The 288,358-nt window shown below is 36.5% G+C and overlaps 7 protein-coding genes across 9 annotated transcripts; 1 reads left to right on the top strand and 6 right to left on the bottom strand.

Moving 5' to 3' along the window:
* Window positions 1-49,914: 49,914 nt before the first annotated feature.
* LOC121415394 (QRFP-like peptide receptor) lies at window positions 49,915-51,048 on the bottom strand. Its single transcript, XM_041608593.1, has one exon. The coding sequence runs from the start codon at window positions 51,046-51,048 to the stop codon at window positions 49,915-49,917; it is 1,134 nt and encodes a 377-aa protein (XP_041464527.1).
* Window positions 51,049-56,172: 5,124 nt separating this feature from the next.
* On the bottom strand, window positions 56,173-78,039 carry LOC121415864 (survival motor neuron protein-like). Its single transcript, XM_041609239.1, has 8 exons — window positions 77,934-78,039; window positions 70,929-71,003; window positions 65,438-65,542; window positions 63,831-64,034; window positions 62,991-63,275; window positions 62,150-62,203; window positions 60,025-60,159; window positions 56,173-59,205 (listed from the first exon to the last, which is right to left on the bottom strand). The coding sequence occupies exons 1-8, from the start codon at window positions 77,973-77,975 to the stop codon at window positions 59,032-59,034; spliced, it is 1,074 nt and encodes a 357-aa protein (XP_041465173.1). The 5' UTR covers window positions 77,976-78,039; the 3' UTR covers window positions 56,173-59,031.
* Window positions 78,040-85,732: 7,693 nt separating this feature from the next.
* On the bottom strand, window positions 85,733-121,916 carry LOC121415393 (lamin-B1-like). The gene is made up of 10 exons (XM_041608592.1): window positions 121,507-121,916; window positions 108,928-109,117; window positions 106,914-107,006; window positions 103,989-104,159; window positions 101,639-101,764; window positions 99,718-99,938; window positions 92,393-92,576; window positions 91,174-91,401; window positions 90,095-90,148; window positions 85,733-89,125 (listed from the first exon to the last, which is right to left on the bottom strand). The coding sequence occupies exons 1-10, from the start codon at window positions 121,914-121,916 to the stop codon at window positions 89,096-89,098; spliced, it is 1,707 nt and encodes a 568-aa protein (XP_041464526.1). The 3' UTR covers window positions 85,733-89,095.
* A 791-nt stretch (window positions 121,917-122,707) lies between these two features.
* LOC121415862 (vacuolar protein sorting-associated protein 33B-like) lies at window positions 122,708-156,277 on the bottom strand. 2 transcript variants are annotated; one of them, XM_041609237.1, is made up of 21 exons: window positions 156,130-156,277; window positions 151,013-151,093; window positions 147,393-147,454; window positions 145,702-145,751; window positions 144,241-144,308; window positions 143,424-143,469; window positions 142,631-142,725; window positions 142,219-142,323; window positions 140,470-140,647; window positions 139,138-139,208; window positions 138,224-138,310; window positions 137,079-137,172; window positions 136,534-136,611; window positions 136,052-136,116; window positions 134,562-134,576; window positions 132,635-132,689; window positions 130,306-130,541; window positions 128,787-128,885; window positions 127,056-127,149; window positions 125,782-125,901; window positions 122,708-124,828 (listed from the first exon to the last, which is right to left on the bottom strand). In XM_041609237.1, the coding sequence occupies exons 1-21, from the start codon at window positions 156,238-156,240 to the stop codon at window positions 124,752-124,754; spliced, it is 1,887 nt and encodes a 628-aa protein (XP_041465171.1). In that variant the 5' UTR covers window positions 156,241-156,277; the 3' UTR covers window positions 122,708-124,751. The 2 variants fall into 2 exon arrangements, with proteins under 2 accessions (XP_041465171.1, XP_041465172.1); XM_041609238.1 differs by lacking the exon at window positions 134,562-134,576.
* An 11,648-nt stretch (window positions 156,278-167,925) lies between these two features.
* Window positions 167,926-231,036, bottom strand: LOC121415392 (stAR-related lipid transfer protein 5-like). Its single transcript, XM_041608591.1, has 7 exons — window positions 230,734-231,036; window positions 196,968-197,039; window positions 196,275-196,301; window positions 194,367-194,416; window positions 183,750-183,897; window positions 179,478-179,692; window positions 167,926-168,981 (listed from the first exon to the last, which is right to left on the bottom strand). Exons 1-7 carry the CDS (start codon window positions 231,034-231,036, stop codon window positions 168,822-168,824), a joined length of 975 nt encoding a protein of 324 aa, XP_041464525.1. The 3' UTR covers window positions 167,926-168,821.
* LOC121415861 lies at window positions 172,964-178,049 on the bottom strand. 2 transcript variants are annotated; one of them, XM_041609236.1, is made up of 2 exons: window positions 174,589-178,049; window positions 172,964-173,725 (listed from the first exon to the last, which is right to left on the bottom strand). In XM_041609236.1, exon 1 carries the CDS (start codon window positions 177,868-177,870, stop codon window positions 176,020-176,022), a length of 1,851 nt encoding a protein of 616 aa, XP_041465170.1. In that variant the 5' UTR covers window positions 177,871-178,049; the 3' UTR covers window positions 172,964-173,725; window positions 174,589-176,019. The 2 variants fall into 2 exon arrangements, with proteins under 2 accessions (XP_041465170.1, XP_041465169.1); XM_041609235.1 differs by having other exon boundaries at window positions 172,964-173,708.
* Window positions 231,037-246,691: 15,655 nt separating the features above from the next.
* Window positions 246,692-254,952, top strand: LOC121415391 (monocarboxylate transporter 12-like). The gene is made up of 5 exons (XM_041608589.1): window positions 246,692-247,091; window positions 250,133-250,270; window positions 253,058-253,720; window positions 253,825-254,013; window positions 254,757-254,952. Exons 1-5 carry the CDS (start codon window positions 246,890-246,892, stop codon window positions 254,885-254,887), a joined length of 1,323 nt encoding a protein of 440 aa, XP_041464523.1. The 5' UTR covers window positions 246,692-246,889; the 3' UTR covers window positions 254,888-254,952.
* Window positions 254,953-288,358: the final 33,406 nt, after the last annotated feature.

Raw genomic sequence — 288,358 nt, 5'->3', positions numbered from 1 at the left:
ATACACTAATTTCTAAATAAAAACTGCGGGAGATAGGCATGATAGGGGAGTATGACGTGCCCTTCATGCCATAAACATTCATTCATTCACTCTCTCGACCGAATGAGTGATGGTATAATACGTACCAATCATTCACTCACTCGAGTGAGTGAATGAATGAATGTTTGTGGCGTGGAGGGCACGTCATTGGGGAGAGCGGGGCAGTTTTGCTACACTTTCCCCTCTATTCTACAGCCGTCATTTCTAAGCCGTCATTTCTTTGGTAGGAATGTCGTGCTTTATCATAAATAAAGGCCCATGTATTTTCTCAGAGGACATGCACAGTGCACGGTTTGACAAAGACGGGCCCTAAAGAAAATTTCAGCCATAGGGCAAACTTGCCTTACCCCGAGGCAAGCTCGCCCACAGGGGAAAACCATAGATGATGGGTTCAAAGGCACAAAATATTTTTTTTATGTTGGTACCACGACTACTAAAATTCTTGATAATCTGTGAAAAGTTATATGATTTAGCACCAATAAACCGACGAATTAAGTATGTCATGTCATGTATACAAAAATTGTTTTGTATATGCCTAAATGCCTATTATGTACATAAAGTAAGGGCGGACCTGCCCTGTCACAAGAGGGACGAACCTGCCCCACGGGCAGCCATTTTTTCTCTTGTTCTTCGCAAAATGTACAACCTATGTTGAATTATCAACGGCATACTTCACTACGGAAAATATCACACCTTGCTAACAACAAAACTTATTATAACTGCATTCATTCTATAGAAAAAAAAATTCTGGCATTCTCTCGCTAAGGTATGTTGATATATACCTTCGTCTTCGAACAGGTTGTCATTACATCATCAACAAAACTTATATCCGATCACAGCAAAGTGGACAATCACGTAGTGGACGGACTAGCCCCTAGGGCGGACTATATTTTTTTTCATCGAGCCTTATTATAGCTCACTCCAAGAATTATTGAAAAAATATTTTCACTTCATTTCCAAGCTAAACTCATTTTAAATTAAACTCCGTTTAGAATAAACCTTTGTACTCATTTTCGGGTGCACATTTCCCTTCTTTCAGTCATATATTCCATATCATCGCATGCTGAACGAAGTGCAATCTGACACCTGTTTACAACGGAGCCAGGCAAGTTGAAGAGCAAGGGTTTCTTTTCTCAAGAGCAATTATAGCGAAGGTGAAGTACGAATCAAAGTCGCTGAAAAACAAGGTCACAAAGAAAGGTTATGTTAATAACCCTTATAATTATAGGTATCTTCTCGGCTTTGTTATCGTAACCCAAAGACAATAAAGGGAAAATCCATGTATTCACATATTAACATTTTGTCTAACCCCTTTTGGTTTGAATTTTCATAAAAAGATGTATAATTATGATCATTTACATAACTGATTATACCAAGGTTGCAGACATTCAGGGTATGACAATATAAGCAGATGCTTGAGCTGTTGTCACACCTTTGGATATATGAAATACATACATAAATATTAAAAAATACTCAAAACTAACGATTACACAAAGAAAAAACAAACAAACAAATTATTATGTGCCACAACTATTTACAAATATTTACATGGAGTGTGTAAGGCGTAATAAAAATTGGAATTATATAAATCTTTAAGTTTGAAATATACAGTACAACAAAAATGTGTCTTGCTAGAGAATTACATGTTAGAGACAAGTTTGCGTTTTACCGCACTTTTGAAGGAATGAACTGATAATATATTCCTATAGCTAGTACTAGTAAGTATATTCCAAACATCTGGTCCATAATGTCTGATAGGTAGATTTATTCATTAGAAAATATCTATTCAGGATAAAAAGATCAGCTGAATTGCTGTTTTACATCAATGTCATGATTTAACAAGGATAAAAACATATAAAATTACAATAATATCATGATCCAAAAATAAATAGAAATATTTAAACTTAGCTACTAAAATATGATAACAAAAATACTGTAAATAATTATGCTAAGACATTTAAAAAATAAAATTACTTAGCTACTGAAATATGATAATGAAATACTGTAAATAATTATGTTATGACATTAAAAAAAAGTGAAATTCAGTTCGAACTAGTTAAGTGATAACGGCAAGATAATCTGTTATCACCACCCCAACTTTCGCAAGCAAACTCGGACCTGTCCCCGTCCAACGCCGATTAAGTCCGGCGCACACTATGCGATTCGTTGTGATCCGAATTTCAAAGATATTGTAATATTTGGGATGAACATTCTAGCAAATAAAAGTCTTAGCAATCAGAGTTCAGAATAGTGGTAGGACTATAATTATACTGAAATCGAAATTCAGTCTAGTTCGAGCCTCCCTGTAGAATTAAAAGCAAATTCAAATCTAAAGTTGTAATGACGTCATCATCGGCTGCGACTTGAAGCCGATTTGAACTTTATTTCCAGCACAGGGCTTGCAGCAAAGCAAAATTATGGTTTTGTTGTTCCCAACATTATGCCGAACTTAAAATGAAATAACTTTGCTTCTTGTAACTTTCACATTTGCTGCAAAGAATAATTTATTAAAAATCGCGTCGCATCAGATAGCATAGTGGTGCGGTGGGCTTTATTAAAAAAATAAATAAATCGGGAACACATCCATATTACTCACAACAGAGGAATTATTCTTTGTATCCATTTTTGCGACGAAGGTGTTTTGATTATTATTTATACAATTCAAGTATTCATTTTCTTATCCTCGTCTACTTCCTCCATGATGTCTACCCCTCCCTCTCCTTCCAATTTCTCTTCTTCTCCTTCTTTACATTCTTCTTTTTCTTCTTCTTCCTCTACTTCTTACCCTTCTTTATCTTCCTCTCCTCACGTTTTTTTTTACTTCGTCTTACACTTCCACCTTTTATTCTCCCCTTTCCTTATTCTTCTCCTTTTCTTCCTGCTTCCTATCCCATTCCCAGGTTCTCCTTCGAGTACAGAAAAAAAAAACAGTCTGGGGCATTAATGTGATCCGTCATATGAGGGCGTTGTTGACTTCCTAAAATCTCGTCCATAAAGCGTCATTTCATTTTATCTAGACAAATGGGAGAAAATATAGCGCGATGCATGTGCTCGCTATTTTTTAATTTTTATTTACAAGGTTTCAGTTAAAGTACGTATAAATATACGAAATATCAAAGGTGAATTCTAAGAAAAAAAAGGTAGAAATATGATTTTGAAGGAATTACTTATTACCATTACGACAACATAAGAAGAAAGAAGTGAGGAGTGGTTTGGATTCACCCCCTTCCCTGACCAGTTCCTATCTTTGTGCATTTATATCTTTATGTATAAAATATCTCGAGCGTCCCCCTCCCGTTATATTTACGCTACTAATACTGAATCTAGTGAAAATTGAAAATTCATACGTGTTTCTAACTTTACAAAAGATCTTCCATATCTACAGGGGCCGCGGAACGGTTTTCACGGGGGGGGGGGGGGATGACCATGCAAAAAATCATAATCGTATGGTCATTTTTACGTTTTTGTACATGGTTTTTGATAAAAAGTGGGGGGGGGGCTGAAGCCCCGCAGCCCACCCCCCTCCGCAACACCTGATCTATCATGATGTAAGATTAAAATAAGTTTCATGATAAAAAGTGGGTAAGATATTTAAAATGGCATGGTTACCGACATAGCACAAGCATGTGGTCACGTGATTGAACATACCATGTATACTGAGTCGCGTATAGCCATTTTAGCGAAGTGGTATTGCGCATAAAATTCACTTGAACTGGTACAGCCTGTAACATGATCTCGTTCTCGGTAATATGTTACACAACTTATCAGCAAGTATACATTCGTTATTCATTGGAGCTTTCTAAACTTTTTAACTCTATATTTTCTTTCAGAACCAATCCAGGATGGTCTCCGACAGAAAGGTTTTCACCAACATACCTTTTCATAAAAATTCCTCTTGGAAGAGGGGGTATTCTAACTTTTAATGCATTTCTAAGATTGTTTATTAATATGTAACAGTTTGTTTTCTCAATCATGGACATTTCCAGAGCGGGGTTCATTAAACGCGAGAGGACATTTTGGGTATATAAAATCGGTACAAATATACACATTTCTATTTATTTCCCTTGTTTTAATGTACATGTGTAATGAAGAAAAGTACTGTTGATGAAATTGACTTGCACGAGGCCGAGGATCGAACCCCGAACTTTCATTTTTCTAGTCAGCTCGGAGGCCTTAGAGTCCACTCGGCCACGACATCTTCACTTAAAATGCTTAAGAAAGGGAAGGACGACCCACCCCGTCTGATAAAGAAGGGGGGGGGGGGATGGCGAGAGATTTGCGTTCTGTATTCTTATTTTTGCCCCAAGCACTGAGTTAGAGTTCAATGTCGTAGTGTAAACATACCCTTACATAAACATACTCCCAAAGCATTCAAGAGCACACACTGGAATTGATACCTCTAAATTGCACAACGAAAGCGTCATCACATCTAAAATGGATCGAGTAACGGGTTTGATCATTTCACGTTGATTTAAAGTCTTCTCTCCCGTGACTTTTTTCCCCTCTTGTGTCCGTTGTGCTTTCAATCAAGAATGCAGTGTTCACCCCCTCTAAAAATAAATGGATTTTTTAAAGAGGTCCTCGTCTATTTGGGGAATGTTGCTAGCCTCTTTCTTATTTTTTTTCGAGAGAAGGGGGGGGGGGTGTAGACATGGATTCCAACCGAAGAAGAAAACAAGATTCATCTAAATTATTCAATTAATAATGCATTAATACTTGCCAGTGTGACCACATTTCATTATATAGAGATCAAGGAAGTTTTCTTTCAGAAAAGGTGATTCATTAAAAACAAAAGGAATTCGATGTGTTTTTTTGCCAGTGTAGAAAGGTGGCGAACCCATCAAAAACTGTGCCTCCGCACAGCGCCCCCCCCCCCTCTTCCTCCTCTCTTTGTCTGTTTCACTGACTCTCATGTATCTTCCTCCTCGCTATCCTGTTCTGTCTTTCTCCCTCATACCATTTTACCATCCCCCGATCTTCTCTTTATTAACATTTTTCTATTCTCTTTGTTCTGTTTCATTCTCTTTTTTTTACAGGATCTTTTAACCTTTTTGGTCCACATACACTTGAGTATTTTGAGTAAATATCGTCTTAATCTATGACTGACGTCGGCAGTAATGTAGTCGATTGATTGATCGTCCATCCTTCTCGTTACCCATGTTCCCTAATACCTCAGTCACATTTGCCATACGGCGGCCGCACGGCGAGTCGAAATAGCCTTTCACTATTTTTGTACCAGCTGCATATGTGGATTGAACAACTAGTGGAACGCTCAATTGCAGTCTCGCCTGCATTACGTGATGAGAAATAGCAGCAGTGCTGACTTTGAAAACAGCTATGGAATAAGAAAACATTCATATGATAATAATTATTTAAAAAATGTCCATTGACCCAAAATGGCCTTTGACCATGATTATGTGACCTAAGACGTGTGCAAAACAATCATTCATACTTGATTACCCTTAACTGTCAATGTTTCATGAACTAGATCCATAAACTTTCTAAGTTATGATGCCAATGCAACAAATACCACTAACACGACCAAAGCTTATTGACCTTAAATGACCTTTGACCTTGGTCATGTGTCCTGAAACGTGCACAGGATATTCAGGGATAAATGGTTGCTCTTATGTCCAAGTTTCATACTCTAGATCTATAAATTCTTAAAGTTCCGATGACAATTCCATAATTGCCCTCAACATTAACAGATTTCGTTGACCCTAAATGACCTTTGACATTAGTCATGTGACCTGAAAATCAAGCAAGATGTCCAGTACTACTTGATTACCATTAAGCTCAAGTTTCATTTACTAGGTCCATAGTTATGACATTTCAAAAACTTAACTTTGGTTAAGATTTCTATAATGTTGACGACGCCGCCGCCGCTGTCTGAAAAGCGGCACCTAGTCCCGCTCTGCTATGCAGGCGATACATGAAAAGGAATAAAACGGCTGTTTTCGACTACCCATATATATAGGGGAAATGTAATTGTAGCATAATGTACAGTTACACCGACGAAATCTACTCTAAAGTGATCGATGTAATGTAATTGGTAATAACTTCATACTGTTGTCATGTTTGTTTATCTTTGAGCTAGCATGACAAATGGTGTAATTTCTCCATGTGCATATGGAACTGACTTTGTTGTAACATGTAATGATTTTGATTAACATGATCAAGAGTCTATTTATTTTCAAATATGCTTGTAATGAGTTGAAAGATTGTGTAAATACAATAACAAAACAAGAGAATTCCTGAGTGAGTGACATCATCACTGTGTTGGACATAAATGTATAACTGCTTCATGAACAAATGAGCGAAAATTTAAAAGCTTTTTTATTTTATATCCAATTTAGAAGTAATTTTCAGTGATGTGCTTTTTATGCTCTCTTTTTATTCAAATACACATTTTCTGTAGGGTGAAATTCTCCCTTTTATCTGAAGATAATTATTATTGAGTATGCAATTAATGCCACCTCGTTCAATGTCATGGTAATTTCATTTGAGCAAGCGAAAAATATTCCCCGATAAATAAAAGACCCCTGTTACATAAAATTGGAATTGTATGAGAATAATAAGAACTCATTTGCCCCCCTCCAAGAAAAAGGCATGACTTTATCAAAATAGCGTACATTGACAAAATGAGGTTCGACGTATAAATAGTAATACATTATAGCTGAATAGCAGCATTCCTCATGCCCATCTCCCCCCCCCCCCTTTTACTAAAAAATAAAAGATGACAATTTTCCCGAAAGAGAAATTTGTTAACCTAGTTCAGAATGTGGCTTGTGGCATTATACTGCCAAGATGCTATATTATCAATCAAAAGATATTTCCATTTATTCTAAAATTTCGAGTTAGTTTAATATTATCCCAAAATGTGTAAGCACATAACTAAGCTCCTTGCTATAGACCTATATAGCTGCGTGAACCCATCGAGTCAACACATCTTGACCACGCCCCTCCTCCCTCTTACAAGCACACACCAAAATATACGAAAACACGAAAAAAAAAATTGCCACTGTTTTCTAACAAAAACAAAGACTTAAAGATCTCTCCTGTTTTTGCAGAATTCACGTTGCTCAAAAATCGATATCTCTCCTTGAAGGGAAAATACAAATTTACTGAATTGATTTTCTGTCAGAATGTTACTCCTTTTTCTTGACAAACTCAAATAAGATGCAATTGGGTCGCGTGGGGGAAATTTGTGGCATTCTCTAAAAATGAGAGTGAGACCCTTTACAAAATCTGAAGGTTTTTTTGAGGAAAATCCTATGGCAGATATACCAAAGAAATAACCGAATTAAACGAAATGTACTTTTTCATTCAAAGAGATCTATTTAACCGAATTAAACAATTTTCCACTTTAAAGCAAGAAATAATTGATAGTTAGCTTTGCTGTTTGAACAATATTTGTTGTTTAAATTAAATAATACGTGATCAGTGCATTTACATCATATAATTCTAACACCTTTAATTCATTTCAGCGCTAGTATTAACTATTCAAGCAAATATATTGATAATCACTCGTATTCTTTCTCTTTAATATCAAGTGTCTTGAATTCAGTAAAAAAATACTACATAAAAGTTTGCCTACGTTACCCACAGTGCAACACGTCACGTAATAACATTGCATCTTTAATTAGTGATTGGTGATTTAAAAAAAAACCTCTATTATTTTTGGCTGTCCGTACACAAATACTTTCTATAGCAAAATATATAGGGTCTATGTATGTATCTGATGAATCATTAGAACATCCATTGTTCGTTTCAAATGATTCTTTAGATTTGCACAATTCTGAATAAAATGTCAGGAAATTTTAAAAGTAGGATCTAAATTGCAATTAAATCTAGAATCGACATATTTCATAATTGCTGTGCCATAGAAATTATATATGAATTGCATTATCATTTATAATTTCAGGGTCCTTATACAAGTCTGTTTTCCACCCCAGTTCATTTCAAATTTAATTTTCTTTGCAAACGTTTTAAAACAATTAACATACAAATCTAAATAAAATGAGGTCTAAATTTACGCCAAGATTTACATATTTATCAAATTGCCCATCGTCATTATCTTATTTGCCAAGCCGTTGAAAAGTAATTTTCTTTTCTCAACAAACTTGAAAAAGGGTTACTTCTTGATTGTTTGTATAATTCAAGTTCGTGATCACGTTTACTGTTTCCTATCTTATCTACATAAATTTCTGTTTTGTTTTCTCAATTTATATTGCCATTACATTGAACTACCGAAATTCGCTTTTGAAAAACGCCAGGTAAATACAATTTTCATGTTCTTTTCTTAGGAAAAAATCTAAAAATTAAAGTGCTAATTTATGTAATTGAAGAGCTCGTACAGACACTGCATTTTTGCATGTTTGGGTGCTAACAGCAGCACTTGACATGCTACAATGAGCATGATGAGAGCCTGAAGTGCTGATTTTGCTCCAAAAAGTGCTGAAAATCAATGCTCTCACTTTGTCATCTCCTCATTGTGCTGAATTTTGCACTTGATTGTTAACATTATAATTGTCATGATTATAGAAGCACCTTCCTCCTCGAAAATACCAAGGGGAAAACACATAAATTCATGATTTTTATATGGCATAACATATTGTTAAAGAATATAATTATTACTCTTTGTTACAAGTATTCTGCATTTTAATACATGGCAGAAAATAATGACAATGATAAGAAAGTACTTTCAGATGTAAGTCGCAGTGTAAAAAAACAACACGAAAAATGCCAAGACAACAGTTCAGGGCAGTGAAAAGATTCTTGGAAAACGAGTAGTAATGATAAAGCGACTACAAAAACGAGATTCCTGTTTAAAGAAAAAAATCACTTTCCTGTAGGTGTGGCATAGGAAAGGACGGGGAAGAACGACTGGCTGTTTGAGGAAAGGCGATTCATGTCTGCCCTTGGGAATTGCAATAACCTGCTCCGATGGCTGCAATTTTATAGCAGGCGACATACACGTGTTGTCTCTCAAGTGCATATTCTCTCCAGGGTTTCCCGCCTTTTTCGTGATGAAGTAGGCAAGGAAGGGGCTCTCTCTATTTGAGTTGGTCATTATGGCGCAATAAATTCGTTTCCACGACTCATAATTTACAACAATCAAGCCCGCACCTCTCTTGCCTGCTCGCTTAGCTTAATTCAATAAACCACACCTTTCTTTAATTCCCCAAGCACTTTATTTAGTCCGCGTTCCCGATTCGTCCAGTCACCGAGTTTATAATTTCATTCGTTTGCGGCAATTATACGACCATGGAGGGGAAAATAATTTACAAGACTTTTGAATACTGCCATACAAGGTTCACGACAAAATGAGGGAAGTCGGTTAAGGATAAACATTCCTATCAGCGCGTGAATTATTTCCCTTCAACTTGTCCTCTCGATTATTAAGAAAATTTATGCATGTCATCATCCTTCCCTTATCTAAATGCAATATTGAAGGATTAAAGAAAAAAAAACGCAATGATGCCAGAATTATAGAAGAGTGTACGCGATTCAATGTAATTTATTTAGTCTAAAAGTTTTACCACTTGGAACCTTAAAAACGGTAAACATTTATTATCGCGAGAGGGGGGTAGATCTTAGCATAAAATATAAATTAATAAGAGATAAGATGTATAGGCAGCGGAACGGAACGAGAGACAGGTATATATATATATATATAGGCCTATATGTATATATGTAATCACAGAGGAGTGGGAAGGGGGGTTGGTACGTTACGTTTGTTTGTATGAGTGGTATAAGGGGGAAGTCTTAGTGTATGAGAAGGGATTTTCCCTTCCATTCTTACAAGGTACTGAGACATTCATATCTTCCAAAGACAGGACTTATTGTCTGTTCGGGGGACTGTTTCATAAAAAGTTGATCCTACAGATACGCGTGACTTTAAGATCAAATGGAACGTGTTCTAACGTCATGCATGTGATGAATCTATTCTAAACCATCTGCTTGAGAAAAAAAATCGAAATGTATATCCCGTAGTTTTCGACATGCATTTTTATGCATTTTTTTAAATATTTATTTCAAGAATATGGTGGAGACGGCAGGTACAACTGTCTAGTTAATAATCAATGCCGTTTTGGCAGAAGTTTGTAACAGAGAACAATTAACTACACTAAATACGGTATTTTGAGAAATCCATGTGAATTTGAAAATTGATAGATTTATAAATTTGATAAAATAAATATCTAAATGAATAGAAAGATAAATGCACTAATAGATAAATAGCTATGCTAGATGAATAAATGAATTCTCTAATTCTAATAAAAATCAAATTATAGGTTTGTTTATCGATATGTTAACAATGACGGGATGAGACAAATATCAACGATCATTACTCAAATTTATGTCTTAGAGGATTATAGCTTTACGACAAGCCCCTCATTTTAATTTTGTCAAGTAATTTGAAATCTGTAATATGCTTATTTGTATACCGATTCTCAACATTTCTAGTTGAAGTCCATTATCATCTTGATTGATTGAAAATAAAAAATACATGATTTTAAATAACGAAAATAATGAATGAGAATTACTATTCACGAATAAAATAAATGAAAACAATGAAGATAATTGTGTGAATATTATAACAGGCAATTGGAAAGGGTAAACTCTGACCATCTCAAAATAAAATGTATATTCCTTCCCACACCCCTCTCCTCCCCCTCCTCCATTTCCCTCTTTCTTCTGCCGTGTAAGGGTTTCTTTCATCACAATTATGTATGCTTATCCATTCTTAATATGAGATTATTATGGCAACGCTCATAGGCGTCAAAGCAGAGTTGTGTCAGATGAAAAAGATATACAAACGGACGACAGTGATAATTCTTTCCCCGCGCAAACAAAGAATGTCTCCTAAAAGTGATAGTGCCAACACAGACCTCCCCAGACGTCTGAAATGCATATTCTTGCACACTTTCCAAATAAAACACGTTATTTCCATATCAAATTGAATAGAATTTGGTATATTACGCAAGCAGATCCAGCGTCATTTTCAAGTTTCTCCCGTCGGTTCTTTTTTCATGATAATTTCTGTCCCCGGGAAGTTTATATTCTTGGAATTGGAACAACTTATCATCGACCAACTCATACGAACAAGCAAATTTGAATTAAGGGTATTCTAATTAGCATGATTAGTGCGTGCTTTTGCCTTTTACCTAGTTTACAATCATGTCACTTAAAGTTGGTTTCCCTTTATAATATCAAGATCATAAATATGAGCGTCAGCAGCGGTATAGATGTTTCAAACGGTATTTAATCATTGATGGTGTTGAGAGGCATGGAGGTTATTATGATAATCCAAATGACCTCAAAAGGCTTTCTAAAGATAAATACTTAATGGAATTCAAACATTATTAGATCCCGCAAGAAATTTGGTTTCAATTAGACTCGATCAATAGAAGTGCGAATGAAGGTTAACAACTCTTGGTGATCTGAATTGTCATCAAATGATGGGGGGGGGGGGGGGTAAGGTAGATAGAATTGATTTCAATTAGTACTGAATTTACATGAGTTTATTTATACAGTTAAATTGACGAGGTAATTTATTGAGTTCTCGCTGTTTGGGAAAGCCTGTCTTTATAGCGTTGGTAAATTTCCCAAGTTATGTATATTACTATTCCAATTCATGAATGTGATTTGTGATTACATTTCATAAACTTAACCTTGGTTAAGATTTCGATGTTGACGACGCGGTGGTGGATAGGAAATGAAAAAAAAAAATATGTTACTGGATAATTTAGCGATTTTAAATTGAAATATATTCTGACAAATAAGTGTCCTTCAAAATGAAATTTCTGCGAGATTTTCCATTTTTTCTATTTGAAGTAATATTTGAAGTAAAACCCGTTTCATAGCATGGAATGGCCTGAAAAAAAGGACATCATTTTTATTGCATGGTCAGCCCCACCCCCTCACTTTCAAAACCGTTCCGCAGCCCCTGAAACATATAGATTTACGATAAAATGCGTCATTTAGCTCCACTTGCTTAAAATTATATCATGTATAATGAAGGCTTATTCCTTAAAAAAAAATGTGTTACACTACTAAGATGACCAAGACAAGGGCCTATATTGTATAATTAATAGTTATCAATACCCATAAACCGCGATACAAATATGAGGATTAAAAGAAATAAATGCACTACAAAGCAAGAACAATCGCTTTTACATCAATGCAACAAATCTTCGACAATGGATAGGGACGGGTTAAAGTTGTGGAACGCTCTCAAAATGAGTGTTAGTTTGTAAAAACGAATAGAATAATTATGTGCCAAATGATTCAGGAACAAAATTTTAATTCCTGACAATTGAGAAGAAAATAAGCATGGCGTTCCAACCAAAATAATGCCGGGTCTTTTTCTAAGAAATAAAAATACACTGTCCCTCATGTCAGTAGAGTTTATCCGTGTCAGCGATCATCAGTGTCTTTTTGAGCTTAGATTAATATGATTTTACGGTAAACTGCCGATTCGTCTATTGCCAACTCGTCCACTCATCACAAGGTCTACCTTCATTTAGTCTAATGCCATTCCGTCCATCAACATTTCATCGAACAGCCGTTTTATCCAATAAGCATTTGTCCAATAGTCACTCCGTCCATTCACCAGTTCGTCTTTGACCATTTCGTCTTATAACCACTTGGTCTAATATCCATTTTCCTTTCATTGATTACGCCCAATTAACACTTTTAATTAGACTAGATGGTGTATTGACTATTAATGGCTATTGGACCATGTGGATAGTGGACGAACTGATTGTAGACCACAGATGATAGTAGACGAGTTGGGAATTGGACGAATTGGCATTAGACCAATCGGAAATAAACAGATTTGACAGAGTTAGGTGTATTTACATGAACCAGATCAAGACTTAAAATGGTATGATGACAATTTACCTTGAATTTAAATACTTCTCAAGAATCCCAATAGCTGCAATCGAATCCCTTAACCTTTGACATGAGATTTGTACTGACATTTGCACTTGGAAAAAATATATATTTCTTAGCCTGAAGGATAGGCATGGCCAGTGCAGGTCAGATGAGAAGTTAGCTCTATTCTGACCGAACCCGGTAACGGAAATAATTTCGAGGCTAGAAAAAGGAAGAACGTTTTAAATTGGAAATTGAATTAGTTATTGAACGAGTCGGTGCCCAATTCAATCCCTCTCCCCCATCCTTCCTAGCCCCCTCTTTCTCTTTCGTTCTTTCTTTTTTTTCTTTTCTTTCTCTCTCTCTCTCTCTTTCTCTTTCTTTGCTCTCTTTATTTATACCCATGTCTCTCATTTCTTCCATATTCACGACCGATATAATGATTACAGTTTAAGCTAGAAAAGTCTAATATCGAAAGACCGAAACAATTATTCATTACCTTCATATACAAGTATAAGGGTTCTCTACAAAAAAAATCATTGGTATTTTTCATTTCGTTAAAAAGTCTAAATAAGGATTGATTTCTGATTTATACAAAGTACATTACTACGCACATGATATTTCATTTTCCCCGTCTGTCAAAGGCATCGGATGCAATCGCAGAAGCGCTGCTAAAAATCATTTTGGTTTGTTAAATAGCAACATATTTTTCTTTTGATTAAAAATAATGTCCATTATGACTTGTTTTAAAAGCAAACTTTGTTTTGATATTACCAGAAATTTGCATCAATAGCAACATATTTTTCTTTTGATTAAAAATAATGTCCATTATGACTTGTTTTAAAAGCAAACTTTGTTTTGATATTACCAGAAATTTGCAATTAGTAAATTAAGTGATACACTAAAAAAATGAAGTGTTAATTCAGAACTTAATGTCCTTGTATAGAGACTGCATTTTGAGTGCTGATTTAGTCATTCAAATTTGAACTCGAAAATAAGCACTCAAAGTGCAGTCACTATACAAGGATGCTAAGTGCTAAATTAGTACATTTTTAGAGTATATATAGTGCTTCTATAATGTATTGTGTCGTCACATCATTCAAATTCAAGAACGATACTGAGAATTAAAGGGTACTGGGGTCCACAGGGGCCAAGCAAGGGAACTTGGTGATAGTCCCGGGATTGAATTTGCACTTAATATTTCAGATCAAATATGCGATATGGGTTCATAAGCGCATTACACAGAAACAGACGTGACATATAAACCTGGTAACCATATTGGGTCACGCGTGATCTTTAGCTCTGATATCTAGCAATTATTCCTAGGAGAAATTCCGTCGACAAAACCAAATGTAGATCTAAATATAGGAAATTAAATAACTTGTGAATTGGGAACACATAAATACTTAAAAATACAATATCATGGTTTAGGAACAGTGGGAACAATCGAGAAACTTAACATCAAATGGATATGTTTGAAATGATGCTTTGAGTTCAATTCTATAAATGAAAAATGCAAAAGAAAATGCACAGTTCCCCTGAATTCATTGACGGAACCAGGTGCATGTAATAAAACACCGAAGTGAAATTGACCGTGTCTCAATAAGGGTTTTGTTTTAAATCTCTAACACCCCCAAACAAAACAAACAGGAAAAACCAAAATGCTTTGATGGAGCAGCAGCTAGACGCTAATTAAAGAAGAGGTGAAAGGAGAAAAAAAATAAATCTGAAAGAGAAAACAAGCATACAATTATATTACACACAAACTATGAGAATCCATTTTTTTCATCTGTATTGTAAATAATACCAATAATAATAATAATAATAATAATAATAATAATGATAATAATAAAAACAATAATAATGATAATAATGATAATGATAATGATAATAATAATAATAACTATAATAAATGCACTTGTACGCCCCAAATCCAATCTGCAGAATGTTCATGGCGCTTTTAAAGAAATTTTCCAGGGAATTGTAAAGAATCAAACAGAAATGTTTCTATTTTTTGTCAAAATTTCAAAAGTTACACATGTTTTAATGTCTGCAGGAAGGCTATTCCAAAACTTAGAAAACGAGGAGTGGAAGAATGACCCCCTTAGGTTTTTGGAAGATTGGGTGTAACAACAGGACTGGTGGAATGTAACGATCTTGAAAGGGTGTATACCTTTCAATCAATGAAATGAGGTAATGCGTAGAAGAATAATTTCCCTCCTTATAATTATTGAAAAGATAATTTGCTATCTTGATAAGCTTCGCGTGACCTTGATACTGCTCCTCTAGGCAAATTACGATTAACTGAAATGATAATCATACCAGCATAAATAGAAGGAAATAAATCAGTATTGAAATCAAGCACCTCAAACATGTCAGATGAATATCCCCCGAACGATTTGACGTTAAGTCAGGTAGAAAACTGTGTAAATCAAATTCGAGGAGTGACAGTAAGATCGCCTATTTGCTCTCGAGTTTTGAAGGTTCATCTATTAACGAATAATTTTTGTCATCATGCTACAAATGAATCCTCGATTGTGAAACAGGCATGATAAAAGTTGCTTTGTGTAAAAAAAATTGGGCCAAGTCCATACAATCAGCCAATTAAATAAATAAGAAATCAAATTGGATAAGAAGGAAGAACCCAGTAGGACCACAAAACTGAATGCTGATGAAAGCTGGAAGTGGAATAACTTTTTTTTGGATGTTTTGATTTTATATTTGGTGGCAGAAGTGTAATTTCCTTACCCAAATACACAATACCTCTATGTGAGATGAGATATCTGGATCCATTTGCTTTGATATAGAGTACCGCAGTGTGACGTCATCAATGTTAACTTTTTGCATATCAAAGTTTTTGATATATTTTGGTAGAGCATGAGGAAAACCACCCTCAACCCAAATTTGGTGGGAATCAGTCAATGGGGCTCCAAGATATGACCTCGTCAATACATAATTAGCCCCATTGGAGACAATATATTATTGGCCTGGATCTAAATTTTAGGAATTAAATACACAGTCTTCAATGGGCTAATTATGTATTCATGATGTCATATTTAAGGCCCCCACGGACAGATTACCACCAAATTTTGGTAGTACTGGTATTTCATCAAAATATGGTATAACAAACGCTGAAATGCTAAAAGAGGGTTTGTTTTGTGTGCATGACGTCATACTTTGGTACTCTACACTGAATCCACTGGCGTACAGATAAGGGAGGGGGGGGGGCTTGGGGCCATAGATCCCCCCCCCCCCAAAAAAAAGGGGGAAAATCACGACCAAGAAAAAAAAATGAAGTGAAAAGAAGGCGAGGAAAAGTGTAAACTATGATATCATCATTTTCTTAATATTTTGAGACAAACTATAATATCAAATGTAAACTTCATGTACTAAAAAGGTTTTAACAAAAATTACTCGCTCGCTTTATAGGAATGTTGCCTCTAATATTATGCCACGTCCGGCCACTGATTTTATTTTATTTTTACACTACTGACTAAATCTTACTGAATATGATTATACAGGGGAGCGTAGTAAGCGAGGAATGAATCGTACCCACGAGGCGGACGCTAATATACTCAGTCACACAGTCATGACAATAGTTTCGCCAGATTATATGACAGCAAAGGACAGAGGGGGAGATCGGGGAAGGGGGGGGTAAATGATTATTATAATATCAAATTTACAAACTCCCGACACCCTTCCTACGATGCCCACAGCTATAGTAAGCCTATTTTCACTATTTTACCTTCCTTACAAGTTATATGGCGCCTGTCAGGCAGCATCATGTTGATTTGAGCTCTCAATAAACAGAAGGATATTTATTGATTTTGAGGACAGATTTTGCTCTTATCTGTATCAGTCATGCTCTCTTCATATTAAATTATTTCGTTTGATGGTTTTTAACCAGTTGTACTGCCATATATACTTGTAAATTGTATACAATTCAGCCTTTTGGCTGCGAATGTGCAATAATAATAAAACCTATTTAATTTCATTCTAAATAAAAATCCTATTGGGACGAATTCGTTTTAATGAAGATTTATGACGATTGTCATATACCAGCATAAATACGAGAAAGACACTAGGTTAATTTTGTAACTTTTACATATATGAATGATACGTTGGTCGGAAAACCAAATTTACTTATTTATATTGGAACTATCACGTCGAAAAGAAAAGATTTGAGGATGGACGTGGATGAAAACGTCTCTGAATATGAGAGAAATTCATCTTCATACGAGTGGTACGAGCCAGGGACATGTATCTCATACATTGGAGACTACGATCCTCCTCGTATTGTCTACGGATACGCATCGAAGGTTATTTATACCATCACCGGGATCATTTCAGTCATTGGTATCATCATCACGGCCATCACATTACTAACTATCGCCTGCAATCGCCGATTTCGAAAGAAACACTTTATTTTCGCCTTAAACATCGTCCTCGCTGATTTGTTGCTGGATGTCATGATCCTCTTTGAATGTATAAATCCTTATACTCATATCATGGTAGGTATCATGCGACATAAATTAAATAAATTGAATAAATTGAATTGAAATTCAAAGCACAGTCAGTCTGTATTTAAAGGGGAATCCAACCTTGGTCATATAATATGTCGTGTGTGAAAGGATAGAAATAAGGTAAAACAGAATGGTGACATTTTACAGGAAATCGGACGATAAGAATAAGCAATAAGAGAAGTTATGCCTGATTTTAAATTGAGTACCCTAAAACTATGAAAAATTTCAAAAAGGCAAGTGTGTAAGTAAACTATGACAAGCAAGGGCGGAAATCTCTCTCCCCAAAGGTAGGGGGACCAGGGGCTGGAAAATTTGACAAGCAAAAAAAAAGTGAAAAAAGGTTATCACCTCTAACGTAAGGTCATTTCGACCAAAAGAAATTTGACAAGCAAAGAAAAAAAAGGGTTATCACTCCAAATGTTAAGCCCTTTCCATCAAAAGAAATTTGACAAGCAAAAAAAAAAAAAGAAAAAGGTCATCTCGTTTAGAAAAAACACGTTTTATTTCCATTTTGATGGAATGATGTATTTCTTTTCATCATAAAAGTCCCCCCCCCCGAAAAAAAAATCATAACAGCTCGATTTATAAAGCGATTTTTGGCCTGAGGATACAAAACACTGCTATTATTAGCCCGGTTTTAATTCGAGTTATACCATCACCGGTGCTCAGTGCATGCAAGGATTTCCTGCTGCCGGGTACCCATTCACGTCGCCTGGGTCGAGTGCAGCCCAGTGTGGATAAATTTCTTGCTGAAGGAAAGCAAGCCCTGGCTAGGAATCGAACCCATGACCCTCTGTTAAAGCAAGGAAGCTCCTTGGTTAAAGGCGAGAGTTAATAAATAAACCACGTCGCACCCACAAGGGGGACATTTGATATTGTGTCCCCCTACTTACTATATTTTGGGTAGACGCGTCCCCTGGGATTTCCGCCAATGATGACAAGGGTAAGGGAAACTTTACTTATAGGATTTGTGGTTTCCTACCAAGTGCCTATTCTCCTAGGGCAGTAATAAAAATATAGCCCAGGTATATTGTTTTATGTCCTCATGAAAGAAAAATATAACTTCAAGTAATTTTTCTGAAAAATGAAATTTTAGCCATTAATTGTGACTGAAGCACATGGAAGAATATACCCTAGTCATTGCCTTACATCACTATATATATATATATATATATATATATAGTAAATAGTGGTAGTAAAATACGAGCTGTGATTGGCTGGATTGGTACCACGTGACCTCCCTTCAAAAAGTTATATTGTACATATGTACAATATAACTTTCGATTTTTGGATGGCAAAACCCGTGTTAAATGAATAGGGAGAATATCGATTAATTTGTTTTCAATCGATATATTTGTATATCGATTTCCCAAAGTAGCATTTTTATAATTTCCGATCGCAGATAGAAATACAAATTTACGTGGTTTAACCCCTTACAGCAGACGACAAATTTTGAGTATCGATAGCTATCATGCCTATCGTAGGTGAAAATTATCGGACACTTTTTCTGTCATTTCTTCACCGGCGAACAATTTCGCGAAGAACTGCAAAATGGATAATAATTTCCGATTTCCTTCCCTTACGGAAGAGGATCTTGCTTCCATTGTGGATGACAAGGATTCCACGCGGACAAAAGGAGTAATAAGCTACTCTTTGAACATCGTGAGGTCGTATTGTAGGCAGAAAGAAGTGGATTTTGCAGTACTAACTGAGCGATGCAGTGCCCCAGAACTGAACGATTTTCTACGGTCTTTCTACGCCGAGCTCCGCCAAGGTAACGGGGAGTCTTATGCGAAGAGGTCGATGATCACTCTTCGGTACGGTTTGCAGCGTCACTTTTTGAAGCACCGTCAATTTGATATCTGTAAAGATGCTGCATTCGATGGATGTAATGAAATGTTCAAAGCCATACTCCACAAATTGAAGGCTGAGGGAAAAGGTGCAATTCGACATAAGGACCCGGTTACACCTGAGGACATGAATAAAATCAGGGAGTCTTTTGACCTGACCGTACCAAAGGATTTGCAGAATAAGGTGTTCTTAGACCTCATGTTGCATCTCTGCAACCGGGGCAGGGAGAATCTTCGACAAATGAAGAAAGATGATTTCGCTGTACAGACAGATTCAGCTAATCAACGATATGTCCATGTTGTTCGAGATATGATTACCAAGAACCATCGCGGCGAACTTAATCACGATGAAGAAAGCCAGGGTGGACGGATGTATGCAACTGGTAAGTCTGACTGCCCTGTAAACTCGTTTCTTGAATATCTCTCTCACCTGAATGAAAACTGTGATGCACTATGGCAGCGACCAAAGGCAAGAAGGCCTGCTCAGTCAGCTAGCCCTTGGTATGACAATGTACCTGTGGGTTTACATACACTTGGAAACAAGATGTCAGTGATATCGAAACAAGCACAATGCTCGAAAGTGTACACCAATCACTGCCTCCGTGCCACGGCCATCAACAAACTTGATAATGCTGGCTTTGAAGCTCGCCACATAATGGCAATTTCTGGCCATCGCTCCGAGAACAGCATCAAACATTACTCAAGAGTTGGAGAGAGTCAAAAGAGGAGAATGAGTTTAACCATCGCCAGTAACAATGAAGAGATAGCAACATGTTCTTCAACCTCTGACTCTGCCAGAGAGGTACTTAGATCTTCTAAGTTTGTCAGGTTCTCTAGCACTGCCACTACTAGCAACGTTCCTCGATCGCCTTCACCACCACAGGAACATGCACAGTCATCACAACTTGTGGTAAACAGTCAGCCGACTTCCTCCCCTATCAATATCAACTCTTCAGTTTCTTCTAGAATGCACCTCCACTTCAACAATTGTAAGGTCAAAATTGTATGTAATCAAAAATAACTACCTTTCAACATACTTACTAGACTAGGTCTAGGCCTAAACTGTCTAAGTTAGACCAAGACTTGTGTAAATATTTCTGTCAAAGTGTCATTCTAAACTTTTGGATTGGAATCTATGGATCTAGACTGTCTATTTGGAGTTCATTATTTTGGAGTTCATTGTTTGGAGTTAGCCTAATTGTTTGGAGTTCATTCAACTGGCCTAGGAGTTCATCGACTGTTTGGAGTTCATTTGTTGCTACATGTAATTAGGAGTTCATCGTGTTCAATTGGAATTTCACAAATATAAGGTAAGAAGAACGTATGCCATCTAGATCTAGACTATGGTAAAATCCATGATGGGGGGCTTAGATTGAGGGATCTATTTACTATAATAAATAGTGAACGTTCTATCATACAATATTACTGGACTATATGAACTCCTAATATAAAATTATCCCTCGTGCAAGCCTATTTCACCTCGGCCTTCGGCCTCGGTGAAATAAACCTGCACTCGGGATAATTTTATATTTGTCGTACATATAATCCAGTATATTGTACAATAGATTGTACACTATTTATATAATATATCCCTGTGGAGGGGAAACAAATTGAAAAAAAATATACATATATATATATATATAATGCGGTCAATTTTAAGTCTCCATTATTGTAGTTATTAACAATTTTTACAACTTAATAAAACTTCTAACGTTCTTATTGTTTGTCGGATAATGTTGAAACTTATCACACCCATCACATTGGCTGATTTTTCTTTTTCCTCTATTTTTTAAAAATTTGGGTTGGATACTCTTATAAGCATGATGAGAGCAATATAAACAGTGATATCATCACCCCCATATACATCCAGGAATAGAAGCGCCAATGTCCTGTGTTATTACGATCATCAGGAAGATGATGATGGTGGTTGTGATGACGATGCTGGTGGTGACGATGATGATGATGATGGCGATAATGAGGATTGTGATGATCGCAGAATCGGTAGAGGAATATCTCCCAAGAGCGGTAGTAATTTTATTTGACACAAGTTCTGAATTAGAAGCCATTAAAAATTTCCAGGAAAGAAGTATGATAATTGAAATGTATAAACAATTAATGATCATCAAAAGGTATGGAATAGAAGTAAATTTGGAATGGGTACCAGCATACTGCGGCCTAGCAGGCAATGAGGAACAGACTCTTTACCCAAACAAGCCGCTTAAAAAAAAATAACACAATTCAAAAGCAATTTTGTGACATACGTTTGCGGAGTCAGGTGTCATAAGAGAGTCTTGCATGTAAACTTTAACATTGATCTGAAAATGACCTTTGACCTTACCATATGACCTCAGACTGCAGCAAAACATGCACGTCCCCCAAGTCCATCTACCATCCAAGTTTGGTTGAAAAGCGACTATACGGTTGCGGGGTTAAGAGTCTTGCATGTAAACTTTAACGTTGACCTGAAAATGACCTTTGACCTTACCATGTGACCTCCGACTGCAGCATAGCATGCAAGTCCCCCAAGTCTATCTACCATCCAAGTTTGGTTGAAAAGTGACTTACAGTTGTGGAGTTAGGTGTCATAAGAGAGTCTTGCAGGTAAACTTTAACGTTGACCTGAAATTACCTTTGAACTTACCATGTGACTTCAGTCTGCAGCATAACATGCAGGTCCCCCAAGTCCATCCACCATCCAAGTTTGGTTGAAAAGCGACTTATGGTTGTGAAGTTACAGGTTTGTGGCAGACGGACGACGGACGGACATTTGGATACCTAAGTCTCGCCTTCACCCCTGGTGGGCGAGACAATAAATGTTTTCATCAAGAAAAATAAACGAGAATACTTGAGTGAAAGGTCAGACTTTTATAAAAATGAATGGCAGAGATAGTGGAAAACACGGAGAAAGGCAGACACCTTTTAAACAAACAACCAGAGGTGAAATATAAAAGTTTTATGAAAGGTTTATGCAGGAAAGATGAAAGAATTTTGCATCAATTCCGTTTTGGTAAATGAAGTTTAAATTATCATAATCATTTGATTAAAAACCATGATTCAGGACTTTGTAATAATTATCAGACTTATGAAATCTATTTTATGTTATTATGTCCTTTATCTTGGCCCTCTCTTTTTTATTGTACATTAATGACCTGCAACACGTAAGTGACATTTTAGAGACTACCTTATTTGCTGACGATACAAGTTTATTCTTATCAGATAAGGATCCCGTTCAATTAAAAAAATATCCTAAATTATGAAATGGAAAATACTAACTTGTGGTTCCAAGCGAACAGACTTCAAATAAATACAAAAAGACATCTCTTTTTTTAAGCCCCAAAAGTAAGAAAATTGAAGAAAACACAATAAAATTATATTAATGATATATCTAACATTGGTAGTGCAATACACAAAATTCCCTGAAGTTCTAATTCATGACAATATAAGTTGGAAACAACATGTAAATAAAATTTCCATGAAGATCTCTCAAATCATTGGTGTACTTTATAGACTTTAAGGTGATCTTCCATTGCATGTTCTTGTACAATTCTATAATACAATGATACTACCACATTTAAGCTATTGCAATATCGTATGGGGGATTGTGCGATTTTTTTAAATGTTACAACTATTTAGCTTACAGAAGGGGCAATTTGAATAATAACAAATTCTTCATACTTAGCTCATTGCCATCAAATATTATGTAAGTTAAAGATCTTGAAAATACATGATATACACCCTCTCAAAATTTCGTGTTTTATGTTTTCATATTACATGAATAAGTTGCCTGAAAATTTCGCGGTTATTTTACAACAAATCGAAGTATAAAAACATAGTACAAGAATATCTGTTTTTAATAAATTATATATTCCTTTTTACCGTCACAATTTCTCGAGAACAGTCATAAGTTATAGTGGACCACTCGGATGGAACAATTTGCCCCTTGAAATGAAACAATGTCCTTCTTTTATCTCGTTCAAAAGAAAATGTAAATCGCTACCTGTTAAATAATTGTACTGCTCATGAATAGGCTTGCCTGTTTTATTCTATGTTTTTTCTTCTTTTTTCTGCTTTTAATTGCTGTTCTTTTGTTCTACCAGTCTACTGGTTTGTTTTGATTTTGCGATCTTTGTTTTCAATCTCAAAAGCTGAGGTGAGCTTATATAGGCAGGGCCCTTGGAGTTCATGTGCACAGTCATTGTCATTACAGGTACCCTTGGCGATCAATATATACGTTCAATTATGAAGTATTTATAGATAAATGAACCTTCTCCCATCTAAAATATTACATTCATGCATACATATGAACACAAATTCGTACAAAAGACTTTTTAAATCACATGCCAATCTATTACCTTTTAACCAGGTTACCTTCAACTTACAACCAATGATGTGATACTAATTTGGAAAGTGTCTCGGTCTATAATTGTTAATATTGTAATTTCTAGACTCTAAACTGTCTTAGACGGATATTTACGCGCGAGCGATTTGAGAAATGATAATTATTTTGTTAATGACAGACGATGATGCTATAAAATACGGCATTGACAAAGATTATACATAATGTTGATTACGATGATTGGGATTGTAATTATCATTTTATTTTTAATAGTAATATCAATAATGATAATTATAATTATCATCATTGTCAAATTATCCTTACATTATCATCATCATCATCATCATTATTATGCGCCTTGAGCACTATACAGAGTGGTTTTCGCGCTTTATAAGTTACATTATTATCATTATTATTATCATCGTCATCGTTATTATAACCATTGTCATCAATATCATCACCATCTTCATCCTGATCATCATGATCATCATGGTCATCATCACTACTAGTATTGGAAGAGCAGCTGCTGTGAGACACACTGACTGTCAAGATTTTTCATTTTATCTCCCCAGCTGCAGATGAATGTCCTGCTTTATATGATGCATTTCGTAATCTACAGAGCGGCAAAACAAGTATCCAGCTCCAGTGTATTATGTGTGGCCCTTGATCAGTTCATCGCATTCAAACTGGACCCTTACGGCACAAGGAACATTCTCACCAACTTTCGTCGAATCGTCGTCTGTGTCTTAACCTGGCTGATTATGCTATCTGTATACAGTTATTCGTGGACTTCCAGAAAAGGGTATTATACGAGTTTTCACATTTTTACAGTTCTTCTTGGTACCCTCACAGGAATCGTCTATGTCTTCGTATATAAGACTGTAACTAGGACACCCCCTGGACATGCTGGATCAACTGATATTCAGCAACAAATGTGGAGAAGAAATACAAAACGAGTGTTCCGGAATTACGCACTTATTTTGATAACAAACTTACTCCTCTTGACATTACCACATCTCATATATTTCGTTGTGATCTTTGTTTTACATTTCTTGAATATTTTTGGATGTGTACATAGTGTTTTATCAATTGCAACTGTTCTGAATACGATAGCAAATGCTTTTATCTACTGGTGGCGAGTGGGAGAATTTCGAGCCATTCTGAGTTGTTAAAGGTCATACAATAGCTTGATTTTTTTAAAGAAAAGGTCAAGCAAAGCGGAATGAAAAGAAGAACGTACTGACAATTGTATCTTTCAAAGAGAGGACTGTCAAAACTGACAAATATGTTTCACTTGTGAAGTAAAATTACGGGTGATGCTGACGATCGCTGACACTAATTGAGGGAGAATACCAGACAGAGTGAGAGAGACAGGTGTTTTGGTTCAGTTGGGAGAGCGTCCGCCTCACAACCGTGAGGTCGGAAGTTCCAACCCCAAACCGCATCAGACCAAAAATATGGGAGTTGCTGCTCCCTGTTTGGCGCCAATCGGTTCAAGGGATAGAGGTATATCGATCCGGCACTGCACAGTGGCTGCCGGGGCCCACGATCAATAGGAGAAAACGAATTTTCGGAGTATTTCTGTTTCAGATTACTATTTTGGGATTATGAATTTTCATTTCATTTTCCTTGCAGAAGATATTTGTAAGAATAGCATCCTCATCTAAATATCTTGCACTTATGTTTTTGAGGATTAAGTTATTCTGAACATTTGTAAATTGAATGCAATATTTCTTTTTTTAACATAGGTTAGGACTATTACCTTACAATATTATGTAACATGTTGCAATTAAATTGTTCGGTGCATAGTTATAATACCAGAAATAAGAATAGGACCATTTATAACAATTTCATACAATATGAAGTGGATTCTTCTAGAAACAAAGCTCCATCACTTTGGAACTCTCTGCCAGCAGATATATAAAAAGTAGGAATTACTTTAAACAAAAAGTTTGAAATATCAATGAATAAAAGTGGTGTGAGCAGTGTGAAAGTAGGCCTATAGCTACTTGTGTTATATTCCACAGTGGTGTCTAAGATTGTTCGGGGTAACAAAAAATGTTTTTGGTGTTTTTCTTATGTTTTGTCATATTTTGGGGCTGTTTTGTTGTATTTTTTTCTTATTATGCAATCAAACTATTGTGATGTTTAGCTCCTTATTTTTTGTTATTTCTTTTCCTATTAACAATAATAATAATATGTCCATTTATATAGCGCAGTTACAATGTGCATATACTCAATTGCGATTTGATACTTGGTATCGTATTATTACCCTGGTTGTAGCTGATCCGCCATATTAATAGGGGCTAAAGCGTTCAAGGAATTCTATTATGTTTAATGTTGTGGTGGCTCATATGTCATGACAAACCCTCTGGAGTTTTATACTTATCATTTTTAACCATGTTATTTTATCTATATCATTGTAATATTATATTTTGATTACAATATTCATACATATTGATGTAAATATTTAATATAGAATGGAATAAAGTCAAATTGAAATGAAATTAAATTATCTTCAACTCGCTATCAGCTCATCTCATCAGTAAAACATCATGTCTGGAAGACATTTGAGAGTGTTCCACTCTCAAAGCTTACATAATTATCATGCATATTAATGATTTAACTTCCCAAATGCTCCAAACTCATTTAAAAACATATAGTTTTTATGACAATTACAGCCAATCATGCCAATTAGAAGGGCACAAAGTTATGCCACCCTGAGAGGAATCGTGCAATAAATCAGAGCTATTCAAAATACTATAAAGACTATAAAGAGTTTTGCTACATTGACCTTCGAATTGGACGGGGCAACTTAAAAATATGGAAATATATTAATGCCCATTAAACCATCCAAAGACTAGTTTTAATAGATTTGGGGGGGGGGGGTCATATAAATATCATCTTTCAATGCTTTCTATTTTTGGCACCCTTTCCAAGTGCAACCCGGAGAACTTTAAGCCTGCTCCCAAGATACACCAATGCTAATTCAGTAACATTCCCCGGTAATGGAGTTGGTCATTGTCGATATCTGTATAGCACTACTTTGCTCAATCAATTTATCCGTTTAATAGACGATTTCTCCATGTAAAATGATAAAAATAAAACGATCCCCCTGCCAATTTCAGAATCAAAATCGACGCCTTGATACTTACGGATGGAAGGATGTGATACCAACTGTTCCCATCCTTTTTCAACAAATGACCTTGGAATACATGTGCAGGTTTCGAAATGGCTCCCTATGGATCCGGTATTATTATTTAGCTGTCAAAATACACTTTATGCCGATCTATCTTAATATTCTTACGTTCACACCGCGCCATAAACCCCATCTCTCTTTTAACCTCACTCAAACTCTAACCCTCACGCACATTACATTGTTTGCTACCAAGTCTCTTTCTTCACTTCTCCTCACTCCCATCTTTTTTTTTCTCTCTCTCTCTTTCTACATTTCTCACACCTCCCCCTAATTGCTCTTCTCTCTCTCCATCTCTTTCTCTCATTCTCACCCAAGGAATACGTCCTTGTAATATTACATCTTCTGAAGATATGAACTTAATATGAGGTCCATTACCGACATTCTTTTTCTCTCGCACACACACACAAACCCAAAATCGACACTAATTGCGTCTATTCTCATCCTCGTATTTCTCAACCAGTCTATCTGTCTCTCCCATACCCACACCCCCACACACATGCACATACACACACACACATTCACACCTCTTCCAATCGGATACATCCTTGTTGTATCCTCTGAAGATATTAACGTATTGGAAGAGGTCCAATAGCCGCTTCGAGGGCCATTACTAAAGACAAGCAGCCATCCATAGCGCAAACAGAAATTATACATTGTAATGGAATGTGGATATTGTGAATGCGAGAAAAAAAAAAGAATCGTGTATGTATGTATTATTATTTGTAGTAGTAGTAGTAGTACTACTACTATTTATACCAAATTTATTTTTATTACTAGTTGGGAGAAGCAGACCAGCAATCTAGTGTGGATTTGCAATTAATTGCCAGACTCGGGACTGATTTTGTGACCAAAATTTGACTTGCAATTGATTGGAATGTTCTTGCTACGCCTCATAAAGGAAATAAACAGTTCAGTGAAACATACCCTGTCCAATTGGCTCAATTCCATGGATTGGCAAGGGAGGGAAGTAGTGTGAACATTTTGACAACGCACCAGCTGCGGACGTAAATCAAACTAAAAAAAAAAAAAAATCAATTCCCAGTTCTCTATGAGGCTTATTGAGAAGAGAATGGTTTACCCAGGCATGCACGGTTTATTTAAGATTGCAGTGATTGCAATGATCACTGTCGATAGATGATAAACTCCCCCGTCCATCCCCGCCAATCACCTTCTCTAATAATCAGAAACCAAATCTTTTAACATGTTTGAACATGACTATCATTAAAACAATATTGACGACATAGTAATTCTGCTTTCTTTTTAATTTCATTTCCTTTATTTTCATCTACGAGTTTGGTTCCTGAGTTGTTTTGATTGTGCTTATTCCAGGTTCTCCATTATCTCGGCGGCATCTTTGCATTTAGCCTAGATTAGTTTCCGCTCGCTCAAGTCCAATATTTTACGATAGAGAATCTAAATGCGGTGAATCCCCTAATACTTATCATCTTTCCCACTACATGTAGTTCGTCAGGCTGCTCACAGTGAGCACGGTGCACGGATCCTTCTAATTCAAGAGAAAGGAACGTAGCCACCCGTAGAAACGTCGTTACCCATTCTGGCATTCATGTAATCTTTTACTACGTTTTCAGAGAGGACAAATTTAGAGATGTTGGTGTGTCCGCTTAAATAATTATATCGAATGAGATATTCTCACTAGGTCCTCTTTAGTCATGGTGGTTCTCGGTCTAAAGGCATGTGCATTTCGTTCATTCTCCTATGAAGATCTTTCGTTCTAGATCTTATATCGCCGCAAGTTAGTTGATGATTGAATGATATGACCCATTACGATCCTTTCAGTGCTCCGCTAATGGGTTTTTCTTTAACATCCTACTAAATAGGTCGTCGAAATAGCACTAGCTCAGTTTCAGATAATCTTTCGATCCAGACCTAGGAGTACGCTGATACCAATATCTGGCATTTCTGCTATCTTTCATTCAATTGTTCACATATGATAGTAAATTCGTCGTAATGTCGACTGGGTTAGCCTTGCCACCTTGTCAGGGTAAGAGCCAAAGCCTGCTATATCTCTGTGTTTCGTCTATCCATCTTGAAGGCTTTTTCCTACCTACGCTATTGGTCTTGCCTTCTTTAGTTATTGCTCCTTTCTCGCCTGTATGTTCAAGGTTTCCTCTCACTCGTCCTCCTCCTCGGCAATCGTTGGAGGAATCTTGCTCCCCAGCAAGACCTTTACCTTGTGGGATTGGAAGCGTCCTTCAGCGCGATTATCAAGGTAAAGATCAGCCAATTCTTGCTTCTGCTTTGGCAGCTGAGCTGGCATGGGACTTGCTGCAGGAGAAGGGGATTTCATGTTGGCTTTGATGGAATCCACAAGACGCTCTTGTCTCTCTTCGATGTCATCCAGTTGTTCGGTGACGCAGTAGAAGTTGAAGAACACCTTGTTCATCTCGCCGAGATATCGAGCCGTCTCCGATCTAAGTCCAAGAGTCTTGTCATCGACGACTTCTGCCTTGGTCTTGTACTTTCCTGGCTCTCGTGGAAAAGGACCCTGGGAGATCCTAGACCATTTCTTGAGAGCCCTCTCCAGTTGGCGTGTGGCACACTTGGACAAATCTACTGCAGATCGAAGATTCCTGATGACCTCAGACTTTGGGCATCGGTCAAGAAGGTCTTCGAGGTTGTTGTCATCATCCCCTTCTTCACTGGTTTTATCAAAGTATCGAATCTCATCATCAAGACTGTCCTCATCTGCATATGGTATCTTCACGTCCCTGCAGGTTGCAACACGGTCAATTTCACCATGATCCTCTAGTATGTCCTGTGATTTGACATTCTCACATGGTGATGCAACTATGTCCATATCTGGCTTTCCTGTGGTGTCCTTTAAATCATTGTCCATAGAGCACTCAGGTTTACAGATAACGGCATCTTCGGTTGGCATTTCATCATCAGAGCTAGAAGGGCTTAATGTAAATTTCTCCACCAAGGTCAGTTCTGGCGATTCCCCTTGAACATCCTGCACACATGCGCCTTGTTTGACTTTTTCATCGCTGTGATTGATGACCAGGATATTCACTTCATGAGCAGGGGCAGCCTGTCCTGTAAATGTCTTTTCATCACCATGGACATGGCTAGGCGCTGTCTCATTTGAATTGATTGATCCAGGGTTGGCCTTGTTAGTGTCCATTTCACTGTGGCAAGATACCCTTGAAGTTCCATCATCAATAGGGCAAGAGATCGACTCAACTTCGTCAATCACGGCACCAGGAAGGCTGAAGACGCACTTGATGGGTCCTTGCTCAGAACCTTGCTGGCTTCTCCTGCTTGGTGTTGACCTTGTCTTGCCCTTCTGTGCACCAAATTCTATCCTGGCAAAGTGGTCGGTCACTGCACCAACTGACTTTGACCCCCTCAGTTCCTTGACGCAGGTTACTCCGTGATCTTGTGTGCCGTAGAATGGGATCACTGGAGTTGAATGACGCTTTCTGAAGAGGCTGAAAAGGGAACGGCTGGTACTCGCCGGGCGTGATTGTGATGTCACCGAAGTGGAAGCGCGTAGCCTCATCTGAAATGACCTCACGGCGGCTGGGATGTTGGGTCTGGGCATGCGCCATGGGCAGCATGAAACAGGCTTATCGTCATGACAATATTCAGACGGCAAGCTGGACGACACTGAACAAGATTTCTTGTTTTTTGGTGACGTCACCTTTTGAAGAGATGAAGAACAGAAAAGATTTTTTTTCTTCATTCGAATTATGCTCATCAGAACTCTTAAGTACTACTTCTCTCTTTACTCACAATCTGTTTCTTATTAACACACAGACCCAATCTACTATTTCCCACATAGTTTTGTGAATGTTATTGCATAAAATACAATCATCAGAGAAAAGAAAATCTTGATATCCTTATTGGCTAATAATATATATATATATTAGATTCAGTGTGCCTTAATCAAATAATAAATTTCACTATCCCTGGATTACTTTATAATCTGATTTTCTTTTATAAATAAACAATATTTATTCCTATCATCTTTATTTTGTTTAATTCTGTCTTAACTTCCCAGTAATTTTAATCAGATGAGTTATTTGTTTGTAATATTGTATTATTAAGTTTGTTTGCATATAGGGGAATTAAAAAATAATCCCATATAACATATCGTTACTCACCAAACGCAACATTGTGCAAAGGTTTGAAAATACTTCTCAGTAATAAGATAGAAGGAACTCGGAAACACGTCCTAAGCTCGGAAAGTCAGAATGACAGAGTGATTAAAATAAACAAAAGCCTACAAACAAGGTATATTTGCATTGTGATGTCATATCAACTGCGCGTTTCCCAACATTGCGCAGAATGGACATACGAGAAATCAACTGCGACCTATTTACGTCACAATGCAAAATGCACCCCGCCTCTCTCTCTCACCCCCCCCCCGAAACTGTCTTTCTCTCAATGTTTCTTCATCTGGTTTTGAAAATGATTTGCCTTCCTATACTTTCTCACTTAGTATTTTCATCAATTAAAAAGTCTAAACCATATGCACGCGACCTGGGAGAATGGTACGATATCGTGTACGACATTCTTTAATTTACATAAATTTGGTATTTGGGAAGTGCCAAAAGTGCCGTCTTCAGCAGAAAACAAAATTTTCTCTATTTGGTAACATTGTCATTGTGTATTTGTTTCACTGTTCTATGTTACGCCATATATGAGTTTAGCTCTTTCCTCTGATGTAAAGTATACCAATTCACATGAAGCATTTGAACACCATCCTTCGATTCAACTATTTTTTTTGTCCTCACATACGTTCTCCATGTTCTGTACGTGCTCCGACCATCTTTCACATATTTACCGAATTTGGCACAAAATTGAGTTACTTAATAAATCTTATTTGCCTTAATATGCGATCAAAGCTTGTCACGTATGTTAAAGCAAACATTGTATTCCTCTATTCAATTTTATGTGATATTTTATTATTTTGTACACATAACTGAAATGCATAAATGTATTATTGATTAAAAGATATTGATGATTATTCAGAATACTTTTAACGGACTGTAATAATGGGATATTAACCATCCTGAAAACATAGTGCTATAAAAATCACCATCACGTACAATTCAGCTTTTCAAAATAGTTTCGTAAAAGAATAACTGAAGATTATTCATAAATATGCTACACATTTTGGCATAAATTGAAATTAAAACCTAGTATATGCCTATACTTAACCAAAGATAGATATATAGATCAATAATTATTATCATAATAATAACAATGATAATAATGATAATGATAATAATAATGGTCGCTATTATACAGCGCACAGGTCCACCTATTGGTGCTCATGGCGCTCCAAGAAAATCAAATATACATTTACTAAATAAATAAAGAAATAGAAGCTAGATAGAAAGATAGATGGATATTATAATTATGAAAATTAATTCAACAAAATAAATCAAGATGATAAATATTTCCAACTTGTAGTCAAGTCAAGAGCCATTTTCGTTAAATTCCCTTTGACGTGTATAGAGTAACGATTTGATACGTCACAATCGTGTCTCTCTCTCTCTCTTTTATGGGGGGGGGGGGATTCTGCCATTCCCTCACCGCGAAACCCAGTCATTGCCAGTGCGTTCACAGCGTATCAACAGTGTGGAACAAAAATGGAACAAACTGTTTAGTCACATCTTCACAATGTCCACACTGTGAAATTCCCACACTGTCGAGGTGTCCGCAGTGTGAATCACATTTTACGTAGTCCAATATGAAACACTGCACTATGACTTTGTTCTTTCTCTACCGTATCATTGGTTTAAACACTCGATTCCCCTTCCCATCATCTAATGTTACCTGTCATACAACGATTTGTTTATATTTTTAAACGATGCAAACAAAATAAACCCTTTATAATCAATCAAACAGATGGAAGTTTGATTCACTCAAAGATTATATTCTTAATCGCACGGGGATCAGACTAAATCCCCTTTGAAATGGTAAATTGTAATTTGGCAATGATACAAGATAGCAATTCAGTGATTGATGGAAATTGCCTTCTAAAAACATCAATCCTCGATAAATCTGTTAAATGTCTCTTTGCAGAAGTCGACATTTGGAAAATCCATACAATAATGATTTTGAATTTGATTAACACTTCGACAGATCGAAAATTGTAATGGTCATCTATTTATTGTGCATTATTTCCATGGGGGGGGGGGTGGTAGCCCGCAAGTCACCCACTGCGACTGGAGTACAAATGGGGGGGGGGACTTGGGGGCCATGGGCCCTCAAAAAAACTTCCTAAGAAAAAAAGAGGGAAAAGAAACGGAAAGGAATGTCTGAAATATTTACCTATTTTCTGAATATTAAGTAAAAATGTATTTAAAAAATAACTTGTTGGAATATCGAGGTAATTTTTGCCCAACAAGGTCACAAAGGTAATAGTGATTTTGATCTAGTATTAAAAGCAGCCTTCTTAAATCATAACGCTTATGTCTAAATAATAAACCTCCTTTAAAATAGGGCAAAGAGTGTGCCACATTATTTTTTGAGTGGACAGTTGTGCTATGCCATTATTTCAGACATCCTTTTTGCCGTCATGCATTTTAAAACGTTTGATTTTTTAATGATTTTTTTTAGTATAAAAAGGAAATTGTAACATTTATGATATATTGCCAATTTGTTAATGGCATAGCACAACTGTTCACTCATAAATGTGGCACACTCGAGAAATGTACACAGTCTATTCTTTTAAAAGCCCTATATCATTTAAAAGGAGGATTATTATTTAGACATACGATTCCCTGTCCTGCACAAAAATACTTCAAATGGGCCAAGCACAAAAGGGCTATAATATCGAGATTAAAGATAAATTCCAGTATTGGTAACGATCTCAAAATGACTTTTTATAAAATATAATATAATGACCACCCAAGTGTCTGTTTGTATGAATAACAATTATGTGCCAAAGGATTCTGGAAGATATTGTGTAATTGCTGAGAAATAAGCAAAATAAGCGCGGATTCGGTTACTTCCGTCCCCTCCGTCGGGTCTTTATTCCAGCAATAATGATACACTGTCCCACGTGTCCCTATATGTGTTGGTGATCATCAGTGTGAAAATTTTTCAGCGTAGATTTCAAGATTTCACAAATTTCAGTTTACGTAACTGTATCAGATCTAGATCCTCGATGATATACTGACAATTAAGCCTGGTTTTACAGACTTTCTCATGAAATCAGTGTTCACTGCAACTACTGGCATTTCTCTTTTAAAAAAGGAAATCTAGGGAGAATGAGAAACAACAGCTATAGGGTAAAGTGTTACTTAGACACGGATAACAATGGGAAGTGGAAACTATTTTTGAAACGTTTAGTTGGCAAGTTTAAAGGTAAATGCTAGTTTTGGTAACGATATCAAAATGAGTTCGTACAGAATCCAATGAAATGACCACCAAAGTGTCTGTTTGTATAAATAAAACGCATGTGCCAAAGAATACTGGAAGAAATTGTGTAATTGCTGAGAAATCAGCAAATAAGCACAGGAATCGGGTAGGGCGTCGGGCCAGACGCCCTAAGGCCCCCATCTCACTAGGATGGCGATCATGGCGACCATGGCGATCTGTCTAAATCCCGCAAAGCGTAGCAGAATCGTCCTCGAATTCTATTTTTAGCCCGCGAGGCGATTGCACTGCAACTTCACTGCGACGAACCTGCGCTGAAGGCGATGGTAATACGCTGATAGTACGACGCTGCCACTCTCTTGCTACGATTTGAGGCAGATATGATGCGCTGCTACTGCGATCAAAGCGACCTTACAACGAGGCTCATACGCTAATTAGGACCTCGGTACGGTGGTGCTACGAATGGAGCGATTGTGTTACGTTCATGATGGGCTCTTGAAACGATTTCGAGCAATCGGCATATTAATCGCGGCACATGATACATTTTTCAGTCGATTGCCAACCTCCGGCCAAGATATGGATGTCCAGAATTTGGTTGGACTTATACATCTTAGCATTATACAACAACATCAGTTAGAAGTGGAATACAAGGACCTGATACGAGGACAGGAGGAGGAGGCCAAAAAGATACTGGGTCCGATCCTGGCTCTCACTTAAGTCATAATATACAATATCTAGTAAATTTCATGTCGAAAGGATGTCGATGAGCCTAAAGCAATAATTATACATTGTCCCACGTGCGCTTATCTGTGTTGGGGATCTTCGGTGTGAACATTTTTCAGCGTAGATTTCAAGATTTCACAAATTTCAGTTTACGTAACTGTATCAGATCTAGATCCTCGATGATATACTGACAATTAAGCCTTGTTTTACAGACTTTCTCATGAAATCAGTGTTCACTTCAACTACTGGAATTTCTCTTTAACGATGTTCAAGTTTTTCATTCAATGTAATATGAAGTCTGTTGACTTACATATCAACTTTGACAATGTAATTTGGAAAGACGTTCTTGATGCATGGATTTTTTTAATACTTCAACCCTATAAAAAAAATATATATCTCACACTCTTTGGCTTAACTCACATATCAAAGTTGATAAAAAATAATTTTATACAGAAACTGGTTCCAAGCTGGTATGGGATATGCGAAAGATGTTTTAAATGTAGACGGTTATTCGTTTAACGTCTTATAAAGAAATATGTGATAAATTTGGAAATGAACCGTCTGTATACTATTTTTCTCTTTTACATGCTATACCATTAGAATGGAATGGGCAATAAAAAATGTTCATGACGTCAATTACGATGATCAAATTGGAGATGAAAGATGAAGTCGTTTTACGAAAAGTAAAAAGGTCACGATATTGCGTTATAATACTTTTTTTTATAGAAAGAAACATGTCCCTTTCGATGACGAACCAATAATTCAAATGGTAAAACGATCTGAGTGATAATTAATTTTGTCAGACCATATTTGGGATTCTCGCTTACCTCTTTTATATAAGTCATCAATTGATAATAAACTTCATAATCAAATTTATTTACAGAATAATTTCAACACAATATTTTCATTTAAAATTGTAGTAAGAGCTTCTCCTTCATGTAATTTCTGTGCAAACCACGTTCAAACAATTGCTCATCTATTTCTTAGATGTGGATATGTAATTTCATTTTGGAACGAAGTTCAGAAGTGGTTGAAGGCCAAGCATAGTAGAAGTACACCTTACCAATATTATTGTTGTTTTCAAAATATTTTATTCATTCATATAAATACAAGAATATTAAACCCACTTTTGCTTATCTTATGTTTGGTTTGGAAAAAAAGAAACTCGATAAAAAAAAACCCCGAGAGAATTATTGCTTTTAAACGTAATCAGAAAAATTGAATATTAATTTTGAATACAAAATGAACCATTTATTTGAATTAGTTTGAACTGTATGCTGTTTTCTCCATTACAATGTATCTGGGCATGTGATACCAATGTATGCAATGAGTTGAGAAATAAAAAAATCTTGAAAGAGAAAAAAAGACTGAGAGAAAGGGAAGGGAGAGGACTAGAAAATAGATAGAGACGGGCGTTTGGTTACCTTTTACATTGTTACGTAAGTCGGCCTGGTTCAGGAAATGAATACTCGCATACGCATTTATCACAAAAAATATAACTGCGCACCAGGATATGCGCATCTGGAATGACATCATAATGGAAAGTGCTTCATTTTTATGTAGGATTTTGTTTACTTTTTTCACTCTGTCATTTTGACTTTCTGAGCTTAGGACGTGTTTCCGAGATCCTTCTTTAGCTTTATTTACTGAGAAGTATTTTCAAGCCTTTACAAAATGATGCATTTGGTAAGTGATGCAAGCTTTGTAAGCTCAAAATGTATGAAGTGTCAAACTACGTCTTCATAAAAATAGAATTTGGAATGTTTAATGGTTGAAAAGGTGATTAGAAGTCAATATACCTTATTCGAAACGTAGAACACACAGGCACCTCAAGTATGTGAAAGTTTTACATTTACAATGACTATAAATTGCCTCAAAATCTCAAATAATAATTTTGTTTTGTTTTGTTTCCATAATAAAAACAAACTATGGACATGACAAAAGGGCCATAATATTTATTACTGAGATGAGTAGAGATGGAGTGTGAAAAAAAATGAAATGATGAAAATCATTTAATAATGGGAAGCTTTTTATATTCTCGATATCTGTCATAGGTGACGTCACCAAAAGGAAACAAACATTTCCCAGTTTCCATGTCACCTGACTCTAGTCACGACGACAAGCCAATTTCATGCTGTCCATGGCGCATGCCCAGACCCAACATTCCAGCCGCCGTGAGGTCATTTCAGATGAGGCTACGCGCTTCCACTTCTGTGACGTCACAATCACGCCCGGTGGGAGCAAGCCGTTCCCTCTTCAGCCTCTTTAAAAAACGTCATTCAACTCCAGTGGTCCCATTCATTGGCACACAAGATCATGGGATGACCTGCATCCAGGAACTGAAGGGGTCAAAGTCAGTTGGTGCAGTGACCGACCACTTTGCAAGGATAGAATTTGGTGCGCAGAAGGGCAAGACAAGGTCAACACCAAGCAGGAGAAGCCAGCAAGGTTCAGAGCAAGGACCCATCAAGTGTGTCTTCAGCCTTCCTGGTGCAGTGATTGACGATGAAGTTGAATCGAACTCTTGCCCCATTGATGATGGAATTCCAAGGGTATCTTGCCACAGTGAAATGGACACTAATAAGGCCAACCCTGGATCAATCCATTCAAATGAGACAGTGCCTAGTCATGTCTATTGTGATGAAAAGACATTTACTGGACAGGCTGCCCCTGTTCATGAAGTGAATATCCTGGTCATCAATCACAGCGATGAAGAAATCAAAGAAGACGCCTGTGTGCAGGATGTTCAAGGGGAATCTCCAGAACTGACCTTGGTGGAGAAATTTACATTAAGCCCTTCTAGCTCTGATGATGAAATGCCAGCAAATGCAACCGAAAAGGCCGTTATCTGTGAACCTGAGTGCTCTATGGACAATGATTTAAAGGACACCACAGGAAAGCCAGATATGGACATAGTTGCATCACCATGTGAGAATGTCAAATCACAGGACATACTAGAGGATCATGGTGATACTGACCGTGTTGCAACCTGCGGGGACGTGAAGGTGCCATATGCAGATGAGGACAATCTTGAAGAAGAGATTAGATTCTTCGATGAAATCAGTGAAGAAGGTGATGACTACGTCAACCTCGATGACCTTCTTGATCGATGCCCCAAGTCTGAGGTCATCAGTAATCTTCAGTCCGCAGTAAATTTATCCAAGTGTGCCACACGCCAGCTGGAGAGGGCTCTCAAAAAATGGTCTAGGATCTCCCAGGGTCCTTTCCCACGAGAGCCAGGAAAGTACACGAACAAGGCACAAGTAGTCGATGACAAGACTGTTGGACTTAGGACTGAGACTGCCAGATATCTAGACGAGATGAACAAGGTGTTTTTCAACTTCTACTGCGTCACCGAACAACTGGATGACATCGAAGAGAGGCAAGAACGGCTTGTGGATTCCATCAAAGCCAACATGAAATCACCTTCTCCTGTTGCAAGTCCCAAACCAGCTGAACTGCCAAGGAGGAAACAAGACTTGGCTAATCTCTACCTTGATAATCGCGCTGAAGGACGCTTAGATATCCATAAGGTAAAGGTCTTACTGGGGAGCAAGATCCCAGCAACAATCACCGAGGATGAGGAAGACTGAGGGGGAGACTGAGGGGGAGACTGAGGAGACAGGCATAGCCAGGAGGCAATAACTATGACATTCTTGAAATAGAGAGGATAAAAAGTATAGATAAGAAGGCCGATGAGGAGAACCAACCGTCCACCGGGACTGGCTATAGATATGCCACAAATGGATGCCAGGATGTCGACTTGTTGGGGTTGCCTGCAAGTTGTGTTCAAATTTTGTGGTTCGTTTAGTGAAACAGATACAACTGCGACAAACTGTCGAGGTGGAGGTAAAGAGATAGTCATCTTTGGAGAATTTCAAAGGAACATGCTAATGGTCCGTAACCAGTCATCAGACGATCCCCTGACCTACGGACAGTTCAGTCTGGTAAAGCACTCCACAAGAACTTGAGGCTATGAGTTGTCGGAAGAGAGCACACAAAATTTGACATTCTAAACTTTAAAATCCTTCAGAGGAAACACAATATGCATGTTCAGAAATAAAGGAAATGAATAATGAAAAGCATGAAGATTTAAAATAAGTTGTTTTCTTCTTAAAGTTGTTCTTGGGAGAATGTCATGAAGCACATACCCAGTGATTTTTCACTATAACTGAAATCATTGTATCTAGTACTAGGATCATAGCAAAATTGTCAGTGGTAATTATCTATGAGATGTTCCCCCTTAAAGTTGTGCATTAGTCGGACGAGGTTCCTTACTAACCAACACCTCTAAATAAGCATATCTGGCCACTCTCCCCTTCCTAAAAAGAAAATACATTTATTTGTTTTTTTATGTATCCTATGGTGAATGAGACAGATTTAGGGTAAGAGAGGGAGAGAGAGGGAGATAGGGAGTGAGTGGGGGATGGGGCCAATGTTTAACTGAATTAACGATCTTTAAATTCCTCTGAGACACCAAGCAAATGCTGATTTTGGAAATAAGATTTTTACGTCGAAAACAATCATTATTAATAATTCACCATTAATGAAATGGTGAAACGATTTTTTTTCCTCAAAAGGGACTAACATATCATGACGATGAGGGTGATGAGAATACTATTGATGACGATGGTGTTCACTAGGGTACCTAAGGTGGCAGAAAATGTTTGTCCCCCTAAATAGGTGTCGTAGGTAAGCCTCTGGTAGAAATGATGGTGTCTGGGTTGATGGCATATTTTATTATGCATACGTCTTGGTGGTGGTGGTGGCTATGATGATGATGACGATGGTGATGATGACGATGGTGATGATGACGGCGTGAATATTCGTTTCGGTGGCGTAATGAGCAAAAAAAAAATGACTGGGAGCGATTATGCGTATCGGGCAGATAGATGCTAGCGAGCAAAGCGAGAAAACCAAATTGTTGACATTTTTTATTACAAAAACCCTCCTTCGTCATAGATTTTGGCATAATATTAAGAAAATAATACCATATTCACCCTTCTGTCTTTTAATTTCTTTCGTTTCCTCTCTTTTTTTTATTCAACAACGACTCATGTCAGTCTATTTGTTTTTCTAATAGCCAGCTATTTTCTTTCAATCCACTTTCATTACAAATAAGGAGAAGGGGGGGGGGTCGGATGACGCCGAGATCATACTTATTTGCTTTCCATCTCATTATGCGATCCTATAGTCTGCATTAATTTATGAACAAATTTTCGGCATTACTCCTATGTGTTTAAGATCGCATGCTCGATCTGTAATGAAAATCATAAGTCAGAAAAAAATGGAACCAGTGGGATTCGAACCTGTCATCTACTGCTGTTCAGGTTCATGGCTTAGTCATGATGAACTGGAATACAAATACTCTCGATCCTCTTCTTTCTGACTCATTAATATGATTTTCATTACAGATCGAGCATGCGATCTTAAACACATAAGGAGTAATGCCGCAAATTTGTTCACAAATTATTATTACCTCCTATTAAAGCCTCTTTATTTACTATACAGTGCGTATCAAAAAAAAGTTTACACTCCTGTAAAATTACATATTTATAATATTCTGAAGATTCTTCCACATTTTAACATTGGTACAGATCCATTTGAGCAAATGACGATATAACTGTTGAAAATTATTTCCGCTTGAGTGACCACCACTTACTTTTAAAAAGTTAGTGAAAAATCATTTTCGCAGGACTTTGAAATAGTTATGCGAATAAAAGTAGACCCTAATCATGACGAACGCGTAGAATTTAGCTAGTAAAATCGATTTGATGATATCCTGTGCTTGTTTTAAGTTGTTTCCTTGTCCAAAACATTTCGAAGAGTGCTTTGCGCTCCATCCCACTCCCCCACACACCGAGGCCATCGTGACGATATTTGCTTTACACTGAGCAGTTATTTACATTAAATGGCTTAGGCTCATTTTCATTTTGTTAATCATTGTCAAGCTTGGGAAAAGTGTGGAGAAACAAGTATTAAATGAAAAATGAAATGAAGCCCACTTCAGAAGATACAAACTTAGTGAAAAAAAATACTGGAGATGTCTGATGTAAATTTTTTTACCAGAATCAGTTATGTCCTCAGGTCCAGCTGGCACAAAAAAGGTAACGGTTGTGCTTACTTAGTGTTGAAATTTCAATTTGGGGGGCAAAATTGTTACAAAATGCATGAACAATTGAATGTATCCGTTTTATTTTAATTGACTAAAAGTGCAAGGGAAATGGATGAGAAAGTTCGCAGGGTAAGTTTGATTTCGCCCTTTCCCCTTTACACAGCGTGAAAACGAGCATGCATTTCTGAGATTTCTGCGAGCTTTAGAGAAATGGACAGTGCTCACTCAAGTGTAACAATCTGTCAAAACTTTTACCTTCATTAGTAAGATGAGACCCAAACCAAAGATTATATGTAAAAAAAATTACCCACATGTTGTATATTTTTTTTTATTCCCAGGGCTCTTTCAAAGTGTAAACTTTTTTTTTTGATACACACTAAAGTTTGCAATACTTTTTAAGTTTGTTGTTGGAAATTTGAAATGAAATCAATCAGTCAATCAATCAATCAATCCATCATCATTTCATCCATCCATCCATCCATCAATCAATCAATCATTTTAATGTCATTCACACTTTCAATTTCTGAATAATTTCTACATGATGCGTAATTCAGCTTAATCTTATTGATTCTTTCTGATGACAAACTAGGTCAATTTTAATGACATATTGCATTTTTGTCGACATTGTAGAATCTACATACAATCCCAGGCAATTCCCCATAAGTCGAACCAAATTAATTACGTAAAATAATCAATTCAAACAAGAATTGATAGTCGTGTTGGAAAATATAAAAGGTTAACTAGCTAGGGGATCTCAAGATCAACCCTAATCATGTTCATGATTATGTCGACTAAACCGACCTGAAAACGTTCTCCACTAATTAATTTTGCTGGCAGGAAGGGGGAGGGGGTCAGAGATCCTATAATATAGAGGGGGGTTATCTCTTACGCAAAGCGAACAAGCAATAGAATGTGATTTAACTAATATTTGAAAGGGAAATCCCCAAATTTGAACATTGAAATCACTGGCGTAGAGAAGATTAGGATAAACAGTGAGGCAGTTATAAATGGAACTCTTTTCTTGAAAATCATGTCCAAACCTTTCAAAAAATTAAAAAGTAAAACGTCCGCCCTTAAGCCATGTTCTGGATGCACCCCCCCCCCCCCAAACTGACTGAAACTGCCCCGAAAGCATTTGCTTCTGGGAGCGAAGAAAAGGCACAAATGATAGAGGAAAGAAAAAAAATTATTGTTCTTCGTGCCTGAGTAGAGGTGCATTATGGACATTACATTCGTTCATGTCAAATAAAATGTGTATAAAATCTTCCATATGCCAGTATTGAACGACAATTTGTATAAATAAAGAAATTAATAATGTGAATTATATTACAATCCAGGCTCCATGATTACATAAATGAGGGGGCACATAAATCCATTGGGACAATTATTCACCCATTTGTTTTATAAGCCCCCCCCCCCCATTATGGCTTATTTAGGGGTGAGAAGGGAGAGGTTTACAACCGTGCCCCAGCAGGGCCCCATATATCCCTGGATTCGCAAATAATGATACGTACTTGTTAGTACTCTATACAAACCTTGACAATGTCACACGCCTTGTTTACAAGCACAACAAAATAGATTTCTTTCAGCGTGAAAGGAAACACCCCTAAAGTATCCTAACTCTTTAAGCACACATTGGTTTTCACCACTTGTGGAGATTTTACGTTGGAATCTGACATGCACCATTGAAAGTTGCATTACATGCATATTGTTAGGTTTACGTCTGCAAATTACTATATGCATGCGTGCATTAAAAACAGTTGGGGATATATTGCCTTTGGAATTTAATAAGATGCATTGGACAGATATAGATAGATGGATTATTATTAACATTATTATTTCATTTTGCATTTCAAAAGAGAGTATACAGAGTTACAAAACAAATCAAAGAGAAGATCGATTGCAATTTTGCATGATAAAGAAAATAAGACCTGGATGAAAGTTGGAGAGGCTGTCTGGGCAAGGAAATTACGATAACACACAGGCATGACGGGTCTTCTCCCCAAACCTCCTCATCTCCATCCAGGTAAGAATAAAGCAATAAAATGAAGATTTTTAGAGCAAAAGTGATACTGGGAACCCGTAAAAAACAATGGTCAAACATGTATCTTGGTCGCTTCAAGCCAACCCCCACAATACCCTCCCCTATCACATCATAAATTATCTACAAGCATTGAAATAATAATCAAACATTAAGCATTCATAAATTATAAAATATATGGGATCAATTATACAATAGGAAGGATGTTCAATGAAGAGCCCCTTTCTTTCCCTCTCCATTTCCCCCTCCTTCTCTCTGCCCCCCCCCCTCTCTCTACTCCCCTCTGTTTTCTGTCTCTTTCATTTTCCAGAACAAAAAAAGCGTCACAATTAAATTCAACCCTTTCCCTGATGGACGATGCCCATACTGTGTACAAACGGCCTTGATCGACTTCGGACATTGGTCCATTCCATCATGGAGGTATAGAATTTCATAAAACAATCGAAAACGTAGCTAGTATAGCTATAGAGCCGTACTCGCAACGAAATCTCCAGATGGAATCCATGTAGAGCCGTAAAGATGAAGAGGTGAGTAAAACAAAAATGAACGGGGTATCTGCAACAATGGGGATATACTTATGGAGAGGCATGAGGTGAAAGACGGTCGATAGTTTCATGCTATAAGACGTAGGAAATGGACAATGTTTGCATTTACTTTGGAAGAGGAAGTCATCTGTAATGAAGGGTAAAAAAAATCTGCTAGCTACAACAATACTATCAATCAATGGATATAAAGATAAATAGATATAGATTGATAGATAGATAATGATGAATATACTCTGAATATAAGATACATGAATGAACGGAAAACAAAAATAATAGATGCATAGAGGCCAAGATGATAGTCAAAACATAGTGAGAATTAAAGAAATAAGAAACAAAGTGAAAGAGAAATCTAGATTAAGAGATCGAGCTGTGCTTCCGTGCAGACGCTGTGTGCATCTCTTAATCCTACTTTCCAGTGCCCATGATTGCTACGTGATGACGACCCTTAAAAACATCTCGACCAAATATTCTTTACCTCCTCTTGATATAACCGATTGAAAATTATTTTTAGTTGAATGATCATCTCCATCCCAAATACTTAAAGGCGTGAAGCATCAAATGACGATTCCAAGGGAAGGTGGATGAAGAGGGGAGGGGAAGGGGAAGGAAAGACCTATCTACATCTATGTATGTATGTATGTATGTATGTATGTATGTATGTATGTATGTATGAGGGTGTGTGTGTGTGTATGTATCTACCTACCTATCTTTTTATCTATTATATATATGTTTATCTATGTATCTATCTTTTAATTTAGTAATTCATTAAATTATATATCTATTGAGTTTATTATTAATATTGCTTCATCACTCGTAGCATAGGAATATTAAATAATGATGATGATTTGATTGCATTTGGGGCCCAACAACTTACGTTTTCTTCAAATTCACCGAATTACTTTAACGACTTGCCGCCAATAATGAACTAGTCATATTTGCACAAAAGACCAAATCAATTTTTCAAGTGGAATATTGCGTGCGCGAAACACATCGGTAAAGACAGATTCAGGGTTTTTGCAACATAATGTATTCACTCGAACTAACTGGAAAACCGAATGAACACTCTCAATTAATTTCAGGGTAACATAATCAGAAATTCTGTTTTCCAAGATAAGAAATATTGGTCCAATCATAACATTCCTTGGCATGGAATAGTTCAGAAAAAAATCTCTGATAATTGGGCTGTATAGCTGTAAAAAAAAGGGGTAAAAGATGAAAACGTCGATTCCGAAAATCAAGACAAAGTTCATCGGTATTTTGATGAAAATAGTTTACTTCGTAAAAAGTTAAACCATGCAACAAGGCCCTAATATAAGCTATTACGAATGATTTTAGAGACAACTTAACTCAGGAAGTCATTTCTAGATCCAATAACGATGAAATGTATGAATATCGATACATATCCTTACAATAAATATCTTCTTTTTGGGTTAAAACATTCAAAATTTGTATGATGATATCACTTTAGATATTAAGAAAAATCACAAAAAAAGATAAAAAAGAAAATCACAAAATATATTTTAAAAAGCTGGGATTCATATAATATCACAATCAACCGCATGAATAATAATAACAAAAATAAATTATATTTTATTATTTGAAAGACTTAAAGAACATAGACAAATCACTTTGAATTTTAAGCAACAGGTAAGAGACTAACCCTCCCCCCAAAAAAAAATATAATAAGAATAAAGATTTCTTGATATGAATTGTAATTCTGACACACTTTTTTTCTATTTTGATAAATCGTCAACTCAATAACAGGCAACAGGTTTTTATCTTTAGCAGGGAGTTAGGAGGTTCCAACTCCCTGGTTGTATCATAACAACACATTTACACAGCGACAGAAGTGTTTTCACGTATGCAAGTGGGATGAAAACGGTCATTTATTTTTGAAAGAGACCGTTGCAAATTAATTATGTCTCTAAATTTAGTTAACGACATAATTGTGGTCTTCACAACTGGGAACCTCTGCATATGTGCCTCTCATAAACCTCACCCTCTCTCTCTCTCTTGCAAAATAATTCAACTAGCGATGCCTTGTGGGGCAAAGACCATATGAAAACTCAAGCACGTAGGAGCGGTGCCCTATTTCTATACGGCTCACGGCAATTCCGCTTTAAAAAAAACATCTTCCTTTCCGACATTCGAAAAAAAATATTCCTCAATACCTCATACCTGTCGCGCGGTTCAAACGAGACGAAGAAAAATTAGAATTCAACACAAAGTCACGTGATAGATGGATCATAAAGTTTAATGAATAGTGCATTGATATTGCATTGGTCGCTAATTTCGCCACAGTAAACACAGACTGCCTGACTATGATAGGGGACCTGAATTCTTTCGATTCTATAGCAATTTGAGACAATTAAGTCATGCAATTAAGTGGACAATACTTACATCTGGTATTTCCAGAAAAAAAAATCTTTTACAACCTAGGGGCGTTTCATCCTAACTTTTGGTTGTCAGATCTGACAACCTTCCTTGAATTTCATTGGTTGAGAAGATAAAGCATCCGACAGGTCCTTTCATTAAAAGCTCCCCAGTGATCTGTTTGAAATGGTATATAGGTAAATAGGAATATTTATCGCTTATAAAAGTTTGACTGACTGCTTACCTTTCAAAACGCATGTTAAACTCTATTCAACCTCTTATAGAACGGTACCGTAAATTCATATCTCGGTTGTATAAAATTTACACACATATTTTTTTTCACGCATGGTTGATAATCGTGATAAGGTTATCACCCCGATGTCTTATACAACAAATGCGGTCACGGGCGGTGCAAGATTTCATGAAAGAGAGCACAGAATTTATAATTTTCGAACAAGCAATAGCAATATTTTTACCTCACAAAAGGACAAAAATATATCCAAAGCAGAAAAGGGGAAAACTCTCGAATTGGTAACCTGCCATGATGAATTTCGAGAACAGCAGGCATGCTCCCCCCCCCCCCGATCCGCACCTGAGTGGAGGTCTACATTTCACAGGGGGGGGGGGAGTAATGTATGCAAGCCTTGATCTACAAAGGTAAGCTCTTTGAAACCTTCGAATTTTATCCATCACTTCGGGACGAAAGGATTTCTTTCTTGTGTTCCCCTTCTAGAATATAAGTGGAGCGTTTTGCTTTACTCATTTGATCCTCTAGTCAGTAGGGCATCTGTGACTCTGTGACTGAACGAGTAGACATGCAGTCCTGTGCTTAGTCAAGTGTTATGCTTCACTTTTGAAAAATTATGTTACTTTCGTACGGAAACGTTATAGTGTTATTTAATTGACGAGAAAGCCAGATATTTTATTTTACCTTCTCGACCAAACAGCCTTATCATGTCGACGTGGCAAAATAAGTTATCTTGCCAAGTCTAGTACTTATGAAAAATTGCCATGCCAACTTATTACGTCATTTTTATCTACTACGAATCTTGCCAAGACATCATATATTTGTTATATTTTGACGTGTCAAGATAAGCATAATATAGTCATAAGATAAATAATCTCGTCATGTCGAAGAAATGACGCTATCAAATCAACATGGAAAAATAAAATATCTTCCTATCTCGTCAAGAAAATGGCATTTTAAAGTTTCCGTTCTAGTTATCTGGCTCAGAATTGATTTAACCAAGCAGAGGCAAAGGACGAACGTAAAGATCAATATTTTCGACAAAATCGATACAAAATACATCTGCCCATGGGTATTTCCCCTTTACACTGATATCAATGCAAGATATTGTGTGATGCCCAACATATCTCGTAAAAGGAAGCAGGTAAATACTAAAGAGAATGAACTTGTTTCATATCTACTGTAGATAGTACCACGTGATATTTTATGAATTTAAAATGTATCATAATTTTGTTCAAGCATAGTGTGCATTCTCTTAAAAAATGCATGGTAGTTAGAATCAATGCCATGGGGTATTGGCTTATATATTGACGAATGACAGAAAATACACTGAGACATCTTTGTTACAAAATGTGAACTCGTGTACCTAATAGGCCTACAGACTATATACCCAGTTAGGTTGTGTAGTCACAAAAACTATTTGAGTTACATACATGTATCTCTGATATCACATTGCATTACATTTCTTCTTCTTTCATGTATTTTCGCAATAATTATTATGTAGCATGTGATTTATCTTTCCGAAGCGTAGGCCTATGTACCAACAGAGAGACAGGCGTATTTTACCATCAACTTTGCAGACGCTTTTTGGAACGTTGAGAATCTATTGAAAGTGTTCGTTAAATCACAATGGATAGATGAGAGGTCATTGTCGAAAGTTGGTGGACCGGGACAGCACTTTGTCGTAAGATTTCGGACCGGACGAAAAATGGCAATAGATAGCTTTTCCAGAGTCACGGACGCGGTGTTTTGATTCATCGATTTTCGACAAAGGCTGCTTTACATTTCTCTTTTGAATGTCCGGATTTTTTCATCATGTTATTTTGAATTGCTAAATCCATCAAGTTTTTTTAATGAAAAAACTTATATTTTGTATAAGAATATACTGTTAATCACTGGATATAAACTCGATTTATTTAACAAAACTAATCACCAAACTTATCACGATACTCCTTTTTACAAATGCTATACCGGTGACATCCAAGGGGATTTTATGAAAGGGCCTGTCTGGTGCTTTAATCGACATTAAAGGGGAATGAAACCTTTGGAACAAGTAGGCTTGTGTGGAAAGAGAAAAATCAAAGAATAAGAACAAGGAAAGCTTGAGAAAAATCGGACATATAGTGAGAAAGTTATGAGCATTTGAATATTGCAATCACTAATGCTATGGAGATCCTCAGATTGGCAATGCGACAAGGTTTTATGATGTCACATGTGAACAACTTTCCCTTTGATGGACTATGAAATACTCTCAAAATGTCTCTGTTTGCTTTTTTCTAATGGTGATATAAACTCTTTATCCATGATGTATTCTTAAAAAAATCTGTATTATATGCCCTCCTATAGAAAGTATACATGATCTACTGATAGATGTGAAAAAAGAGACAATTTAAGTGAAATATATACTAAAATAATGGGAAGAGTTGTTCACAAGTGACATCACACATCTTTGTCGCATTGCCAAATTGAGGATCTCCATAGCATGAGTGATCACAATATTCAAATGCTCATAACTTTCTCATTATTTGCCCGATTTTTATCAAACTTTCATTTATCTGTTTATCTAATTTTTCTGTTTTCACACATGTCAAGCTGTCTTGTTCCAAATGTTTTATTCTCATTTAACCACAGCAACAGTCAGACACGTGGGATTGTAAGCCAATAAAATTTGTTAGATATGAAAACTTGTCTGATTAAAAAAAATGATAAAACGCCCTACTGGGAAGCATCTCATCAATATTTGTCATCAGCAAGTTGTGGTCCTGTGGTCAGAGCATTGGACTCACAATCGCTAGGTTGTGAGTTCGAATCCCCACTCTGCCATTGTCTCCACTTTGACAAAAAGGCCCCTGTCGTCTATAAGGTCAGCCACTATGACTGATTAATCTTGACGTAAAATGTTTCCTAGGTCATTGGTTATATACCAGCTTGGCGTTTACCAGTAAAATGCTGTTCTGCTAAGTTCCTACGGGAGTTACCATAAACAGAAACAGAAGATCTGACAACTATCGTTGGTTGAAATTGGTTGGGAGGCCAAATTGTACGACTGTTACTGTGGTAAGCGCTATAATATAAAACAAAGCTTGTCAAGCATCCAAGTCCTATCAATAAAAAACAAATGTTTGTATTTTTGCGAAAACATGTAACGACTAGGCCTGCTCTATATTATTCACAATACTAACTTGTGTTTATGCATTTTTTTGGTAATCTGTACCTGTCCACCGTAACTTTCTATAATTCAATCCAATAAATTCAAATCAAGTGCAAAAATAAATAAGATAAACATCGATATACTAGCAAAATAGAAGTTTTATATAAATCTTTCAAATGAGATATTGAAAAAAAAGATCTAGCACGAATACATCATAGATTATTGTGCATACTCATCATTTCTTACTGTGTAAATATACCAGAAAAGTGTATCCATCATTCCCCATTTATCTATAGTTGCATTTACCGCAACTTAAAATGAAGGAGTTTCAAAGCGTGATTTTACTTGGTTAGTAATTAATTCAAATTTGATTGGAATTCTTTATGCACCCAGTTCAAGTTGAATGTTACGGTAACATCGTGATTACAACAAGATTTTAGGTATGAGAAAACTAAAGATAAAACCGAATCATTGCATTGAAAGAAATTTAAACAGCAATAAGTTCGACCATAGTTCGACATATTTGAACGATTTTCTCTAGGCTTCTGTCTCTGTCACTGTTGTTGACTCAGAATGTATACGAGTCTGACTTCGAGTTGGCAAAACATCGTTATTCGACGTCGCAGTGCTAACGACCGACGAGTTCGAAGAAGTTTGATACACGGATGCGCGTCGAACACTCTCACTCGAGTTCCGGTAACTGGATCGCAGTGATTGCGCGTTTCCACTCTTTGGCCCACAGCATCCGATCTTCGCGAACACCATTTTCTTAAATTCGTCACTGTAACAAGCAAACAATGTTGGATTCACAAGCGCGTTGAACGCGCCCATCAGGTTCGCGATAACGAACAGCGAGAAACCGTTGTTTCTCAAGAATCCAAAATAAATATAGTACAGGTTGATGTAGAAGTAGATAGAGTAGCAGAAGCAGTAAGACAGCACAGAACAACCCATTATCCGCAAAATATTTCGCGAAGCTGCACGGTGAAACTTTTGGCGGCTTACGCGCACCGAGTCTCTTCGCATGTATATGGAGTATATTCGATCGTCTGCGGCTGCTGGAGATGGTTTTCTTTGTCTCAGAGAGAACACTATTTTAATGTACAGACCAATTGTTGTGACCAGTGTTGACAGATAGAAGATTGTAAAGACGGTTGCGGTGTAAACGTGCGGCGTGTAAGGATTATCACTAGGTTTGCGGCTTATACAAAAGTTGACCTGGTATGCACTTCTTCCACCATGCATTTCGTACGATTCACTGGCTACCCCTTTTAAGAGGAAGATGTTTCCAAAGTGTGGAATCATCGATATCGACCAAACCAGCACCAGAATAAATCCAGCTCGAGTGTTCGTGGGCGTCGCAAATGCCCTTGTGGTGAGCGGATGAATGATCATGCAGTAACGGTCGATATTGAGTGCCAACTGTGTCATGATTGAGGCAGTACCGAAAAAGGAGTTGAAGTAAAAAGACATGATGCAAACCCAGGATGTCTTTGGGTTGAAGATTATTTTCGAGACATCGCCAGGCAACAGGAATTGTGCATAGACCATTGGGCACTCGATGAGCACAACCATGAGATCGGAAAAGGCAAGACTGGCGGCATACACGTTGTGAGACGACTTCCGACCTCGGGGCGATCTCGCCATGACAAAGAGCACCAGCGAATTCATGACGACGGCGGCAATGATGATGAACCCAAAAGCAAACATAAAGAACGTGGCAACATGCGGGTAGAACAGAGGATCGCGACATACCTGTCTTACAAGAGGTGTCCCAGGACGGCATGAACTAATGAACGTTGAAGGAATCGTTGTTTTAAAAAGCGTAACTCCGCTTGTACTTGACGGGTGGACCAAAGTTTTGAGGTCAGAATAATTTGAGGTCGGAAACACGTCAGTCTCACTCGATGTGATGTATATTCCGTCCGTAAAATTAATCCAAGTTTCGGTGATGACTTCCGTAAACACTGAAAAATTAACTACATTTTTTCTGTTTGGAACAGGGGGCTCCATTTTCGCGTTCACAGTGTAACATGTTCAAACCACTTCACCATTTTGAGACACAGACGCATCCTCATGCGAGAACAAAAATGAATTGCAATCGGATACGAGTGCACTTTTCATCTACTCGTGAAAGATGACTCCTCTCAATCAACTCGCAACTGCAACTCGCGACCCGCCAATCGAATAAGTCCAAATGAGACATATCAGTGTCGTCTGACAGAAAAGTTCGTGACAAGCCAGTCCCGCGGTGCGGCCACTGATCAGTGCAGTCCGATGCACTCCGCCGAAAACGCCAGCCGACACGCGCAAACCAGTTTAATCGCAGTAGAATCGAAGCGAAAATGAACTTTGAATTTTAATGAAAGATTACTCTCTTGCGAAGACATTCCGTATTCTCCCCAAACACGAGCCTATTTTGCCTTCTTTGTTGTCATACACGTATCGAATCATTCAAAAAGAGAGACGCGAGGAAGACGCGGGTTTGAATGAAATAATCTGGTTGGGTGTTGGGAGGGGTTTGGGTGCTCGAATGTAGTGCATAATATTCCAAGCCTTTTCAGTAACACGAGTTGCAACTTTTAAAATTCATATCGTTACAAATCAGATAATACGGCATGGCAAACATAGTGATGATGAACGTACCCTAACGATTTCAAAAGATTTCTTTATTCCTGATGAGATAAATGCATAAAATTGGGTTTGATAACGTTTGGCCCGATAAAAATCTCTTTACAAGTTTCGTAGACAACCTCACATCCGCAGTATATTACGAAAATCATTTCTAGACAAGAATCAAATTCCAAGTTTCTTTCGCAAATCATTCATTTCTTCATAAATTTGAAACGTCAATGACGACGTCACGGAAATGAATAAATAAATATGAATCCTTGTCCGATCCGGGGTAGGGGTACTAATATTGGGGTAGGACGTGGTGTGCAGTTGAAAGTGTTAAGGGTAATTTGGCAGAAAAGGACAGGTGCGATCCAAGGGGCACATGCTCCCCCCCTCCCTTTTGAGAAGAAAAATTAAAATGTGTAATGTAAAAATGCCATTGCCAATCTCCCCCCCCCCTCCTTTTTGAAATTGAAGACCTTTTTTTTTTGCTTGTCCAATTTTTTCGGGTAGGAAATATCCTTAATTTGTGGTTGAAAACCTTTTAGGGGGGCTTGTCAAAATTTTCCTCTGAAAAATTTGCCCCCCCCCCTTGGAAAATCCTGGATACGCCTCTGGAAAAGGGGAACCACTATTGGGCGATTCCATGCTAGAAAAATCAGCCATATTCGCAACATTTTACAAACTGCCCAAACAAATGAGGGACTCCATTTTTTGTGGTAATAATAAAGTACTACTGGGTAGTCATATAAAAAAAAAGATTGAAACCAACACAAAATATGTTGCCCATGAGTGAACTGGAAGTGAAATTTTGCTTGTAGTACGGGAAATACAGCCCATACATTTTTACCTTTTATTCACCCAAAATCAAACATTTTTTTTTGGATATCAGTTTTCACATGACTACCTAGTATAACTTTATAGAAAATAAATGAATTTTTATTGCTCAAGCAAACAAATAAACTGGCGTTGTGGCCCAGTGGATTAGTCTTCGGACTTTGAAACAGAGGGTTGTGGGTTCGAATCCTAGCCATGGCGTAATTTCATTCAGCAAGAAACTGATCCACAATGTGCTGCACTCAACCCAGGTGAGGTAAATGGGTACCGGTACGAAGTAATTCCTCAAGATGCTGTGTGTGCTGTGAACGACTAGCTTAGCCGGGTAATATAGGCATGATAGGAGCGCCTTGAGCACCTAACAAGGTGCGCAATATAAATACCCGATATAATTAATAGACTGGAAATTGTTGTTGAAATGACTCGTATGGATTATGGAATCGCTCGCCATATGGATTTTCTCCCAAAGAGACTCATGTCAAACCTCCAGTCTTCTCCTTCCCTCTGCATCCCTCATCTTGTTTTTTCTTACTTTAGACTTCTCCTGTTTCAACTTCGATCTTCTGAACATCCTTGTTCTTCTCCCTCGTATTCATATTCTTAATTAAATTCGTATTCATCTTCTCCTTTTCTTCTTTCCTCTTTTGCCTGCCTTTTCCCTTCTTGTTCTTCCTCTTTTGCCTCTTTCACCTTCGATCTTCTGAACATGCTTGTTCTTACGATCTTCCGTCTTCCCTCCACCTCCTTGCTCCCATTCTCTTCTTCCTCTAAATCATTCCCCCCCCCCCCCTCTTCCACTACTTCTCTTCAACAATAATCCTCATCCTCCTCGTTGCCCCCATCCTCCCCCTCTTTTACTTCTTCTTCAACTTCTTATTATTCCTCCTCTCTATCTTCTCTTGAACGATTAACTGGTACGTTAAATTAACCGCGTTTAAGAGCACATGTCAACCTGTCACATTTTCTTCTCAATGGCCCATTAATTTATTCTCACATCATAAACCTTCTTTTCAGACAATATTGATCTGGTAATAATGTTGCAGAAGCTACACATCAGAATACATTCACTCACGTTTTGCAAACAAATTTGATGTGTGCTTTGAGCAGTGACTATTCTTTGCGCCATTTTTCAACAATATTCTACAGTTAGCATGGTAATGTATCCAGTATTGAGAGACGTTGTGTAAACCTAAACTCATTTAAAGATCAGGTCCAGCATAGAATGTATTCTATCTATGATATAAAATCAGACAAAATAATTGAACAAACAAAAGTGGGCGGGGGGGGGGGGTGTTGGGGCACTATGAAAAGGGGGCCAGTACACATAACATGGGTAACAAAAAAGCAAGTATATGAGATGTCAAATATATTGCATCAGGAGACATACACCTGGAATAGTCAACCGCCTCCAAATACCACCCATCCCTCGAGATATATACCCTCGAGGATAATTACCTCTTACGACATTAACCCTCTCAGAACCAAGTAGGATAATTACTAAAACAAGGTGGTTCACAAACTCTGAGTCTCATCTAATTTTGAGACCAATAAAATATGCAGTATGATCCTCTTTCCCATAAACGCCCTCTGACCTTATAAACCTCATGAATATGCATGTGTTGTTTATACCCAAGGATTATTTGCATCATGTGTAAATGCAATTGATACAGAAAGAAATGAGAGCAAGTCGAACAAAATGAACAAGACCCCATACCATTTGACCTTTTGACTCCTAGATGACCTTTGACCGATCATTTTCATAGACACAAAAGTGGTATTACCCCCGGATCACATGTTCCAAGTGTGAACATAACTGATGAGGAAATAAATAAATGAGAGCAAGTTTTAAAAAAAAGAAGATATTTTGACCCCTAGATGACCTTTAACTCCATCATCCTCATAAACGCAAATAATGGTTTTACCCAAGGGTCATTTGAACCAAGTGTGATCAAAATTGATGCAGGAATTAAGAAATGAGAGCAAGTTGAAAATTTCAAAGGATGAACACGACCTCAAAACATTTGACCTTTTGACCCCTGATGACCTTTAACCCCATCATCCTCATGGACACACATATGGTATTACTCAAACTCAAAGATCATATTATGTACCAAGTGTGAACATAATTGATGCAGAAATAAGTAAATGAGAGCAAGGTTGAACAAAAACTTTCACATTTGTGTAACAGACGAACAAACAAACTACCAAACAGACAGACCAACGGACCAACAGACAGACAGGAAAAGTGGTCGCAAGGTCTCTGCCGGGCTACACAAAAAATAATTGCATGTTATATGATCTTTAGGTATTGTATCCACTCAGCCTGCAAGAATTATAACACAACTCAAAATAAGAACCAAACTAATCATAATCCAAGAGGAACAATTGCTTTTCTAATAATTTCTTACTCAATCACACTCTCTCACTCCTGCTCTAACAGTTTTGATGATATTTATACTTCTTTCATACAGTTTCCTTCATTCATTCTATACTGATCAAATAAACCCCTCAAAAAAGTTCTGCAACTCAAGTTTGAGTGCTAATAAATTTCTTAGTGTGCCATCATCATATGTAAAAGTGGTATCATTGGAAAGTATGATTATTCCTCTTTACGATCATGTGTCTTTTGTAATGCTAGTGTTATCATGAAATACACAGACATGATAAATAAGCAGCAATGTAAAAAATGAAATGTTGCAAAATTCGTTGCCATGTCATGTTTGAGTTCTGCAACTCAAACTGCAAGTTTGAGTGCTAATAAATTTCTTAATGTGCCATCATCATGTGTAAAAGTGATATTTTTAGAAAGCATGATTATTCTTCTTTACAATCATGTGTCATTTGTAATGCTAGTGTTATCATGAAATACACAGACATAATAATACGCAGCAATGTTAGAAATGAAATGCTGCAAAATGCGTCGTTTCAAATAGCGAATTTCCAATTGTTTTGAGGATGGATCGAGTGCATTCACTGTCACCTGCGTGGTGGAAATTCTATAGAAATGGAGACTCTTGTTAGAAATCAATGCATTTTGCAACATTTCACTTCTGACTTTTCTCAATGTTCAGGGTGACTGCATATTCCATGATTACATAATCATGACAAATGGCATGTCATTGTAAAGAGGAATAATTCAGCTTTCCAATGATACCAGTTTCATCTTTTATACTTCATTAACCAAAAAGAAATCATCCCCCAAAACTGAGTTGCAAAACTTTTTTTGAGGGGTTTATATAATTCTCATTAACAATATACATGTAGCCTCCCATTGACATTGAATTTATAAATATTTCTTGGCAAATATTTTTTGGGGGTATTTTTTGCAAAATTACACTAATTGCTTACTTAATATTCTAATAACTATGAATTTTCTTGACACTTTATATGTTGAATATAGATTTTTAATGCATGGAAGAGCGTTGTATAATTGAAAATGTTTTGTTTTTAAATCAGGCCTATACTGTTCAATATTTCAAGGGGTCTGCCAGAGCATTAGGACATGTAATACTAAAATATTTCTTACAGGTCAGTATTCTCTAAATTGTGGGTGTCCAGCAAGAGAAGTGGCAGAATCTCTACTATTCTCATCTTGTGCTTCTAATGAATGTAGCTTTATTGTTATGAATGGTACTTGACAACTTCCATACTGAAAATATTTTTTTCTAATTCACTCCTATGAGGCAGAAAATGAATATCTCTTCATGCACTTTTAAAAGTGTCCAACATTCTTTTGTGACGGGCAACATTTCTCCTTTTCTTCCATTTTATTGTATGGACACCATTAGCAGTTACATCCTCAAGAGACTATTTCATCTGATGCTCAACAGCAATGAACATTGCTCTGGACATTAGATAAAACAATTGAGACACTCAAGAGTGGTGACATTTTTAAAAGAGACCTGTTAGGCCATTATTATTTTTTTTCTTCTTGTTCTCTCTTATCACCTTCTCTCCAAAAATCTATCATATCTTATTTTTCTACTCTCATCTGCGTATCTTTCATCATCTCCATATTCATTTAAGATAAAAATCAGACAAAACTCATGATAAAAACAGCCAAGGCTAAGGAATTTTGTTTTTAAATGGTTCAGGCGGAAACCAGCTTAAAGAAAAACTCATATTGTTTTATAGCAGTACATATTTATTCTTCTTATAATTCACTTGCTTATAAGTCATTTATTGTAAAAATCAATTCATGAATTTAAAGAGTTAGGATTATCAAAATGAATGATCAACATGCCCGGGAAAAATATTTTCATTATTTGATTTAAATATAGTCCATCAATAAGTTGTTGTAATTGTTTGGTCAGGCAAAACACATAAAAGCCATAATTAAATTGAGACAGTGTTCATAACCGTGTTTTTTCTGATAGTTGAAAAGACCAACTATAAAATAGAGAGTGATAGATAGAGAGTGGGGGGGGGGGGAATTGGAAAGAGATGTAGAAAAAGAGTGGAGAAGGGGAGGGAGAGAGATGGGGGCGAAGGGAGACAGGACTTGGATGGGGAGAGGGGGAGAGAAAGAATGGGGTGATTGAGAGAAGGGACTCAGGGAGATCCTCCTTTAGAATTCTACAAGGCACACAATAATAAGTATTAATATAGCACATTAATATGGTTGTTCTTGGGTCACTGGGATTAGAAACCAAGATGTCAAGCCTCGTTGATTGTAATTTGGTTCCTTGGATAATGAACATTATTTAAAGTATATCCCTTGCTTGGGTATTATCTCAATACAGTGTATATGAAAACCTTATTGATTTTTCATCATTGAATCACTGGATATTCCTTTGAATGACCATTTAAACATAAAGATAAGTTCTCATTCAATAGTGAAATCAAATACCATTTCTTAATCATTATCAAATGCATTGCCACCTTTTATTTTTTATTGCTGTTCCATCTCTGAAAAAAGTAGGGGTTGAATGAAATAACAAATATACATGTCATCATTCAGGAAATGTGCCAGAAAACTAATGTACAGTAACATTCTGAAAACCTCTTGTAATGCTGGTGCTATTAAAGTCAACTGGCACAAAAATACTGTTATATGGAATACCTAGAAATTCCTAATCATCTTCTGATCAGGAACTATGTTGTCAGAGAGCGGTCGGGTCAACATTCTTCCCTTTTTATTCACATCAAAACAAATTGAGTCAATTTGTTTAATTTTTATGGCTTGTTTGACCACTTTTATGTTTGAAGTATCAAATCTCAGAAAATAATATTCATTAATTTATTTCAATCCGACTTTGGTCTCACATATGAGAAATGCGGCAGATTGGAGTCACATCCTCGGCTCGGCTTCTGATCAGGAACTATGTTGTCAGAGAGCGGTCGGGTCAACATTCTTCCCTTTTTATTCACATCAAAACAAATTGAGTCAATTTGTTTGATTTTTATGGCTTGTTTGACCACTTTTATGTTTGAAGTATCAAATCTCAGAAAATAATATTCATTAATTTATTTCAATCCGACTTTGGTCTCACATATGAGAAATGCGGCAGATTGGAGTCACATCCTCGGCTCATATCCGTCGCTTGAAAATATGGGCTATGATCAAATAAAAGTCATTTATTAAGCTCACTTTTTAACCAGCCACTAAACAAATTTGTGGCGGATTATTCAGACTATTCGAAGGCAGTTCTATGACATCATCCTTTCATCAACCTTACAACTCCAACATCATGCAAGATAATGCTCCTCTGCAAGTCAATACTCTACTTAACATGGAACAAACATGGTTTCACAGTGATTTCTGTTCACAATCATATCTTCATTTCTCAAATCCTTTTCAGATAACCTATGCCACTAGTCAAAGGACTGAGTAGAGTTTTTAAGTAGGAATTCCACCACAAAGGCGTCTATGCATAGTGGGTTTCCTGCATTCTCAATTAATTTGTCTCTGATAAAATGTGAGCACTGGTCATGAAAAGCCAAACGCGGCTTCCCTGTGTGAAAGACTTGCCTTAACTTTCCTCATCAAATCAATACATGCACTTCACTTTAATAACATGGAACAAAAACCAATGTCTGAGGGATTTCTATTCCCTACTCCATCTTCTTCTCACATATAAACCAATTCAAACAATTCTTGTCACTTTTCACAATAATAAGCAGAGAAATGCTACCCCTACCTACTACCTTGACTTGAGGAAACCAACTTCATCCTCTTCATACCCCCATTTCATTTCATTGTCATGATTCCTGGCTGATGTCTTGAGACTTCTCGTCAGGTTGAGATGGAGTTGCTTCCTTGACCTCGTCTTTTGCCCTAGACTGTCTTCCTTGCCCCGCTCTTCTTGGGGTTGTATCATCTTCCTTAATCTTTGAGGTAGTACTGTCACTGGTTTTCTTTGATTTCTTCAGACCCTAAGGTATCATGATAATAGGAAATTAGTTTAAAAGCTGTGGTGAAAAACACAAACTAGATGGGTTCTCGACTGATACTCTAACTTATGCCTCTGCAATTGCCAGATATATGAAGAATATATTACACACGTAACTTTTAAGCTTTCAAATAATGACCTCTGTGGCTTGCAACCCCAAAATTGCCCTAAATGGGTTCTCGACTGATACTCTAACTTATGCCTCTGCAATTGCCAGATATATGAAGAATATATTACACACGTAACTTTTAAGCTTTCAAATAATGACCTCTGTGGCTTGCAACCCCAAAATTGAAGCAGATCATCATCATTCACATATATACATAAATACATAAACCAAGTTTTAAGTTTATCTCTTGAAAGGTTCTTAGGTTTTCATGATAACAATTTATATTAATAACCTTTGCTTTCATGACCCCAAACTAATCAGAATACTGTCACTCCTATAAGAATACTTTGCCAAAGTCTGAGGTTGATCTGTTAAACTATTATCCCCCAAATGACCTGTAAACATAATACCTGTGGCAATCACTTACACGTACATGTACATGTAAAATGGGCTGCGGCATAAAAAAGAACTGTAACAGAATCCAACACAAAGACCACCAAGTTGGTGTTTGCATACTATATATATAAATGATAATCTTGTGCCAAATGATCTGGGTGAATATGAATAACATATGACTCAGTAGTCAATAAAAATCAAGATTTACATGGTAGCTTTCAAAGTGGCAAACTTATAAATCCTATATGTCTTTCCGAAATGTGCCCCTCAATGGTTAAAGAAAGGACACGAACCTACCTCATAATAACCAGTATGATAGCCACTCATATACCAAGACATCAACATAGAATGCAGAGCCTCTTTGTCCATATCTTCAACATCATCCGGCAGAGGGGGATGAGGAGGTGGTGTGGGCGGCATTGAAGGAATCCGCTGGTGTCGGTACAACAAAGCATATTGATTCAATTAAGCAATTGTGCCTTAGTTCGTGTAAAAATTGTGCAATTGTCTAAAACTGAGGGTAAAAGTTCTAAGTTCTGTAAAAGTTGAGCAATGGTGAAAAGATTTGCATTTTCAGAAGCCGTTTTTTTTTTAACATCACATCTTTAAAACTCTCCTCTGCCGAAAAATGGTTTGCTGTAGCAGCTGCCATAACTTGGAATGCTATCCCTCTTTCAATAAGAAATGTTTCCAGTGTTCTTGGCTTCAAATCATCCCTTAAGACATACCTTTTTCCTCAATAATTAATATTTCCCTTTTTATCTTGAATATTGTAGTAATCATTGCAAATATTAAATTGTTTCCTACTTTTGTACATGCTATGGTACTTTTTGTTTTTAGCGCCTCTAAATACCCATTATTATTATTATTTAAAAAGAGAAAGCTGTAAAACCATTAAAACCATTGTTTTGACAGAATCCAAATCCTTTATTAAACATTTATCATAATAATATATAGCATTTAGAGTGCGCCTTCTATCTAGTTTCCTATTTAGAGGTGCAGAGGGAATTATTACACAGAGAGGGGGGTGTTATTTGAAATATGATGAGAATAGATATGTATTAAGGTTGGCTTTGAAGGACTCTATATATTTGGCATTACTGATAAAATCAAGAAAAAATATAATACCTGAACCCAAGTTCATGATAAAGTTGTGAAATACAACTGTAGTACTTTTCCTTGATTTAAAGGGACACTTATAAAGCAATAAATAAAAGTTGCAGGCTAGCCAACATAGGTATGTGATTGATCATGCTGACTTCTTTGCAAGCTATCTGCATTGGTCAATGGGATTTGTAGATCTAAAGTGATTTTGGAAGACTGATTGCTGCGAAGCGACTGCCACTCACAGGTCCGTCACTGCAAGGATTTCAGCAAACATCTGTTAAGGTTTTACTGCCTTATGAGGAATGTTACCCCCTTTTCTACCCCCATTTTATCCTCCTTTTAAAAGGACATTCTTTATTAAACGGGATTGTAGAAGAACTTTTGGATAAGAGAAAAAGGAAAAATTAGAAAATACCTCTTTACCATTGATTTTTAAAGTAAGTTTCTTGCAATGCATTATTTTAACCCTATATAGCCAGGGGGGGGGGGGGGCCCTAAAAGGCCCCCTTGACATTTTTCGCGATAATTTCTAAATGCAAAAAAATAATACGCTGAAATTTCATGAGTTTTTTCTTTCACATCTCCCGCACATTTTGAGACCCTGTTTGCGAAAATCTGGATTACACTTGCGGAGATATAGCACATATTCATGACGAATGTCACCGAAAATGGCAATTTCCATTGACTTTTGTGTGTACAATGTGTGGGTTTTACAAGAAGATGAATGTTTTTTTCTGTTTTTCCTCACATAACTTTCTTTTGGGCTATCACCAACTATTCTAGATTTAAGCAAACAATAAAAAATAGAGATTTCGAAACAAAGAAATAAATAATGAATTAAAAACAAAGAAATACATAAGAATTTGGAAACACAGAAGGAAAAAAGAATATTATCGAGAAAAATTAGCATATGCGCATAATCAATTACTATTATAACCTAATAATTATACAATTTCAATACCCTTGAGTGAGCTGTCTTTTAGATTACATGACTGGCTACTAACATGCTTGATTCCATTGCATTTTCTCAAAAAATGGATGGGAAAAAAAATGAAAATTCCTTGAAAATATTTGAATAATTAATTAGATAAATATAAAATGATAATAAATATCACAAATTTGACAACGCATTCTTGTAAAATACATAATGAGACACCCACACACCAAATTTGGTCGCAAATCGGTCGAAAAATGGCCGAGATCTGCAGGGGGGAATAGCCCCCCCCCCCCCCGGATATGCAATTTCAAAATAGCCCGGGCTATATAGGGTTAAATAAATAAATAAATATATAGGTTTTAAAATGAATGTACTTACTGGGGGTGTTTGAGAAGCAGGATGTGGTGAAGTTCCTCCCCAACCAGGCATCATCTAAAAAATAAAGAGACATTGGTCAATTCTAACCTCGGTGTTGGTGTTTTTCTTAGAAGCAAAATTCAGATTGCTGTCCCCAGCTTAAACACCTCATGTGATTTTCCAAATGACCCAAAGCATGTAATTAATAGTTCAACTTCTAGCATGATTAGTCCCTGGACAGGGCTGTATTTTAAGTGCGGTGATGTACAGATGTCAAATCTAGGAGATGTAAGGTGATTTTGAGTTTGGTGTTAGAATTGGTGTTTATGTAGAACCACAATGTAGCTGGTCATCTTTCGCTTGAACGCATCATGTGAGTTTACATAAATAATCCAACTCACATCACTGATTTTAAATTTGGTGATGTGTTTTATGTACAAATTTATCCTACCACCAACACTGAAGTGGGAATGTAAAATTTCTAATAGTTAAATTTGACTTTTTTATAAGATTGAAATGCTTCTTATTGACAAAATCTGATAGCAAGTTTATCATCTGTCAAATTTGATTAACATTTCAGGAAATTGATCCCTACTTTGTTGAGATATCAGGGAAAAGATCCTATATTAAGCAATACCATTTATATGTAATCAAAAACCATCCTAAACTTATCAGTAATTCCAATGTGGAAAATTTACTCTAGATTCTTAGTCAACATGAAATGAGAATGAAAAAATTGGCATTTATCATCTGCTCCACTTACTACTTAATTTATATTGTAGTATAAAAATATATTTAAAAAGTATTAGTAATTTCTTCAATGCGGAACTTTGACCCTTGGTCTCAGGATTCATGGTCTCACCTGTGTAGTTGCAGGGGATCCCCATGGAGCAAAGGGCAACGGTGACATCATCGGAGGTGGTGGTGGCATCGGAGGTGGGGGTCCTGGATGGGGTGGATACCATGTCCCCCCATAGGGATTTGGGTAGCCAAGGGGTTGAGGCATGCTTGCTGGATGTGGTGGTGGAACATGTGGCGGGTGTGGTGGGTAAGGATGGTGGGAACGTTTCCTGGGGCCAGCACCACTTCCACTGGGGTGCAGGGGGCTCTGACTGTGGTCTGTCCACTCCATGGAATCATACCCATTCTGTACAGGAACAAAATGACAGGAAAACAGTAAAGATATCAGTTTGCTATGCTTGAAAAGGATCTGAATTTGCAGACTACAGGCTCTGACCTGGATTTCCAATCAGAGTCTTAGCCTGCAGTAAGTAGATATGGGGGTAATTCATGAATTCATTGCATTCTGTAAATCACTCTGTAGTCTCATCACCTGTATATTGAAAACATATTCACCACTTCTTTGTTCAAAAACAAATTTATCTCATGATGCCAATCACAGCAATTATACATTAAAATACTAAAATGTAATCAGAAACAAAAAGAACAAGTACTGTGCACATTGGTCAACATGGTATTGGGGAAAATTTCTACATGCTAGATTGGAAATATAGCTTATCTTACAGAAAAAATAACCTGAACACTCAACTAAAATCTTTAAAAAGGAAAAACATCACCATGGGCACAAGTCAGATATGAATGTCATTTCTAGATTAAATAAATGGATAACGTCCAACCATTGGAATAAAACAACAGGAACCATTGTCTACCCCAATGAAATTGAATTACCGCAGAAACATACCTCAAGCTCTGCTTTTGAGTTTACAGAGGCCTCCGCCTCGGATTCCGTGAAAAGATCAGAGAGCCTCTTCTCTTCCTCGTTCCCATAGCCAGAGTATCTAACGATGCAAGACGATTTCTTATTGTTGATGCTCGTTACCATGGCACTGTACACCATGTCATCCTCTGTGAATACAGATTTACAGCGATCCCCAACTTTCCATCTCTGAAAGGTAGACAGGTCAAGTTTGAATGGAAACTACAATTACAAAGAAACTTCTCCAGCAAGAAAAAGGCCTACATTTAACACTAAAAACATATATCAAATTTGTGTTGTATTTTTTTTAATCAACAATGGAAGATAGGCAGGTTGATTTCGGCCCTTTATTGAATATGATATTGAATAGTTCTTGCAAACAGAGTTTTCAAAGAAATTTGATCTTCTACGTCAAGTCAGATATAATAAACATTCATATTTTAAATGTCTTTGAATAATGTCTTTTTTATTCCAGAGTGTCATCCAAACAAAGAACTAGGCAGAGTCATCGTAATCAGAATGGTGGAAGACAGTAAGGGAGGGCCATAGTTATGATATAACGAAAACTACAAAAAAAATCCAGAGGCAGGGCTGGGGGCAAGGATGACCAAGATTATGCTCAAGGTATGTCTGCTTCTGCCATTTGCAATAAAAAATTAAAGATATTGAATGAGATGCATTACATGTACATTAACTCTAGGCGGGGGGGGGGGGCCTCGGAGGCCCCCCCTCAACGAATTGCGCGATATTTTCGCCGTGCGAAATTTTTTGACCGCGCCGCTCACTGAGTTTTTACTTTTAAGTCTTGCGCAACTTTTGAGACCAATTTTGCGTCACCCGGATACGTGGTTCCGAAATTACGCAACATTATGTAAGTGCATGTCAGACCGAAAATTGATTTCGTATACAAAATCAATGCAAATTGTGTTTTCAACCAAACTTCATAAATGTATGATTATTTTTAGTTTTGCTAGTCTAAATTTATTCATGTTATGATTTTTATGATCACAGAAGAGTCCCCAACAAATTTCATTGAAAAAACAATGAAAAACGAAACGTCAAAAAACAAAGAAATAGATAAGAAATTGCAAAAAACAATATAATACATAAGAAAATGATTTGATATCACAATTTTGTCATGTATTCTTGCTAAGGACACCACAAAGAGTTTCTATACCAAAAATTAGTACATTTGGAGCTTTATTTAGGGAGTAAGAGGAAAAAGTATGATTTCGCATACTAATTACGCATAAATTAGCATAATCACTTACCGGTAATAGCGATTCGCATGAAATAAATTATTATAGAATCTTGTAGATTATGTCCCAGACAACCCGCGTGCCAATTTTTGGCGCGATCACGCGGTCGACGGCCGAGATCTTAGGGGGGCCTGGGAGGCTCCCCCCGGCCATAGGAACTCCCAAAATACCCCGGCCTAGATAGGGTTAATTACATTGGCATCGATTCTTAACCATGACTAAGTCACAACTGTCTGCGGAAAGACTGATGCTTGTAGATCATGTATTAGGAATCAAGAAAATGGTGAAATCTAGAGTACCAACTAAATGTACAAATATCATGCAAAGATTTACCGTTTGTGCTGGTATAAAGTTCTTCTTCTTCTTGTTCTTCTTCCCTCCTCTCTTTTTCTTAGGTTTGTTTTTTCCGTCCTTCTCACTTCCATCATCAGTCATACCCTATATTAATAGAAACAATGATATATAAACAAGTGGAATGCCTCTGGCCCTCTCACCTGCATCACGTAGTTCGGTTACACTTCGTATTTCCGAAGCTTCGTAATTCCGAAGGTTCTTTATTCCGAAGGTTCGTATTTCCGAAACACGTAAATTGCCTATACCTCGATGTTCGTTAATCCGAAAACGAAAAAGGGTTCGTTAATCCAAACATTTGTGGCGTTATTCCGACGGTTCGTTATTCCGACGGTTCGTTATTCCGAAGGTTCGATAATCCGAAAACGAAATAAGGTTCGTTGTTCTGAAGGTTCGATAATCCAAAAACGAAATAAGGTTCGTTGTTCCGAAGGTTCGTTAATCCGAAAACGAAATAAGGTTCGTTGTTCCGAAGGTTCGTTAATCCGAAAACGAAATAAGGTTCGTTGTTCCGAAGGTTCGTTAATCCGAAAACAAAATAAGGTTCGTTTTTCCGAAGGTTCATTAATCCGAAAAAGAAATAAGGTTCGTTAATCCGAAAACGAAATAAGATTCGTTAATCCGAAAACGAAATAAGGTTCGTTAATCCGAAAACGAAATAAGGTTCGTTAATCCGAAAACGAAATAAGGTTCGTTCATCCGAAAACAAAATAAGGTTCGTTAATCCGAAAACGAAATAAGGTTCGTTCATCCGAAAACAAAATAAGGTTCGTTAATCCGAAAAATGAAAACCGGGAAAGCAGAGGCAAGGGGGAGGGGGCGGGGGACACTGTTGCCGTTCAATTGTTATGAGGATGGGAAGGCAAGGGCGGCCGAACGAATTTTCGTTTGGGGGTAAAGCCAAAAAATGAAACTCATACGTCAAAATGGACACTTTGGTGATATTTTCCCCTTAAGATTATCATCTGCTTGAAGTCATTGTGTTTGATAGTGATTAAGTAGAGAAAAACCTTTTTTGAAGTGATTTCTTATTATGGCAAAACGTATATTTAGGCTTTATTTTTCGAGAGAGAGTGTAATGAGCGAGCGGCTTGGTAAAATAAATTCAAAGGTGAAGTTGTAAAACGTTTTGGGGGGTCAATTATTCTTAAAATGGCATAATTGCGAGGTGTTGCGAGCGTGAATCACAAGCTAAAACTTTAGGGTAATTCAATAAAAAATGAAAATAAGTTTTTAAAAATCCGAGCAGATTTCTGCTGTCATTAAAAAGATGTGCATCTAACTGAAAAAATAACACGAGCGCAAAACGCAGCTTAAACATACTGACCAGAAAGGAACCTGTTAAAGAAAGCATTTAGTGACCTCTTTAGGATGCATATTTCACCAATCGAATGAGAGTGCGAAGCGCAAGCTGAAAATTTGCAATATTCCAGCCTGAAAACTTAACTTGTATACTTTAAAAAGAGTATTTTATTTCGAAAAAACACGAAAAACCGCATATTTATTTTTGAAAAAGGAACTTTCCCATTTTGGAAAATATTCATTTCCCTGTTTTTTATTTCATTTTGGGGGTGCAAGTGCCCCCTGCCTCCCTCCCGGCGGATCCAACTTTCGTCAAATAGGGGGGGGGGGCAATATTTTTTTCAGCCACATTTTCCTCGATCGGCAGCTTAAAGTTGATTTTTGTTTGTTTCTTTGAAAGGGTAGTCCTAACAGTCAATAATTAGCTTTATACTTATAAAAAAGTAAATATGTAATAACATGATAAACCCTTTTTAAATAATGCGAGCACGAGCTATATATTTTTTTTTAATATGATGGGCAATATGTTTGTGATCTTCAAAATGAAATGCCTACGTAACTAACTTTAGATAATAACTGCGAGTAAGGTCGCAAAGAGAAATTTTAAATATATAAGCTCTGACCTGATCTAAAGGGGACATTTAAAGATTTTTTTGCAGTTAGCCATGAAGACGATGCGTGTTTCAACCAGTGGCGGCGGAATATATTTTCCTGGGGGGGGGGCAAAGCCAAAAAAAGGGGACCAATAGGGGCAATTTGGTGCAAACGTATATTTTCACCATGAGATTATCATCTTTGTAAAGAGGTTGTGTGTTTTGTAGTAATTGAATTGAGCAAAAAAAATTAAGTGATCACTGATTGATAAATTATATATTTACGTTTCATTTCTGCGAGCGTAGCGAGCAAACGGTTGGGGGGGGAAGAAATCAAATCTGAAGATGTAAAATTCGCCTTTTTGGTCAATTACTGTTAAAGGGTATCCTTGTGAGATGTTGCGAGCGAATCACGTGCTCAAACTTTTGGAAATTTCATGTACAGGTAGGCCTAGAATGATAATAATGATATAGATAGGGAAGCCACTTCAGTTCTGAAAACTGTTCTCCCAGCTATTATTTTTTTAACAAGAATACTTAGAATGTCCAGTTTTCAGGTTGGAAATCGGAAAATTTTGGCTCACGTTTCTCGCTCGCATCAAGTATTGTTTTCCTTCAGCAAGAAATTTATCCGCAATGTGCTGCACTCGACCCAGGTGAGGTGAATGGGTACCCGGCAGGATTAATTCCTTGCATGCACTGAGCGCCGGTGATGGCAGCTCGAGCTAAAGCCGGGGTAATAATAGCAGCGCTTTGTATCCTCACGCAAAAGGCGCTTTATAAATACTGCTATTATTATTATTATTTTTTATTGAGGAACTCATTCTATTCCTGGTTACAAAAAAATATAAAATGTCCAGTTTTCAGGTGGAATATCACAAATTTTAAGCTTGCGGTTTGCGCTCTCATTTAGTTCGTGAGATATATATTCTATTCATTAATCACTAAATGCAGTCCTTAAAAGATTACTTAGGTCACTATATAAACAAATTACAGCTCGCTCTCGAGTTAATTCTTTAGAAAGATACACATCTTTCTCACGATTAAAAAACCTGCTCAGAATGTTTAAGTTCACGTCTTGTTACATGAAATGTCTATTAGTTTGAGCTTGCGACCCGGGCTTCCGATTCGCGCTTTCAACATCTCACAAGGATCATTATTATAGTATTATTTTTTATTACCAGCAGAAGCTGTTATTAAAAATGACATCCCTTCCAATACAAATCCTATTATCTAGAGGTTACTCGCACGCGACCAACACACTTGATACCCTGCATCTTTAAACCATTTGCTTAGGCAGCAATTGCTCAGATAAATCGAAATTAGCCTATTATATGCTTGATCAGGGCGCCTATTCTTAATGAAATACAGCGACCACAACACATGCATGTATCATCGATCGTCATTGCATAATATCGTGTAATCTTGTAATGACATCACCGTTTTTGTTACCAAAATGAATAATTTTTCATTTTCGGAAATACGAACCGTATTTAATTTTCGGATTAACGAACCTTATTGAATTTTCGGATTAACGAACCTTATTTCGTTTTCGGATTAATGAACCTTATTTCGTTTTCGGATTAACGAACCTTATTTCGTTTTCGGAATGACGAACCTTCGGAATTACGAACCTTATTTCGTTTTCGGATTAACGAACCTTCGGAATTACGAACCTTATTTCGTTTTCGGATTAACGAACCTTCGGAATTACGAACCTTATTTCGTTTTCGGATTAACGAACCTTCGGAATTACGAACCTTATTTCGTTTTCGGATTGACGAACCTTCGGAATTACGAACCTTCGGAAATACGAACCTTCGGAATAACCGAACCTTCGGAATTACGAAGCTTCGGAATTACGAATGTATGCGCGTAGTTCAATATAGCAGCAGTGCTGACTTTGAAAACTACTCTAACTCGCACAAGATGTTCAGTGATACATGGTTACTCTTATGTCCACTTTTTATGAACTAGACCAATAAACTTACAGAGATATGGTTATTCAACAAAAAAAAACCCAACATGGTCAAAGTTCATTGACCTTACATGACCTTTGACCTTGATCATGTGACCTGAAACTCACACAGGATGTTCAGTGATACTTGATTACTCTTATGTCCAAGTTTCATGAATCAGATCCATAAACTTTCAAAGTTATGATGGTAATTCAACAGATACACCCAATTCGGCCAAAGTTCATTGACCTTTGACCTTGGTCATGTGACCTGAAATGCACACAGGATGTTCAGTGATACTTGATTACTCTAATGTCCAAGTTTAACGTACTAGACCAATAAACTTTCAAAGTTATGATGGTAATTCAACAGATTCCCCCAATTTGGCCAAAGTTCATTGATTGACCTTAATCATGAGACCTGAAACTTGCACAAAATGTTCAGTGATGCTTGATTACTATTATGCCCAAGTTTCATGAATCAGATCCATAAACTTTCAAAGTTATGATGGGAATTCAACAGATATCCCCAATTCGGCCAAAGTTCATTGACCCTAAATGACCTTTGACCTTGGTCATGTGACATAAAACTCATGCAGGATGTTCAGTGATACTTGATTAACCTTATGTCCAAGTTTCATGAACTAGGTCTATATATTTTCTAAGATATGATGACATTTCAAAAACTTAACCTCAGGTTAAGATTTTGATGTTGATTCCTCCAACATGGTCTAAGTTCATTGCTAAATGACCTTTGACCTTGGTCATGTGACATGAAACTCTAATAGGATGTTCAGTAATACTTGATTAACCTTATGACCAAGTTTCATGAACTAGGTCCATATACTTTCTAAGTTATGATGTCATTTCAAAAACTTAACCTCAGGTTAAGATTTGATGTTGACGCCGCCGCCGTTGGAAAAGCGGCGCCTATAGTCTCACTCTGCTATGCAGGTGAGACAAAAATGGAAATTATCAAAACTGAAATATCACAAACTTATAGATGATTAAAACAATAATTGGGGATTCTATTGATTACATGCTTTGCCTTTCAGGCAATTAAATACTTTGCCTTTCAATCATTATATATTATATGTTATCAAGCAATTCACACATTAGAGTCAATCATTCTTGAGCTATTTGGGGGAAGAGATTGTAATTTACAGACACTACCCTGGAAATACCATTTGGGATATGGGCTCTACCAATTAAACCATCCTATTGAATTGAATCACTTTACCTAACCATAATAACCCAGTTACTTATTAGGGGCTGTAAGAGACATACATGTACATTGTGCGTGCATATCTTTGCGGTTTAATTATCAACAAATGCAATTCCTCCAATTTCTAAGAAATAATAGTCCAGTCAGTCGATTTGTGAAATCATTGGCAATGGCGAGAAGAATAAATATACAACAAGATCTATACAATAATAATTTCTGTTATTTCATTCACTACCAAACAGGGTTACCAAACTCATCAATCCCAAATGAAATATCCGCCTTTTTTTCATTAAAGAGACTGTAGAATTATAATTTTTTTTCTTATGAAGCAGAACACTCAACCTCATATAACGTTATTTGTTTGAATATGGAGCACAATGAAAGTTTAGCACCTACCTTAACACAACTAATGGCTTTATCATAGGCTTTAATCAGAGCAGAATCATCCCACAGGTCTGAGTCATTGTCACTCTGCAACAAACAAAAATGGACAAAATAAAGTACAGAACTTTATCATACATGTACACCATCTGAATTCTGAACCATCATATGCGATTCCAATTTCAGAGAAAATAAACTTCAAAGTTTACTATAATATGGACTTTTGTCCTAAACCTTACAAAATATTTATTGCTAGAAGATTATATGGAAGGAAATACCAAGCAAGACAAGTGCTTCACATTGATGTCTGTATTTTCACACAGAACCGTGAAATAGAAAACAGGGGCAGCGGAATGGTTTTCAAAATGGGGGGCAATGCTAAAAATCACAATCATATGTTAATTTTCACATTTTTGTACACAGTTTTGAAAAAGCTGCACATAATATCACAATCCTATGGTCATATTTTTACGTTTATGTTTGGAAAAAGGTAGGGGATGAAGTACCCCCCTCCCATCCCCCCACTTCCGCAGCCATACCCTAAAATGTTTTATCCTTGTCACATTGCATCGGGAAACTGTCCCCATCCCCATGTTGAACGAGCACGATTTTATTTTGTGAGGGGACGGTATCAAGAGTATGATATGCTGTTGGAGCTATCCCCACTGCGTGCCAAACGAACTGTGTATCCCATAGCATAGGGATTGTGTCACGAGTATACTATACTGTTGAAACTGTCCCCACTGCGTACAAAGTGAACTGTGTATCCCATAGCGTGGGGACTGCATCACGAGTATACTATACTGTTGAAACTGTCCCCACCGCCGTGAAAATCAAACTTGATTTCCCATTGAGTGGGGACTGTATCACGAGTATATAATAGGGAGAGAACCCTAGTGTATATACAGTGTGTTTCATTTGTGTGTGTGTTATCATTTTGCTACAGAGCTGTGCGAGAGTTGGGGACTGTGTTCTGGAGAAAGGACGTGATTTTCATGCGTTCTGGTAGGTGTGATTCTAATAATCCCCACTTTTGGATTTGGGGACTATATCATGATCATGCCTAAATTTCACTAGCTAGTAAACTGTCTTTATCTACTCGTGAAAATGGGAAACAGCATAGCTGGAGGTAGACAGCTGGTAGCCATCTGTTTCGAGGAGTTTTTGAACGTTTTTTTTTTTTAATTTCTCCTCGTACACAGACGGCTCGCTATCGTGCAGCCACCATTAGGGGACTTGCAATGCAAAATCCCCCCATCGGGGCTCTTCAATTTTTGTCTTTAATGAATAAAAATTTTGAAAATTAATGCGACCAAAATGCAAATTAATATTCCCTCTTGGCATTAATTAACAAAAAACGGAGAAAAATCAAGTTAAAAGGAACAAAAACAGTGACTTACCTCGGCTGTCGCGCAAATTCACTTCCCCGTTTTATCCGATCTTAAGTACATAAACACATGGCCATTGAGTCCACTCCTAGTACCAATGAGGTCCAAACATTAACATGTATGGACCTCATAGGCGACATTACCAAAAAATATGGGTTAGACAATGCTGTTCTGATTTCCAACCCAAGACTTTGGTAAATGTACGCCTTAATACAAATTGGAGTTAAGTGATATGACTTTCATTTGGTGGGGAGACATTAAAAGTATTAATTAAGTAGTTCAAATTAAAATAGATTATCATTAAACTTACATTTCAGGCCCTTTTTGTTGATTTTCGGTGAGCGTTCCACACAGCTGCGACGAGTGATCAACTCCGAAGTGATACGCGAACTGGTCAGCTGATCGGTCAGGTGATCGGTAGATTATCTTTTTCTCAGACGTTCATAATTTATGTAAAGCGTATCAATCTTCAGTATCTTGATTCCAAAGTATCAGTATTGCAGATAAATGTCATTATTGATTGGAATCAGTGGCGGATCGGGGGGGGGGGGGGGGGTGGGGGTGGGGGTGAGCATTTCTGGCGGATCGGGGGGTGGGGGTGAGCATTTCTGCCCGATCCCCCTATTGAGATTTGTAGTAAATATTTTGGAATTAAATACGTTGTTCATACTAGTTATGCGACCCCTCCCTTATGATGATCACAGCATTATTTGTAATGGGGATATTTCGTTCATAATTATTCTTGTCTCTTCTTTCTCCTTTTTAGCCTATTTTTGCTTGTTAAAACCTTTTTTCCTTTTTTTTTGGGGGGGGGGCTCGCCAAATTTTACGTGGGTCAAAATTACCTTCATTTTTTTAGTGACAATCTTTTTTTCATTTGTCCAGTTCTACGCGAGACAAAATTACCTTCGATCATTATTATAGTTAAAAACTTTTTTTTATTTTTTATTTATTTTTTTTTGGGGGGGGAGGTTGCCAAATATCACGCGAACGTTTTTCAGCTTTTACTGTTTTATTCGACTTATAATCAAATATTAAATGGGGCTTACCACAGTTTTTTTTAAAGTCAATTCATAAGAATATTCCTCCTCGGGATTTGAGCTTTCTTTCATGAAATATCAATTTTTTTCATGATTACCAAAAATACTTTTTTATCGGTGTATGCCTATAAAGCTTTAGCTCATGCGTTGCGCCTGCCATATTTTAATGCTGATCAACTTTATGCTTTTAATGAATTCCTAAAAACAATAAATTCTCAGATCATCAATTTTGTCGCAATCGAATAATTCGATTGCGTCTCTCTATCAGTTTTGAATATTCATAAAAAATATCAGCTCGTGCTTTTTGCTCATATTTTGATTAGTAAATTCTTCTCTTATATAATCGAGTCGGATAGATAGATAGATAACTAGAGAGAGAGAGTTGGGGGGGGGGTCCCTCAGCTACTTGTCCTCGCTTATTTGTTATTATTTGTTATTATGCTCATGTTGTGAGAGCTTTGTGTTTTCACATTTTTTTCTTTTTCAACCTTTTTATTGTCTCGGAGCTTCCCTCTATTTCTTTACACTATATAATGTAGTCCTTTTTACCTCATTGTTTCAATCATTGGCGGCGGAAGCCCCAAATTTTAGGAGGGGACAACCTAAAAAATTTTGACAAGCAAAAAAAAAAGGCTCTCAACCCAAACATTTTAGGGGGGACGTAGGAAAATAAATTGACAAGCAAAAAAAAAAAAAAAGGTCAACAACAAATTTAGGGGGGAACGTCCCCGCTTCCGCCGCCTATGGTTTCAATTCTTTTTTTGTTCTCATTTCAATGAAAACATCATTATTAAACTGACGTAGAAGACTTTATTACGAAATTTTGACATTGTTTTGTTTCATTTGTTTGGCTTTCTTTTTTTCTTCTCCTCATCTTCTTTTTCTTCTTACTTTTTCCCTTTCCTTATTTTCTCTTCAGTATTTCATTCAGGTATCCGCCAATTTATACAACACCAAGCATATAGAGGCGGATAATCAGTGAGGGAGCATGACGGTGTGCCGCTCTAAAAAAAAAGGAGGAATATTGGAAGAAAAAAAACAAAGAAGGGATGGGGAAAAAATAAAGAAAAAAAAGATGATGATGGCAATGACGATGATGAAAATTATCTTGGTGATGATGATGGTTGTGGTGACGGTTGTGGTGATGATGATGGTGATGCTAATGATAGTGGTGATGATGATGATGACGAGATGTAATTTTGTTATTTTGTCTTTGAAAAAATTAAGTAGTGCAAAGTTGAATTCATTTAAAGTTTATTATGAAAATAGCAGAAAAAAATTGGTATGCGTTCGAGGAAAATCCATCCCCACCAATCTTTTTCAAAGGTAAGATTTTTTTTTGCCCGGGGGGGGGGGGGGCCACTTCCATTCACGAGTGGATACCATGCGCGACCATGGGGTCTCGAAAAGCACCCTAAACACGTAATTTCCATATTCTGAAAATGCACCCCTTAACAAGTATTGGCGTGTGAAACCCTACCCTTAACAAGTATTGGAAACAAAACGATACTCTTGGCAAATATTCCCTGAAATGAACCCCTAAACAAGTACAGGAATGTTTTATTGTTACGGGTCCTTCGGTCGTCGGCTTTACCTTATTTGGTTTAGTACGACCCCACCTTCTACACCTCGCGCAAATCGGACTCTAAACACGAAGTGTTGGAGCAAAAAGGACATCCTTTATAAAACATTTTGATTTTGTTTTACCATCCCCGCAAATTAGACCCTAAACACGACGGTTTTCCTAGCGAATTAATAGATACCCTTTTTTCGTTATTTTTGTGTTTTTGACACCCTTATCACGTTACGTAGGTAACGTGCCCTATCGTGAAAAGGACATCCTTTTTACGTTTTTTTTTTGGTCCCGCATGGTATCCACTCGTCAATGTAAGTGGCCCCCCCCCCCGGGTTTTTTTGTGACGGCGTAGGCCTTTGCAAGCAGCTATTATTATGGTAAAAAAGTACATGAAATGTCAAGAAATACATGATGATTTTTATGGTACATTTTAGTAGGCCTATATCAATTCATACTTGTTATCAAAAAGAAAAAAGTGGGTCGTTACGGACCATTAAAAATGGGAAATTTGGGCATTTTATATTTAGGATAGAGCAACTGCTCGTTATAGACGTCACAATAAATCAAGCATTCTAAATTCTATCAACTCCATTTTTTGTCAAATAACACCTTCATCGATATTTTGAAATGATTTTTCTCATATTTTCATCATCTTTTTATCAGGGTGAAATTCCCCTTTAATTTACAAAACAGATTCGCAAACAATATCAAGAGTAGTGGGAGGCAAGGGTGGAAATCTAAGGTAGGGGACCAGGGGCTGGAAAACAGGCAAAAAAAAAAAAAAAAAACTAACAAAAAAAAAAAAAAGGAAGGTTTATCACCCCCAAAAGAAGGTCGTCTCGTCCAAAATACGTTTTACTTCGATTTAAATGATGTAGGCCTATTTCTTTCCATCATATATAAAAGAACAAAAATAGTAGGGGGACATTTGATAATGTGCCCCTACTATTTTGGGTTAGGGGGAAGTGTCCCCCTGGGATTTGCGCCCATGTGGGTGGGGGGTGTTGTACCTCCTTTCGGAATCATTATGGAACAGTGTGAATAGTCGCTGTGATTTCGATCTCATACCTATAAAAAAAAATAGAACAGAAGAACGCCTTGACCACAGGCCAAAATGCCTAACAATTTTTCCGCGGCATTAGCGACTCTCGTAAGGCATGCTCCATTTATAAATAAAGTTGCATGTGTAGCTGTCTATGGCAACAGAATCTATCGCACAATTGAAGCCAGAAGCGTGGGAATTTTCAAGAAAATTCAAGAAAAGAACCGGTGAGTACCGATTTAACAGTATTAATCTAATTAGTTACATGTATTGAATTATAAGAATATTCAATTTTTCGTGAAACAAAGCTTAGTTCTAAGCTAGGGCGGCCCAAATGCGCGTGAGTGGAGTCCCAATTTCTTAACACGGGTAAGTATTGCGTTGTCGCCTAGAGTGATTGAGTCCCCTGTACAGATCACGCTAGAACTTCGGTCTCTGTATTTGGTGAGTGAAGCCAACGGAGTTCAGCTGAACAACCAACATAACGGAGACCGAAGCTTTTGGTCTAAGCTGGAGGTACAAATTCCATTTGGTGACCAGTTCCCAATCCCAAAAGCACGGAATGGCCAACCGGGGTAAGAAAAACTGAAAAACGTATGATGGTGGGCCCCAAGTCTGCGCACTTAACAATTTGAGTTAAGATTTAACCAAATTCCTTCTTATTTCACAAAATCTTTCAATCAATAATGTTCCTTATATTATTGTAAGTGTACAAAATTTCTCATGAAAAAATGAAAAAAAAGAAAGAAAATATAGGATTTTCTTGAAAAAACCTCGGGCTGTCATTTTCAGATTGAAAAAAAAATGGTATGGTTGGAACTACCCCTTATCGACCACCTAATATTCTAAGCATTGTATCTGCGAAAGTATTCATCAATTTTACCTAGTTTTCATCTCATTTGTGCAGAAAATTAAGCAGATCAGATTCCATGTTTCTCACGGCGACTCCGATTCAATCAGCGTATATATCGACGAACAACGAATGCGACGATTTTTCATTTGCTCATTTGCACCCATCTTTTGAAACCGACCACCCGCGATACACTAAGTTTACAGCCTATTCTTGTCGCTGTGGCGAAGTATTTTGACTCTTCCAAATCAGTTCTGTGATGTCGACAACATGCTAAATGATCGTCTCACTACTTCCATTGCGAGCTCCGGCACATGATTCGACGATTGACGACGGATACTTGTTCTAAAGCCGTTTCCTATCGGATTTCTTGGTTTTTCAGCGGGGTTTGGGTCTGGTCAATACAATTTTGATTAAGTTTACTAAATATTTACTTTTTGTTGTTTCTTTTTTTCTCGTAAAATCGATTCTTACCGTTTCTATGGACACTGCGCCTACTCTCCCGCGCGTATCGTTTGTAATACGCAATAATTTTAACGCGCACAAGGTGGTCGGTTTCAAAAGAGGTGGTCGATATGTAGTAGTCTCACCATATCCCATGTCTGCGCACTCATTCACTTTGCACACGATTCAGGAATTTTGTTGAGAAAGGCCGCATTTTGAGGCCATCACACAAAATGCCCTAAAATCTAAATTCATTATTTTCCCATCATTTTGAGTCAGATTTTTTAGTGAATACCTGTCTATGTATTGCATGTGTAAAGTTCGTACTAGTTGCGTATCTTTTCTTACTAGAAATAGAATCGCGCAGATACACGGGTGCGCAAACTTGGGAGACCGCGCAGACATGGGGGAACTGACCATAATTCAGATTGTCTTTTGGAACACCACCCATATTTCAATATGTGGGGCTGGAGTAAGTTTGATTTCAATATGTGGGGCTGGAGTAAGTTTGATTTCAATATGTGGGGCTGGAGTAAGTTTGATTTCAATTGACTGCGTCTACTACCACTAGTTAACCAGTCCATACACCACGGCAAACCAAATTGCACTTCTAAATAAGTTCATGTGCATTCTTAAAGCCAAATGTGTTAACTTCGAAACATCCAAGCAGAATTTCCTACCTGATCAACCCTGAAAACCACGTCGCCAGAACGTTCAGCCATGTCGCTCGGCCTCGGAGCTCGGATATCGTTTCACATGCAGAGCATATGCAGCGCTAGGCGCGCGCGCCTGCATAGCGCATGCCTCGATTCAGTTCCTTGCTAGCTAGCTAGCTAGCTAGAGCTCTAGCTAAATGCTAGTTTCAAGGCATTCAAGGACACCATAGTAGCGTTTATCTGCTCTGGGCCCCGTTGCGCAAGAGTTGCAATCAAACGCAACTCTAAAAATCATGCGTAACTTGATTTTCAACCAATCAACAGTGCGCATTTTTGACTTGCGATTGCATTTTGACTTGCGTTTAAACGCAACTCTTTCTGCAACACGTACGTGCAAAGCGCCAACTTAATGTGTTCCGCCATCTTGCTTGTTGGTTGCCGATAAAATGCGCATTTTCAGATTTTTTTACGCTCAGTCTTTATCCATGACTGAAACATTGACCAATCAAAAACTAAGATTCTATAAGAAATATGAATATTCATATACGAAAGTATAAACATAGATAATTTAATTTTATGTGAAATTTAAACACAATTCTTCAAAATTGGGTTAGTTTTATGTCTGTAAAATGACCCTTAAAACCAAAGTTTTTTTTCGAAAAAATAAGGGTTTTCCCAAGTTGTCATGGTAACATGGCCTGAATTAAAAAAGCTTAGCAAACACTTTATTTCAGTGATCGAGGATGTATTTGTTTACGGTATACGTCTACAAAAGTTATAACATTTTTTTCCAGACCATGGATGAACTTTCAAAAAGAGATATTTTAGGCAAGTTTTTATGATTTCCGGCAATTTTCTGACATAGGCATTTTGAAGACATATTTTTTACAGAAATAGAAGAAGACATCATGGATTTTCCTAATTATCACGACGGATATGCAACTTACTTGTAAATAAATCAAACAAAGTCTATGATTTATTTTCGATAATGCAAAAAGAGACATTCAAGTCTCTGATTGAGAGCCGCAGATTTAACATTCGCACGGCGCAATGGTAACGTTTTCGCCGAATTCGTTGGGGCGAAAACACCAAGCGAGCCGTCCCACTCACCAGTCCCGAACGCTGCGCTGTATGTTTGATGATATATCTGGTGCCATTTCTTGCTTATAAATTTGTTTTTTCTACAATGCCACTATCTCATTAAAATTATTTGTCATGATAACATTGAAAATATTATCGTTTAATGGCCCAGAGGATCGACTGTAATAAAATACACTTTGAAATATTGTCAGAGAGTGATTAGTTAGGTGATGTTTATGGTCAGAATTTAGTCATGGCTTCGGGTGAACTTACGCGAACGCGGTCACTTGCTCACGGGGCGAGTCGGCCTGGCAATTTGGTGGAGGGCCGTTACGTGCAGTGCAGCAAGAGCAGAGTTGGGGAGTTAAGTAAAAATACTTTGAAATAAGTAATCTGCAACTATTTTTTGTCTTACTCTTATCCCTTTAGATTAATTAGATAAGAGATTAAAATTCTAAAAGATTAAATCCAATTTTAGACAGTGGCAGAACAGAGTGGTGCTTTATAATTTAATGGGGGGGGGGGGGTCGTGCATATGCCCCCAATTCAGAAAAAAAGAGGAAAAAGAAAGAGAATCTTGCGAACTTGTTCAATTGGATTTTTGTAACCAAAACATCAAAATTATGCTCATGTCGGTTGCAACTTACTAAATTCTTTTTAAATTTTGCCTGATACGCCATATCGTGTATAACCCCAATTTTTTTTCGCTCGTTCATGTCGTTACGCCACTGATATAACAGCTAGTTTATGCCAACATTATTTGGTTGCGGGATCAATTCAGCTATAGCTAAACATTTATACTTTATGCCTGTTCAACTTCATACAGGTTTAGGCCTGTATTTATGAGATATTTTTAAGATCTATGGGTGCCTTCATTATTTTCATTTTCAATTAAAACAATTATTAATTATGTATTAATTTAGTATTAACCTCCATGATACATTTTATTGTGTTAAATCGTGCCATTTCTGTTATATTAAGCCCTTGTAAAAACATGCTCAGTAGCAGACCCCCTCCCATATATAAACACAATATAAATGTATATAAAATGAATTGACCCCCCCGGCTTCCCTATCGAGGACAAAATGAAAAAAAATCAAAATAATTGACCGCCCCCCTTTGACGAGGCAGCTGTCGGTGGCATGAGTGGCATGATGTCTTCTTTGACTTTTTGCGTGTAAAAATAATACTGAAGAAATATAGGGGCACTCTAAGTGTCCCCCATGAAAATCAATCTGGATCTGCAAGTGCATGGGGCTGCGCCCTCTCCAACGTCATAACTTCACCATGGCTCCGTAACACAAAGATTAGCGATCAATCGCTAAATGAATTGGCTAATCAAGATCAATGTTACACGTGCATTTGTCGCAAAATACTGACTAAGAACCAATCAGAAGCGTTCTTTCATTTGTGCTATTCATCGTAAACCTTTGTGTTACGGAGTCCATATGTTTACGTTCTAGCTCTCATATTTTTCATCTCCCTGATTTTTGGAAGAAAAAAAAAACAAGGCGAAAGAAAAGAGTGAAATAAATCCAATACGATTAATCACAATTTGAGTTGTTTGAAAGAATTATACTTTATTAAATTCTACAACCATGATGAAGAATAAACAGCAATCTTGATAAATTCTGGGTTTTTTTTTCAAAAAATAAGAACCAATTAACCTTTTTCTGTCACTTTCCACATTTTGAAGAAAAAAAATTAAGTTGTTCATCGACGCCCTGCACTGATGATGAAACTGTATCCCCACTGGGTCCTCTTAACTCCCCCCCCCCCTCTCTCTCTCAGTCGGCCTCCCCCCCCCCCCCCCATAAAGCGCCTTGCTCATTTCTCTTATCTCACCTTGACCTTAATTAGTTAATCTTAACGATTTGGCGGTACTGTCAAACGTGACTGGTCGCCATCATAGCTTCATCCCCAACAAACACGGAACAAACAATCACAACAATATTCTGGTGTTCGACCCAACATCATTCCGTTCAATACGCGTAAGGCCATACGTGGGCATGCACAAACAACGTGGGTTCTCAAAAACTGACCCGCGTTTGGACTGAAATTGTGATTAAAATAAAAATGTTATAAATATCACAAAAATATGGGTATGATAACGGATATTTGATTAACGGAAAAACATCAATCGCTTATTCATAATAATTCCGGAAAAGATTTGAACGAGGTTTTTATCAATGGTAATCAAGAGGAATTAGTGTATAGATGAATGGCGCTCAACGTTAGCCGGGTGAGGGCGCGCGCCAAATCTGGCCAGAATCTGGCAATATGGCGTCGCCCTTTAAGCTGACGTTGGGTCTATGGCTCGTGCACGTACGTGGCAACGGGCCCCAGTACTGTGCGACTATAGGGCTTTGCAGAAGTGGAATGCCATTTGAAAGCTAACAACTTCCTACAAAATTTAACTAAACGCATGCCCGGCCCTCGTCCCACTCCTCTCCCTGACCATTCATTATTTGATCCAGGCTGAAAATATTTTTATCTCAATACACAGAGTACAATTCAAGAGCAAAACGCCGAAAATTTCATCAAAGTCGGATAACAAATAATAAAGTTATTGAAGTGTAAAGTTCAGCAATATTTTGTGAAAACAGTCATGTATATTTACTAGGCGAGCTGATGCAACCGCGTAGCCAGGATTTCATTTTGGAGGGGGCGGTAAATGCACGCGAAGCGTGCCAACACTTACAGAGCGCGCGAAGCGCGCTCCCTAGGGGGTGGGTGCAGGGAGGGGGAGTTTCCCCCTCCCGCGCGAAGCGCGAAGCTTTTAGTGTTTCATAAATTAAAATGAAAAGGAGCCGTTTCTCTTGTCTCTAGTACCTCCAATTCGGTTGACTATATTGCGATTTTGAACCTTGTTTTCAAATGATTGTGAATGCACAAAAGAGGTATACAATGGAGGAAATTAAAATGATAATAAATCCGCGCGAAGCGCGGAAGCTAAAGCGTTTTATCAATTTTTCTTGCCATAAAAAGGGTCCCGAGAAAAGGGTTTTCTCAAAGATATATTGAATACTTTCTTTGGAAAGATCAGATCATTGATTACAAACAATTTAGCAACAGTGCATATTTTTAACTCGCAAAACAGAGGAGAAGATTGGTAGAGGAAGATATTCCTCCCCGCGCAGAGCAATGAAACTCTGAAATTTCAAAGGGCGGACGTTTCATCAAATGTAGATGAATACCCAATCGGCTCTAATTCAATTGATTTTCTAAGATTATTGAACTTTACAAGGAATATAGTGCGCAAAAAGTAGAAACTTCTGCGATTTATTGAAACTATCTAACTATAAAAAAAAGGATGCCTAATTTTTTTTTTACTTATCATGAAGCGCTTCATTTTGAATATAAAGAAACTTAAGTGTCATTCAAAATTTCAAACTGAGGGCGCAAAACAGGACAGGAGATGAATGTATACAGGGAAATGACATGAAGTTTAATACAATTTGATAAAAAATATTGTACTTTATTTAATACGACACGAACGAAATTAGGAACCTGTTTGCCCCAAAATTGTGGTTGTTTAGTAATGAGCTGAAAAGCGGGAGAAGTTGACTTTATGTAGGTGACGGCAGAAACTGATATAAAGATTTTACCCGCCCGGAGCCGACCAGACCAGAAGTTGCGCGATCAATTGAAAAAAAAGATAACTTCATATATTTACTTCGGTCTAACCTTACTCAAATTCATACCCTAATGTATACAATTTTAACTTTAACTGGCAAGAAGCACATAGCTGAGGTGGAAAAACAGGGTTAGAGAAAAGGTGGGGAAACAATGGAGAACTTCAATATTGTCATCTAACCGCGCGCAGCGCGGAAGCAAAATTCATATATAAATTTAGAGCAAGAAGAGTGAAGGAGTTTCTCTTTTGAGAAAAAAATAAAGAAAAAAAAACACAAAGCTACCTTCCTTTCTTCCCTTTCCTCCCTTCCCTTTTCCTTTTCTCCTCTCTTTTTTTCCTTCTTTTTTTTTCTTTTTGGGGACGTTTTGGGGGGGGGGCGACCGCCCCCACCGCCCCCCCTGGCTACGCGCCTGAGCTGATGATGTCACATCTCCACTTTCCGTTTTCTTAGGTTATTACATAAAATCATATTTTTTTTTCATTATTTCATACTGTGGAAATAAAATGTCTCCCTTATAACACTCATTCAATGAACAAGGTTATGATATAACCTTGTTCTCACTTACATCTCCATGTGTGGCAAAATAAGGGTGGCAATGTTTGGCTTATTTTCTCTTTTTCTATGGGACAAATGCTTGATTTTCTTACACTGTCAGTTTTCATTACATCTATTCATCACATAACTTGGCTCTTATGTAAATTTAATTTTGTAAATTATTTTTTTCTTAATTAAAAATAGAGATTGAAAAATGAAAATTTTCTTGCCATATTACTTTCCACCAATAGAGGGCGTACACAAACATATGCCCAAAATTTCAAGTTTTTCAGTGCTCTGGTGAATACAAAAATTATTCATAAGTTACTAATGAAAAATAAATTGCAACTGTATGGAAATTAGTAATTTTGGTCACAAAAGTGATACTTTAATGATTTTTTAAAGTGTGTGCTCAATACAGCATTGGCATACCATAGTCCTACCTGTAGATTCTCCACAGGCAGGATGGTAGCAGTGAACAAGTGCCTTATAATGAAATAAGTTGCAGCAATAAATATCTAATGCACTAAATCAGTTGTCAATCCAATTTTTCTAGATCTTGAAGGAAAAAAAATTGAATAAATCTAATTTCATACAATGAAGTACAAAAGAACAAGTGATGATGTGACATCATCAGCCCACCTAATTAATATTCATGACGACTGTTTTGACAAAATATTACTAAACTTTTAAAATTCAATAACTTTGCTATTTGTAGTCCGATTTTGACGAAATTTTCGGCATTTTGCTCTGTGGATTTTAAGCTATAAATACTTTCAGCCTGGGTCTCCCATTTAATTAAAATATATTTTTGCTATTTATGTATTTATTTATTGTATGTGAGAGTTGGGTATTCAACTACAACGAAACTGCATGAATTTTTCTCCAGTGAAGCTCAGAGCCAGGCCATTTTTTATGAAGCAAATAGGCAGATAATATATATATTTGCCGCCAAGAGTCTGGTTTGAAACTATGGTTGTCGAGTTTTCTTGCCAAAATACTGATCAGGTTGGCATCTGTGAGACATTGTTTTGTATCAAATATTCCTCATATAATTTCAAATTTTACCCTTTCATTTCTTAGTACCGTACTAGTGATTTTTTTTATTCTCCATCATGGAATTTTTTTTTTTTTTTTTTTTTTTTGGGGGGGGGGTGAGGAGGAACCAATGCCCCTCCCCATCAGTAAATAGTCTGCAAGAATAACTATATAATTTTTTAAAAACCAGATTTGTTCATATTGTAATACATCTATTATACACCAAAATAACACATCATTTGCTGATGCCTTTTACATGCTTTTAAATAAGGGATAAAATGGCATGCACAAAAATGAAAGGTTCAAAATGAATTCAGCAATCTGAATTGAGAACCACTATCATATGCAAACACAGGGGGCCACTTCCATTGACGAGTGGATACCATGCGCGACCATGGCGTCTCAAAAAGCACCCTAAACAAGTTTTCCATATTCTCAAAATGAACCCCTTAACAAGTATTGGCGTGTAAGACCCTACCCTTAACAAGTATTGGAAACAAAACAATACTCTTGGCAAGTATTTCCTGAATTAAGTACAGCAATATTTAAAGGACAAGTCCACCCCAACAAAAAATTGATTTGAATAAAAAGGGAAAAATCCAACAAACATAACACTGAAAATTTCTTAAAAATCGGATGTAAAATAAAATAGTTATGACATTTTAAATTTTCGCTTAATTTCACAAAACAATTATATGCACATCCTGGTTGGTATGCAAATGAGGAGACTGATGACATCATCCTCTCATTATTTCTTTTGTATTTTATTACATGAAATATTCTAATTTTCTCTTCATTGTCAAGTGAAACAACAATAATTCCTCCTTGAACATATGGAATTACCGTTGTTTAATACTATATGGTTCAGTTAACTTGGTCCTTATTGTCAAATCTGTAAAAAATGAAACATTGTATAATTAAAACAATAAACAACAAAAGAAAAAGTGAGTGATGGACATCATCGACTGACTCATTTGCATGACATTGAATTGTGCATATCACTGTTTTGTAAAAAGTGAAATTTAAAATGCAATAACTTTCTTATTTTACATCCGATTTTGATGAAATTTTCAGCATTATGCTAGTTTGATTTTTCTCTATTTACTCAAATCAACATTTTCCTGTAATGGACTTGACCTTTAAATTGCTACGTCATGGACGCCAGACATTGGTTTTTACCTTTACCTACATCATTGGCTTAAGTATGGCCCCACCTCCCGCAAATCATACTCTAAACATGTAACGTTAACCTAGTGTTGACTGTCGGGGCAAAAAGTACATCCTTTATAAAACATTTTGTTTTAAACCCTCACAAATTTGACCCTAAACACATAGCTTTCCTCGCGAAGTAGATAACCTTTTTTCATAATTTCAGTGTTTTTGACACCCTTATTACCCTACGTAACGTGTCCTTTCTTAAAAAAAAAATTCTTTTTTATGTGTTTTTTGTTATCTACTTGTCAATGTAAGTGGGACAGTAAGGGAGTAAATTCATACAATCAAAATACAAAATAATTCTTTGAAATTGATTACTACAGTTCTGGTTCTTTATTGAAAATTTGACAAACCCTGATAATCGACAGCAATGAATTCAGTTTGAGGTGCAGGACAAGAAGCATTTCAGTACACAAAGTTCCAGGTAAATATTATTCAAACAGAAATTCGACATTTTCACTTTAAACCTGACACAGTCAAGTTATTGTGGCATGTTCTCAAGTAAAGTTTATGAAGAAGCAAATGTTTATGACAATTGACATTAAATGTACAAATCCTGGAATTACAAATTTGTATTTTTATTCAGAAGATGATCATGATGATCATTTTAACTGAAGAATATGGTAATGTTTGCATCACACATGTGCAATTAACAAATAAGACAAATTTAGGATTCAAGCCATCTGAAATATTAAAGACAAACCAATCCGATACACATGGCTTCATCTACAAAGTGAGATTTTTTTAAAAGCACAAATGTTGATTTCCTACTTAAGAGTCAAACAGAATAGAAGCTCGCTTCATATCATTTCAGATGCCTTTTAAAATGATTGCTGTCATAACTTATTTCTTATTGTATGCTTATGTACTTGGGTTGCATGCATTTTTTTTCTTTCTCCACATAGATGCATTTGTAAAAATCTATAAAAGCACCTAGCTGACATTAACTAGAAGCAAATATATCAACCATAAGTGGTATTAAAGTGACTAAAAAACCCTTACTTATGTCTCTCACATTCACTAATATTTACACAAAAAGTACTAAAAACAAGGATATAACATAATCAGGCTACATATGGTTACTTCTAATTTAAAACTGCTACTATTTACATAAGAAAACATATAAAAACTGAAAATGACAACCTATATATAGACTACTTTCATAGCATTTTTATTATGCACTTAGCTGTTTTACAGCAGATAACCTACTGTCTAAACCCTATATATCCAGTCATACTGTCGAAAAGGCAAGTGAAATACATAATCTTAATTAGAACATACATTTCAGGAAAATAGAAAAGTGTAAAATTTGCTGATCATTTTTTAATTCTTTAATTTTCAAGTGCTCACCACTAATGCCAACAAAGAAATGTTAAGGAGTATACTGCAATAACATATTCACTGAATACACATAGTTCTTTAACAAATCTTGCACAAGTATTTTAGTCACAAAACCAGACATCTAACTGATTATCAAAATATATTCTCCATAATAAGACGACCAAGAATTATTTCAAACAGCAACATACATGAATATATTACTACATAACAGAAGATGTTAATTAAAAATATACGGATGACGAACAAAGTTTTATCATGTTTAATTCAAGTTGGAATTTAGTTGTTTCTGATAGTGTTCATACTGCTATCCTAAGTAGCATCAAATAAGTTCCGTAGATTACATTCAACAATTTCAAACTTAACAAATAAATCTAGACAAACACTGACAATCTGATTTCAAAAGTATGAGTAATATCAATTAGTTAAGAAATGTGTATAAATAAGATGCTGATTATCAAAACAACTAAAAAGAGAATTAATCACTACAACTATATACAATTTACAATAAAATTGTTGAGCTTCAAAGGGGAGAGGGTGTCGAACCTTAAAATAGGAAGGATAAGATCATTTTCATTTTGTATTGGAGTTGTCCAAGTCACTGTTAATACACGAGCCTGTTTCTTAAATCTGCAACAAAATTTTTGGATCAATGCACCAGAACAACAAGATAGAAATATCCTTTTTTTAAGGAGCAGTGCTCTGGGCAAACTTGCAGTTTCCAAAATGTCACTGTTTGATATTCAATTTCTTTCAATACACATTCAAATGATTTTGATATTCATTATGAAAGCATAATCAGAAGAAAAAAAAACACACTAGCAACTCACAAGGGAAATGGAGAAACTCCTCTGTTGCCGCGGTGTACATTTATTTGATGTTTTAAGTAGATCTCTTACAGAATTATTACAGATTTTCAATTAAATCGGCAGGCAATTTCAGTATGGTTATGCAGTAAAAATGACACTGTGATATTCAATTGCAACACAAAGTGGTAAGTATGGCATCAGAAATAGCAAATGGTTAATTCATTCAAAGTCTTAGCATTCATGATTCTCATGTCTGCAAATATGGCGTTACCAAATTTTTTTTCTCTCATTAACTTCAAAGAACTAGTACCGTAAAATTGTCAGTATACTATGTCAAACACACAAACATGTAGAAACCTGCCTATTTCAGCCTTTGATAAAGAGAAAGATTTTGGGTCGATATTACGTTTGTAATATTTGGAAAATGACCAAAAATTTCATGAACATAATGCCAGTGTTCCATAACAAAAAGCAGGGTGTTTGATCATAAATTTTTTTTTACACTGATTGCATTGATTACAATGTACCATTAATAACAAAGATCCATCATACATACAATCAGCCACTAGGCTTTACGTTATGGAACCATGATGTCTATGATGCAATGACACTGGAGATATATATGGAGATCGTCTCTCTTATTCAATAATCATTGAAGATTTATGCATTTTCCTAACTTAACTTGAAAGCATTTGCCTGTTCATGATTATATCATATTTTAAAAGGGGATCCAGGTCAAGCAATACGGATTTTTTTTTCCCGAATCCAAAGTCTAACTACTAAATAACCTGAGACAAGACTTAATCAAGCATGACCAGAAAAAAAAAAGCATTTACCTCTTCATGATTTTTATGGTATGGGTAAGAAGGTAAAATGACATTGCCATTGTTCTCAAGAATATTTTACTGCAATTAGCTTTCATACGTTGATCGGAACCACAAAGACATTTGATTTCTACAACACATGCCAAAAACCTTGATACAAACATGATAGCGATCCATTAGTTTTTATATGACGTAAGCTTTGGAATGCATGAGCATCATAATCACTGCCATGCTAAAACCAGAGTAATAATTGCGGAGCATCCAATATTATGGATGTGTGCCCTTGATATAAGATTATGGATTTTCATCAGGATACAAACTTTGACAAACATGGCATTTCAACATTTCCAGTTCATGAAATTTGAGCAGTAAGGTCTATACAGAATTCCCCCAAAATAACCCATCTGTGATTGTTCCTACAATGTTAACATTGGATAAATAACATTTGAATCATCCAAGGCATGATCACTCTGCTACGAGTAGAAGTATAAAAAGCAGCTGGTTAAAAGTTTCCATTTACTAGTTGATTAAACATGATTGATTGTTGACCAAGTGCAAAACTAGGACATCCTCTGCAACTTTTTAATACCTACAAAAAATTTGTACAAAACTACTCTTAAAACCTCGCAAGTGACGATTATAATGATACGAGTGGTAATGTTGAATTCTACAGTGATTAAAAAGTGCTGTCGTAGTTTCATCAGTACACGTTACATTAGGGTGCATCTGTCTTCTCGACCCTGTATTGGAAAAAAGACAGAACAAAGAAAAACATATATTACATTTTTGTGGTAAGTGTTTTATTTTTGTCATTTACTTTATTTTACAATGTGACAAAAATACATCATAGAGATCATATCCTTGAATTAGAAATCTAAACCATGTAACTATCATGATGGGGACACAATTGGTACATGTTGGTCTTGGGCTCTTTCTATGAATTTTAACATGATAAAAGAAAGGACATAAATACCATCATGTGGGTCTACCTTACTTAATTCCAGAAGAAGCAGGCATCCCAAAATGCATTATTAGTATTACACAAGATTCTCTGCATCTTTTCAAGTATAACTTGATATCAAGGGATTAACTTGTGCCAGTCTAAAGAACAACTCACACCCTCCCTTCCAAGCAAAAGTGACAAAAGGGGGATTATAAATAACACAATCGCATTGAAAGAGTCCTCAAATTACCCCCAAGTTGGTATACTACTTAGGCACATCCTGTTCACTGGTATTGACAAGTATCAATGCATGAATGCAATTCATGAGAGACCAATGTGAGAGGAATGTTTTGAGGGGTTCTTCCAGAGAGGAAAACTATACCACATAATTTCAAAACGATGGGAAATCGGTCTCATACATGTCCAAAAAGGCACATTTGGATGACTAGCGTGCCCAAATGTTTGCAGTACACAGAAAAAAGTATACTCGGTCATAGAATACAACGTGTAATCAAACCATCTTAACCCTTATAGAGCCAGGTTACTTAGACCCAGCGTGGCTGTATTGTGCAACATGTTGGAAGGAGAGGGATGCAGAATTCCCCCCCCCCCCCTGGCCCTTGTAAAGTTTTTTTTAAAAGAAACACAATTAATGAGCTCTACTTGAAATCATGCAGTGGTACTTTTTTTTTTGCTGCATCATGAATAGAGATTGCCTCAATCTATCATTAAGCCAGAAATTTAAGGATAAGAAAAGCACACATACCTCTCTGTATTCGTGTGTTGTGACTTCCTTTATCACTGTGCGAGTTGCCATCACCTGCAATAAAACAAAAAGATATGATTAGGGAGTGACACCACAACAGCTTGTGATTGAAATCATCTGTTGTTTATGATAATCACTTCTGTGTCGCATCTTTCAATGAGTTGTGAAAGAATCAAATCAATCTCAAAGTTACAATTGATCTATGTTTGTGTGGTTAAGAGATTTTCAAATCAAATGATACTCGAATTTGATTTTCATCTCTTTCAACTCTTTGGAGGACAGTGTACTGGTGAATGTTTCATAAGATTGAAATTATAAATGACGTTACGCACAACTGGAACATGTCCTCAGGTGCTAAGTCAGCTACATCTGGATCATTTGGTCTAATTTTCTGAAGATGTCACACAGATTAGCATATGTGGGACTACATCTAAATTGTCGGCCTGACAGTTTCAGATCTAATTTGTTATACATGTACATTGAATGTAGGAGTGTTTGAAGAGTAATAATTTGCAGTGGATATTTTTTTTTCATGATATTCTACCTAAATATGCACAGAATTAGACAGCTCACAATGTCAATCTTTCCCACAACTTTGTCTTTAAATGCCAATTATTTTGTTTTCATGAAGAATTTGATACCTTTCAGATATAAATAATCCAGAGTAGAACAACATTTATGACCAGCAGACATTATTTAAAGCCACTGGATATTGCCTTATGGTTAAGTTATTTATCTCACTTTTCCCTGGCCTAACACTTTCCAGAGGCTGAGCAAGCTTTGCCAAAGAATTTGTTTCTAATTATTATTTCACTTATTGACATTACAAGAATTTTATAATCAATTTTATAATGAATCAAAGTACATTTTTGATGCCGAAATCATTCAAAATTCTCATAATTACAAATTTGTTTTTTCTTGCATTAACAACAGGTATAAACCAATTTGCTTTTATGCATAAGTGGTTTATCACTTGTAAATTTGCAATTTACTGCAAATGTATATAACATGAGGTCTGAGAAAAAGTGCAGAGTATGTCTTCATGCCATTTCAGAACTTCCGAAATTGGCAACACCTACCTCCCCAGAAGCATCAACCAGAGTGGTTTCCACATTGTCCCCGGTGCCCCAAGACTCTGTGTTCTTGAAGACCAGGTCTGTGGGTGCGCTTTGGGACTTGCCACTGCCAGAGGCCCAGACAGTCACCTCCTGGCCAGCCTTCAGGACGTATTTGCTTGTGAACTTGTAGGACTGTTCGCTGCCACCGTCAGCACTGCGCTTCAGGTGCCAGCCGCCCAATGCTTGGTCCTGGAGAGGCAATGAAATAAAAGGGGATGAATGAATAGTTGATTAAGATGAAAACGATAAGAGTCAGGGTTCCCAGCTTTTCGAGAAAACAGAATTCCCTGATTTTTCTCTGATGAAGTTTAAATATTCTGTGATAATTAATTAAATCGATTCCCAGTTTCGCATGTTTTCTACTCTGTTGCAGTGAATTACGTGTATCTTCTGTATAAAAAAAACTAATTAGTACCACTAAAAAAACTAATTAGTACCACCATAACCCATCATTCAATGGATATTGTTTTGATATGCAACAAAATATAACAGAGTCTTACTGACTACCATGCTTTCGACTTTTGGGCTGATTAAAATTCCCTGACTTTTCCCTCATTTGAGGCATTTTCCCCTGATATGAAGTACTTTAAAAAATCAATTTCCCTGATTTTTCCCTGGCTGGAAAAAAAAGTAAAATAATATTCCCTGATTTCCTGATGGGCTGGGAACCCTGATAGTAGATGTTTGAAGGTTTGGAAGGTGCGGTATGAACAAACGTGGAAGTGGTTTATGGGAAACCATGTGTAAAGCAATGGCAAGGACTAAGAGAAAGTGGATAGAGAAAGAAGTAAAGTGGAGGTTGGAAAGAAGAATATCTTCGGAAATTAGTGGAGTCCTTAAATAGTTTGTAAACCAGAAAGCTTGAGTAGACGGCAAGACGAGAGGCTTGACTACAAGGCTGACTTGATTTAAAGAGATGAAAAAGGGCTGGATTGAGTCGGTGAGCGAAGTTGTAGAACAGAAGCAGATGGGAAGACTTGACATTTTGGGCAGATTGACTGTCCATTTTCTCTCCTAAAATCAGACAGTCAACCTGCCCAAAATTTGAGAAACTTGTAAGTGTACATATCCTACAGAAGATTCCACTGGTTTATGATTACAGGTTCACACTGGGATGAAAGGAACAATGAGTACGCGAATGAATCCAGTGATTCGAAACTGCATATCCCTGAGGACTTACCGTTTCAGAGTTATTGTGCAGCTTCACAAATTTTCCTTCAGGGTCGCTCTCTACGATGGCCACGACACCACTGTTGGTGGCGCTCTGGGTGATGCTGGATTCGTCTTCCACACGACGTCTCTTGCTTGGCCTGGGGTCCCTGGATGCAGCCTTTGTCTTGCGAGGGGGTGTGGAGATTCTCAGCCTGAAAGGGAAGGGGGGGGGGGGGGTAGGCAAGGCAAGAAAAGAAAAGACATCAAACATAAATACAATCATGCACTCATCCCACACGGTCCAATCCTAGTTCATCTATAATTATGTGGTCTAATTGCTAATAAGACCATTTACCATTTGCCTGATTTCCAATTAGACTTAACCCATTTCATCAACCCATTACACTACAGGGAAAAAGAAACTTGGCATTCGGGATCGTGAAACACGCTAGCAAATGTGCGGGATGGTCTAACGGGATTTGAACGGATTTGTAGCGGGAAACTCAAAAGTGAGACGCAAATTCTAGCGTGCTCGGTCGTGATTTTATCGTGCGCGGTCGTGATTTTCATCCCCGCTTCTAACGTGATTTCCATGCTTCCACCGATATCCCGTTGGTTTGACGCGCGTTTTTGCGCGATAGATGTATGCGCAAGCTAGTTTCAGGACATGCGCGCGCACCTTTTAAAAGGCGAGACAACAACAGGAAATGATTTTAAAGGGAATGATCACCCTTGCGCGAAACTGAACAAAAAGGATTGAAGTGGAAATGTAACTGTACTGACGACTTTCATTGCTAATTCATTTTTACTCTGACATGAATATTGCATGTTTCGTTCACAGATCATTCATTGAATATCCGAATGTGTTTTTTTTTTGTAAAGAGGAAACCCTTCTTATTCATGATTATAAGGCGGGACATGTTTTAAGATTGTCTTGAGGCTCTCACAATTTCAGATAATGTCCATTTACATTTTGAACAGAATTTATGTTCTCCGATAAGAAATATTAAAGACGCATTTTCGGAATAATAGAGACATCCCGGCGTGACACAAACGGGTATAAAATGATAATCTATAAAATGGTTGAAGTTCCTTAACATATTTGTAAAGAGTTATGAAATGGAAATCATCTGATTGAGATATTTCAAGTCCGGTGTCGGCCCTGATGGTGTTGAAATTTTGATTGCTTCCCCTAACTCTAAAACTTATTCAAGTTTGCATAACTGATTCAGATCACATTATTGTCATCTCAACAACTAGTGATTGACTTTTCGGGACCATCTTCATTTTATGTTTGGCGTCATAATCGTGTACAAATTGACCATACACCAACACCAAAAAGGTCAACACCGAACTCGAAATCACCCATTTACGACTTGAAATTAATGATGATCTAAAAATAATTCAAGTTCTTAACAAATTCGTAAAGAGTTTTGAGGTTAAAATATAATCATATCGATATGATTCATGACGTAAAATCACTCAAATTTACTTCCGAAATATATGAGTTTCGCTTCGATCTTGGAGCACAGACCCTGATAAAAAGGTACAAAATATAATCTAGGAATTGTTGATGGTTCTTTATTCGTAAGAGTTATGACGTAATCATGTCAGCTATGATTTATGACATGAAATTATCATACTCAGCATTTGAAAGATACGAGTTGCGGTTGGATATTGGAACTCCTTGGTCTGATTAAAGCGTATGAAAATGATTGATAATCTATTAATTTTGTTGAAGGTTCTTGACATAATTATTCGTAAAAAGTTTTAAGGAAGAAAGTAATCATATCCATGTAATCTATGACGTAAAATAATTTTTCTTAGCTTTCGAAAGCTACAAGTTTCGCTTGGATATTGGAGCACCTTAGCCAGATCAAATTATATGAAAATGATAATGTAAAATTGTTGAAGGTTCTTAACATATTCGTAAAGAATTTCGAGTTAAAAAATCATTATTAGCTTTTGAAAGATACGAGTTTCGCTTGGATATTGGAGCGCCCTGGCTTGATAAAAAGTATGAATAATCTAGAAATATTGTTGGTTTTCAACATATGGATTCGTAAAATGTATTGAAGTATAAATCATATCATATCGATATGATTTATAACGTAAAATCGGATACTTCGCTTTCGAAATAATATGAGATTCGATTGGATCTTGGAGCACACGGCATGGTAAAGAGGTATAAGAAATAAAAATCTAAGAATTGTTGAAGGTTCGTATTCGTAATGAGTTGTGAGGTAAAAATATCACAAAAATATGTTATACGACGTGAAATCATCCCTAACATTTGAAAGATACGAGTTCTACTTGCCTTTTCTAAAATATTTTTTTTTTCAAATGAGTTTCGTTACGACTTGAGATCTTGAAGAAGGCACCAAAACAAAATTGTTCGGAAACAAACGCATTTACCATGTTTACGGCAATAAAAGAGACGTTCATTTTGATTGCACAGAGCGAAATATTTTCTTCCTCTTCTCTTCCTCCTCTTTTGTAGTTTATTCCTTTTTTTATTTTCCTTATAATTATTTTCTTCGACTTCTTAGCCATGTCCTGAACCTGGTCCTTTCTTATTTCCCTTCCTTTTGGAAAATTCCAAAAAATTATCAACCTTTTTGTACGTCCGATTCCCTTTTTTTCTCAAGTTTTACTTCATTTTCATAAACTGACCACACTGCAAAAACTGTGGTGTTTATTGAACAACAGTCTGGAATATATGACCACACGAAAGAAGTGTTGAAACAACACCGGCTTTAATTTAAATCGATGATTTATTTATAATAATTGGTGTTGTATAAACGCATATTTGGAATTAGTCCAAAACCAAACCGATGTTTTTTTAACACCTCTCTAGTGTGGTCATACAGATTCCAGACTGGTGTTGAATTAACACCGCAGTTTTTGCAGTGCACAGACTGTCAAAAGTAAAAGAAATCAGGGACAGAAAATTTCATGAATGTCCCGGTCGGACGGATACGGAATATGGAGTTGTCCTTTTTGTCATCTTCTCCGTGTCCTGCACACGATTCTGCATTTTATTTCCCATTATCCCAATATTCTTCTCTCTCAGCATTCGATCCGCAGTTGTTAGAAAAATATAAAAAACTTTATAACAAGTTGTACACATTATATTCCACTCACTATACATTAGTTGGGTGGATGAAAGATTTATTCGCACAAAATATGATAATGGTTTGAAGGGCGGTTGGGGTCTATGCCGCAATGCCAATGGATATGACTTAACACTCATCATATCAAATACATAAATATTTTTAAAATCAATCAGACTTCCACCCCCGAAAAAATACACCAAAATACAGATAGGCCTATTACAATTTTTTTTACGATATGACAGGGGATATATGACACCAGCTTTGGAATATCGCACCCCTCTTTCCATAAAAATGTTTGGTCTCTTGAAAATAAAATCTACTGATAGTGTGCTTCATTATGTTGTGAAAATTTGGAAATATAGGAAAATTACTTATCACGTTATTTTAAACAATTTATTATTTTCAGAAAATGAAGGCTTTGACAATTTGTTTTGAACATTTCCATTTACTATTCAAATCCTCTTAAGAATTAAGGTACAATGTCTGTCTTGATGAATAGAAAAATGATGGAAAATAAAACTACTCGTTCTTTGAATGAACCATGGATACAAGTGATTAAAAAAACAGAATTGATGAACAGAAATGATGTCAGGCAAATCTACGTGTTCTTTGAATGAAAGGCGTAGCTGAAAAAAACAAACATAGAATTGATGAACAGAAAATGCGAATCCATCCCTCCTTCGGATAAACAAAGTAACTGATTAAATATAAAAAAAGAGTTGCTGATGAACAGAAAAATGATGGAAAGCGAATCTATTCGTTCTTTGACGTAACTGATGAAAAAACAATTGATGAAGAGAAAAATGATGGAAAGGGGATCTATTGGTTCTTGGAATGAACGATGTAACTGATAAAATAAAAATACAGAATTGTTGAACAGAAAAATGATGGAAAGCGTTTCTATGAATAAGACGTAATTGATGAAACAATTAAAAAACATAATTTTGGGGACTAAAAAAAATGATGGAAAGGGAATAAATTTGTTCTTGCAATGAATGATGTAACTGATAAAATAAAAATACAGAATTGAACAGAAAAATGATTGAGAGTGAATCTTCTTTGATTAAAAGTCGTTAGTGATGAAAATAAACACATGCAGAATTGATAAACAAAAAATGATGGTTAGCCAATATAGTCATCTCTGTTCAATTCTTAATAGATTTCGTATCTCAAAGGTTGTGTTTTTTATTTAAGTTATTCTATAACTATATGATTAATTCCGTTACAATAACTTGATTCTAAATCTCTAATTCATAACTCCATAGATAAAAACTCAAAACTGAATAATACTCGTCCTTTGAATGAACGTCGTAACCGATTAAATGAAAAAAAAAGCATGAACAGAAAAATGATGGCAAGCAAATCTACTCGCTCTTTAAATGAACGACGTAACTGATAAAATAAGAAATACAGAATTTATGAACAGAAAATGGCGGAAAGCGGATCTTTCAACAAAAGACGTAAGTGATGAAATAAAAAAAAACAGAATTGATGAACAGAAAATGATTGTGAGCAAATCTTCTCGTCCTGTAAATGAACGACGTATTACGGATTAAAAAAACAATGATGGAAAGCAAATCTTCCTCGAATAAAAGACGTAAAAGTGATGAAATAAAAAACCCACATAATTGACGAACAGAAAATTATGGGAGACGAATCTCACTTGTCCTTTAGATGAACGACGTATTACAGACGTAACTGATAAAATAAAAAAATACAGAATTAATGAACAGAAAATAATGGAATTATGGAAAGTGAATCTTCTTTGATTAAAAGTCGTAAGTGAACACAGAATTGATTAACAAAAACATGATGGTTAGCAAAGATAGTCATCTCTGTTCCATTCTTAATATGGATTTCGTATCTCAAAGGTTGTTTTTTATTTAATTATAACTATATGTTTAATTCCGTTACAATAACTTGATTCTAAATCTCTTTTTCATAACTCCATAAATAAAACTCAAAACTGAATAATACTTGTCCTTTAAATGAACGTTGTAACCGATTAAATGAAAAAAAAAGAGAATGAACAGAAAAATGACGGCAAGCAAATCTACTCGCTCTTTAAATGAACGACGTAACTGATAAAATAAGAAATACAGAATTTATGAACAGAAAATGGCGGAAAGCGAATCTTTTAACAAAAGACGTAAGTGATGAAATAAAAAAAACAGAATTGATGAACAGAAAATGATGGTTAGCAAATCTTCTCGTCCTTTAAATGAACGACGTATTACGGATAAAAAAAACATTGAACAGAAAATGATGGAAAGCAAATCTTCCTCGAATAAAAGACGTAAGTGATGAAATTAAAAAAAATACACATAACTGACGAACAGAAAATTATGGGAGACGAATCTCACTTGTCCTTTAGATGAACGACGTATGCAGACGTAACTGATAAAATAATAAAAAAAATTAATGAACAGAAAATAATGGAATTATGGAAAGTAAATCTTCTTTGATTAAAAGTCATAAGTGATGAAAATAACAACAAAGAATTGATGAACAAAAAAATGATGGTTAGCAAATATAGTCATCTCCGTTCCATTCTTAATATGGATTTCGTATCTCAAGGTTGTGTTTTTATTCAAATTTCTATAACTACGATTAATTCTGTTACAATCTCTATTTCATAACTCCATAATAAAACTCAAAACTGAATTATACTCGTCCTTGAATGAAAGTCGTGACCGATTAAATGGGAAAAAAAGAATGAACAGAAAAACGATGGTAAGCAAATCTACTCGTTCTTTAAATGAACGACTAACTGATAAAATAAGAAATACAGAATTTATGAACAGGAAATGGCGGAAAGCGTGATGATGAAATAAAAAAAAACAGAATTGATGAACACAAAATGATGGTTAGCAAATCTACTCGTCCTTTAAATGAACGAATTATTACTGATTAAAAACAACAACAATGAACAGTAAATGATGGAAAGCGAATCTTTTATAAAAGACATGATGAAATTAAAAAAAAACACGTAATGAACAGAAAATGATGAAAATACTCGTTGTTTGAATGAAATACGTACCTGATTAAAGTTTTATAAAATTACAGAAAAGATAAAAATGAAAGATAAAAAAGGATTATCTAATCGTCCTTTAAACGGAAGAAGTCATTGGTAACAAACACTGGAAAATAAATCATGGAGCTAGCACCGTAAATAAACATTGGAAAGAGAATCTACTCGTCCTTTAAGCCAAAGACGTAACTATAACTATAACTGGGTCACTCGGTCAAGAGCTGCGCACATGGATTTCTATCGGGGGACGCGTTTGATGCGCGCTAGCAGTGGCCCGCTGTCTATCGGGAATTAAGGATTTTCTATCGGGTTGATAGCGTGTTGAAATATCGATCTTGCGGGTTGAAAATCCCGTTATCCATTTTGAAGTGGCCTAAAAATAACGGGATTGCATCGTGATTGCTTCGAGATTGCATCGTGTTTTGATCAAAAAGTGCCTAACGGGAAAATGCGCATCCCGCAAAATCATGCCAAGTTTCTTTTTCCCTGTAGTGTAATTTCAAGTAAATCTAAAACCACCCAGTCCGTTACTTGACAAATTGCAAAATACTTAGTAGGCCTAGATGAAATTAGTTTATATTTATAACCATTAGAATACATGATGATTAGACTAGTATTTTTTGGACTACGTGGAGTGTAGACCAAATGGCAATTGGACCAAAATGATACCAATTGGATTTAGCCCAAGTGGTACTAGACTATCTGAGTAGAGCAATACCCTTTAGACCAAGGAAATACAAACCCTATGGCCCATATTCTGAACTTGGGTTTAAATTAAACCCTGGTTTAAGTTGTGGTTTAACTATGAAGAGCTAATCGGGGCACAAAAAACCCAATAGTAAACATCCAAGGTTTTAATTCATTATGACACTCAAATTGTTAACAAATGTCCGGGAATGAGAACTGAAGTATTTTTCTTCATTATGAAAGCAAAAGGAAATAAAATAGTAAACATAAAAAATATACAATAAAAACAATTTTTTTGAATTTTTGGCTCCCCATAATATTAGTACCGTGTTAGACTGTAGCGTAGTCTAAGTTAAACCTGACTTCAGAATACTGGCCTGTATCTCAAAGACTGCCCATAAACTCTGTGATCAGGAACCCATTCAGTACACCTGGGCAGAGAGCGGTAATTGTAGATGAATGCCTTGTCAAAGGATGCTAAAATTCTTTTTAAAATATATCAATTGCATTCATCCTTACCTGGTTTCCTCTCCCTCCAGAAGCTTGCGATAGGTAGCGATCTCGTTGTCGAGACTGAGCTTAATGTTCAGTAGATCATCGTAGTCCCTGAGCTGCTCAGCGACAGCATCACGGAGCTGCTGAAGCTCCTTGTCCCTCAGGGTGATTGCTTCAAGGTGATCATCCTGCTCCTGGCGGAGCTGTTTCTCAAGGTCCTTGATACGGGCGATCAGGGCATCGTTCTGCAAGAGGTTTTAAAACAGGTGGGTATTTTGAATGATTTTGTAGATTTATTTAGTCTTTCAAAGTTTTAGAATGTTGCAGAGTACATGTATGTGCCGTTGTTTAACTATAAAATGAAAAGAAATCTTACGACTATTGTCCGGTAAGTTCAAACTCCTATTTATTTGGGCACATTCTCTTCACAGCATTCATTTTCAAACAAAGATAGGAACAAATATATTGCTGATAAAGATATACACTGTACTCTCTATAAACTCACAGGTTTCTAAATGAGAAAAAATTTCCAAACCATACAATATTGGACAGGATTTTTTGCCCCAAAGCATACTAATCAATCACTTCTGAACTGTTCAAGTAGATCATTAAAACTAAAGCCGTGGTTTAAAAAAAAAAACCTTGATGTTAAAAACCACCTGCTAAATGTGCATTTTCCTTTACTTTGCTGCAGAGTTACAGTGCTTAGAAGTTGGTATACAGAAAGACTATTACAGTGTAGATGAGGATGGGAACAACTTACATGTACATGTGTACTGTATATAGATTACAGAGAGGTTAAATGTAAAATGTACACAATGAAAAAAATCACTACAATGACACAACTGAAAGATTTTTTTTTTTAACAAGGTGTTTGTAAAAACAAGAACCAAGTAAAAGCCATTGCAGGAAACATGTAATAAATGCCAAGAACACTTGCTATATGTAAAAGAGAGCTAAACTGCCACACAATCTGAGTCTTATGCTCCACAATTAGAATGTGCAAAAGAAAGCGAATATACATTTCCAAAACTACATTTGCGCATATCATAAAGGATAACTTGAAGACAGAATAGGGCCTGATATAATTAGCTTCCAAGGTAGTATACAAATACATGTATTTGAGAAAAAATGAAGAGCTTTGAAATTGGTAAAACATGAGTGAAAACAGAGTTTCCACATAAGAGGCCTGCCACCGGGAGGCATACTGCCACCTTTTTTTTTTAAGAGAGGCTTTAATGAATTTGAAGGCATTGTGAATTTTTATTTCAGCTCACAAACCTCTCGTAGTCTGAGGATATTATATTCAGCTGTGACAGAACTGATCTTTTGAAGAACCTGTTTTTAATAACAGAAGGAAATGTTGCAAGCCAGAAAAGGGTTGTTTATACCACAGAGGTGCTGATAAAATGCAGGGATTGCTTTCAATTACAGGATAAGTATCAAGACAACTGCAAGTCTGCAACATTATTAAACTGGATAATCTGTAGCTGACACTTCCAAAGAGAGAAAGAAAGATTGGTATTGGAATGATTTTCCCTGTTGTAGCATGTTGCTCATGAATGAGTATCTTGCTTTTTTTCTAAATTGAGACAAAAAATAGTTGATCCAAATAAATTCTTTTGTGAAGAATACATGTATTAGCATTAATCTAGCAAAATCATTTTATGTTGATGTTCAAATAGCTTAACAAAAATCTTAACAAAAACAATTAGAAATCTACCCTGATAGAATCCCTTCCAAGGACTGTTGACACTCAAACTGGTAGTAGGAGTAGTAATTTCATGATCAATTGAAACACAGTCACAAACAATTCATATTCCAGTCATCCGTAGAGTCAAGCATAATGTCTATGCTTGCATGTTTATGGTACATGCTCCAAAATAAAGATGCAGACAACAAAATGTTTCATAAAAAAAAATAAAAAAACCCCCAGGAGACCTACCTGGGCACGGATGGTGGTAATCTCAGAGTTGAGGTCATCAACAGTGCTTCGGAGCTTGCGGACCTCATCCTGAGAGTTGACGGCATCATTCCTGTGACGCTCTGCCAGAGCCTTCAGATCAGCCAACTGCACAGGAAAAAAAAATGAATTCATTGATAACATTGTTATTTCCACTTCATCATTATGGGTCATCACTATTCATTATGTAGCTGAGAAGCAATTTGACATGCAGATATGCATATAAAAACAAAATATATCATTATCATCATATGAGAAATGTACATTAATTCTATGGTTCAACAAATCCCCCTCCTTTTCTCCTTTCTAACAGTCCCACTCCTTTTTTTTCCAGAATATTTTGAAACTAGGCACAAAGAACAAGCTAACTGTCCACGGTGAATTACCCTGAGATGCCTGTTTCTAATAAAACAGTATGACATATGACTTAAAACTCACATTTAACTTCCCATTTGCATGTGGTACATACATGTATCACATTTATACCACATAGTCAAACTTATTCTCAATCTCAAAGGGTGTTATGGGCACATTTGTGTACATGTACAAGCATGACTGCAAAATCACACTGTGTGTTGAGATAGCACCAGACTGACTGGATGGCGCATTACCCTATGCTTGCTACCAAATGCAAAGTAAAGTAAAAGTACAGTATATGCAGCTTTAAAATGCAGTCCTAAACATTTTTCTGTCATTTATTCCTCACCTTAGCACTCGTCCCCATGTCTTCAAGACGTTACAACTCTCATGGCTTCTTCTTAAAACAGCTCCAAATTCTATGCACGTGCACACACCCACTGCACTAGCACAGTCCGGTGGGGCTATGGATTATATATTCTACTAATAGTACTACTTACAATAGCTTCTTAGCTCATCTTCAATATTGATCCAACCAGATAACAATCTACTAGGTGAACACCTCCACCTTAGTCTGTGTGCACCCATTATCAGGCCAGCACAATATGCAAACATGGGCTATAAAGGTGGTTTTATGAATGAACTATTGTGTTTGGGCACTCTCTATTCAAGTACAGGACCGAGATGTTTTGGTAGACCTCAACCACTCAGTGTCTTGTCTGACCAGTGTGGCCGAATGTATGAAATGAAAATACTTTGAACAAGTTGCCCCCATAGCATGCATCTTCTTTGATATTTTGTTTTGTTTATCCAAGGGTTGTAGTAAAGTTTGATCAACAGATTATCCAGGGCTTGAAGAATCAACAAATACATTATGTAACCACCAAATAGACTCTGATTTCTCTAGTCTGCAAAGCAATGACAAGGAGTAATAAATATATCTGTGGCAAAATAATTGCAGACGCAAATAAAAATGAATGGGACATGTTCACTCATCCCATCAAAATATATTCATTCCCCTTCCTAATTCCTTAAAAAAAGTCTATGAAAAAATGTAACAAACAATCCTTGAAATAGACACAACACTTATTTTCTGGAATGAAATGGGAGTAGGGAAACCCAGATTTCCTTTTACAAAACAGGGTTTTATAAAATAAAAGTAGATCACCACAGTAGACCACATGACCTGTCAAAACCTAGAATTGGAGTCAGAGTAATAGGCAAATGCCAGATCAAATATCATCCAGCCTTAGTGACGACCAAAGCACGCTGGTTGAAGTCTGAAAGAAGGTCTAGCTTTATTTTCAGAACTAAAAATACTCTGAGAGAGTACAATTGATTCCAGCTCTTCTGAAAATGTATTCTCTTTTGTAAGAAGACTACAAAATATTTAGTCCCTTTCGAGGGCTTCCATACATGGCGCTATCTGGCAAAACTAGATCAAATCATCATCCCACCATCTATAGTAATGTTTTTTTTTCAAACTTATTTACTGATGAGGGTAACAATCAAGCCAGACTGTGGGCCATTGGGGGAGTGGCATATGCCCTTGAGGGATGATTAGGGGGGCCCCCATGAAAAAATAAGGAAAAAACAACTTATTTAATTTTAATCTCTTGAAATAACATTTTAAAGGACCTGCTTCTTGAGTTTAAAGGTACACAAAATGAGTCCTTTACCCCAGCATCTAAAGTTGAGAGGAGTGGGATTTTATAAACTCTTTTATACATGTACCAGCGGCAGTATTATACCAAAGTATTAAACTGATGGAAGAAGAGTAAAAAAAACCTTTTTTTTTTTCCAGAGCTACTTCATGAGCTCAACAGCCCAATTTTACTACACATGGTATTAGTTTATACTCTGGAAATTTCAGGGGCTCTTCAGGTTTTCCGAGCTTTGTAGGGCATTTCAGGGGCTTATTCACCCCAAGCTGCCATGTGATTTTTTTTTTCACCTGAAGAGTACCAATCTTTACCTTGCTGAAGTAGAGGGACTCTGTCTCCTGGCGGAGAAGGGTGGTCTGCTCAGAGGTCTGCTCCCTGAGCTCCTGGAGGCTCTCAAAGAGGGAGTTGTTGAGCTCCTCGATGCTCTGACCCTCGATGCTAGACATGTCCACCTGACGCCTGGTGCGTGTCTCCTTCAATTCCTGGTGATGACCATAAAAAAAAAGAGAAAGAGATGGTTTATTGATTAGATTTATCATCAAAGTCTTTCAAGTTTTTTTTTTAATCATTGAAAATAATATCAAAACATTACACAAAAACATGGAAACAACAGATAATCAGAGAATGATTATCTAGGACGAGTGCTGTGAGGTGGACAAATTTATGAAAAGTATCTCTATCAAAATGATTTCTCCTTGAACAAAGCTGCTGATGAATTGAGAAAAGAGATTGCTCTTGGATATCTATCTGGCAATTATTCCTTGGATATAATGATAAGTGCAGAACTACATATATTTGACACTTGCAAATCTATTTCAAAATTGCACATTGAGAAGCTTACAAACGTCTCACGAAGCCCCAAATTCAAAGAAAATTATAGCACAGAATACAGAATGGAATACTGTATCAAATAAAAATTTAGTACCATACTGTAAACAACATGTGCCTGGACCTTGCAGTATAAATTGTATAAACAACAAGATACCAGTAAGAAGTAAGAATATAATTTTTATTGAAGGTAAAATGCCCATGGATGGCTTTGACATCCTTCAAACAAAAGAAAGTGTTTAGCCAGTTGTCCTTTACATCCATTAAATAAAACCTCACCATACCGAAAATGAACCCTTAAACTGTTAAGAGTAGACAATGACATTTCAAAGAAAAAATAAATCAATTTTTCCATGTAATTTTGTCACAATATCATTTTTATTTGTTATTTGTTGAACTGTATTTTAATGTTAGTGTTCTTTAATAGCACCAGCTAAATGAGTCTTTTTTAACAGAAACTTGATTTCTTTTGATAATCTCCAGGGGCAGCATTCTGAAAACCATGTTAGCACAAAAATGGTGTTATTGGTATTCTGAAAATCGTGTAAGCATGAAAAACATGTGGCCCAAGTGGCAACACCGCACATAGTCATGAAATTAGCAGTGCGCAGCGCGAACCCCCAAACGCGGTGTTAGCGAGGAAGATAACACGAAATTTGGTATTCTGAAAATGGTGTTAGCTAAAATTTGGTTCAAAGATAACACGAACAATTAACACTGCATTATTTAGGAGAGGTTAAGTTATGACGATCGATGGCTGCACTTTTTTCTAGCAGAAACAAAAGTTAAAAGGAACATTACAACTTGTAACAAGCATATAGCTATCGTCTGGCAGAATTTACTGTAATTTTCTTTCATTTTTCCAGCTTTATTTTCCATCGACTAATATACAATTAATGCACATTTATGAGTGTGTTATGACGATGCAGCACACTCGAGGGTATTTACAATTATGCGAAAGCAAGAGGCGCTTGCGCCGAGTGCTTTTGCATAATATTGTGAATGCCCGAGAGTTGCTCGCATCGTCACTAACATCACGAATCTTAAAATGTGCATTAATTTTTTTATAAAACGGAACGGCAAAAAGAATTTTTCATGGAAATTTTCTTCAAATCCCTCCAACTTGTGTACGATCGCACAGACGAAGAGATCACAAGACTATCAATTATGACATCACAGGCGTATCTACTATGCGCGCCTAAGTAAGCGCATCAAAATCCTTGCCAGCCTCTTTTACTGAACGCGTATCAGTTTTTACGTGCTACTGGAAGATAACACGAAATGAGATAACACGCAGATAACAAGGTTTTCAGAATAAGGATTTGGGGTATGTTTAATAGGGGTGTGTTAAATCAGAGAGATAACACAATATTTAACACGAAAGTTAACACGATTTTCAGAATACCGCCCCATGCATTAGCTGGTGTTCTTTCCTGTGTACAGTGTGTGTTTTGTTTTCCCTTTGATATTGTATGGTGGATATTGTTTGATTATTTTTAATGCACATGTACTGAAATTGACTATTGTTATGACTTATGAGTATAATGTGTACCTGGAAATGAAAAAATAAATAAATAGTATTAATAATCACTAGAATGCAAAAAACCCCACAAAAACACAAAAAAAAACATTTGAATTTCTTTGTGAGAGGTTTGTACCACTTGGCACCACTGAATGGATACCAAGGTTCTCAATAAACCACTTGGTTTGATCTTGCAAGTATTGTAGGAAGGGTGACAGGCATCATGCAGCCTGTCCCCTGCTGGAATCACCTTGCTTTCCAAAGTACCAAGATATGATGATGATATGATAAATAAGCAGACTCTGGACATCAATAACATTTTCATACACAACAAGTCTTGTTCTCGCATTTGCAGATTAAACCACACTTGGTAGGAGGACCGTCTCACTGTGGTTCCTTGTGCAGGTAATTCTTAAATACCCTCCCTGTGGTCACATAAGGACCTGTAAATTTCAAGAACTTAATCAGGCCTCAAATAATGGATAATCGTTGAAAAAAATCAGATATATACTTCAACCAGTTTTCCATAAGTCTCATATTCCTACAGTGTATACAAACAATTGGAATTCTTCTTGTCTCATATTCACAGTTCTCATAATTTGTTTTCTATAAACTGCAATTACCTCCACCAAAGTTCTCATACAGAGCAATACATGTACTGATACTTTCTTTTGGAAAACTTTATTTTCACACTGACAAATATCCTGCCGCTTACTATACTACATGTATCTTGGGTTTGATATTTTGATGACAATCCAAAATTGTGGATTTTATCAATCACTTTAAATGAGAATTTTAAGGCATTTTCTATTGAATAATCTAGATAAAGTATTAGATGTGATAAACTATGATCGATAGGAAGGATCTTTTGATATCCTGTACTAACCTCCTTGTAGAGCTGCTCCTTGAAGGCGAGCTCTTCCTTCAGGCTCTGGATCCTGTTCTCCAGGTCCACTCGAAGAAGGGTCTCCTCCTCAACCTGGAAACAAACATACATGTAAGATGAAAAAGCACATAACAATAGTTGTTTACATCAATAATAAATTTTGGGCAATTGTGTCTATGAATTCAGAATGGCATCCATTGCATTTTTGCTGCACTCAACCCAGGTAAGGTATAAACAGGGTACCATTCGGTAGCCAGGAAGGAATTTTTCATTAAGAGTTCTGAGCATCGAACACTGAGAGCCTACATGTAGCCGTTACAAAATGGGAAGGGGGGGGGGGCTTGGTAGATACATGTATACATTATCATTACTATGAGAAACTCCCGCCATCATAAAAATCATCTTTTTACAATTCATGAAAAAAAAAGTGAGACAATTGTCATCATACATCAAGATTTTTCTTGCACACTTTCCTCCCTTAATGCAGCACCCAATCTTAAGTATTTTAGAAAAGAGCATAGTGCCCTCTGTAGGTCAGGAACTTTAAGTCTCTGCATCTCGTTAATAATCAGAAATTATTTACTCTGACTGGATACTGACCTTTAAACAATCAATTGGTAATCAATGAAGATTATTAATGTGTGAAGATAATCAATTACTTTGTCATCCATAGATATAGAATGAGGAAAAAGACTGTGAAGACAGACTTGCATACATGTACATGCACTCATCGACTGAAAACATTTGTGTACAAATAAAAAAAAATCACTATGTAGTAGTATATACAGTGTACATATATGTATTAAAGTTTATTATAAAGTCAAAAATACACTTGATATTGTGATAATTAAATAGTCCTTTCTATCTTCCAAGAACAAACCTACCAGACACTTATTAAAAATGTCTTTCAAGGAAATACATTTCAAAGATGTTGTAATCTCCTTGCTATTAAAATCTTAAACACTTTCTGTATTGACAGTGAAGTGGTTCATCTCATTTATGAATCTTAAAATAGACAAGCTAACACCAGTCTTATACTTTATCAATAGAACTACATGTAGCAACAATAAACAATGCTCAAGAAACTATTTACATTTTTATGCTACAAATTTTTCACAAACGCTGATCTGCATTTAATGTACTGTATTGTCACTGGAACAGGTTTCCTAATTCCTGCTGCATCTTGTCTTGCTAGGGATTCAATTTTATAAGATCTGACAAAAGAGGTTTGTAAAGGAGTTCTGGGGCCCTTTAATTCTGACTTCCTTTTGTTAAATCATGCGTTACCTGTGGTTTTTTACCACCTTTTGTTGTGGCGTCCCTTGATCCCATTTTGGTTCAGCTACATGTAGGGCACTAAGCCTTCTTTTCATGAATTATAATTGAATGATGCTATATTTTCCCCAGGTCCCTTGATAAGTGTGTCATTGATTCTAAGGTTTCATCCTCGCTAAAATTGAAAACATCGCAATTAGGTAGTATGTCCATGGTCCAAATGTCAGAACAGAGTGTTTGAGTAATCCCCCCCCCCCAGTAAGGGGAAAAAAGTTACTGCACATCCTCCTCCTATATCACTACAACAGATATCTTATCTGTTTCTATGCAACTATGTAATAGGAGAGTCAACAAATTAATATGAATTGAGGATGGATTGTAGTATTTTAAATGTACAGATTCAAAAAATACAAAAAGGGCTTGTAATTACCGGATTATAATATTGGATTTTAAACACGGTTCTTTCGCTTCCACATTCCTTTTCGTTGTTTTATATTCTTTATCTTTATACACTTTGAATTTAATATTCTACAGAATAAAAAAGTGAAGTTACATAATGGTATTGGTATCATTTATAGTTTTAATGAAAGTTTATTTTTCACATATCAGTTCCAGATTTGCTGTTTTTGTCTGTTAAAACGCTTTGTACAGGTCTACGTAAAAAAGTGCCCAATTGAACTGTTCTTTCCATCATTATCAAAGCTTTTTCAAATGGTCACAGAATAAGAGTGATTCTCACTTGTTTCTTGGCCACTTTGAGCTGTTTCTCCTTGTTACCAAGGTCCTTCTTGAGCTCATTGAGTTCCTCTTCGAGAGAACGCTTGTCATTGGAGAGAGAGCGGATCCTACCATCTTTATCAGCGATCTGGGCCTCGAGTGCAGATACACGCTTGTTTGCTGCATTCAATTCTTTCTCGAGCTTTCCAACTCTGTAAAAAAAAAGAATGGTTAGTTGTATGTGGATTGTGTGGAGCACTGTGGCCCAATGGATAAATCCCTGGGCTTTGAATCTCAGGGCCGTGGGTTTGAATCCCAGCAATGGCCAGCGTACATGTAATGTACAACAAAGTGTTAAATAAGAAATTGATCCAAATTGTTCTGCGATCAACCCAAGGTGAGGTAAACATGGGTTCTTGGTAGGAATTGGGCCTAATTCCTTTCATATTATACTGCTTTGTTTGTTTGTAAATTGCTCAAGCAATATTGCAACAAAAATACTAGTGTATATATTTCTACAAGTACATGCAAATGTACACTATATGTCAAATACATGTAGCTTGTGAAATCAAGTTCAATATTACCAGTAAATACCAGCAACGATATTAAAGTACTTTCCTCAAGTGAAAGGATATCAAACAGTCATTAGGCTCATGACAAAGTTTCAATGATCAGAACAAAAATCATTCAAAAGAAAACAGTCATGCACACTTTTAAATACAGGGGCCATAGAATGATTTTGAAGGGGGGGGGGGGAGGGTGCTCATACACAAAATCACAATTCAATGGTCATTATAAACTTAAGCTTTTTCGATTATTTAAGCCCCACCCCCCCCCCCCAAAAAAAAGAGAAAATAATATTAATAATAATAAAAAAAATCAATAATTAAAACAATGAAAAAAATTAAGCAAAAATAAAACCTGGTTATTCACACAAGCTTTTAGTTAATTGTTCCCCCCCCCCTCTTTTAAGTATGTTTTCTTTTCTTTCCTCCTTCTTTTTTTAATTTTCTTTATTGTGCCATGAGCATCTTTTTATGATGGATACTGGCACATTATCCAGCAAATGATATACAGAAAATTAAAAGAAAATAATATACAGAAAACTAAAAGGAAAATAAAAAGAAAAACAAAAATCTATCCCACTTTCCCTGGTACATGTATATACATATACCTTTTTTTTAAATAAAATACTAATACTTCCAAAAAGCTAAACGGAAGTTGTCTGCTTTATTTATAAACATCTAATTCACAGAGCTGCTTATTGATTTTTCACTAATCCATAGAACCCACAGCCACACAAGACAGTACAGTGTCTTTCTTGTTCTGCATGTTCATAGTCAGTGAGCGATGCAATAGTCAATAGAGCATGAAGTTCTGAACAATCTACCAAATACATGTAGGTTATTCAGAAATCAATTAAAGAGTAAATTCTCTACAAGGCAGATGACACGGTACTGTGTCTACTTGTATATGTCATTTTCTTTAAAATTACAAACAGTGATACAAAAATGCAATACGAGGGCTGTCGCTGTAGCCTACCCCATATCAATATGAAAAAATCATGGATGTGATATAGCTCGATTCTCATTAATTCAATTTCTGAAAGATACATGTACATGTATGCTTGAACACATGTACAGGCCTACCCGCTATAACGGTACTCGTACAGCACATGGAAACATTTTAAAGCAATATAATCTTATAAAAGGAAATGCTACCTGTACACGTAGCTAGTCTATTGAACTACATGTAGAAACATTTTTTTCTTCTGATTTTTCAATTTGTATTTAAGGCAGAGAAAGAGTGAAGGCATATATCAAAAGAATATATGTGCAGCATTACAGAGTATTGGACACCTGTACCGTTGTTCACTCAAGTGACTTTTAAATTACCAGCATCTTCTCCTATAAAAGATATCAATTGCCACACCCACCCCTCACTATGCAAACAAACTCCCGTTATTTAAAGGAGAATGAAACCATTGGAACAAGATAGCTTGTGTGAAAACAGAAAATCAAAGAAACAGATCAACGAAAGTTTGAGAAAAATCTGACAAATAATGAGAAAGTTATGAGCATTTGAATATTGCGATCACTAATGCTATGGAGATAGCAAATTGGCAATGCGACAAAGATGTGTGATGTCACTTGTGAACAACTCTCCCCATTACTTTAGTATATATTACACTTGAATTGCCTCTTTTACCACATCTATCCATAAATCATGTGTTCTCTGACTTCTTTCTACATGAGGGCATGTAATACATATTTGTTTAAGAATACATCATGGATAAAGAGTTTGTATCATCATAAGAAAAAGCAAAAAGAGACATTTTGAGGGTATTTTATAGTCCACCAAAGGGAAAGTTGTTCATCAGTGACATCACACATTCTTGTCGCATTGCCAATGGGAGGATCTCCATAGCATTAGTGATTGAAATATTCAAATGCTCCTAACTTTCTCACTATTTGTCCGATTTTTCTCAAACTTTATTCTTATTCTTTGATTTTTCTGTTTCTACACGAGCCTATTTGTTCCAAAGCTTTCATTCCCCTTTAAGTCCTCATCAAGTTATTGGGTCGATTGATTTTTTTTTGTTTTCTAAAACTGTCACAGGCTATGAAGAGCTCAGAAACTGAGCATGTGAAGCGTAGAAATGTGTATGGTTTTATAAGTAGATTCGTTTATGGTAGAATACTCTAATCAATAATCTGTCTAGATTTGTGGAATTCCAAGATGCAAAACAAAGGATGTTCCCCTTGAAAGGTTAAATCAATACTCAAGATAGTACAGTACACTATTAAAAAGTTCTAGAAGAAAGGACGATTAATAACTCGGCTCGTGCATCAGTACAGCCCAGGTGTACTTTTAAAGTCAATGAACTTCTTTGCAATTTGTAAACTCTACACACTCTGCATTTATTGCATTCTTTTTTTTATTTATGTTTTTATTGATAAATCATAAACATACAAAACATTTACATCAAATTTCAATGATAAAAGTTACATCAAAAATTCAAGGATATATCAAAATATATACAGAAGATTGGAGTGATCAAGAAAATAAAGAAAAAGAAAGAAGAAAAAAAAAAGAAGGCGGAATACATCATACTTTTACATCTTTTGATGCCAGCCAGAGCAAAATGTATTTCAAGGAGCTCTGTAATCAAATAGAGTGGACATCCTCCAATTTAAAAAAATAAAAGTTCCTGATTCCTGAACAAAAAAATGTTTACCATTGAAAACAGGGTAACAAACATAAAAAACCCAAAAACATCACAGTATCAAAAAACCCTGCCTCCTACATAAAAAATACCCCCCCCCCACAACAACTGATTTCATAAAAAGGCTATAAAAACTACATGGTTTCATGTTTTTCAATGAATTGGTAAAGGATAACAATCACCATGGTAACCACAGAACAAACAAGCATGGAATGTCTAGTTCATGAAGTTTGAGGAGAGTGGAGGAGTGCCTGGATCCTGAAGGCAAAGGTCACTACAGGGTGTTCCACACCTGCTCATTCACAAAAATACAGGGTACATGTAAACTGTAAATAAGGCCTATCGTTCTTGTACAGTAAACAGTATTCTTTTTAAGAATACATGTACGCTGTACATGTACCTGTCTTGTGTGTAGTTTACTAGACATCTAGATGTATTGAGAGTTTGAGACTGTGGTCGTTGTACAGTGTACAGTCTTCTTATTGCAGATACGCAGTCAAGGGCCACTGCACAAACTTGGGGCACCTAATGCCCGTAAGGATTTTCTCTGAATGAAAATACTCCCAAACTTAATTCCGGGGCACAGGAATGGCACAGTCTCCTTGTAGGCCCAGAGATATCTGGTTCAGGCAGGTCAGTGTGAATGTGAAATACTTTTGTGAAATGGTCTGGTGTGAACACACCCACTGGAAATCAGACAAATATGCCATAGAAATATCGGATGACTACGTATTTGATTGCTCAATCTTCTTTGCTCAACTATGGAACTGATAGTTTCATTTTACAAACTGAAACTTCTGCGGTATGTACTCTTTTTACATGTAGAACAGATTTCGGGACATCCTGTACTGGCTATACAAAGATGTACTCAGTATACTGGTAATTGGCATACTACATTGTGTGATACATGTATTTCTTTGGTGGTCAGAACCTTGAGGAATGAGAAAGAGATGAGAGTCTGAGAATGAGAAAATCAGAGAGAGGTCACAAGTTCAATACATGAACACGTGCAGCAATATAATTTATTGTACAGTGTAGTGTATTCCACGTGTACAGTATGACGTATTGTACCAGAAGGAAGAGATACATGTACATATTGTGCAAGACACAATCTTGTTCAATAGGCTCAGACACTACAGTGTACAAAGAAGAATAGTCAAGAAAACAGTAAAAATACCATAAAATCCGATCTTTAGCTACATATACATGTACATGTATGTACTGGAGACTGGAGTGTAGATACAAAAAGAAAAGAAAAGAAAAAACCCTCATGATCCATGATGAGCTAAGAACATACATGTATACCAGTATAAAGAAGTCAATATTCATAGTGCTCATTTTTGCTACTGATATGATAAATCATCAATCATCCCTGTGCATACAGATGATCAATCTTCTACAACAATAAAAATAAAACGGGTCATAGAACATCGCACATTGGTTTTTCTCTGATACCCCTTTCAAACTGGCCTATTCAATTTCCGCGAGCTTCTCCTGCATGCATTCCTCACTTCCCCAGTGAAGAAAACAATGTACCCTGTCGCACTGACATCTCTTCCCCGGCGAAAGTCAACGAGTGATTTGCTCGGGCAGAAGCGCAGACCCAGTGTCAATGAAAGCGGTTTTTTAAATTTTAATCGTACTATTTCTGTATTAATTGCAGATACATGTACATGTAAATCAATTTTATCAGTGAAGTTTAAGAGATGACGGCTGATAAACACTTCTCAGCTGCTGCTGCTGATCAGCTCACTTGGCACGTGCAATAGAACGAACGAAAAGAAAATTGTAAACATTGCTTCTTTCCGATTACAAAAAGGTGTAAAATAATTACAACATATTTTAGAAATATTAGAAGCAAGACCAAAAAAAAATCAAAGTATTTTGATATTTCAAGCACATTTTAAGCATGTAAAAAACACTCAGAAATATAATAGTGAAAAAAAACAACAAAAGTATGTTCGAGGGTATTTAACGCTGGAATGATTGAATCGCTCATGTAGAAGTAGAAGTAGAATGGTGGCCTTCTACATTAAGCCACAGGAATACACTGTAATCGCTACATGTAGCTAGCTAGCGCATGGAATCTCAGATCAGGGGATTTTGGAGAAAAAAAAATTACCTCTGACATCATGAAAGAGGAGAAGTTCTCCAGTTTGCTTTCATACTGGCTGTTTCACTGGCGAAGTTCTCCGGTGTACCTTTCATACTGGACACTTTCCCAAGAAAAAGCGGAGTATGAAAGGGGTATGTTGTATGTGTTTATTTCATTCAAAGCATTGCCCGAAAAACATTTAATTTCAATTTCTTTCATTGAATATCTTGATTGTAGTTTATTTATTTGCACAATTTATTTGTAGTTCATGGTTTCTGTATTCGGTTCCTTTATTTCTTTTTCTGTGCTTCATAATCTGTATACTAAGTTGACCTAGAATATCTTTAGCTCATGCTTCAAGCTGAATGAATTGCAAGTTCACTGCACTGTGTCCTATCTTATTGATAGATGTACTATTATCAACACATGTACATTAACATCTTGGTGAGCACCCTGTTGATTGTCAATACAAAACGGGTTTAAACTTCTTGGTGAATAATATTTCCATTCACTAAAATACTTGCAACTTTGTACGGGTTAAGCCTACATGTATGTAAATGTAATATAATCGCCTAAGCACAGAAATCATATGGAGTTCTCAGAGACGTGAAATGTCAATTCTCTGCTTTTGGGTGACAAAAGGTTGTTTTGTTCTTAATACATGTACATGTATGAAAATACCAATCGCGTTGTTTATTTGAACACCTTTCAAGTTGTATACTATCATACAACTGTATCCATTCGGCAATCTTTACTTATTCTTAATTCTGTAGGCTTAAAAAACACAGCTTTTGTGTAAATACATTTAGGTTAGAAACAGACAGAAAGAGAGAGGGAGCTGGGGGAGAGATAGTGAGAGATTTGGAGAGAGAGAGGGCAGGCAAATAGGGATGGAAATGAAAGAAAAAAATCTATTATCGCAGATGTGAATGAGATCAATGAGATGTGTGCCCTTCACAATGAACCCCATTTGCTAAGGACGCTTCAATCAACCATGTACATGTCCTTGTCGTCTTTGTGTCAGCTCAGACACTCCCCGTTTACGTACAGAATGACTGAAATATTTGGTTATTTCGAGCAGTTGAGGATTGAGACTGAAAACTTAACAGCAGAAAAAAAAAAAGCAGGAAGCGATAGACCAATAGCGACAAGAGGAAGAACATCCTTATTTCATATTTCTAAAAATACAAAAGAAATAGTGAGTGGATGTCATTGTCTCCCCCATTTTGCATACTGACAAGGAGGCAATGTACATGAATGGACATGTACATGTAGGCCTACCGTTATTAAATATGCAAAAATATGACAATCTACCTTTGTCTTATTTTCCATCACATTTTAGATTTTCAGTGTGTGTCCAAGATGTACATGTACATGTATTTGGGCACATTTTTTCTTTCTTTTTAATTTATTCAAACTTCAATGCAAATGTGTGTATGGATCAAGCTGATATGGATTCCCCTTAATAAACACATGGTGAAAAGGGTGATACATTCATCTGGATTCTGGAGACTGGTTGCAATAAAACTGATCATAGAAAATGACATACAGTTGTACATGTACAATTGTACATATATGACAAACAGGTTTGTAGAATTGTAGATAAATGTTTTACCAACTCCTTGGTTTTTATCAGCTCAAATGTAGATCAATGTTGGTCAATATGTAGATCTGATAACAAAACTTTGGACTCCTTCAGTCCTTTCTTTAAATCTGAGAAGGAGGGGGAGGGCCGGGCAAGCCCTAGAATTCAAATTTTAAAAGAGGGTGTCATCAAAGGGACCCTTGTTTGGACTAAGACTTAAATAGTTGAGATGTTGTGCTCATCTTCTTTCGATGCGTTTTGTTATTCAGTGAGATCCTGCTTCTGAAAAGACCTAAAGAAGACTTCTAATATGAATCCCCCACATTCCGTCTGGCATTAACATTCGTGTGTATGTGTAGGCCTTCAGTATGTAAACATGTTGATCTACATTTCCATCTTTTCAAGGCAAAACATTTCAAGGTGAAATCTTTCTAGACTCCATTGAAAATTGTGAAGCTTTGGTCTCTGCTGCACATCACAGAAGCTTCACCAATACAGGTTGTCATATCAACTGATCAACAGTGTATAAAATGAACCAATGATCATCATACTTTTTAAAGGAAGATGTCTTATCTCTTTTTGTGGCTCATCATTTGAATATTTTTCTACCAGATCAGTCCACAATAAGTGAGGGGGGGGGGGTAAATGATGATAATCTATCTGTAATCTTCCCTCCATTTTTGCAGTTTAACTATAAGACTTTTAAAAAATAAGGCATTGTCTACATGTCGTTCCTCCCAGGGTAGTGACTTTCAAACAATATTATAAAAGCTGAAGTCCTAATCAGTCCCCAAAATGATTTGTTGTCTGGCTACATGTACATGTATGTTTGCTTGTAAAGTTGTATAGGCCAAGGAGTCTTGAGTCCATTTGAAAAGTCGTAAATTTGATACTACCCAAGGACAAAAACATAAAGATAAGATTTTGTTTGGAATTCTGGTCTAGGCCTATATGATTTCTTTCAAACTGTGATCTGGTTTGCATGTATTAGGCCGTGTTTATGCTTCCATTCTTCAGGCCAGAATCAGCATTTCCAAACGTGATTAGTGCAAAACATGGTTGCGTCCATGCTTACTTTCATATAAACGCTGTTTCAAAACGCCAATCGTAAACTCACAAAAAGGTGCGTTTGTAAACATCGTTTGACCAGAATCAGGCCTTCTGGGGAAGCATACATGTAAACACAACCGCGATCGCAAATGTGTTTAAATGACGTCATTTGGTACCTGCTTCCGGTGAGATGAAAATCCGCAGGCAAATACAGTTGTATTGCTCAATGTTATCTCTACGTAATAACAATAATGGGAAAAAAAAACTTTCTAAAAAAGGGGCGCCCAATTTGACCACGCTTTACGATGCGAAGCCAGCTGGAGATCATGATTTGCTCTGAAAAGTTAAGCATAAACAGCACTCCCAGAACCACGTCTACGATCGGCGTTTTGAATCGACGTTTGAAATCGCTGATTCTGTCCTCGCAATGGAAGCATAAACACACGCTTAAACATGTACATTGTATGAATGGATAAAGGCCCAAGACAAGCATCTGCACCTTTACTTGCTCTAGCTGTGGTAGGGCCCATGCTCTAGCAAATTACAATGTCTTGACCCCAAAACTGACATTGTACATGTAAACGTGTAATACCCTATAAACGCTCATTAATGTATGAGCCATTTGTAGGTTCTATGAATATACATGTTCAATACATGTACATATATGTCTACCAGAAAAATCAGACTTTAAATTTCATGTAAAAATACAGACATGATTTTTTTTCTTCTCAGTTCCACAAAGAATAATTATAAATGATACATGTATCTGAAGTTTCAGTAGGCATACAGTATCAGGCCTTTTCAGTGTCTACAATGTAGATGTCAGAAACGAAACAAGAACAAATAGCTTTAGGCCTACATGGTTTGTTATACTGTAGGCCTACTAGTGTACATGTAGGTCTAATAAAGACAGTGTGAGGATGTTTCATACCAAGTAAATGACCATTTCCTTTCCTGATCTCTCAAGTAATGTGTGATGCAATAAGCATCCAGGAAATGCTCTGAAAACCTCAAATACGGATTTCAAATTCTTTACCCGCGCAGGAAGCTTTGCAATTGATGTTCCTTCCTGGTCCTTTGGAAATTGAGGAAACTCCAGGAAAGGTGGCATACATGTAAAATCCAAACATTGTAAAACTGGAATCTACAGGGAAATGGTTATCATGAATGGTATTGGAGGTGAAAGGTTATTGTGTTCACACCTGCCAAATAATAAAATCATAAGCTTGTAATCAGGCCTTAAAAAGTGAAATTCTGTATCATCCATGGTATTAACTATAATATCATAACACCAGTTCTTGAAGTCATAATGATCCCGAATCAAGACTCTTTGCTTCCTACACATCCAGAACATGTATGTAGGCCTACGTGCATTAGTACTGTTCATTCCGTGCAAATTAATCTTACCTCAAAATACCAGCTAATAATACTTGATTAGGTATTAGCATCAAACAATCGCACTATTGAACAAGAACTTCAGTCACAAGTTGAATAAAAACTGTACAGAGAAGGGAGCGCTGACATTTAAACTCATCAAACTTGACGTACATGTAGAGGAAACTGTATACTGTGCATACTGTACATATACCGGTAGTTTTGATTGTTGAAATATTAATTTGAAAACAGCAGTCAGCACTTGGAAGTTGACTCTTGTCTCTGCATAATACAGACAGGTACGTGCAGGCTATAACCCTGCTAGTACATGTACATTGTAGGTATTGGAAGTCCATGACAGCCCGACTACAAAATGTATGGTATAATACATTAGGGCAGTGCTCAGACCTAGGAAATTTGGAGGTCCCAATCTGACCATCTGCAACTTCAAATTCTGACTGCTCTATCTCTCTCTCTTTTTTTTACAACTGTGCTGATATTTCATGAATGGGATGCTGATATCTGGAACAATGCCAAGTCAGTTTCCATACATGCAGCAATCCATGTGTCACCTCTCACCACACTGTGTACCGAGTGAAAATTCTGCCAACATCATAATTATGAACTTTTAATATTGTACAAGTACATTTTTTAATGGCTGCTGCATTCAAGTACACAAATGTACACTGTATGTATCCCACTGTGTTTAATCGCATAATTATATTGTCAAATGAGTTTCATTCAGAAATAGTATGTATGTACTGTGCATTTTCATGAATAGAATATTACTTGAGGATATCAAATTTCACAGAGGACTTTTAAAATAATCAAGAATAATTGAATATCTTTCTGAGAGAACATCTACCATGACTGAAATCCCCCCCCCCAAAAAAAAATCATCTGGCAATCCCTTCAAATTTCCAGGCATTATTTTTGGGGATACTTGTAAAGTGTCTTCTTCTTCTTCCAGTCTGGTACAGTCCGCCACTGGCGTACATGTATTATCGTACCTTGTGCTTGTCAAGTGTTGAGGGTACAGTGCAAGTAAAAAAATTCTACAATGGACTCTACGTGCAGCTAAAAAATATTGTTAGAAAGTATTGTTTAAAAAATAGTGTCAATATTGTTCTTAAATTTGCTTGTGCATTATTAATAAAAAAAGACAGTATGTAGATATAGAACCTAATGTATAAGATGATATTCAATTGCATAATGTTTCATACAGTCATACTGTAGGCCTACCCTTTAAAATGCCAAGCTCCCTTGAAAACATTTTTTTTTTTTACTGCAATGATGCCTAATGTGCATTGTACAGTGCAGATACTTATACTAGATGTGTGTACATCTATGCTGAGGATATCAGCTGGCTCATCTGATTAAAGCAATTTGTATCACAAATTCACAACAAAGTTTAGATGACATTCTAGCATTTACATTGATGGCTATTGTTGACTTCAGAATGTATGCACAAGTTCTTAAACAGACTATTGACCTTGTTTACCATGTAACAAAAAAGAACTACTGTACTTATGTCTGCTATATTAAAGCAAATGGATACATACATGTACATGTACATGTATACATACAGTAGCCTACTGTTAAAAACTTCTATTCAGCCTACATGTACATGTATTTCAGGTTTATAACGCTTGTTCAAGTACTATGCAGTTACAGTATATTTAAATAGGACACCTCTCAAATAGGACAATATTTCCCTTTTAAAAGCACCCTGATATTCACTGATGATCATGAATGAGTTTACCCAGTAGAAAAGATTGTGTTTCACACCTTTATGGATTAGCAGTTCAGGTTTCCTTAAGGTCAAGTTCACCCAAGAAAAATGTTGATTTGAATCAATAGAGAAAAATCCAACTACAATGTAGTATAACGCCAAAACTTCATCAAAATCAAATTCAAAATAACAAAGTTACATACATTTTGAAGTTTCACAAAACTTGAAAATGTGACATAAATTAGAAAGGTGATGATGTCCCTCACTCACTACCAGATTTTTATTCATTTATTATTATTTTTTTTTTTTTTTTTGGGGGGGGGGGTTATTGCTTGAAATATACAATATTTCAATTTTTACAAATTTGACAATAATCCTGGACAAACTTGACTGAGCCATTTCTTTTAATGGTAATTCCACATGTTCAGAGAGGAATTTCTTTCACATGACAATGAGGTAAAATTAGAATATTTCATATAATACAATACAAAAGAAATAGTGAGTGGAAGATGTCATCAGTCCCATCATTTCCATTTAATACGGCCTGGATGTGCAGTTATCTATTTTGTGAAATTAAGCAAAATTTAATACCTCTTAGTTTACATCCAATTTTGATGAAATTTTCAGTGTTTTAACTGTTATGCTGGTTGAATTTTACTCTGTTTTATATTCAAAAGAACTATTTGTTTGGGTGGACTTGTCCTTTAACAAAAATAATGAGTCTATTACAGCAAAACTGAATTCAAGCTAATAATCTGGAAAGTCAACATGGCAAAAAAGCATCATCATCATCATCTGGTACGGGATGCTTCTTGTAGGATTGGTCACTGAAAACTGCTATGCTGTACTCCGCCAGTTTGAAGTGTGTGAGATTACCAGGTAAGCAGGTCACTTACTGGTACTGTACAGTACTATGTTTTTTTTTAAGTTAGTGATTTTGAATTTCAAAGAGTCCAATATTTATGGTGTCCATGTTTATGTTTGTTCGGACAGCAGGTTATAAAATTAATAAAGTAGTGTTGTGAAAATGGCTGATTTTCCCAAGATCGATAGAATCCTGTCATGCCTGTCTTTTCCAATCCTCAAAAAAAAAAATTATTATTACAAATAAAGTTTATAATTCCAATTTCCAAATTGCTTTGATAAATTACACTCCCATACAGACAGTGACTCTTTTCTTGTTCATGCAACGAACAACTAAATGCGAACGGTACGCTTGACCTCACTCGGCCCTAACTTGAAGCGTCGGTTCAACTGTTCGCGTGGGGCCGCAGCGGCTCGGCCGCATCATCTCCATTATCGGTATCCTGCTGTTCAGTCAAATTCACCACGATCACGAATGACAAGTGTCACATCTTCTTGATTTAGACATAAAAAATAGTATCGGGAGAAAAGTATGTTACAAAACTCCGTTCCTCATAAGCCATTTATTGAACTTTGAAAGTGAATTACATCAAATGTTTTCAATAAATATGCAAAATTAGACATTCTGTCGTACGATTTACGAAATTTCGTTAAACAAGAAAAAAAAAGACTAACCTTGGTCTCAAATTGTCGAGCTCCGTCTTGTACTTCCCACATTCAATCTGCAATTTCGCCTTTTCTCCAGCTGTTTCATCAAGCAATTTTCGGGCATCAGATAATTCCTTTTCGTACAATTCTTTCACGCTATCCAATTCCCTGGTTTGTGTTTCTTCAAAGGAAGAAATTTGAACTTGAAGTCGTCCATTGTCAAATTCGAGTTGACGAACTCGATCAATGTAAGTTGCGAGGCGATCGTTGAGCCCGATCAGCTCTTCTTTTTCTTCGTGCCTTGATATTTTCGTTGGACTCAATAAAGATCCTGATTTTGAAGGTGATGATGAAGAAGCCTTTGGAGTTGAAGTTGACCTAAACTCCGTCCGAGTAGATCGCTTTTCGTATCGTTGACTCTTCGTTTGGGACGCCATGATTTATAAAAATTAAATTGGGTTCACGAAAACAAACACGTCGGACTGCACCGGGCTCTGTGTACACACTCGTGCTTTGCACTGAAGCGAGATTTTCCCCGGCACGCGAAAAGCCCGGAAGTAAAATCTAACGGTAAACGTAAACTCAACCTTCCTGAATATCACGTGATGTAGAAGCTAACAAATCGATAGCCAGAACCGCTTCGTTCAGCGGGAAATTTGTTTCGAACGTGGGCGTATTTTTACATGGTGCCGCTTGTGTTGAGGGATTTCGAGATGGGGTGATACTTCGGTGATGGTGGGACCAGCTACAGTGCCAGTTACGTTTGTTTTTTTAGAACTAGCTTACCTGAGGGGGTGGGGGGAGTGTCCTCCTACCCTGACAGAATTTTGATTATTTTGTTTGCCCTTTTTCAATATAATTTTATTGACAGAATTTTCTGGACAGGAAAGTGTTAATTTAATTTTTGTGCTTGTCTGAAAATGTGTTCCCCTCTTTACTTCACCATTGGCATCTACATATAGCAGTTACCCAAGAGGGTGTCATATATAAAGATTTATGGTTTTAGAAGATGCCTCCTGAATATTCCAAAATCACTTTTTATCATGTTTATCCATCCAAATATTGTCATTTTGTTATTTTAGGTTTTAAATCATTCTTCATGTTTTTTTTTTCTAAAGATATAATTATATACAATTTGCATCAACTATATGACTATCTTCATACTTAACTGTGTATTTAAAATGCAACACTAGATAGACCAAGCAAAATAACAAAATGAACCAATATATTTCTTGTTAATTTAATATAGTTTATTCATCAGAGCATGATTTGTAAATTTTCATTGCACAATATACAAATACATCATGTCTATTTACTTGTACATGTAAAATATTGTATCAAAACGTATTATGGAAAGAAAAAGAATAATTTCTAAAAGAAAAAAAAGGAAAGACAATTTCTATAATGAACAAGAAATGGAAAGGAAGAGATGAAGAAAAATATATATTCATAATGAAAATAAAAAAGATTACTAAGGAACAAGAAATATATGAAGTATAAACAGACAATAATACAGTTGGATAACTATCATTTTTCTTGAATTATTCTCTCAAATATTTGATTAAAAATCCTGCCTATATGATAGAATAAGTCTAAAAATCATTTAAATAAAAAAAAAACTTATTGCACAAACCATCCCTCTTTGGTGGCAAAGGCATAACAAATAACCGGATAATTCAAGTTGTTTGAATATAAAAATCATGCAGACAAGTATCTATACATTATTTCACTCTAAGAAAATGACTTACTGAATCAACTATTTTGAATAATTTGAATCTGGAGGGGGGCGGGGTCCCTTCTCTCTGCGTGGCCTCCTCCTCTCCTACCCATCCATGTATAACGAACTGAGGATTTTGTTCTCATTAAATTAATGAATCATATAGCAAACAAATTTTCTTATTCATCTTTCATTCACTGGCATAATTTGCAAACTACAGAAATGTCAAATTTTACCCTTTCATACTCACCTAGATCTAGAATGAATTAATTTATCTCTTTATTTCAATGAGCTAATTATATAAATCTTTGTGAAGGGTCCATAATAGTAAAAATTAAAGTAACCAACCTTTCATCATTTTATCAACAAATTGAATTTTAATTCCTATCTTTAAACCATATACAGGCTGAACAATAGTTACTTTAAACTTCAATAACAATTAATATAGAAAGAGAAAGTGGTTGAGATGTAGTGGTTGTGAATTTCATATTCCTCCCATGATATCAAAAATGTGCCATACATCCTAATTTGGGACCCATGGCACAAAGAGTTGCAAACAAACATAACTCTAGAAATTTAGCGTAACTTGATTTTCACCAATCAGCTGGGCCGTCTTATAAAGTCTTGCGATCAACCATAATTATGGAAAGCCAGCAACGTCAACATGTAAATATGCATGGTACCCGGTAGGATTGATGGATTTCCATATAGTTGACGTTAATTGGATCAATCACAACTCTTGGTTAGACAGGATTTCGCTTTCATAAAATGTGCTTAATATATAAATAAATTGATGTGGTATAAATGTTGGCCTTCTTTACAGCTAGATTTCATACAAATATAGTACTGTTATTATACAAATCTATTTTGATTCAACAGTGATGTAAACCAATAATTTCCATAATATGATCTTTAAAAATATTTTGGGGATGGGAAGAACTATCCCCCTCTTAATCCTCACTGCTCATGGCTAAGGGCTTGATCCGCAACAGCCTTATTAATTCTGGTCCAGTACCATCACAGAATGACCAATACACTGAGTTGTTAAATGTCCTAGGTGATGTCTATACTGATGCTTCTGCTGTAGCTGGGTGTCAAAACTTTTGTGAAAATATGCAATAAAAAAAGGGGTAGGCTTATGAAAATTGCTGAGGACAGGGTTAACTTTCATAACTGCACCACCCTCGCTGCTTATGCCTATGGACCTGAGCGTAATCTGAGAGAGCCTTGCTATCCACAACAGAAGATTCATTACACTGAAATGTAAAATGTCCTAAGTGATGTCTTTGGGGGTGCTTCTACAATTCTTGGAACTATTGTAGCTGTAAGTCCCAGACTTTTGTGAAAACAAAAAGGGAATACTATAAAAGGGAATACTTTGACAATTACTGGAGACAGGGCCAACTATCCCTTCCGCACCCTCACTGTGTATGATACTGAGCGACACCACCACAGACAACCCATTACATTGAGTTGAACATTGTCCTTGGTGATGCCTTTGAAGTTCTTGGAACTGTTAAAAGTCTTGTGTCCTTCAAGCTGCATCATAGATAGATCAACAAGGCTCCTTGATAGATGCCATCAGTTTGTTGCCGTTGATAACAGATGTAGTGGCAATGATGAAAGTGTAATCTGCAAAGAAAAAGGGGTAAACGTGTCACATAGTCATGGATTCTGAATATTGTGCTATTGCATAAAGTTATGTTTAATACATGACCGTTGCGATTTTTTCTGAACTTTTGAGAATAAAAATCCTTTCATCAATATATAAATTAAATGTAAAGGTATTCAATTTTCAAGATTTGAGCAGAGTAGAATGAAGTTAATACCTGTTATATTAAAATGGGGGGAATTGGGGTACAGTGACTTAGCATTGAGCAGACATTTTGTGGCTTAGCTTACATTAGGTATTTCAAGCATAGACATTCTTCAGCTTGTTTTCTGGCATTGTCAAGGGACATGTATAATAAGCAGAATTTGTGAGTTTATCATTTGAAATGTCTGTTTAGTATTTCAAATCAAAATAATTAGAAAAAGTGCAACTTCATATTCTATAAATAAAAACATTTCAAAATACCTATATAGGCCTCATACAAATAAACATAAGGGGCTATTCCATTATGATCAATCGTTTTGTTCATCCAGCCACCATTTACCCCATTCTTACATTGAATAATAAACTTGTCAGGCCATGATAATTTGACAGCATTACATCTTGTCATACAAACTAGAAAATGGAGACAAATCCCTCAGGTCCCACTTACAGAAGTCAGGGCCCCGTCTCACAAAGAGTTGTAATTGATCAAATCAACCACTACTCTGGAAAGCCAGCAACATCTAAAATGCATATTTCTTCAAAATAATTTTCTAGATATCATGTAAATTCATTCATTCAAAATCTGTGTGGTTCTCTTTGTTGATAAAGGACATTGTGCAAATTTTCTGAAGAAAAATTTACAACATTGATGAATTCCTGTACATCTGAGGTTGACCGGATCAATAGTAACTATTTGTAAGGCGGGGCCAAGATGTATTTTTCATGGAATTGTCCTCAATGGAACTTTCACAGCACATACAAAACTCACTCTTCATTTTTCCAAGAAGCCTCAGGGCATTGATTTCTGCAAAGGTACAGCCTCCTATGAAGTACACCATTACAACCCTCTCTGAGGGAGGGCCACTGATGGAACTGCTTCCTGTATGACCTGACAAATATTAAATATATTTTTATTCTTTGCTGCTGAAAAGAAAACAGTTTTATTAAGAAAATTTACAATCGGGCAAGAGACATCAATCATATAGGACAGCTTGCTCTATCACACAGTAAAAGCTGGATGGATACTTGACTGCATGCAGTCAAAATTTATGCATCAACCATTGCCAAACACAAAATATATCACACACAACTAAAATTCTCCAATAATGACCACCACTGAGCTGTCAACCTGAACAAGAACATTTCAGTATTTATAAAGCAGAAAATCAGTATTTTGGTGAGGAAATCAGTATTTTCAACGAAATATCATAGAACAACACATAAAACTGAAACTTAAGAAATCAGTATTTTTCATGAAACCATCAGTATTCTTCTTATTTTTCAGTACTAAATACTGAAAATCCGTACTACTTGGCAGCTCTGCCACCATCAACTTTGACCCCCTATTAATTTAGATCAACGTCCTGCAATATATGAGCCAAGATTGAAGATAATCACTTAGATGACTCACTAGTTATCATGAATACAAGAAATTTCTATGTATTCAATGACCTTTCACCTCATGACCTAAAATATATTCAGAAAAATATCACTTTCCTTTGCTTCTACTCGCCAAATTTGGAGTTGAATCGTCAAAACAGCTCTTTACTTATTATAAGTACTATAAATATACTTCAGGGTATGTAATGACATCTGTGACCTTTGACCTTAATACATCAAAACTAATAAAGCATTACCACTTCTATATACATACTAGGACCAAGTTTCAGGTTGAGCCATTAAATGGCTATTTATTTATTTATTGTGAAAACAAAGATGAGATGCATTGACGGACAAATGCACGGATGAACAACCTAAAACATAATGTCCTAAAATTTATAGTTGGCAGAGGCATTTAAAAAGGACCCTAATCAAAAGAAATCAAAATGTAGATACAATGAGTTAACCCTGACCCCTAAACATATTTGTGATAAATCTGTAAGGTGTTTGATTTATTGTTTCCTTCAAGTATCGCCCATCATTTCTGAACAAATTTGTGACAAAAGTGAATGATATCTCTATGCTTGAGAAAATACCCAAGAGTTGTGGTGTCCAATTTTATGGGACACCTTGTAATTTGTAATGAGGACTGAGATACAGTACCTTTAACAGATGTCGATTTGTGTGTAGCATATGATGGTCCTGGTAATAACTTGGTCACATCATCAAGACTGGCCCAACTCCCTCTTGAAAGTACCTTAGGTAAGCAATAACAGTATTCAGATTTGATTTAGATAAAACTTAAAAAAGAGGGCAGACAGTCCAAAGATCGATAAATGTCTTTCTGAACAAATAATGATACAAATTATGTATATCAAACATAAAGATGGAATGAGGATTTTAACACATGGCTGTGATCTCATGATGAGGTCTAATGGAAACCTTAATTTCTTGATTTCACCATTTTACTGACTTGTCAATTTGGCAAAAACTTTAACCGTCCATAGAAAAAAAATAGCACTAAAACCTATATTCTTATCTGCATATTATAGATTCTAAAATAAATGTGCAAAAAAATTGCAAAGTTTGGTGAAAATTTGGAGGTTATGTAGAAATATTCCTGCCAAATTGTTTTACCAAAGCATGTTTAGCTAAAATGTAATTCAAAAAATATATTTGTATGATTAGATTAAACCTGTTCAGAAAAATATCAAATAAAAAAATTATATTTCACCACGATTTCATGTTTTTCATCCTTAGATCTAACATACACAACTGTGGTCAATTCATGGTGGACACTCACAAATCACATCTAAATGGAATCCATATGTATATATTATTTGTAAGCTTAGGATTATTTACAAGCATGTGCTAGTTTATCAGCTATAATCTAGACTATGAGGCAATGAATCATTAAATCTAAGAGCAGAGCAAATAGACAATTCCATTGTTCCCCCGCAACAGTGTAATCTGATAATATTTAATGATGTTTGCTCCCCCATCTTATGTTACCTGACAAAGAAAGATGAGTAAATAAAACCAAAATGTCTCATGTTTAAGAATGTGGAAATGAATCAATAAATGTAGGTTTCTTGTTACTATGTAAAGATTTCTTTGAATGAGAAATGTACTTGCATAGGAGGCTAGCTGTATATGAAGGCAAAAAGCAGAAACATATAGTGTACCTATTTAAGGTGAAAAAATATTTTAAAAATGATTCAGAAACAAGGAAGAAAGGTTCTGGGAAGAATGGAGAGATGATTTAAGGTCAGTAATTTTGGGTTCAGAAATACATTTGTTTTAACTTCTATAACAAGCAAGAAATCCTCTTGAAATTGTAAAAAAAATATTATTGATGTTATTATATTAATTATATTATTGATAGGGGAAGAGGGAGGGGGAGGAGGGGAAAGGGAGGGGCTGTTGGCCCAAACAAGAGAAGATGAGCAATGGAAGTGCAAAAAACAACATTTCATTCTTTAAAGCCAATACAAACCGCCAGCTTTGTACAATATACATGTATATAGCACCACCTCAAGTCCTCAACTACTCAAATCTAGCCAGGTTCCTAACCCGCAATATAATAATCTAGGCAGTGTAGTATTGTAATAAAAGCCCATTTGAATAACACACCAATTCACTTCATAATGCATGCCTACCTCAATAATTACGTAGTACCAAATAGAAAAAGAAGTATTTTTCTGTACCTATAATATTATAGGCTAAATTAATGGTTTACATGGGGTTGGTCTGTGGACTGTTTCATGAAAGGTGTCAGCACTGACAAGTCATCTTTCTCTGAGCCAATCAAAACCAAGGATTTCACCGAAATTGTCAGTGCTGACAAATTTAATGAAACACCCCCCAGGTTACTTCCCTTTTAAAGTTTCTTACCTGTTCAACCAATCGGCATGTGATGGGGGTATAGGCACCGCTGAATACGTAAGACATGTCATTTGGGTCCTTAAGGTTCACTTCAGAAGCCTTGGGAATCTGAAGAAATGAGGCATCCAAAACGGATATAGATTGTTAAATAGTAAAGAGTCATCTTTCCAATTTAGCTCAAGATTATTTAAGATACTATTTTAGGAGCAAGAGTCAGGATCAAGCGTGAATCTAGGATTTCATAAAACAGGGCAGGGGCATACAAATCTCTAAATGTTTTTTTTTCTTTCTTTCTTTCTTTCTTTCTTTTACAAATGGTTTCCGACAAAAAAGTACTCACCAGAGAATGGAATAGGATTTCTGTAACCCCCCCCCCCCCTCCACATTGAAGGACACTGTTCCTTATGATTTGAATTTTCCATAACTAATATTCAGGTATCATAGTCAAAGGGTGAAATAAAAATTCTACTTTAAATAAGGGGGCAATGTTTTTGTTTATTGTCTTTATTTTTCTACATTTAAATAGGGCTAACTTTCTATCAATTAAAATAAAGGTTATCACTTCAGGGGGAGAGTTCATACAAGAGTGGGCAAAGTGCCCTTTTGGGGGCTAAATCTCGAACTGGTAAGATTAATTGATTTATGTACATACATGTTAATTTATGACAATAAATAACAATTTTCTGATAACATGACTTGGTCGGGCAATGACTTCATGACTTGAAAGTACTGATGTTTTAAAGAGAGATCGTTACATGATTTTTTCTGACCACTGTTATAACTTATGGCATATTTGTCTGTTAAAAAAGAACAGAAAAGATTCCCCATGGAATGCTCTATTTTACCATGCGCTTCATCTTTTCAAGGTATGAGTCCTTAGCCAAGGCTTACAAAAAAATCCCTTTAATTTTCTTTAAAGTGACTTAAAACATTGTTGCCATTTTCTCCTAAAAACCTAAGGAATTTATCAAAGCAATATAATGAATTTTAGAAGTTCAGTTATAAAAAAAATAAATTTAGGGTGGGAGAATAATAGCACACACATTATTTTCCAAGCAAACGCACATGTAAAGGAATGATTCTTCCAATGCATGATCAGTTAGAAAACTTATGCTGATTCTTATACAAACCAATCACAATAAAACTAGAATAGCTTTTCTTACAGGGTAAGTAAAGTCCATCAAAACTGCAAATGGAATGAATAGATGAAGAAATATTGGTAAGTGACATCATTGACTCTCTCATTTTCATATTTTTTTGTTGTATATAGACCTCTTATCTGGAAAGTAAGCAGAATTTCAAAATATAACAATTTTTTACTCCACATAAGATTTTGATGAAATTTTCAGCATTACGTGTTTTATTTTTATTTATGTCTCTTTATATTCAAATCAACTTTTTGTTGGGGTGGACTCCCCTTAAGGTAATTGGAAAATATAGTTGCACCAAGTCCTAGATGCTTTACAATTAATTGTTTCCAATCAAGGTTGTGCAAAATTTCCTTCTTCTCACAGCGTCTTTAACCTACCAAGTTGAGTTTCCTTGAAAGCTGCCTGAAGCCCGCCCTCTTCATGGCCTTGTCCGCTACACCACTGATCTTGGTGGTGACCCCAGAGACAGTCATCTTTCCCATGTTGATCTCTACTGGCTGCTGCTCAACAAACAGACCCAGTTTCTTCAGATTGGCAAAGGTTAGGAGGTGCTCATAGCCGTGACTCTGAAGGAAGTGCCTCAGTAATGTCTGGTATTCTTTGCTGGGTAAACCTAAAGGGAAAAGAAAATCCGAACAATTAGTATCATATCCCGTCTATTAAGAATTTCAAATAACTGATCTGCCAGATGGAGCTCACACAGTAAATGAGAATTTTCAATATGTTTTCTGGGGCATGCTCAATATTTCATGATCAGTTCTGCTCCAGAAAAAAAAAAAAGAGAAAATATTTGGAGCTCTCACCGTGTTTGGGGCTCACCAAACAGCGGGTTGTCTCTAGTGGGCAACCCTTATGATGTAGTGGTGCAGACACTCATCAGGTTCTACTGAAAACAGTGCCAGAACATATTTAAATGTAGTCTAGAGTGAGGGTGAGAGACCACTTCGGAAAAGATTACCAATATTTATTGTTCAAACTCAAAGAAGGGATAAAAAATACATATACCGTGTAATTCTTTTGAAAGCATTGTTGGGAGTTACTCATCCTCTTTTGGAATGACAATATTTCTATTTTTCAAAGCCTGGTATATTTGCAAAGTATATGTAATATTCACACAAGATATGAAAGGTTTCTCTTGTGGTAATGATTAATCAAGGTTTTGAAGTCTTTCTCATTAAATCATTGTTCAATGCAATGGATAATTCTACAAATGAAAATCCATAATTTATTGTTCGAAATACACATGAAATGAATTACTCCGAAAATTTGCTTTGCCCAATTGATCGTGGGCCCGGCAGCCACCGTGCAGCGCCAGATCGACGAGGCTCTATCCCTTTAATTGTTGAACGCCAAACAGGGTAGCAGCAACTCCCATCTTTTAACGTCTTTTGGTCTGACGCGGCCGGGGTTTGAACTCCCGACCTCCCGGTTGTGAGACGGACGCTCTACCAACTGAGCCAACACAAATGTTTGCATGATGGTACAGACAACATGGAGGAGGTTTAGGATTCAACATGTGGTTAGTCCTGAAAAGAACTGTTAGGATGGCGGAGTGTTGAGATTAAAATTGAGAGGGAAGAAAGAGGAATATAAGTGTGAGATGTATCTTTAGTGAGGTAAGGTGAAGTGATTTAACAAAGTTTTAAACCATGGGGTGTTTCACAAAGACTTAAGTGTGATGTGCTTAAAGATAAATGCCAGTTGTGGTAACGATTTCAAAATGAGTTTGTACAGAATCCAATGAAATGACCACAAAAGTGTCTGTTTGTATAAATAAAAAATATGTGCCAAAGGATTCTGGAAGAAATTGTGTAATTGCTGAGAAATTAACAAATAAGCACTGGATTCGGGTCAAGCGTCGGGCCAACATTCAAAGCAATAATAATACACTGTCCCACATGCACTTATCTGTGTTGGTGATCTTCAGTGTGAACATTTTTAGCGTAGATTTCAAGATTTCACAAAGTTCAGTTTATGTAACTGTAAATGCTAAATGAAATTAAATCACTGATTTGTTACGGGGGAAGGGGGGGGGGGAGTAGGTGTAGGTTATATGTTTTTACTTTGTTTATAATGATTTCACTTTTATGTCTGATGGTGAACTCCTTTACATTATGGTAATCTTAGCTATTTTGCAAGTAAACTGGCTCCATGGAAGACCAGCAGCAATACATAATTGCAGCTGAATATGGATTACCAGCCGTATAATTAACTTTATTCCTTACCTTTTTATTATTGTATCAATAACATTGACCTCATCATCTCATATTGTATGTATATGTACTTTGTATTTGTTATTTTATATATGGAAATAAAACAAACAATCTTTAAATGCCAACATGCACAATGTAAATTAACATGTACAATCTGATTGATGGACACGTGGTAGAGTGTGTCCCGTGTGCATGATCTGACCAATGAGGTGATGCGTTACATACTACAAGTAAGTGAAATTTAAGAAATTTAAGTCACACTTTAGTGATGACTTGGGCTTGGTCTCCTAATGATGTACAGTCAATCTGCCTGGAACATTGAGACTCCTCATCTCTCCTAAGCTCATCTATCCCTCACTGCCAAGACTTCTCAGCTGATCTACACTTCTACTGCAATAATGATATTTCAATTAATACACATTGCTTCATTAATCTCTGTATCTGAAATATCAATGACTATCACACCAGTTAAAAGATTTCCAATCAAACTCACCATTCTGTGTTAGTGACAGTAAACACATCAGTCTGAGGGTTCTTGTTATAGACATCTATAGAGAGAAAAATATATTAATTGCAAATTATTACTATATTATATATTTTCACTATTGTTTATGATTTTCTTCCACTGGGTTTACCTTGCATAAAACTTATTTTCTCTTTATTATTTTCACAGTTCTTATCAACTTCCTCTTTTGTGGATTGTGTTTAACAAAGATTTAAGTGTGGCCAAAAATTGAATTTAATTCCAAAATAAATAAGGCATCACCCCCACCCATCCCCCTCAAAGAATTTGTAAAAATAAATAACAAAATATGTGGTAGAGGGGTAATTTCAAACACTAAAATTCCATCTCTTGAAAAATGCTTAAAATGGGATCCAGCCCTGGTCATAAAATGTTGTGTTGGAAAGGAGAAAAATGGTGAAAGTTTGAAAGAAATCCGACAAACAGTGAGAAAGTTATGGCTGCTTTAAAATTGAGATCCCTTAGATTATGTAGATTTCAAATGGCAACTGGGTAAGAAAATAATGACAAGTGGCAAGGACAACTTTCCCACAGGATATGTACTTCTGTTAAGTACTCATTCCCCTGGGGCAGTAATCTAAATATAGCCCAGGTAGTATATTGTTTTATGTCCTCATAAAAGAAAAATAGAATTTGAAGTAAAACTTTTGAATAATTATATATTAGCCATTTTTCTGTATTGGAGTAAATGGAAGAGTAGTCCTGCATCACTATGACATCACATATGCGGCCAATTTGAGCTCTCTTGGGTATACATGTAGTAATTACCAATATTTACAACTTTTGAAAATTCATAACTTTCTTATCGTTTGTCCCATATAGTTCAAACTGTCACCTATCTACTTATCTGATTTTTCTTTTTCCTCTTAAAACAAATTTTTATTTGGGTTGGAATCCCCTTCCTCATTTAAGTGCTGGTTTATGTTAGGAATGGTATAGCAAGGCTATTTGATTGATTGCAATGGGATTTTTTACCGACCATTTTAAGTTAAAATCCTTGATAAAGATCTTTTAGATCCCCCCCCCCCCCCGATTTCAATACATGCCATTTTAATGTAGATACCATTTGACATACAACATTTTCAAAGAAAATACAATTTAGAAAAAATATTAGGATAGCCATAACATTCAAAACCATTTTTAAGACAAAACCAAACAAAACAGAAAATAACACAGCAGCAGTATCAATAACAATCAATCTTTTGTTGCAGAGGACATGCATCTTATACTGTATTATACATTTTAATGAAAGCACTTTAATCCTTCAAAAATTTCCATATCATTACTAGATAAGTATGAATGTGTTTACCCTAAAACAGTACTGATGCGGAGGGACATGATATACACAAGTGACTTTAATAAATTTTGCATCGTTGCATAAAATTCACTTTGGTAAAGAAAATGAACATGTAGGTTTATTTTTTTCTCAACCATGCAATGAGCTGAAAATTTTGGAATATAATATCTATCTGTACTCTAGAGAGGGAACTATGAACATCTTTTCATGAAAGATGTGCATTACAAATCTTACAAATATCCACATTATTATCATTATCATTAGATATTCCCCGTCCCTCCCCCCCAAAAAAAAAAAAAAAAATAATAACAAATAAAGTTTTACTTGAACATGACTAAAGTTGAAGGTGCCAAAATTCAATGAAATAACTTTGATGTGGGGAAAAAACCTAACTTTATATTCAAGATGCATCTAAATGTATGCATGCTGCAGCATTCTGCCAAGTTTCCCACTAGAGCATGTACACTGCGTTTCCACAACATACGATTCAAAACAAGAAATTTGACCAGTTTCATGCATTATACATGTACTAGACTCAAACACACAGCTTGAAACAGATAAAACTGCTATTAACATGCTTAAATTTAAAAACACACCAACCTTGAAAATATCACTCTGAAAAGGCATACAAGAGAACAGTTGGATATTCAAAGTTAAAGACAATAAGAAAATGAAGGGGAAAATATCAAAACTATGCAGAAATGAATAGAGTATCAACGCTGGGCTTTTAAAACCTTGCATCACAAAATGCAGAAATTTTAGGAAAGCTAAGAAAAAGCTTCATTACAACTCAAAGTGGCAACATTCTTTAACAGAAATTGGGAAGCTATGCTCACACAATATGAGGTTGCCATATTTTCAAAATAAAGACTTTTCTGAGTTGCAATCAATTTTTTTGTTTGTTAATTTGAGACACATGGATTAAATAAAATAGTCCAGCTATAATACAAAAATATAAAAGAAGGAAACGTTTGTTTTAACATCTTCTGCAAATATAAACAGTTTAGAATGTATGTCTTATTCAGTGTCCAATGAAAAAAAAACATGACCCTACATGAGATTCTTTTCTCTACACTACTCAATGGTCTTCTGGCTGGCAGAAGAGCAGTAGTACATGTAGGTCAAGATAGGTTCATGTTGGCAGGTAGAAGGGTGTTAGTTTTAATCCGCATTGTTCATTTTGTGTCGTACATCCTGGAGCTGAAGCATGACAATAATTTTATTTCAATAATGGCTCCTCCTGGGGGCATGGAAGGAATATATTACAAGTTATAACAATGACAATGATTGGCATAAGAAACAATGAACAATTGCAATGCAATGCAGTGTCATTTTGAGTTTCATTTGAAGTGCACAACCCTGATCCTGACCCTGACATTGAAGGCAAAAAAAAAAAATTGAGAAATTAGCATTTTTCGTTATGCTACTGGCATTATCCTATCTTCAAATGGAGCTGTATAAAGACATGCTCAAAATTCATGCCAACAGAAAGATACTGCATGGAATATTTTTCCTGGTATCGCAATTTGCTATGCATTTTTTTATCACTGTTCCACTCTGCTACGCATTTCTTTTAGGTAGCACCTTTTTATACAGAACTGTACAGAATGACAGTGCCATCTATTCCCAGAATGACCAAATATGCTTAAAGAAATTATTCCCTGTTCCATCTTGTATCATTTTAGTGGTTTTCAGCTACAAGCAACTGGCACTACTATACATCGTTGTTTGCCATTATCTTTGATAGACAATCAGAACTCACTAATTTGTTATGCTGCTCTTTCATTTTAGCCGGTGTTTCCCTTTTTTTTCTCGTCAAATCAAGTCTTTATTCAAAATTTCTCCAAAACAATACAGAAAAAAGTAACATAAAATAATACATGAATTCGATTGATTATTGTGTTCTATCCATTCATGCACATAATAAGGGGAATTTGACCAATTTTAAGCATGTCTTTAGTTTGCACCATTCTTAGATTTTGTGGTACCAAACAAATTTTGTTAAAATATCTCCCAATAATCTCAAGCATGCCAAAAATCTGGTAAACCCTCAAAAGTATCAACTTCAAGGTAAGCGTTACAATAAATACCTGCTTGTCAATTTGTTCCTCAACGAATGTGTAGTTGTCTTTCATATTTGTTCCATCAAGCAACGCTGTAGGAATATACAAGAATGCAATTATCAAACAAGATGCAGAAATAAAGATTACTTTTCAATTCTAATATTGATCATATTACTTGGTATCATTAACAATAAATTACCACTTTATATCATTAACACAAAGCTTAGCACTTGGTCGTACATGTAAGTCTGATTATCATAACTGATTGCATTGATCATTAAGAGTAATCGAGTGTACAAATCAACTACTTACCTTTGTGTTATTTCCCTTTGAATGCAAGATTATGATATAAAAAGAATCCATATTCCTGTTTGAGTAACTCTGAATGCAGAAAATAATGACTTTCCGGGGGTAGGGGACTTTCTTTTTTTTTCAATTTCTGCCTTTCAAGTGTTTTTTTAGGGGGCAGGGGTTGGTGCAGCCAAAGTTCAACAGAATAATTAACTCACCATGTTCAGTTTGAAGATGCTCATCAAAATCCAGCTGAGTATTTTTCTGATTCATGATCACCTCACATGCTCCAATATCTGTAAGATGAAATGAATATTATCAAATGGGATGATCATCCTTACAAACGTATAAGTATAAAAGTATTTGTAAAATAGAGATTATTATTGAAGATTTGAAGAAATCAATCAAGGAAATATAAGAGAGTTATAATAACAATTGTAAAAAAAATAATAATAGTAAAGAACAATCCTTGTATAGTGCATTACACCTTTCAAAGGTCTCAAGAAATGAAAGAAAAAATCATAAGGGATAGCTGCTGGTAATATCATGACAAAAATATTATCAGTTAAATATGTACGGTCTATGAATGTACAGTTTTGAATTTCAAAAGTTTATATTTTTGATTTCATATGCAATAATGTAATATAAATTCAATAAATTGAACCTTTTTAGTGGTTAATGAAATAATGAAATACTTTTATACTTGAGAAATAAAGTGAGATTGTATCAAACAAATATATTTATTTGTTTAAAATTCTCTTACGGATTGTGAGTGATTTATATTTCTGCTTCAGATCCTTCAATTCAGACTGTACAAATGTCTTCATGTCACTCACTGAACTTAACTGTCTCCCTTTCTGCAAAGTAAAAAAAATAAATAAAACATTTTGGTAAGAAGAAGAATAAGAGACATATCACTATATCATGACACAGAAGTTAAAAGGGTAATATTGCAGATATTTTGAATTTTCTGATAAGGTATTGAAAACCATTTTGGTGACATCTTCAAAATGATTAAAATCACCATAATTTGCACAAATTTGAATATGAAGGTCAAATTGCCAATTATGGCTAAAGGAAGGGCAATTTAAACTGGTATCATTTCTCACAAGGAATAGTGTTATATTGTCCTTTACGTGCTGAAAGACGATACATGTATATTACTCGTTTCTTACCACAGAATATGAATTGACCTTAAGTTTTCAAACATTGATACATTCAATGTGCATGTAAATCTATATTCTTGCAATTTACAAGCCCATAATTCCGGTTGTGGTAATGATTACAAAAAATAACACAGACTGCAACAAAATGAATTCCCAGGTGTTTGTATATAATTATATAAATAAAAGTTAGATGCCAAATGATTCTGGTTGAAAATGCTAATCACTCAGTTACTTTAGCATGATAATCTGTGAGTAGAATTCTATTTCAACATAATAATAATTATGGTGATGATAGTGATACTACTACTACTACTACTACTACTACTACTACTACTACTACTACTACTACTACTACTACTACTACTTCTACTACTACTAATAAATGAATGAATGTAGTCTTTGGCTCCAGAAAGGAAAGAATGTAAAACAGTCATTGAAGTAAAGATCATTATCATCTTAATCCATATTATTATTATCACATCATTTTCATTGTCATAATCATTCCCTGCTGGCATCATAATCATTATTATCATAATCACCATTATTACCATCATCACCATTACCACCACCATCATCATCATCACCATCCTCATCATCATCACCATCATCATCATCATCTTCTTCTTCTTCATCCTTATTATCATCAGCATCAGAATCATCACCATTAGCATCATCACCATCATCATCATCTTTATTATCATCAGCATCATCATCATAATCATTTGCCTCCAGATAAACTCACATTATACCCCGTCTGTACTGTCTTTGTTGTAGAACTCAGGTAAGTGAAGACATCTGATATATGGCGGTTGCGGATGTCTTCAAAGAGCTGGTGATTGGGAATAAGCAGAAAGCATAAAATTCAATGAAAATCCCACTTGTGAGATACGACTGTCCAGGGGAGCACTTCATGGAGAGTTCCATAAAGTGAGTTTCACTAGCTAATTCTCTCTCAAACCAATCAGATGCAAGGACTTGCAGTAGCTTATAACAATCAGCAGAGAAGATCACTCACTGTTTGTTTCATGAAATGCTCCACTGTATACCTATCATACCTATCATATACATCTATTTATATCAATAAAAATATACAAGGTGTGACAGTTTCCTGTATTTCTAAAAATACCGGATAAGAGCAGAGAAACTGTATAACTCAAAATAACATCTAGGCCCCATTTTTTAAAGACTTGTTCTAGTACCAAATGCACAATTTCTATTAAAATTTCACCTTCAGCCAATCAAATAGAAGGATATAAGCAGCTTTAAAGTGTGATTGAAAATGTATTATTATAACAAGATTAAACTGGAGTAAAGACTTACATGGTGTGTTCAAATAGTATCAGGTTTAGAACAAGATATAAGCCATGAACCTCAATTTCTACTATAAATTCTGTTATCGAAACATAATTTGAAAGGAGTGGGACTTGGGAGCACCAAACTAAGGCATGAACATACTTGCTAGAACGTCAAGTTTCAAGGTCAAATTACCTTGTTTTCTTATTGCTTAAGGGCAAGTCTACCCCAACAAAGAGTTAATTTGAATACTCTGAATATTCTGAGAACTGAAATGTTTTTTCTCAATTTACGGGTAGTCCGGTGATATAGTCGGTCTGAATATGCCTGAACTGGGACAAACTGTGCCATAAACAGACTTACCTGATCCTCAACAGTGAGAAGCAATCTGAGAGGCTTCCCACCCGTCACTTCAGGACCGAATTCACAATAACCTATCAATAAAAAAGACGAGTAGTTTATAATTTGTATTTGATGCGATGATAAGAATATTCTAATTTTCATTAAAGATAAATTTGTTTTTGGTAACAATCACAGAGAGAAAAAGAAAGATAATGACCTACTATGTGCAATTAAATCAATTTGAGAAATGATACTAAGTTCATGTCGATTATTCAAAAAGGTACATGTATTTTGCCACTTGTGTAGAATTATAACAGTGACATCTGGGCCCCGACTTACAAAGAGTTACGATTGTTCCAATCAATCGTACATGTAACTATATCGAAATCCATCAGTGTCATAATTTTTTCTACAGGAAATATACACGATGTCCTTTGTAATTAAAGACGAGCACACTGAATTTTTCAGTAAGCAATGAATGCATAAATATACATCATAGTTAGAAAACATTTTGAACATGCATAATACATGTTGATGTTGCTGGCCGTCCATAGTTGTAATTGATCGCATCAATTGCAACTCTTTGTAAGACGGGGCCCTGGATTCATTTATTTTACACCACAACAAAGAATACCTCCTTGGTCCCATTTCATAAAGTACACTGTCAGCCAATCAAATTAATGGATTTTAGTAGCTTTAAACGGTTATAACAACTTTTATGAAATGAAATGGGCCACAGATTACACAAGGGTAAATAAACAATATATGAAAATGGTACATCAAATTATATTGGGAGAAGACAGTCTTTCAGGATGTACATTATAGGTTCTTTGTTAAATTGGTTATCTTTATGTGGATTTTTTTCAGACTCATACAGTGATTATTTTGACTTGGTAACATGGAACAGGATAATGTTAACAAAACAGGGATCTGAGGTCAATATTATCAAGGAATTTAAGATGTAACCCTCACCCCAAAAGGCTTAAAGCTTAGGCTAGTTGTGGTAAGAAGTAATAACACGCTGTCGCACATGTACTACTACACTACAAATCAGACGCATCTGAGAATGAATCAACAATGCTACGCCAGGCTTTGCGATCTGACATGAGAGTTGGTAATTCTGAAACATGTGCTTATCTGTGTAGAAGATCTTGAATTTGATCATTTTTCTCCAAATTCGATTTCATAATTTTCCGAAGTTCAGTTTACATAACTGTACTAGATCTAAGATAATAATATAGTAACAATTAATGTTGGTTCTAAAGATTTTCTTGTTAATCAATGCTTACAGCAACTGCAATCATTTATCTTTACTCATTTTACAGGTTTGATTCCTATTCACCACAGACTCACCGCTGCTGATGTCAAAGGTCTCATCCACGAGGCCCTCGTAGGTGGTCTGCGTACACATGGGGGTGACCATATCACATTCCCTGTCGATCAAGAAGAGATGGCCAATCTCATTCTTCACAGGAGCTTTCATTGGAGTTCCTTGGAGGGATTGTAAAGTGTTCATCATATCCCAAACCATCTACATGAAGTAAACGAGAAATTTAGACGATGGATGACGTAGTAATAGTTCCATGGAATAAGGAAGAGATGGTCAATATTATTTTTACAGGGGCTTTCATTTGAGTTCTTTGGAAGAATTTTAGATCCCTCTGACTCAGGTAATAAGCCTTGTCAGAATGGGGATCGACTCCTAGACTTGGGCAACAATAATCACGTAGACTCAATTATACAGCTCTGATGCCCAAGCCTTAAACCACACCTACCGGTATATATGAACTTTATAAGATGCAAGGGTGTTTCACAAAGAGTTAAGTGTGACTATTACAGATTGGCACTAAACTTCCCAGACTTTGCATGCAGTACATCACCACATTGATCAAAATCACTAAGAATACACACACTACTGTGTATCAATCAATGAGATTGTGCATTTAGTCACATTTAAATCTTTGCGAAGCACCCACAGTTTACAATCCTGTAAATATAAAGATGTGACTAATCACATTGTTATCATGGCATCTGTCTTTATACCCCCTGCCAAAAGAGGGTAATATGATTATCATCGGCCAAACTTCACACAGACATCATCAGATGCAAATCCAGCATGAAAACAGTGGGATTGCATGGATGATGGTGATAGCATCAATTTCAATTGTAAAAGATAGAAAAGATAATAATAGTTATAATGATAAAAATAACGTCATATTTTACCCAGGTAGCCGAGTCAGTTCCGAAAACTACTCCCAGCAGGCACTGCTTAACATAATGTTAGCACAGTTACCTTGATCAGGTGCTCCAATGTAGGAATTTCTTCATACTGCATACTCATTCACCTCACCTGGGTTGAGTGCAGCAAACTGTGGGTAAATTTCCTGCTGAAGGAGAACACTCCACGGCTCGAATCAAACCCAAGTCCCAAGTCATAACCAAAAGACCATGATGCCCCCACTAGAGATTGATAGATGGATGTATAGATAGATACATGTAGATAGATAGATGGATGGATGGATGGGTAGGTAGGTAGGTAGGTAGATAGATAGATAAATATAGGAGCGCCTTGAGCACCTAACAAGGTGGAAATGTGCACAATATAAATATCCTATATTATCATTATTATTAGATAGATAGATAGATAGAAAGAAAGATACATGTAGATAGATAGATAGATAGATAGGAAACATTAGTAAATTGCCAATTAGTCTATTGCCAACTGATCACAGAATCTAATTTAGTCTAATGCCATTCCGTCCATCAACATTTCGTCTAACAAACATTTGGTCCAATAACCATTTGGTTCAATCATCACTTCGTCTAATCGCAGGCTTGTCTATGTCCATTTTGTCTCATAATCATTTGGTATAATATCCATTTAATTTTCTTTCATATCTTCCAATTATCACTTGGACCAAATGGTATATGGACTAAATGGATATTGGTACGATTGGTTATTAGACAAAATGGTGAGTGGACGAAATGGCAACTAGACCATGTGGATAGTGGACAATTCATGGTAGACCAAATGATAGTAAACGAGTTGGTAATTGGACGAATTGGCATTAGACCAATTGATAATAAACCACAACATCTTACCTTAGAACATCTTCCTGTGTAGTAGATGTGGGGTATGGTTCCATATAAGGCTTGTATGCTCGCTAAGGATGTAGATACCGAATGGATCCACGTTTGGTCGCCATCCTGTAAACAATAGCAATGATTTTTACATATTACATCATATCATTTACAATACCAGTAAGTGGGAGTAACATAATGGAAGATGTGTGTCCTTCAATGCTAGGCTTCAGAAAAGTTATGAAATACACATATTAGTGACAAAGACATAAATAAAAACAACACCTACCTCATCCCACCAAAAATGAACAAACTTATCTTTACATCAATGGGGTAACATACAAGGAAGGATAATTGTAAATAAAAACAATATTTGCCCCATCCAACTAACCTGTTTAGACATTCTTATTTTAACATCAATGTGTTTACTTACGAGGAAGAATAATCTGAAGAAGTTTGGTAGCTCTAGCGATAGGATGTCATAGTCCAGAGGAAAGAGATCTAGATGAAACTCTTCCATCGTCACATCTTAAAATGATAAGATATGAAAATATGATTTTCTTATGTTGGGATAAGAGGTACAAAATAAAAAAGACATCACCAAAATTTGAATGTAAATATCTTACTGAATGAGCATTCAATTTCACTCCATCAAAAGAGCAGATGCAGAATCTTAATTTTCCTACGTTTGGTAAACAGTAACGATGCTATTGTGTGGAGGCATGACTGATAAAATCTAATGACAGAAGTAGCAAAACTCTGTCAAACACTAATACTAATACAAACTTGTAAGATATGTCTTAAAATATTATTTGGAATCTGATTTAATGAGCATTTAAATTACTTCTTAGATACACTGTACGTTTGTTTGTTTGTTTAATTCGTTTCTAAAATGACACATACTAAAATACTGACATACACAATACAATAGTAGTCAATGGTGAAATACAGCATGAAAGGCTAAGGATAAAAGAGTAAGGCCCTTCCATGTATTTATTCAATTAATGTCATTATCATAACCTAAATTTAGCAGATTTTCAAGCAAATAAGTCATATCAGTCAAGGAAAATATGATCAAAACATTTTTCGCTCTACAAGACAAATCTTAATACTTGATCCTATCTGTTTATCTACCCTGCCAACCTCGTAAACAGCCCCATCCCCCCACCCAATCCTTGATTTGTCTCTTTCATATTCTTTTCTAAATTATCAAATTAGGGTTTTACCTGCAAAGACACCTTCTTCTTCCAAAATCAGATCACAAACATGAAGCTGGAGGAAAATAAGAAATATAATACAAGCCTAAGTCAAATCAGAAATCTGCTTGACTTAAAAGAAACTTATTAACTTTGAAGAGGTATCAACACAAACAGAGATTTTGATCTTTTCACAATCGATTTGTTGTTAGCTTTTGCCTACTGCTTTCTGAAAGTTTTTTCAGACCAGCACTAACTTTCCATAGATGGGTATTGGCAGTGTGACAGTCCAAAAGAATTATTGGCAACTACTGCAAGTCAGATCTAGTCTGAAGAAGCCTGCAGAAACCTGTAGGCAAAAGCTCGAAGAAACAACAAGTCAATCGTAACCCCTTTGCTGACTACTCAGTGCACAGTAGTGTGTGTCCTGTATGCATGATCCGTAAATTTAAATGCAATTTTAATTCAAACTTAATTTATGTGAAAGACACCCCCCCTGATTCAAAGAATTACTTTGACATGGATGAATATTTGTCGCATCATGCAAAGTCATCTTAGCCCTATCCTGACATCAAGCACATTAAAAGTGTATATCCTATATATATATCATTTGAAATTTGTCAAGCTTGAAATAGAAAAAAAATAAACATTTAGCTGGATTTATAATCTCAGCTGTGGCAGCCAAATCAAGAACTGTTAACAAATATCAGAGAGTAACAAAAGAAATAGTCTTAATGCATAGATTAAATAAATTAAACTTAAAATACAGTACAGTATATCAATATTTCAACAAGAAAAGAATATTAAACAATGCAAGAAGAAAAAAACCTTTTATTGTAATGTTTACCCTTCTTGGAACAAAAATAATTGAATATTTCCTTTGCCTGTCGTTTATTTTGTCACTCCGAATCTGACCTGTAAAGGGGAAGGAAGTATATTTTTTCAAAATAAAAAATAATGACATTAAGACTTTTAGAACTACACAATTACACATGTATTTTTTATTAAATGTATTTGGCAATGATAAGAAATCAATGACATATCAATATTAATAATAAGAGCAATAATAATAATACATATTATTTATAATGTGCCAAATCTGTTAGAATGTTCACAAAGCAATTGAAGAAGAGAGAGATCAAAACTAGAAATTTGACGCCCCTGCTTAACGCAATCAGAAATTCATTCAATATGATTTAACTTAATATCGTGCAGAAACCAATATGCATATATATAATGAACAAATCTAGACCTTTGAACCAACTCACATGAGCTGTGACCTACGGACTCCCAATTCAAATTTAGCCTGTATTTTGGTGTCATCTACCTACACATGAATTTTTTTTTCAATCCATTCAATATTTTTTGAGTTATTGTGAGGAAATCAAGTGGGACGGATAGACGGGCAACGCTTAATGCCCCCTCCGGACTTCGTCTGCGGGGGCATAAAAAAAGAAGGAAATGAGTCAGGTACAAATAAAGAATAAAAGGAAATACCATGATACTATTCTCAAATGTCTACTGAATTGCCTTGTGCAGGATAATGTACAGCTGTATAAAATATTGGACTCATGATTGAATAATCCAATACCATCTTTAACAGCAAGTACCAATATCTAGGGAATATTGGATGGCCTTGAGTGGGATGCGAAGAAATATTGTATGAGCTCAAGAGGAATATTGGATGAGTTGAAGACGAATCCAATATTGTTCTTCAGCAAGTAACAATATTTCTACGCATCCCATGAAAATTGGTCATCCTATATTATTATTATTATTTAGATACCCCCACAAATCTAAACATAAAGTAATGAAGCCCCCCCCCCCCGAAAATGTTTTTAGTAACCATCATTTATGGCATTCCTGTAAATCGTGAACATGGCGCCTTAGTGTTGTCATTTATAAAAAAAAGAAATCTCTGTAATAAAGTAAAGTTGCGCTAGCATATAGTGCAAGCACATTTGAATTCAATAAATTGACACTCCTTTACCACACCTCCTGGCAACTAATATGCAATTCTATTTCATTGTGACGTAACAATAGCTTAATGTGCACAATCATTTATTAACCAATGATTAGCTTGTGGGCGGGGCACAATATTCATTGTGTCCAATATTTTCAATATTGGATGGTAATACATGCTGATAATTAAAAAAGAAAGTGCAAATATGATTTTCTTGCATGAATCTTTTTTTTGCCGTGTAAGTCCCTAATTTACTCATCACAAAAGATACAATGTACCATCTTTTCAATTAAATTAAAACTAACTTCCTTCTCATTTCCTTCTGTACACAGATATTGAACTTACTTGCTATCTGCTTCACGACTGGGACAGATGGCCTGACCAAATACATGCGTCTGTAAACATAAAAAGGCATTATCAATTAATGCAAATTAACCACGCATTAAAAATCAGGCATAAATGCTTTTGGTCTGGCCAATACACTACCTGTATTGATTATGCAATCAGAAGTATAATATGCGCATCAAACTCAACATCACAAAGAATTTTATATAAATTTCTAAGTAGAAATTCAAAGGAAATGTAATTCATCTTCTTTTCAATTCTTTAAAGAAAATAACAGTCTACATGTAAATCCATCAGAAATCTACAGTGAAACTATCTGTTTAATAGGATTCCATTACCAATCACCAAAAATATACTTTTGTCCAAATGTTAGAAATAATATATTCTTATCATGAACATTAGCTTCCGATATCACAGAGGAGATATTGCATAATACTACCTGAATGAGGCATTTTGGACACAGGATATAAATGCGTATTTTGTCTATAATTGATTAGTCACTCAATACAAAATACATCATAATGGCCAGCCAGGGTTCAGATGTGTGACTACGGACCATAATATTCATACATCCCTAATCCAGGAATTTGTCATTTTCCTTATTCCCCTATCTAGGAAATTATTTGTCCATAATATCCGTATTCCTATTTCATCAAACAAAATCTGAGTCATGCACACGTTAAAGTACATGTATGCGCCAAAAGTGGTGTATGCCAAAATTGGTGCACACCTGCGCTATATACACTTTACGTCACTATTTTATTAATTTATCTATCCATTCATCCATTTATTTATTTATTTATTCACTTATTTATTTAAATATTTATTCATTCATTTATTTATTTATTCATTCATTAACTCATTGAAACCATGACAGTTGGATTATTTTACTATTACTTAGTGAGGACTACATTGTACTTCAATGAGTCCATGAATAACCTGAAGCCAGAAATACCAACAGGCAAATAGACAGAAGTTGCTACAAATTATAGCTTGAATAAAATTACACATCATACAGCTGTAGGCCTACAGGTAATAATACTAATAATAATAATGCTGACTGGCTTTAATATTTTGGAGAACAGCATATTTCCCTTAGTAGACCTATATTGCCCTCATCAGGACTCTGGCAATGTGAGACTACTTCAGGAAATATAAATGGTATCTCCATCAAAACCAGTCAATATTACATAAATATTACATAGGTTATGTATCTAAGTGAATATGCCATCACATGATCACAGAGTTAAAAAGGGATTATGATTTTCATGCTTTTAATATCACCTCAGTGAATATTTATGGGTGATTAATCAAAAAATAATAAAAGAATGATAACAACCCATGGTAACCACTTCGGATTCTTCCAGTAGGCCCTGTATAACAAAATGTGTCATATTATCATTATCATGCTTCTTAATTTCAACACACCAAGCGTCTGACAAGACGGCAGTAGGTCTGATTTTCAAGTCTTTGGCTGTGAGAGGAACCCAAGGTCTCCCACTCATGGGGCACATGATGGCACTCTGCCTCTGAGCAACTAACCAGCATTTGAATATATTCCTTTATCAAGCCACACAAAATTGAAGCTGTATGGGATTCAATTTTAATATACATGTATATTGCTACTTTGGTATGCAAATATTTAGAGAATCAAAACACGTTAATACAACTAGGTAATATGTAGTACCTACCCATATCCTCCTCCAGCTAGTGTGTCTGTATCTAGTTTGAAAATCTTTTCAACACCATGTTTCTGGAGAGGAAAAAAAATTGTCTATGAAAGTGAGATCTGGGGCCTGTAACACAAAGCTTAGCAATGATCGTAAAACATTTTTCTACGATTGATTCCATTGACTACAATGTACAATCAATCATGAAAATCAAGCGTACGATTAATCGCTAACCTTTGTGTTACGGGACCCAGGGCCCGTATTCCATAAACGAGATAAGATTTTTGCTTAAGTCTTAGCAATTTGTCTTAGCATTTTGCTTGTCTAAGAAATCTTCCCTAACGATATTCTATAAACTTTAAGACATTTGTCTCAAGTCAGGCGATATGGCTAAGCCAAAGTCTCAAATTCTATGACCTTCAGTGACCTTCTTGATGATAAAATGCTGCAGAGGTCACTGCAACAAACTTGCAAAAGTGTGACTAAAGTTGTTTTTTCTTTAAAATTTGGATTTTATTGAAACTAATTACAACTATTATAGTAAGAGAAGAGCATTCATCACACATATATGGTAAGAATTTTTAATTCAACTTATCTATATTTTTGTTAATTACCAAAACATTTCAATCCCAAACCGAGTGACTTGCACAGTTTTTTGTGTATCAGTCCCATATATTACTTTTCATGTATTGTTTTGTCAAAATATAAATTGAATATATTCCTCTCGCCATCTTTACTCTAACTTCAGTTTAAGTAGGCCTAGACCTAGGCCCCCTAAGGGAAAACTTTTGTAACATTTGAGACTAGTCTTGGGTCTAACATTAGGCCTAGATCTAGCCTAGGCCCAATTAGATCTATAATATCCGTCTGTTTGGAGAGAATTAAACATTGTTTTTTTTTTTACTTTTTTTACTATTTTCATGAAAGGCTGCGAAACGTAACTTTGTTAGTCTAGTAGTGGCATGCCGTAGTGGAGCAACCGAGACTGAAGCTATATTAATACATCATATAGACCTTTATTAGTTTCGGTCTAGGCCTAGAACAACATTCAGGACTTAGCCTGGCTTAGCCTTAGGACAGCAGGGATAGATTTACATGTAGGACTAGAATAGATCTGACTTAGAGTTAGGCCTAGGCCTAGACCAAAAGCTTCTGTCTCAGACTGTATTTTGGTTTTTTCTGCTAAACTTTACTACGAGTACGACACTCGACAGTCTAAGTCTAACAACAACATTACGTTGGCCTAGACCCTAATCTCACGAATGTGATATGACAGTAAATGTCAGAAACTTTTAAATAAATTCCTAGAAACGACGGTTATTCCTGTCTACTGCTAGGCCTATCGCTATGCATTGCTTGCCAACTACGCCTAAACTTAGATCTAGGCCTAGTCCTGACCTAGACATCTAGGCCTATGTAGATTCTAAGTAGATCTAGGTCTACTTCTGTTTTAGGTCCATATGTTTGTTTGGAGGAGTTCTTGATTTATAAATTTTGGGGAGTTTGTTTAGATCTAGGTTTCTAGAAAATAGACCTAAAGTAAAGCCTAGTAGGCTCCTAGATCTAGACCAACAGCTCAGTCTAGACTGGGGCCTAGATTTATAATATAAAAATTTACTTCAGGTCTAGGCTGCCTAGCCTATTATGGCTATAATTTCTCCTATTCATTCTAGATTCAATTTCTAGCCTAGCCGGTAGCCCTAAAGTTAGGACTGGCTGATCTAGTCAGATTAGTATACTGTTTGATCTAGAATCTCTAACATAGGCCTAAATCTAGACGAAAAATAAGACTAAAAACTAGACCCTATCTAGATCTAGTACTAGTAGAAGTAGAACTATAACAATCTAGGTGTTGATAATTATAGGTCGAGATCTAAAGTAGAGACTTATAGACTCTATCAAAATATAGGTTCTACTAGTAGTTCTAAAAAATAGTAGGCCTAGGGGCCTAAATGTAGGCTAGTCTAGATCTATTCATCTAACAGTAGGCCTGAAAAAGGAAGCAGGCTAGGGATCTAGCATTAAGTTGAATCCACTGATTCCAGCCAAATGTGAATGTCTTCTCTTTGGCTCCAAATTACCGGTACATCTTAGTAAAATCCACATTGACTCAATCTCATTTTCTGGCATCACTGTAAATCTGTCAAGTTCTTGTCGCAATCTCGGTATAGTTTTTGATTCTCATATGTCTAATCAAATTTCATGAGCATTGGTTGAAAAAGATGAAGGAGTTCGAACTACAAGATTTTCATTAAATAATATTTCGTTACCATGGCAACTCGATTTTTGATACAGGCAAAAATATGTCTTAGACATCTTCAACTCAAGACTAATGTGTATGCCAAGTTTTTAGGAGAATAGACCAGTTGAAAACTGATAAATTCAATCACAAGATTTTCATTTATTTTTGGTATTTTTTTGTTACCTTGGCAACACAATTTTTTATATAGGCATAAAATATGTTTTGCACATCTTCACATCAAGACTAATGTTTGTGCCACATTTAATGAAAATTGGTTAAAAACTGAGGAAGTAGTTGGAACAGCAAGATTTATACATAATTTTTGCCAATATATACCGTACCATGGCAACACAATTTCCGAAACATGCATAAATGAGTCTTGCACATCTTTTCCTCAAATCCAATGTGTGAGCCAACTTTCATGAGAATTGGTAGAAAATTAATGAAGTATTTTAAACGGCAAAATTTTGGCCATAATATATTGTTACCATGGCAACACAGTTTCTGAAAAAGAAAAACATCTTCCACCTCCTTACCTTAAGACCAATGTGTGTTCAAAATTTCATGAAAATCGGTTTAAAAAATGAGGCAGGAGCTCGAAATGCAATATAGGTATAAATTCTAAAATTTTGTTGGCTGAATTACCTTGAAACTAATACAATTAAGACAACTCACAGCTGTCTTAAAGTTAGGGCTAAATTCTTAGCCATGTTGTATTTATGAAATACAGAAGCTGCAGTTTTAAGAAAAGTTACTTAGCCATTCATCCTATATCTGTCTTAGTTGCGCAAAACCTCTTAGCCAAATTCTAAGACAAAATTCTTAGCCAATTCTTTATGAAATACGCGTTTTGGCTAAGAGTTTTATCTTAGACAGAAAAATAAGACAAAATGCTTAGATTTTTGACTTAAGCATGCTTATCTCGTTTATGGAATACGGGCCCAGGGCCCTTACATTTGATTATTGCATATATCAATCAATCGCTAAGCTTTGCTGCTTCAAAGTTTAATACATTTTGGCAAAATCATGATTTTTGTGACCCCCCCATATTATTGACTCCATGTTATCCTTCACTCTAATACTTTCGCTTGGCGAGTAATATTGTTAAAGCCTTATACCCTACATGTATAGATTAAATTGATAAATCAAAAATAGCTGCATTCTATGCTTTAAATGCATAAACAAGAAGTCTTTTAAGTGTACTTCCGATTCAGTCAGGCATTGACCAGCACGGCAGCACCTCCTCTTTTCCATCAATCTTGAATGAGATAATTTATTGAAGTAAAAAGTTGAATTAAAGGGCAATTGTTATCCACATGAAATTACTTGTTTTATATTACAATACATAATTTTTTAAATGGATACAGCGTAAGTAGGATTATTTCCCAATTAGTATTACCCTTAGGAGCTGTGCACCAGCTATCCTATCGAGCGGCTTCATCAGATCAGGTTCAATCACTAGGTCTTTGTTGTTTGGCATCTGGGGAAAATATAAATACAGATGTAAATCAATTGATTAAATTATGAAAGACCTGAAGAAGAGCTCAATTACAATTTTTTTAGCCATAGACCAGTCAGTCAACGAGTGATATCAAACAATGCATAAGAAAATCAGTGTCAGAAACATATTAAACCACTTTCAGACCTAAATTTCCATAGCTATACTTTTACATGATATAAATCAAAGTTTACTCAACCAAGTACAACTTTGAAAGTGAAATGACTGAGCAGGATTTCTCAATTTTCAACATGTAGCTTGAATCATCTTCTTGTAACGTTATATCATAGACCAGATCACTGGCCAAGTCTGCAACAGAATTTGTTTGGAGAGGGAAAAGTACTGTTGGCCTAGACCGAACTGAAGACAACAGACCGTGATGATATTTGCAACAAATGTTCCATAACTTTTTGGAGATCCCAGGTGTTGCTGAACATTGCAGGCGCAGCTTCTTTGACTCTACACTAGATCAATGCCACAATGGTCCAGTCTAGCTGCCAGTAATAATATTAAGGCATTTACATGAGAAAGTTTAGGTAAGTTTACTGGCCTGTGCGGCCGCATTCTACAGTCAAAGCCAGGGTACGAAACTGCACTAGCAACGATCAAGTTGCATGTAGATCTAGAATCTAGTTTTGTAATGATAAAGTGGGAGTAACTTTACATTCCAATGTCATAACCGAATATGAGAGGTTGAATACTAACTGTAGTGTTAGAATGAGGCAGCATCATACACATGAGACATTATTTATATGACATGACATTGAAGTCTAAATGCAAGCTGTTTATAAAATTTGCCATTTTTCAGAGATTTATATTTATCATTCTATGTAGATCTAGATCTTTGGAAATGTGAAAATTTTGTGTATCCTTATCAGTACATTTGTATCGGTGAGTCAGCAAAATACCACATATAAATAATTGGCTGCCGATTTCAGTAAATTTTGCTGCGTTTATTTAATCTGTACTCTTTCATTTGGCTTTCCATACTTTATTGTTTACATTCAACATGTTTATTTCCATTCCAACTCATCTCATCCTTCTTTCCATCCTCACAATCCACATACATTGTCATGATCTCATCTTTCATTCCATCTCCACAATACATCTCACATAGCAACACAGGTTCATTGCATTTCATTCTTTCATTCAGTTTCCCTCAGTCATGCTTCCTGGTTTTCCATTAGCTTTCCCCTCCATGGTCTTATTGTTTATTTCTCATTTGGATTCAGTTTAACTCATGATCACCCTTCTCTATTCTCTGATTTGTTCTTATTTTTAAACAGGGTTAGTTCATTTTATAGTTCATACTATTTACCTTGTATTTGATTGGTTGATTTCTATGATTATCCAATGTGGGTACATTGGCAGAACTTCCCAAAAGATTGGATTGGAAAGTAAAAGCAGTGCTGATCTGGACTTCATCGTATTAACTTCTAATTTATTCTGTGGTCACCCTATCTTCAGTTTAATTAAAGTAAGGAGAGCTTAGGAGATTGAATGTACATGAGAGCATAGGAGACTGAGTTTATGATTTTGGAAGTGTACAAATTAATGGTCATGTTACTTAAATTTAGATCTACATCTAGATCTTTGGAAATGTGATAAATTTTTGTATCCTTATCAGTACATTTGTATCAGTGAGTCAGCAAAATACCACATATAAATAATTCGCTGCCAATTTCAAAACATTGCATGCAGATGAAATATGCGCAATTTACCGGGTCTGAGCTCGGACCCTCGCGCATGCGATGTTTTGAAATCGGCAGCGAATTATTTATATGTGTGAGAAACTTCATGATGGCTCTAAATCCCCAAATTTGAGAATGATAGAAGCATGGAAAAGAAGTGAAACTTTGTGTAAAGTAAGAATATTAGTCTAATTGTTTTTAAAGATCGTGATGTTGCATGAATTTTATATTTGTTCCCCATAAAATCCCACCTTTGTCACTCGGAATATCAGATCGAGTTCACGGTCTAGAAGTTCGGGTACATGTAGGTGGAGCGTAGTGTAACAGTAGTGAAGTGGAGTCTGCACGAACTTCGCTCGAGGTAGGGCGCAGAGTGCGCTAACGTTAACGCAGAGGCGATGGTCAAACAGCTACAGCGCTCTGTGGCCGCTTTTCACCAAAATTGCGGCTCATTGTAGCAGATCAATTTGACCGGAACAGCGTATCAGAAAATATGCGAAGCTTTAAATTTCAGTTTGGGGTGGATTTCTTTCTTCTTTTTTCTCGACAAGAAGAAAATGCAATGGGAGCGGCTTTCTTTGTTCTTTTTCTCAAGAAGACAAAAATATGCTATGCATTATTTAAGTATGTGCGAATACGGGGCATCGCGAGCGCTGGTTTTGGTGGTATGGTTTTCATGCGGGTTTTGCTGCGAGTGGCATCGCCTCTGTCTGGGCGGCTCATCGAAAATGGGGTTTAATGCGCATGCGCACATAGTAGATGCAATCTCGTGCCTTTTAACAGACAGTTGAAGATGTGCACTTTCTGTACATATAAGTTTCAATGTGGATACTCGCCTGTAAAGTGTGGATATCGGAGCTTGAAAGTTCATCAAATTTTTGGACGCGTAAATGTTCGAAATTTTTTTATGGTAAGTAAAAGAACGTTCCGATTAGGTATAAGAATTGACTTTAAATATATTAACATTATCAAAAAATCCAAAATCATACCATTCTGACATTGCGCAGTCCAGATATAAGAGATGCCAGCTACCCTTGTCACAGCCGGTCTCTCGGCAGTCGAGCTGCCCGATGCGCCTGCGGTTGGCAGGGTGATGGGAGCGGTCGATAGTGAGTCGTTCATGCTGGATTGAACTAGTGATAATGTTGTGCCTTTTTTGGGAAATCTCTGTCATTATACCGTAGATAATTATTCTGATATTGATTTTAATACATACATTTGTCACAGAAAGATTTTATCATCCCAAGGTTATGTGACTCAAGTCAAGAGTCGAGGTGGTTGATTATCGTTTCATTTGGAAACTGGATTTGCTTTTGACAGTCAGTGGAATATCAATGTTGACTTTTCTAAAATTAAAATCATGGGTGGAAATCCCAGGGGGACACGTCCCCCTACCCAAAATAATAGGGGGACATGTAACAATAATACATTTTTTTTCTTTCTTTTTTGGTCAAACTTTTTGGGGTTAAAATGACCTTACAACAGTTTGGGGATAAACTTTTTTTTTAACTTGTCAGAGTTGCCAGCATCCATAGGCGGCGAAAGCTGGGGGAAGTGTACCCCCCCGCCCTTAATTTGAGGTGGGGGACGATCCCCCCACCCCAATTTTTTTTTTTTGATAACCTTTTTTTTTCTTTTCTTTTTTTGCTTGTCAAATTTAGTTTTCTGCGTCCCCCCTATAATTTTTGGTTGATAACCTTTGGTGTATTTTTTTGATTATCAAAATAATTTGGTGGTGGTCCCCCCTAAAATTGTTGGCTTTCGCCGCCGATGCCAGCGTCCCCCTACCTTTGGGGCCAATTTCCGCCCATGATTAAAATACATGAAAACTCAGAGGAAATATTTCACTTCCACATGGCTCTATTGTCTATTTTTTTGTCTATGTTATTCATTTTTTTTTCTATTTTACTATAATTATTATTTTTGTTTTCAAGAAGGGGGGGGGGGGCGTGTTCATAAGTTGAAATGGGGATGGGATTTGTATAAGTTTTTATGTCACTTTTGTTCTCTTGTTTTGAGTGTTTGGAGCTTTGATGCCTGTTTTTGTTACTGTTCAGAGCTTTATTTACATGTATGTGCAGTGATTTCACGCTAGAATATGAACTTATTTTTCATTAAAAAAAGTGTTCGAACAGGGCCTTTGTTGTAATCATACATATCTAAGGAATGCATATATTAAAGCTTAATTTTTATGTTTCCTTCTTGATACATGAATTGCATGCAATTAAATTAAACTGGAATAACTTTATAATTTCTTGATGAAAATTTGAGTTCTTGGTACCATTTGAAAGGTCAATAAGGGCTTTCAAATGATATGGTAGTGGATCGTATTACCGAACACTTTTCATGAATTTGATCATATCAAACACATTATTCCAATAAAATTCACCAAACTTTCACCATAAATACACAAATACCTACAACATATAAACATGCAGAAATTTTGCCGAAATTGTTTTTCATTTTTACGACATCAGCTTCCAATCGGACCCCTCTTCGCAAGTGAAATATTTTGGTCACTTGAAAAGGTATCGTATTACCGAACGTGTGTTTTCTATGGGAAAAGTTGGGAAAACAACAAAGTCACTGATGAGCAATTTTGACCATATTTTATTGTTTTGAGGATATAAAGACTTCGAAATTGTGTTTTTGATAATTTTTCATCATTTTTCTATTTAAGTTCCCTTTGGAAGGAAGTTGCAAAGGTTTGAGCGTATTTGATTATTTTCTGACGCATATGATGCGCGCGTTCGGTAATACAAGGCCGGTCGGTAATACAATCACTCACTATACCAAATTCATTGAGATTTGAGGATTTTCATTTTTTTTGTCACATACCTACATTATTTGGAACGGAAATTTGAATGTAAAAATAGGGGCAAAATAGGGGTCCCCTCCGCGGCACATATTGTGTGTGTGTGTGTGTGTATTTGAGTTTTGTCAGATGTGTATCAATCAGATATGATTCTTTACGTCTGAGACCGACCTTTAACATCACCATCCGAAAGACGTGACCAGGGCTCGAACCTCTGCATCAATTTGTAACTTCCCCACAGGCGCACGCCACAATGCCCAGTGACTATGCATTATAATACTGAGTGCCCCAACTAAAACATTTAAGAGATTTTAATTGTGAGCTTTTTCACTTGGCTGTTTAAAATCGACTGTCCATACACACAACCTGTCTGGACACCCATCAACTAATTTTTACTACAGTCCCATTCACTGCAATTGGTGTTATAGCCTAAACAAACTTTATTCTGTTATTTGTATATTTTTTTTAGTCGTCTTCACGTCGAATAGAATAAATGCAATAATCAAACTTACTGACTCAAGAAGGTGACCTAAATGTTCTCTCGATAACTGCTTCAAAATTGAGAAATCAGGCATCCTGCTCGCGGAAGGCGTAGCCCCATTGCTGCCCATGGAAGTCGCCATCTTCGTTAAAACAGCTCAGCTGATGAGCGATCGATCGATCGCGAGTCGAGTCGAGAATTAACGAGATAGATTGGAGATATTTATCTCTAAGGCCGCAAATTCATATAGACTTGTATGGATGGATAAGAAGGACTTTCGATTTAAATCTGAAACCTTGAAAGGAAATAAGGTATTTTTTAACAATAAATTTGTACGAATTGAAGGGAAATGCATGTTTGACCAAAAATTATATGAAAACTAAAAACACATTTAGTGATTTACAGATTGATTGTTATGGATTATGATGGAAAATCAAGATCATTTTCATACTTCCAAAGAGTCAGACAGTGATTAAACATAAGTGATATTTTCATTTGATAAAGAAAATTGATAATTTTTTATATAGCTATTCCAGTCAGCTGGAAAAAAAATCATGAAAACAGATCGCAAGAGGCTATAGGGAAGAAATATCGAATATAAAAAACTGAATATATCACAAATGATGCTTGGTCTAACACTGAGAATTCAAAGTACCGGGAAAACTTGTTAAAATGTTAGCCCTCATGTTAGAATGATTTTCTCTTATATAATATTACATAGATCGTCGATAATCGAACTTATATCGTTTTTTTCTTCTTATATGTATTAAATGTTTTGTTTTGTTCGTTTTTTCATAGAAGAAAAAGAATAAATATAAAAAAGGGGAAAAAACAAAGATAAAAAAATGAATATAATAATAATGAATAAAATTGTTACGCTTCTCTTTATACAGTGAGTGGCAAAAATAGTCAATCATGACTTATTGCCAAATAAAAACAAGGAATGGAATGGATGAAATGGTTCTGTAGAAAAACAGAATTTTTATCAATTTAGATGATATAAAAATGTTTATTTAGATTTTATGAAATGTAACTTCACATTACCGGGTGTTTTCGAAAAAGTTAAAAAAAAAAATATGGTTTTTCTTGTGAAAAGATTGAACATATTTTCATGAGACCAAGACAATTTACTTTGAACAGCAAATTAAGAGACTTCATTTAAAATGTTGCACGGCAATACAAGTCAACACTTAAGTTGTTCCGTTTTAAAATCTCGCCGCGAAAATAAAATTTGATGTTACTTTAAAAAAAAATAAAAAAAGAGGAAACATGCATATCACCATCTATTTTTGGAATGTGAATATGCTTGTTTGGTTTGGAATAATTGTAAGGAGATGTTTGGTTTTATATATATATCGGTCATTTAATTTGGGGATGAAATGTGTGTAGCCCTAAAGGAAGAAGGAAAGAAACGTCAGTTATTCAATCACTTTGTAATGTTCGTGAATAATAATAATTTTAATAAATAATAATCTTAAAGGGTGGGGGGGGGCGCACTCATAACCATGGATTAAATTACAAGGACATTTACCATAAAAAGACTGGGGGCTGATTCAGCCCCCCCCCCCTCGACATTTTTCGCACTACTAATCCGCCGCGCAAATTTTTTTGACCGCGTCGCTCGCTGACTTTTTACTTTTAAGTCTCGCGCAACTTTTGAGACCAAAATTGTGACCCCCGGCCGCGGGTACGCGGTTCCAAAATTACGCAATATTTCGTAAGTGCATGCAGACCCAAAATTACTCAAAAACGTGAATTTGTGTACAAATCCAATGCAAATAGTGTACTTAGCCAAATTTCATAAATGTTTCATTATTTTTCCTTTTACTGCTTAAAATCAATTAATTTTATTTTCTTATGGTCAAAATAAAGTCCCCGACAATTTCCATTGAAAAAAACAATAAAAAACAAAAAGTCGAAAAACAAAGAAATACATAAGAAATTTAGAAACAATAGAATACATAAGAAAATAAATGTGATTTTGAATTTTTTTAAAAAATCAATTTGATCAGATGCCTATCTAGAGTATGCGAAACCAAAATTAGCATTTCAAGGGCATTATTTTATTAATTAGAGCAAACTTATGATTTTACGCATAAATTAGCATAATTAATGAGACATGAGATTTTTTGCAGAATTTGATGTTATAGTTTTGTAAATAATGCCATGGGTAACGCGTGTGCCAATTTTTGTCGCGATCAGCCCCCCCCCCCAGTCTTCTTAGGCGTCGAAATAGCCCATAGTCTATTTAGGGTTAAAAAGAAGAATGGGAAGAAAAAAGGCTGGCTTTAGATAGAGGCATGGGGCATGATGTCTATACATTTAAGGAAATTAGAAAATCTAAATCAAAGGAATATATAGGGAGAGAGAGGCAGAGCGAGAGACAAAAAAACCAACAAAAACACATGTGTTTCTCTTATTTTTTTTCTTGCAGATAAAAAGCACTGATGAAAAAATGCGTAGGCAGGAGGCATAAAGGGGAGGGTGCTCTATACCTGATCATTCAGTTCATTTCAGTTTGGTTTATTTTTATATATCATAAAATATCAAATTGAATGTAACGTCCATCGAAAGACGGTAAATCATTAGTACTAAAATAATACAGTACATCACCATAATTCATAATAAATGAGACAAATATACAATTGAACGTTCGGATTTGAGTCAGATATATCAATAAGATGAGGATATGAAGGGCAAACTATTTAAAAAGGAGAGCTTGTAATTTATAGTTTCCCTTTTAACAAAATTATTAGTAATTGTCAACTTGTTTTGATATCAGTATGTTACAAGAAAAGAAAGAGAAAGAGAGAGAAAAAATATTTCCCCAAAACGAGAGAAAGAAGGAGACAAAAAGAAGAAAAAAAAAGGGAGGTGGACTGACAATAGTTAAGAGGAACACGTACTAGGGAGCCGATGAATTGTCATTTAGATAATATTTGTTTAAAATATAAATGTTCAATTTACGTTTAAAAGTATATGCAATCTTTAAAGTCGGTTAGTAGATCATTCCTAAATAATGGACCTGTGACAATAATTGTTTTATGTGAAAAAGCTGTTCGAGTATATGATGATAATGACTTTGACGAGTATATAGGATAGCTGTGAATCTCATCATTCCTTCTAAATAGAGAAGATGAGTGGTAGGTAATTCTTTTCTTGAGAGTTGAAACATAAATATTCCAAGGTTAAATGCATAAAGATCATGGATTTGTAGAACATTACATGAATAAAAGAGTGGCATAGAATGAGCCCGGTAACTTGTATTATTAATAATTCTTATGTTATCATTTTGTTAATATTTCATTTTGTAATTGTTGAAACGCATACTAGTAATTGTCAGTATTAATATCCGGTATCTTTGAAGTTTGATGTAAATTTGTATAATTATATGGGATATGGATTTGTTGTATAATTTATAATCATGTTTCAAATAATTCGTACAACCTGTTCATGAAATGTGAAAGAGTATTTCTATTTGAGAGAATACAATAAAATATCCTTAAAAAAATAACCTTGCGCAGCACTTCGCAAGAGAGCTATATATAGCTGCGGTGAGCATGGTGAGCAAGTGCACGCCCCTGAATGTATATGCATTGTCTATATTTACGATTATTGTGTATTTAGTGATAAAAATCATGATGGTGCGGGGGGGGGGGTGATCTTCAATGGCTCAATTATCAAACTAAACTTGGCTTAGCCTATATAATATTGTTTTATGAATATATAATGTAATTTTCCCAATTTGCGTTATTCAATATGTCGGGGCCTACAATGGACCGAGGGGGGGGGGGCAAAGTGAAAGGGAGAACAAAGTAAAGCGGAGAGCAAAAGGATTGGGGATCTCTCCTGGTCCCATATGGCAAGAAAATAATATTACAACCATATGAAATCTAAGTTCTCTTAAAAACACAAACTTTAACTAGATTTTAATTCGTCATGAGGACGAATTAGGTGGTCTGTCATGAATTTTCATTCAGTGTCGGCTAATGTTGTATGAAATGAATTACTTAGATATGATTGATAATCTTGATCATAGACATCATAGGACTAAATTTAGACCATTCCTATATGTGATTATTAATGTGGTGATGACAATCGTGATGATTATAATGATGGTGGTGATAATACAATACGGTAAATATGAAATGAAGTTTGGAGCACGTAAAACGCCTTAAAAACTCCTCAAAAATTTCAGACGATTTTTACCAAATTTGACATTTTAAAATTGTGCAATGAAAGGCGCCTTAATCTTAATTTCCACAGCAGCTAATTTTTAATCAACAGTTTTATGGTTTTTTGTGCAAAATCTTTTTAAAAACCCTTTGTACTGTTAGCACTTTTTTCAAGATTTCAAGCAAGAATTTTTACAATTTTAGTGGGTATAAATTTCACAGAATACATGAAAATTCATAGGTGATACTTTTTTAAAACTAAAATATGTTTAATACTTTTGTTCAAAATTTCTTCTAAATTTCTATCATTTTAATTAGAAATTTCTGAATCACAATGCTTCAGTTTCCCAGCATTCACTTAAAAACTGATCAGCGATGTTTTCTATGAAAGAATGACGTAGAATTTTGTTGTAAAAGTTTGCACAATTCTGAAAATTTCTAAAAATTTCACATTTTTACCGTCAAGAATTTTCAATATCCATTGATTAATTGAGTATGACTGAAATTTACTTGAAAATTCTTTCGTGATGATTTTTAGTGAAAAAGGGTAAGGTAAAAGATTAAAATACAAGCAATTTTCCCGCAAAATTAACGAAATTGCACAATTTTTTTTAATTTCATATAAGGTACCTGCAAATTTGTTATACATTATATTCAATAGAAATGACCACAACAAAAAAAATCCGGGAATTTCCACAAAATGTATGAAATTTTTCCATTAAATAGCGTTTCAATATTGTAGCGTTTACTCAGAAAATACATAAATGATGTTTTACAATGTTAAAATTACCTCTTAAAGAGTTCCGGAAAAAATACGAAAAATGTCGTACATGAAAAAGCGCAAAACCAGTGGGCTTGAAACTTACAGGAAGACCGTAAAATTGATTAATAAAACATTTTCTTTAAAAAATTCTCAAAAATTAGGCCCAGAAAAATTTTGCAAAAACTTAAACAGGTCACAAAACATTGATACTGCGGTCGAAAGTGAAAATTATACACACGTTATTTGTAGAGAATTGTTTCGAATACATCATATCAAAATTTGAGAGAAAACTGACCACTAATAAAAAAAGATACGGTCAAATATCTATAAATACATTGACGTATATTGCGAAAATGTGTAATTTTCATTTTTAACGTAATTTTGTGGTAATTACGCAGTCTCCCAATGAGATATTTACTATATCCAAGAGTGAGGAAAAATTGGGGGTCAACGGACTCCTTGAAGAGCTACAGTGAATTTTATATAGGCATATTTTTGCCCACTTTTGACTTATTTTGCGAGTTTGCACGCGCGTGTAATGCACATTTGAATTGACGCGCATTTGCGTATTATTGGTCGTAAGAGGCTGAATGAGGTATCAAATTAATCAGAAGATCATGGACGATGGACAGACACAAAATAAATGACGACTCGAAGAGGCATAGCGATGGTAGGAGCAAGAACGCGCACGCATACCTGTGCGCGCGCAAATTCGTGACATGCTCAAAATGGCCTGAAACGTACCCAAACTTGACCACGGTTGATTTGGAAAATTTTAAAATTTTGACGCGCGCGTACGTGCGCGTCGTGACCTTTGCATGACCTCTGTTGACATGTCCTGATGACCTGTCATCTGAACTTGATATGATGCAAATATGAATGATTTATGATGATTAGTTGCGATGATATGATCAATAATTTAATTTTACAAAATGGCGCCTAGATGACGTCATCACGATTTGATGACCTTGAAAAGTTTCGTTTCGCGATTCCACAATAATATCCATACATGACATGAAAATCAAGAAATTTGACAGGCCCGATTTTGAGATAACCTGGGAACAAAATTTGGCAATAAAAATAAAGTAAAATCTGACGAATATAATAGGTGATCTGTCATATTCATGACAGACCACCTAATTACGCTACGCATTTCTGGTGCATTCTCGTTTATAACTTTACGAAGCAGGCCTAGCTGTTATACAGCATGTACGGTGCGTCCAACAAAAAGGGAAACTCGTTTTTAGATATAGATTTCACACTAATTTTAAACATGTATATACTATGAATTTGATTATTATGGTAATTTTAATATTAGTGGAATATTATCTTTAATTTGAGACAAACAGCTTAGGAAATCATTTATGCATGGCAGATTAAAATGATAAAAAGTGAGGCCTAATGTACATCAGAAAGAATTTGCACAGAAAAACACGTGTTAATCTGAATACACTTTCATTTCAGGGGTCAGTGAGAGAGACATATCAAGGAATGCAAAAGAAATTATGAGCCAATCGTCGAAAAAGCACAGTTGTCGAATGATGGACCTATCTTGTCAATTTTCTCTGCTCAACCTGATTTTGACATTAAACTTTCAAACTCGCCTTGCTCATCAATGCGTGCAATGTTCGTTAGGTATCAAAGGGAAGAGGAATAATTGAATTGTTTGATGATGTAAATGAAATGTCATTTGCCTCTGAAGAAAAAAAAGATAAGGGAATCCAAGTTTCCTTTTTTTTCTGGGTCGCACTTTAGAAGAATAAGAAGAAAAAGTATCATAATAATACAAGAAGACGAAAAAGAAGAAGAAAAAAAAAGAGAGAGAAAGAAAGAAAAAACGAAAGAAAAAACGAAAGAAAGAAATGAATCTTAGAGACACAGTTCCTATGCATTCTGTTCTCTTTAAAAGCGGAATATAAGCACGGGAAAACGTACATTAATTTTAAGCACCTCAAATAATACTTACAAGTTGTTTATCAAGGTAAATTAATAGTTCGATACTATAAGAAGAGTGTCGGTAAGGCGAGCACATAATACGCTCGCCTGAAACGCTGAAAATGGAGTTATTGGTTAAGCAGGAAAAGTGGAAGGTGGCGACTTCACCTTTGACTTTCTGACCTCAAAATCGACACAATTATTAGGGTCCATGGTGGTATCATACACACCAAATACAACTATTACAAATACATCTCCAAAAACTCTGGTGTTGATTTAACACCAGCCCGGAATATTATGTCCACATGCACCAGAGAAGTATCACCAGTTTCGTTTTGGTCTAACACCAGATAGGTGTTTATACAACACCGATTAGTATAAAAAAAACATCGGTTTGATCATCCAAACTGGTGTTGTTTTAATACTTATCTGGTGTAGATTCCGGGCTGGTGTTGAATCAACACCGTATTTTTGCAGTGTATAGGACTAGGTATTAAGTTAAACTGAAGTTATCGCGTTTACAAGGACCGCAGAAGGGAAAGATGAAAGCATGTAACTGTGACCTTGGCCTTTGACCTAAAAATTATTAGGCTTTCTGTGATCCATCATGGTATCACCAAATTATATGAGCCTACAGGTTAAGTTGAACTGAAGTTATCTGGTTTAAAAGGACTGCAGAAGAGTAAGATGAAAACATGTCACTGTGACCTTCACCTAATTTGACCTTTTTACTTCAAAATCGATAGCCTTATACACACCAAATTATATGAGCCTAGGTTAAGTTAAACCCTGTCACCCCCCCCCCCGTTCGCCAGTGCTTGATCGAACACCGGCCCTGTAGATGTAGAAATAGTGGCTTGCTGCAAAAGGGCAGAAATATTGACACATTAATCATGTTGAGTACATCAAACCAAATTAATTGCTCCTGCGTAATTACGTACTCTTGAAGTAGTTGGTAAAAAAGGCCCAACTTTTTAACCAACCCATGGCAGCAAATACTGTCCTCACAACTTATTGCTATAAATCTGTCCAAATTGGGTAATAAAAACTAATAAATTTGCTCAATTGGATAATAATTGCCCAGAATACATATACATATTTTCATCAACATACATTTCCAAACACAGTGGACAGTATATTTCCCAACATTTTAAAGGTTGAGTCCATCCCAGAAAAAAGTTGATTTGAAACGATAAGGAAAAATCAAACAAGCATAACACTGAATATTTCATCAAAATCGGGTGTAAAATAAGAAAGTTATGATATTTTAAAGTTTCGCTTATTTTTCACAAAGCAGTGATATACACAATTTGGTGACATGCAAATGAGACATTCGATGATGTCCTTCACTCACTATTCCTTTTTTTTGTATTGTTTGAATTATATATTTCATTTTTTACATATTTGACAAGGACCAACTTGACTGAATTGTATAGTATTAAACAACGCTCATTCCATATGTTCAGGGAGGAATTAATCGTTGTTTCACTTGGCAATGAGGAGAAAATTAAAATATTTCATATTTTATATAATACAATACAAAAGAAGTAGTAAGTGGATGACATCATCAGTCTCCTCATTTGCATACCGACCAGGATGTGCATAAGTTTGTGAAATTAAGCAAAATTTTAAAATGTCATAACTTTCCTTTTTTACATCCGACTTTGTTGAAATTTTCAGAGTTATGCTTGTGGGATTTTTCTGTTTTTAATCAATCAACTTTTTTGTTTGAAAGGACTTGTCCTTTATGTGTGTGTTTGATTTATACTTGTTGCCCGTATAATAATATCGTGTTTTTTATGCACGATCACGGACAATAATAATTACATAAAAGACACAAAAAATCATTATGTCATTCATTCAGTTAAGACGAAGCGGTTACAGCAACAAACACACACACCAAGAAAATACAAGCTTAGCCTTGGGTGTCAGCGACTGAACAATATATTCGTTTATTATCGTTGTCAACAGACATTATGAAGCACATCTAGTGATGCAACTTTGAATCAACAGGTTACGATACAAATAGTTCGTGGATCATAATTATATACACAAAGATTTCATATGTCTTACATATCTTTTTCTTTCAACATGACAATTAGCAATAGCATAATATACAAGTTTTACAGTACGAGAGTATTTTTAATAATAGCGACTAGCTTTTAAAGCTAAATAGATACAACTAATGAATACAGTGTACCGACACTATGGTTTAAAATATGGTCGGAGGAGCTTAACAGATGGTCCTTAAGGTTAACGGCGATGGGGTGCAATGGAGGATATAGGCTCGGGGTATAGGTACATCATATCACAAACATAAACATGTGCATTATTTGTTTTATAAAGGTGGTCGACAACATGAATTCAAAGCTGAGAAAAGGTCGAAAACCCCGAAAAATGACTAAGATCGCAAATGAAAGAGGCCAACAAATTGAAAAGTGCTTCTTCAAGAACTTCTGGAAGGTCGCGAAGGATAAATTCACCAACGGGTGGTTTTAGTGCTTTCGCTTCTATTCTGGCTTCATCCTGAACTCGTTTTATATTTTACATGCGCACGAGTTAAATACGCTGTGAGAGCTATCGTGCAAATTCTGATTGTGTATGTAATAGCTCGCAACGAGAGCGGATAGATGGAATAATATCTTGTCCTTTCTAATAGCAGTACGCGCATCAATCCCTAAACCACACACACCCACGCCTTTAAACCCCCATTCCACAGAGAACAAGACCGCTGAAAGACCTTTGAAAAGATAATGAATTCTGGTTGATCTTTCAGAGGTCTCTCCATGAACCTACAGTGGTCTTTGAGGTCTTACACGAGTCCTGACCAATCTTTCAGTGGTCTTCGTGGTCTTCATGAGCTCCAAAACTTTTTGAAACGGTTCAAAACAGTCTTACAACGGTCTTACAGGAAAATAGTCTTTCAGTGATCTCTCAGCTGTCTTTCAGCGGTATTTCGATGAACTTTCAAATGTCTTAATAGTCTTCCATTCAATGATCTTTCGGCAGTCTCTCAAGATTATTGCAGAGATCACTATAAGACTCATGAGAGATCATTGAAAGATCATTTAAAGACCAGGCAGAGTCAAAGGAAAGAATTATGAAAGATCTCTTGTTGCATAAAGATCTCTGAAAGACCATTGAAAGATCTAAGACAAGAAATATCCATGAGTCTTTCAGAGTTCTTTGAGGGGGTTTTCTGATCCATTCCACAGAAATGAAAACTTTCAGTGATCTTGAAGACCGCTGTAAGACCTCGCCAATTTTAAGTCTTTCAAGTTTCAATGGTATTTCAATGGTCTCCGTTCTGTAGAATGGAGGCCCAATGCCCACCCACACAAAAATGCAATGGATGGCTGTATGCTACTGCACGCATTTCAGAAATAAAAACGTGCAATATTGTACACTACAGCAACCTAGGGCTGAGTAACGTGAAATTACGCGTTGAGAGGATCTAGGAGAGAGTCCTAAATCACAACATCGTTACCATGGTTACAACTTTAAACAACGCATTTACAAAGTATCAATGACCACAAGTTGTACAGTTTACTAATGCTGTAAAAAAAATCAATGACGAGTTCAAAGCCAGTACCGGAAATCAAGAAAATGAATGGACAATTGTCTCAATATGACATACAAATGAGAATTAAAGGGAAAACAAGCGAAGAATAATTGATCTGAAGTAGAATATTAAGTGGAAAATGATAGGAAAATAAAATGCGAGTATTGTATACTTCATCCGTAAAGAAAACTGATATTCAGTCCATCAGGGCATCCAAAGTGAAACAAGTGACCACTTGAGACAGGTGACATTTATAGACAGATTCGCAGATCGTATAACGGTACTCTGTTTGGGGGTCTCCAAGACCTAGCTAAGGAATTGGTAACATACCAATACACTTAATAGCTGATATATATATATATGTGGAATTTGTTTTAGCGAGTACACATTATGTTTATGGGAAAAATGACACGATCTAACATTATTTGAGCTTGAATAAAATTCAATTGTCTGAAATGTATTTTAACCCGATAGAAAAAATGTTTTCTTATTTTGTCGTTCAATTATATTTGTTCGGGGTAATGGGGGGGGGGGGGGAGTGTTAAAAATTTGTTTGAGTTTTCATATACTTACTAACTAGTGTACATTTATTTTCACCGACAGTTTACTTCATTTCTACTAGAACTATGCTATTCATTCACGTTCAACAATATTTATTTTTAGAGTGAGTCCACTATAAATATTTACATTTATTCAGTATAAACGGGTTTTCTACATTTATTGTTTACAAAGGAGAGAGTGACAAAGCATATACCATTGTCACAAGTTTCACAGAGAAAGCAACGACAATTATGTGAATAATAAACAATTAACTTTTATCATAATAAAAAAATAAATTTGCAGCATTATTTATTTTTACCTATGAATTCGATGTTTGCTATAGTGTCTGCATCATATTTAGACTCATCGAAATTTTCAGCTTCCTAAATTTGCACATTTTTCTACACATAACTTTTTTGACATTATACGAATTAAATGAATTAGGTGCTTATAGCTATCCCCGTCATTTAAATGTACAGCTTATTTGTCATTTTCATTTTGTACCAGTTAGGACCTCAGCAAGAGATCATAACACTATTTTACACACGATGTCATGAATATCTGAAATTCGCCCTTTTTCTCACAAAGATTAGTCATCTCTTTTCTTCAAGCTCTGAATCATAATTTTTAAAAATGCATTAGGATCAGTACAAACCATCACACATCTTATTAATTTCTATTTAGTACAACAGTTACTCTTTCTACGAAACATCCAAGAAAAAATACAATTATCAGTATTACTCCAGCGACAAGGAATCCTTGAAGTAAAATTTAGCAAAGCCATATGAATTACACGAGTCTCTTTTCCAATATATATCATCATGTTTAAATTGGGATTTTTTCAAATAAAGAATGAGAAAAGTTAATTCATAGCGAAATAAAATTGTGTTACATTCATCGCTCATAATTGTATAATAAACAAAGTATGCAATATTCGATATTCGAAAATTCTTTGAATTAAATAAAAAGTTTTTTTTTTCTAAATCATAATAGTTGGATTGATATAGCTCTTATTGCCCGAGGACACAAAGCGCTCCTATTATTATCCAGAATAGCTCGAGCTATGACTTATTCGTAACCGCTCAGTGCATTCAAGGAATAAACACAACCAGGTACCCATTCACCTCACATGGGTTGAGTGCGACACAATATCGGTAAGTTTTCTTGCTGAAGGAAAACCCTCGAGGATTCGAACCCACGACCCTCTGTTTGAAAGACGAGAGTCAGAACCACTAGATCGATGCTCACACAAATACCAAGTTGAAATGTGCTCTCTCTAAAAAAAAACGTGATTTCAGCTCTCTCTCCGTGTTAGTGACGACATGGATCACTCAATATGGAGTGAATTTAGAGTAATCATTAGTACCAAAACATACGTTTGACAAAAATAACTTGCTAAAAGGATGAAATTGACTAAACAGCTATACAGTCATGACAGTGGAAGTCCCTCTCAATCTAGTGAATGTTATTCACTCTTTACTCTAAGTGAATTTTATTCAATTTTTAAAAGTGGAATGATTTGAATCAAACTTTTAATTGATCATTTACATTGTTAAATTTATTTTGATCGTCGTATCGAATAAATACGAGTGCCATAAATTTTATCAGATGATTCCGCTTTTAATATTTATATGAACATAATCATGATAATGTATATTAAAAGATACTGCTATATTCCAACAATGCATCAAAATCATATAGTAATAACTAACAAAAAGCTGCAAAGTCAATGTTACTGGCAAGATAACTTAAACGCCTGTTGATGAGTATTCGTTCTTCAGTGCTTTATCTAAATCCACAAAGAACTCGATGAGATTGTTTGGTAGAGCAGACTCGACAAGCGACTGGGGCAACTTCCCACAAAGATCTGACTGCACTATGTTGACCACGTGACTCTTATTGCTCTCCCTATTAAAATAAAGAAAAGGAAGAAAAAAAAGAGAAGAAGGGAAAAAAGAAGACGAAGAAGAAAACAGAAGAAGAAGAAGAAAAGAAGGAGGAGGAGAAGATCAGTAGGAGATAAAAATGCACATAACATTAGGTTAGAAAAAGTTTCCCTATGTTAAGATTGATAAAGAGGTGAATGCTTTCACCAGTACATTCAAGACCCCAGCTCATACGCTTCATCAATAGCGCCCCCTCCTGTTGACAGAACTTAAATAAAACCCAATTCCTACGACCATACCAAGCTGAATATACCGGATCTCGTCCCAATAAATTTAGGTGCCATCGATTTGTCGCCATGTCGAAATAATAACGTATCACACCGACATGGATATGTAATACAATCTGTTTGCAAAGTGATGTCATGACCACGGCGCGCGGTATGCATCGGCTCTATAACCATGATTGTAACTTTGTGGCGCATGCAATATTTATCGGTCAAAAATAATAATTTTTTGCTGCATCCCGCAAGAACGCCTTGTTCTACAAAATGTGACATTCCGTAAACATTACAGAGACGGATTGGTAGACTTTCAACAATGAAAAATTGGTCTTCGAGCTGATGAATCTTTTCAAAGAAAATATGACTCGGAGAACAGCCACGTGTATTTTTAGCACAGTAGCGCACAAGCATAAGCAACAAGGGGAGCAAGTGTAATTACGCCTCATGACAACATTGCGCTTAATTATTTTTTCAGAGGAAATGCTATTGGTTGACCTAAGCAAGTAAAGAGTTTAATGATTGGTTGATGGTAAATTATTGGACGTGCCAGCGATAAAATAGGGGACGTCCTTACAGAGATAGGACAATTTCAGAATACCAATTTAGAGGTCAAGTCCACTCCAGGAAAATGCTGAATTGAATAAATAGAGAAAAATAAACAAGCATAGTGCTGAAAATTTCACTAAAATCGGATGTAAAATAAGAAAGTTATAAAAATTTAAAAGTTTCGCTCATTTTTCACAAAACAGTGATATGCACAACTAGATGAGTCAGTCGATGATGTCCATCACTCATTTCTTTTGCTTTTTATTGTTTGAATTATACAATCTTTAATTTTCTATAGATTTGACAATAAAGGACCACCTTGACTGAATGGTATTAAACAATGCTGATTCCACATATTCAGGGAGGAATTATTCGTTGTATTACTTACAATGAGGAGAAAATTAGAATATTTCATTATATGTCAATAATGTCATATAATAAAATACAAAAGAAATAGTGAGTGGATGATATCATAGTCTCTTCATTTGCATACCAGCCAGAATGTGCATATAACTCTTATGTGAAATTAAGCGAAACTTTAAAATGTCATATAACTTTCCTCTTTTGCACAGGATTTTGATGAAATTTTCAGTGTTATGCTGGTTGGATTTTTGTTTTTTTATTTGAATCTATTTTTTGTTGGGGTAGACTTGTCCTTTAAGAAAATATTAGGGAGCTGTTATCTTGCCGAGTTACAAGAAAAGTTATAAGAAAACTTAAGACAATTTCAGAATACCACCCCTGTATAGGTCGTAAACTCTTCGGTCTGTTTTCAGAAGGGCAGAGGTATTTCTGCCTGGGTCCATGTGTAAATATAAATCAAGCGTGCTTGCAACATATTGCAGTATGGATTATTATTTTTGTATTGTGTATCATAACTTACTCCGAGGACAAATATTATTAGGTATGTATGACCATGCCCGAAGCACATTCCTTCTTCTTTCGATTCGGGGTGGTCGGAGGAGCTTAACAGCTTGACAGCTTGTTCCTTTATGCTAAACTTAAAACAAGTCTACCTCGATGATTCACACTGTATTTTTGTGAGTTTCCCCTATCGCCCTCGCAGACCCTCCTACTACATCCCGTTTGCGCTAAACCACATGTCATAACAAGGAAGTCGGCACGTTCATAAGCATGTTCAAGATCGAAGGAAATGTCTTGCTCTCTAATATACCCAGGCTGGGTTCAATTGGCTCTTTTTAAACTTGGGACACAATGTTTTCAAACCCGTTCATCTCAATCCACGGTAGAGTTTAAAGGTAAAAGACAGTATTAATGAGAAAGTCTTCTAAATCAAGGTTGATTGTCAAAATATTATCATATATCTCGATCTGGTACATTAATCTAAACTTATCTTTGTAAATTCATGAAATCTTAGCCCCAAATCAATAATTCAATACAGAAAAGCATATGTGAGACAGTGCATTAGTATTGCTTCGAAAAATACCCGACATATGATGGAATCCCGTGCTTATTTTGCTAATTTCTCAGCAATTATGAATGTTCTTCTAGAGCTATTTGGCACATATTTTTATTTATAGGCCTACATACAATCACTTTGGTGGTAATTTCATTCGATTCTATTCAAACCCATTTTCATTTTGAGATCGTTACCACAACTGGCATGACTGGTACTTGTCTTTAAATCATTTTTGCCAGATCCCTTTTTCGTCGTTTCAACATCTTTGAAAATGCATAAAATTAATGAAACGCTGAAAAGTTGCGTTTACAAAGGGAACCGAACACTACCAAAATCACGATTCCACCACTTGCCTCCTTCCGGTTCGGGCTTGACTTTACGGCACAAAAGCTAATGTAGAACCTTAAGGATTCTATAAAAAGTCCTGCTTATCTAACAGTAAAAACGTTTTATACAACCTGGTCCCTTACCTAACATCATGATATAAACTGATAAAGTATTGTGTAAGTCTCAAACAAAATGTTATACAGGAAAATTCAATGTGGGATATTTATTGCTTCACAGTTGAACAATGTTCACTTTTTAAACACTCAAGTAACTAATAGATGTTTTTTTTTAATATATTAAATACTTTGTTTAATTTTGTTTTTACAGAGATTTACTTACAATTTATTAACCACAACGGTTTATTGCATGACCGGTAAAAAATCTAAATATATCAAATTAATATCTAAATCTATAAAAAAAAGTTTTGTTATGATCAACAGACAGCATACCGCTAGAAACCATGAATAGCCCTTTGCGATGTTGCATCGCTATGGTAAGACATAGTACTTGAATGTGTACACTTCTGATCAATGTGTGATGATAAGTAAAGGGAAATGTTGGCTAGTCGCAACAAGCAGTGCACTTTAAGCACAAAACCTTCAGATCCCGTGATTTGTCATCGCCGAAGACATAGCTATCCGTGCGTAAACTCACATCGTGAGTCAAAGTGAATCAGATTTGTGGGACGTACGCACAAACATGAACATTTTGGTGCTACTATCCCGCTCAAGGACAAACACTTTATTTTTTTAATTACGTCAACATTCGCTTTGGGGAGAGAAATCCAAAGCAGGAAGCCTCAGATCCACCGCCTTCCATTTCATTATCCATCAAAATGCTCCCTCTTTTCTCGATAGTACATAAGATTTATATCGAATAAATGTTTGATACTTTATCCCATGATATGTTGCTATCGAAGCCTAACTTCATGGTGCTTGAAGGATCGCACTGGGTTTTAAGAATTGAAAATGCTTTACATAACTCTTTTATGTAGATAACCACAGGGGCCTATATTGGGACCCTTTCTTTTCACTTGAACAGATTTTAGTGTAATAATTCTCTTTCCATGTTCAATCAATGACGAAAAAGTAAATTATATGGGAAGTATGAAACTGATTGTCTACAACCAGCTGCAGTGGCTCTAAAATAGAACATCAAACCCGGACATCGCACTACACCATACTCATGTTCGCAATGGTCTAAAACAGGTTAGAGCATCTTGCAGATACAAATTTGTTAAGAAGAGAGCTAGAACCTACGATTAAAGATAAATTCCAGTTTTGGTAACGATCTCAAAATGACTTTTGACGGAATCTAATATAATGACCACCCAAGTGTATATTTGTATGAATGAAAAGTATGTGCCAAAGGATTCTGGAAGAAATGGTGTAATTGCTGAGAAATAAACAAAATAAGCGCTGATTATGTTGTTCAGTAGTGAACACCATATCTACGAAGTAGCCATACTTACCTATTCCCTTAAATGCCATTCGATCGCCACGCTCGAATACACCCGGCAAAAATTTCTCCTATAAAAGGAGAAAAAGTCTGCAACGCAGACTAGAGCCCCGCACGACAAGGAGGGAAACCCCGCCCTATACTATAAGTACCTTGCGTGCGTGGCTCACTTCCTCTTTCTTAGGCAAACGAACCTCAGATACAGAAAGAGGGGAGGTGGGAGGGTAGCATAGGTAAGTATGGCTACTTCGTAGATATGGTGTTCACTACTGAACAACATAATCTACTTCAGATACGCCATACTTACCTATTCCCTTAAATGCCAGATTCCCACGGAAACAACTATGGGAGGTGGTCAGGCCAAAGGTCAAAGCCAAGAGGCCCTACAGATCAATTCTATTATACAAGATACTAATGACAAGCTTGTAAAGTTAAACTCATACCTTGGATTAGCGATGGGGACCGGACAGGGTGGCCCTCGCAAACTTTGATTCATCACCGAGGACATCCGAGAGGTAGCAGGATGTGAATGTATTAGCGTTGGACCAATATGCCGCTTTCATTATATCCTCCATGGGTACGCCCTTGAATAAGGCCCAGGAAGCAGCCAATCCTCTTGTGTCATGGGCTCTAACTTCCTGGTGAATGATGACTGGATCACCAGCAGATTTCACTGCCTCCACAATCCAACGAGAGATAGTATCCGGCGAGACAGCCCTGTGAGGGGAATGAAACTAACAAAAAGTTGATCGGAAGCACGAAATTGTTTAGTCTTATCAAGATACCATTTTAAAGGTAAATGCTAGTTTTGGTAACGATATCAAAATGAGTTCGTACAGAATCCAATGAAATGACCACCAAAGTGTCTGTTTGTATAAATAAAACGCATGTGCCAAAGAATTCTGGAAGAAATTGTGAAATTGCTGAGAAATCAGCAAATAAGCACAGGAATCGGGTAGGGCGTCGGGCCCGACGCCCTAAGCAATAATTATAAATTGTCCCACGTGCGCTTATCTGTGTTGGGGATCTTCGGTGTGAACATTTTTCAGTGTAGATTTCAAGATTTCACAAAGTTCAGTTAATGTAACTGTACCAGATCTAGATCCTCGGTGATATACTGACAATTAAGCCTTGTTTTACAGACTGTCTCATGAAATCAGTGTTTACTGCAACTACTGGAATTTCTCTTTAATGCTCTTACCGGGCACCAAAATCTATCCTCCCTAACTGAAGAAAAGGAACTTATGGATGGTAGAACAATTTCAAGAGGGAGAGAGGACTCCCGTTGGATCTTAGCAAGAAAACGGCCATGAGGAATAAGTCTAATCTTGTTTTTCTCCCAACGAATATGCCCAGGAGCTGTGGTAAGAGCATGGATAGAGCTACGCCTCTGACCAGAAGCCGCTGCCAGAAGGAAAACAGTTTTTATGGTTAAATCCCGCAAAGATGCATTATGTTTACAGAAAAATAGACGAGGAAACAGATTCACCATTGTCAAAGCCTTCGTGTAGGACAGCTATGGCAGACCTGTAACCCCGAATAGTATTACATGCCAAATTCTTGTCATACAAAGATATAAAAAATTCAGCAATCTCACCTACAGATGCCCTGCATGGATTAGTCTTAGCCTGCCGACACCATCTCACATAGTGACTGAGTCTGGAGTCGTAGGTTGATCGTGTGGAAGACCGTAAACGTTCTGCTGAGAAATTGGCAGCCCGTTCAGAAAGTCCAGCCTTGATTGCTGCTGCCCTGTAATGGGCCACAGTGTGAGCCTCAGTTTGTTGGGCTCGGGGTAGTAGTGCTGGGTCCCTGGTAGTGTTGAGGCAAATAGATCTATCTGTGGGTTGCCGAAATGATTGAATATCTCCCTGGCCACAGCCTCGTGGAGCATCCATTCCGAGGGGAGATAGCGCCCCCTCGATAAGAAGTCTGCTATGTGATATGTTACCAACGTCTGGTTGTCTGACTTTATCAGGACACACTTTTCCACTATCTCGGATGCAAAGTGTTGGAGGGCTAACTGCACCGCAATCATCTCCAAACTGTTTATGTGAAAATTCATCCTCAGTCTGCAAGGGGGAACTGTATTCACTAAGCTTGCTAAGAGTCCCAGAAAAATCTGCCAAGTCTTCGCAGTCGAGAGACGACTGGACAGGAGTTGCTCCGCGACTGCTCTCATTCTCTGAACCCGGAGGGGAAGGGGGGCTGCCACCTGACTCGGGATGTCTATAAATGCTCCAAGGAAATCCGGAGTCTGAGTTGGAGTCAATCTTGATTTTTCCCAGTTTATGAGAAGGCCTAAATTTGACGTTAACGCGATTGTGACCTTCAAGTGTCTGAGAAGGGTTTGTTCTGAGGGGGCGAGGATCAACCAATCGTCCAGATAGCAAAAAAATTTTTCCCCTCTTCTTCTTAGCTCTGCAGCAATTACCCTGACGAGCCTTGTAAAGATGCGAGGAGCAGAGCGAAGGCCGAAAGGGAGGGCCTGGTACTGGTAAGTGTTCCCTCCTATTGCGAAACCTAGGAGATGCTGAGAGGACCTTGCTATTGGAACGTGAAGATACACGTCCGATAAGTCTATAGATGCCGCCCACTCGTGGGGGCGAAGCAGGGGCAGGATCTTGGAGAGGCATTCCATCTTGAATGACTTGTTTTCGATGAACCTGTTTAGTTTCTTTAGATTCAGGATCATCCTGAATTTTCCGGACCGTTTCCGAATTAGGAAGACATTTGACAAAACAATCTTTCGGCTGGAGGGCACCTTGGAAATTGCACGCTTTCTCTCCAGTTCGTTGATTTCCCTTAAAAGAGCCTCTCTCGTTTCGAGAGAGTGGGGGAGGGCAGAGGTTTGGTTAATTGTGCGAACGCATCCCGATAATCTGGGTCGATCTCGACCCGATATCCCTCCCACACTATCCTGAGAATTAATTTGTCTCTTGTTATGAGGCTCCAATTTTTTGCAAAGAAAATGAGCCTTCCTCCTACGGGGGCGTGTAAGTCTGGGGAAAACGGTCCGGCCAAGGAGTCACAAGTGTTTAGGGGGGTACTGAGAACCGCGGGACAATCTGCGTCGACCCCGAAAGGGTGTAGGGGTCCTTTGATTGGTCTGGGGGCTCCTATCCCTGACCTCGCGTTGTGGGGGGCCCTGCGGTTGCTGGTTACTCGGCCCAGAGGCCTGCTGACGTGAGGAGGAACGTTGGCCATAAGAATGTGAAGACAACCTGTACACTGTCTTATCAGCCGTGGAAGAGGCAGAGATGGAAGATTCTAAAACTTCCTGAAAACGACCACTGAAAAGGTCATCCCCCCAGGCTGGCAGTCTTTCGAGTAGTCGAGTAGCATTTTTTTCAATCTGAAGTAGGTCAATGACCTGTGAACGTCTTGCTCTCGTGCAAAGTATGGCCGTTCTCGACGCCTGTTCAAACTGGTATTCTGCAATCTTCATAACACACTCCCATATGTCTCTGCGATCCTCTGGGGAGATACCTAGTCTCTCAGATTCCCGAAAGGCTGTCAAAAGATATGTGTGATAGGTTGCTAGGCGCATAGATGCCCTGGCTGCCTGGTCAATAGAGGTCAACTGACTCTCCATACGCTTAAATCTACGTGACCCGAGTGGATTCTGATTAGAGTAGCGCGATCTCTTAGCCTTAGCATCACCAACACAAAAGGCTGCATCTGGGACTGTGGGAGTCTTGAAAGCGTGCTTAAAGTCTCGTTCCCCAAAGCGAAAGTGCTTCTTAACCACTCTGTTGGTAGGACGTAAGTCCCTTCCCCTGTCATTAAGGTAATTCAGGCAGGATGAGAAGGGTTTGTCAAGCTTCACCGCAGCTGAGTTGACAGATTGTCTCCCAAGCTCCGAATCGAGACAGAAAATAGGCTTAGATTCCTCTGAGTCGGTAGTATCTGCCTTAAGCTGGGGGCAGTATTTCGTAATCAAATCTGCAGCCGAAACAGGCTTGCTTTCTACGCTATCATGGCGAGAGCTGGGGCTGGAAGCAAAAATAGCTGAAGAAAAACCCTCACTAATCACTGAAACCCCCTCCTTCTCATAACGACCGCTAGCAATGCTCTGTCTCTCTGATCCTGAAGTGGAAAGTTGAGACAGCAAAGAGTCTGCCCATTTTCGCTTGCGGGATGCTATGGGCCGATGGTAGCCATATTCAGAGTTTGAATCATCCTCATTTATATCAATAGAGGGAGCATGACAGGTACTCGGGCTTCTCCCCCGAGTACGGCTTTCAATGTCCCGTTGTCCTGGCCGTGGCCGCTTCGCCGGTACTCCGTCACGCCTCAGCGGCCCGTCCGGCGTCGGGGCGCCTGGGCTGTCGGGCAGAGTTTTGGTCTGCGCCGCTGATCTGGTAGGGGCGCTGGTGTCGCCTGCAATCGGCTGATTCGACAAGTTCATACATTTTTGCGCCGCCTGGAACATCTTCATGAACCATGCCGCCGAGGCAATGTCCGTGTCGTCAGGGGGATGAAAACCCGTTTTTACGTCCTTCCCTGATTCCCCCATCTTCGCTTTCTTGGTGACGGGAATCGTCTCGAATTTATCCGAGTCGTCCATAGAAAACTCGGCCCCCTTAACCTTCGGTATCTTTCCCAGTAAGGTGACGGACGTCCCGAGGGTTAATTCGTCCGGAGTAGGGGTTTTAGCTGTCTTCCCCTTGGGTTTGGCCTGGGAGGGGGTCTTGACTTTTCCTTTGAGGGGGATTTTGAACCCTGTACCTCGTTTAGACCTGGCTATATTGGGGGTTTTCTTTCCTCCATCATCTTTCATAGCTCCATCCTCTTTCGTATTGTTCTGGGAAGTGTTATTACTGGCTTGATTGGGGCCCTGACGGGGAGAGTCTTTCGATCCAGTTGTTTGGCTCATTATGGTGGATAATATAGACGTGGGGCCTGAAACGTACCTCCGTCTGGTTATGGCTGTGGGATCGGATGAGGCGTGGGTACCGAGACCTCTGCCTACTTCTGTGATGAGACGTGGGTTCTGAGACCTCTGTCTACTTTTGTAATGAGACGTGGGTTCTGAGACCTCTGTCTACTTTTTGTTATGAGACGTGGGTTCTGAGACCTCTGTCTACTTTTGTAATGAGACGTGGGTTCTGAGACCTCTGTCTACTTTTTGTCCCGAGACGTGGGTTCTGAGACCTCTGTCTACTTTTGGGAAAAGTCTTATACTGTTTGGGTGTATAGAAACTCTAACTGAGCGTAAGCGCCACACAACCGTTAGGTTCGGGCGCCGGCAAAAGAAAGAGGAAGTGAGCCACGCACGCAAGGTACTTATAGTATAGGGCGGGGTTTCCCTCCTTGTCGTGCGGGGCTCTAGTCTGCGTTGCAGACTTTTTCTCCTTTTATAGGAGAAATTTTTGCCGGGTGTATTCGAGCGTGGCGATCGAATGGCATTTAAGGGAATAGGTAAGTATGGCGTATCTGAAGTAGATTTCGTCACTTCCGTCGGGTCTTTTTTCCAGCAATATTAATTCACTGTCCCACGTGTGCCTATCTGTGTTGGTGATCTTCATTGTGAACATTTTTCAGCGTAGATTTCAAGATTTCACAAAGCTCAGTTATGTAACTGTACCAGATCTAGATCCTCGATGATATACTGACAATTAAGCCTGGTTTTACAGACTTTTTCATGAAATCAGTGTTTACTGCAACTACTTCTCTTTAAAAACGGGAGCTTGAACGTTGGGTGAGAGAACAATACAAATTCAATAAATCTGTGAATAAGCAAACTCAAAAGCGTTTTTCATGACATACTTTCGTGTGTGAACAGAAAGCCGTGTCGAACCCACATGACCTAGGTCAAACACGGCATATCCCGTATACGTTTATTCTACTTCCGTTCGTCATCCGCGGGCAGGGTCGAACTCGTCTTTTTTGTTTCAGTATAAACGCGATCACAGTTACCCTCTTCGCAGCGTTCGACACTGCCTGAGGATTCAACACACGGGTCGTGTGTAAACAGGTTAAAATGTGTTTTGTGCATGCAGAAAATACTTCTCGAACTTTTGGAGAGTTGGCAGGGGGAACATACTCGAAATTGTTTCCATCGTCCTCACTCTTAAGCGGGAAAACCGAGAGGAAACGCACCCAAACTGAGATAAGTACCAATCACAGAGGTGACACGCCTGTTCATGTCAATGGAGTCTCTGTTCGTACGACTTTAAATAGTGTACAAATAACCCACATTTTGGACGAGCCAGACGGGTTTCATTTAATTTCTGTTATGGATTTAGGACTTATTATTTATTTCGGACGTATATTTGCCGACGTAAAACGTTGAACGATAAAATACGTCGTCGGCTCGTTGGTGCTCTGAAATAAAAGTAAGATGATGCTATAGTTACACACACAAAACCCCCTACTCCAGAAAGAACAAAGCCATTATTTCGGATGGCACAGCAATGGTCGATTTTAGGGACTGTTCGATTGTGTGGCTTAAAGTAGCATAAGAAACCGGCTAGGACGTACCCTTCTATAAGAGCGCAGAAAGTGCCCCCGTGGTAGTTGATCCCTCTGACGCAGTCGTCCTTTGGCGGTATATCTTTCCTTTCGACACTCCGGGAACTGGTAGCTAATATCCCACGATTCTCGTAGTTCCTGACCGTGATCAGATCCACGAAGTCACGTGATGCGATCAGGCCCATGGCGGCTTTGTACGTTGCTGAACGAGCAATGATGAGATGCTATGGGGGAAGGGATATCAGGAAACAGAAATAAGTGGATGAAATTTTCAGGGAATGAAAGAATACGAATAAGAATAAGAAGAAGAAAAGTAGAAGGAAAAGAAGAAGATAGATGAAATAACAGCAAGTAGCATGAGGAAAAAGAAAATAACAAAATAAGGATGACGAAGTAGAAGCCATTATAGCAGTAGTGGTTGTATATAGAAGTTGCATAGTGCACGCGAAGAAAATAAAAAGGTAGGGAAAAGGTGGGAAGGGAAAAAAGAAGAATAAAGTAGAGAGGTAATACGTTGACAGAGAAAAGTGGTAGAAGATATTGGAAGTTATCGTTATAGAAATGTAGATAATGAAAGATACAGAGGATGGGAGACAAAGGAGGAAATAAAACTATGATAATTAATAAAATTGGAAAAGGTATAATTTTGTATAATAATTCACACAACGCAATTCCACTCGGAAACATATCGTTATTTCATTTTATTTTTTTGAATGCACACCTAGATATGCTTTTAGCATTTCAATTTATTTGAATGCAGGATAAAAGAGCATTCTCGATTGAATGCTTTGCTCACGGGCATAGGTGCCTCGATGGGAGATCAAACCCCGGACTTGGAAAGTTAGACCACTCGGCCATGGCGCCTCTCAGAACGGATGCAATTAAATCGTAAATCTTGAAAGAGGCAGACACACCTAGAAAAATAAGGATAGCATGCCATCACCAGATAGGTAGATAGACTAAGAAAGATCGATGGAGAATTATATATTTAGATACATAGATAGATAGATAGACAGATAGATAGATAGATAGAAAGATATAGCAGACAGATACATGTAGGTGTAGACTGGAAGATAGAATAAGACATAATGAGAAAGCAAAGAAGAATTGCGATCGTATTCCCCTATATACAGTCCAAGAGTTCAAATCCATAATCACTTCTATAATTCGTTTAGTGGGAAGGGCAATCCCCTCTGGACCCGTCCTTTATTGGCAACATATAATTGTATCAACACCAACCTTACAAAAGCTTTAAAGTGGCATCGACTTGACGAGATGGCTACAGATTTTTATTTTGCCATGTTGACGTAATACCGCGGTGTGTTGGCTCATTTGGTAGAGCGTCCGTCTCACAACCGGGAGGTCGGGGATCAAGTCCCGACAGCGTTAGACCAATAATATATAATAACGTCGGCCTTATGCCAAAAGGGCCTTAACTGCTTTTGGCCATTCCGAGATAATGGCGTTTATAAAGATTTTGGCCTCTCTAATAATCAAAAGTTTGTGGTCGTTTTTTTGCTTTTGAAGCAAATTTCGATAAACGTGTTAAGTTATTAAGTTTTACATGAAATGTGTTAAATTTATTATAAAATATTCAGAACCCCTAAAATCGGGTTAAGGCCCTTTTGGCATAAGGCCGACGATAATAGATCTCAAGGTCAGCAGGGGATAATGTGAAATATGTATAATAAAGGGGAAATCTGAAAATTTGTGTATAAAACAAATGGAGAGTTGTCCACAAAGTCGGCCATTTTGAAGCACGTTTGCCAATTTGAGGATCCCCCTAGAAAGTTCAACAAGACTTTTTAAATGTCCATAACTTGCTTATTTCATACCCAATTTTGATGAAACTTATTTAAAACCGTTTGTCTAATTGTCCTTTTTCCAATAAGATTACTTGCTTGGGTTTTGGTTTCCTTTAATCAAGTCGACTCTGCAAGATAAAATCATATCTCGCCAACTTAAGGGGCCAATGGAACTTTAAAGCTAACTAAGCGATGACTTTAGAAGTCTACCACAAACTTATGGCAGCTTTACCCATTTAGCTCTTCAATAAGATGATAACAAATAGCTTCCATAGCTTCCAGCAATACATATGATAGAGGAATGCGCACCCTAAAACATGCATTACACGTGTGACAGGAACATACGTCAGATGCTCTAAGATAGAGAAAAGCTTGCTGTCTTGAGTGAAAGAATTGGCTACGATTCAAATATCATAATAGAAAAAATCAAATAGTCCATTATCACTTATGACTTCATTTAAACTTAAATGTCATAACCCTCTAATGTAGATAAAACAAGAATTATGAGGTAACGATTGGTCTGATGTTTTGCTAAACACGTTCCAGGTAACAGCCACATTGGTAAAGAAAAAAACAACAACAAAACGTAACAGGAATCTTCATTCATATTGCCCATTCTAGAATCGTATCTCCCATCAACTTTCTCATTATTGGCGAACATTGAAAAACTTGTCAATGACCCCTTCATCGGAACTATACAGAGCCATCTTCATCGGAACTATACGGAAGAATGTTTGCTAAAGTGGGGCTGACTCATCCCTGAGAAGGTGAAAAATAGAGGGAAATTGAAAGAAGGAGAAAGAAAAATGTTTGTACGGGATCTTGACATAAATGTGAGCGTACTTTGCACTGTCTGCGTACTAGATTAGTCTACTACTCAAGGCCAAACCATGGCATCCGTGTCTTAAAAAAGACTTGGGGAAGCATCTCGACATCGAAGATTGCTAATCCAAGCACAAATGCGAGAGATCGGGAGCTTCTTTGCGCACGCAATTAGATTATACGACGAATCCCTAATCTACGAAAATTGATGAAACTAAAAACCATACATCAGAGCTGGTCGAAGGAGGAGAAAAGGGCAGCTAATGAGAAAGAGAAGGAAGGGAAGGAAGAAGACAGAGTTAAATGGAAGAGGGAGTGTAAGATGGGATGAAAAAGGGAATACAGGGCCCCGTCTTATTAATTTAAGATAGGTTCATAGAAAATCATATTAGTATCTTAAACCTCCTCACTACATAATTCAAATCAATCGCAATGTCAATTTCATAAGAGTCTACCAAAATTCTGTCAAATTCTTTGTAAGACTGGGTCGTGATCGGGTAAAAGATTTAATGAAGGCGGAACTTTTCTTCCTAAGGGAGAGAGAAGGGCAGAAATTGTGGAAAATAAAGGACTGATAAGCAGGAGGGGAAAAAGAGAAAGAAAAAAAATAACAAACAGAAAAAAGAGAGAAGGAAAGAAAGAAACAAAAAAGAAGGAAAGAAACAAAGAAAACAAATAAAAAAGGAACGAAATAAAGAAAGGGAGGAATAAAAAAGGAATAAGGAGATAAAACAGAAGATGGATACTGGAGATAGGAGAGGAATGGCAATAACCCCATCCAAACTTCCCTCGCTTTGTGCGATCGATGACATACGCAAGATGTATTTTGGTTTATGAAAATGATATATTACCGCTGGCCTAAATGAGAAGAGCAGCCGCGGCGATGTTCGATGAAAAATCCTTTTTGATTTAATTCAGAAATATTGGGCGAATGCTTTCTGCAGATCATACATGAAATGTCATGTCTGATGACTCTGGTCATAAGGGTAAATAAAGCAAGGAGGTATTTTTATTACTCCTTTGGCAAACTGTGCTAGCTGAGTAGCTGTAGTGACTTTTATCTCTAGTCGGGTTCACGGAGTCGTTGGCCGTAGACACAGCTGGCCAACATACGACCCTCCCGGTTGTGCTTTTAGAGTTCAGTAGCTAGGCATGTTTCTCCTACCAATTAATCATTGTTCTTTCTGGATGACAGCACAATTCATATATTAAAGAAACCATATAATATGCATTTGTACCCACACCAAGCTCCTTGCGCATACCCTCTCGCTATACACGCACACCCACACACACAAACCCCTCAACATCTCCCGAAAATTCGCAATTGGTTTGAAAGAGAACCATCATTAATGTTTTAATGCTTTGATTAATATACCCTACAATATCCCCTCTTTAAAATAACTTATTTCCTCATGTCACATAATTTGACCGCAAACAATAAAGAAACTATTTTTGGGGCCTCGATCGTCATATCCCCCAGCCACTAAAGCTCGCAATTCGCACTCGATTTCTCGGCACACATTATTTTTTTTCGCCCCTGCCTTTAACCCCCAAAATTTCGGTTTGCCTCTACTTCAAAGTAAAAAAAATAAATGATAATAAAGCAAAAATATCGCCCTCTTAAAAAAATAATATAAAGAATAGTCATAATTACGTCATTTATACGTTCGATGACTTTTGAAGCTTTGACGTTCTTGTCCCATATGCCTCTCAGACCCTTTGGTAGTTGATGTTCACTTGTTGGAAGTATATATTGGATGATCTTCTCTGGCGTAGCATCTAGCGTACATTCTGCTCTATATCTGTATAGGCGTTATAAAACAAAATAACAGAAATATAATAAGACGAGAAAAACATTCTAGCCTCCACAAGACAATACAGTGGTATATCGTTTATGCATTAATAAAAAATTAAATCTATGAAAAAATTATTTTGCAGCTGCGCTTCATGGAATCATTTATCTGACATTTTTTTGTTCAAGATTCTTAGACTCCAAAGTTTAATATCGCCTCTATGCATAAAAAAGTAAATAATATGTTTAAACAAAACAATGTTTGGCCTTGCAAAGCTCCTAATTTTTCTAAATCCAGCATTGATACTTTAATTCCCACGTCTATACCCCATTAACAAAGCTCGTAAAACAGCAATTAAATATCCCTGAAATGGCTATTCACCTCGCCAATTTCTTTTCGAACGCGCTCTCAATCGAAAGCTTACATCAGATATTGTTGATTCCTAATTATCATACTAAATCAGCCTTGTACTCGAGAGGAGCATCGCCAATGAACAATAAAACTGTAAACGCTTTTGGAATCGCCTTTAATGAAAAGCAAGGCTATACTATTCAAAGGTATACTGTAATTATGATGGTAGCGAAGGCCTAATTGTTATAATTGAACGTTTTGTAAGAAAATGGATGGTAGAGTACGATTAAGCAAGCACGAAGGTTAACGATCCACTTATTGAAGAATAATATCGCATGCATCACTTGTCAAATGTCTTCAGACAGTTGTGGTGCTAAACGAATGGCGAGGCAGTGGTACCGTTCATTGTGTACACACTGCGTAGATTCGTACAAGTTCATCAGGGAAATAAAGTTGTGCCTTCGGCTTATCAGAACCCCGTTAGCCGTGTAAGTGACTACAATGATACCTTAATATAGATCAGTCTTCTTGCTATTTTTTCAACAAAGATTACCTCACGGTGGTAAAATGCTTAAATTTCTAACAAAATACATTATTCGAGCAAAGTAATTGCACTAAAGTGTCAGACTTTGTCACCATATTTGGCTCAATGAAGACTACACTCGGCCAAGATTACTGGCATATTAAATTGTCAGTGGCCTACACCATACTGTGGCTCAACGAGAGAAACGAAACCAGAATTCAGAAATATCAATCATTCAATTTCATGATTACGTAATCAAAAATCAATTTTATATATTTAAGATGCATTTTATAGAGCTATAATAGATCCATATCTTTGATTCACGAGAAACCATATTCAGGAAAAAGAAGGGGACAAAGAGATTGTGTTCGTTTCAAGCAAAGTTTTCATTTAAAAATAACACTTAACAAATTAATTTTCGCTTTTTACTTACCATTACCAAAAAAAATGGAGAAGGCTTAATAACTTGATCAACACCAGAGCAAAGTGTTGGATATGTATGACGATGCCAACTCTGATTATGACTGCTGCCAAGCAATCAAGCAGTAACATCTTATTTGTTTCATGATTTAAGGAAACGTTACCACTTTTAAGAAAATCTTATATGTGGAGGAAAAGTTAAGTTGATGAATTATACACCAGTGAAAAGATGATAACCTTCATTATACAACGATCCGAATCTAATACCATGAAAATTTTACCACATAAATATTTGCTCTAGAAATACTTAAATTCGTAAGCCTCGGATATTGACTTTTTCAAAGCCATTTGCACTACATGCAGTTCAGGATTCTATGACGTCAATATTTTGTTTTGTGTGTCGGGAATATGCCATTTTTTCAGTGAGATTACAAAAAAATGTAAACAATTTACAAAGAATTGTGTAATTGAAAAAAAAATACAGGGATGGGAGAAAATCTATAATTTTTTGATCGCCTCTGATTTGCTTGATAGAATACAATGTCTATGAACTCCATTGTTTCATTCCTTGAATTTGGATGGAGCCGCCTCACAAGCGAATAATCCAGTTTGAATGACAAAAACAAGTTTAACAGGAACATTAACAATCACTGCGAGCCGTTTTTCTTTTCATTATCTAAAATGATAATAGTCATCAAACGAAACATTCTTTTCGAAACATATACACTTTCGTGACATTTTGAGAATGTTCTGGAATCGTAATCCGCGGATGATTAAGTAGGTACGATACAAATAATCTAGGATTTGAAAGCATACGTCAATCGGGATTAGTGCAGTATCGTGATAGATATTCCCAGACGAGAAAATTAAAAAGTGTGCCCTTGACATTCGACGGATCACATTGATCGTGGGATTAGTTAACCTTGCCTACAAATTTGATTTTTATTACATTGAGATAAACATTATTTGGTTTTTCCTCATTCCGGCACTGTTATATATTATTTTCATTTCTTATGAAAAACCCTTTGTTTATAATTTCTGTTCTTTTAATTTACCCATGGGAGCACATTAATTGTCTTCTTACTTATTCCCATATAATCATGTTGTGGTTACAAATATCCAAGATAACCGTTATCCCATATATGCAATTATTCTACTTTTTTGTCAACACATAAAAATTATATCATTAATTTCACATGTTACTTTTATACGTTTATTGATACTGTATGTATTTCATATTTTACTTTGTAAAAAATTCAGCCTTTGGCTACGATCACATTTTGAATTTCAATTTAAAGAAAATCTATCCAATATTGTTTATAAAATGGGAATGTCAGCATAATTACTTAAATTGTAGCTAGGATTGGAAACACGATTTCAAAAACTATAGGCAAAATAATCTCACCACTCTCTCATGAATTTTCTGTCTATTGATTAAGAAATATTAGCTTCTGAAATGGATGTGAAAACTATTGACTATAAACATTCTAAAACAATCAAACCCACCCACACACAACGTTCTCTATCAAACGGAAAGACAGGATATACATTTTTTTTATTCAGTGGAGCGTGCCCCTTGCACGCCAATTCTTTATCTTTACTGGAAATTGACTAATACTTTTATTTTTCCAACATTGACATACCCTGATCAAGTGGTTGAGGAGAGCTTTTTATCTCATAACTTTGCCACTCAAGCAGACACATTTTGGGCCTTTGCTTGTAATTGTGATCTTTAACTTTACAAATGAATAACCGTGCCCTAGCCACAAGTTAATGTAATTGCAAAAGTCAAGGCATGTATAAATTAACATACTCAGTCTTTCTCGCAGAGACAAGGAAAAACATAGAGAAAAGGACGGAAGAAACAAAAGTTTGCCGTTGTTACATCATGCAAATGGAAGAATGGCGCCTCCGTCGCGGCGCCACGACAATCCAAGCACAAAACACAAATGCACATGAACTTGAAGCATAAAAAGAAGAATTAGATGTACTTTACAACTGTCATCAGTGCCAGAATTACTCAAGTTGGGAACTTTTGTTCTGATACGTGGCTATGGTGAATTTTGATTATTATTAGACTTATTAAAGCTGACGGGTCCTTGTATACAAGTAAAACACATCATGAATTGTTATCGGTGAACTGGTTTTCATGGTTCCACGGTGTACTGGCTTAAAGGTATAATCTTGTGTGTGGAGAGATGGGGGTTGTGAGGATGTGTGTGTGTGTGGGTGCGCGTGCGTGTGCGTGGGCGTTTTTTTTTCCATAACAGTATGGGCGTGAGCGTATATTGATTGTACGGTAATTAAGGAGAGAAACCCGAACGAGGTCTAACCAGTGCAAACCGTTGCTTAAACATGTGGACTACTATCAACATTCTGAGAGGAGGTGGGAGGTTCAACTTTGCACCTTTAAAAGGTTCAACCTAATGTCACACAGGGAGCGACTTTAAGAGGATGGTGCAAATTGGAACCTTCCTGGTCTTGAAGCACCTTCATTCTAGGTGCAACTTTGCACCCATGAAAGATGTTCCTTTTCCTGAAAGTGCTCAGTTGAACCATGGTACCTGTTCCATTCTTTGGGTATATTGTATTTTTGTTGGTTGTAAGTCATTTAAGATATTATTTCGAAAGGGAACCTCTATACTCTAGATGGAAGCCCTGAACATAGCATTGGGAATACATGTTTGTTTTTCTCTGAAACTGATGAACAATTAAAACGATTTAGGATTATCAAAAATGGTTCATGAATTCACATATCTGTATTTCCAGAAGATTTCGTTTTTTAGCCTGCATATTGCAGAATTTACCCAAACTGTGTGTGATTTCAAGTCAGTGTTGACCTTTTGGTGTTGGTGTTAGGTTAATTTTTACACGATTATAACACCAAACATAAAGTTATGATTCCCGAAAACTAGGGGAAGCAATCTAAATTTCAACACCAACACCAAGGCCAACACTGGACTTGAAATCACCCTATAGGTGCGCTCAATAATTACTCATTGATCATAACAGGAGTTGAGCGCAGGTGAGCAACTCTGTGCATGCTTCTTCCAGGGGATCTGTTCACACGACAGAGCTAAAACTGAAGTTTTGACAACAAAATCAATGGGCGATCATTTGAGCAAATATTAATGGACTTACATAAAACATAAATTCAATCAACAATCATCCTTCTAAAGATTGTTCAATAAAACAGGAATCAATAAGAATAATCTGAAGAAAAAAAAAGCTTGACATAATATTATGACGACACATTGCGCCCATATCAACCTAATTGCTATGGGGGTATACATGCGAAATTGTTTCTCAATAGGCGGCACACTGTAAATGCCTTTTTGTTATTACTTTATCATCATAGGCTCTCATATTTTTGAAAAATAAGTAAACTTTTGCTTGTATTTTGTTCGTTCAAAAAAAAGAAGAAAAATCTGATCTTTCTATTGATTAGGTTTAGTATACTATTCATATTTTTAACATTTGGTGTTCATAACATGTTGATTTTAAACGAGATCTTGGAAATGTTATCGATTATTTGGGGTTGCCAATTACTTTCAACATTCATTATTTGTGGCCCTCATGTTCGCCAATATAGGTTGGCGGTAACCCCCATACTTGCGCTATAAAGCGAGCAGCAGGCAGTGTTCATCCCAACTGTATGTTCCGAAGCATTGAAGGGATTTCATACTTGATTAAGCCTGTGGCTGAGTCATCGGATTCATCAAGAAGCCTCACCAGATTTTTTGTTAGAAATGCCATGTAGGCCCATGTAGAATTCACTGCGGGATAATGAACATGCGAGGTTGTATATACGAATAGGCCTTTGATTTGATTCTGATGAACAGAGATGAAAAGGGAGGAAGGATTGTGAAGATCTTTTATACGAAAATACCATCCCACCCCTGTCCCCTGTTTTTTTCTCTCCAATCCGTTCATCTCTTTTTATCTTCCCATATATCTTTTACATATGTATTCCTAATGATGCATCTCTATTGATGTATATATATGTATATATAACGGGGCTATATGATAGATATATGGAAAATAACCGTGATAAAAAATGAAGCTGTTTCTGTTTCAACTTCGTTACAGCTAATGTTGGTGTTTTTTTTTAAATATTTTTTTAAAAAGACATCTCTGTATATATCTATACAATTGTCCTCATATCTTTCAATCTAAAATTGATCCATCTAGTCATTTTCTGTCTTCATATAAGTATATTTCTCTCTACATATCCATTTATGGATCTATATATAATCTGTCTATCTCTTCATCTTACCCCTTATCTAAATCTCTTCATGTACTGAATGTCTGAAGTTGGGTCGTATACGGATCCTAAGCATAAAAAAGATACGTTCTTGGTACACAATGTGAATGTATAAACGGGAAGACAAACGAATTTCGATGAATACAGAGATATAGGAAGACTGCTGACTTACCATGCTTACTGCGTAACCCAGTTAACGTGACCTTACGATAGCACTGCACGCGAAATCAACTCAATTCAATCCACGTAATGATGTATTACGTACACTTTAAAAATGATGTTTAAAATTTTAAGCACGTTGTTTAAGCCCATCACTCTAGCAACTATCGTTTAAACTTTTGCAAGAAAAAAAAGTTTAAACAACTTGCTGTTAGAGTGACAGGCTGAAATAATGTGCTATTTTTTTGTATTTCAATACATGTTATTAGCACCAATCTGAAAGTCGTAAATCGGCATACTTACAATGAAGTACATTATTTTACCAGTCGTTATAAGGCGATATAAAAAACCCCAAACAAAACACAATAGTTATGTATGTACCAAAAAGAATGTATGCACTGCAAATTTGGACAATTAATTGCATCTGCCCAGAATATTGAAAATGTGCTTATTGCACTTCAATTTGTTTAAAAAACAAGTAATCTAACAGTTTCTGTATATTCCAGAAACCCATTTCCAATTATTGTTTAAAGTAAAGGTGGATTTTTGGCAAAAGTAACCCTTTCTTGGTTTTAAGTTCAGATTGTCAGAGGACCAATTTACTATGCATGATACAGCTGACGTTGCAACACGGACATAATTTTTTAATGAAGGAATAACAAATGCCGACATATTTTTTAAGATCTTATCGATACATTTAAAAGATGGTAAAAAATTATGTTGACATACATCATTGAACATATAGAAAACTAATATTGGGCCTACCTGTCTGCCTTGAGGCACTTCATCATATAAGGAGGCATTGAGCGGATTACAAACAATTATCTGAACTCACTTATGCAAAGTACGGCATTAAATTAAATTAATTTCGAATCGGAATATTGTGGTCAAAGAAATCGAAAGAAATGGATAAGTCAATGCAACCAATAACTGTTTTGAAATGGTAAAACGGCAGATAAAAAACGGCAATAATGAAAGCTCATGAAGAAGAGGAGGTCGATTTTTGGTTAGATATTTCATACTAATATAAGGCTTCGTAATCAACATTCCCACTTTCTCTTTTATGATTAAACTAATTCGAATACAAGTCTATTCAGTATAAACACTACAAAAGAATGCACTAACAATGTTAGAGTAGACTGAGATAATTTTCAAATTAAAATAAGCAATTCAAGATTAACAGACAAAAAAAAGCTGACAGACGGCCTCGACATGTAAGCGGGCAAGACGGGGAAATCAATCTTGTTACAGGTCGTCCCTTTCAATCTGAGGAAATATGAGGACGGACAGAATGTTATTAACATTCCCAGGATATTATGAGCTTGTATGGATTAAAAATAAAAGTAATACAAATAATTTATTTCGAAGAAATTGGGATTCCACTTTCCCTCCTAGATGATCAACCTCAGTATCTACATCAATTAGGATAACTTCTCATTAAGTCTAACAGCTTGCCGAGGAACCATAATCTTTTCGCAGAAAGCACGGAATTTGATAGTATATTTGATTAACTTTGATGTTTAAATTCGCCCACTTTTCATGGTTTTCCAATCTCATATTTTTGCACGATCATTGTTTTCCGAGAACTCGAGAAGAGAAACGAAAGCTTGCCAAATTCATGAGCCGACCAAGCACGTTTTGAAGGATTACCTGATCATGTATGTATGCTACCCAATTAATCCATCATAATATTCAAAATATGAAACTTTCATCGTGATTATGGTGGGAGCTAGAGGCTAAAGACCCCTAACATTCTCAAAGGAATTTGATTTTTACTTATTACTTGTGTCATATCAATGAAATAACAAATTACTCCCCCACACCTTCCGTTTTTTCCTTTTGTTTTTAATTGCTAATTGTTCCGTTCTCTAACAAAATTCAAACATAAAGGACTATATCTTAATATCGGGCTCTCTAGAAAAATAGTTTTTGCCTCATCATGCCACTGGAAATGCTATATTATTCTTATCAAGGATACTAGTTCAACGATCATATGAATTAAGTTACTTCTGTACAGAGGCTTCTGGGGCCTGTTGCATAAAACTTTTTACCTGAGAAAACTATGGTAAAAACTGAAAACTAAGGTTAGTCTGATTTCTGCCACTGACTTTAACACAGGGCAAAAACTCCGGTAAAAAACAACCTGACTTTTCTCAGGTAAAAGGTTTTATGCAACGGATCCCAGGTTATTCATAGAATTTCGCAAAATATTGAATCGTCAAGCATGTCAGTTCTTCAAATACGGAATACAATTTTAGAAATAAAACGACATCAAACTTCTGGGTAGAAAATACAGAAACGTTTCCATTACAGTAATAGTATTGTTGATGCAGAGAGATATTACTGTCAGATTATAGTAATACTGATTGGTTCACAAAGTTTTCCTGCGAGGGAACATTCCATGCTGCAATACTCGAAGCACGTGATCATAAACTTTCTTCCAATCTCTGACATCAACAGAATAGATCAAGTTATCATGGTTCTATGTTATATAAAGCATATTAATGATTGTTCATAATTATCCTTGACGATTAAAACATCTGCATGTTTTGGAAAACATCTGCATGTTTTGGAAAGAGAACGTTAAGTGACATGTAAATATGCCGAAAACAGCTACCATTTCAACAAGACAATTGCTCCTGCGACTTATGCTACTGTCTTAATATATCAGAGGGCATAGGGTTATAGTGAGGATAAAGTTTTTGGAAAGATAATGGAAATATAAGAATTCGGATTTATTTAGTCAAGGAAGTTAGGTTTTATGGCTTAACATGCAGATTTTCCATGGGAGCAATTGTCATGGAATCCTGATTTCAATGTAAAACGCGTCATTACTCCCATTGTCTCACTATTTACGACTAGTCCGTCTCGGTCTATTCTGTGAGATTAATATATTTGCCATCTCGCATTTGATCCGTTTTACGAGTACTTTACTCAAATTATTGCAAACTAGCCCTTCGGACATAATACAGCTTCATTAATCTCCGCTGTCCGTCTGGCTGCCTGGGATGCTACTGTATTGTGCACCAATAGGATTAATTAGTTAGCATAAAGCTGTCTGATTAGTTGTGCGATGATGTCATGCACGGGAAAGTGTGATCTGTCCTCGCCTCACACGCCGGTTCGAAATCATGTGACGTGTATCTGATTAGCCGAGCCGTCTCTGTTGAATGGCGTTTTACTTGAAAGTATACTGCTCATACTTAAGGCATGTGTTCGTCATCTTTTACGGGGTTCAGATTATATTGAAAAGACAAAGAAAAACACTGGTATAAGATTCCAGCAATAATGCAGCTAAGTAATTCGCTATCCCAGCAAAGTGCATTGTCGGCGGGTGTAGATCATAACACAAGGCAAAAGCGATATTGTGTCTCGCCCACTTATGAAAATAACAAGATATATCGTGATTTGCGAGGGCACGCAACAGAATTGTATCAAAACTTCATTGTGAAATGACTGGGATGGAATAAGAGTCTTGCACATAAACTTTAATGTTGACCTCAAAATGAACTAGACCATACCATGTGACCTCCCAACACAATAGCATGCAGGACCCCTAAGTACATCTACAATCCAAGTTTGATTGAAAAGTGATGTACGGTTGCAGAGTTATGTGTCATAAGAAAGTCTTGCACGGAAACTTTAATGTTGACCTGAAACTGACCTTTGACCTTATCATGTGACCTCCGACTGCAGCATGGCATGCAGGTATCATAACTTCATCGACAATCCAAGCTTTGGTGAAAAGTGATTTGCAGTTGCGGAGTTAGGTGTCATAAGAGAGTCTTGCATGTAAACTTTAACGTTTGCCCGAAAATGACCTTTGACCTTACCATGTGACCTCCGACTGCAGCATAACACGCAGATCCCCCAAGTCCATCTACCATCCAAGTTTGGTTGAAACGTGACTTACAGTTGCGGAGTTAGGTGTCGTTAGATAGACTTGCATGTAAACATTAACGTTGACCTGAAAATGACATTTAACCATACCCTGTGACCTCTGACTGCAGCATAACATGCAGTTCCCCCAGTCCATCTACCATCCAAGATTGGTTGAAAAGCGACATACGGTTGTGGAGTTATTTGTCATAAGGTTTGTGACGAACAAACGACGGACGACTTGCCTTCACCTCTGGTGGGCAAGACCAAACTCCCAAAACAATGAAAAGAATTAGCAGTAATAATGGAGCTAGGTAATTCGCTTTCCAGGCGAAATACATTCTTCACCTCATTTTCGAACATTGTCGATCATTGTGATAAGAAATTATTCCTTAGTAATGTAAGTGGAATATATTACGTTGCATATCGCATATTTGCCCTAGAATTCATTCCACCTTTGGTGATTGATATCACCCGTTTCTGGATGAGCATCATGACACTCAACTTTATCGCGACTGTACACACACGAGACCCTTGTTTGTTTTTAACCAAAACGGCTCCTTTTCGAATGTTTGGATTTTCGTCACTCTAAAAGCGCTCTAACATGTCGAAGCGCATCGAGTTTCTATAGCCTTGGATTCCCTGATAATGGCCTTCTTAATATATGGCATTTGGTAACTATCCCCATTTGCATTAAAATATAGAAAAGTGCCTTTTGGAAGCGGCCCTGTCCTCTCGAAATTTAAGTCTCGTGTCCACCCCCCCCCCCAACTATACATTTTACATATCCGTTTTTTATTTGTCGTGCTTTTGTATACAGGGAGCATTACTGCAGGGTAACACTTAGAACAAACTTACGAAGAAATAGACAAAAATACTTACACGTGACCTTCAAACTCGGAAGACTTCTTGTACATGACTTTTACTTCTTTCTGAAATACAATCATACCGGAAAATTTATTAGTTTGGAAACCAACAAAATATTTCAATCAAATATTCACTGCAAAAAACACCTGTGTTAATTTAACTGTAGCCGGTATCCATATCGGAAAACACAAGCATGACAAGAGAAGTGCTTAAACAACCACAGTTAAGAATCAAACCAACGTTACTTACTAGTGTCATTCAAAGTCATATCCGGTTTTAGCCAAGAGCAAAACTGGTGCTGTTTAAACAGCTCTGGTGTTTTCCTGTATGGCTATGATAGATGTAGGACTGGTGTTACTTAACGATCGGCGTTTGAACAGTGTTGAAATTTGCCTTCCACTTTTAAGCCTAAACTTTCATATTACTTTTTGAAATATTAGTTTCTTTATATAAGCATGATAAGGATGCAAAATATTATTTAAATATCAATGCTAGCGTTCAGTGTTATAAATAATATTACATATATATACATGTATATATATATATATATATATATATACATACATATATATATACATATATATATATATATATATATATATATATATAAAATACTCTCCCTGTAACATGTAAGGCAATAGCGAGATTTTGCGATTGCAACGTTGACTGATTCTACAACAGAGTAAACATATTGAAAATGCCCATCATATTATAATGGACAGCTTAGAGGTCTTTGTCGAAAAATGATGAACCAGGACAGCTGATCGTGGTCATGGTGGTACGATTCTGAGCTGACGAAAAAATTCGAAATATGTCGTTTGTCAAAAGTACAAAACGATCCTGCTGTTTTCTTTCATTGATTTTTGACAAAGACTGCATTGTCATGAAGGACTTTTGTCAACAGATTTTCTTTGCTATTAAATCCGTCCCGTCGCAGTTTCAAAAACTTCCTAATTACTGGTGCGTTCGAACATTTGGTTCTCAAGAAAGAAAACAAAACATTCTGATTTTGGTGACGAAAACATGTCATTTACTCATCATTCCTTTACAAAATGCATGAACTAATTCGTGGGAGATCATTTCAATCAATGATTATGTATCGCCAAAATAATCAAAGTATTTGATATTGGAAAAAGACTAAAGAATTGAATTAAACGACACTTCAATTACCAATCAACATGATCAAGCATTGAATTTGTTCAAAACAAAGGCGCGATGCCACACAAACTGCAGGTCCTAGTTTGCATTCACTAGCTACACTGGCACATATGAATATGAAAAACAAAAGAATATATGGCTGTATAAATGAATCCAAAGTATTTATTTATTTAACTTAACAAACAGGATTGAAGCTAAATAAAATGTGAACACTTAAAATTATGAAAACGTTGAAACAACGACCGCGGTTGTGGGATATTCATAAACGAACAAATTGACTATATGATAATTAAATAAATAAATAAATATTTTACTACTAGTTACATTGAATAAATACGTGGAGAGTTGTCAAGAAACACATACATATACATATAAAGTATACAAATAAAACACGTTAAAATGTATTCAGAACATTTGTTTGGGAGCAATGGCATTTTGCAAAGGAGATTGCGACACATTTTGACATTGATAATTTGTGGTAAAACAAGTCGAAGACACTTAAAAAAGGAAAATAGTTAGTAAACAATTGAGCACGAATGGCGGATTTGCAAACTTTCTTTTCAATTTCCTGAACATGCAACATCTTCACTCCCACGGAGATTATGTGCAAGGCATCAGGAAGGACGGAAGATTGAATAAAAATAAATTTTGCATAGGATTGTAGGAATACGGATGTCACATCATTGTGCCACATAAAATGAAATTCATGCAAGAAAAATAAAGAAGATGAGTAAGATTGCACAGAACAATTTCTTATCGAGTTACCTTGAAGTCCTCAATTGTGCATTCCTCCTTGTTTAATGATTAGGTGCAAAAACAACAACAATAAATGATAGATGTAATTTTGAACTGCGACATCTAAATTCCATGAATTAGTCATCGCAAACTTTTTATCCCTGTGGATTACTCTGATAATCAAAAGTAAAGACGCAATGATAGATAATTTTGAACAGGATACCTTTACGTAAAATGAAAGGGGGAACAAGATCAATATTATCAAAGAATTAGGCTGCTGTTTATTTTGTTTCAATCAAAATTCAATGAACAGGAACACGAATTGCGCCTTTGTGAGGATTAAAGAACATGTACCCGTTTAGAAATTCCACCTATGTCCCCCAACAGGAATCAATTTGGTTTTATACGCCACTGACAAAATGGCAGCAGTTTACAGTAGTTGTTTAACAGTTTAATCAACTATGCTTAATCTATTGATAATTTATTACTGAAAATTAAACGTTATAGTAAACAGCGTTGTATAACAATATCAAATAGTTTTTACTACGAAGAGCGAAAAAAACGAAAAAAAGGAAAGAACGGTGTTTTAGACAATTCGAAAAAAAGATTCCAGTTGGAAGTTTTACTACAATCACGAGCTCAACTAATCGCACAGTCAAACACACAATACACCTCACAAACACCGAATCATGTTATTATCACACTCCAAAACACATGACATACTAGCACTCCCGAACCGGAAATATCCCGAACTTCTGAAGATTGACGATCTAAGCCTGCATCTGAGGAGTAGGACTGTTTTGAAAAATAAAATAGATAAATAAATAACCACCAGTCATGTTCATCACATTACGTCATGATCTATGCATCAAAGAACATGGACAGAGCCTATTACTTCAGATTTTGACAAACACTCTATCATGTCTATGAGATGGTAATAGCTATATGCAAGCTTAGAATCAATGTCAGTCAGTGCAGTGCTGTTGGACACCATGCATGTGGCTCACGAATTTCCGTATCGGACATGTCACAGGTAGGATGTAATCCCAATTAGAAGAAATCGATATTTGAAATTCATGACTCAGTGGAGCGTTTCGACCCTACATATTAAACAGAATATATTTACGATACATACAATTCAATCATTTCATTCCAAGGTAAAGATGGTATAGTTCTAACCTATCTAATATTTCGAGTATGAGATATTTTTTTATGGATAACCAGGATACAATTTGAATACTCCATGTAATTGCAACCGCAGTTGAACGACATTCCGTGGCCCAATATCAATTGATTTTATCAACCGACCACATGACCATTTTGACGGTTTTCAACAATATCTAAGAAAGCAATAAATTTGAACACATTCGCCTAATTCCTTATTCATTATTTCATGAAAGAAATTACTTTATCAAGAATCTTTTCCATATTTTATTGCGACATGCCACCTTAAGTGTGGTGTATTTTGTAGGTCAGGGCTGCTTAACGTACATGTCAGTAATCGCTCTCGTCAAACTCCACGAACTCAAGCTAATCATCAATCAAGGTCTGCAATCATGGCAATACATCCAGACAGTCCTGTGGGGGCGGGAAGCTGAGATGTCAAGGAATTCTATTGATTCACAGCCGTGGGAAGCAAGTTTGTGTGGAGGTTTGTAGAGGAGTGGGTGTGCGCGCGCGCGCGTGTGTGTGTGTGAGTTAAGAAAATATGTAATGGATGAAATGTGATCCGGGCTCCCGTCTTACAAGGAGTAGCCACAGATCCACGGTGTGATTTACCTAAAATACCCAACTCTTGACTAAAGATATTTAGATCAATCGCAGGTTTATTTAGTCAATCGCAACTCTTCGCGTGAAGGGGCTCAGGTAATCGGAGACCTGCGATCAGATGATCGCCAAATGATAAATGTTTTAAAGAGTAAAGCACTGCAAGGTCCTCCTATCTTGCTAGGAGATCTTGCAGTTAACGGAAATTTCCTCTACCGCTTTTCACATCACAGTCAACCAGACGTAGAGAAGCAGAAGGTAACTCCGTTGGAGCACACTTCCCTAACTCTCGCTTCAACTAGGTGATGAGGGATGGAATACTTGGTCGGTTGCGGCATGGACCTACTGTGACGACGTTTCTTAAAGAACCTTGGTCGCTAATGGCGACTTCCATACACGAGAAACCAATCTTTACAAAGCTAGTCTATGGTTACTGCAGAAACGGCAGTGTTGATTTAATACCATCCCGATAAAAGAGAACACCAGAGAAGTATTCGAACCAACACCTCTTTTGCTTCAGATAGGTGTTTAAAAACACTAGTCAGTGTCACAATAATAACAGTTTCATTATCATGATTATAAAATGCTAAGCTGGACCCCGTAACACAATTTTAGGCTAGACAGCAATCGTACGCTTGAAATTAGCACCGGTGTTCTTGCAGTGTCTTTATTGTTTGATTATTACGAAAGTTTTATATCAAATCTCGAATATGCCGAAACCAGAGCATTTCGAAATCTTGATGGTTTCGCTGCATTGACACTGGACGAAGCCCAACTCCATAGGACACCCATTCGACCTTTTTGAAGAGTCCTAATCGCCATGCTGAGGAACCATTTGACATATTCATAGGTCTTTATTTTATCAGAAGTGTAAATAATGAACGAGAGATCAATGTGTAAATGTATCAATCAAAAAGAAGTTAGGGTCTTTCATGTTGATCTGAATTCCTGAATTACTTGAAAGTGGTTGTCCTTATAATAATGATACTTCTTTATATATATAAAATATCGTTTGTTTTTAATAAAGTAATATACGTCGACGAAAATCGGATATGCTGTTCAACATTATATAATATATATATATAGTAAATAGTGGTAGTAAAATACGAGCTGTGATTGGCTGGATTTGTACCACGTGACCTCCCTTCAAAAAGTTATATTGTACATATGTACAATATAACTTTCGATTTTTGGATGGCAAAATCCATGATGGGGGGCTTAGATTAAGGGATCTATTTACTATAATAAATAGTGAACGTTCTATCATACAATATTACTGGACTATATGAACTCCAAATATAAAATTATCCCTCGTGCAAGCCTATTTCACCTCGGCCTTCGGCCTCGGTGAAATAAACCTGCACTCGGGATAATTTTATATTTGTCGTACATATAATCCAGTATATTGTACAATAGATTATACACTATTTATATAATATATATATATATATATATATCCAAGTGAAGTGGGGAAGACTCGTTCCCAGTATATTAATTTTGTTCAAGCTTGATTGCCCCAAATTCGTTACAATTTGTCGAATTAGCTGTGGGACTTGTCTCCATTTTAAAATTGGTAGTTGATCGCTAGAGCCTCTTAACAACCCTCATTACTCACTGTCTCTCCCCTTTGATAGATGTACCGTCATATGCCTTAAGGCAACACGGTGGAACAATCATCGATCGTTTAGCAGCCATTTTCATGAATCCGTGGTGTAACGAGTCGAGGGCGCGACGACGGTTCATGAATATTCATGACTGTCTCGCCATTGTCTGCGACGGAAACCGTTCACTCCATCTGGTTCGATCGAGTGACAAGATTCTTTGTCATGATGATGAAGCACGAAACTCTCACCAGATATATATTTAGTTTTGTCCGGACCACTCAGGTGCTCTTTCAAAGAGCACGATCCCTGCTCCGACATACTATGAGAACTGTAAAACAAATGAAGATTATGAAATAATACAACTGAATGCAGTTGAAATTAAATCTTTTCGAGAGAGGAAGTCACAGCAATGCCATAATATTCCATAATGACAAAGTCGCAATAGTTAAAACTCTTTATGGGCCACAAGATCGACCACTTAACGTGCTGAAGTTTTCAGTCATCTCACGTAAGCACTCTACAAAGTGGCCACTATATCATGTATATCGTGTGTCGCTCACCAATTAAAAAGTGGGACAAATGGCACTTCTGTGTTCTCAGGGGAATGACAAAAACGTAGATGACATTAGACAAACCATGGTCTTACTGTCTTCGTACTGTGTGCATTCCCAAGCGAGCAACAGTGAATAAAAGTTAAATCAATGGAAGGAGTTATGAAGTATGAGGAATAAAGTATATTAACTTCTATAAAACACTCTTTATATAAATAACTGAAAAAAATCAGGGAAACAAACAGAAACCCCAGGAAACTACAATAGGAAGTACAATTGGACTGCTATCTTCAGTAGATAGCAACATACTAAAACACAAACATATCGCGAAATGTACTGTTTTTCTTATTGATGCACATTTACCGTGACAAATCGAGTAACACGAGCCCCATTTATCATGTCTATAATCAGATAATCGATTCGATGTGTATTTCGTACCATATCCCGGGATGCATCGTATTCGTTTAACAGAATTGTTGACGACGAATGTATATTTTTCTTGAGGGTTAAATCATGATATAATAACACGTATAAGATATACATGAATATCTATCCTATTTCCGACAATTAAAACATGCATAACTATGCCAATAGTTCGGGTATCGATTTATCAGGGATCATAACTATCTCGAGGGCTGTTAATTATGTAGGTAGACTGTCTGGTTCTAAAAGTCAAGTGCTTCTAAAACGACCTAAAAAAGCACAACATTCGTAGTCGTTAACCTTGGCCTAATACTGCCATTTGTCATCAGTATCAACATCTTAACCGACGACGCAACTGGGGCAAGGTGCATAATAGACTGGTAGAACTCGGCCATGTAAAGAGGGCAATACTCATAAAGACTGGCAAAATTGGAAAGACTGAAGAAAGAAAATGCAGTATTTTTAAAAGGGGTAAATATCAAGCCCTTAAAGATCTGCCAAAATTTACATAGGTTTTGAAAGATCTTTCTCACTTGGAGCAGAAACCATATCTCATTTACAATCACATTTAACCGGGATTTACAAATTTATGGTTGTCTATCGAGTATGAATACCAGTAAATTTGTTATCATGTAAGGGCGGGCCAATATCAAGACTAGAGGACATAGAGGACATAAAGGAAGGTCGATATTGACTGATTGGTGCTTCTCGTTCACAGAGCAGGTGAAGTAGGATTATCCATTCGCTGATTAAGAATTCCCGATACATCTATATTTTAGAAATACTCCTTTTTCACGTAATATATAGTCTGCTGGTGCAATATTATCATGGATGACATCACGGATAGTGTTTGTGGCAATGTTCCAGAATTATATCAGATTGGCTTGATTTTTTTTTATGTGCACATACATGGGGATGTTCGCATCTAAATACCTTCGAATTAGTTTGTACTTCAAGAGGTCCGATCCTGCATGATATTAAACATGCACTGAAAAGGATATCCAACCAATCGTTAAGACATCTTTATCAAATTTCATATCCTTTATAAGACAGTCCTGCTATGAAGCAATTGTTTAACTCTACATAATTAACAAAAAAAAGTTATCTCAGGTCACCAAAGAAGTTGGCGAATATTATGTAACACATCAGGCCATCACACTCTGTGGACGCATTTTACAAACGCCCGAAAGAGAAGGATGTGCATTTTATGGTCGCAGTGCGCTTAATATTCAGCGCTCCCGTGACAATTGGTTATCGTTTAATCTTACATTCATCAAGCATGCAATGTAGACCTATCACTTATCATCAGGAGGGCACATTATTCACACATTTGGTTACCTCATCTAACATCATTCCTCTTCCAGTCTTCCGACAATCTCTTGCTCGTCTGGCCCTGGTAATCTAGGAGGACGGTTGAAGCGTGCGAGACGTCGATCGAGACAACTGGAAAACTCCTCAGCCACTGAAGAGATGTAATTCGCATGGAGTGCGTGGGAAGTACCATCTACTTCACTCGCCATTCGCCCGTATCAAACCCTACTCATGAACCAACAATGGCGCTCTCATCCTGCTCATCAAGAATTCGTCTCACCATAAATGAGGTTGATCATTCCACTTACAGAGCAAATTGTTTGCACCTGATCGGCAAGCCAGAGACATCTTTTTCACGTGTACTTGAAATGTTTGAAGTGCAGCAATACAAGAAGCGACGGTCATCATTAGACGAGGGTTAAACTGTTAAAGGCAAAGTGCAACAAGAAGCTACTCTACCATCTTGATTGACTGATTGAGAAGAAGAAGAATGATAGTCGTAATCAGGGAATAGTGTTAAAAAGACACTGAGTGATTTTACATTCAGGGTTGGCATGTCGTGTTGGTGTTGAGCCTATTTTAACTCCAGCAGTAACACCAAACTTGAAGGGATCTGGTGCTGAACCGACGTTACTTGTTGAGATAGGCCTATTGATTCGTATCACTTTCGTAGGGGAATCAGCATTTGATGTAGGAGATAGAGATCCCTTCCAACATCAACAGTTACACTAATACCAATACTGAGCTCTAAATCAATCCCATGCGGTATTTCACGAAATGGAAACTTTCACAAATATTTCGAGCTTATTGGATTATGCCGATGAAGAGCAGTAACTTTGTAACATACCTCATGTATGTCATGTTGTGTAAGCCGATTTCCTCACTATGATCCGTTGGTAAGATGGGTTTACTCTTGTTAAGGGGGTGAGGGGTGAATTTCTAACAAATAAAAACTCAGTTCAACATCCTGTCAGGAGTCATCCCCACCCCCTCCATAGGGTACGCTATTGTGTGTGGATATGGATGAGGTTGTGCGTATGGGGTGTGTATGTGTGTTAGGCGTGTGTCTTTGAAAGAAAATGAGACAAATTTAATTTAATTAATTTCGTCTAGGATGTAGGGTTAGTGTTGCAATAGGCATGGTAGGGTTTTATGTTAGGTTTAGCATGTTTAGGGTTACGTTTAGGGTAGGCTATGAAACCCAGGGGTGGTTATTCGACTATTGTGTTCAATTAAGAGCGGAGCAAATAATATGGTCCACCAAGACTAGTAAATGTAACTTTAAAAAAAGGAACGTAGGAAGTTGGCGATGGACGATGAATCATGAAATACAGCTTTCAATTAAAAAAGATAAATCAAATAAAAGTCACGGAACGGAAGAAAATAAACAATAGCCAACATAATTGGAAAAAATGTGGAAAGAAAAAAGGAGAAGACTCGGAAAAGCAAAGCCGATGGGCATGGTAATTAATTGGGCAGAAGTAGTCACATGCACGCCACTTGTGTAATAAGTATTCAAGACACGAGTGTGAACATTCAGCTGCTTATTACTGTGAATTATGGATGAAACGATCACCAAGACATACGATCGCAAAATGATTGCCTTTTTAATACACACGTGTCTGGGGATGTGATTTTAAAGACCAATTCCAACTTTGGTGAACAATCACGAAGTTATACTACAAGAAGCAGCAAGAAATTACAAGTATTTGCAAACATATTTACAGAAATGGGAAACAAAGATAATAATTCATTCATTAGCATGATTACTATGCTATTCGTTCACTACGCGAGTCTTTTATCCAAGCTTGGACCTATTACATGTATTAGGTCAATGCTCCAAGGCATGAAAACATGTTCCAGAAATTTCTAATTCTGCTATAGTATCCATTTTACCTGTCCCAAATGAATTAATTTTCGTTTTCATTATTTTCTTAATTATAAATTTATTAATTTGTTTTTTTGTGTCTTCTTTCCCGTGTTTTTCCTCCCCTCTTTCTTCCTTTCGTCTCCATTTTCTTTGTAGTTCGTTCGTTCCTCCTATTTTTATTCTTTTGATTTCTTACGTCTTTTCTTCCGTTCTTTCCCCTTTTTGTAGCACCACCCCCACCCGCACCCCCTTTTTTTTTTTCTATCAATTTCCAAACGGAATGGGAAGCATTTCATCTTTGTCAAACAAGGAACATCAGGGTAGACGAGAACGTGAAAGCGATCACCGATAGGGTGTTTATGATCGAGGTAATCGAGAATGTTGTCTTCCTCCGGGCGATCAAAACATACAGAATCGCAAGCCGCTTGGGTAGATGACCGACTTTCTTCTTCTGCCCATGCGCAGACAAATAGTTCAATGCTAAATTTAAACCAAGACTCAAGATAACTAAAAGCGTAACTTGAGATGTGCTCATGGAAAATTTACTCCTCGGGGGAAGTATGTTGAATGATTAGGTGAGCGAGCAAAGCGCCTGAGCTTGTCATGAGAACATTTTTTTTACGATCTTGGTGTTGGTTATTCCATTTGGAAAACTAAAAGGACAAAGGGTAGAATCAATTTTGAACCACATTATTCAACTGTCTGACCCAACCCTTCAACCCTTCTCTCTTTTGGATCATAAATACCCATACTACAAACGGATATACTATGGGTGGTATTCTAAAAGCAATGGTTTAGTTAGTCTTATGGAGTGCCAGTTGTCAACTTAAGAATACTGCTGCAAAAAAAAAGAATGTAAAAAAATCAATCAATTGGTACATTTAAATTGCCAGGAATATGGAAGAAATATTAATGAATCCAGCACCTAATTCCCTAGGATTGATTCTTCTTAATCTTAGGCCTCCAAGTTGAAGAATTGAAGGACTTTGAAGATTGCAAGTTATTCGGTTCCCCCTTTCTCTCTCTCTCTCTCTTTCTCTTGCTTTTTCTTGATCTCTCCACCCATCTCCCCCTATCCCTATACCTGACTGTGTTGCATAATTATTATTTTTTATTTCATCTCTTATATGGATGCATGCGAGGGTATAAGAGCGTGCTTCCACTTTCATCTTCTTTTTCCATTTTCTTGCGGTAGGATCTGAGAAAGATCAGATTTTTCCTGAGCAAGTGGCATATTAGAGACATGTGCGCTATATACAACACAAAGTTGTAGTCAACACAATTTCTTATGAGCTATTACATTTTCACTCGCTCCGAATATACAAATAAATGCAAAAAAAAAAATCCAATTTCTTATGGGCACGTAATATAAAAGTTTTATAACAAAAAGAAATCACATCGTCTAACATTCAAAATTAAGTTTATTAACTTATCATTTTGGAAATACGAAATATCACTTATGTTTGACTTTGTCTGCATTCGTAGTTAGATACATATTGACATATTACGTGGTTTTTCCTTGTGGTATAATGTTCACAGATTTCCAAACCAAAATGCGGAGGCGTAGGATCGCATGAAGAATAAATTAATAAGAAATATTAGAATGTAACATTAACAAATTTCGAATACCTCAGAAGTAAAAATGAATTGAAGTTCTGATACCAAAAAAGACGAATTTCAGTGTTCGGTTACGTTAACCATGCACGGACATGCATTCAAAAGTTAAACAGGTATGGTTTAAATAAATACACGAATTTCTCTGAGTTTTTAAAGGCGAACTCCACAACGTATGTTTACGTAAAGACAAATTCAATTCATTTATTCGACATCCTTTACAACACACAAACATATGTACAAGGATAATATGGATACAATAACAAGAGAGTACGACAATTTAAATTACAGTATACGCAATAAAAATTGACGAAATATAAAAAATATAGAATTAAAAAATACATAAAATATTTATCATTGGTGAAGGAAAATCAAAGAATAACATGAGTTATATTTTGTTCATTTTTTTTAAACGTCGAGCAGCCCCGCCCCTGGAGATTCAGTATTTTTTCCGGACGAGGAATCAATTATTCTAAATGACACAATAATTATAGTTTTCACATCAGAACAAATTCATGAAATATTAAATAACTCTAAAAAGAGAATTTTTACCTGATAAGTTGGTTTTAATAAAGCAGAAAAATGAGAAAAAATACTGGTTGATTTGATTCATATCCATAAAAAAATTACGGACTTATGAATGTATTTATAAACATTTGATTTTGTAAAAAAAAAGTGATATCACGAAAGAACGACCATCCCTATATCGTGTGAAATAATTTCAGAAAAATGCATTTCTGACAAAAGCAAAAATGAAAGTGATATTACTTGTGGGATGAATATCAGACATGCACATACCCACTTCTATAAAAAGAAATAAATTAATTCATTATGTTCCATTAAATAGATGGACTTTGCATTTCATGGTAGACGAGGGACTGAGCTGCTCGCATATGACGTCACAAATTAAAAAAAATCAGAATTACAGAAATCTCTTATTTTTGATGGATTTTTTATAAATAAAACCTTCACATTTTCTCATTTTTTTTAAGGAAAACCAAATGATCATCACGGTGAATTTTCGCCTTAATATCAAGTCCATTTTCAGAAAAGCCGCAGGGAATTATGTGTTTGATTATAGGTTCTTGGAAGTGCACTTATTAAAACAATTTTTTCTAATGGCAATTTATGCAATTAAAGTTAGGGAGAACCTGCTTGTGACGTCACACAATAAAAAATGAATATTCCATATCTCTGTTATTCTTTTGTTGGTTTCACCAATTTTTAATTGATAGTGTTACTCTAATTTTGCTGCCTATATTAGAAAAAAAAATGACGTCACGATGGATTTTCCATAGAAACCCGGTTGTTGAAAGGGTTAATGAACTGCGCAGTTTATGCCCGGTCAAGACTTTTCATGCATTTAATACCCCCTTTCTCCTTCTGCACTTTGCGTTCTTTCTCTATCCCCGAATCTCTCTCTTTCTCTCTCTCTCTCTCTCTCTCACTCACTCACTTTATCTTTCTTTCTCTGCTTATTACGCTTTAAAACTCTCTCATTTTCAAAGGACAAAAACTAGCAAATATTGAACATTCGGAATACTTAGCCCGAAGCAATTCAAGTTTAATCCCAGCTGCAGACTGAATAATCATCGCGCGAAAGACTTAACAGATGTGAAAAGAAATATTAACATGAATATTTAAGCCTGAAAAGAACATTTGTGCGGGCAAAATACGTCCTCGGGCTAATGCTAGGTTCCCACTGCCGATCAAACCAACCCAACCAAGCCCGATCAAGCCCGATCACCCATTTTTCCCCGACCAATCCCGACCACATGCCTAAACACGAGCTCTTCCCGACCGCTATTTGACCATTCACGACCCATATTCGACCATTCACGACTCCTTCACGACGTACAGTCGACCACTACTTAGATCTCTTCTCGATCATTCCGATCTACATACGATCCCAACGCGATCCCTACTAGACTAGCTGGACGTCCATCCGATCTCTACACAATCTAGACCCAAGCAGATCAACTTGTTCGAAAAGAGATCCAAGATCAGTGGTGAATTGACTGTGGTTGCACAAACATTATCGTCAGCTGATGGTACAGTACTCATTTTTTTTACCAGGGTTCAGTTCATCTCAAACTTGAAAGAGATGGAAATCGAACAGTTACAGTTGTGGGCTAGGTGGTTAGAGCTCCAGAGAAACAGGGTAATGGCTGTGGTTCAGCTCGAAAAAGAAGAAGTTGATGAACGTAGATGCAGGAGGACGCGTAGGCAGCAACGGCACAGGGAAACCTGCAGAGGCGTCGATCCTGGGGGGCAGGGGGGGGGGGCGATCGCCCCACCAATGAAAATATTGGGGGGCAAACATATCATTTTGCCCCCCCCCCCCAAATAATTCTTGATATGCATAAAAACAACAAGATTGTAATGTTCAGCAAGCGAGAATGAGATACACATCTCGTTCTTTATTTAAAATCGTGCTCAAAATGTCCGCTTTTCGGATTGGAATATAAAAATTTTCAGCTTGCGCTTCGCGCTCGCATCATTTCTGTAGCAAAAACCCATACTTTTCATGATTAACTAGGTGAATGTAAATGTCCTGTTTTCAGTTCTAATCCTCAAAAGAACTCCTGCTTCGATTTGCAATCATCTTTTCTTGGATATATATTTTGTTCTTTATCAAAAACGTCCATTAATAAAAGTGTCATTTTTCAGATCGAAATATCAAAATTTTCAGCTCGCGCTTTGCGCTCGCATCTATTCTTCTTTTAGATACAAATCTTAATCCTTGTTACCATAAATGCTTAGAATATCAAGTTTTCAGGTCAGAATATAAAGAAATTTCAGCTCACTCTCGGCACTCATACTATCTGTGTAGTGAGATATGTATCCTTCTCATGAGTTACTACAAACGGTCCTAAACAGGCACGCTTTTCCTGTCAGTATTCTAAAAAAAAATCGCGCTCGCATTAAATTGTTGGTGAGATATATAAATATATATATATATATATATATATATATAGTGGTTAAGGCACCGGCGTTCAAAGCTGGGGGCCCGGGTTCGATTCCCAGCAGAGACATTTTTTCGGCATCATCAATTTTTCCAAAGGGTACATGTAGATAGCTCTGGGGAACCTTGATTTAAGCTACGCCTACCACTGTTCTCTTCATCCATTTCTTTACAATATTTAAATAAAAAGGAGTTGTCAAAAGCTATTGTACATGTATAACTTTACACACACACACACACACACACACAGATATATATATATATACATATATACATATTTACGTGTGTGTGTGTGTGTGAGGGAGGGTGTGTATGTGGGCGGGTGTTTTGTACGATCGAGCGCCTTTGGAACGTTAATGATTTTGCCCCCCCCCCCCCAATCTGAAAAATGGATCGACGCCCCTGGAATCTGGGTGAGGCAGTGGTTGACTCGGAGACCGCTCTTTGGACAATATGAACAACTGCTGAATGAGCTCAATAGAGAGGACCCTAAAGGGTTTTAAAATTTCCTGAGAGTGGACGCCGACATATTTGGGGAGCTTCTTGACCGCATATCGCCTCGAATAAAGAAGCAGGACACTAACTTCAGGTAATTACACCTTTTTAAAAGCATGATGAAATAGTCGTTTCAAATATAAATCTATTGATACTCATTTCGTAATTCTCTGGGAGTTACCACAGGAAAGTTTCTACAATACTTCTGCAAGATCACTCTGCTTGTTTACGATACAGGTCGTCATTTAGTGCAGCAAAAAACTTCGAAATAGGTCAAGGTATGATATTTTCATCTTCAAATTTTGCTCTGGTGTGAAAATTCATTTTTCAAGGAATGTTGGGGCGTGTTCTCATAGTGTAGAGGTGATCGGTAAAAGTACTTCAAATAGGAAGTTTTGTAAGTGGGCTAGCCACACAAACACTAAAAACTACCACTGTGTGTTGTGTATGGGTGATACTGTGGCCACAATGAACTGGTCAGTCCAATAATGTGTGTAGGTAATGGGGGACACCAACATGGCGACTGTTTGTTATGAATGGCAGGTGTCACAGGAAAGTCCTTGACAAAGCATCTTCTTTTATGTAATGAATCTAAAAAAATGACTGCAGAAATAAGAATAAATATGGGCCTAATTTCCTTTCTTTTTTTCAGAAAAGTTATTTTTAAAGCACTTCAGAACATTTATGATTTAAAGCATCATTTATTATTGCAAACAAAAAGACATGCTTTCAACCACATCTGGTTCATATTGTTTTAAAATGATGTTAAAATCATTGGCTACATGTTTTTCTGTAAGAAAAGTGTTTGAACTTAGCATGACAATCCCATTTTTACTAAAGTTTTCTTGCAAATAACATGATTTGTAACTGTCCCTCATTACCTACACATTTAGGTAATGAGAGACCTTTGATGATGACGTCATTAATCCTCATTATCTTATTAATCAATTAATTTGTGTTCACGATTTTGTTACCAAATATTGAGTTGAAGTTGCTGAAGAGGAAAAAATAACTTTTAAGAGTGTGTCATTTTCCATGTTCATGTAAATTATGCAAATGAGCTTAACGGTCTCCAATTACCTACACTTACCCTATGTGAAGAGCTGCAAGTAGTCACCTGTTATCACTCCCAATTCCAGAACTGATTAATTTTAATATCAATAATAGGCCTACTGGTACGAAGAAAATGTGATAAGATCAGCACGTAATTGTGTCTTTGCCCTTGGTTGAGTTGCGATCCGAAAGATCGAGTGCGGTCGAGAAGTGATTGGGATGTGATCGTAAAGCAGTCGAGAAGTGAGCGAGTTCGGTCGAGTAAGTGTTCAGGGCAGACATGTATCGGTCGTGAAGCAGTTGAGTTGTTGATCGAGTTAATCGGGAACCAATCGTGTAGAAGTTGTGTGTGAATTGAGATGCTCGGGTAGTGATCGGCGGAAAAAATCCACCCCGACCAAACTAGACCTCTACACGATCGATTTTCGATCAACTCGATCTCTACTCGATCAGTACACGATCGCTGTACGATGGCTTGCCTTCACGACTCCTACACGATATTTTTTGGCATGCCAAAAAATGTCGTGTAGGAAGCCAGATCAATACCGATCAAGGTAGACCGACCCCGATCGCCCTTGCTGACCGAGCCCGACCAGGCCAAAATAGCTTGATCGGGCTTGGTCGGGCTGGTTTGATCGGCAGTGGGAACCTAGCATAAGGGTGGTCTTATAATCGAAACCAAAGCAACTAGGTATACTTTGGTTACAAGTTTGTTCGGCTAAGACGTTATCCTTTGTTTTAAGACAAGCTCCACCCAAACAAACTGAATTAAATTTAACAATATACCGGTATACATATCGCGTAGGATATCTCTGGTAGTACGCAAAATGAAGTATTCGATGATGTCACAAACCATACATTTAAGCTTATTATATCATGACATTTCAGGCATCCTAAATTTTTTCTCAAATAAAGTAATACATGGTTTGAATCGTCAAGGGACTATTAAAAGTAAAATAATTTGCATATTGTGTACTTCTAAGAATAAGTGGGTTATCCTAAGTAGTAACATCTAAAGATTTCTTTAAAAAATCAGCAAAATAAAGCAATTCAACGACGCATTTCAAGGACCGGTATGTCATATCTAGATCAGTATTCTACTGGCTTTGATATTAGGGCAATTCCATAAAAATAATCAACCTTTTTGTACGTCCGACCACCATTTTTCTCAAGTTTTACTTCACTTCATAAAATGACCAAGTGATGGTCATTTGACAGCATTACAGACTGTCAAATGAACAAGAAATCAGAGACTATCAGAAAATTTCATGAAGGTCCAACATAGGGGTTCGGACATATATATTTTATGGAATTGCCCATTAGTATTTAAATACAGAAACGGAGTTAACATAGACATATATTACTCATCATATTAACACAAAAGTAAGGGTACAGACAACTCTTCCCGCGGTTCAAAATGTCAAGTTCTCGAGTGAACTCCGCCTCTCCATTGTATTGACACTTCAATGATGTCGGACCGTCGGGAGCATCTCAACTTACACGTGCGTGTCTGCCTAAATCGAATCGGCATCTTCCGATTGGCTGTGACAAGTCTGCATAACACAATTACTCAATTGAGTAACACCGTGTCATGTTAGATAAAACAATACGACTAGAATGACAAGTAGTTTGCTGGTTTCTGGAGAGCGTTTCATTAACAATTTCATCCGACAAATTGTCAGATCTGAAAACTTTCCTGGATTTTGATTGAACGAGAAGCAATGTTAGGGCCTACTATGGTACCTGTCGGATAAACCGTCTGGCAAGTCCTTTCGTGAACCACTCCCCATATTTCACAGATTTCCACACCCTAATTGTCTTTCTTACAATATTGGAAACGTCTTTCTTACAATAGGAGCAGTGGTTTCACAAATCGAGGACCAGGGTTCGACTCTAATGCACTAGCTCTCATTCCTCGGAAAGGAGCTGAAGCCTTCTCGATTTGCTTTCAAGCGTTCTCACCAATCAGGTTAAAATTGCCATCACTTCATCCCTATGGGCCTGTAGTTTCATTCATTAACTGTTTCCTTTGCGTCTCGAAAATGCACAAAAAATGAAAGTTATAAGCGAATGTGACGGGAACTAGTTATATTCAGGTAAGACTGAATTTGACTTTGGGAGCTCAGATAGACATGAATAGACATGGGTTTGAAGATATTGATATATATATTTTATTTGGAATATCTTTATACCAAAAAATCATTTTCGGAAATTCAAGGCAAATAGGATACATACTAATGTGATAATTCTTTTTCACATTTCTCGGGAACAATTTGATATCCATTTTGTAGTGGAAACATTTTTTTCTTTTTTTTTCTTTTCAAATTTACATCAGCACCCCCAGTCAAAAAGAAATTGCTTCTAGGACCCTGCTGCATGAGCCGACTATTCTTTTATTGTTCCTTTTGTTTCTATTACTGATCTTCTACTGATATCTTTTTTTTTAAATATATATTTCTGATGTAATCTTTTTTTCAGTAATTTTGTTCCCATTATGTTCCTTTGAATGTATTTCCAGTGTAAATAAAAGTCGAGTTTACCATAAACAGATAAGGCGACATTTTTCGTGGCGGCATCTTCTGCATGGATCTCGGCTATTATCATCCTTTCCACCAGACAATATCGGCTTCAAAGACAATAAAACTCGATCCATAATAAGTATGTCGGGTGCTTGTTAGTAGTGGATCGATGTCGGCGGGTTCATCGTTTCACACGCATTGTTTGGATTGAATGTGCGAATGAAAAAGTGGGTTGAGTTGAGATTGCCTTTCATGTCGAGTTAGATCGAACTACTCGAGCGACGCGCCATCCGTCTGGCCCGCCCGCCATGCACGATCTCGCATCCCGTCGCGACTATGACATTGATCTTCGGCTTGGCCACACTTGAGCATTTCGAAGGAGAACATGCATGCCATTATTTCCCTGGGACGCAGACCTTTGAGGGAGACTGGGGAGCATTACGATCTACTGAAAAAATTACCGACACAGGTCGACCCATCAATGATCCCGTCCGGATCGCGAAAATGACGGGGACGCGTGGATCTTTATCATTCACATAGAGCATGTAGAGCATTCGGGGGAGGGGGGGGGGGGGGGTGGCCTATAAACATAAGGGCGTGGGGTAGTGATTTGCAGCCCGTCCTTTAGCATGTTTTAAATGATGTATAAGCTTCGGTAAATCATCCATCCCGGTGTTTACATTTAATGTAAACTACGTCGTCTGCTTATTTTCAAAAACATTCAGACAATTTAGAACTGCCACCAGAGTACAAACTGTGAGGAGACTTTTTCAACTCCATTCCCGTTTCATCTACGATGTTTAATAGTCATACACAGTCTTAGTAATCAACATTGTCAACGCCCGGCAATAAATGAAAAGAGTTAACGAATTCCTGTATTAAAAGAAGCATAAAAGGGTAAGTTACAATATCGCTCAAACTTGAATTGGTGATCTTGACTATGAACAAAATAAATGTAATGCTTCATGGTAGACATAAAGACATTTCTCGAGTTATGCTGCTAAAAATTATACAGTATTTCGTTAATGTGTGACTTTATATACTACAGTGATATGAAGTGTCAAGATATATGTATTCAAAGTTTTTTTTAAAATTTTGTCATTTTTCCTTTAAAAAAAAACGTTCGAAAAATACAAAAGTGACGAAATGCCAATTTCAGACAAAATCACTTTTAAAGCTATATAGGAATAAATACACTCGCAGTGAGTGGTAATTTCAAAAGAAAATGATTTTTTTCAAAATCACAATTGTCATGACTGCATACCGTGCTGGTCTAGCAAACTTTACTTGACCAAATAAGAAACAATGGGATCTCGACTGAATACGAAAACGCTGAAAATCACAGGCAGAGACTGTACATGTGAGAACGTATCATAACCTTATCATTATTAAAAAAAGGCAAGTGCAGCTAAACCAAAATTAATGTCATGCTTATTTAGCTCACTTCCCCGACAATCACGTACTAACTGTTGGTAAATGTATTAGTTATTTTTGCAAACGGTAAAGTGTTAATTTTTTCAAAGATTCTATTCAATTGAATCTTATTGTCGTTGGCCACGATTTGAATGTAAGCCTATGATCATAATGATTGTTCAACACTGAAAATAAAAATGGAAATAAAGATTGGCCTCATTCAAGTTTAGACATTGCATTTAAAATTCATGAAATTATTGAGACTGCCATTGGTTCGCTCCATTCAGCATGCATGTTTGGGACTGGTCGTTTGTGAGGTAATGGGTAACTTTCCAGCATCTTCATGAAACGTCAACACCCCCCCCCCCAACCCCTGCCATACTACCCGACAGGGAACGGGAAGTTGTCGGCAGGATGTGGAACGAAATAACAAAAATGTTCCAAGGTCGGATCAGTCTCCAGCTGCGAACATCAACTCATATCTTTCACCGTCCAATTAGTTAAGTTCCAAGATGTAGGTTAAATATTCTTGCTTCATGTGTAAGATGAGCCAAAGCTCTACGCCTCCTTCAGACTTGAATTCTTTAACATCTACTAAAGATCATTGATCGCATGCTTCGTCAGATTGGCGTAACCCGATCGCGGAACACCCATGGCAGTCGGTATTCGATGGCATTCACCTATTGTTTTTCCGTTGTGCAACTCGCCCAGCTTGACTGCGCTCGCAGGCGCTGCAGACAAACGTCATGAGCGCAATGACAACTCCTGACATTGCGCGCAGCGGTGCATGCCCGTGCATCATGCGGTTTATGGTTGGAGCGATATTTGAGAGCCTCCTATGAATCCAGTCAACTTAAAGCAGACAGATGTAGCAGTCTGCCTTGATCATGTTACAACCCGCCTTTCTCAAACGTTTACATAATCTCGTCTGGGCTCTAGCTCGGCAGGCGATCATTTGCGGCCAAGTCTGGCATTTGAACGAGCGCTAATTTCGCTGCCGTGGAGCACAACAAGAGAGCGGCGCCCGTCAGCCGCGGAAAACCCAGAGAGGTGGTATGTCTCACAAGACTCGACAATGACCCGCTACGTGCTTGAAACCAAGTTTGGAAAGTATTGTACTCTTGGTGGTTTTGTCTCTTTCGATTTTCATCAAATGGATTATTCTTCTCAATAAGCATGAAAAGTAAGACGAACCAAAGATAGTCATGTAAGAATATGATGCACTTCAACGCCGCGTGTCATCCAATATTCTTTTCATGCGAGATGATTCAAATCGCCATGTGCAAAATTAGCGTTATACATTAACACCCGACAATCAATTTACATCAACATTATGGCTTTGGTTAAAGATAAATGTCAGTTGTGGTAACAATTTCAAAATGTGTTCGCAGGATTTTCATCAAAGGACCATCAAGGAGTCTGTATGAATAAACAAAAAATGTGCCAAAGGATTTTAGAAGAAATTGTATGATTGCAGATAAATTAGCGAAGCAAGCATGAAATTAGAAAACGATGTCGGTCTTCTAAACAATACACAGTCCCGCATGATAAGTGCTCATCTGTGTTAGTGATTTTCAGCGTGGCCATATTTTTTGCAGCTTAGATTTCATGATTTTAGATAATGTAACTGTAAAAAATCTAGATCTACGATAGTGATAATCAACATTGTTAAAAAATATACTTTCTCACGAAATCGGTCATTATCGGTATTCTGAAACACGCATAAATGATTGTGTGGGGGTGGGTGTGTCTGTGTGTGTCTATTGAAGACGATACATATCTCAACAATTAAATAATGCAAGCGCAAAACGCGAGCTCAAAATTTTTGACATTCCGAGATTTGCCTATGAATAAGTATCTGTAATTTATTTGTAACTGTTGAAAACTGTCGTAATAAATAGCGAGTGTGGGATGTCAAGAAATTCCACCATTTGCGTACCTTCTATGAAATATATATAACCCTTTTACATATAAATGTTTTACATCCAATTTTGATAGAAAGTTATCTTTGAGCTAGTTTGATCTTGCTAGATATATTTACATCGGATAAATAAGTTGAGGCTGGTGGCTTGGCCTTTAACTGTTTTATTCAGTCTGCTTTCTCAGTGGAGGAAATTATATTACGTAATATACACACATCAAGAGGAAATTGCAATGTCCTACTCGACAGGGAAACCCCCTTGACACGCGTTAACCATGTGTCGTCGACGAACTCCTTTACATTTAACTGATTTACGCATTTTCTTGAAGGGGTACTATGGGCTGATAATATCGGAATAATAGAAAAGAGATATGAAAATTCCATCAAAATCTGATAAAAATGATGAACTTAATGTGTGGAAATATTTTGTGAAAAAAGGGTAACCCTGCCGTCATGAATTTGCAATAGTTGGGCTGATAAAGTCATGTCCGCCATTTCATTATTCTTTTCTTATTTTATGAAAAGAAATCAAAATTTAACATTTTCCGACATTTGTGTTAAAAAAAGCCTGATCATGTCGCCCGTGAAACAAGGTAAATTAAAATATTCAAAGGAAAATCCCACCGATACGTCAATTTGGTTGTAAGAGGGGAAAAATGAGTTAAATGTAACAATGATATGAGGCAGTCAAGGAAGATTAGACTGAAAAAATAACTTATAAAAAACTTTTTAGGGTGCTAGTGATGTCGCGTTCGAGCAGCTCCCCCATGTCATGGAATTTCAATGTAAATATTGAGGCACATGTAATAATAATTGCGTATAACTATAGTTGCCCATGCAGAGCTGTTCTACCCTTTTAAAAAATTTGTCAAGGTTGAGAATAATTTGTCAATTCCTTTCGCACATACATATTTATTTCCATTACAGTTGCTAAAGCATTATTGTGTCAAATTAAATGAATGATCTTTTAAATCGAATTCAAGTTTCTGAGAAAATTGCATTATTTTTATCATAATATAATTATGTATCACATGTGGGGGCACTGCTTACATTGATGTCACGAAAACAAAGCTATGTGACGTCACAAATTAATACTTTTTACCTTCATGTGAAAACTACATGTTTTATGCATTTATCAAAAATAACTTTTGTTGGATTATCAAGGTATATGATGCAAACTTAAATTGATAAATGTTATATGTTTATATAAAACACAAACAAATAGGCGAATCTAAAAGGGGGGGGGGGCTGAAAAGTGTACTTGACCTAAAAAGGGGGCACTTTTTCAACGTCACAAATCACTAGTAATTATTTTAGAAATGGATGTCTTTTTGTCAATCCTGCCTTTACCATGATTAACATGTGACTTTTAAATGCTATAACTCCTCTTCTATTATTTTTCTGGTATATTTTCAGTCAATAAAAGAGCGCACAATAGGCATGCAAATACATCCAGGCTGTTTCATTATTTGCCCTCCGGTCAATTATGACGGGTACCAAGCCACTAATCTGACCGAAAACCTACATTTACTCAATAAAAAAAAATGCCATACATCATCCCAATTTTGAAGCAATGCGTGAAAAATACCACAAAGCAACGTGCATGTGTTTCTTTCATTGAACAATCACTTGTATACTACTCCAATTTGCGTGTTCATTACACCTCAGTACACTGCGCTATGTCGATTTTGTGTAGGATTATCATGTCTTTTGTCGTTTTGAGATGGGCTCGTTAATGCTTAATTGAACACATAGCAGGTGAGACAGGGGTACAAGACACACCCCCATTCACCAGTCGCCACCGCCTGAGGGTAAAGGACACACCCCTAATACCAACACCTGCGTAGAAAGTATAGATGGTGGAGAGGTGTACCTGAAACAGGGATGAGGATGAAGCATGCATTTGGTGTCCTCGACAGGCAAGTCTTTGTTACATTTAAATCATGTAAATAGAAACATACTGCCGCGATACGTACAAAGGACACGGAACTACGGACGAGGCTTCACACTCCCACACACTTCTCTTTATTAAGTGTACGAAAACGCAAAATGAAAATTAAAATCCATATATTATTGTTCGAAATACAAATCTTAAATAAGAAATACTCCGAAAATTATTTTTGCCTAGGCCACTGTGCAGCGCCACATCGACAAAACTCTATCTCTTAAATGTTGGAGCAGCAACTCCCATCTTTTTACGTCTTCTGGCCGGGGTTTGAACACTCGACCTCCCGGTTGTAAGACGGACGCTCTACCAACTGAACCAATTCACCGGCAAATTACCATCCGATTGTGATGTTTGTATGAAGGGTTGGATCCAGGATTATTCGAAGGGGGGGGGCACATCTTCTCGAGGAAAAATTTGACTCGCGAAAAAAGGGTTTCAACCAAAAGTTAAGGGGATTTCGTCCACGAAAAAGCAAAGAAATGAAAAGAAAAAAAGGCCTTCACTTTTGAAACTGTTTGGGGGGGGTTAACGACATTTTTACATTTAAAACTTTAATTATGCCTCTCAAGGGGGGGGGGGGCACGGGCCGGCTGTGCCCCCCTGGATCCGCCATCTTATATAAGAAATTTTTATCCCCCCCCCGTGTTCTATTTTCATCTTAAACTGATAAACCATTACTATTATTCATTCTAAATAAGACTGCATTTGCGTGCATTGACCTCCGAATAATTTTGGACTTTGATTGATATTATCAAGGACTTAGAAAATGGTATCATAAGATTCAATTGCAGCAGACAGTGACTGAGCCAAGTGAACAGACAAAAAGCAATACACGATTACCGAGTTTACAGGGCAGATAACCTAAGAAGACAATATTTAATCACTCAAAAAGGTCACATTTTTATTGTGTAAATAGCATTAACATTTCTTTACAAGGTAAACATATCATTATCTAAAAAAAGACGGTGTTTTATTTTGAAACCATACAAATTGCTTACATATTCATATAGTACTGTCCAAGGGAGCTATGACGAAGTCTCAGCGTAATTCTACCATGCCGAAACCATCTGTAGTTCACACTGTTTACCTGAGTAGTATGCAAGTCACTTTCTTGCAAGTACAAGTGTCTCACGTCCTTTGTTGAAAGTCCAAGTCAAGTCCCAATTCATTTGGGCATTTAACAAGGCAAGTCTCAAGTCAGCAAAACACCGACCCGATTCACGACTCGAGTCTGATACTCTTACCACGTAAAACTAATTTTTATGACAAGGTGAACAGATAACAAGGCCTGCGAAAGTCATAATAGATAAACCCTATCTATTTCGAAATGAGTTTTTCTGTTAAATATGTGTCATTTGCCTCTAACTCGAAAGCTGGGCAGCGCTGAAGGAAAGGGCATTGGCGACCGTCCCTACTCCGTGCGATTTTTCAAGTAGTGAAAATTGAGACGAAAAAAATGGAATGGGAAGAGCGGGGTGAACTATACATTCCCACTGTAAATAAACTGAGAAAAATATCTTGTCTGCCCCTCTCCCTTCCCCAAAATATTCTGGCACCATCCCTGGATGCATACCTTCACGAATTTACCAATTCATCCTTTCTCTAAATGCTCATCCTGATCCTTCAAAGTTCTTATATTTAAATGTATTTCTTATGAAGTTTAACAATTCGACACCTAGCAGATATATAATATTGATGTCTTGTTATATTAGTGTCTCGTTCTATTGACGTCTCACAATTTTTTTAGTAGTAGGGTCAATGTTAAGTACCAATATTCTTGAGTAATTTGAAAAAAAAATGCATGCAACGGATCATGCAAGTAGCAGCGATCTGTATTACTGTTGGGTTCTATACAGTTAACATCTGGTACTAGCTTGACTCAAATCCTCCACAAATGGGTCACCATTGCATTCCACAACTGGTAGCAATTGTTGACTAGAATCCGAACGGTATAATATTCCTGCCCGCCAGACAGAACTGCCAAGATCTTACGCGTTTTGGTATACATCATCCTCCATCGTGTCTTTCCTCCACCGGCACACGCTCATAGTTCAAGCCAGTCAAGAGTAAACCAACCATTCTTTCATTCAATCTGACAGAGAGAGAGAGAATGGAGTTAGCCTGATTATGAACTGGGGCTAATAAAGTATTGCTAACGCTGGAAACCATGCATTCCGGTAATGAAATTCGGTACGTTCCAGCCGGAGTTTCCTTTGTCGTAACCATTGATGTTGCTCGTAAACCAATACGACAAGAATTGCTTAATCTTACCAGCGGTCATGTCAATGTCCTGTACTACTACAAGTGAAATGAACTTCTTGTGAGTCCGTGGTTCTCCGACAAAAGGCTCTTTAAAGTGGTGGATTCTACTCCGTTCATTTTCTTCCCTGACCCAAATTTTCTTTCAACCCTAAGCATGCTGAACTGTACATAACCTTAAACATTATTTGAAAATAGTGATAGACGTTCCCAACGAAATAAGCCAAAGTTTCACGTATAGGCCCCTACTCCATTATCAATCTCATTTCTATTAAGAAAAGTGATTACACGTGTCAACACCGAGCATTGCATTAAGCGTGTGTTGACGATGGTGTTCCACACTCACGATTTTCTTGTGTTTACTTTGAAATTTCAAATGTCTTGATTTTCGGTCCGAGAGCATTCATAATTATGGTGTGACTCCCGATGAACCATTAAAACCCAGTTTTACATACCATTCAAAATGCAAGACTTCTTAAAGATAATCTATAATATATACACAGATAACAAATAACAAATTATGAAGTTTCATAGATTATCTGCCATCCTGGTGGTATACGACCATGATTCAATAAACGCAGTTTTATAAAAATAATGTTTGGTCACATCAAATTGCTAAAACACTTCAACACTTTAACATGTTTAATACATTAAACTTAACTTGGATAGAATTTTCCGCGTTACGGTTGCGTTTCTCCTTTTAATCAAACCAACTTAATGATATTTTAATACCCGAATGCACAGATTACCAACGTATTAGCAGACGTGTGATTTCTTTCTTCCTTTTCTCTTACAGAATTACCGGACGAGGCGTCAATCATACGACACTGGGGGAGCAGTTTGTGTGACCTATAACCTGGATTTTTTTGCTTCCAACCTGATTCGCCTTTCACCTCCTGATCACTCTCACAAAACTTAAAGAAGATGGAATGACACACCTGGTTGATAGAACAACATGTTTTCATGTGATTTTTTTTCACCTTCAAGTACAATATCACTTTGACGTTATGATAGACTCGGTTGAACAAGGCGATAATATTATCATCAACATTACACTGAATTATCGTTTAATGGCCGATTCAAATGTTTATTTGATTTGATTGACTTATTTCCCTTTCCCATTTGTACATAATAAGATGAACGTAACATAATCAAATACAAGTCATGTATATAACAAAACACAACAAAGTCATAGATTCAAGAGATCTATCAATTCGAATCTGTTCGAAATTACCAGTGCAGAGACGTGTTTATTCAATTTAAAATCATCATAAATTACCAGTATGACTGAACCATAGAGAGAGCCATACAAGGAAACAAGGAAAGACACTGCAAAGACCATGTCTAGCAGTGGCGTAATCTTATCTTATTTTGCGACTGATTCTTACGTATCGCACCTCATATTTTACCCCTTTTCCTTCATTTACCCTATTTCTTTTCATAATCTCGGGCATGAAACTCTGGGAGGGGCAGTCCTCTCCCTTATTTGTACGCTAATCATGCTAATAGAGTGTTGTTTACAAATTAAAATAATCAAATAAACTAAATACAGAATTAATATTTAAGGTCAGTCTCCTTTATTTTTTAGTTTGTTCATATCATCTCTAGATTTATGACCCATTGTCATAGCTAAACATTTTTTTATTTTCCTCTTAATACTTTCGTTGTAACCCTGCAAAACACAACATAACTCATTCCATGGGAAATGAGACGAACACAGGGTCAACAGCGACAAGATGTGCTATCTGATAAATGATGATGGAGACTGGAAGATACAAAGTTATGAAGAAAAAAAATATTCATTTCTTAAATATCATTTTCAGGATATTCGTGATTCTAGGCTTTCTAGCAGATCGTCATCATTTGTGTAAGTTTTTTTTTCAATTTGTGCCATTATTCTTACTACAACAGTTTGTGATCCTCGAGACATTACTGATAACTGGGATAATTACTGTTAACTTTAATGAAATAATATACGGGTGTATCAAAATGTCTCACCCTAGTTCAACAATTTGACTTATTCATTGTTCTCTTTTTTTCTAGCCATTAAACAAAAGTTAACATTTTCATCCTCCAAAACCACTGAATATGGATTTCGGTATCATTTTTATGAACATCCTGTATATAAGAATCAAATACAGCTCTCTTATAAAGAATATCACTATAACAATATACTGTAAATAAAGGGGCTTTAATAGGAGGTAATAATAATTTGTGAACAAATTTTCGGCATTACCCCTATGTGAAGATCGCATGCTCGATCTGTAATGAATATCATTAAGTCAGAAAAAAAATTGGAACAATATACTGGGAGAACAATGCGACCTTAAGTCTGTGACTCATCGGTACATTTTGGTTTTATCACAATATTATCATATCAGCCCGTGAAATATGAAATAATAATCACATGGAAGTTGCGCAGTCACCTAATCATCGTTATCATTCGAAAGGGATGTGACGTCAGTAATTTCCTGATATTGTTTTAGTATTTAATTTTTCGACCCTTACTTTGTTCAATTTTAAGCATTCTTGTGGATGACGGTAATCTAAATTCCCAGAAACAGGGGAAGTATACGACAATGTGGTCAGAAGAATGTCACATTCAGACCTGCGGATATACGGATTTACACAAAAAGAAAACAAAACACAAAAATGATCCCATAATCATAATGTCTAGATATAAAGGTTAGTCTGTATTCGCCAGTTTCCCCTTTAAGACAAACCAACTGCGTCAAACACAATCAAGGGCACAATGTGCTTAAATTGACCGTAATCATTTAAAATGTACAAAAAACATTAAAACACACACACACATTGGCACAATTTGAAGGGGGAATAATGACTGAAATAAACTTGGCACAATTTTCAGTATTTACAATAATTGGTAGAATACTAGAATTCTCGTAAAAAAAATAATGATCAACTTGAAGATTTGACTCAATTAACGGATTCCAACTTGCCTTGTCATAATATTGATTCATGTTAAGATTGTATTATTTGTACGAGAATTTGAGTTAATTCACTGAAAATGTTGTTGTCCGTGCAAGAGTGATCGTCCAATATTATGTAATTTCTAAAATAATATTGCTATTGCTAATATTGCTATAGGGCCTATATCCTAGTCATCTGGCGGTCTTGCCCAGGGGCGACACCTGGGTAACAAAAATGTGTATCTGCCTTGCAGTTCAGATGTGATCAGGCGGGGGGGGAATAGCCATTGACACTGTTGTAATCTTAGACATTTGTACGTGAGAAGTTCTACTATTTTTGCCCGATCCCTCGTTAAATTTCGGAAAGAATTCGATTTAGTTTCGTGTACTGAAACGCTCTGTGAAAGTGTAAAAAATGAAAAAGAATACCGAGGAATGGAGAAGAGGTAGGTGGGGGTAAATGTTTGCAAGTTGAAAGGTTAATCGAAGATCAACTTTAGGTTTGCCAGTGGCTAAACAATTACCAAGTTCACCCCTCACAGTTCTAGACGTTTGACCCCTTTTAAACGTGGAGGCACGACCACAGTCATTGAGAATTGACGATTAGATTTTTATTTCATTTTCATGAATTTCTTCTCCTCTGAAACAAAAATTAGAACATATATTCAAAATCAATAGGAGTGGTCTCATTACAAAATTAAAAACTAAAGTTTATAAAATGATAAAGTATATAACACTATAAAGAACTTCTGACTTTATGTTATTTTGATAAACCTCAGTGCATTGACCAGACCAAAACCAGCGCTACTCGAAAATTTAACAGACATCTCAATCGAGCCTCACACATTTTAGTATCTTTCACGACAGATGCACGAGTAATTATCAAAACCAACCTCAAATCCTTAAACTTGCAAGAGGCATTGCACTGCCACTTCAGTCAACTTTCAGAAGAGAACCGAGTCAGGGATAATAGTGATCTTTGGCCTCTTACCCACGTTGTACTTACGAAAATTCCCTCGCTCCAGATTTCATATTTGCAGATTTTAAGAGAAGAAAACGTCTTAAGCAAACATGTCACCCCGATGCATGTCAGTAACCCTCCGGAGCATGCAAGCATTTTTACCGTTCAATCATGTCCCGATCACAACTATTCCTAACCGAGCAACCGTTGACTACTGGTATGGTATTCGATCTGCTGCCGATCAAGTATCGGCCAGTTTTAATGTTACTCAGGAATCCACACAGTATGCTGTATTGGCCTGTGCTATTTAGGTAATACTATATTGATTGACATAAATTGATGCAAATTGACAACTGCGACGCTAATGACTTCCCAATAATATTCTTTATGTTCTTGTCATTATACCGTATAGGTTCACCCAACGTTTATAATCTCAAATCAAAAAGAGGATCTGGCACAAACTTCACATGAATTGCGTGACTAATTGCAAGAAAAAGGTTATTTTTACAAAATGTAAGGTGGAGAGTGCCAGCTCTACCCAAATGGTCTCATTTATTGAACTTAAACTTTAGTATTGCTTGCCAAGATAAAAAAAATACCGATTTCTGACCAACTCCTGCACTAGTCCTTTAAAGGACAAGGAGATCCTTCTGAGACATCATCTCAAGACCTGTTTTGATGACGTCATACAAATGGGAAACAGCACGGAACCTTGACCTTGAGTTGCACAAGCGTGGATGGTCATCGACGGCTGAGAATTGATTATTAACGAATTAATAGCTCCGTGATCCTCATTCCCTGCCACTGGCCTTGAGGACTCCCTCTGCATCTATATACATGTATACGGGCTGTCACACTTGTGTGCCAACGAGCGTATAGGCCGTTTTCCTAATCGCCTTTCTCGACAGTTCTTCAAGTAAAGAAATTAAATTGTCTATATTTCGTGTTATACATAAAATGCTTCATTGATTAACAAAAGTTGCCTGCTTTGGCCACATCAAGAAATTCGAATAGGCCTAAAGGAGAAACAGACTGGCCATACGAACAGCACATCGTCTTGGGTTGCTTCAAATGTTCAGGGCTCTGTACACGATCAATATTGGTAATGTACTAAAAATGTATATTCGATTGCAAAATGTCCAGCATATCTACAGCCCAATTGTGACTGTTCCTTCACCATCTTAGTGGTCAACATCTAGGATTACAATGCAGAGAAATATTTGGATCATGCGGTCCGATGAAACATGGAATTTCACTCACCTCTAGGTTGTTTGACAATTGTGGGTGGCATAGAATAATACCTCTTATTGAAATCATGCCTTAAAGTATTGTGCGCTGTCGTTTGTGATAAAATAATTGACTCTTTTGCAAAAAAAGACTGTAAGATGGGTATTCTTGGACAGTTTGAGGAGAATCCCCCTCCCACAAAATTTGTATGTCCTTTTTATTATTTACTTCTGGCAATATTTTTGTCTCTCCTACTTGGTTCACCATCATTCATACTTGCCAAATAATACACCATGCCATATCAATGTACTTCTCCTCTTCCATCGCATTCATCAGTGGAATCCAACGCTGTCACGTGATGAGAGAAGGCCAGACGACAGCCACGTTCATGTGCAGACGCACCATGTTTGTAGGCTCTTTTCGTTTCGTTTCGATGCGAATCTCCATCTACATGTCATCATTCTTAAAGCTACTTTCACTCAGGGATTACTCCGTTCCACCCACCTCACCTGCAACTGTTGTAGTAATACCCCGACTTGCCATGTATCATGTATACATTGCCCCAGTTACACAATGAACTCCATATCCACATTACACAATGTATAGTGACATATGGAAGTGAATTTTGATTGACTTTATGGTACATGACTTTAGATTTTTCAATAGGGATAATTTTCATGACGTGCCCAGTGGGGCATCGTGGTCTAGTGGTTACGACTCTCGTCTTTCAAGCAGAGGGACGTGGGTTCGAATCCTAGCCATGGCGCGTTTTCCTTCAGCAAGAAATTTACCTACATTGTTCTGCACTCGACCCAGGTGAGGTGAATGGGTACCCGGTAGGATTTATCCCTTGAATGCGTTAGCGCCTGTATGGCGGTTCAGCTACAGCCGGGGTAATGGTAGCTGTGCTATACAAATAGAACATAATTATTATTATTCATACCGAAATCACGGCCACACTTGAATGATGCAACATCAACGAAAATTCATTTACCAACAATCACCAAGACGATAATGACACAATTTCCAATGTTCGTTTAAAAACAGTAAAATAAAATGATATTACTAGAGCTGGATCAATATTATAAGCTTAAAATCAGTACAAGAGCATGGAAAGTTGAATGTTTCGATACGAGCTGGAGACTTCATCAGTCTATATATAACTTCATGATTGAAACCTTCGCGTGAAGTTCTTACATGAATGATTAACGGTCCTGCAAAATATAGAGGCCATATACTTTTACATCATTCCCCAAAACAAATTCATATAACATTTTAAATATTAATGGTGTTGCAAACAGTATAACAACTCTGTAAATACTGGCGGATCCATGGGGGAGGGCACAGCCGGCCCGTTCCCCGCCCTTTTTTGAGAGGCACAATTAAAATTTGTAATAATGTAAAAATGCCATTAAAACATGTGCCCCAACCCTTTTTAAAGTGAAGACCCCCCCCCTTTTTTTTTTGCTTTTTCATTTTTTTTTGGTGAACGAAATACGATCCAAACCCTTTTTTTGTCTTTTTTCTGTCTTGTCAAAATTTTCCTCAACAAAATGTGCCCCCTTTCCTTAAAACATGGATCCGTCCCTGTCTGTTAAGTCTCTTGACTCCCTAACTCCTTTAACATGAAAGTGCACAAGTTCCAGAGATTTATAATGCCTATTAAAAAGCATAGCTCTTTATCAAACCATGTCTGTCGCCCTTACTTCACCCCCCCTTCCCGAATCTATTTTTCTCTTTTTTGCTCCCTCCTTTCTCTTCTTCACCTCTGTCTCTCTCCGAATAATCGTAGACCCAATCACAACTCCAGACACAAAGACAGGGTAAGGACCGACATCATCCTATGAAAAATAATAAGAAATATAATCATTTCCCCATGGATTGACTAGACCAATTAGAGAACCGCATGCTTGATTAAGATGTCATTAGTTTTACGGTGATGTCAAAACACCGTGGTACGTGGATGGTAGATTGGCCTCAAAGACTGAATGAGTTCCCCTTTCACTGGGTGCATGTGCGGTTACCCAATATATAACAAAGGAACATAAGATGTGAAATTGGACAGTGATAGAAAGGTATAGTGTGCTCTGCATGGCGTTTTTAGAATCTGTGCATTTTTATTACAAACAGAAACCAAGATTTTGCTTAATTGTTATTTAAGGGATGGTCCAGGTTGGAAATATTTATATCTCAATAAATAAGGTAAAAATTCACAAGACAAAATGCTGAAAATTTGATCAAAATCGGATGACAAATAACAAAGTTATTGAATTTTAAAGATTAGCATTATTCTGATGAAACCGTTCTAGGCATGTCTTTATGAATATTCAATAGGCGGGCTGAAGATGTCATATCCCCAATTGTTCTTTTGTATCTTATTATATGAAATTAGGTTTATTCAAACATTTTCTACCAAGAAATAAAACAATTGGATTTACAAATGATTAAGTGCATTAGTCATTTTAGTCATTTACTGTCGCAAGTTATTTCATTATAATGGAGAAACATCATTTACACGTGTATGATAGAATGAAACATTTATGATTTTATGTAATAACATAAGAGAAGGGAAAGTGGGGATGTGACATCATCAGCTCACCTAACTAATTAATGGATATTCATGACGATGTGCATATATAATTGTTTACACAAAATATTGAGTTAAGCTTAAAAATTCAATAACTTAATTTGTTATCCGATTTTGATGAAATTTTCAGCATTTTGCTCTGTGAATTTTACTCTATTTATTCAGATATAAATATTTTCAGCCCGGACAATCCCTTAAACTGAATTAGATTAAGATAAATCTTTCCATATTAGAGCACAGATCTTTTCTATCGCTTTGTTTCCCTGAGTATTTACATTTTATAAAGAGGGGCAAAAGCATTTAAAAGCGAAGGCATATTTGATCCAATACTTATGATTACCAAAAATAATTGTGAGGCGAGGTTGTAACTAATTTATTTCCAATACAATAGCATAGCATTTTTGAAAGTAAATGGAATCACAGAACATAAAAGAAACAAATTTCATTGTATAAAATGAAGAGGAAAACTCATCTGCTGGAATGACAGAGGAGAGGAGTGTGGTAAGGAGGTAAAGGAAAGAGAAAGATATTTCTTTACATGTACGATGTAACGGATAGAATGGAAACGTTTTATATATTTTGGGAAAAAAGGAGACTATTCACTGGGAATAGTGTAAATCCTGGTAAATGGGAAATATGATAAAGGACTGTTGACAGTCTACACACATACAGTATATTTATTTTTGAATCCGTATAGAACTCTTCCTTTTCAATTATAAATCTAAGGTGTGTGTGTGTGTTTTTTTTTTAGTTTGTACACAAAGTCTTCACCGTCATTATGTTATTTATTCGAGATAAACCTTTTTATGAGACAGACGAGACTTCAGATTATCACCCAACCTGAGATTTATCGTTATCTTCTTAACTTCGATCTCTTTCAATAGGCAGGATTTTCCCTCTCTTCTATTTGACACATGTGATTGGGAAACGGTAGCGCTAAATAAAACACTGTAATAACTTCATGCACGGGCGACGATGCAGGGCGCGAGGGGTCCCCACCCCCTCAAATTTCGAATAACAGCATGCAGATTTTAGGGAGAGAGTGGTCTCGTTTCTCTCTCCAAGAGGTCCACAATCTCACGAAATCCCCCCGCATGGATCATGACTTGTGAATAGATTAATAAAAGAGCAATGTATTTTCCAAAGAGAAAGAAAGAAATTGCGGAGAATAATAGCAAGTTCAATCTCTTCAGAGTCTCAAATTTTAGACATGGTATCGACTCAGAAACAGTCTCACTCCTCTAAGAGGGATTATGTAACATAATATGTTTAAGAAAAACAAATACGATGATAAATGACAGAATTTGAGTTTTGACATACTATTAAGACAATTATTGATATCATTTTTTACCCTATTCCCTTCCCTTTCTGTCTTTTTTTCTCTTTCTCTCTCTTTTTCCTTAGTCGTGAATCATATAGGCCCTAGGTGGAACACGCCCCAACGGCCCCTCCCTTTTTTTACGTCAGTGAAACAAACAATCAAAAAGACATACTAAACTCGACGCCAATCAGAGTGAATATAACTTGCCTTTCTTGATTAAAAAAATGCAAATCGTCTTTTGCAACAATCGTCATTTTTACTAGAAATAATCGACCACTTGAGATTGATATATTCCTGCTTATATCTTCAAGTTAACCACATCAGTATAGGCCTACTTGTATTTCATAGGGGATACCAGTTCTAGAAGCATCCATTGAGACATCGGTGCCATTATAGCAAATTGCCTTAAAACTCACCGACAAAATAGCTCATAGCATGCAGGGATATTTCAATATCATGATCATGATCTTACTATGCACTCCTTTCTGCTCAAAATGTTTAGCACTTGGGCCAAGTTTCCATCGATAGAGGTCGAGAGCAACAGATCGTCGTCATCATCGCCGTCGCCGTCAATGATCAACATCACCACCGAATTCAGAAACCATCAAAAAATCACAACCACCTAGGTACCACTCTCAAAGTTTATCAGCAAACTTCACTACTATCTGCTCAACGTGCGAAGTAAATGTAATATCGAGGGGGAGGGAAGGGGGGTTAACACCTGGGGAGCGTTTCATTTTATCCGACAAGTCCCATTTTATCCGACAGTTACCATAGTAACAGTACCTCTCAGCCAATCAACATCGGAGAAAGATGTCAGATCTGACAACTTGTCGGATGAAAATGTTGATGAAACACTCCCCTGGGGCAATGCTGAAATCTTAAAACCCTCCAAACTTCTTCCACCAATCATGAACCATATACCACCAAGGTCCAGTTACCCGCCCAAATCATGGGTCTAGGTCCACGGACATTTGCTCTTGTTCTTCGAGAGAGTGGATATCCAAGGGGTTTCCCCCTTTTTGCGCTCGGAAACGGAAATTGCCCCCATTAATCATCACCACCGGCACCCCTTAGCATTCACCCATCACCACGAAAACTTGCTCGATACCGCTGACCATCATGCCACTCATTAGCTAAACTTGGTCGATTGAAGTTATAGGCTATTTATCTACATCACCATCATCACACAACCGTTATCACCATCATCATCACCATCATCATCATCACCATCATCATCACCATCATCACACTACCACCATCCCATCCACCACCATAATTTTAACACCATCAAATCACACCTACATCGCCATCATCATTCTTCCACCACCATCACAATCATCACCATCATTTTCACATTGTACATCATCACACAGGCATAAAAATTATCATCTACACCATCATCACCCCCATCATCTTCAATCACCACCACACGTGCTCCTTTGCCAGTATTAATGTTTTAATTTAATAAGAAGGACCCTATATTCTAATGAAGACAAAAATTTCAAGTGTCCCGAATATATCCCAAGGGGTTACATTGCACGATTGTAACTCTATTTGGTTACGACCAATTCACAACACAATACTTGTACATATCAAGAAATTTGCACACATTAAAAAGTAGATCAATGTGGATCTAAAAAATATATATAATTACAAGATTACAATTGTTAAAAAAAAAACTATACATAATGAAGCACTCAGAGATCAGAACCCCTTTTTTCTGTTGTAAAATAAAGCTTTGACTTACTGCTGTTCGAATCAAGATCCAGTCCTTGGCATCGTATAATTCCAAGGCCTTCTCGGCGACCTTATCGGCTAATGCATTGTAGTCCATCTCTGAGGATTGCAATATCTCCATCCCGTCACCCGATGGGGCCGCCGAGATACCACTTCCACCAGTCTTGTCTCCCGAAGTGCGAGGCAGCGAATGCGGATTATGATTTGAATGCTGGCCGGAGGAAGACTCGTCTGTCTGGTCCGTACCGCGCCGCTGGTGGTGCACTATACCAGCCGTAGCAGCGCACAGCCCCGTCAGCGCGCCAGCAGACATACGGGCGAGCATAATTTATGACGGTGAAAGAAAACGAGCGCGATTTTTAGGAAACCTAATATTTGGTTACAGCTAGGAGGTTGCAATAGTTGGTGCACAGTCCCAAGCAACCGATACAGATAAAACGTTCCCCTTTGACTTGTATGAATATGTCCTCTTCACGCGAACAAAAACACATGTGCTCTACTGTTCAATCAAAGCATGCACAATAAGAAAGTCGTTTCTATTCAATCACAGCGTGTCCAGCATAAAGGGGAGTCAATAGCTAAACTGACCGTTAGTGAAAGCCTTCACACCTCTCTCGCACGGCCAGCAAAGATAACCACTGGCTCATATCCCATTCCGATTCAATCTCGTCCCGTTCGACACCCCTGGATAACTGGATAAGAGCCATGACAAGAGGCACAGTATTTCCAGACGATTTACAAACGGAAGCTAATCGAGTTATCCGTTTCCATGGAAATGAAGGTCCTTGGGGACAAATGTCACATATTTTGGCGAGCCCACGGTCAACCGAGGACTCGGTCTCTATTGTTTTGACGGCTGTCAAATTTCTTCCCGTGACCTCGCGCCTGGGAAATATAGTTCAGGGGATAATTGGGTGCTGGCTTCGCGGTTTGTTTAGACCATGTGTTTGGCCCAAACTTGATTTATGACCCAGAAGTTTGAAGATAGACGTTAATTGATTGATGAAGAAGAAGATATAATAGAAGAGATGATGATGATAATAATGGAAAAGAAGAAGAGGTAGAAAAGTTAGAATAGAAAAAGGAAATTGAATAAAATTATGGGGATAACTAAATCTAAATATTCATGTCAGAATGTCCAAATAAAAATTCTCCTCGCGCTTGGGGAACACATATTTATGTCATGTCCATGCGGATAGGGCCTATACATCCCCATTGAAATATCTAGTTTTAAAATCAGCATACAGACAATATTTAGATCGCGCTCCACATTTCATAATGTTGTTTAGAGAGATAGGCACCCTCTTTATGATTTCATAAAATACTGGTACATTTTATTGATCTCTGACCAAAGATCACCTAACCTCAATTCTTTCATTTCTCTGCCATGTCTTACAGATTCCGCTTCCTCCATTTACCGTCACACTCAACATTTTATCCGAGCGAGGAAGAATATGGTGAAAAATACATTTCGATCTGCAACTGATCCTCCTAAAATACATTAATAAATGACATTTTAATATCTTGTATTTTGTTATCTTCATATAGCTTCAAGCCTAGCCATAACCTTATGCCATGTATGTTATACAGGGCCCTCAAGGAGATCAGTATATGCCTACAATAAGTGATAAAAGAGGTTATGTGGCTACATTGGGTAATTAATAATGGTGATAATAATTAAGCCTATGTTATTGTTATTATTTTCATTATCATCATTATTACATTTATCAACAAGTCAAGTTTTGATTAAAAAAAACAAAAAACATTACACCGTGTTTTCAGGAATATTCCTTGAGATCTTCGGGATTTTTGTATTGTTATCATTTTCATCATTATTATAGATATTATCATTATTGTTACTTTTATTACTACTATTATAATCATCAACATCATTATCATTATTATTGTTGTTGTTGTTATTTTAATGACGTGTTTATCAAGTCTCCTGACCTTGAAAACGGTGGTCGTAGGTCCATTTATTACGCTGCACTCAAACCAGGTAAGGTGAATGAGTACTTGGCAGGAAATTATTCCTTGAAATACTTCCGGAGGGTAAAAAGCTGCATGCAAGGGCAAATCCGAGGACCTGGGAGGTAGAACCGCCTGGTTATTATTATGATGCATTATTATCATGAATTTTCAAAAGTTCATGAATTCTCAAAATATATTATTGATTATGGTTAAAGAATTTTTCTCCCCAATTCTTTATAATATGGTAATCTCATTTCATACAACCATTTCGATTTATTTCTAAAAAGTATACCTTCTAATTAGAAACTTAACACACGGCATAATTATCTCGAGTGGAAAGTATACCAAAATCCACTGAAAGTGTGTACGGAATCGGACGTGCGTGGCGCAATGCTATATTGCAGGTACGATTACATTGATTCGAGGGTAGGCATGAAATGCGGGCGAAGATTGAATAGGCATGTAACAAAGGCCCGGTCACAACGCTAGAACTTTGATGGAGCTTCCTGGAGCGGTGAAAAAAAATCATCGCCGCTCGCTACCGTTCACCACCATTTAAAAGAAGTTGGCCGCCGTTAAGGCAACGCTGTATACGCTCGGCTACCGCTGATGGTCCCTCTTACTGCTCCGAAAGTTTTGAGCTGCACAAAATCTTGCGAGCGGTGAGGAGCGGGCAAGTTTCCGCTCCGGCAAAGTTCACCACTGCTGTATCAACGCTCAGTCAAAGTTGTTTTTTTTTTTTAATTATGTGTTTTATTGGTATTCAAAATCACATATAATCACAATATTTACAGGTAATTGGAATGATTTGAAACAGTTCAAAAGCAGTAAAATCACAAAACAAAGATGAAATAAAAAAATAAATGGACAAAAATAAAAATAAAAAGGGTGACATAAATCAAAATAAAACATTGGACGATACAGGTTACTCTAAAGGGAATACACATCGAAATAAATTTACATGTATAATCAATTGTAGCATATTACTCTGTGCATTGTACAAGTCTCAATTTAAGATACAAAAACAAATAGAATGGAAAAGGGGAACTACCTGTATCAAAATAAAAATCATATATCAAATCGCCACTTCTTAAAGTGTACAGTGAGTTTGTTTCTTTTCTGGGCTAGGTGATGCTCAATTTCCTTTTGTTTCTTCACAAAACTTTTAAATAAATCCACATTTGGTAAGGTGTTCTTGAATTTACAAATATAAATATAATATTTGGCCAATAGTAAAAGGTAAGTAACAAATCTATCCGTTGATACACCAAACAATTTTTGAAAATTAGTGAGATTGAAATCTGAAATATGTTTTTTTATCGTAGTCAATAGAAGATTTCAAATTGGGGTAACCTTATCACAGTCACAGAACAGATGAATTGATTCCTCTTCATTATCACAAAATGTACAGTTTGGTAAATCTTTCCTTTTGATTTTATACAGAAATGCATTTAGAGCTATAGTATTATGAAAAATCTTAAAGTAAAAGGAACGGAGTTTAGTATCGATAGTACAAAAGAAATTGGCTTTATGTAACGCTCAGTCAAAGTTCGTGGACGCTTGGGTCCGCTTGGCCAACGCAGAAATCTTGAACTCTACCACCGCTGCGTATAACCAGCGTTGCCCGGGCGGTGACTGAACGTTGCACAAACTTTGGTCGATCGGTTGTAAGCGTTTTACGTTCGGGCACTGGATTGCTGGAACGGTGTCGCGCGTTGATGCAACGATCCATTGCGGTGATGAACTTTGGTTTGGCGTTGGTATGGAGGTGTTGGAGCGGGGCCAGCATTTTGCAATAAATACGGGGATAAATCGACCAGGAGCCTATTTAGAAGCTATCAGAACTTCTATCAAATCGATCCGTTCAGCTCCGTGGTCAAAGTGGTATGCCGCTAAACCCCCGCTGAGCCTACGCCCGCATGCACAGAACGCCGCTCTATCAACGCTCAAGTCACCGCTAAACCAACGCTCGCTACCATTAAACCAATAGCAATGCCGGCTCCAGTCTATTTCAAATCTGAATTATGCCACGTAACCTTGAGCATTTTCCCAAACTGGCACATAAAATATACCCCCAAAAATAATATGCAAACTACCAATTGAAATAATGTACACACTTTGACAATGCCTGCATTGTAACCAGGAGTGAAATTATGTCTGAAAATTATTTTTTTCTTGATTTTTATTCAAATTGACCGCCATAGACATGATAAACTCCTGTACTAGTACTCTATTATGTACAATATGAATGGAGAAAAAAAATCACAAGAGTGGGTACTAAAATGCATGCAGTTGTGATCTATGAGTGAAGTACTGTTTAAAATAACATTATTTCTAACGAAAATGTATAATTGGCCACCATATGGCCTATTAGTATAATTTTGACAGATTTGGCTTTGCTTTACTATAAAATGCATTGTAATTATGTTGTATTAAGAAAATGTGTGAAAAGATGGATTTTTACCGAAATATATCACATCTCGTGTCATTTTTGTGATAAATGCGGTTTTTCGAAATTCAAAATAGACACCATAGGCCCTTACTATTTTATCTACGATTGGGGACAGATAATTTTTCCCGAATTTTGTTTTGCTTGACCATTAAATGCTATTTTGCTACACAATCTTTACTTTCTTCTTCTGATATAATGATGCCAGTAGTTTGAGATTTAAAATGGCTGCAATAGACCCTAACTGTATCATGTACGATATGAATAAGGAAAATGAATTTTGATTGGTATACATTGTTGTTTTCCCCATTCAGTAATACAGGTAGGGGGCAAAACCCGCTAATATTGATTACAAAATATAGCATTTTTGCCAATGCAGAAAAGTTCAACTTTTGCCGAAATTCATGATTTCAGACACGATTTCACTAATATTCAACAAATAAAAGCATTTCATGGTCAGGACATGCCAAATTTAGTGTGAAAACTATTTGTCCCAATTCACATTGGACATAATACTGATATCTATTAATGCATTATATAGCGGCTAGTTTGAATTTCAAAATACAACACCTATAACACATTAGAAGTAATGTTTCCATACAGTATTTCTCACACGTCAGAATTACATATGCATTTTATGGTCAATCAGTGCTCCGAGCACTGCTTGACCATCCACTATAGTGACTATATAAAATGCACTCTATTATATAAGTGACTATACAGTTATTTTCCCCATTCGCATTGCACATTATACCGCAATGGCTTATAGCAACCAATTTAGATATCAAAATACAGTATTTATCATATATTATTATGTAGCAGGAGAAATGATATATAATTATAAGTCATGTTTTAAGACAACATTTCGGTCATAGAACATTAATTTTCAAGTCAAGCAGAACTTATATCTTACAAAATTATTTGTTCCCATTCAACGTGTTTTCAATATAGTTATAGGTGACGTATGACACATGCACGACATACATGACATAAGTCATGATATATATATCGTTAGTAATCACGTTTTCAGACAGTACTTCATCACAATTGCATATATTATTGTGATCACTCTTGTGAAAATTGTTTTTCCAATATTGAACAGTTATACGTATCAGATTATACAGGGGTCTAAAGGCAGCCATTTCCAATATAAAGGAAATAAAAAAAATTGTATAAACAAAAATCACACATTATTTTACTCCTGGGTCACAATTACAGGCATTTTATTGTCAATGTGTGTGCAGTTCTGCGATTAACTTGGGTAAATTGCATGGCCGCCAAATTATATTTTGCGGAGGTTACGCGAATGACATCATTCAGTTATGTAATCAGCACCACTGAAATGACAAGAACAAAAATGTACATGTATATTCCTGAAGGAATAAAGAGAAAGGGTCTTGCCTACTCTAGCCTGAATTACTACGAGGTATTCCATTTTTTATCTTCGGCAGCCCGGTCGTGTTTTTTATTGACATGCTTACGTTGTTCTATTTCATTTTTTTTCCTTTTATTTCGTTTTCAATATTCCCTTAGTTTTTATTTAGCTCATCCAGTAATATTCAATCAGTTTCTGTCTATTGCCTTTTTCTTTCACTTTCCCTTTGTTATTCTCTTTCCCCGATCGGCCGCTCGAAGATGATTTTTTTATTTCTGTGAAGATGGAGTCTTCTTAGCTTTATTCTTATAAATCAACATAAATATATAATATCATAATCCTTATTTATATAATGTGAGCGCGATACGCGAGCTAATTTTTGGGGAAATCTTATGTATTTTTTCCTAAAATGTTAACATTCTTTGCAATGTTTGTTTTCCTAAAAAACGTGCATGCAAATAAATAATTATTACGTACGTGAAGCGCGAGCAGAAATGAACTGGTGGAAATTGAAGGTACCTGTTAAAGACTGCATGCAGTTAGTCACGAAGACGTTATATGTTTTAAAAACAAATAATGCGAGCGCGATGCGCGAGCTGGATTTTTTTTACACTTTTACCTAAAAAAATTAGAATTCTAAGGACTTTTTGTAACTTAAACAGAATAGGTATATAATAAACAATTGATGTGAGCGCGAAGCGCGAGCTAAAAACTTTTGACATTCTACATAAAGAATGAAAATTTTTAATCAATTCTTGTAATCATAAACAGGATAGCTATGTAATTAAACAATTGATGCGAGCGCGAAGCGCGAGCGGAAAATTCCTATAGTGACATGAAAGACTCTTTTTATTTCCATGTCTTCCCTCATCTTATTTTATTCACTCGTCTCCTCTTCCTTTTCTCTATTCTCTTTTCCCTCTTTTTTCTTTCTTTCCTTTTTAACTTTTTTTTGCTCCGCCAATGGGAGGGGGGGGGAAGGGGTGGGCGGGCCCCTCGTCCCCCTGGATCCGGCTATGCATGGATAGCAGTGGACATCGTTCTGTCGTTTAAATTGTTCATTTTCAAGTGGTCTAATGCCAAGGTTAGTAATGCCAAGTGTTAATTGGGCGAAATTAAGGAAAATAAAATTGATATTAGACCAACTAGTTATGAGACGAAATTGTCAAAGACGAACTGGTTATAAGACGAAGTGATGACTGGACCAAATGGTTATTGGACCATGGTTGATAGGCGAAAAGTTAATGGACAGACTTGCATTATACTAAATGAATGTAGACCTTGTTGTGAGTGGACGAATTAGCAGCAGGCGAGTTGGTTTCAACCCGGCCGCATACCGCCCAGGCAAGCAAAACAAATTCTCGACGAAATTCACGACGTCGTGAATTTCGTCGTGAATAATTCGCGACGAAATTCACGATGTCGCGAATTTCGTCGTGAATAATTCGCGACGAAATTGGCGACGTCGTGAATTTCGTCGTAAATATTCGCGATTTGGTCTATATGCGATGTCCCTTCAGGGCCACCATACATAAACCGTCTAAATTTGCGGAGTTTTTTCTTTTGCCTGCACCTTCTACACAAACGATATGCCTCTAGCACACAATGTAATGGGCAGTATGTTTTACTTTTCCGCAGAAATGGGGGGTTTGCCGGGGGGTACACTTCCATTGATGAGTGGATACCAGGCGCGACCATGGGGTATCGAAAAAAAAAACAAGGGAAGGTCTTTTTCAGATTATAAAAATACATCTCTCAACAAGTATTTGGGTTGTGTCACCCTACAAGTAGTGGAAATATATCCCTTTTTCAGTATTTTAATCATCGTTTTTCACGCCCTCATAACGTTACATATTATGGCCTGTCATTTTTCCAGGATAATGGGTACTTCAGGAGAAAACCACTGATAAAAATCCCTGATAATAAAGTACATGGCCTATGGGAAAGTCCTCCTTGCCTCTTGTCATAATTCACTTATCCAGTTGCCAATTTGAAATCTACATAGTATTAGTGATCTCAATCTTAAAGCAGCTATAACTTTCTTATTGCTTGTCCGATTTCTTTCAAACTTTCACGATTCTGTTTATTTTATTTTTCTCCGTCCCAACACATCATTTTATGGCAAAGGCTGGATTCCCCTTTAACTCGATTTAGCTTCTTTCGAAAGCATAATAGTAGCCCATGTGCATCACAATTTTCCCAAATATCACAATTATCACCACATAAATATTAAATATTTTACAAATTATTTTTGTCAAGTGTGGCGTTAATTTCGTCTAATCTTCGATCACAATTCAACTTTATCTATAACATGCTATCAGCAAGCCTCGTGAGGTGCTTGCAAAGAGTTCATGGGTGTACAACAGACACGCGCGGACTCTCGCAATTAACATGATTAAGAGCTAACCTGCATGCACCTCGATGGTATTGAGAGGTGCACGCACGTATCGTACACTCATTGCAAGCGCCCCCCCCCCCCGGCTGACTTCACCCTGAAAATAATAAACAAACGGGAAAAAGAGAAAAGGGGGGGAGAAAGAAAGAAAGAAAGGAAAATGAGAAGGCGATGGGGGAGAGCAAATGGGAAAAGGAAAAAAAGAAAAGCTAAAAAAAAAACGTGGAAAAACATAAGCACACTGAGAGCGCGGAATCTTTTAATATTATGGTCTGAAAACTGGACAATTAAAGCACTTTTGTAATTATGAATAAGATGCATGAGTTAATATCTTTCAAAAAATCAATGAAAGCAGAAATCGCGAGCCGAAATTTTTAATAAACTGTCATCAAATAGGGATTTTAAGTAGTTTGTTTTTAGAATATATATTGAGATATACATAACTCACCAATCAAAAATGAAAATGCAAGCGTGCAGCGCTAGCTGATACATTTTGACAATCTGACCTGAACAGGGATATTTTGATTACTTTATGGAATACACGAAAATAATAGGTACCTTACAAATCAAATTTTGCGAGCGCGCAGCGCAAGCAGAAAATGTTAATATTCAGACCATAAAACAGAAATTTTTACTGAGCACTTTTTTTTTCAATTAATTTTTAAGTCAAACAAAATAATGAAAGTTCAATTTCCGAGATGAAATATGTTTGTGTATATTGACTTTAAAGGAATTGTTTAACTTTGTGAGCAGCCAATTTAAAAAATTATCAAACCAAGATGAAACATGTGTACAAGTGCATGTATTAGAACTAATAAGCCCTGAAAACAACAATTATTGAGAATGAAAAGCTAAAACTACAAGGCAAACCCCGATTTTGTAAATAGGCGTCTTATAGACACCTAAATAGTACACATAAGTGTATGGGATGAAATTAAGATGGTGTTTCCGGTCACTTTATATTTAAATTTTTGAAGCACTAAATAATCATTTTTGAACGCAATTTTTTCTGGGCTTCATTTTTGTAACATATCACAGACACAGGTGACAAGTGTGACCTTCTAGCTCAGATTTTTTAAAAGTCAAACAAATGTTAACCAATCACTTTAAGCTCCACATTGAGCTAAACTGGCATGTAAAAGGCAATGCGAGCGAAAATTTCATATCCCGACATGAAAGATGTTTTTTTTATTTTCCAAGTCTTCCCCTCATCTTATTTCATTCACTCGCCTTCTGCCTTTTAAGTTTCCCCATCTTTTTTTCCTTTTTTCTCCTTTCTTCCCCCCCCCCTTTTTTTTGCTCCGCCAATGGGGGGGGGGGGAAGGGCCCCGATTATGTATAACATTGTGTTATAAGCTTGCTATATTTTGTTCAATAACGGTCGCAATCAGGACAAAAAAGTTCTTTTACACCGTTTTATTGCTACGCACATCACACGCATTTCTGCCTGCTAGTCACACCAACAAAGGCGTGCCAGACCGATTGAGTCTCTTCATTGTACTCTCTTGAAAGGCATGCCAGCGCCGGATCGCATTGTAGTCGGTATCATTATGTTCCTAAACATGTGGGTTGCTTTTTGGAATCCATGACACATGCTCTGGCGACGATTGCTCCGCTGACAAATGCTCCCCAAAATGTGACATTTGCTCCGCGACATTTGCTCCTCGACATTTGCTCCGCCGACATTTGCTCCGTCGATATTTGCTCCACCGACTATTGCTCCGCCGAAATTTGCTCCGCCGACTGTTGCTCCGCCGACATTTGCTCCACCGACAGTTGCTCCGCCGACAGTTGCTCCGTCGACAGTTACTCCACCGACAGTTGCTCCACCGAAAATTGCTCCACATTTAGCGACAAATGCTCCGGCGACAAATGCTACCCGAACGACACATGCTCCGGCGACAATTGCTCCGCCAATATCTGCTCCGCATGTAGGGACAGTTGCTCCACCGACATTTGCTCCGCATGTAGGGACAAATGCTCCGCCAATATTTGCTCCGTCCACAATTGCTCCATCGACAGTTTCTCGGCATGTTGCTTTCAAAAATAAATATAAGACCTAAATACCTGCGACAAAATGCTCCTCGAATAACAATTGCTCTGCTCACGATTGCTCTACCGACAGTTACTAGGCCTATAAAGGGAGACAAGACACTTGCTCTGACGAAAATATTTGTTACATCCTTTTGCGTTACATACTTTTTTGTATTGTTTTGTTTTACCATTCAAGTTGTTGTGCCACTTTATATCATAGGCGGATCCAGCGGGGCGAGGCCCCCCCCCCCTCCCCCCCCTGCACGCTCGCATTTTGATTGGCAAGTAATGTATGTCTCAATATTGATTATACAACAAACTTCTTAAAATCCACATTTCGTGAGAGTCTATCAAAAGTTTCGGCTCGCGATTTGCGCTTGCATTAATTGTTAAAAATGTATTTACTCATGCATCTTATTCACAATTACCAATTCAATCCAATTCAATTCAATTTTATTTACCAAAATTCTTGAAATGTCCAGGTTTCAGGCCATGATTTTGTGCCCTACTTAGGCATATTAGCTTAATAAATAAGATAAATAATTTTATAATTATTGTCCCTTTTGTTTCATCTCGCTCTTAGCAAGAGAAATGGGAAGATCATGTCATGACTTGTCCTAATGATGTCCCAGTCTCTTGTCAAAACCTAAAGTAATAATAATGAAAAATATTAGCTGTATAGCCACCTCACAACTTTCCTACAAATTGCTTGAAATATAAAGCTGAAATATACCCTTTTTTATTGATTTTCATGATAAAAGATAAATTTAGAATGCCTAGTTTCTAGGTCTAAATATGAAACACACGCGAGCATGTTTCATCAGATACGCAACTTGTTCTCTATTTAAATCATTATCCAGTTTCAGATTACAATATATCAACAATTTTCTGCTCGTGCTCTGTTCTTGCATTATTAATATATGAAGATCCCCTATTACTCATCCTATTCATGATTTACAAAACATGAATAAAGTGTCCCGTTTTAGGACTATATTTCGAAATTTGTCGTTCGCGCCTCGCATCAATCGTTTAGTTATATAGCTTTAGTTATATGTGCATATAACTATTTTGTGAAATTAAGCGAATCTTAAAAATATCATAACTTTCTTATTTTTACATCGGATTTTGATGAAATTTCAGTGTGACGGTTGTTTGATTTCTCTTTTTATATTCAAATCAACTTTTTCTTGTGGTGGACATGTCCTTTAAGAGGAAAGTTTTCACACTGTATAATATATGAAAATGGAGTAAAAGTGACAGGAAACACCTTCCTAACAAGATTGTAAAACTTTATTAGTTTTAAATTCCATTAGAGGGGTTATAGAAAAGTTAAAAGAATAAACAGTGAAAACACACAAAAAAAACATTAGAGCGAAGAAGAAAGAGATAGGAGAAGAAGGGAGAGGTTGTAAAAGGGGAATGCAGAGAGAGAAAAAAAATTATAACAGGAGGAGAGAGACGGAGGAGGTGGTTTTCAAGTAAAAAAGGGAGAAATAAAAGCGCTAATGGGAAATTTAATTTGAGCCAAACTATTTCTTTCCGCTGAGCAATTCAATTAGGAATGTTAAAATATATATAGAATAATGATAATGACCATACAGCTTTAGAGAAGAAGCGTTGTTAGTTTCACAAAAAAAAAAAAAAAAATCGGTGGATGGCATTTTCGGCGGAGCTATTATCAACGGAGCATTTGTCCCTACATGCGGAGCAAATTTCGGCGGAGCAAATGTCCCTACATGCGGAGCAAATATTGGTGGAGCAATTGTCGACGGAGCATGTGTCGTTCGGGTAGCATTTGTCGCCGGAGCATTTGTCGCTAAATGTGGAGCAATTGTCGGTGGAGCAACTGTCGGCGGAGTAATTGTTGGCGGAGCAATTGTTGGCGGAGCAAGTGTCAGCGGAGCAAGTGTCGGCGGAGCAACAATCGGCGGAGCAACTGTCGGCGGAGCAACAGTCGGCGGAGTAAATATCGGCGGAGCAAATGTCGGCGGAGCAAATGTCGGCGGAGCAAATGTCGAGGAGCAAATGTCGCATTTTGGGGAGCATTTGTCACCGGAGCAATCGTCGCCGGAGCATGTGTCGGGTTACCGCTTTTTGGAGTCATTTTATCGCCATATCGAGTAATAATCAATATTAATTACTATTAATATTGATAGTAAGTACTAGTAATAATTTGGAAGTATTTCCTTTTATCTAAGCAAATTAAGACATTAATACTGTCATGAAGCATAATCATCAATTTTCTCATTATTCGTTATCATATTCTCGTTATTATATCATTTTCGTGTCGAATGCTGATAATTTGCATCTATAGTTGGTTGTTGATGTTTATGATAAAACAGAAATATATTAATGCACATGCAAGTTTTCTACCAAAAACGTGAAAATTTTGACATAAATTCTCTTTTTCCAAAAAATATTAAACTGGTCTGTCCAAAAAACGATTGCAATCGATTTCTACTATCTAAACCAAAGTGAAAAGTGTATTGTTTTAAGATTTTCACTGTGTCTGTGAAACAAAATCATGGAAATTTATAAAATGGGCACCAAAATAGCCAATTTTGAACCCCGTGAGACACGATTTGGCAAAGGGAACATCAAGATTCATTTACTAGACACTTTAGGAAATACACAAAACAGTTGTTTGAAAAATCATGATGGTGAACGGCAGGGGCCGCGGAACGGTTTTCAAATTGAGGGGGGGGGTGAGCCAAAAGTGTGGGGGGGGCTGACCATGCAAAAAATCACAATCATATGGTCATTTTTACGTTTTTGTACACGGTTTTGGAAAAAAGTTGGGGGGGGGGGTGGGCGCTGCATGAAGCCCCCTCCCAGCCCCCGCTTCCGCGGCCCCTGAAAGAGAACCCCATTTCCGACTCAACTATAACTTATACCTTCTCCACACTGGCCACAAACATGCACCGCAACAGTACCTGGACGGAAAATTATATTTCCCACCGCAGTTGACTGGTTGCGCGTGATCTTTACAAATTTTGGCTGTTCGCATTGCGTGCCATGAATGAATTGAATCAGCACCCTAAAATTGCCGGTACTAGTACCCTTTAGCCTAGGCCTTAGATCTCAGTATATCTAGATCCAATTCTTAAATACTTATCAAACTGCCATCAATGACAAGACAAAATGTTAGGCTAGGCTATAGATATAGCCTAGGCTAGGACGTTAACTTTATCTCATATCTGGACCTGTCTAATGCCTGCAGCCGACTGCCAGAACTGGTTAATTCCGAACTTTACGTTTACTTACGTTAAACCAATTAGCTTGGTAGCGTTGGTCTAGTACGTATATAGAGCTAGTAACACAATTGCCTATTTCTAGCACGGGAAATTAAAAACTTAGTAATTTGTAAAGAAAATGCTTATCGATCACCATTACATTTTGTTGATAAAGAGAGTTTACTCGGCGATTGAATAGTGGATACCATGCAGGCGCGAACATGGTGTTCCGAAAAGCATCCTTCACAAGTATTTTTCATGTTCTGAAAATACACCCCTTAAAAAGTATTGGCGTTTGAAACCCTACCCTTAACTGTAGTTTTCGGTGGTTTCAGACCGCCTCGAAGTTCGCCAGTTCCAGGTATTCTCTGATCGGGAAATTTACCCCGATCAGAAAATACCAGGCATTTTGGTAATGAGAAAGCAAACTACGCGTAATTTCCCCGAAAGAAAATACCCGCTAAATACTAGTAGTAGGTATTTGGCGAAATTACGAGAACTTTCGTGGGGATTTTTTCCAAGGTCGCAGGTATTTAAAGCAAATTACGGGAACTTTTAGCCCAGCGTGTCGTGTCGTTGGGCGCGGCGGCGTGGGTGGCTGCTGGGCTAGTGATTTTGAATCTCGCGCCTTGCCTGCTTATCAGACCACACTGCGCATGCTCGTAACTTCAGGAACTTATCCCGAAGGATGTGTCTCGGGGCGGTGTGAATGCAGGAATAAAAAAATAACGGGTATTTTTTAGCCTTAAAAAGTTCTCGTAATTTAATGGAGGCGGTTTGAAACTGACCCCCTAAACAAGTAGGTTGGCCTTACCTTTACTGAAATTGGGTTTAGTACCGCCCACTCGCCCTCGCTCAAGTCTGACTCTAAACATGTAGTGTTGGGGCCAAAAGTACATCCTTTATAAAGCATTTTAGTATTTATTTTTAATAACCCTCACAAAAATGACTACACGTAGCTTTCCTGGCGAAATATGTACCAGTTATTTTAGTGTTTTTGATACGTAAATAACATGCCCAATCTTGAAAAAGAGATATTTTTACGCATTCCTTTGGTCGCGTCTGGTATCCAATCGTTTTTGGAAGTGCCCCCCACCCCCACCCTGGTTGCCCCACCTTTTTTTTTAGCCTCCGTCTACATGTCTGAAAACCCCTCTGAATTTAGTCGACTCTTTTCAAAACCCGTGCTCCTATCGCCTAATATCTTTGTGAGACATACATGAATTGGAGACATAAATGAATGGGAATTGATATTACCAGTGACATCCCATAGAAAAGCTCTTTCAATCTCCGGTTTCCCGTCAACAATAATATGGCAATGATGAAACTTGAACATTGAGCATTATTTTGTATTCACCATTATGCACTCTTCGTATCAACGACTAATATTTTGTTCATTGGTGCTGAATCTTGTTGCATCCATTGAATTTGACATTCCATTTTTTTTTCATTCGAACTTGTCAGGTGAAGCCTAAGTTAGTCAATATTATTGTGTGGAATGTTGTTCTCTTCACAACATTATATTCGTGATAAAGACACTTTCATAATCAGGGCCCTGGGAACGATTTTTTTAAACCAGGGGTGCTGATGTAAATTTGACAAGCCAAAAAAAATCACTACAAAATGAAGACTATTTCTGTTCCAAGGATTTTTGACAAGCCCCCCCCCCCCAAAAAAAAAGGTTTTCACTACAGAATATTGGTCATTTTGCTTACATTTCTCAATTTCTTAATACCAATATTCATGGGGTGCCTATGAAAAATAATACAAGCAGCACCCCAGGGAAAATCTTGGGAAGTGCATCAGCACAGGGGCGTCGATCCATTTTTCAGATGGGGGGGGGGGCAAAATCATGAATTCACGTTCCAAAGGCGCTCGATCACACAAAACAAACAAACTCACCCTCACACACACATTCCTATAAATATATATAAATAAATATATATATATATATATATATATATATATATATATATATATATATATATATATATATATATATATATATATATATATACATACACGCATATGTATATATATATATGTGCGTGTGTGTGTATGTATATATGCATATGAAATGCGGATATTTTGAAAACGATTTTAAATAAAGAACGAGTTGTTTATCTCAACCTCGCTTGCTGCTTTCTGTGTAACATTACAATCTTATTCATTTTTGCACATGCGGAATTATTGGGGGGGGGCAAAACGATCTGTTCCCCCCCAAATATTTTCATCGGTGGAGCGATCCCCCCCCCCCCCAGGATCGGCGCTTCAGCACCCCGTTTCAAAGCTTCAATTCCTTTGAAATTGCTAGACAAATCGCAATGGAGAGCTAAGAGGTGTTTGTCGAAAGTTGGGAGAGCACCGGAAATCTCTTGACCTGGACACCTACATATTTGTAATTGTTCGTCAGCTGCCGCAAATCTTGGGATGATCTGCTGTCCCAGACTACCGAAAGCCTGTTAGCTCTCTATTGTGATTTTATTTGCATTTCAAAATAAAAGAATCGATGCGTTGTAGAGAGTTTCTCTGTAGTAAATGCGGAGAATCCATATTAGAGGCAGAAAGAGGACAACTTCCATGCATGTTATTTTCAATTCCTCTAGATCCAGACTTAGGCATGACTTTAGCAACTTAAAATGATCATGAGGATGCTCTTTTGAGTTCTACTTCAGTTCTATTTTTTTCAATTCTCTTACAACAATCTAAATGAGAAGCATGTCTAACACCAGACTGAGCAAGTGGAGAAAAATTGCATTCATCGCGGCATTCTTTTTCATCGGCTTCATTGAGATGGGAGTCGTCAAGAGTTTTGGCGTGATCATCGCCGAGGTCGTCTTCCAAATGAATTCTGACCTCTGGACGGTTGGATTTATATTTGGGGCTTACAACGGCCTAACATATCTACTTGGTAAGTGCCAGGGTATTTCTACCCAATTTTTCAAGTTTACTTGTGTAAGGTTTTAATGTGCATGCCACTTTCACCACTCTCCCTCCATTTTTCTAATTGTATGCCGAATAACTTTACATGTCCGATGGGGTAAATAAGGCCACCCGGATTAATATATAATTTAAAACTCTATGGTGACATCTGTTAAAGCTTTGAAATGCAGTGAAGACATCACCACATACAACATGTACAACGACATAGTGATTATGTATATAATGGCTGTGTCCTATACCAATAAACACATAGATTTAAACGGAAGGACTCCCCAAATTGCAATTTCAGTTTGTAATAAATTTGAAGAAACTATGGTCCCCACTTTTTTGCAATTGTGAAGTATAGTCTTTCTTTTTTTGGCAAAATTTACGTTAAATTGTATAACATAAGTATGATTTTGATTTTACCATGACCAATTTTGAAGAACTATTTGGAGTATCTACTGATATGTTTTTGTCCTCATTATTTTTACTGGCTAAATATTATATATATATATACAGCATGTACAGTGCGTATCAAAAAAAGTCTACACTTTGAAAAAGCTCTGGGAATTAAAAAATATACAACATGTGGGTAATTTTTTGACATATAATCTTGGGTTAGGGTCTCATCTATCACATGAAAGTAAAAGTTTTGACAGAATGTTACACTTGAGTGAGCACTGTCCATTTTTGTAAAGCTCGCATAAATCTGTTGGCGCAGAAATGCTCGTTTTCACGCTGTGTCAAGGGGAAAGGGCGAAATCAAACTTACCTTGTGAAACATTTCTCATACATTTCCCTTGCACTTTTAGTCAATTGAAATAAAACGGATACATTTAACCATTTTGTAACAATTTTCCACCTAAATTGAAATTTCAACACTTTGTAAGCACAACCTTTACCATTTTTGTGCCAGCTGGATCTGAGGACATAACTGAATCTGGAGAAAAGTTAAAATCAGACATCTCTAGCATTTTTTCACTAAGTTTTTATCATTTAAAGTGGGTTTACATTTCATTTTTCATTTAATACTTGTTTCTCCACACTTTTCCCAAGCTTGAAAATGATTAACACAATGAAAATCAAGCTTAAGTTATTTCATGTAATTCACAGCTCAGTGTAAAGCAAATATCGTTACGATGGCCTCGGTGTGTGGGGGAGTGGGGTGGGGCGCAATACACTCTTCGGAGGGTTTTGGGAAAGGAAACAAGTTTAAAAAGGTAAAAGAGATCTTCAAATCAATTTTACTAGCTAAATTCCACGTGTTCTTGATGATTAAGGTCTACTTTTATTTGCATAACTATTTCAAAGTTCTGCGCAAATCATTTTTCACCAGCTTTTCAAAAGTAAGTGGTGCTCACTCAAGCGGAAATATTTTTCGACAGTTATATCGTCATTTGATTAAATGCATCTGTACCAATGTTAAAATGTGGAAAAATCTTCAGGATATTCCAAATGTTTAATTTTACAGGATTTTTTTCTAAGTGTAAACTTTTTTTGATACGCACTATATATAAGTTGTAAATATTGTAATTTTACCTTGATTATGATTATATGATTTAATGAAACACATAAATAAAAAAAATAAAACACATTGATACACAATAATTGTGACAGTAGACAAAGCAATCCGTGAATCCTTTTTCCCATAATGTTGGATAGGATTGATAAATCAATCTTGCAATGAAGTTTTTGGTAAATAAATTAATTTTTGATAATATATATATATTTCTAAATTAAGAGATGTTTTACCAAACAATGAGGCCTTCAAATTGCATGTTAAAAACAGGAAGATTTGGAATACTCCTTCGCCCCCCCCCCCAAAAAAAAAGAAATAAGCTTTCCTTCCAGTTCAATAAATGGAATTTTGAGGTGTAACCCTGTTATTTATAAATATGCGTGGGCCCATACAGCTCGATATTTCTCGTCTTTTAACCTATACATGTACGATGTGTACAGCAAGTAGCAACTGTGCAATGCTATGTTGTTAGTGTGTTCGCCTTGTATTATTCTATTGTTTTCTTCGTTAAGCGTTATTTTTTGTTTTTTATTGCCTTTTGTTACAATAACTCTGATCTGGTTAATTAGATGTAAATATTGTAATCTTACCTTGATTATGATTATTTGATTTAGTGAAACACATAAAAAATAAAACACATAGATACACAGTAATTGTGACAGTAGACAAACCAATCCGTGAATCCTTTTCCCATAATGTTGGATAGGATTAATCAATCAATCTTGCAAATAAATTAATTTTTAATAATACGATTGTTAATAGTAAATGGTTAGTGCTTGTATCAAACCAACTGAACTATTTTTACTTCGAATACAGCAACATAAAATGGATTTTAATCAGGCGGCCTCATTTGCTCCATTTCGCTGGGTAAAATAAGGTCACCCGACAAAATATCTATAGCTCATTAATATGCAAATTATGCTGATTAGTTTTAACATTTCTAGTGGATAATGTCTACTCTATAGATCTAGTAATATATATCTTATCATGTTTCTACTGCTTTACATTAAAAAGACATGATTGGAATTATAAAAAGATGGCCTTATTTACCCCCACTCTCCCATACACGTTTACCGGTTCCTTGAAAGATCTAATCCACGAAATCCTGCTACAAACTGACCAGTAAAATACAAAATCGGTGGAAAGGTAGCAGCATGGACAACGCCTTTAAACTAAGCGTGACATTCATTTTTCTGCAACTGTTTCCACTTGCATGTATGAAGCTCGCACACCATGAAAAATATAATAGTAAAATGGTATTAAGCGTCAAATCATTTATTTGACGCTGTCAATAAGTATAGAGTGACTATACATGTAAAGACTCGGACTCGAAATACAGGCTCAAGGCGCACGAATATAGGACTTGGACAGCTGGACTCGGACCCGAGGAGCAGAAGACTCGGACTATACATGACTCGGGATAGGAAACCTGGACTTGGACTCGATCAAAAGACAATCTTATGAGCGCACTATAAGCTAATCAAAATGGTTTTCCTTGAACATTTCAGGACCTTTTATCTTACCGACGATAAAGTACCTGAGTTTGAAACAATCGTCTGCAATTGGTATCATTGGTGGACTGTGTCTTGCGGCTTCTTCTTTTACATCAAATATAGCCCAGCTGGCCACCTGTTTTGTAATCTCAGGTAAGTCAATTATAATACATTAACTTTGGGGTAACTGCAATCAGTCTAAACTAAATACACTATCAAAATTGCAAAGAGAGCTGTTCGGATCTGCACCGGAAGCCTCATACATTCCGCACCAATATTTCAGAAATTAAACATATTGAATGCCTATGACTTATATATTTAATATACAGTACTTCGGTTTTTATATTTTCAGAATTTATCACCCCTGAATTTTTGACAGATGTTTTAGATATTAAACAGCGATGTTAAAGATCATAACACTCGAACAAACAACGATTTTTATTTCATTACACTGTAAAAAAATATTGGGTAAATTTTTTACCACCACGATGGTAATGTATCCAACCAATTTTGGGAAGTATTTTACCCAATGCGGGAAGCATAATTGTCCAGTAAGGTTAAAAGATACGCAGCAATTACTTTAGAATGGGCTAAATTTTCATCACACTGGGTAAATAAAAATGGCCAAAAGAAATGCCCAAGGTTGTTTAAATACATCATTACCCTCATGGAGCACTTTTACCCATTATGTTTTAGAGTGTAAAGTTACTTCAATCTTCACCGGAAAATCTTTTTAGTTTTCCTACTGTTTTTGAATCTATACTACGCAATTATGCTCATACACAAACCTAAATCCATTTTGAAAATCTCTTTAAGTCTCTCCTTTTTTTAATTATTTTGATGCGCTTTAGTCTGTATCAATTTGATGAGTTAGATATGAATGTGTAATAGTTATTATAATTTTCTTTAGTTCATTCTCACAATTAAGGCTTATATTTTTTTTTTACATTCTCTTTCATCTAATGTTATTAAGATGCTACATGTCATAAAAAAAACACCGCCACAACTACATACGACCAAATTCACCCCTCCTTCCACATTCAAGCCATGATGCACTATGCATGAATATATTATATAAATAGTGTACAATCTATTGTACAATATACTGGATTATATGTACGACAAATATAAAATTATCCCGAGTGCAGGTTTATTTCACCGAGGCCGAAGGCCGAGGTGAAATAGGCTTGCACGAGGGATAATTTTATATTTGGAGTTCATATAGTCCAGTAATATTGTATGATAGAACGTTCACTATTTATTATAGTAAACAGATCCCTTAATCTAAGCCCCCCATCATGGATTTTGCCATCCAAAAATCGAAAGTTATATTGTACATATGTACAATATAACTTTTTGAAGGGAGGTCACGTGGTACAAATCCAGCAAATCACAGCGCGTATTTTACTACCACTATTTACTATATATATATATATATATATGTGTGTGTGTGTGTGTGTGTGGGTGTGTGTGTATATATATACAGTGCGTATCAAAAAAAACGGGACAGATTAGAAAAGTCTATAAAATTTTTGTTTCACATTATGATGTCTATATTTTGGTGCTAAGGTGCTCTAAGGTCTTATCTTTGAAATGCAATTCAAAAAAATTAATTTTGTTCATGCTTGAGCGAACACAGGACGTTTTTGTCGGGGGTTCAAAAAGAGGCTTGCGCCAGAATTGCAGAATATAAGTAATATGATGATCAGACTTCTTGCTAATCAGGAGAGTTCCTCGGGACCTTTTCATTATTTGTGCCACAAAATTTTCGAATTATGCTGTAAAATTTTATTTACAAATTTATTTTTTTACTTGAATTATTACTTGAATTATTTTGTTTTTTTTCATTTAAACTTCTCTTACCTTTTAATCTTCCTTCATAAGTAACTGAGAAAAGAAGATTTTTTTGTCAACCCAAGCAAGAAGATTTGCATTATTAATTGGAAAAACTTGTGATTATTCAAATCCTTTTATTATATGAAACAAATTATGTTATGTACCTTTAAAAGACATGAATCTATTTTTCAAGGGGTCATTGATTCTTTGACCACGTTAAATTGCTTGACAGGAAACACAGGAAGGGATTCATGTCTTTCAATGACAATGGTGTATTGAGTCAATTTTGAAGGAGCTAGATATGGCAGATCGAGTAAAATGTATTTTAAAAAAAAGTTGTGAGCGAGCGAAGTGAGCACGCAAATGTTCCTACTTTTTTATTATAATATCAAATTTTGTGATAGATGTTGCCATAATATTCAGAAAATCATATAATTTACTTTCTATCTTTCCTTTTCAAAAGGGACCATAACCTTTGTAGCACATAATGAAAGGATTTTTTAAAAAATCCACTCTCTCCCATACTTTGGTTGAAAATTTTTAAGCTTGAAGAAGGAATATTCAAAGCTAACAGAGAGCATATTAAAAAGAAACAACAGAACAATTTAAGTAAATAAATAGATCTGAATATGAATTTTGACCGCAGTATTTAAAAATTATGGCAAAGATAATGAAAAGGATAAGAGGAAGTCTGCTAATTAGCAAGAAGTCTGATCATCATATTTATAATCTTATGCCATTTTGGCGCAAGCCTCCTTTTTAACCCCATACAAAACATTTCGTGTTCGCTCAAGCATGAACGAAACGATTTTTTTAAATAGAATTTGAAAGATAAGACCTTAGGGCACATATTAGCACCAAAATATACACATCTTAATTTGAAAAAAAAAAATATAGACTTTTCAAATCTGTCCCGTTTTTTTATACGCACTCTCTCTCTCTCTCTCTCTCTATATATATATGTATATGTATATATATATGTATAGTATTTATTAATATACATGTATGTGCTTATATAAGAATGTTTATTTACTTATTTTCATCTGTAAAAAATCATATTGAAATCTATGATTGTAATTTATTTATTGTTTCTTACTTACGCAGGCGTTTCATTTTCATTCGTTCTTGCCGTGGCTCTTATTCAGTTCAACACTTTTATTTCGCCTGAGGACTTCGCGTTATATTTTGGAATTACAGATACGGGAGCTCCAATAGGAATGATCCTTTTACCTATCCTGGCAGAATTTTTAAAAGAGACGTATGGGTGGAGAGGCTGCATGCTCCTCCTTGGTGGAATCTTTCTCTACGCACCGGCATCACTGTTGGTGATGGCAGGCAGAAGAGAAGATCTAGGAGATACCTCTGAAAGGCTGCATGTTGACGAAAGAGACAACAATTCAAATGGTGGGAATGATGTGAATCTGCAGGCCGAGCAAGGTTCAAGTATTGATCTACTAGAAGGTCCAAGTTATCAAGAAATGGAGGACCAAGTATCGGGCTCCCAGCAGGCAAAGAAAGCTCAAAGTCAGGATGTCGTCAGCGCAATAAGACACGTATGGCGATTCGTTTCTGATTTCTTTGGCCTTTCCCTATTCACAGAAGTATCAAGTTTATTCACATTTTGCCTGTTTCAGCTTTCCGGCGGACTGATAATTACCGCATGGGTAGTTTTCTTGATACCACATGGAGTTGCAAAGGGGTTTCCCCTATCACGAGCTGTTTTTCTGGCATCCATAGGAGGAATAGGAAACATTCCAACTGGAGAGGGTTTGGTAGGTTAGGCCAGGGTCCGATCATCTACCATAAATGGCTATCATCTTCGAGCCTCACTTTCATCTGTGCTTTCATTAACGCGTGTGTACTCTTAATAGATCCCTTGATAAATGGCTATCCCATTTTAGCAGCTGCCACATTTGTCAACGGCTTCACTCTCGGTGCAAGGACAACAGTACTTGTTGTCCTGACTAAAGAAATCCTTCCTGTTGATAATTTTGCGACTGGATATGGTTTAGTAGCTTTGTTCTACGGCTTAGGGCAACCCTTAGGAGGATTGTTAGCAGGTAAGTAAGTGAACAATAAGTAACAAACGCCTTTAAATTTACGATGTAATTGTTGAAGAAAGCAATCAATGAGGGAAGATTTACATGTAGGACCCAGATTACAAGCAGTCGTACTTCTTGTGTGTAATGGTCATTTTGAAATTGTTATTGAATATGTCTCTGGATAATCTGTATGTATTCTTATGATGTTCATGTATTTAATTTCAAATGGTCTAATAAACGAAATGACATGTAATGAATTATAGCTTAAAAAGACGAACAAAGGGAGACCATTTTTTAAAGATAGGCCTAAACCTACGCTAAAAAATACACAGCGAAAGGGAAATGGACAGATATATTTGAAAGACTTCACCTTTGGTATATCTGACTAAACATAGAAACATAATTATACAAAAATCATGTTGAGATAAAGCGATTACTTCTAATGTATTTATAAAGGGCTGTGTGACTCTTGGGCTGAACAGTTGGTCTCGTTGGTGTCGGACTAATGGGATGAACCCATTGTACGTCATCAGTTTATTTGAACATCTGTGTAAAGCACTTGTGATGATCAATATAATATGCCATCCGATTTTTACAACAAACGATCGTGCTAACATGAGATGGAGCAGAGCAGGTGCTTCATAGATTTTCCAGTAATTTCTCTATATTGAATTATCCGAATATCCAATATTTTCTGCAATTTTGATCAATCCTGTAGTTAACGTACACCAAAAACTGTCAATTATATAATTTGCTTACAGGTTGGCTTTCAGGAACCTTCTCCTACGGCATCGCTTTCATGTTCCTTGGTGGATTGGAAATTATGGGCACTATCTTCTTGCTACCCACTCGATACGCGCTGAAGCAAAGAAGTGATCGTGAGGAATTATAACCAAAGTTTTGATGGGGAACGGAAAAGTTTTTTTTATAATGAGTGTAAAGTAAACGAATATATAAGTGGGAATAACAAGGATTCCTGAAAGATAGCACTGTCACAGGGTAGATATGTGGCTACCTTGTGGCTGGGATCTTTTAATTGCAATTTAAAGAGAAATGCCACACTCTTAAAAAATATTGGGTAAAAATGCTCCATGATGGTAATTATGTATCCAACCAACATTGGGCATTTCTTTTGGGCATTATTATTTATCCAGTGTGATGAAAATTTGCTCATTCTAAAGTAATTTCTGCTTATTTTTTAACCATACTGGACAATATGCTTCCCGCATTGTGTAAAATACTGCCCAAAATTGGTTGGATACATAATTACCCTCGTGCTGGTTAAAATTTTGCCCAATATTTTTTACAGTGCGGTAGTTGCAGTAAACACTGATTTCATGAGAACGTCTGTAAAACCAGGCTTAATTATCAGTATATCATCGATGATCTAGATCTGGTACAGTTACATAAACTGAACTTTGTAAAATCTTGAAATCTACGCTGAAAATGTTCACACTGAAGATCATCAACACAGATAGGCACAAGTGGGACAGTGTATTATTAATATTGCTGGAATAAAGGCCGACGGAAGTGACCGAATCCGCGCTTATTTTGCTTATTTCTCAGCAATTACACAATTTCTTCCAGACTCCTTTGGCACATGTTTTTTTATTTATACAAACAGACACTTGGGTGGTCATTATATTAGATTCTGTAAAAAGTCATTTTGAGATCGCTACCAGAACTCGAATTTATCTTTAAGGCCTACGTCACAGACTCTTGTAAACACAATTAGATTTTAGAAAACCTTCATTATTTTTGTTTTCTTTTCATCGTTCAGAGGTACTCTATTCGTCATATTCTTTTCTCATTATAACAATTTTTTCGAGACACATCGTGTGTAGATTGACAAAAGAAGTTACATATACACATAGAGTAATCATCATCTAATTAATCTAAAATGAAATACAGTTTCTCTATTGGGTTAAAAGTCTTTGGTCATCTTGAATTAAATGAAAATTGGATTTAAATCTCATTCCTGAACTCATACCAAAATGAATTATTTGAATATATATTTAGCATGTTAAGTGTTCTTCTTTGTATCTTATACATGGCATAGGATTTGTATATTGTATATTTTTGTGCAAATAAAATAAACAAATTAACCAACATAAACTTGCGATCTTGATTTTTTGTAACCAGTGAACATTGTAGTTTGGCTAAACGGAATTGTCATTATAAACATAAATTGCAAAGAATTATTTATCTTAATAAAAAAAATGACAACAGAATAATTGCATGATAACATAATATGAACAAAAGTTTCTTCTGCTTCACAGAACATACAGGACGTGTTATTGGGTAATTTCCAACGACATAATATGAATTTAAAGGGTAATGAATTGTGAAGCATTTTTCAAGTTATAATGTCGAATCCTCTTATACTTCAAATACTTTAGTTGAAATTAATCACGTTTTGCCATTTAAGTTCATCGGCAATCCAAATGTAGATTTCCAGTATTGTAAAAGTTGTGAATAGGATTTTTGTTTGTGTGTTACAACTAAAATATATGTTGATTTCATGTTCTTTAAATTTACAATATTAACTATTTGAAGAGGGAGTTCATTTCATTCATGTTAAAGTCCACATTAAGCGACCTGAACATATCTTTCAGTAAGGAAATGTTAAAACACTGTGTCATACACGCTTTTACCAATCATTTATCACGTGTTTCAGGTCACATGATTTGGTCATAGGTCAATTAGGGACGATGAACTTTGGCCATATCGGCCGGGATATCATTTTGAAATCCTAACCAATGTTAAATGTTTGAGAATTCACCATAACCTATAGGGGATTGGATAATTAAGTATCAATGATCATCTTGCATGAGTTTCGGGTCACGTGATTAAGGTCAAAGTATATTTAGGATTGATGCAATTTGACCATGCTGTGATTTCACTAACGAAACAAAACATAACCAAGGTTAAGATTAAACTTTTTCAGACAATAGTCGTTGAGAAGGCCTTTCAGCAAATCGATATATTCAACGCTTAAAAATATCAGAAATTAGATGAGTATAATTTCAGGTTACTGGACGGGTACAAGTAATAAGTGGCAAACGTTAGCCCAAGAATATGCATTTGGTGGGTTTTAATCCACATGGAACAAGTTCTGACAATTCCATGATGGGAGTATCCACTGTGCTATGAAAATGTACAGGAATGCCCACCTAACTTATACTTCCCATCCATACATGGAAGGTTATTTGCAGGGGATTTTCTCTCCATATAAAGCTCCCGAAGAGGAGCACGCTCTTTTGATTACTTTTCAGTTGGGTAGGCTCTTAATCTTTGGAACACATTTTTTCTTACCAAAAAATGTGAAGTTATGCTAAGTAATTTAAAAGAGACCTTTACATTCATTATTAGTTAAGAAAAGAGATAAAGTATAAATACTACAGCTTTAATTGATCGTGTCTACTTCTTTTGCATCAGGCACTGTAGAGTAAGATCTTATGAGAGCAGTATCAGAGTGGAAGTCTTCCCTTGTCAAATTATCACAACATGGTATTCCCATCCTAATCAAAGTAATTGTCTGTGCACAGCCAAATTTTTCTCCTACTTTCAATATCATATCTTTAATTTCAATTACCTGTCCATCAGTATGCACAGGACTTGTAAAACCATAAAGGCCAACAGTCTGGTAGAACAAAAATGTCAGTGTCGTCATAGAAAAATTATATATGATTCTACTCCCATGATGTCTTCAGAAGATAACTGATAGTACGCGGAACAGGACATTAGGCCTGCCCCCCCGGGGGGGGCACTCAGTATGGAGCGTTGTGGCCCAGTGGATTAGTCTTCGGACTTTGAAACAGAGGGTCGTGGGTTCGAATCCCAGCCATGGCGTAATTTCCTTCAGCAAGAAATTTGTCCACATTGTGCTGCACTCGACCCAGGTGAGGTGAATGGGTACCCGGTAGAAAGAAATTCCTCGAATGCTCGAGCGCCCCATCAAGGTAGCCGTGCTAAAGCCGGGGTAATAATAACAGGGCCCGCTGGGAGAACAGTTTTCGGAACTGAAGTGGCTACCCTGGGTAAATATGCCGCTATTATTATTATTATTATTATTATTCCAAGCCATTATAATGCATAGTGGGTATGTGCCGCGGAGGGGACCCCCATTTTTACACTCAAATTTCCGTTCCAAGGCATAGCATTTTTGTCTTATTGAGAAAAAGAACAAAGAAAGCCGCTCCAAGGCATACCATTTTCTTCTTATCGAGAAAAAAGTAAGACAGAAATCCGCTCCAAAGCTTCGCATATTTTTCGTTACGCCGTTCCGGTCGCATTGATCTGCTGCGATTTTGGTGAAAAGCGGTCGCCGAGCGCTGTCCGACCATCGTCTCTGTGCGAACGCACCCGGCGGAGGCCGCGCTAGCTGCATCATTCACGCTTGCCCATTCCATAGGGGTGCATACGCACGTACTCACTTGCTGGCGATCCGTTCCAAGGACCCCCGTTTTCACAAAATTGTAGTTCCGAAGCCCGTTCCGAGGACCCTCCTTTTTACAATAAGCCCGCTCCGGGGCCCCCGTTTTTTGTCTCGCCCGCGGCACACCCCTACCAATTTTTTGGTCGAGTGCCCCCCCGGGCCTGCCCGTACTTGTTAATGACACAGTGTTGCTCCCCATGAATTACAAGAACTTACTTGTCGATGAAAATTCAAAGGCACATTCCATTTTCCATAAGCTTTAATTTGAAACCAAACATAAGTTTATTCCGAACAACAGAGAAGAGATAATTCATAGTTTAGAGGTCGACTTATGGGAAAAGGAAGGCGTGGTTTATGACGTCAGAAATTGACGTTGCTCCAAGGGTATCGTAGTGGCGCCTATCACATTCACAACCTAAACCCACAATACAATGCCCAACCTGTTTGTATTTCAAACGTGAGATAGTCCGCATTATGTGTTGCATTGCTTACATTTGTGACTTAATTTGACCTTTCATGATCTTAAATGGGTTTCAATTGCCATGAATGCGTTCTAAATGCCTTGTGATTCATATATGTGGATTTGATTTTGCATTATTTAGAATTTAATGAGATGAGCACGGCCTACTGGTAAGTCTTTATTATTCTTTTGAATTGTGTTTTTCAGTTATATCCACAAAAACAATGCGTCCACAAATGACTGATATATTTCACAGTTTGCCAAGTACATTGTACAACATGCTCTAATAATTATGTTCATTGATGTGCTTTCTAGTTACTTTGTCTATTCAATTTCTTCATCCTGTAATGTAAGGCATGCGTACGTAAGATCTTGCTTTGAAATCTGCCTATCATAATGAAAGAAATGAAAGGTCATTTGACCAAACTGTCAATGAAGTAACTATGAAGTGGTGCGATTATTATTCAACTTATGGGCGATTCAACACTAGAACTTCAAAAATATCATTAATTTCAACATGCTTTCAATAAATCATAAGTAGTATAATATTTTACTATGATACCTAAATTTTATGAAAATTATGAGTTTTAACCAAAAGTGAAATCAGATAGAGTTTTTTAGGGGGGACAATGGAATTTTCAATTTTCAATAATTTTTCTAATTAAATAGTCAAGTACAAACACTGCCTGAAACAATTATTGGCAAAGCACGAGAAGATTGAAAATATTGCAGGTCAATGAAATAAAGTATCATTGATGGTTCCAAATAATATCCACAACATTTTCATAATCCATAATAGGGGCAGCCCTGATTTTTCCGAAACTATTTTTGGCAATGTACCGTACGACACATAAAAATGTAAAAGTTTGTCCTACAATTTTATTTTTGATGATGCAGTTTCACAATATCAGTTTCTCTTTCTTTGACCCATGGGTGATCGATTTATCCCATAAGGATCTAATCACAGCCCTTCATTTTTCAATAATTGTCCTAATAAAAGTTTTCCCGTACGACACAGGGTGTGTCGTACGGGACATGTCCTGTACAACACAATATATAATGCATTTCATTGCAGGATTTCGATTCAGAAACTATAAATAGTAGGCCTATTTTAATTTAAGTAATTGATTTAACATAAAGTGAACTGAAAAATACCCCTTTTATCTCCATAGAACATGAAATAGGTGATTCTAAACATTTTAATTGATTTCATGTAGATGTATTCTTTTGTGAATCCCTTCAGCTTAAAAATGAGGGACTTAAATGACTGATGTGACTTAAAATTGGATATAGAACATTACAAATACACATTCAGGATATTATTTTGGTATCTACACTAGGGTTTCAAGGGTACTTTGGGACTGGTTACCATAATATGCAGTTATCCACTTTGCCTTAAAATGTAAGTGGGTTGTAAAAAATGGGTTTTGAAGTGACTGCTTTTACTGTACTTAAAAATTAACATAGCTCATACAATATCCACATGTGAGAAATAATCTTGGTGCCTACACTTAAATGCATGGGGATAAATTATATTGTTTCATGAGTTGGTAACAGCACCCATTTGGATGAAAGTTCAGAATCCGCCATGGATTTTTTGAGAAAATGGAAAACTAACCATCCTCATTACTTGTCCGAATGTTTTATTTTACCCTTCATACCAAAATTTAATCACCAACAGTATTTCTTACAGATAGATATTGTAGAACCATTATTGAGTGATATGAGTCATTTTAGAAGCCTTTTTTTTTAAACCCTCTTGGATTTTTAGGCAAACTGGACAGCTGCATATCCATGTAACCAGTCCAAACGTATTATTTTAACCATGAAACCATAGAATGGATACCGAAATCATATCTCCTTGTTGGATTTCAAATGAACTATGTCAATTTGTAAAGTAACAGCATTTTATCATCCATTTTAGACTCCGAATTTTGGAAGCCACTGGAATTTTGACATAATGGACCACTGACTGTCCTTGTAACTAATTTTCTGACTTTTAAAACCATTGTAAAGACATCAAAATCATATACCCTTGATGGATATTACATGGGCTATATCCATTTCTAAATACCAGCGGCTAATTTGTCTTATTTTTTAAGCCATTGTTGACTTTTGGACATACTTGACCACCCATCGTCCTTGTAACTTATCCCAATGTATCATTTGGCCCATTTAACCACAGTCTAGGCAAAAATCATATTCCCGGATATTGAACAAACTATGTTGTTGGGTTTTTTTTAAAGCAGAAACATCATTTTTTAATTCCATTTTTGGAAGCCATATTGGAATTTTTAACATACTGGACCAGTGACTGTCCCTTAAACTTGTCCCAATGTATTATTTGACAATTGAAAGCATGGTCTAGACACCGAAATCATATCTCCCAGCTGGATATTATATAATAAGCTATGTCAATTTTAAGTATTATCAGCCATTTTAAACTCAACTTTTGGAAGCCATCTTGGATTTTTGGACACACCAGACCATTGGCTGTCCTTGTAACTTGTACCGATGTACTGCTTCACCATCAAAACCATTGAAAAAAAATTAAAGACACTTAAGTAAGTAATAGATGAATTTTGGTTTTGGCCACTGGCGGCCATTTTGGGCGACATCTTAGAATTCCCTGGTACCCAGGAGTGCTAATATTCACTCTAACGTGAATCAATTTTGAATCAAAATCAATGAATTCATTTACCCACTGAACCATGGAATATGAACCCAAATAGGATTCTAGGGTGGATAATGAGTGAGTTATATCCATTTTATGGCGGCCATCTTGGACGCCATCTTGAAAATAACTACTTTCCCATATGCGGATTTCGGTAGAAGTTTTAGCATGTTATTCCAGAGGTCAAATACTACAAAAAAAAACCGTTGAAAAATAATTTGTTGCAATTTGTTCCGGGTCAAACCATATATTGACCCGTTTGGCGTGGCAGGCTCGGAGTTTCCTGGGTAAGACAACAGGAACACCGCTGCTACCAGTCCAGTTTGTAGACATGCTAGAGTGGCCGAATGTTCAAAGATTCCTCACCAAATAAGTCGTAAACAAGCAAACTCAAACATATCAAACAGCTAGAAGCACCAAATAAGAAGAACCTAAAATATAATTGTAGCTGAACTAAACTATAATATAAAAAATTGTCGACAGAATGAAGTCCAGTGATGCACTGATTTATTGACCTGAAATCCAGACCTCACTATGCATTGCCTTTACAGAATTAAATTTATTATTTAATAATGTATACAGTGCGTCCCAGAATAAACGAAACCGAGATTTAGCGATCATTTATCATAACTTAATCATAAATAGAATAGACAAATGACCTACCAATTTAAAGCTTAGAATCTCCTCTTTCATCTGATATTACTTAGGTTATTTCTTATTCACGCATGAGTGAGCAAAAACAATTTGAAGAAAGGATACCAAAAACTCATTTGGCGGGGGGTATCTGGGTTTCAAAAAGAAAACCACATTTCTGAAAAGTTCAATATCTGCTCTTTAATTTGGTACCAAAATAACAGAAAATGGTCAAGAAATACAAAAGTTCTGGTCATTTAAAATAAGGCTTGTATTTCCATAATTTCATGAGATAAACGTGTTTTCACCGGTTTCCCACAGAAGCTTTCGCATGGTGAACAAAAGATTTAATGCATGGCTGATCGTCAACAAAACAGTGTCGAGAGAGTTTGAAAGCCAGCCTGGAGAACCTCTTCATTTTATGAAATTATTGAAATTCAAGCCTTATTTTAAATGACCAGAACTTTGTTATTTCGTGACCATTTTCTGTAATTTAGGTATCAAATTTAAGAAGAGATATTGAACTTTTCAGAAATGTGGTTTTCTTTTTGAAACCCAGATACCCCCGCCAAATTAGTTTTTGATATCCTTTCTTCAAATTGTATTTGCTCACTCATGCGTGAATGAGAAATAATCTAAGTAATATCAGATGAAAGAGGAGATTCTAAGCTTTAAATTGGTTGGTCATTTGTCTATTTCATTTATGATTAAGTAATGATAAATGATCGCTAAATCTCGGTTTCGTTTTTTCTGGGACGCACTGTATAATATGTTCTTATCTACGTTATTAGTGTAGAAACATGCATGTAATATCGCAAAGCTACGACAAAATCGAGGAGTGGTATTACAAATTAACCAAAGATAATTTTCTACACACGAAATAAAACCCAAGTTTTTCAATGAAAATGCATTTCCTAGTGACGTCGAAAGTATTGATTGGAATGATTTTTTTATGAATGAAACTGATGTTGACGCCATGTGGATCAAATTCAAGAAATCTTTTGTTGAACTTTCAAACAAACGTGCGCCGTATGTATCAGTGCGAAAAAAAATCAAAGGATCGCCTTGGATTACCTAGGCTTATAAACAATTAGCAAGAGATAGAGACTCCTGTAAAAGACAGTTTTATATTAGATCAAAAATGATAGAATTAAAAATGAATATGAAAGTACTGCTATGTGGGAGAAATGTGTATCTCTCAGAAACAAAATAGATAGTGAAAACAACAAACTGAAAAGGTCATATTATCCTAGTAAGATAGAGGGAACCAGTGATATGAAAGAAACATGGGATATTGTTAAAGGGTTGTTGCCTTACAAAAGCTCGAGTGGAGGCTTTCATCTTGCATGGCTGTTCATTGACGGTGCTATTGAATCGGATCCTTTTTAAAATTTCGGCAACAGAGCTTAACACAATGTCTAACACAAAGCTTTTTAATCAATGGTAAAGCCCCTTAAAAAAGACAAGATTGATGACGCAATCAAAAGACTTCGGAGAGTACATTCACGTTTTACTTTTAAAGAGATAACTGATGACTTTGTTAGAAAGGAATTGAATAGGCCTACAATTGTACTTGGAAGCGGGGGCTGAAGCACCCGCAAGATTTTCCGGAAGAGGGGGGGGGGTTGTTACACCCACAAATGTAATAATCGCCCACAAATGTAATAACGCCCACAAATGTAATAACACTTTACCCACAAATGTAATAACGCCCACAAATGTAATAACACTTTACCCACAAATGTAATAATTTTTGATCGCCCACAAATGTAATAACACTTTACCCACAAATGTAATAACGCCCACAAATGTAATAACACTTTACCCACAAATGTAATAATGCACTTTACCCACAAATGTAATAATGACTTTACCTACAAATGTAATAAATTTGAAGTGATTTTTGGCGAATTCGTTCTAAACTAGTATCCTATAGTAATGCGTTCATATAGCACAAAAGTTCAAAGTCTTTTTTCCAGACCCGGTTAATGAAATATTACAGTACAAGTCCAAGTCTTTTTCCAGACCCGGTTTTTCAAAATTATAATATACGTCCAAAGTCTTTTTACCAGACCCGGTTGTTTCAAAATTGTTGTTGTTGTTGTTGTTGTTTTAGCTTATACGGCGCGTGTCATTCAGTAGTGAATATTTGCGCCAGCATAATTTGCGGTAATTTTATTTATAATTTTTTCTGTACTTAAATCAATTCAGTAAAAGTCAGGTACGGCGCTGCATTATTCGCGCAATTTTGGAGATTCACAACAGACTGTCATCACAAATCACTTAACCACTTCAGATGTATTTTCTGGCCAAGCCCGGATCGGTACATTGATCAGGTTTCTCAGCTACTGCATGATGCGCATGCGTAGCCTTAGGCCCCCCCAATACCAGTCAAGGCTGTGTGATGTCTGTTGACGAAATGATCTCCTTCAACCGAGTTTCAAAATAGCTCTATGTTAATACAAATGGTTAGGTTCGAGACAAAACAAACGTTCTGAGTCTTGTGCAGTTATCGTGCATTGGGTTAATTTTCACATCTCATAGTTTGTTCAATATATCAAATATTTACAAATTAATAAGATCATACGGAAGACATATATGTAATGCATTCATATCTAACACGTATATAATTGTATATATATATTTTTCCAACATGGGTTTATAAGACTCAACAAACACATCAATATTCATATATGAATGGAACTAATACAACGTTCAATTATTTCAATTAACAATAATGACTCGAATATACTATGTGAATCTTTGGGTCCTTCTTACGAAGGATACCAAAGCTTTTTGATGCGAGTACTCTGCTGAATTGAGAAGTCTCTTTATATCCAATTCGCTTTCATTTATTTCAAGTAAGAGCCTTTCCCTTTCTTGTGAGTATTCTGGACATTTTGTGAGATAGTGGAGAGTTGTTTCCGGCACAGCACAGAATGAGCATAGACCTGTTTCATGATTGTTGACAAGCCGTCTATTCTCGTTAAGATCAATATTGTTCATTCGGAGACAATGTAAAATAGATGTGCTATATCTCTGGTTTAGAACACATTTGAAAGTTTTCGAAACTGATTTTTGAATGTCCTTCAAAGGTGATAGTGTTTCATCACATTTTTTTTGCCATATTTGTGTGAAGTACGTTTTAAGAATGCAGTTTGATTCATGCTTACTAATTTTGTTATTTACATCAATTTGGCTCTGCCGTAAACCTTGTTTGGCTGCGATATCCACCACCTCATTGTTCCTGATATCACAATGACCTGGGATCCATTCAAAATACACTGTTATTCCTTTATTATACAATTGTGTATACATTAACAAAATTTCATTCACAAAGTTAGTTTCTTTTTTAGTTTTGATTGCCTCTAGTGCGCTGAGTGAATCACAAAATACGACCGCTCCTGTATAAAGGCCAGGTAACTGGTTCAACCAATTTAATGCTAGTATAATCGCTGCAAGCTCTGATCTATAAGACGATGTATTATCTTGGAGTCTCATTGAATGTATATATTTGTAATAGGGTACGTGAAATGCTGCTGCTGCTTTTCCTGTTTCAGGAGACTTCGAACCATCAGTGAAGATTTGTAAGAAGTTAGACCACTTCTTGTGTATTAATTCAAGACTTGTTTGTTTCTGGAATGTTAAATTGTCACTTTTCGATATATAATCAGATATCTCCGTGGATATTATTGGTGACCGGTAATGCCAATAAGGTATAAAAGTATATGAGTACATATATTCAATTTCATATTGGAGAGGTTGGGGTAATTTCGATATTCTTTCCCCGAACGGCTTCCTCGTGTTCTTGTCAGAGTAAAACTGAAACTGCCAACAGTCTTGAAGATCTTGTTTCAATGGATGATTTAGTATACTATCTATGCGTTTCTTGAGTCTTACGCTCAGCATTTCACGTCGTATATCTAGGGGCATTTCTCCAAGTTCTACTTGAAGAGTTCGAAGGGAAGTGCCCCTTTTTGCTCCCGCGCATATGGCGAGTGCCTGATATTGGCAGGAGTTAAGAATATTTTTAACATTTGTGGTTGCAGAGTCATAAGCCTCACATGAATAATCCATGAGTGACCGAATAATTGCCCGGTATACGTGGAGTAGTTCTCCAACATTACCACAGAAATTGGCATAAGATAAGCATTTCAAAATGTTAATTCTCTTTTTACATCTTTGAACTACTTCATGTATGTGGGGTCTCCATGTTAGCCTAGAGTCGAAAATAGTACCAAGATATTTGTACTCCTTCCTTGGCGTTAGGAGGTTGTCCCCCAAATATATCTCGAGACATGGATCATATCGAGGGGAATGAGAAAAAAGTACGGGAACCGTCTTTTCACAAGAAATTATCATTCCCCAAGAGAGAAACCAATCATAAAGTATATTTAGATATTCCTGGATTTCTTTGGTACCCTCTCTTATATCATTGGCAGATTTCCATATTACACAATCATCGGCATAAAGGAGATTGTGGATGGTTGGTGAAATTGGAATATCGTGCACCATAATATTAAATAATTCAGGACTTAGGCTACTGCCTTGAGGAATTCCATTATTGGTTTCCATAATGTTAGAAAGATGATCCCCTACTCGAACTTGAATAGTGCGATGTGTCAATAGATTTTTTAAGAAAAGTAGAATGTTTCCTGTAAGACCTAATTTACTTAATTTGACTAGGAGTCCCTTTGTCCATAGGGAGTCAAATGCTTTCTTTATGTCTATAAAGATTGCTAATGTTTTAACGCCAGTTTTCAAATTCTTTTGAATTTCATTCTCAAGATGAACAATGTTATCAATTGTTCCTCGACCTTTGCGGAATCCATTCTGTATAGGAGATAGTAAAACGTGTTTTTCAAGGTACATTTGAAGTCGTTTTTTTACCATACTTTCCATAATTTTGATGAAACAAGACGTGAGTGCAATGGGTCGATAAGAATCTGTTTTGGATGGGTTTTTGTCATGCTTTAACATGGGAATAAGTATGGAGTGCTTGCATGGCACTGGTATTGTACCGGTTTCCCAGATCCTATTTATAACATATAACATCATATGTTATAATTATAATATACGTCCAAATTATAATATACGTCCAAAGTCTTTTTCCAGACCCGGTTAATTAAAAAATTATAATGCAAGTCCAAAGTCTTTTTTTCAGACCCGGTCGTTTCAAAAGTTATAATATACGTCGGTGAGGGGTAAAGACAACACTCTAAGCCCAAGCATTTTAAGTGGGTTTAATTTTGAAGATTGGTCTCAGCTGTCACTTTTTTTCAATATTTCTTTATCTTTTAAATAACCGGGTCCAGACGAAAGACTAAGCATAATACTCGTGTTATTCCACAAGAATAAGAATATGAGTCTTTTGTTTTTAGGATTGTTTAAATCATTTTTAAATCACCGGGTCTGGAATAAAGACAACGCTCTAAACATGTGTTTTTCTACATGCATGGTCTTAATTTGGAGGATTGTTGGTTCTTAGATTCGTTGTTGGGGGTTGAGTTTTATTGATTTTTTTATTCCTGAAATAATTGTGTCTGGAGGAAAGTCGATCTTCGACAATCGGTCTTCATGTTGTTCCACAGTAATTAGATTATTGGGTATTCGTTTTAGAATATTTGTAAAAACTATTTTATTTTTCAAATAGTAACCAAGTCTGGAGAAAGGATATTTGCTTTACCCACGCGTTATTACAATGTTTTGTAGGGGTAGTAGTATTATTTTAAAAAAGACATATTTTTGCTGGGTGAAACTTTGGAAATGTGGTCTTAGATTCAAAGTTTTTCAGTTACTTTTCTTTAATAGCCGGGTCTGGAGGAAAGAGTACGTTTTAAAACTCGTTATATCCAGCATTAATAAGATTATGGGGTCTTTTTACTGTTTTTAAACTGTTATTCATAATGTTTAAATAACAGGTAACCGGGTCTGGAGAAAAGACTACGCTTGATTCTCAATTTACTCTTAGTGCATATATTCACAATATACACCGTATAAGTTGAAACAACAACAAAGACATTAATTCCACCAGTTTTAATTAACTGGGTCTGGAGAAAAGACTAAGCTCGATTCCCATTTTTTCCACAGGAATATCATTATCGTATCTTAGTTTGGACTTATATTATAAATTTTGAAATAACTGGGTCAGGAAAAAGACTTTGGACTTATTAAAATTCTTGAAACAACCGGGTCTGGAAAAAAGACTTTGGACTTATATCACAATTTTTTAAACAACCGGGTTTGGAAAAAAGACTTTGGACTTTTATCATACTTTTTTAAACAACCGGGTCTGGAAAAAAGACTTTGGATTTATATTATAATTTTTGAAACAACCGGGTCTGGAAGAAAGACTTTGGACTTGTACTTTGATGTTTTATTAACCCGGTCTGAAAAAAAGACTCTGCACTTTTGTGCTATATGAACGCATTACTATAGGATTTTAGTTTAGAACGGATTCGCCAAAAATCCCTTCAAATTTATTACATTTGTGGGTAAAGTCATTATTACATTTGTGGGCGATCCAAAATTATTACATTTGTGGGTAAAGTGTTATTACATTTGTGGGCGTTATTACATTTGTGGGTAAAGTGTTATTACATTTGTGGGCGTTATTACATTTGTGGGTGCAACAGGGGTGCGGCGTGTATTATTCTCGATAGATAGCACCCCCTGGAATTCCGGCAGATGTGACAAAAAAAAGAAACGTTACCCAAAAAACTTCATTTTGTAGTGCAATCCTTTTTGTTTATTTGCCTGTAAAATGTATTGATGTAAATTTGAAAATAAAAAAAGGTTCAATTTAAAATTTTGGTCCCAAGAAATTAAACGAGCTTTAGCCCCCTCTTTCCAGTGCCAAGGCCTCCTCTATATAATGTAGATGCTGCCTTTAATAAGTGCCTTTTCCAGATGAGGGCTTCATTTAGACGATATTCTAAATATATATTGTCAAAACAAAATAAATGGTTTTGGCAACTTCGACAGGCCACCGTCACGTACACGAACTTATTTTATGAGATATAAAACAATGCCTTTTATGTTTTTTTTTTCAAGAGGAGAACGCAAAGAGGCTTTACTGTGTGTAATAGAAATGTATTTTTCTTCCGATTGGGCTCTCAAAATATTAAAATTCAACATAGAGTGGAATCAATAAAGGGCCGTGTGGCTCTTCTTCAATTTACCACAGCTCCTCTACATGTCAGTTGAAGAGTATTTTCTCCTCAATCTATTCCAAGGTATCAATACAAACAAAAGTAATCTTTTAAGAGTTCTAAAGACAATACACTATTTGTTAATACATAATACCAAAAAGGGAAAGGGTATCTAAGGCATGCTCCTGTTTGGGTAATAGCCTTTACTGTGCTAGAGCACTATTACAAACGGCAGAACAGCAATAATAATAATAATAGTAATAAAAATAATAATAATATTAATAATAATTATAATAATATCAATAATGATGAATGTAAATATAAAAATATAGATATAAAAGTTGCTTTATTATACCAAAAAACGCAATTTGCCTTGCCGATGGCTTTAAAACATGATTTTTTTTTTTATTTAAAGTCGAAATACGGAGAGGGGATGGGGTAAATTCGGAGGGCTCCCGTGGGCATAAATAAACAAAAATAAAAAACCTTTTTTCAGGAATCATGTTGTCTGATATCACATACATCTGTGTATTCCAATTTGATAATACAAGTCAAACTGGTTTTGTAAAGTAGCGGGAATGCCGGGGAGATGCAGTTTTGCCACTTTGGGGTCTCCAAAAGATATATATTTTAACAAAGTTAATATATGGATTGAGGTGGGGTACATTCGTCATGATTCATGTGCCAGAGCTTCATTAAAGCAGTAACCTGCAAAGCAATGTCTCCTGTAAATTTTCCAAGAGAAACAAATAAAACAATATTAATAGTGTTTACCGATACCGAAATGCATTTTGCCCGTATGTATCACAGATTACGGTGTGGCAGACACACCAACAAAAGCGATACGAGAAGCCGATGGAAGCTATTATGTTGAGATTGTGTTATCTCGAATGACATACCATTGATCGCTTTATCAGTGGCGGATCCAGAGGGGGGCGCCCCGGGCGCGCCCCCCCCCCCCTATTTTCGCCGGATTTTTTTTATTTTTTTTATGGTTATATTTGCTGGATTGGTAAAATGTAGTCAATTTCAAGGGATAGATCTAGTCAAAACTATATTTTAACTTACGCTCATGGCCTTTGTGTTCGCACAAATGCACCTCTGTCATACTGTATTGCAATATGTAAATTCCGGAATTCCAGGGCGCGCAAGTCGATTGGTTGGAAAGTTGCACCACTTGTAATCGGGAGTTGCAGTGCAGTGACCAGTGTGAAGATGTTGGATGGGATATCATTTTTTTCCCGAAATTTTGTGTTTTTTGTAACATGCGTTTGTCCGTCTTTATGGCAAATACATGTAAATTGTAAGTAACAGATCGCGAGAGAAAGTGTCAACGATGCGAATGATGTCTATCCCCGAGATTATTCTTCACTCAAAGATGAAGCCCTGTATCGGGCGCCACGTGCGCAGCATTATCATTCTGCCTTGGTCATGTACGTTTTCACTGAAATGTATAGGTCAGACATATTTGTATTTAATGTAAACTAACTTTTACACTTTCTGGTAGATTCAGAGGCATATTATCCAGGGGCCCGGGCCCCCCCCCCCTATTGGCGGAGCAAAAAAAAAAGAAAAAAAGGGGAAAAGGAAGGAAAAATGAAAAAAGGAAAAGAGAGGAGAAAAGAAGGAAGGCAAGCATAAGAGGAGGAAGATGAGTGAATAAAATAAGATAAGGGGAATTAAGACTTGGAAATTATTTTTTTTTAAATCTTTCATGTCGGGATATAAAATTTTCGCTCGCGCTTTGCGCTCGCATTGCCTTTTAGGTGATATCTTGCTCAATATGGACCTTAAAATATCAAATTCTGAAGTCAATATACAAAACATATTTCAGCTGGGAAATTGAACTTTCATTATTTTGTTTTATTTACAAATTGATTTTTTAAAAGTGTAAAAAATTATGTTTTATGGTCTGAATATTAACAATTTCTGCTTGCGCTGCGCGCTCGCAAAATTTGATTTGTCAGGTACCTATTATTTTCCTGTATTCCATGAAGTTCTCAAAATATCCCTATTTAGGTCAGATTGTCAAAACGTATCAGCTAGCGCTGCACGCTTGCATTTTGATTAGTGAGTTATGTATATCTCAATATTAATTCTAAAACAAACTACTTAAAATCACCATTTGATGACAATTAATCATAAATTTCTGCTCGCGATTTGCGCTCGCATTGATATATTTTAAACTCGTGCATCTTATACATAATTACAAAAGTGCTTAAATGTCCAATTTTCAGGCCATAATATTAATAGATTTAGCGCTCTCATGCTTAGGAAGAGAAATAGGAAGATAGTCATCATTTTCTTATGATGACATAATGTCCTTATAGAATATCCCGGTCCTATGTCAAAACTCAAAGTAACAATAATTGAAAATATCAGCTCTGTTTTTACTGTGATCCTTCTTCACCTCACAATTTTTCCACAAAGTGCTTGCAATACAGAGCTTAAAGTGACCCCTTTTCTGATCTGAATATCATATATTTTTAGCTCGCGCTTTGCGCTCGCTTTATTGATTTTCATGGTAAAAAAAGGTATTTAGAATACCCAAATTCTAGGTCGATATCTCAAACACACGTTTATTCAGATACGCACCTTGTTCTCCATTTAAATAATTATCCAGTTTCAGATAACAATATAAAAAATTGTCTGCTCGCGCTTTGTGCTCGCATTATTAATGTATGAAAATTTCCAATAGCTTAACCTTTTCATGATTTACAAAACATGAATAGAGTGTCCAGAATTTTTCCGCTCGCGCTTCGCGCTCGCATCAATAATGTTCAGTTTTTGTCTTATCCTTTCCACGATTACAAAAAGTGCTTAAAATTTCCATTATTCAGGTAGAAATGTCAAAAATTTCAGCTCGCGCTTCGCGCTCGCAATATTTGAATGTTGAAATATGTAACGTCTTCATGGCTAAGTTCAAGCAGTCCATAACAAATACGTTTTCGATCAGCTCAAAACGTATATAAAAATTTTCCGCTCGCGCTCTGCGCTCGCATTATTAATGTAAGGAAGATCCCCACTTCCTCATCCTTTTCATGATTTACAAAACTCGAATAGAGTGTCTCGTTCAGTAGGTCTAAATCACTTTTTTTGCTCACGCTTCGCGCTAGCACTAATCGTTTAGTTATATACCTATTCTGTTAAGTTACAAAAAGTCTGTTAAGTTACAAAAAGTGCTTAGAATTTCCATTCCTTAGGTAAAAATGTCAAAAAATTTCAGCTCGCGCTTCGCGCTCGCATTATTTGATTTTTAAAAATATGTAACGTCTTCATGGCTAACTGCAAGCAAGTCCTTAACAGTACCTTTTCCATCAGTTCATTTTTGCTCGCGCTTCACGTTCGTAATAATTATTCACTTGCATACACATCTTTTTTCAGGATTGCCCAGAATGTTCAAAACTTTTAGAAAAAAGTAAATAAGATTCCCCCCAAAAAAATAGCTCGCGCTTCGCGCTCGCATTATATAAATAATGATTATGGTATTATATATTTATGTTTATTCATAAGAATAAAGCTTAGAAGTGACTAATATGACTACCCCTTTAAAGATACAAAAAATCCCGGCAAATATCATATTCGAGTGGCCGATCGGGGAAAATATGGCTGAAAAAAAAAATCCGGGCCCCCCTATTGGCGAAGGCTGGATCCGCCCCTGCCCCCAACTAAGTTTCGCCGAAGCAATCATTCCAACGAATTATCAAGGAGCAAAATTGTATATTCTCAATCACCAGTCGACCCCACTCCGCGTTTGCTGTGTATAGGCAGCTGTATGTCAGCGTAAGGAGCGAAGATTTTATGTGACGGGGGTGGGGGTTGGGGGGAGAATAAAAATACTTTCGTGCAAGCAAGTGAAGAGCCTTTGCCAAATGTATGTTTTGAATGACCGCTTATACGGTGTGTGACTGGAAACCAGCTCCTAAATGAGTCAGTATGTGTCTTTTAGTCATGAAGTTACAGTGATTTAAGTGTGCATTTTTCTTCTAAAGGTGCTCTCAAAATACGACTTTTGGACATGATTTTTTGAAAAAGTCCTTGCCGTGGGAGGGGGGTACCCCCCTCTAACACCCTCCCCCGCTCGGTCGCTTCGCTCCCTCGCCGCTGGCGCCCCCCCCCCCTATTTCAAAATCCTGGATCCGCCCCTGTTTATTGTCCGATTCGTGAGTGTGACTTGACATAGAGGTTGTTTTGGTCTCGTTTTAGCGCAATATCACGTCATACATTTTGACATATTTGCCCTCTTTCTAAGCAAATTAAGACACTAATACTGTCATGAAGCATATCGATGTTTTCGCTAATATATTATCTTTCATGTAGAATGTTGACATTTTGTATTAATTGCTGTTATTTATAAAACAGTTCAGGATTCTTGAAAAAATACTCTTTTTAAATTATAATTTGCATAATTTATGTAAATTAGTTAATAATAAACAAGGATATCCCAATTATTTTATGACAATTTTCTTCCCTGTCTTACCCTAAGTCTTTATTTCCAATTTTAGGGCAGTTCTGGTGAAATATATATTCTGAATAACTTGTTTATACTATATCGACATAATATGCAAATTTATGCAAATTACTTGCTTATTTGCATAGATACAGCGTGTCCCTTTGGATGAATCTTTTTCTTTTTACTCAAGGAACATTTGTGCCAAGTGGGACATTTGTACTCAAAAATGCAGCGTTCAACCTCTTAACAAGTTTACTATTCTCTCGATCGTTTCCAAAATTTTAGAAAGAGCGGTCTACTCTCAATTAAGGAATATCTTTACCACGAAGAATCGTTGCCTTGATCCAGTACATCCTTGTATTGTTTGTTTGTTTGTACCTATATGCCTTCGAACCTGAGGTATGATATTTATTGATTGTATGTATTTATCTACATCAACTTGTATAACAACACCAACTGTACATCAATATCTACATCTATCTATATCAATATCTTTGTATCCAGTACATCTTTTTTTATGCTGTACGCCCTTGAGGTATGATATTTATTGATAGCACTGTACTTACATCTGAACATCAATATCTACATGTATATCAACATTTACACCAATATCTACATCTATCAATATTTATTGCATATGTTTGACCTTGATCCAGTACACCTTTGCATTGATTGCTTGCACTTATGTATGCCTTTGAGGCAGTGGCGTAACTACGTGGGGCATGGGGGGCACGTGCCCTCCCCCAATCGGCTGGCCAAAAAAAAAGGGAAAAGGAGAAAAATGAGGAGAAAGGAAAAGAAACGTAGTGGGAAAGAAGAAATGAATGTTCATTAAATAATGTTACTATTATGTTGTAATTGTGTTATGTGATATCATATAAGAAACATTTTTTTCATAACTTTATAAAACATAATTTGCGCAGGGCCTATATGTCTTTATTGTTCATGGTGCTCGCATTGTTTGTTTATCGAGATAGATAATCCTGTTGTACTAAAACCTCCCGTTTTCAAGTCAATATACACCAAATATATTTCCTCGCACTTCATGCTATTATTGTTTTATGTAGTGACATATGCTTATTTTTCATGACTAATTAACGTAATTGCCCAATTTTAAGATCTTAAAATAAAATATTGCCCGTCAATGCTTACGTTCACATTAGTGAGATATGTCTGCTTTCGTGAATTCCTAAAATCAGTCCTTAAAATGTCTCTTTCCTGGTCTAGATATATGTATATTTTTTTCAGCTCGTGCTTCCCGCTCACATCATTTAGTTAGTGAAATACATAATTGTTCCTATTGAATTCCTACAAACAAGCTTTAGAATGCCCCTCTACAGGTCTAAATTTCCTAAATTTTCAGCTCGCGCTTCGCGCTCGTATTATTTGATTAGTGAGATGCGTATGTTCATCATGATTACAAAGACTACAAGTGCTTCATGTGTTTAAATGTAATTCTAACAAAATCAACAAGCGCTTGGCACTCGCATAAGATGACTATGGTGAGATATGTATACTCTTAATGGATTCCTAAAATAGAGTTCTTAAAATGTCCCTGTTTGGGGACAATATATACAAAATTTAGGGCTCACATTGTTTGTTTATTGAAAAAGGTGCGTATCATGATTACCAAAATTTGCTTATAATGTCCCTTTTTAGGTCTGAATACTAAAGTTTTTCAGCTCACGCTTCGCGCTCGCATTATTTTATCAGTGAGATACATAACCGTATAACATGTTAAAGTCACTGTCCTTAAAATACCTCTATTAGGTAGGTATATTTGTCAACTGTGCGCACTTCGCGCCCTCCACTCAAAATTTTTGTTGGTGCTCCCCCCAATGCCGTGACCCACGGTACGCCACTGCTTTGGGGTATGACATTTATTGACTGTTATGCATTTACATTTATCTACATCCACATCTACATGTGTATCAACACCACTATCCATGTACCTCAATAAATACATCTATCAATATCAATATTTTGCATTTAAAGACTGACCTTGATCAAGTACATCCTTATATCGATTGTTTGTACTTTCTGTATATGCCTTTGAGGTATGATATTTATTGACTGTATTGTATTTACATTTATCTACATCAACATCTACATGAATATCAACACCAATATCCATGTACCTCAACATCTATATTGATTGTGTGTACTTTCTGTATATGTCTTTGAGGTATGACATTCATTTATTGCATTGTACCTACATTTATCTAAATTAATAAATCAACGCCAATATTCACGTACATCAATATCTATATCTTCATGAATATTTTGTTATGTATTAAAAGGCTGTTTTACCTTGAACCAGTACATCGTTGTAATGTTTCTTTGTACTTACGTGCATTTTATTTATGATATTTATTGATTGTACTGTATAATTACATTTATCTACATCAACATGTGTATCAACACCAACTGTACATCAATATCCACATATAAATATTAATATGTTGATATTTGTTGATATATGTTTTGCATCTAATGAGTGTTTTAACCTGATCAGATACATACATCCTTGTATCATTTGCTTTTACTTACATGTATATGCCTTTGAGGCATGATATTATTGATAGTTTTGTATTTACATCTATTTCCATTAATATCTCTGCATATTATATCAACATGTAATATGTATATACATACAATTCTTTATCAACATTCTTGCACAATATATTAAAAGGTTGTTCGACCTTGATCCAGTACATCCTTGTTTTTGATTGTACAAAAAATGCATCATGTATCAGTGTAGTAACCATGTTAACATTCAAAACTGTATACGTGCGATATTTATACTTATTATTGCATTATTGCAAGCTGTGTATGTTATTCCCAGAATATAGGAGAGTCTTATTTTTTAAATATATTATTTGCAGATTCTAGTCTTATTTTTTAAAGACACGTTGTATAAGTCCTTCTTTGCGTGTTATGTTCCTTATAATTCTGCATTTTTAAAAACAAGATTGTTGTCATCAACTTTAGTTTCCTCCCTATTAGGTGTTACTTGATATACTTTTTATCTTCTTTTCTTCGACTTCTGTTTACGTACCTACATTTACATGTCTAGCCGAACGCCATGTTGTACTTGTGGAGTTATATGTGACCAAAATCGTAGTCAAGCTGATTCATTTGAGTTTATATATTCCATTTGCAATGGAAAACTCTTTCCCTTGGACCATATTACTGAAGATGATGAGTTTTATGGGCACTACAATATTTCATGTGCTAATGTTCAAAGTCTTGAAATCAATCCTTTTGTAATGCATAATAACCTTGAAGAAATGCATTAGTCCCTCAATCTACATGGACAATCTTCTGTAGAAGATTGCACAGGCAATTTCCCAACAAATCCATGTTTATATTATGTTCCTGATGATTTTTGTACTAAAAATTATAACTGATGATAGACTATCCCTATTACACTTAAATGCTAGGAGCCTCTGCTCAAACTTGAGTAAACTTGAGGAGTTATTGACTTCCCTTGATTTCTCCTTTTCTGTTATTTATAGGAATATCAGAAACTTGGCTGAATTCTTTCATGTTAACTGCTATTTATAATATATCTAATTACTCATTTGTGCACACATGCCGTGATTCCAGGACTGGTGGGGGTGTTGCCTTGTATATTTCCGAAAACGTTGAATTATAAAGACCAGACCTGACTATAAATACTTCATTCCTTCAAACTATTTTTATTGAAATTGTGAACGTTAAAAGGTAACGTGAAGAAAACATGTTAAGAAATTAATAATATATGGGAGGGGAGCTCAAATTGCAGATATACATAAAATCAATAGAAAATGTAACTAAATTTAGACATATGGGTGTCACCTTCAGCCATATTCTAGACTGTTTTTTCACATCAATCCATCATTAAAAAGATCATGAATTCTATAATGTGCATGCAGAGAATCAGGCACTGAAAACATTCAGATGACAGAGTTTGCACAAATTAATAAGAGACAAGATATTTCATGTCTTATATTCAACTCGAGTCTTGAGGCAAATACCGCTGCAACATAATGCGTTAAAGGCCTGGTCACACCGCCGAGCGTTGTTGGAACGGTCGTGGAACGGAGAGAAAAAAAAATCATCACCGCTCGCTACCATTCACGATTTCGATTGTTTTTTTGGTTTATTTTTTTCGATTTTTAAGGCCTGGTTACACCGCCCGAGCGTTGTTGGAGCGGTCGTGGAGCGGTAGGGAAAGAGAGTCGAATTTCGCTCACAAAATTGGGGAAAAAATCGAAAACAAAAAACAAAACAATCGAAATCGTAAATGGTGAACGGTAGCGAGCAGTGATGATTTTTTCTCTCCGTTCCACGACCGCTCCAACAACGCTCGGCGGTGTGACCAGGCCTTTAAGACTTGCGACATTATGCGACAGTAGAGGAGCTACGACATTATGCCATGTATGCGCTGACTGTGACATTGCTATTAATCATGCGTTGATGTGAAAAAAGGGGGAAAGAACGAAAAACAAATAAAAAAAGAAAAGGAAAATAAGCGGAGGAAGACGAGTGAAAAAAAATGAGATGAGGGAAAAATTTGGTAAAACAATTCATGTCACTATATAACATTTTCGCTCGCACTTAGCGCTCACATTGCCAAATATGTGATTTACATATCTTGCTCAATATGGAGCTTAAAATATAAAGTTTATATAAAGTCTATATACAAAATATATTTCAGCTCGGAAATCGGACTTTCATACAATTTGATTTTAAAAAGTGCTTTGTAAAAATGCCCCTATTCAGGTCTGATTGCCAAAAACTGTCAGCAAGCGCTGCACGCTCGCATTTTGAGTGGGAATTATGTATGAAAAATGTTAATTCTTTAACAAACTTTAAGTCCCCATTTCCCCTCGCAGTAATCATTTAGTTGCATACACATCTATATAGGATCACATACATTGCCTAGAATTTTAAGACCAAATACATGACATAAAAAATTATCACGCGCTTCACGCTCGCACTACTTAAATAAGGCTTATTATGAGATTATTCTATATCTATGTTCATTTATAAGAATAAAGCTAAGTAGTAACTATTACGACTTCCCCTTCAAAGACACCAACAAAAATCAACTTCGAGTGGCCAATCGGGGAAAACATGGCTGAAACAAAAATTCCGGGATAAGCCCGTCAGTCATAAGGACCATAAGTCATAATACTGACTGGTCATAAGGACCGCTAGTCATAACGTGTAAAATCCTATACCCAAAAGCTCGCTAGTCATAATAGGCAAAAGGGGTCGCTAGTCATAAGGTCATAAGGACCATGGGTCATAAGGTCCGATTTTCATAATGCAAGATAAGGGTCGCTATTCATAATGGACCATAAGGGTAATTGATCATAAGGATCGCTAGTCATAATCAACAACGAGGGTCGGTATTCATAATACTAGATAAGGGTCGCTAGTCATAAAAAGGAAGAGGCTACATTAATCATAAGGGTCGCCAGTCATAATAGGTGATGAGGGTCGCCAGTCATAATAGTAGAAGGGGTTCGTCAGTCATAATAATACATGAGGGTCGCCAGTCATAATAATAAAAGGGGTTCGCCAGTCATAATTGTAGAAGGGGTTCGCAAGTCATAATGGTAGATGAGGGTCGCTATTCATAATAGTAGAAAGGGTTCGCCAGTCATAATAATGGATGAGGGTCGCCAGTCATAATAATGGATGAGGGTCGCCAGTCATAATAATAAAAGGGGTTCGCCAGTCATAAAAGTAGAAGGGGTTCGCTAGTCATAATGGTAGATGAGGGTCGCTATTCATAATAGTAGAAGGGGTTCGCCAGTCATAATGGTAGATGAGGGTCGCTATTCATAATAGTAGAAGGGGTTCGCCAGTCATAATGGTAGATGAGGGTCGCCAGTCATAATAGGAAAAAGGGTTCGTCAGTCATAATAATGGATGAGGGTCGCCAGTCATAATAACGGATGAGGGTCGCCAGTCATAATAGGAGAAAGGGTTCGCCAGTCATAATAATGGATGAGGGTCGCCAGTCATAATACTAAAAGGGGTTCGCCAATCATAAAAGTAGAAGGGGTTCGCCAGTCATAATGGTAGATGAGGGTCGCTATTCATAATAGTAGAAGGGGTTCGCCAGTCATAATGGTAGATGAGGGTCGCTATTCATAATAGTAGAAGGGGTTCGCCAGTCATAATGGTAGATGAGGGTCGCTATTCATAATAGTAGAAGGGGTTCGCCAGTCATAATGGTAGATGAGGGTCGCTATTCATAATAGTAGAAAGGGTTCGCCAGTCATAAAAGTAGAAGGGGTTCGCCAGTCATAATGGTAGAAGGGGTTCGCAAGTCATAATGGTAGATGGGGGTCGCTATTCATAATAGTAGAAAGGGTTCGCCAGTCATAATAATGGATGAGGGTCGCCAGTCATAATAATGGATTGGGGTCGCCAGTCATAATAGAAGAAAGGGTTTGCCAGTCATAATAGTAGATGGGGGTCGATTTTCATAATAGTAGAAGGGGTTCGCCAGTCATAATAATGGATGAGGGTCGCCAGTCATAATAACGGATGAGGGTCGCCAGTCATAATAGGAGAAAGGGTTCGCCAGTCATAATAATGGATGAGGGTCGCCAGTCATAATACTAAAAGGGGTTCGCCAATCATAAAAGTAGAAGGGGTTCGCCAGTCATAATGGTAGATGAGGGTCGCTATTCATAATAGTAGAAGGGGTTCGCCAGTCATAATGGTAGATGAGGGCCCCTATTCATAATAGTAGAAGGGGTTCGCCAGTCATAATGGTAGATGAGGGTCGCTATTCATAATAGTAGAAGGGGTTCGCCAGTCATAATGGTAGATGAGGGTCGCTATTCATAATAGTAGAAAGGGTTCGCCAGTCATAATAATAAATGAGGGTCGCCAGTCATAATAGTAAAAGGGGTTCGCCAGTCATAATGGTAGATGAGGGTCGCTATTCATAATAGTAGAAGGGGTTCGCCAGACATAATGGTAGATGAGGGTCGCTATTCATAATAGGAGAAAGGGTTCGCCAGTCATAATAAGGAATGAGGGTCGCCAGTCATAATAGGAGAAAGGGTTCGCCAGTCATAATAATGGATGAGGGTCGCCAGTCATAATACTAAAAAGGGTTCGCCAGTCATAAAAGTAGAAGGGGTTCGCCAGTCATAATGGTACAAGGGGTTCGCAAGTCATAATGGTAGATGAGGGTCGCTATTCATAATAGTAGAAAGGGTTCGCCAGTCATAATAATGGATGAGGGTCGCCAGTCATAATAATGGATGAGGGTCGCCAGTCATAATAGGAGAAAGGGTTCGCCAGTCATAATAATGGATGAGGGTCGCCAGTCATAATACTAAAAGGGGTTCGCTAGTCATAATAGTAGAAGGGGTTCGCCAGTCATAATGGTAGATGAGGGTCGCTATTCATAATAGTAGAAGGGGTTCGCCAGTCATAATGGTAGATGAGGGTCGCTATTCATAATAGTAGAAAGGGTTCGCCAGTCATAATGGTAGATGAGGGTCGCTATTCATAATAGTAGAAGGGGTTCGCCAGTCATAATGGTAGATGAGGGTCGCTATTCATAATAGTAGAAGGGGTTCGCCAGTCATAATGGTAGATGAGGGTCGCTATTCATAATAGTAGAAGGGGTTCGCCAGTCATAATGGTAGATGAGGGTCGCTATTCATAATAGTAGAAAGGGTTCGCCAGTCATAATGGTAGATGAGGGTCGCTATTCATAATAGTAGAAGGGGTTCGCCAGTCATAATGGTAGATGAGGGTCGCTATTCATAATAGTAGAAAGGGTTCGCCAGTCATAATAAGGAATGAGGGTCGCCAGTCATAATAGGAGAAAGGGTTCGCCAGTCATAATAATGGATGAGGGTCGCCAGTCATAATATTAAAAAGGGTTCGCCAGTCATAAAAGTAGAAGGGGTTCGCCAGTCATAATGGTAGAAGGGTTCGCAAGTCATAATGGTAGATGGGGGTCGCTATTCATAATAGTAGAAAGGGTTCGCCAGTCATAATAATGGATGAGGGTCGCCAGTCATAATAGGAGAAAGGGTTCGCCAGTCATAATAATGGATGAGGGTCGCCAGTCATAATACTAAAAGGGGTTCGCTAGTCATAATAGTAGAAGGGGTTCGCAAGTCATAATGGTAGATGAGGGTCGCTATTCATAATAGTAGAAAGGGTTCGCCAGTCATAATAATGGATGAGGGTCGCCAGTCATAATAGGAGAAAGGGTTCGCCAGTCATAATAATGGATGTGGGTCGCCAGTCATAATACTAAAAGGGGTTCGCCAGACATAAAAGTAGAAGGGGTTCGCCAGTCATAATGGTAGATGAGGGTCGCTATTCATAATAGTAGAAGGGGTTCGCCAGTCATAATGGTAGATGAGGGTCGCTATTCATAATAGTAGAAAGGGTTCGCCAGTCATAATGGTAGACGAGGGTCGCTATTCATAATAGTAGAAAGGGTTCGCCAGTCATAATAAGGAATGAGGGTCGCCAGTCATAATAGGAGAAAGGGTTCGCCAGTCATAATAATGGATGAGGGTCGCCAGTCATAATACTAAAAAGGGTTCACCAGTCATAAAAGTAGAAGGGGTTCGCCAGTCATAATGGTAGAAGGGGTTCGCAAGTCATAATGGTAGATGGGGGTCGCTATTCATAATAGTAGAAAGGGTTCGCCAGTCATAATAATGGATGAGGGTCGCCAGTCATAATAATGGATTGGGGTCGCCAGTCATAATAGAAGAAAGGGTTTGCCAGTCATAATAGTAGATGGGGGTCGATTTTCATAATAGTAGAAGGGGTTCGCCAGTCAAAATGGTAGCTGAGGTAGATGGTAGATTTTGCGTATTGATCTTCAACCCACTACATTTAGCAAATGAATCCAAAATATTTAGTACATTACAGAAACTGGCAGCTGCACCATTGAGAAATAAAACTGTGTCATCCGCATTTTAAAGAACTTTGTATTCTTTTAAGCCAACATAAATTCGTTTGGCAGAGTGTGAATTTCGAATTAACAACCCAAGACTTTTAGCGCTTTACAAAAACGAATCTTAATGTCATTTGCCCATTGACTATAACACTAGAAAATGCATTCTGATCAAGTATTTTTTATTCATGTCATGAAAGATTTGCCAAATTTAAAAATGGAAAGCGTTTTAAACAAAAAATCATGAAAAATCAGAAATCAGGAATATGTTTCTTCTCCATATACACAATTAAATAATACAAAATTTTCCTATTTTCACCAATAAATCGTCCAGACAAGAATCCTGATTGATTAACATGAATAATTATATGGTAATACTTTTTAAAGTCTGTGAGCAATACAACTTTACAACAGTTTACAAACAACATTGAACAATGAAATTGATCTCCAATTTTTGATGAAATGTCTTACTTTGTCACCTTAAGGAATTAATGTTATCAAGCCATTATTGTTTGTGAGATGGATAATTTTCCAGAAATATAAGCAAAATTCATACTTCGTACCAAGAATATACCTAAGTCCTGAAAGAATGCTTTAAAAAAATCAGTTGTAAATCCATCTCGTACAGGAGGCTTATTATTTTTCATATTTTTTTAATGCAAAATCAACTTCACTGTAAGATATTTCTCCTTCTAAAGAAGAATCGTCTTCCTCTGTAAGACTATGGAAACTCTCTTCTCTAATAAGATAAAAAAGAAGTTCTTCAGCATCACTATTTCCATGATATTTATATTTATATAACTGTTCATTATATGACCCAATTTCTCTTAAGATGTCTGTTTGTTCTTGCAATACTGTACCATTATCATGAATCAATTCAACAAATGTTGAATAGGGGGGGGGGCGGAATTTTTTTCAGACATATTTTCCCCGATCGGCCACTCGAAGATAATTTTTGGTTTCTTTGAAGGGGTAATCCTAATACTCACTTCTTAGCTTTATTCCTATGAATAAACATTTATAGACAATATCATCTTTATTTATATAATGTGAGCGCGAAGCGCGAGCTAATTTTTTGGAAATCCTTTGTATTTTTTCTGAAAAAGATGTGCATGCAAATGAATAACTACTACGAACGTGAAGCGCGAGCAGAAATGACTGAATGGCTGATTTTGTGGACAACTCTCCATTTGTTTTGTACACATATTTTCAGATTTTCCCCTTTATTTTACATATTTCACATTATCACCTCCTGACCTTGACATATATGGTGTGGATTATATTTTCCCATGACATATGTTGTGCTCAGAATGAGGCAAGATGCAACTTGAAAGATAATGAGGAAAATCTGAAAATTTGTGTACAAAACAAATGGAGAGTCCACAAAATTAGCCATATTGAAGCACGTTTGCCAATTTAAGGATGCCCTTAGAAAGTACAACAAGAGTTTTCAAACTCCCATAACTTGCTTATTTCATAACCGATTTTGATGAAACTTTTTTAAATTGATCCTTTCATTTTACTCTTTCAAGTAAAATTGCTTTTCTTCTTGGGTTTTGGTTTCCTTTAATATAGCGAGCGCAAAGCGCGAGTAGAAATTGTTAATATAATATATTAAAAAGAAAACAAGGAAAAATATATTTTTTGAAATGGAAAAGGAAGGAAAGCAGGAAGAACGAAAGAAAAACATTTGAGAAAGAACAAATCCTTCTGAAATAGACCTATATAGTGCAATAACATGATGGGAAATAAATTAAAAGATGGCAAACAATAGCGGGAAATGAAGGTAGAATGGAATTGGTCAAAAGCTAAATTGGAAAACAAAGAAAAGGGACAAGAAATAAAAACTTAATAACACGACCGGGCTGACGAGGATAGAAAATAAAGAGCGAGAAGAAAGAGGAACTGCATACAACATTGTGCTATTAGCTTGCTAAATTTTATGCAAAAAAGCTACCGGGCTTTGCCCCAGACCCCAAGCAGTAGGGGCTCTTCATCTATGACCTTCAAATGGCTCTATTACGCCCCCCCCCCCCTTTAGGGACCCTTCCTACATTAAGCTTTACTTTCAATCACTGGCGTACAGGCGCAGGGGGGGGGTCTTGGTTCAACACCCAAGAGGAAATTAAAGAATTACTCGATCCGGTCGCTGATATGGGAGACAACGTATAATGAAATTAATGGAAACAATGAAATGTGTTATTTGCTCAATATAATGGAGAAATCTATCACATAATTAGAATTTAATTTAAATAGGAATTTTTTTCCAGCTCGCTTGCTCGCTGGCGACTTCCCCCCACATTGCTATGTTTTGCCCCCTCAAAATATTTGGTTCAACTGGGTTGAATAAATGTGTTGTGTAAAAGCTATATTCTGTATATACCCGCAATTTGATTAAATAGCGGCAATCTGCGAGGTTTAAATGGCTTTGATATCAAGAAGTTCCGGGGGCTCCGCCCCAGACCCCAAACGCATAGCACTGCCGTATATGAGTATGGAAGGGTTGGGCCATGGTCCCCAAAAGTTTTACCATGTAAAAAAAGATATCTCAAATTTAGATTCTCATGAAAAGGTGATTTTTTTTCTCGCTTCGCTCGCTCGGGACTTATATTAAGCAGCTTTTTTAGCACATGCGCCATACTGCGCCCCCTTGATTTTGGTTTTGTTTACTCTGCACGCTACTGCCGCAAATAATCCTGTTAACAGTGGCGTACAGATCACAAAAAAAGGGATGGAAAGAGAGAAGAGTGAAATATATTCTCTGGATATCATGTCAAAATCTATCACAAAATTGGATTTTTGTATTAAAAATGTCAAAATTTTTGCTCGCTCGCATCGCTCTCTCGCAACTTTTTTTAAAAGATAAATTCTGCCTGATACATAATGTCTTGCCCTTTCGAAATCGTCGCCTAATTACACCATTGCGCCTGTTTATTCCATGATATGACCGGGAAATTTTTGTCTCTTGCCCCCCCCCCCCTCCCCTTGGCCACCGACCCCTGTTACGCCGCTGTTTACACCTAAAAACGGGACACTCCATTCATGTTTTGTAAATCATGAAAAGGATGAGTAATTGGATATCTTTCTACATTGAGCGCAAAGCGCGAGCACAATTTTTTTTATATTGTGGAATAAAACTGGATAATGATTTATACAGAGAACAAGCTGCGTATCTGAATAAACGCGCGCGTGTTTCAGATTTAGACCTAGAATCTGAGTGGGCATTCTAAATACCTTTTGTCATCGTTAAAATCGATAAAGTGTGAGCGCGAAGCGCCAGCTTAAAACATTTGATATTCCGATCTGAAAAGGGTCAATTTAAGCTCTGTATTTCAAGCACTTTGTAGGAAAAATTGTGAGGTGGATATGGATGAGATTTAAAAAAAAGAGTTTCATTATTTTAATTTCATTCAAAAGTTTCATTATTATTACTTTGAGTTTTGACATAGGACCAGGACATTCCAAGAGCATTGTGTCATCATATGAAAATTATGACTATAAGAAAAAAAGGGACAATTTGATTCTTAAATTAATATCTTATTTATTAACCTAATAAGCCTGATGTGAGAGCGTGAAATCTATTAATATTATGACCTGAAAACTATACATTTAAAGCACTTTTGTATTTATGATTTATGAAGAAGATGCATGAGTTGATAGATTTTCAACAATCAATGCGAGCTATAATCGCGAGCCGAAATTTTTAAAAATTCAGACCATAAAACAAAAAGTTTTGCTGAGCACTTTTTAAAAATCACTTTGTAAATCAAACAAAATAATGAAAGTACGATTTCTGAGCTGAAATATGTTTTCTATGTTGACTTCAAATTTTAATATTTCAATCTCCATATTGATATGTAAATCACTTTACATGCAATGCAAGCGAGAAGCGCAAGCGATTTTTTTTTATAGTGACATTAAGGATTTTAAAAATCATTTTCCTAGGCTTCCCCTCATCTTATTTTATTCACTCGTCTTCCTCTTCTTGTGTTTCCCCTTCTTTTTTCTCCTCTCTTTTCCCTTCTTTTTCTTTTTTTTCTCTCTTTCTTTCTTTCTTTCTTTCTTCCCCCCTTTTAATTTTTTTTGCTCCGCCAATGGGGGGGGGTGGGCCCCTCGGACCCCCTAGATCCGCCTATGAACAGTGTATAAAAAAACAACTGATAATCAATAATAAATCTGAGTTTCTCTTTTCTAACAGTTTCAAAAGCTTTACCATGAAGACAATATCAAGATACTGTAAAAACATTTAGCTAACACAATCTCTAAGCTGATCATTGTGTGATCGGTACGATATCCTAAATCAATATTTAGGATATCGTGGAGGTGCCGTGGCCGAGTGGTCTAAGGCGCCTGGCTATACATGGAAAGTCCGGGGTTCGATCCCCGGCCGCAGCAGCTATGCCCGTGAGCAAGGCATTTAATCTACAATGCTCTTTTATCCTGCTTTCAAATAAATGGAAATGCTGTATGCATTATTGGTAACTAGGTGTGCACTTGTTTTTAAAAAAAAAATAAAAAAAAATAAAAATAAAAATATCACATTTTCTAACCAAAGAAATAATATCTGAAGATATCAAAAAAATAATGTTTTCTACTTTGCTTCAATGGTGTGGGCTGTCTCCAAGTATAACATTTTGGATTTGGATTTAACTGACGCCATGGATCAACTAAATTAACTCACTGACTCAAAACTTTGGACCAGGTTCCAATCACCACATAGGATTTTATGAGGATCATCATAGTCCAATAAGATACTTTCAATACATCTAAAAAATTTAGGGTCATTTTGCCCATACAATGAAATCAATGAAATAAGGAACATACTTTCCATCAGTGTCGCATTTTACTCTCTTAATAACAAGTTGTATGTTTTTATCAAATAATATAGCATTGCATTAGATGATATATATGAGAAAAAAACCTTCCTCCCACTCCTTTAAGATGCTTTCTTCCAAATCCTTTACAAAATGAGTGTCCTGTAAACAATGAATATTTGTTTTTTTTCCTTTTCAAAAAATGAAATATATAATATGAAGGAATAATTTCATGCTCATATCATATTCAACATCAACTAAAAAAAAGTATAATATAGATAGAAAAGACATTTTTCTTAAAAAAAAACCTTTATTAAAAAAAAAGGCTTTTAGAAAATACTGTGGTACAGGTTTAAGTCAACACTATCTTAAATGCATATATTCAAAGAAGATTTCCTTGTTATTGGAATCATTCACAATCTACACCTTTTCGCCTAAAGATAATTTGATTTTTTTTTAGGGGAGGGTGTCATTTCTAACAACTTCTGCTGGTTATGATGAAAAAAAAAATCGCCGTAGGTAAAAAAAAATGCCCTTTTTCAAAAGGAAAAAGCCTTTTGGCAAAATGAAATGTGCTCTTTTTTCAAAACTAAATACTGTTCTTGAAGTCCAACAAAACATTTCAGGATGGTCACAAAAGTAATGTCAATAACATGAGATAATTTATCTTTCTAAAGGGTGTCATTTTTAATAGCTCCTGCTGGTTATGATTTAAAAAAAATCCCATTTTTCAAAATAAAAATGTGCTCTTATTCGAAATTAAATACCCTTTTTGAACTACAATATAATACATATT

Source organism: Lytechinus variegatus, chromosome 5, assembly GCF_018143015.1.
Source record: "Lytechinus variegatus isolate NC3 chromosome 5, Lvar_3.0, whole genome shotgun sequence".
Taxonomy (NCBI): Eukaryota; Metazoa; Echinodermata; class Echinoidea; order Temnopleuroida; family Toxopneustidae; genus Lytechinus; species Lytechinus variegatus.
The sequence above is the reverse complement of the archived record's forward strand: the minus strand, read 5'-3'. Positions and strand labels throughout refer to the sequence as shown.

Bases quoted from the DNA above. Each gene is read 5' to 3' on its own strand.
- LOC121415391 (XM_041608589.1), top strand. From the start codon at position 246,890: ATGAGAAGCATGTCTAACACCAGACTGAGCAAGTGGAGAAAAATTGCA. The intron at 253,721-253,824 runs GTTTGGTAGGTT...TACTCTTAATAG, and splicing joins AAACATTCCAACTGGAGAGG to ATCCCTTGATAAATGGCTAT. The intron at 254,014-254,756 runs GTAAGTAAGTGA...ATTTGCTTACAG, and splicing joins CTTAGGAGGATTGTTAGCAG to GTTGGCTTTCAGGAACCTTC.
- LOC121415862 (XM_041609237.1), bottom strand. From the start codon at position 156,240: ATGGCGACTTCCATGGGCAGCAATGGGGCTACGCCTTCCGCGAGCAGG. The intron at 127,150-128,786 runs GTAAGAAACTTT...TGCTTACCTAAG, and splicing joins CATGCCGATTGGTTGAACAG to GTACTTTCAAGAGGGAGTTG. The intron at 124,829-125,781 runs GTGAGTTTTGTA...TTTTCTTTGCAG, and splicing joins GCTTCTTGGAAAAATGAAGA to ATTACACTTTCATCATTGCC.
- LOC121415394 (XM_041608593.1), bottom strand. From the start codon at position 51,048: ATGAATTCGCTGGTGCTCTTTGTCATGGCGAGATCGCCCCGAGGTCGG.
- LOC121415392 (XM_041608591.1), bottom strand. From the start codon at position 231,036: ATGTCTGCTGGCGCGCTGACGGGGCTGTGCGCTGCTACGGCTGGTATA. The intron at 196,302-196,967 runs GTATGTCATGTG...TCATTAAACAAG, and splicing joins TTTCCGGTTCGGGAGTGCTA to GAGGAATGCACAATTGAGGA. The intron at 168,982-179,477 runs GTACGTCCTAGC...TTATTTTAATAG, and splicing joins TTCTGCGCTCTTATAGAAGG to GGAGAGCAATAAGAGTCACG.
- LOC121415393 (XM_041608592.1), bottom strand. From the start codon at position 121,916: ATGGCGTCCCAAACGAAGAGTCAACGATACGAAAAGCGATCTACTCGG. The intron at 104,160-106,913 runs GTTAGTACAGGA...GGTCATCACCAG, and splicing joins AGGAGCAGCTCTACAAGGAG to GAATTGAAGGAGACACGCAC. The intron at 89,126-90,094 runs GTATGTGTGCTT...TTTCCAATACAG, and splicing joins CAACACACGAATACAGAGAG to GGTCGAGAAGACAGATGCAC.
- LOC121415861 (XM_041609236.1), bottom strand. From the start codon at position 177,870: ATGAGCCAAACAACTGGATCGAAAGACTCTCCCCGTCAGGGCCCCAAT.
- LOC121415864 (XM_041609239.1), bottom strand. From the start codon at position 77,975: ATGGCTGAACGTTCTGGCGACGTGGTTTTCAGGGTTGATCAG. The intron at 71,004-77,933 runs GTAGGAAATTCT...TGTTTGTTGCAG, and splicing joins TGGTTTTCAGGGTTGATCAG to AGTGACAATGACTCAGACCT. The intron at 59,206-60,024 runs GTAGGTTCGTGT...ATGATACCTTAG, and splicing joins ATCATACTGGTTATTATGAG to GGTCTGAAGAAATCAAAGAA.